Raw genomic sequence first — 288358 nt, forward strand, 5'->3', positions numbered from 1 at the left:
AAAAGGAGATATGCAAAGAGGGTACAGTGAGTATGATCAAGAGGTTCTAGCTAGTAGCCATTGTAGGTTAATCCTTACATTTATTAAGAAAGAAGTAAAATCTTGTCAAATAAGAAAAACCACCAAAGAGCTGTCTTACACTCACCTTGGTTCTTGAAATTAAATATGGTGGCTCAGGATCCCTCTTTTTAAACACAGATTTCTGTGGGTGATCAATGAGGGCTGAATGCTTTGATCATGTCCTCTTCACTGTGCCCACTCTTCATGTCAGAGATGAAGGGCAGGGAATTGTTACATTTTGGCAGTTCTGTGTCACCCCAAGTTGCTCCTATTCAGGGAAATGCCCTGACTGGATGTTTAAGCTGCCTTCTACCCTCATTTACATCAACACAAAAAATTCCAGTGATTCTGGTACCAGAGTCTTTTTCTTCTTCAAAAGGAAAATCAAACAGCATGACTGAACTTGGAAGACTGAACAAGCAGCTCCATCTGAATAAAGAAGGATAAAAAGAGAAGAGAAAGTAGTTGATGCAAAAGCGTGTTTTTGTATTTGTGCTTTGTACTTTGACTCCAGTGGATCCAGATATCCCTCTGAGCGTGACCTGAGAAAAATAGCCTCTATGTCATGTGTCCTATAAAAGGCTCAGCAAAGCCTTCCATTGCTCTGAAAAAGAAGTGTAGCATTTTAAATAAAGTAACTGATTTTCAAGTGAAAGGAGAGCCAAGTCATCCAGACACTTCTCTGTTTCTTAAATACTCTTTGTGGGCAATTATTTATATATATATATATATATTTAATAGCTTACAGATATTTAATTTTTTTTTTAAGGTAAGTATATGTGATTATATATGTTCATTGTTACATTATTTTAATTTTTTGTATTATTTATATACATAATTTTATGTATGCTTTTATGTATTTACATTTATATTTATTTCTTCCTTTACATAAAAATAATAAAATAACACTCTAATTGGATTGTAGTCAGAAGTTACAATGTGCATATTCTAATGAAAAGGTTTTTACTTGTGCCCTGCTCCTGCAGACATTAATCCTTACCTTCTTAAGGCAAAAGCACTCAGAATCTTTCCAGATCATCCAAAAAAGTTTAACTGAGTGAAAGAGAAAAGTATCTTAAAGAACAGGCATATTAAAATAGCTGATATTTGCTGGTTTGATTTTCTTTTTATCTTTAGATAAAAATATCTGCATGATAAATTTATTTGTTCTTTTTAGCTGCTGACTGAAAGTGACAGAAAACTTTCCAAGTAGTTAGAAAATATTTCTTTTTCAAACTGAATAAATGTACATTACATTTTTTTACTTACAGGAGTTTATTACTGGTTTGATGATAGCTGGTTTATTTGGAAGACCAATGTAAAATGTGCAGCCATTCATCTGTCTTCTCTATGGTGACCAACATGACAACTGGACCATGGTGTTGCAGAAGGGCTGAGCTTCTCAGCTGCCTGCTTCCCTCTTCCCAATGTACCCATTTCACAACTGTCAAAAAGGAGTAGAGGACATACCAGCTCTCATTTTCAGGGCCAGTTTACTATATCTGACATTCAATACCCAACACATATTAGAAGGATTCAAAGTCTGGATTTTCACCAGTGCTGCTGCTGTTATCACACAGAGCTCACTCATGCTGTCAGCTCTTTAGCTCATGTCTTCTCTGAAGCTGCTCCTCTTTCTCCTTTAAAAGGTTTCTTCTGTAGATGAGGGGAAAAAGAAAAATTGCCCTTGGAATGGTGCAAACAATAAAGTCTGGCTTCCTTGAAGACTTTTTCAGGATGCCAAACCTACGTTTGAAAATGATGCATTGTAAGAATTGCTTCATGCTAGAATGAGAGCATCCCAACAAAAAATTTGTGGTTATCATTGCTCAAATTTGTTGCAGTCATTAGGAATAAGTTTGGAAATAAAGAAACAGTCAAGGTTTTTTCAACTCCTTTAACAAAACTGCTAAAAGCAAGCTACATTTCAGCCAAAGGGAAACAAAAACAAATTAAAGAATGACAGAGTGGAGCAGAGTAGTTACTAAAGAACTACTAGTAATAGTAAGGGATGGCTTCTGCCTTAGAATTGCTGACCCACCTTTGTGGATGTCTGCCACTTTCCTCATTCTAGCTGCCCCTGGGATAGGCAGTACTGTTGCTGAGCCTCATAGATGTATACACCTCTGTTTATGGGCTGGAGTTTTTTTCCCCTGTTTAGCTTTACAAACTGAGGGGGTCTGTATAATTAGGTCAAGTACCTTAACTAAGCTTTTGCAATCCTTTGCACACTCTAGAAGGGAATGTAACAAGGTCTACTCAGGTATAGATTATATTTTCTTCATCTCCTCAGTTCTTTTGACACTCTTCTCATCAAATGCTGACAGTTCTGTGTTTTCTCTATTCTAAGCAAATCTACAAATTTTACATTTAGTGATAACACTTGTATTTTACTCTAAGGCTAAATCTAAACCAAGAGGTTTCAATAATGAAGAGAAATGGAGAACATCTCTGAACTTGAATGAACTACTGTCCAGGCTGGCCAGTCATGAGCACAAGGGAAAAAAGTAAGAATGAGAAGAAAACCTCTTAGCATAAAGTAATCTCACAATATTGTTATTATCTTTTCAACTTATTTAAAAACTAACAAAGTAATTAAAAATCAGTTGAATTGTGATTAGTAGCCAGAATTTTTGTACTGGTGTCAGTAGGAGATGAATTTGAACCTGTAGGATTTACAATCAAAATTTCAAATGTAGCACAAACAAGGATACACACCAAACAGCATCTTTGTTTTTATGAGCCATATCCCTGTGACTTTCCCATGTGGAAAAAGCTACACTGGTGCTAAAATAGTTTGTAGAAGCAGTCAGGAGTCCTGTAGCCATCACAGGACTTTAACAGACATCCACAATGGGAGGTTCAAAATAGATACTAAATGCCAAGCTTAATAATTGTTATTTTTCTTGAAACAGTGCTTTTGGATATTATGTTACTGGTAACTGTTGTAAAATTTTTATGGACAAGAGAAAGTTGTCTTCTCATGTTTTCAAACTATTTTGATTGTTGACTAATAACCATATAAATTTGATGGACTAAAGTGCCACTAATAAAATAATAAAAGAAATGTTTTGTTTGTTGCTCATTTATAAGGAAGTGTATATTTATCTTTAGCTTATGAAAAGATATAATTGTGAGCACACATTGTTTACCTTCCAGGCATTTGGAAAGCAAGTGAATAGTGAGAGTATGTTAGAGAAATGCTATGCTGCTTTATGACAGCCTTTATGAGGACAGGCAGATGTGATGGACAGATGGGTGGACTAACAGAACTAAATGCATTATTAGCTGCTCAGACATTTGCTGAATGTCAGCCAAAACTACTGAATCATAGTAAATGAACATTGTTAAACATATCCCATGGGGAGAACAACTACATGCATAACAAAAATGCATGGTTAAGATACAGAGACAGGAAAATGATTGTACCCACTCATATAAACCACACCATAAAGAGTTGAAAAAGTTTGTTTGCTTTTAAAAGGTCTATGTGAGTTTCAATTAATCATCTGCCTATTTAATATAATACTGTTTTAAAAGTATTTATATACTGAGTTCCTCCTTCTACACATCAAGGAAAACAATATCTGGAATTTTTATTATGCCCTTTAATCAAATAGTTTAGAAACTTTTGAAATAAAGCTCTTATAATCTCTAACATTTATTTTATTCCTCACTGAAGTGCAGCCACCACAAATGGAATGCTGTATATGTCTAACAGTATTCAGCATAGGGCTGTTCCTTGTAAAGTGTTAAATCATACTGATTTGTTCTCTGGTATCTGCTGATGGATGAATTAAATCACTGACTATATTTACAGAATAAATAAAAATGTATTTTTGTCCTGACCTCCTTGAAATTAAACTGCACCTCACTAATATGCAGAGACTAATTGGAAAAGGACTGCAGCACCTCTGAAGGAGGTCATAGTGTGAATCACAACACAGCAGTGAGTAATACTTGGGAAGAAAAAATGATCTGCTTTCTAACATGACAAGAATGATTTGCAGATAATAATAGAGGGAGTAAAGGCCAGTCTTTTCAGTTACCCTTGGCTTCACCTAGGACAAAATAGAAAATCACTTCAGTTGCTGTGAGCTACTTGCCTTTTTCCCAATCATTATTGCTTAGTTATAACTTAGTGATAAAATCTGTCATTACTGACTTTATTGACATTAAAGTTGATTTATTTGCATGCCTGGTGAATAAGAACTGCATTATGCTGGCTTTCAGATTGCTTGCGTACTCAAGATAGTAAGTGCATCACTGACTTAATTGTCTTTTGCTGGTTCACTTGTTCTCTAATCTCAGTTTGAAAATAATATTGGGTCAAATTCAACCTTGGCATAAGTCCACTGACTTCAGTGGTAGTTCTCTAGAGAAGATTTTGATCCAGAAGAATCTGAACTATCTACATTTGAAAGCTTTTATTTCCTGTTATTATATAATGTGTTAGTCAGAAAACAAGACTTTTTCCTTCTGAAAATTATGTAACATATTCAGTTGCTTGAGTATGGACTCATCTTCCTCTATTTTAGGGTCCTTATATTAAAAATTTCAGCATTTGCACCTTATTTCCTGTGATATATGTTTATGGTAGAAGAAAAAAGAAACTAAACACCAATTGAGAAAATACGGTTTCACTGTAAAACAAATAAACTACAAATAAGCAAGATTTAATTCCTCACATAACCAAGGATTTCTGTAATGAGCTATTCCAGGAAATAAAGAAGGTTGGGTTTTTTTACTGTTTTTCCAACAGTTTTTTTTCTCTTTCTGGGGAGTTCTTTAAAAATACATTTTGGTTCACAGTAATCTATTCAGCTATTTACTACACCCATGTTCAACAAATCTGAGCAAGACAAAAACTGGGAAAAATTATTTCCATTTCAAGATTTGGTTTGGTATCCCAGTTTTGGACTTTCAGCCAGCCCTTCTGAGATGCAACTATTCCTACTACTCACCTTCACTTGGACTTTAGTGTTAACACAGATGACATTGACCATAAGTACTCAAAATAACTGAACTCTCATGAGTGACTGAAAGAACACCCAGAAAACAAAACCTATGAAGTATCTATATTAAGAATACCCAGAAGCCCTTCAGGCAAACATGCAAATAGAAATTCAAGCTGAATCATTGCAGCTTTTCAAAAATAACTTGAGATTTCAGATCCAAAAATATCTACTACAGTGTCTTCAGTGATGGAAATGGCAACATTTTGACCTTAATTAAAATTCATACTTTCTTGAGTATTTGTAAAGAGTAAATGTGAAATTTCACATAGAAGTGTGTTTAAAATGGAACGCTGTTGACTGCATGTGTGAAGTGCTTGTTTAAAGATTTTCAATATTAATAAAAAAAATTTGTCTGATGATAAAAAATAAGAATACCTCTGCATTGCAGGGACATTTACTTCATTCTATTTGCCAAACAAATTCTCACTGAATTTCACTGGAAATTTTTCCTCTTTATAAAAGTAATTTCTGTCTCTTTAGTGGATATAACAAGATGAAGTTTACTGAGATAGTGAGAAACATTTAATTAAATACTTTTGCAATAATTCATCAATAAACATATAAAGTGGCTTTTCTCTGAAACATCTTCTACTTCTCAAATTTTCTAGTCAAATACAGTTAATTGCCTAACCCCCAGGACTTTAATCTTTTTTTGCTGAGTTTTAATAAGCTATTATCTGATTATTTTAAGAGTGCTCCCTGCATACTTAGATTCTACTACACTAAAAAAGTCTATTGTTGTTGACTCTAAGACATTTTTGGTTTCTTGTTTTGTTTGGTTTATGGTGCTAAAAGAGCAGACCAAATTAATTTTAAGATACAGCTGGAGGAAAACTCAGAATGTCATTTAATTTTCTTACACCTGCAGAGAAGAACAGTGGGATATTTTTGACAGATGCTTGTACAATGCCCAGTGATGGAGATTCCACAGTCTCCACAGCAACACGTTCCACAAGTTCATTATCCTCTTAGAAAGATTTTTTAGTGCTCTGTGAAAATTTTTCCAGTGTAACTGAAAGAGTTTATAATTGTTTTTATGGCCTAATCATGATAACCAGTGCAATGTAACAAGAGGCAATTTAGATGTATGTATGTTAGTGTGTGAATAAACAAATAATTTCTTGCTATGACTTTTGAATTTGTTGTCTTTTTTGCTTTGTTGAGTGAAATTTGTCCTAGTAATATGAATTATTATGAGTCGTTCAACTTGTCCATTATTTACAATAATTTTACAACAAAATTCCTGTATCATTTACATCACAAAATTATGGCTCTAACTGTTAAGTCTTCCCCCATATCTTATCTTCATGTCCTTTTGTATCATCTCTAGAGGTTTTCTAATGGCAAACCAGCAATCCACAAAAATGTAGTAACATATTTTCAATATTCTATTGTTTTTCAATAGAACGTAACATTTTATTTGCTTTGTGTTTTAATTTTTTTCCTAGATATATTGAAGAATTAAATACATTGCACATTAAATGTTCCTTAAATATATTGCCCATCATTAAACTATTTTTTTCTTAGTGATCGATGTTGATTTAGGAGATGTCAATATGGATAAATTAATGTAAAGTAGCCAAATCCAACATTCACCTCTGTCTTGTTTATGCATGAAATACTTTGTTGATTTTTTAATTCTTGACCTAAACAATTTTCAGAAAGAGATTTCAGTCTGTCTTTCTATTTATCCTTTACTTGAGGACATTAATAAGTGTGTAATAAATGTGTCAAGTACCACTACTGTTCGAAAGAATACAGGGGCATCTCTTTATTAACCTTCTTCCATGTTGAAAATGAACACTTATATCTATTCTTTGTTTTCCTATCTCTGAGACATTTTCTAATATGAAACAGAACTTATATAATTTATTCTGTGGCTCCTGTTTCCTTAATAATCTCCTGTGAAGTATTTTTTCAAAGACATCTTAAAAGTCCAATTAAATTATTTTTATTAATGGGCAATAATTTTTCTATTAACTCTTTGCTGTGTTTTCTATACCAATACAAAGCAGTTGGATGTACTCCAGAGTAAGTGAGAAAGCTGGTGCTTTCTTGTTTACTTTCAGTTTAAAAAGTCCTAGTTTAGTTTAGGTGGGAAGGTTCAGATTCTGGTGTCCTTCATTATTTTGAGAAGGACGGGTATTGGAAGCATTTCTACTGTACAAGTTAACCAACCCATTTTCTTAAACATAAGAGGACTTTTGCCCATTTCAGGTGTCAATATAATGGAAGATGTACTATTGCCTAGGACAATTTTATTTCAGTACCCAAACTTTTGCTATGTTTTGTCATGACAAACTTTGATCATCCAAACTTTTCAAATTAAGTGCAATACTGAAAATATTCCTAATAACAATCTTAATGCAATAAATTTTACTTAATACAGGAAGGAATGCCTTTAAAAATTGTTTTAGTTCGCTTGTAGAGTTTCAAGTATCTGGCCTTTCTTGCAGGATCATTACAGTACTCACAAACTCTTGTCTAGAATTTCCTCTAACTCAGCGGTCTATCAGATTAATTATTAGTCAGTATGTTTTCAAAAGTATTTACTTTGCTGTGAACAGGAAATTGTGCTTCAAAAGTTTTTGAAGTTCCTTAAATGGATGATAAATAGCTTGCTAAGTACTCTGATTTCAAGAGACAGTGAGCAGAGTCAGTCTGCATCTACATCAGATGAAATTATAGCTCCTTAGGAGAGGCAGGAATTCATACCTGTTGCGTCCATGAAACACAAAATAAGATGTGTCTAAGGCAGCAGATCAGCAGTTGGAAGGTGGCTTTCCAGGGTGTCTTCAGAACACAACACAATTTTCCTCAAGGCATCCTTTTCTGAATCTATCCAATGGAAAAGCCTTTTACACCCAATGCATTCTTTTGATGTTAATTTAGGAAATGTGGTGTACTTTAAGAAGGATTTTTGCTCCGTGATCCAAGTGTATAAAAAACTATATAACTTGAAACATTTTGTACATATTTATACCCATTTCCTTTTGTTCCGTAGTATTAGCGCAAACACAAAATACAAACCTTATATTTTTTATTCTAATTATTTAAAAAAATAAATAAATAAAAATAAGCACTCTATTTTGGAAAAACATCCTTCTGCAATAAAACAAGCTTCTTAAAAAATAAACATAGTCAAATAGTTACACATAGACCATTTTGTTGCCTTGAAAAAAGTCAGAAGAATATAAGAAAAATCTAAAATTTGGCATAATTATTTTCAACATTTTCTTGGGGTAAAAAAAAAGAAAGAAAAAAGAAGGAAAAAAATTCTACTTTGAGAAATTATGTTGAAGATCAGAATGTTTTCAGCATATTTTCTTTTAAAAAAGTACTCAAAAAGTAAAAGTTATTGTGCTGATATATAACTGCCACATTTGTACTGACAATGATGGCACAGATATTCTCATGGAAGAAAACCTCAAGGAAAAAGAAGGAAATTTCTTATCCAATGGGAAAGAAGGACCTGCTTCTTGTGTGACAATGTATTATATGTCCTGCGTTTGTCCCTCAACTGACAAATATATTACAAAGACTCCCACTTATTGGTGTTGGAAGAACACAGGAGAACAGGGAAGCAACGATGCTACTCCAATGACAGCTGTATTCCTCCTCCTGCTCCAGAGCAAGAAACTAGGCAGAGCTCAGGGACTTTTCACCAATGTGCCTTGCCAAGTGTATGAAGCAGATGATTACACTGCCTTGTTTGCTACTTTGTAGAGGCTGGATTGCATGTAATCACTGATAGCCTCTGGTGCCTTATTAATGGGTGAGACTTTGCCTTTTATAGTTTTCTGTTACTGTTTGTTCATTTGTTTTTCTGGTATTTCAATGAAATAACATGCTTTGTGTAAAGGCCTTTTTTTTTTTTTGCCAGTTTCTAATATCTTTCAACTGAATTCTACCCAGCAACAATGTGAGAGGATAATAGAAGTGGTTATAGATCCTCACTGATATTGTAGGATTATCTAAACAGATTTGTATAATATTTTCATTTCCACCAAAAATAGAATCCTTAATTATCTTTTATCTGCTAGTGATGTACTCTGTTGAGAAAATGTATTTGTGCAATTCTAATTATTTAAGAAAGAAAGAAGCTCCAAGTGAAAGTTGTTTCCAATTTTTGTAGGTCTTTTCCCCCAAAACCCCACCACTTTAATTAAACAAACCTGATCATGTAAAATGCTTCTATCCCTATTGTCAACAAAATACAGGGTTGAGAGAGGAGGCTTGTTCAACTCTAGCTATAAAAAGTGGATTGAATGCAGTGTAGCTTCACAGATGACACTGAATGCCATATAATTAGGCCTCAGTCTATATTAGGAGAAAATTCTTCTGAAACCTGGTACATACAACATTGTGTGTTTTTAAGAAGTTTTATTTCTGTAATTCATCACTGAACTCAAGGAGTACCTAATAAATATTAACAAAAATAATTTTTATTACTTTGGTTGGTAATGCTCTAAGATTCATTCTATTTTACTACACATATCTAGAAACAGACTTACCATCTGGTCCCAGTACCCAATTTCAAGAACAGCATCAAGTTTAACTGTTTCTTCAAGAGATACTGTTAAATCAATTTTGCACTGTAAACAAGAAAATTTATTTCTTATTTTTGTCTCTAATAGCTATTTCATCTATTTAAGCTAACAGAACCTGAAAATGCAATTTCCTCCTTCATCCTCATGCAGGTCTTCTCTTATCTCAGGCAATGAAAATTGAATGTCAGTCCCATTTTAGTTAAAGTCAGTTTCACTTTTAAACTTGCCATAGTACAATCTCTGGGTTGTAAGTACTGTAACACAATTAAAAAGAATACGTAGGTTATTTTGGAATTGTAATACTCTCTTGCCTGTAGGGTTTATGAAAGAAAGCCAAACAAAATCCCCTTCTATATAGTGAGAATGATTAGGAAAAAAACAGTAAGGTAGTGGAAAGGAGAGAGAAGTTTTCCGTTGTTTGTTTTTTTTTTTTCTTTCAATGTAAAACACATCTGTATAAAAAACATCCCCACTACAAAGCAACTTATTGGACAGAGGGAGACTCTCTATTTCTGCTATTTTCTGTAAATACATTGTGCATAGCAGAAAAAGACAAACTAGAATGTGTTTTTAATTTAGTTAAGAAATTACAGAAGAGTTCCTTGTATGTTGAGACTTTCTAAGATGACTTTTCTACAACTAAGTTAACATCTACAAAGGACATTACAAAATGGGAACATGGCTAGTTTTCTAATAAAAATGTTGGTCAACATTTTCTTAACAAACTGGAAAAAGAACTAGGTGCTTATGGAAATAGAAAAAAGAAACTGTGACTCAAAATCCCTTTTCCCACTGTGGGTGATATCCATGGCGATTCATCATGATTAATTAAGAATTTTTTATGTACTTATTATTTTTACAGAGACATAATGCATGCTTTCATTTATAATTCAATACAGGTAGTTTCATAGCTCATTCATCCACCAGAGATTGCAATTCTGCTTTCACAGCTGAAAGGTAACATACATATATGAGTTATTTATATGAAAAAATGGCTTGAGGCATATTGAGGTTTCACATGGACACATGGTGAAAATGACCAGGTACAGAAAGAATTTTGATATACACAGTGTTTCAGACAGATTCTAATTTAAAATTCTGCAGGGAAGATACTGGCAGAATGAATAAATTTCTAGCTATATTCTTTCCTTCCCTTGAAGACATTACTATATTCTGTAAGGATTTCATGTAACTCCTTCTGGAACAGAAGATGACTTGGTCTCTAAGATTGCTCTTAAACATTGACTGCAACAGTTTTCTGAAAGGTGAAACATGATGGTAGAATGACAAACAAACACATGGAACCTTCTAAGCCACTGTTTCTCTCTGATCAAATAATTTGCAAAAGAAAATGCCTGTACTGTTAATTCTTTTCTGGAATGGAGTAAAGTCTATCATCCACTTCCACTTGAAAATTTTTTGCTTCACTTGCAGGATTCCTAACAAGTGTTATGAGGGCATGAATCTCACAACAGGAATTAGCCTCACAAATGGAATAGAAGTTAAGTATTGCAATGTTACTCAACTCCCGATGCTTAACAGACATATCAAAAATATGAACAAACAATTACAGATATATAGCTAAAATGTGGTATTCTTGTGCTTCCAATAAATATGGGTTAAAGACAGGAATGAGATATTGAAACTACACCTACACTATTTGGGTACAGCAAAAGTCAGAGTTAAAAATATTAATGCCCAGGTAGTGCAAATATCTATAATTTAGCAGACAAAGCTAAAAGGTCAGATGCTGGGGAATAGATAGCTGTAAATGGCTTGATATTTTTGCTCAATTGCTCTAATGATTTTTTCCATAATATTTCTCGACATATTTTTTGTTTTGAATGACTGTACATTTTTATGTGTGGTACTAATATACTAAATCCTCTCTGAATGGTAATCTATATGAGATCCTGAAAGAGGAATTAAAGTTACATGAATCTTTAGTTAAAGCTAACTGTATAAATTCACCTCAGTTATAAACTTACTTGAGCAGTCTTTATAAACTTATTGCAAGAATTGGCAATTGAATAAAATACGAGTAAAAGCTACACATTTTACTTAAGAATACTCAAGAGAATTAAAAAAATGACACAAATGCAACACAATTAAAATGTCCGTTTAGTATTTGCTTAATCTGAGCTTTTTTTCCAAGCTATCAAATTTTTTCCCCTTTGCTCTCTATGTTAAAGTCATCTGTGAAAGTCAGACTTGGCAGTCTAAAATATGAATCTGATAAATCCAAAGGCTCCATTGTATCCTTCACAGAATAATCTGTCTGGTCTCCTATCAATGTCCATTGCATCTGATGTTGCAATAGAAAAGATTGGTACTTTCTTGCTGAAGGATTAGATGTTGTCAGTCTGAGTTTTAATTTACCAGAATATACAACATTCCACTAAAGTAGAAAGAGCTAGTTTGAGTCAAGAAATACTCTATTGTAATGGGGTACACCTTCTTTAATGGCCACTAGCAATCAATTAGGCAGAAAATTCAGTAATACTAACTTTTAAACCTGTACCAGTTTTGTCTTGCAATAGATAAGGTTTAATAAAGTTTAATAACTCATCTGATTTGGGCGTTAAGTCATATAGTAGTAGTCATACAGTCAGGCGTGATGAAAAGTATAGGGAGCTGTGTTTTATATGCATTTTACCAGAATTTATGTCTTTCAGTATTTTACCTCTTTTGAAACTTTTAGAGAAATCTCAGGTAGGAGGGAGAACTGATCCCCATGGAACTTTGACAAATGAGAAAGATCTGGAGTTTTCTTGGCACTTCGTGGGTACATCCCTTGGGAAGGCCCTAAATCATCTAAGCAATTCACTTGGTTCCTGGCATTTCTCTCAGGTGGAAAAAAGTGATTTTAGTGTTGAGAGAGTTAACGTTGCAGAAAAGCTGTGAAAGACAAGAACGGATGTCTGCCCATCATCATTTATCAAGTCTACTAAGGCTGTTTCCTTCCCCTCTCCAAACATAAGAATAGAGGCTTCCAAGTGTTAAACATTTGTATCTGATAGATGAATTTCCAGTTGGCTAGGCTTTATTAAAGTGCTTTCTTCAGATCAGAGTGTGGCTAGGCCAGGAGTAACAAGCAGAAAGGGTTATTGTCCCCCCTCTATATTCTTTCCATATTTGCCAATGTTGAACAGGAGCTTCAGAGTAATTTGTGGTGAAAATTAACAGCCAATTATTAGCTATAGAAATCTATCCTACAAATCAACAGTGATGCCTATACTGATTCTTCTACAAAAATCACTGCAGTGTTTACCTATATAATGTAACCAGCAAGAAAGAAAAAAAAAAGCAAAATCTATTGAGTTATTAACTATTTTTCAATATATATATGTTTGAGAGAATTTGTTTGAGAATTGAGAAAAGAAATTCTGCAGTGTTTTGCTTCATCACACTTTACAATTGGGAGTAGCAGACCTCATCTCTCTAAGATTAAAGTAGCTTCTGGTCTGATTGATTTCAGCTTAAGCTCTTTTGTTTTATTGGAGTTTCAGCAAACTCTGTTGCTTGTGAATACATGATGTTGCTCACAGAAAAATATGACTGGTTATTTTTTGTTTCTCTGATGCATTATCATAAAAATTTCTACTAGTGCCTCCGAGCCCAGATTAGTTTTCTGATGTGCAGTTCTCATCCTAGCTGTTGTTCAGACACATATATTTTTTAACTAAGGGACTTTGTAATTGTGGCATTTTAATATTCAGCATGTCTGATTGGGAAGTGATTAAATGAAAATGTAACACAGTGTTCCAGTAGTGAATAAAAACACAGACTGATCAATAACATAATGGGAAAGAAGTGATAAAATGTGAGCATAAGTTTGTGCCAGTATGGCACCATATGCAAAAATAGCTCCCAGAGGTGTTTTTCCCCAAAAAATAGTCAAGATTGAGGTGGTGTGGGTCGAGTCCCTTGTGCCTTCTTAAAGAAACCACAACTGTTCAGTAGCAGTATAACAGATGTTCAAAAGAATTGTTAACAATCTAAATGTAGGTGTGGGCAGATGCACCATTTCTACTACACATAACTTTGGGGGAGAGGGAGTTTTAAAGAAAATCAATAATGAGTAGATCTGTATACAAATTACTCCTCTAATTATATTTAAAAGGTAGATTAAGATTCTTTGCTTCAGTGACTGTGGTTAAGGCAGACAAGTGATGAGAGGAGCTATTAGTGCAACCATGCATGAGTGGCTTGGCAAGTATTAGTAGATCAATGTGAGGTAAAGTAAGTGGCAGCATAAGAGAGAAGTTTGTGCCAAAGACTTATTCCCGCTCTTTTTGTTTTTTCACTAAAGCCTCAGAAATGCAGTACCATTAAGATAAAGTAAAATAAATAGATAGGTCTAAAAGACATAAGGAAATTATGTTTCCACATTAACCAATACATCAGTGATGTGTTGCAGCAGAACTTTTGTAACCTCTTCAAGAACTTTACTGGCATTGCCACAGGTGGGCACTCTCTGTGAAGAAAAACCTTATGGGACCTGAATAGTCCTTTCAGGCACAATGACATACTGATGAAAAAATATGCAAAACATTATCACTGGTGGGGAATACTTTGCTTCAGGATGACCTCAGAAAGGGGAATCATCCACATTCCACACAAGGACTGTTTGGAAGATTGTTTGTTTTCCTCAAGAATGTGACCACAAAAATGTATATGCAATTCTCAGTTTGTCTTCATGATTTACTCTCACAATAGATAATCTTGTATTAATTTTGGAATAGTTGTCATTCTATAAGCATTTCTTTTAAAAGGAAAACTTTGGAAATCCTCCATACTAGAATTTTAAAAGCCTAGATAGCTTGTTAGACTTTTCTTATATTTTTAAAAAACATCATATGTCACATGGACTAGCAGTGTGCAATGAAGGAATGAATAATAAGGTGGAAATTTAATTGTATTCCCACTTTCTGGAATGCCAAAAAATACAGAATTGTATTCCAACTTTCTGGAATCACAAAAAAATGGTATTTTTGTGATTTTTTTTTTTTTATATTCATATGGTTTTGATAAGGAAAATACATATATGGAGCAGGTTTCCTTTAAAATTAATCATCTGAGATTTTTATCTTGGGGTTTGAGAATATCTTCTCTTATTTTTATGCAGGTCCTTGAACTGATAATAACTGCTGCATGATTTCATTTTCAATTACATCTCTGCTTTGAAAGATATACGGGCTGTAGGTCACTGTGAATATGTACAGAAATCCAAGACATAGTTAGCTTCTTTACTTAAGCATGTACTATATGCTGTCGATAGACAAATGTAACAGCATATTGGGCTTTTCTGAATTGATTCTTGCACAGCTGTCTACTGGTGGTCTCTCATAAAATTCATACAAAAAAATGAAAGGAGCTTTGCAGTGTCACATCAGGTACTTCAATAATCTCTGTTGAGGCAACTGTGACAAAATTATCAAGAGCTCTCAGAACCTTCTGGAAGCTGGTTTGTACATCTCTTACATCAGAACACGCCATTTCCCAGCTTATTGTCACTTGCTATGAAGTTTGAAAGCATGTGGTTTCCCCCACGGAGGCATAACTACTGTGGAGATGGTACCACCAAACACTCATGAGATTTGCCAATCCTCTCTTCTACTTCCTCTGCCATTGCCTCACATCACAATTTGTCTCTGGTTTGCTAAAAACAGAATGTAGCTTGTCTTTAGCTCTCCTTCTTCCCACTGTGTCTGTTTGGATTGAACAAGTTAAGTCATTGTACATTTGAAGCAAGCCACAGAACTGTAAAAACATTTCAGGGTTAGGTGATGTAGAGCAAAGCCCAGAAAAGGCATGTATAACAAGACATGGCATTTCTTCAGAGAACATGAAACTTCCTACCCCAAATCATCCCTATTTTTAAACTTTACAACTAATACAGTATGACACCTAGCACGGTAATTTAAGCTACATTTAGAGTCATGAGCTTGCAGCAACATTTTACTGCTGAAGCTGTACATAATCACCCATGCTATCTGTGTGTGGACACATGCACTCTCTCCTTCCCTTTATTTCTAGCTTCCTCTGGTTCAACATTGCCTTATTCTTTACAGAAAGTTTTACATAAACATAAGCTGAGGGTATGTTTTCCATCAGCCACTACTATTTGCCATCTAGACAAAGAAGATAACATTTTCATTCTCATTTGCTTAGGGCTGGTCATCATATTTCTGCTTTAGAAAATACATCTGCTCTCTCCTAAATTAATGCCATCAATGTATTAAACAATGCAGTTCTGTGTCTGATATGTTGTGAGACAAAACAGAACAAAGAAGAGACAAAAATAAAGCATCTCTGTGAGTTACAGGGGACAATCAATTAGATTCATCATCTGTTTTACATTCTAGTCACTGCTTTTAAAAGAGAGGAGTGCATAATACCATGGCAACAGTTGGAACTGCAGTTCTTTATGGTATGTAATCATTATGGATTCTTCAGCATTCCCTGAAAATTGATATAAAAAATCACAGGCGTTGTACTACCTAGTATGCTGATTAAATGACAAGTTTGTAATTTACAAGTGCCTTATTGCCATGGGAAGGCAATCATACAGCCCCGTTTTCTAACTCAAGGGTTTTTGAAACATGCTGCATGATTTCTAGTTGGGCTGCAAGCTAAGATTAAATTGAAAAGGATAGCATGTAGATTTTTGAACATGGTGTTGACATTTACTAGCCAATCAAATATTGCAACTTTCCTACATGACAGCAGATGTTGACCTTTCAAGCTTTTCCTATCTGCTCTCACGCATTACCTGCAGAAATTAACATTAACTCGCTTCTTGCTCCTTGCTGCTATTAATGTCAGCTGGGAATTGAGAATCATGAATTCATTTATTACACAGAATGGAGACTTGTTTTATACTCTAAGCACAGAAGGGCTGCTCCTGGGAGCTGGTATTTTTGGAAGCTGCTTCAACTACCTTTGTGGTTGAGGGATAGCTGGGAGCTATGGTGTAGAAAATGTCACTGGCAACAAGAGCAGAAAGAGACAGTGGAGGACGGATTCAAGGAGAAACCTGGGGGCCAAATACTTGCAAATAGGATTGCATACAAAGAGCTTAAAGTCTAAAATGAAACACTTAAAGCTATTCTAATGGAGTTTAAAACTAGATGCAAGGTATCAATGTCTCTGACTTGTTAACTGAACTATGAAAATGTAAGTCTGCATAATACACAGCCTGGTAACAAGAAGCTTCAGGGGGTTACACAGCATTGCCTGAGGCTCTCCAGTATTATACTCTGAGGGAAATATTAACTTTGGTAGAGATGTCTCCTGCAATCTGAACAAGATTTTGATAGAATTTCAGGCAATCATGGAATCCTGTGTTTAAAAAGCAACAAAAAGAAAGAAAATAGGAGAAGCATTTTCTGTCTTGTCCTTTTCTTGTGTTAGGAGGAAAAGTTTTTGGGTACCTACAGAAACATTATCATCACAAAGGAAAAGCTAATGTCTACAATTACAACAGCATTCCTGCAAATATCAACTTGTTTATGTGTTATTTTTTGTTATATATGTAACTTGCCAGGGTAATTCATCACTATACTTCAAGTAGTTATGAGTTACATGCATGCATAATTCTAAATTTATACTAATACACTTCAAAGAGGTATCTCATTAAACAAAAATTATCTGCAAGTTACATGAATTCCAGTTAATATTCCAAACTAACTAGGAAAACCTGCAGTCATAACTGGATAGATGCTTTTTGGTCATGGTCCCTGATCCTCATAGAAGTCTTCATCCACCCTGGTGTCCTGGAGGGACTTAGAACCAATAAGACTGCTCTGAAGACTTAGAACTGAATAACTATCCAAGCCAGATCCAGTACACCATGTGATGCTAAAGTTCAAGATTCTGAGATGAGGGAACCAGGCAAATAGTAGGATCATAATCCTGGAATTCAGAACAGCAGAATTTGGCCTATTCAGAGACCTGCTTTGAAGAATGCCACAGCAAGCAGTTTGGCAGAGAAGTTAGGTTTAGAATAACTGATTTTTCAAGGCTCATCTCCCTCAAACTCAAGAATGGTCCATTCCAATGATCAGAAAGTCAAGAAAGATGATAGGATGTCTGAATAGATGGAGCTGCTGACAACATCAGGACAGGTAATGGATATGATTGGTGGAAACAGAGTCAAGAATATGGAGACATTTCCCAAGTGTTCAGGAATGGGGCTGAGAAAACAAAAGCCTATCTCGAGTCAAGGCCTGAAAACAGTGTGAAGGGCAGCAAGAAGGGTTCACATAATTAAGGATAATTCAGCAGTTAAAGGAAAATTAATAGAAAGAAAGTGGGTCCACTGCTGAATTAGGCAAATGATCTGGTGAGGGCTGACATGGAAGATGTCATCTTCAGTTATATCTTTCCTGGTAAGTGTTGCCTTCAGGAATCCCAGATGTCTGAAAAAGAAAGTCTTGAGCAAGGAAGGCTTATGCTATGTAGATGAGCATCAGATGAGTCAACATTTAAAGCAACTGAACATAAACAAGTCTGTGGGAAATGATGGGATGCACTAATGAGTGTTGAGAGAACTTGCTGACGTAATTTCCAGGGGATTCTTGATTATCACGAAAACGTTCTGTCATGAAAAAGAAGGTAGAAGTTCCTGGGGACTATGAGAAAGGGAAAGAAGGGGGAACCAGAGCTACAGACCAGCCAGCCTAACCTTGATCCCTGGGAAGGTGATGGAGTGAATCCTTCTGACATCTGTTCACAAACAAATGAAGGACAGGAACATGATTAGGAGTAGGCAGCATTGATTTACAAAGAAATTATTCTTGACCTGCCTGATATCCTGTGATGACATAACTTGTAAGTGGGCAAGAGAAGAGCAGCAGAGGTTTATCTTAACTTTAATGGAATTTTCAACACTGTGTCTCATAACAGCTTTGTGGAAAAACTGATGAAGAGTGGCTTAGACAAATGAGCAATAAAGTGGGTTGAAAAATGGCAGAACTGCCAGGACTAAATGACTGCAGCACAAAGTCCAGCAGAAAGACAGTCACTAATAGCTTTGCTCAAGGTTTTATCCTGGTATCAATAGCCTTTAACAACTTCATTAATGACATGGATGGTGGAACAGAACACACCCTCTGCAGGTTTGCAGGTGATGCAAAACTGAGAGGACTGAAACACCACATGGGGCTGCTGCTGTTCAGAGAGTCCTTGAAAGGCCAGCAAATGGGCCAACAGGAGCATTTCAGAGTCTGAAAATCAAATCAGAAAAAGAGCTGTGGATACTATTTCACAAAGAAGTCCAGTGCTATCCTGGGTTAAGTTAGGAAGAGCATTACTAAAGAGACCTAGCAGGAAACTTTATCCCCCCCCTGCTCAGAATTGATGAGACCAAATCTGGAGGGCTGTGTTCAGTGCTGGGATCTAGAGTACAACACAGATGTTGACTTACTGAAGCAAGTATGAGGTTGATTATGCTCTGCAGTAGGTTTCTGAGAAAGGTTGATAAGTCTATATTTCTGGAGACTTTTGAAACCTAACTGGAGATGATCCTGAGCAATCTGCTCTAGTTGGCCCTCCACTGAGCAGGATGATTGGACTAAGCAATGATTTCCAGAGGTCCCCAACCTTTTATGTAATTCTGTGAAAAATGAGTTAATAGATTAAGAGATTGATCAAAGTCCAATGCTTCTCATCAGAGTTCTATGTTGTGGACTCCCAATTAGTTTCCCTCAGGCACTAGCATAGTAAGCAAAACTTGGCTCACAAAATCCAGGAAGACACTCTGGTCCTAGCAACAGGCAGCCATTACCAAGCTGCATTTATGTCCAGCCCTACTTTACATCTGTCTGAGTGATATTCCTGTCTGCTATCATTTAATATATTCTCCACATCAGTGGAGAGTGTGCACTGTTGCTACCACTATAAAAAGAAAAGCTCTAGAAACACATGCGTGCTTCAGCTTCTTTTTACTAGTAGTTCAAAAATTTATGAAAAATTAATAATCTTTAATATTGTACCACTTAGAGATGGATTAATTTGGAGGCTGGAATTTCCCATAAAACCACCCCAATAGTTAGTTATCAATCCCCAAAAGGACCTATAAAACCTATTTGACCCTACTGTTATAGAAGAGCAAGAATATGTTCATTGTGGAATTGTTGGAGTCTGAAGTTCAGCTTGTTCTGCAGGGGCCAGATTGATAGCAATTGCACTGGTAATTGAGTTCTTATTTCCTGTAGGGACTATCGCTGATAGCAGGGTAGAATTTTAAGAAGGGGGGAGCTATGTTAATGATTAGTTGTAATATTTATTCTTAGGTCTAAGACAAAGATTTATAGACATGTTATAAAAGTGCTTGCTTCAGGGTAGAAGTCAATTAAGCAGATAAAAGAAGAACAGCCTACCTTCCTTTGTGCGGTGGGTTTTCCCACAATTGTACTTTGGAAACTTTTTTCTGAACCAGATGGGTAAAGTTAGTGGACAGTTTATGTCCTAGGAGGCTGATAGTTTTCTAGTGTTCCCTGGGCTCATGATTTGGTCTCTCAGATAACAACAGCAGCAGGAACAACAATAATATATAAAATTAAACATACAAATTTAATCTGATTATATTATTATCAACCAGTTATTTGAGGCAAATGTTAGGCTTGGACTATATTACGGTGCAAAAGAAAAAGACTCACTTGTCTGTTAAGAAACACTAATCTACATTTAATTTGGCATTCATGGCTAATTCCCCCCAGCAGGAAAGAGAGCAAAATGTAATATGGTTTAATTTTAGTCTTCAGGCTGTCCATTCTCAAACAAAACCAGAGCTTTCTCTCCAGTTTTCAAGTGAGAGAGAATAGGCCAAATATGCTTGGTACCAACATGTATTGCAAAACTCAATAATGGCTAAGACCATTTCTAAGGTCAGAAAGAAGAATTCATGACCATTGGATGCAGCTGCTGTTTATGTGGCCCATCCCAAAAGTCTCTAAAACATCTCCTCAATGTACACTTATCTGCTTTTGATGCTTGCGTCATGGGAAGACTGTAGATGTATCCATGTTAGTAAGTATTGCCATAGTGACCTCCCACAAACACTGGGTTGAGTTAGTAGGGCTCTTAAGCTATCTTCTGCCTCCTGGATGCCAAAACTCAACAGCAAGAGCAGTGAATTTTTAAGATGCTGAGACAGATTAACTTGCTGACTCTTGTAAAATGGAATATTAGAATTGTTCCTAAATAAATATATATAGTGGATGAGGATACACATTTTTCTCGGTGACTGGTCTTTTAAGAGCCTATGAGGCTACACCACACAATGACTGACTGATATAAAAGCTAAAGAAAAAGCTGGCTTTAGAAGGCCTCAGCTGTCTTTACTGTACCCTTCCTTCCAAGACAATTCCTAACATGACAGATTTTCTGAGCATCTAACCAGTGCATAAAAAGGGCCTTCCTGAAATTAAGGTTTTTCTTCAAGAAGAAAGGTTTTACTTTCTTCAAGTAAAATCTTTAAGTTCCCTATTATCACGCCAGCCACCTCCCTCTGTAAAAAGCCACCTCCCTCCACCCTGCAATGGATGCCACTAAGGAGCTGAGAGTTTTTGTCAGAAGAAGTAAAAGAATGAAGGCTCCAAAAAGCTGAGACAGAGGAATGCCAGACAATTCTAAATTACCCTTATCTAGTTATCAAATATGCTTTCTTTTCAGTTGGAATGGGAATGCCTGACGAAATAACTGCTGAAAAGCATCTCTTGGAAGTTACAACTTGTCTCAATATACCAAAAATAGCCCCACTCTAAAAGCTTTTGGGCAAGAGTGGTCACACACAGACTCTCAATGCCTGTGACCATCTGGCATGTGATGACAAGAGTCCTTTTAAAGGCAGAATAACTGAAAAAGACCTCTGCTCAAACCTGACAAGGCCTCCACAATCACAGCTGAGTTCTGTTGCCAAGTGAAGTTTTCGCATTTTCTGCTTGAATACACTGACTACTCAATCTTTGACTTTATGGTTAGTTTATAATCTGCAGGATGTAGACACCCTCCTGCATAGTTCAAGAAAACTGTCTGCATTAGTGAATTATTTCCAAGAGAATGAAGAAAAACGTTTCAAATGATTGCAAGCACCTGTTTGATTTGTGAACATTAGACTGCTAGTGGTTGTCTCACTTATTTCTTGGGCAAAATATATATTGGCCTCCCCTCCTCAGTCAGCATTTTTGCTCCAGTCATTTCTGTTCCCATTCATTCTACCCTGGTGGTTTACTGCTATACCTCAGGAAAATGACAACAGACATAGGTGTTAGAACTCTTTGGAGGGACCTTAATAACAATGTGACAAGACAGGCCTAGCTTGACAACTCATTGGAAGCTGGATATAATTGTCAAAACATTCAGTCTAGAAGTTAAAAAGCTTGAAAGGAATGAATGACTTGAATCTGCAGTTTTAGGAAGCTTTATATTATGTTCCTAGAGAAGGAATCTAATCCACATGTTTATAATCCCTCATTTAGTCTCCAACCCAAATTTGCTTGTAAAGTTAACCAAATTGGACTGTTACAGCATCTTATTCCTTCTCAGAATTATACACTAATTGACTTGCCCCATATCATTTTTTACTTCTGTCCTAACCTTATTTATGAATTTATCAGCATAGCATTTTGTTATTTCTGTAGGTTTATTTAATTTCTGGTCTGAATTCCTTATAGTTTACCAATGTAAACCTCAATGCTAGCCTGAATTGAAAATGTAATGAACCACACTGAGCCATTTATCAGTTTAGGAAGTATGAGAATATATTTTACATGGCATATACAAGCATCACAACATATAAACTGATTAATCTATAAGCTACCAGTAGCTGCAGTTCTTGACAAAATCATAAACATTGCTGAATATTTTCTTTCTTATTTTTCAAAAGCTGAAGGTAATGGGTTTCCATAACAAACAGAGCTGAGTTTAAAAATAAACCTAGATGTTAAAGAAATCTATCTATAGTGCACAGAGATGGCTATTGACATAAGAGAAACAGCTAAATCAATGACTAGAATTCAATGATTCAGACCATCAGGGTCTGATTGTTTAGAGCTTAATTAGTAATAGCTAATGGTTTTGTCTTTTCTATGCAAAGCTAACAATATTCTAGATCACAAAATCCTGCAGGAAACTGAAATAATAGTTCACATTATTTAACACTCACTGTTCGACCTCTTTTGTGTTGGGAAGAAGATAAGCAAGTTGTGGTCTGCTGTCCATATTTCTGATGTCAACTGATGGTATACTGCTAAAAGAATATAGTGGTGTATTATTACCATCTGAATATGAAAGATAAAAGACTTGGCATATGCAAAAACCTGTAGTGAAGCAATTTAAAAATATGATATGAGAGACACTCTAGAATTTTCTTGTAGTTTTTAGTAAGTGTGCAGTTGAACTGTCGTCCATCTGCCACAATGCTGTTTACAGCGTACATATGTCATTTATTCTTGATTATGCTTTTAAAGGTAGCATATCTTCTCACATGTTATTTTATTATGAAGCTTGCAATGTGTTTTGACTGTCTGGACCTGTTAGAGAGAAAATTTAAGTCACAGAGTGATTTTATAAGTATATACTTTTCTCTCTCCAGAATTCAGATCCTGTTTCTGTTTCAATACTAGCCTTTATTTTATGATATTGAGAAATTTTTAACTGAACTGGTTTTTAAACTTTTATATATTTTACTTATCATTCTTTCATTCATTTTTTAGTGGCTATGATGATAACAATTCTGGGCACTGCAGAAATTCAGTAGCTGCATAACTGTTATATAGCCAAAGAATAAGAAAGGAAAAGAAGTTGTTTTCAGTTCCAGGCTGATTAAAACTAGGTTAAACTTCATGAAACATATTACCTAATATATGACAGGCAAAATTTGTGGCGTTTATTTATTTATTTTTAATAAATTGAGATGCAAGGACTAGATCTGGAAAGAATAATGTGTGACTTTTACCTATCTTTTCTGACAAAGATGATCACTGCTTTAAATTTGAGTGTATAAAAAGAGAATATTATGTCTTACATAAAAAAATGACAGTTGTATGGCATTATTCTGTGAATGTAAACACAGTTGAGTTGAGGAAAAATTGTCACAAAACCACAAAGGAGTTCACCAAATTTTCTAACATACTGATAAATCTGAAGAAATTTTGTTTTCTTCCAACCTTTTGAACCTGTTGGAAAAGGGTCCTTGATATTTGAAAATGATGAGGAATTGCTTAATGGGATTTCTTTCTCGAGAAGATTTTTGCTGAGAATGAAATTAGGAAAAATGGAGAGTTATGAGATTTTAAAAGTACTAAGGGTAAGAGTAAATAATGATAATATAACTGCCATTAATAATTTACTTTTAAAAATGGATTTTAGATAATTCTATTGGTTTCATGAATTGTAAGTAATTGTATTTGCTGAACCTTAAGGGCTGCAGTCTGTACTTTCCTGTAGTTCTCACTATGTATTTTCCAAAGTGATAAATATTTATTTTTATATTTTAGACAATCCTATTATTGTTCATCAATGTAGTGACTCTAAGATACTTCTTTTAAAATTAAGATATTACAAAATAGTAAAGTTTTTGTATACTGCAATCTATCATGAAATAGGTTTTATCAGAATCAGTAAAAATAAAGAGCCGGCTAATAATGGAGTAGCTAGCTATGAGCTGGTTTTGATCATATTATGATGATAATTTAGCTGTTTCTTTCATGTTGTATACTAACAATAAACATGACCTTCTTATACTAATTTAAAGATAAAATTGTGTCTTCATTTAATTGCTTAGTTGAAATCTAGCAATATTAGAGAGACTAGCCTTTGTCTAGACTTATACAGTTGACAAAGGTGACATCTATTTAAAGATGAATCCATCAGCTTGAGTTTGTGAAAAATATAATTATTTAGAACGATGGTAAATCTTTCACTGAGTTATAAATCAATGGTATTTCTGAATATTTGGGTTTTTTTGGTTTGTTTCCCTTTTTTGCTTTGTTTAAACATTTCTTTTATCATGTTTGTGTAAAAGCTTTGCCTTCTTAATAAAGTATAAATATCCATCATTCAAACTCCATCTTTGAGAATGTTTATCTAAACTCCTGGTTTTTCATGTAATATTTAAATTATATTAACTATGAAGAAAAGACTTAACATGGCATGAGAAAATAAAGTTAAGCAGCAGTAGATGTTTGTTAAAATTAAACAAAATAATCCATATCTTACAATTTAGCTTTCAAGAGACATGTAATTCCCAAATGTGTTTATAAATGATTTCATTAAAGAAAGAATAGCAATAAAAATATTTGTTAGCACTTAGTGCAGTGCAACAATAGGTTTCAATTTTTCCTGCGTCAACATTATCTTGATGACTACAGAAGAAAAAAAAGAAATAATTGCTTTCCTTTCCAGTATGAAAGAGAGCCAAAACACTTCTACTCTTTGAGTCATTGATCTTATCAATAGATTTAGACTGCCCAGAGGAGCAGATTCCATTCAATGTCTCAGGAAGTGATTTTTGTAAGTTAACTGTTGGGTGCGTAAGACTTCTCCTCCTGCCTCTTGCAGGATTAACTAGAGAGGTATTTGTCTTAGAAAGAACAGTGACTATATTTAAATAGAACTCTACAGCTTAAGTTTTGGTTTTTTTTTAATAAACATTGCATTTAATACTTTTCTGTTCAAAATAATTTTCTTTTCTTTGATAAAAAAGCCTTCCCTTTTATTATAAAGATGAAGTCTAAGACTAAACTGTGAAACTGAAACATTTGTACTTTTTCTCTATCACTTTGATGGAACTCATTAGAATGCTTTAATTACTATTCTTTCTCACTTTGACATTTCTCTTTTTAGTTACTGCATATTCAGAAGTTAAAGAATCTGACTCTCACATAAGCAAAATCTTCAGAGGAGTGTAAATCTTGTAAATGTGTTTTCTTGCTTTCCAGAAAACAGTAAATTTGGACATCTTCTCAAACAAGTCTCAAATTTTCTATTTATCAGCTTTTTAATTTTCAAAATACGACTATGATGAAATTCCTTTAATAAAACCTTTTGTCGTCTCAAGGTAGAAAGTTTTATGTCAAAGTATTTTTTGCCACATTTAATTTAGAACATAGCCATGTTTAATATTATTCTGCACTCATAGTTGACATTGAATTGACCCCTAGATGTCTATATTCTGATACAATTATGTTTAGCACTGCCAGGTTCAGAAGTATGCCAACAAAATTTCAGATGTGGTTTGCCAAATTTTTGTCTGTAGAGAATGAAAGTCAGGGTAGCTAAATTGTTATAAACTGTTAGAAACGACTGTTACAATCTCTAGAGGTTTAAAAGCCATGGGAGATAGGAAAAAGAAAAAGTATTTTGAAATCTTTGGTTTCACACTTTACAAAAATATATGCATCCATGATGGGGAAGGTTGAAATGGTTTTAGAACATTGTCATTTCAGACACAAGCATGGATTTGACAGCAGATCTAAATCCTAGAATAGAGGAAAAAAGGGAGCACTTATTCAGAGCTTTTATCCTGTGAGGTGTCAGAAAATCACAGAGTGGTGTAGGTTGGAAGTGACCATTGGAGCTCATCTTGTCCAATGCACCTGATCAAGCAACCTCTGCTAGACCAGGCTGCCCAGAACTACGTCCATGGGATTTTTGAATATCTTCAATATTTTGCAAATACTTAATTATTGTTTTCTTTTGTTAGGAACAATATAGAGAGCATTCTTTTTAGAGTTTTGTCATGAGATCCAGTTGAAATTGTTAGATGTATTAGAACCCACACAAAAATTGTGATATGTAAAAATCCTTAGTAACACATGATTTTAGTAAAGAGAGGACTGTGTGGTTGAATTTTAATTGGAGTACTTTCTATGAATGACTTAAAGGAAGATCTTTTTCAGAGGTGTTTAAAAATATTTCAGAACAAAATTTTTGTTGGTTTTCAGTTCTCCAAATTGCTATTCCATTGTTCAATTGCTACTTTTCTGAGACAGTAGTTTTAATTTTTTACTAGACTTATCATTTAAAATAAAATAATAAAATCATATCTTACATGTTAAAAGAAATTTTGGTTTGGTTTTCAATGGGCAGTTATTTTTCTCCATTAGAGTAAGAAAGGGTTTAACAAAAAATTAGTCCAAGACACTTGCAGTAGAGCTCAGATAGGTAATAGGAAGTCCAGCAGATTCATTGCAGGAATCCAGCAAATATCTACAGAATTGAAAGTTTTTCTCATTTCTAATACAATCAGCAACTATATATTGAGATTGATATTGTTCAGTTGCTGACCTTCCTGATAAATAACCGTATCCATGTTAAAGAATAGCAGAAATTCATTTACTGCCTCCGATTGAAAGGGACGTGGGGTAAAAAAAATGTATGTTCCTTAGTATAAATGTGGCAAATTATTAAAAGTTCAGATGGGTGATAATATTATAGAATTGATGTTTAATATTTCATAAAAATAAAATAATCCCTTGATATTACTATTAGCCTGATCTAAGGACAATTTAATTCAGCATAATTAACACCGAGTAATCTTGTCCCATTCATTTTGTGTAAGTTTAACTTCTGAATTTCATATACACAGCCAAACTCTAGATCTACATTTGTATTTTGGGGCATAATTTGATTTACCATTTCTCCTGTTTTTACACAAAATGTGCTAATGACATGTATAAAATTGAATACATATTCAAAGAGCCAAAGAACAGATCTGAAGAATCCCTATTTGGCTGCAGCATGCAGGGCATATCTATCTCTGTTAGAAAAATGTCATTTCCCATATGAGCTGTGCTAATGTAGTACTTGTCATCCTAAGCTGCTTTTTGCTGTGCAGTTGGTCAGCCTATTGCACCTGCAAACTTTCTCTAAAACCATCAAAAGACCAGTTTATGTCATAGCATTTTCAGAGCTCTCATCATCCAATCAAGCTAAAAATACTAAAAAAGCGGTTTTTCTTGCAATATTACAGCACCCCTGCTTCTGCCCCAGATGGAGATGAAGCTGAAGTGTGATTTCAAAAATGGCAAAGAAAATGCGTGACAGACAGAAATGACAAGGCTTTGTCTACAGCGGTGAGACAATGAAGTGAAAAGCCTTCCCATTGTCCCTAAGTAATATGTGTAGGGTTAGCTATGCTATATTATTTCAAAATACTTGTTGAGCTCAATTGGATAATAAGCAGAGAAGACTCACATGATTTCTACATGTGTATTAACCTCTCAAAATGCATGCATGTTTAATTTTCCCCCATGGTTCTGACATCTGTGAAACTAGGAGGCCAAGACTAGCAGGATAAAAATGACTTGGTCATCTAGGTGGCAATGGTAATACTGTGGCAAGAGTTTTGCTTCCTTCAGTTTAGAAGAACATAAAGCTATGCTAATAAAGTTCTAGATATATGACAGAAAAATTCTAACTAGATGTCAGGGGAAAAAAAATGCAATGGGAGTAGTCAGCAATTGGAACAAGTATACTGCTGTTAAAGACATTAAAAAATCGGATCTACTTCACACCTGTTCTGAGCTGTGGGTTGAAGAAGAAAACCTGATATTCCCCCTAGCGTAAATTATTGTGTGAATCTGTGATTCCATGCAAATAGATAGCATGAAGCTCTTACCTATTTGTTGGATAAATAATTTTTGATAATAACATCAGACAAGATATCTAAGAAATATTTATTGATGTTGCTTTGCCATATAACTTAGGAAATATTTTTGTTTCAGTGAAGAGTTGTCTGCAGGTGTCTCAGTCCTAAAAGAGAAAGAAAGATTTTTATGTGTAAACTGGAAAATGCCACCTCTCCTGAAACATGGTGATATAGAAATGTTTAAACACAATTTTTTTCTTTCTTGAACCAGTGTGTTTCATGTTATCCTCAGGAAAAAAAAGGTTTGTCTGATTTTTCTTAGTGAATTTACATCACAGTCAACTAATTCCCTCCAATACAGTTCCATCTTTCAATTTTTAACCTACCATCTGTTCAGTCTTACTTGCAGCCCCCTAAACTATTAAAAGGGATCAAAAGCCATTTGTTTTTTTTCTGTTGTTCTAGGCATCTATTTATATTTCAAACAGCTTTCACAAAACAAATATTACAAAATATTGATCTTCGAATATCATGGGAAGGTATCTAATGTTACAGTAATCCAATTAATAACACTGACTTGTTTTAACAATACTGTATGCAATGGTAATGAATAATGAAATAAAATGACCAAAAAAAATCTGGTTTCACTGCTTAAGAGGTATTTATCTTCCATGTAAGTACCTTTTTGACCACACAGAGTTCCAGTATAAAGCAAAAGACACAGCTGTTAAAAAAAGGAAAAAACACTGGCATCGTTGTGGTGAGTGCTTGTTACCAACCACCTTCTCAACAGGATGCAAAGGATGAAGCCTGGCAGCCAGAGGACTCCTGCTGTTCATTTGTGCCTCCTCTGCACAGGAGATTTCAACCATCCAGGCACCTACCAAGTCAACACAGTGTAGTGAAGGAAGTCGGGAGGATTGAATGCTGCATTGAGTGTTTCATAACTCTGAGAAGGGCCAGCCAGCCAAACTGGCTAGCTAGCATTCTCCAGACAAAGTAACATTAAAAAAAAGCTAACATTATGCTTATCCTCCTTAAAATGAAAAATTGAAGATCCAGAATTCCAGGGCTTCAGTCTCAAGAAAATTTGTAGAATGTGTACTTGTACCACTTTCAAACAGCACAGAACCTCCGTTATGACAATATCAAAATGGGTGATATCCCTTGGAATACAAGTTTAGTAGAGACTCTGACCCAGACTGCTATATTGTTTTTGATATCCATTATATGACAAAATTAGTACAATGAAACTGATATCACAGCTTTTTATATAAAACATTGTCCTGCTTTTGGCTGGAATAGAGGTAATTTCTTCTGAATAGCTGGTCTAGTTCTGTGCTTTGGATTCTTTATGAAAATAATGGTGCCAACACACTGACTTTTAAATGAGATTTCTATCTAAGTCTCTTCTCTCTTGGTTTGCCTCCATGTATTTAGTTTTTCTAGGATACCAGAATAAGCAAAGTATCTTTATTTCCAAAATAAATCTGATCTGTTGTGAATTGATGTAAAAGGCTTTAGAGTTCTATTTACACCTTTCTATGCTATGTCTACCTTATTTCCTACATATTGGGAAAAAGCTGAGACAGCATTTTCAAAGAACCATTGAATACTTTGTTTGCTAGAATTCTTTGTAGCATTTGCCTGGAGAAGGATCTTGAACTCCTCTGGGACTACTTGTTAAAATTCTCCCAACCATCTCAAGAAAGTTTTGGATGGAGTTTTTTTACTTCTGACAGAATCTGCTGTGAGTCTTGGATGAGTGAAGTACTGATAAATTGTACTAAAGCAAACCTGAACAAACCTGAAGGTGCATAATAGTCTTTGTCTTGGGGAATAACTGGGTTATAAAAATATCCGATATTTCAAAAAGATATCCTTCTGAGAAGAGAACCCTTGGTGTCTCCTAGCAACTCCATTCAGAGTATTTCAGCTGGATATTTGTCCTTATTATAATAATTATTAATAAATAAGAGTTTTGTAAAAGTAGACTGCCTTCTGCTTTCTACCACCTATTTTAATGAACAATACATACTTTTTAAATTAATCAATTTTCTTTTAATCCTTCATTTTCATGAATGAATTGGAAAGAGAAAGTTTTCAAAGTGCTTCATTGAGATTTGGATGGGCATTCTGTATGCATCTATTTACCTAACACTGGAAGATTTTTTTTCTGCTTTTTAATAAAAATTTTAAATGAATGTGTTTTATAAATTTTAAACATTGCATTTTCATCATAATATTTTATATAGCCAAATATATTTCAGTCCTGTTTTCTGACAGGTATTTCCAACTTTGTAAGCAATATTATCTTTCAGTTTATTGGTTTAGAGGCTAAATGAGTAGATTGAGCAAATAAATTAACATAATTTGTTTTTCTATACAATGAAAAGTTAATATAAAAAATGATCTTTTGGGGGAAGAAAAATTTTGTCATAATTTTTGTTTCCCTCTTTTCTGTTTCATATGTTGTCTTAAATTGAAAACAGCTGTATCTCATTACAGTGACAAGTGTCTTGAGTTGGGTCACATGACCCCTGGATACAAGCAATCTGCACATGTATAATATTTTCCTAAGGATTCTGTTTTTATCTCTTCATTGCTCTTAAAACTGTGTGTATCCTGGCAACAGTTTTGTCTGCAACATCCATTCAATGAAACATCAGGACATCGTACCCCTGCCATTTCTGTACTAGATGAAGATGTTTCACAGATGCACAGCGTCTGCTTGCATAATCTTCAAAGAAATTTTCCTGTCAACTGTGTTAGACCAAGATAAGAGTAAAGAGCTGATTTAGAGACTAATCTCTGTCTATTGGTAAATGCACCAGGGCTGAGTTTTGTTGTGCTTCAGCAAAGCCCCTTGTGCTGTACTCATCCTGCTGGCTTCATACCTTAGTACATGAAATCTGTAAGGACTGTGGAAGAACTCTGCAAAGTTTTAGTCCTTAAGCTTCCCAGCTGAATGAGATACAGAAGTTATAAATTACTTCAGGTCTGACGTGGTAAAAATGAAAGTAGTCCTCTGCCATGTCTGCACTGAACTCTGTGTGGTTTTAACAATGAGCTCACAACTTGAGTTCTATCACTGCAATTAAAAAAATTGAACAGCTTTACAACTAAATTTTTCAAACATAGATTTTTGAGCAATGATTACTTTAGTTAGACTTTTTGGAATAGATGTAAATGTTATTTTCAATTTCATCCCAGTGTAGGTTGTCTTTTTTGAAAGAAAGACCTTCCTGTTGCATTGCTTTTGAGGAGTAGTGGAGGAAGGAGTGTAGTGGTAACTAATTCCTCAATACCTGGAGTGTGCCTGGTAAAGCTCAGACATGAGACAATTTGTTCAGTGTCTTACTCCTCTGCTGAAAGCCCTTCATAAACAAATAAAAATTCCAAACTGGCACAACCACTGACACAAAACCCCTAAAAGCAAGCCATAAATAGGCAAAATACAAATGTTTCTTTAGAAATGCCCACCTCAACTTCCTTCCACTACACAGCTTTTTTTTCTTTTTCTTTCTCTTTCACTGTATGTCCCATATAAGCATAAACCCATGGAAATATAAACAAGAGGAAGGAGAAGGCTTTTTGTTATGTTTATTAGTTGTACAGCTAATGCAGTCGTAGACTGATGTTTCAGTTTTTTCCAGAACCAACAATGCTGCAATGCCTGCTACAAAATCCCCTGCAATGTGTCCAGAATCAAAACAGAAAAGGGCCGACTATGAGTTGAGTGGTTTCATAACTTTTTAGGTTCCAAATGCCCAAATATATGTTTTAAAAGCCTTGTGGGATTACATTGGCACTGTCTGAACATTATACAAGGAAATACACAGGAAAAACTTACTAAAATAAATTTATCTTTTGACTAGTCTTAAACTCTATTTTGGTATCAAGTACTTTTAGTGTTAACCAGCAGTAATTTTATTTTGTGATGGCCAATGAAATGACAGTCATAAGATCAAATTTGAAGGGAGATTAAAGAATCTTCTGACTAATAGAGACAAACAGCAAAATAATCTTAAAACCCCAATGTTTTTAATGTGGGTATGAAAGCCTATTTGAAACACTTGGTATACTTTCATAATTGGATAGAGAAAAAAATTAATTCCTTCTGAACTTTTTTATAATATTATGATCTTGCCTCTCAAAAATATGTAAAAGTTTGATAAGGCTTTCCTTATATTTTTAGAAGTGTTATTTCTCTGTATCTTTCCATGACTCTATCTAAGACAGAGAGGAGGACATTATCTTTCAACAGCTTCTGCCTGAATAGTTTGTAGACATTAAAGACTGACTCATATATATAGAATGAATTAATTTGAGACAGCTGAAACAGTTTCCATTCCTGCAGTCTGCCTTCCTATCTCCTGCCAGGCATATTAATGTAAAGTATATTAAAGTTAGTAGTGGTTTATGTTAGCATAACAGTCTGTAAACTACGATGGCTCATCATCAGCCATGCCTTTCACAGCCTGCTCAGACAGCCCTGCTGTGGGAGTGTAAATTTATGGCAGAGCAGAGGGATGGAGAAATGAAGATGGCAACCACTGCAGCTAGACAAATTTAATCCAATGCTATAAATGACTCAGCATCTGCAGCAAGAACAAAACTCCTCCTAAACTTCATTGTAACTGGCATGTTCAGTTCAGCAAATACAAATGATATCCAGTTTAGTTTTTTTCCTGGACATAACAGGAATATATGCTGAATTCAGCATTATTGAAGTGCACTTTTTAGTTCATGTTCTTGAACCTTTCTTAGCTCTGTGTACTAATGTTCTCATGATGTGTTTTTAGTTTTTTTTTTTTATAACAGCCTAATTTAATTTCATCTCCTTTCCAGAGACAAAACCTTTGGGGAAGAAAAACCCAAAAAACTTCATAGACTGTGAATATGAACTTGAGACAAAATTAAAGCAGAATGACAAACCAGTAGCTAACAACATAATAAAACCAACTCAGTTTTCAGAGTACTTAGGAAAATATAGAAATACCTGGGTGCTTTATCAAGGAGTGCCTCTTCCTGTGGACAAAGTTGAAATGCTGCTTCTAGCATAACTACAGCAATATACAATTTGTTTAATCTGTTTTCTGAAAAAGACCTTCAAGAGGTAAAAAACAAAAGGCAATTGGATGTTTCTATTTGCATAGGCATATAGAAAAATGGTTAAACAGTACAATTTTTTGAACTCATGAAGATAATGAATGGTGTATGAAAGATACTTGCCAAAACTAATATATCAGTAATTTGGAGTGATAAAACAGCATAGGCGTCTCTAAATATTAACATATTTTAAGAAAATTGAAATTAAAATAATATGAAATATTTGTTACATTTTCAGGTCTAAAGTAACTGTGCTAAAGTTCAAATCTATGTCCTAATGCTGTCATACAAATCTGTGACAGCACTAGCAAATATAGGCACATAAGTAAACTGTATACTGTAACTGCTTCCTGACTGTGAGAACTTTTAGAATACACAATGTGATATTCATATAGAATGGAAAATAATAATAATAATAATAATAATAATAATAATAATAATAATAATAATAATAGTAATGCATCTGATTTGTCTTATTTAAGAAGTGAAAATAAATCTAATATTTGCAGAATCAACATCTATCTAACACCAAAATCCACATTTTTATGTATCTGTCCATTTCCAGGGAAAACAAAAACTCTAGAGACCTACTAATTAAATACATATCTCTGTAAACAAGATATTATTAGACCACCACTATGCAAATAGAAAAGATAATTTCTTAAATCTCCTGACAAGATTATCATGACTGTATAGGTTGTTACTTTGTTTAATGATGTTATTTCAAAGCTATAGGTAAAAAATGGTTAAGGCTCACTCTTCTTGCACAGCAGAGTCTGGGGACATGGAGATCCTCTTCAGATATAGTCTAGTGATTTGTATGCTTGTTCCCTGATAGTTAAGATTAGATTCACTCTGAATAATTTCTTTCAAACTTTCATGGCAATATGGAAGCACCATATGGGTTTTTTATAGAGGAAAAAACTAATCATATACCCAGCTGAAAAGATGCACCAGGTCTGCTGGAGGAATTTCCTGACTCAGCCAGCCAACCTGCAACTGCACATCTCCACCCACACAAGACAGTTTTCCCTCAGATCTGCCAGGTGACTTGTACAGAAACCCTTTGACTTACCTCAGTCTAAAATTGCACAGACTAATGAGCAGAGTTTTGCTATTCATTTTGACAGAAAAATATAATTGAGCATTTTCTAAACAGTTTACTAGGTAGATTGGAGGTGATGAAAACCTCCCAGATGACACTGTGACAAGCACTGAGAAATCCTTCACTGTCACAGCTGCAGTGGAAAGAGGGCATCTGATCAAGCCTTAAGTTAAAGAAAAATGTGCCACACCAACAAATCAACTTTTGCCTTATTCTTTACAGAATGAAGAAGCCTCCATTGGTACTAAAGATACATAAAAATATGATAAAATGAACTTTGCAAGCATAAGTTGGGAGTTTAGGATTTCACTTCAGTAACAGCAGATTCATAAGGCTTTAAAGCTGGAAGACACCATAATGTCATCCAGTCTGCTGTCCTGTATAAAATATATTTTTACTTAACAGTTATTAATGGAGGGAAACAATTCTGCAAAATTCAGATAGCATTTTGAAAGCTGGCCAGCACACTGCTGAAAATGATCACTTAGTTTTATGAGGTGTCTGAGAAACAAAAAAGTGAAAAAATGACTATTTAAGTTATTTTTTTCTTTTCAATAAGGAGTGACTATAACAAGGTTAAATATATTCTGAATTTTCACATTTCTTGAAAAGTCTGCTTTCACAGAAAGTCCAAAAATGTGCAAACATTTGCACTGTTCATATATAAAAAGTTTTCAACTGTTCTGGTGGCATTTCATCATCAAAACAGAGAGGTTATTTCTGAATATTAACCTCCTTATTTGTGTACATTTTAGCTTTTATAGGATTTTGTATGTGAAGCATCCTGCTGTTCCTAGACCTCCATGATATTGTGCTCAATAAAGAAGGTTAATGACTTTAGAATTTCCTGGCAAATGCAGATTGAAACAGACCTTTAAAACAGTGTTCATGTAGGGTTTTCTGTGTGAAAGAAAATGTTGTGGGAATTGGGTCTGAGCAGAAGAATTAATGTTCCTTAGTCTTGTAGAAAATGACAGGAAAGTACTTGAGATGATGGAAAACTGGGTAGAATGCCATTTTTTGCACAGAGCACACCACCTCCAGTATGACAAACTCTCCTGGTGTTGAAAACTGGGTTCTTATATCTCAGTGCAGACTGAATATCTGTCTCTGAACAACTATCTTACAGTTTTTCCACCTTACTTGATTACAGCATGACTGATTAAAGAAGTGCAGAAAATAAGTAGCCAGTCGTCAATTTCAAGCTTTTGATAAAGACTGATTTTTTTTTTTAATTTTTTTTCTTAGCTTTGAATGTAAACCTGACTTTAGCAAAACAAATTTAACAAGTGGAAAAGTGGAGTAGATTAGCCACTGTTTTCAGTTCCTGAAATCAGTGTAGAGGCCTAGACGTATGCAAGCTGTTCTGTCTGAAGCATATGGCCTGGTGTGCCGCTTTTACAGATCCAGCATATTTTGCATTTTTTACAACCTGACATATGGGTTGTGTTTCAATTTTATATTAAAGCCTTGTAATTCTAAGGAAATCTCTGCTTCTTCTGTCACCCACAACTGGGGAATGGGAGATGGGGTGAGCCAGATGAATTAGAAATTCCTGTGGCTCCTGGAAAAACAAGATTATTTTGCCATCAAAAAATGGGCACTGTCCTGCAAGTGCAAATGTAACTGAGGGCTGAATGTCACCCTCACACAGGGTGTGCCACTGCAAGTATCCTTTGACCTTGATGTTGAGTGGTGCTTAATAGCTCAACTGAAATGATCTCCAGGTTCTTCAAAAGATGAATTTAGTACCATGAACACAAATAATCTGAGTCTGAACACATAAATATTGCCTGATACTGCTATGACATCACATATTTAAGCCAGTGTCTGTTTCCATGTAGTTTCACAAGGTTCCCAGGATATGACTGATCTTTATGGCCCATATATTATGAATCTGAACAATAAGGAAGTAAAATTAAGTAATTAATAATGAAAATACACATGAAAAAATATATAATGGATCACCTATGTCATTGCTACAATTTTATATGAAATTTTACTGAAATCTAGCTTTGCTGTGGCCTAAGCAGTGCCTACGGAGTGAATCTAAGATGCTTTGTTTAACTGGAGTGGAATAATTTCCACTCCTCTAAAACCAGGATTCAACAAAATAAAACCAATTTGAGGTCATCATAGTCAAGTAAAATATCTCAAAGGAGTGTGTGCATCTTTGAAGCAAAGGCAAATGCTGAATATGGTTCACACAGAACCCTGGAGATAAAAATCCCTTTTGAAATTGAGAATAATTCTAGTTTTGGTATGAAAGTGTAATTCAGTCCTTTTAAAATAATTTAGATATGTATATCTAATAATAATGAATAATGTATAGAATTCACCTTTCAGGTTCAGAAGGTTCACCAAAGTTAGTGGAACATTTCTGCTTCTGCCTGAAAAACCTGATTTTCAATATGCCTTCTACTTATATTACTGATAAAAATGTGTTTGACAGAAAAAAAAAGCTGATAGAACTATGGGGTTTTTTATAGATCACACTTTCTCCAGGATCTACACTTGACTTCTTACTTTGTGTTGCTTCTGATCAGTTACACGATGGAAAACAGCTGAGAAATGAATTGCCATTGAATATCATATGTCATGATATTGCACAAGAAAGTGTGCTTTTCACTTTTCTAATGAGCTGACTTCAGTCAGTACGAGTACACTTGAACCATTTTTACAGGTGCAGACTGGCTGAAGGAAGACTACTTCACACAAAGCAGGAATTGTTCTTGAAAAGCACATCTGCTGTTACAATATCTTAAATAATATTTACTGCCTGTCTACTCCTCCATATGGGTAAATAACCAGTATCACTGGAAAATGGAAAATCCCTTCAGATGTTTGACTAGATTTCTGTTTCTTGTAGAACTGGAGGGTTCTATGGATCAGGGAGAAGGAGACACATCCCTTCCTTCTCAGTGCACGTGTTCAGTCCTACCCTGTCTTCACGTCGTGTCTCTGCTCTCATCAGCCACTTTGGGGACTCATGGTGCAAGGACATTCTCCCTGAAGATCATAAATGCATGTATTGCCAGAAGGGAGTGAGTAGAGTTTTGCAGTATAATAACCTGGAGCTTCCAAAACACATGAGAAATCCTTAGAGAATGCAGCATTGAACAGAATTCATTCAGCTATTTATTCATACATCAACTTCCAGACTAAGACCTAACTCCTACTCTGCTTCAGCATATCACTGTGAGAAAGTTTAAAAGAAATACATAAAAAAGTTAAAAATAAAATTGTAGCCCTTATGGAAAAACCCATACCATTGAATCTTCTGTCACTTCTGAGCTTTACCACTCATTTGAAAGGCTACTCTTCTAGAAAAACAAAATCCGTAACCAAAATTTTATTATTTCTGAACAGTTTTGATGTTTGTTATCAACAATACTGAAATTGTGAAAATTTCAATCTTTGCAGATACGATGAAAACTAGAGAAGTGCAAATGTGTTGTAGTCTGTGTGAGAGGGGCATCAAGATGTTGGAGGGCCTTTCTGAAAGCTGGCAAGACAGCTCACCCCTGCTCACTTTCTTATTCATGTTTCCTAAGTCTCCATGAAAGGCCATTTTCAAAGTTAACTGTGGGAGAGCTTAAGAATCTTTATGTAAAATCTGGGATAATGTCCTAAATGTATCAGAGCATGGAAAAATCTTACTGTGTTTTCATTCTGTATGAAATTCTTGATAGTTTGTATCTCAGAAGTGTGTTCAGGAAACATTTCTTACCAGCATTCTGGATAACACAGAGGCAAACAAATTAGGAGTTTTGAAGAGAAAAACTGAGCTCCTGTAAAATACCTGAGAAAAGTAGGACAAAAAAAAAAAAAAAGTTATGGCATAGTGAGTTAGTGAAAGTACCAGCTCTAAACCATTCATCTTTAAAATTATATTTATCATTCCAAAACTGTGAAAATGTCTACAGATCTGAATTCTCATGCTGTACTAACTCAGCTAAGCATTTTGTGTGTTCTGCTTGAAACTGTCAGCAGATTCCTGTATCTGAAACCTTAATGTTCTTTTTATTCTTTTTTTCAAACCCTTGTGCTTCTGCTGTTGCAGTTCAGCAGCTCAAATACAGAATAAGTATTAGAACTATGAAATAGAGTTAGGAACTTTATTTTCAGAGAAAATTTGCAAGAATTGTGGGAAAATTGCACTTTTAGGTAGGACAATAACTCTAAACAAACTCAAATTTATCCAAAGTAGGCCAGAAAATAAAAAAAACCAAATATTGGTAGGCATTTGCAAAAAAAAATGTTTTATTTCTCAAAATATATGCTATTAAAATTTATTCCAGAACTTTTAAAGCTGTGAAACTTTTAATTTTCATATAGCACTTGAGATTTTCCTCAATAAAATGCAACTAGCTAAAAGCAAGGGGGAAAGGAAAGGGAAAAAGTTCATTTTCCTGGTCAACAAGTCAAATGACCATTAAGTTGGTGGAAATTTGTAATTTAATCTTATTTTGTTGAATCACTCATATCTTTCCCTGCAAACTTCTGTTTTGGTTTCACCTCAACAGATTAACTTTTTTGGGTTTTATTCCAGCCACAATTCAAAAGACTGTTATTGCAAGATGTGATTCCCCAATTTGTCATCTTCTGTATATCTCTCTGGGGAAAAAATTTTTTTACACCAGATAATGTCAATACTCTGGTGCTTGAAAGCAAAGACAGTGTTTCAGTATTTCACAGTGTTGCTAAGCTTTAAAAAAGGTTTGTAAGTGATTCTGTGTTTTCTAAGGCTTTCTGATTGAAAGGTGAGGAAGAATTATTTTTCAGTGCATTGAATAGTTTCTCTGGAAGGTGTATTCACCCACTGGCTTAAGACAAAACACTGGTAAGTACTACTTCACCTACAAAAGCAATCAGCTGCTGTGCAAGTTCTGAGTTCAGCCTCTGCCAGGCTCAACCTCAGTGATTTTGTTGACCTTTAATAGTAGGGTATTCATGGCATAGGAGAAGATTGACAAAAATCTGTGTCTTGCACATCAGGAGGCAAAAAGACAAAAATTAATAGTGAGACAGGTGTTTCCTGTTACAGTAGGGCTAACACTGTAATTGTTATGAATGTGAGTAATTTTATATCAATAAATAATCAGGCAAAGTGGATAACACTTATGTTTTGTTGGAGCCATCTGGTGCAGCCATGAAATAAAGACAAAATTGAAGAGGACAAGAAAGCATCCATTTTGTTTCCTAGAGTCTTTATATGCTATTTTAAATTGAATTTAAATCTCATGGATTTGCAGTTAGAATAGACACATGGGTTAATGCTCATGAGTTGTATGCATTGATGACTTCCTTTTTTTGCTGGCCTCCAAAATTGAGGAACAGATTTCCACAATTGCTGAGATCCACATCTTGTGTAACATGAAACTTATCTCCTGCTTGCCTTGCAGAAGCTGAAGTCAGGCAAAATGGTCTTAAAATTTCTAACTGTAGGAAAAAAAGACATAAAGCTCACAGGTAAATATACTACCATTCACATGTAAGAAAGAGCTAAATAAAATCCTCTGTATGGAAAACATGAGAAAAATATTTTGCTTATTATTATAAACAAGATTATTATTTTAATATAAAATAATTTTATTATAAAATTACTCTATTATTATAAACAAAATTACTCTTCATTTTGAAGAACATAAAAAAAGAAAACAAAAATTAGTAATACTGAGAAATTATATACACAAATCATTCACACATAGTTTTGTCTATACTTAGTTATATGTAACGAAGGAGGTGTATTTATTGCACAGAAAATATTAAAACTGTTTGAAATAAAGCCTTATTTAAGACTAGACTGTACCTCTTTTGCTAGGTCACAGTAATACCTAGCAGAGCAACAACAGAGTGCTCAGCTGTCTACTGTTGGCACCATCTGGTCTTGACTCCAGGCCCTTCTTTCTCCTGTCCCAGTTAAAAATTTTGTCTTGAACAAAGTAGAACAGCGTCAATAAGAAAAACTCAAAGCAGTTTGCAGGGAAACTCTTGGCATGGTTATTAGGTATCTCTATAAGTTGGCCTGAATGAGGCAGAATATAAATTAAAACCTTGATTTACTACACATCAAAGTTTGCTTACTGCCTTAACCATTGGTTCCATTCTTCAACCAAACAAGATTCCAAACCTCAACAATCCCAGTATTTCCCCCCTCAGGCAAGTGCAGGAACAAAACATCTGTCTTTGTCTTTCCTTCCTGGTTCTTTGGCAATGTCTTGCCACTCTGTGCTACCCATGGTTGGCAGTTTGGCACTGAGAGCACAGGACAGCTGTTTTCAATTCCTTCAGTTGGCACCATAGACTGAATCTATACTCATAAATTAAACATTCCCAGGATCATTCTCATCACTGAGGCCAGCTGGAACAGAGCACCTCACATCCACATTACTGCACTCTTTCCCCTCCAACAAAGGTGACATCATCCAAACTACCTAATAGGACCAGTCCTTGGTCTATTGAAACTCCCAACTGTGCATGGTAATTGTCTGGGAGAGTCATAGCTGACCCGGAGCCAGAACTGCACCAGAGACTTTTTAGCACATGATTATGTTTCAGAAGTCCAGCATGTTCATTTCATGGTTCTAGCATTAATGCAGTGATATTATTCATTGCCAGAAAAAAATTGGAATTTGCAAAGAAAGCCTTTCTTAGCCCAGTGTAAGTATGTTCAGCTTTACAACAATCTAGTAGGATTTAGACTATAAACATAGTGTTACCTAAATCCACTCTTTATCAAGTTATTCAAGAGAAATTTCTATTTAAACAAGTCTGGCAAAGTGACAAGAAATTGAAAACAAGTTCCTAGATGTGTTTGTTTAAATTGGCATGCCATTAATAGGTATCCTACAGTTGTGAGTTCACATGTTAAAAACTTTCCTGAAAGGCTCCATTTTCAAGAAAATGTTACACTTCCATTTTGCACCTGCATCTTATGAGTGCATATCTGGATATTTGTGACTGTGATTAGTTTATTGTTCGTGAAAATTATGTAGTAGAGACTTATAAGTACTAAATTTTAGTATATTTTGCTCCACTCAAGATTGAGAATTTCTGTGATTCATTAGTTTCAGCTAGCTGTGCAATTTCACAGCTTGTGCACAAAAATGGAAAATATTAATTAGCAATTTTCTCATTGTTTGTTTAAGAAAAAGCATTAAAAACTAGCTGAAATAGGTTCCCATAATTCCCTGTATTTACTCCAATGTGTAGAGGAAAATTGCTGGTAGTCTTAGAAAGTATTGAAAATATTAAATATAGATATCTAGCCTTGGGGAGTGCAAATTAGCATGTTTTTAATTGGTTGCAATATTCAGGGAAACATTCCTCAAAGAAAATTAATTTTGGAGCAACATATTTTGACAAGCACATGTGCCAATTTAAAAACCTGTGATCAACTTTAAATAGGTTTTAAAGACAACAAAGAACTATTTCTAATACTATAAGGAATGAACTCTGTCTTTTAAGCATGTTTTCTGTGGGATTGATTTCCACAGTATATACAAATCATCATAACATTTCAATCTTTTAAAATAGAATTGCGAGGGGCATATTTTAATTTCAGTTATACTGGTGTGAATAGAATAATTCCTTTGAAGATAGCAAAAGATAGCAAAGTTACTCCTAATGTGTGCCAATGTAATTGAGAACAGAATTTAACATACAAAGTCCTGGTCTGAAAGTAAATGCCAATTGGCTTAAAACAGGGAACACTAATGGACTGCTTGTTAGTCAGGCTAATCAGTGGCACCCCAAAAACTGAGTGGAATTTTCAAATGTTTGTTAATATTATGTTGCTTTTTCATTCTCTCTACCTTTTGTATTTCAAAACCTTCTTCTCTAATTGACACGGGTGGATTTCCATCTGCTTTAGCATGCTTATGATAATCTTGCATACAGCACATGGAGATGGGATAATATGAATGAGCAAACTAATGCTTGGTGAAGCTGCTAACTTATTTTGATGTTATTTAATAAGAAAAGATGTAAGAATTCCCTAGAATTTGTTCAATAACACATACATACTGCTGTACTCTTTCATTTGTTAAGGGGGTAGGACTTACAAATAGGTGTTGTGTGCATCTAATAGAGCTTCAAAGAACTTTCCTGCAGTCTGGAGTTAGAAATATGTGCTTGTGAAAATGTCCAGATGTCCAGATGAGGGCCACAAAGATGATCTGAGGGCTGGAGCTCCTCTTCTATGAAGACCAAAGAGAAATTCGTGGTTGTTCAGCCTGGAGAAGAAAAGGTTTGAAGGGAACATTATCACAGCCTTCCAGTGCCTAAAGGTGGCTACAAGAGAGCTGGAGAGGGACTTTTTACAGGGGCCTGTAGTGACAAGACAAGGAATAGCAGCTTTAAACCAGAAGTGAGTATATTTAAATTTTACAAAGAAATTCTTTACTGTGAGGGTGGTGAGGGACTGGAACCAGTTACCCAGAGAAGTTGTGCATGCCCATGTCTGGAAATGTTCAAGGCCAGGTTGAATGGGGCTCTGAGAACCTGGTCTGGTGAAAGGTATCCCTGCCCATGGCAGAGAGGTTGGAACTAGATGATCTTTAAGATTGCTTCCAACTGAAACCATTCTGTGAATTTATGGTGATTCATACCTCTAAAGGAAACAGAATAAATTGAAAAGTCAAAGAGAACGCAACATTGGCTTAAGCAATCAAGGGAAGAAAAGGAAAGGCCAGAGGAGAATGAAGAGCTGTAATAAACACCTTGGAAAGTTGGGCTTGGTATTTCTTGCTGACACTGCACCAGAGGTTCACTCACGACGAGTGAGGAAGAATGACAGCTACTGCACAAGTGACTTACACACTTGAGATATCAGCTGTTTGGGCTGTTAAAGATGTTGCAAAACTTGTCCCAGATTCCAGCAGCTTCAAATAAGAAATCTGCTGCCTAGGGCAATTTAACACCTGAGCACCTGTTTATTTTGCCTTCATAGATCTAAATTAGAGTAATTATTTTTGTAGTGATTTGGTCTGTTTTGAACCTTTGTTAAGTACTTTATTAAGGCCTGCACATGTACAAAAATGGTATATACTTCATAATAAACAGATGTGACCTTCATCTGCTGGATGGTTACACATAATTTCCATATTAAAATCCACATTTATGAAGTGGTTTGTGAACAACAGTGCATATTATGCTTCATTACATTTCACAAGTCCTTGAAAAAGTGATATGGTTGCACACCTTCTAGATTCAAAATTAAATTCTACTTAAATGATTTTGATATGCACAACTTGAGTAAAAATATACACATCTAATTCAAGGTGAGAGAACTGGTTATTGTCAGACCTGGGAGAAGTATTCCTTCTGGTTGAGCAGAAATCACCTTATCTGCTCTTTTAATCCAAGTAAAACCAAAGCTTTGCTTCTTCCAACCAAACCATTCTATGATTCTTGAAAATTCTGCAGAAAAATCAAAATGTTTGAGTTAAAGTGAAAAAAAAAATTCAAAATATTTGCAATTAATTGCTCACTACTCATCTTGATGTAGTCAATAGTCTACTCAACTATACAATCTTGTTTCCTTTTTATATTGAGATGGATTAAAGACAATTTAGTAAGATAAGTACATATTAGAACACATCTTGACCTTCTTCTTGAAAGCTTAGTTTAATGAAAAGTACCAACAGTCTTTTCTGATTAAAATATATCCTTATAATAAATGCTGCATAAATTACATTCTGGTTTACAAAAGAACAATTTCTATCCTCATTTGAAATTCAGAAAACACACAGATTATGCTTTCAGGTGGCAAAAGCTCCAGGGTTTCCTGGCTGTCTTTTGTGTTACATAGTCTTGTAGAGTGCTAAAGGCTGACAGATGCTTATCAAACATTCATGTAAACACTGCTATCAAAGCTGTGTTTTCTGGTACTGGCTCCATACAGGAGGGTCAGCATGCAATATAATTAAAGGAAGGACAAAGCAAGAAATGTTATGGCAGCAGTCTTTGCTGTATTAGAGGACTCACATAGTGCTTTCTCTAGCAAAGAACAATTGCACTAGATAAAAGCAAATCAAGAAATCAAGGATTAAGAATGGAATTTTTTAAGTGCTCAAATATTTTTGAGCACATATGTTCAAAACACAATTTCTTCCAAGCTAATTATATACATTTTTTTTCCAAAATATTGACAAAAGTGTTTAGATAAAAAGCCCCAACCTTTGCCCTCCAATGCCTGACTTCAGACATTTGCTCCATAATTAATGTTCTTACATTAATTATTATTAACAATAATTCCTAAGTAATATTTTCATGTGTATGCCAAAATATATGGAATAAAGAGTAATGAAAGGGAAAATTCTTTTGGCACTGAATTCACATTTAGAGCTTTTTGAGACACTTATTGTTAGAACAACAAAAGGAATTATGCACTGCAGAGGTAACCACTGTCATATTCATTATTAGCACAAACTGTAGTGCTACTCAAGGAACAAAATCTGCTAATTAGGGTGAAGCAAAAACAACTAACCTCTGTTTTCAGATACAAACAAGCTGAGCAGTCTGCTGGTAAGCCAGACATTTCAGGTAATCTAGGAAAAGCATTTGCCCTCCTACAAACAAAGTCCAGGATCTTAAATTTCTTTCTGTGTAAAAACTTATCAATTTCAGGCTTTTCATAAGAAACAAGAAGAAATATGATGCAAAAATGTTTCAGCGCTTAGGAATATCGTGTAAAATGTTCTCGTCATCCTAGAAGCATTGACATCTATTTTATAAACATATACTTCAGTCTTCATGTTTCATATCTTTGTAGTTAAAGTAATTCTGAAGATAATTGGAATAATCATTAATAATTGGACTAACTAGGAAGTGAATTGGAACAAACAACCAGAGTTCATTTGATGTATGTATTTTTGTAATTGTATTTTTGATGTTCATACCTGAACTCCTTTCTTATGTAACTCTTGGACAAAATTGTTTTTATCAGTTTTTGAGACAAGATAGAGCTCAGAGTTAGGATTTGAGTGGAAATACAGTAGAGGAAGCAGCCCTGACCATATTTTGATTTAATCCTTTTAATTTCTTCCTTACAAACTAATATGTTATCTTATTATTCACTAGTTCTGTTTTGTTTTGATGTTTTAAGTCTTGAATGATTACATTCTACAAGTAAAGTTTTATGAAGGTACACCCACGTCACTTATGTTACCCAAACTGATCAGAGATCTCTGGAGCTACAGTTCTATCAATACTTATGGAAATGCAAAACAACTTGTAATTCTCTACTTAGTATTCAAAAAGAGGAAAGAGTGTATCTCAGTGTGATCAGAAGCATAAATTAAAGGTGAATGTCACCAGAAGACTAAAAAATGACACATATATGAATACCTATTTCATTTTGATTCAACATCAACATGAATAATTGTTGCTGTGGCAGCAGATATGCAGTGAAAAAGCCATGAAGAACAGATCATAAGACAAATCACCTGCTTGAAAAGTATTGACCCTCAACACTCTGAACACCTGAGACCTTAGTTTGTTGGTTTTTTTCATTATTTTTAATTAAATTTTTTTTGTTTGTTTTTTAATATGGTGATGAAAATTTGGGGGTTATGATTTGAATTGTGCTGCCTATATATGTAAACAGTACCTATGTATGGAAACATGTGCTAATGTGTACCAGCACATGAAGAGAACTTCAAAGATAAACAAGCTTGCAGTTAGTCTTTTTACTTCTACTTCATAATAACATTGAAACAACTTCTATTCTCCCTATAAATGATGGAAATGTTGTAAGTCACAGCAGAGTGGCTCTCAGCAGCAGCAGTAGGGAATACAACTAGAGCTCCGTACTTTTCCAAGTACTGCTGTGCATCGCATCCGACTCATCCACTTTCATGTTGTTGCCTGGCTGTCTGCCATCCACTGCTACATCTTCTACAGCAACACAAATCCCGCTTTACAAGCACCTATAATAGCCTTCTTAATCCTTCTCAGTCTGAAAAACTGAAGCCAAGTGGAGAAAATAACGAACTAGCCATGCAAATAATGCTTTAGACCATGTCCAAATACAGCAGGTCACCTACCTCTCTAACAAGTGAGCCCGGCTACTGCAGTCAGTCATGGTGCTTTTAAGGAGGGAAAGACATCAGTGCTGACCTCATGGCTGGGCTGATGGCTGAATAAACAATCTTTTATATTGTCTGTACATAGTGCAATTAATATATAAATGTATTGACAATTTTAACCTAATGACGTTTAGTTGAAATTACTGCATATCAGAGATAAAAAAAGTCAACTTGCAAACTGAAATATCTTCTAAAGTTATATTATATATGCAGAAACAAATCTAAATGGAAAGATGAGTATTTACTTGGTGAAAGAGGACATTCAAAACAACACATACCATAAGAGTAATTGTATGTACTAGAAAAGTTGTGAAAGAAAACAGGTAAAGTAGGAATGTATAGTTTACCACTGTGCTAAAGTTTGTTTTTAGAGGGTAAGATAAATGTATCTGCAATGAAGGATGAAAGCTATAACAATATTTCAATAGTAGAAAATCCCAAAAACCCAACAATCCCCCCCCCCACCAAACTCTTTTCAGTATTTGAAATTGATTCAGACACAAAGGAGATCATTATAGCCTCAATATCTGTCAGCTGTCCTCTCCTGTGGATGCAACATTCCTGGGATGGCTATGCATAATTTATACATGAGTTACGACATTGATCTATGAGTCAAACAAAAAAATCACTGCTGAATGATGTGTACCTGCAGAAAAGAAGCAAACAGAGTTGAAAACATCAAAACCAATAAGAACACTTCTTTTTTCTACTCTTTACCCTTCTCACCTTTCTTATTTTTCCCCTCTTCATAATAAGGATTTATTAACTGAGAAATAATATCAAGTAAAATTAGGTTTTGTGCAATTGTGTTTATTTAAACTTAATTTTTTTATCTAGAAAAGCACTTTTTATATGCCAAGAATTACATACATAAGTTTCTTGGGAATTGTTAAATTATTATAAGTAGGTAGGAAAATAGTAATTAGATATTATAAAATAATTCAAATAGAGTTAAGTGATAATCTAGGTGATTCTTAGATTAGCATAATGCGATAGATGTGCACACAGTGGACAATGCCTCTTTTGTAGAAATTTCCCATTAATCTTAGAAACTTTTTAAGTTCTTCAGAACAGATTCTGGGTTGTTAGCGAAACTTACAGCTACTAAGAAAATATTATGAGAGTCTAGAGAAGGAAGATAAAAAAAATTTTGAAGAAACATGAAAGAATGGGAGCTATTCAATCTAAAGAAAGGGGTAAGGAGGGATCTGATAAGGTATGTCCTTAATTTTAGAAGCTGAAAGAAGTCAATGGATTACTTCTACTAAAATAATGTCTGACTCTAGGTCATCATGTTTTCTGAATACTTTGCAACACAACACATCATTATGAATATTCAAATAAGTGTTAAGGATACATGGACATTATTTCAAAGAAAAAAAAGATTATTCAGTGTTTTATCTTTTGCTTTCTCTCATCTGATGAAATAAACATTTCAACTAAAGATGGTATGTGAACATACCAATAAGTGGTACTGCTTGGACTGAAAAACAGAAGAGAAAAAAAATATGTGCAATAACATGCAATTCTAAGTGTCTAAAACCAATCTACCTAGTAATATTATATATTTCAGTAGTGATTTTATTCCTAGTTTAGGTCCTTTTCAGAAAATGAGACAAGCAGTACAATAGTGTTGCTAATTATTCAAACCTGAGTGTTTTCTCCCTTCTGACAAGGTCTTATGCCAAGTTGAAATCAACCAAATTCTAGCCTTAGTCCCATGATTCATGATGCATTAATCAGCTCTACTCAAGATCCTAGTGAGGGACAGTTATTAAAAAGTCAATCCATTCTCCTTGATTTTTGACCCTTTCTGCTGCTTCTGCAAGAAAGAATTTTCAAATACAGACAATTTTAGTGGACGGTTCTCTTCAAAGAGAGGAGATGTGAAGCTGCCTTCTCTGTTGCCACAGTTGACCACAGTGTGAATAGACAGTAGGTTCTGTCCCTTTTGTAAGCCTATGAAGACCTGGTTTGGCAACCTAGAGGAAACAAACTGGTTGCTCAAGGGTTGGGTTTGCCATTTCATCAGGCCTCAATAAAATAAACATTTTGATTTTACTTTCCACTTTTTATGCATGGTCTTTTTCGTATTGAAAGCAAAGAAGTTGGCATGGTCCATTTAAGAGGGTCCATTGGTGTTTCATCAGCTATCGATGAGATTTATGCGTAAACGTGTCAAATAATTTCAATGTCATTGTACATGAATCATTTACAGAGAAGTCTAAACATAACTAAATATAGGTGATGACATACAAGAGGTCATACAGCTGTGTGAGTGCTCACCATTCATCATGCAGTAAAGTGCACCTTTGATAATGGCTGGTGCAAAATGGCATAGCCTCTCATGAACTGAGCAAGTATATATCCTGACATTAGTAAAACTGCTGCACTGCTTTGCTTCTCTCCATACAGATATTTCCAAAAAGCAATTTCCTCATAATATTTCTTCTCGTAGAGTAGCATCTCATTACCCATATACATGGTATTGATGAGCAAGTGTAGCTAATTTCTATGTGTGTATCACATTTAAGCTCCAAGGAGTCTTCTGTTAAAAAAACAGCATCTTTTAATTAAAAAGCTTACATCAGAAGAATGACTATGTGAAGTCAATGCTTTCTTGTGATGTAGGAAAGAGCCACAAGTGATCTTTTGCTTTTTTAGTAGCAGTGTTCATTTATCCCACTGAGAGAGACAAATGAGTTCCACCCAGCTACTGAAGAGTTTTAGAATTTTTTTGAAGATCTTCAAAACAAAGGTTCCTTTTGTTCTGTGTGTGTACAAAGGCCTGATCAAAAGCACAGGGAACCAGTGGGAGCCTTTCCTCTGATGTATCCTATGGCCCTTGTCTTAAAAGATGAGGTTTATTTCCATGTTGTCACAAGCTTTCTTTGTGTAAAACTGTGCTGTGCTCTGCATAGCTAGTACTTTTCTTGTTGCTAGCAAAAAAATTTTCCAGACTGTCCAGGTTAAGGACAATTTTGCTGATATAGTACATACTCCTGTTAACATATTATGCAACATAGATTTTAAAATTTCTATTATAACCTTTAACCTTCATTTTTTTTAATCAGAGTTTCAAGCATCCTTGATATTGTACTATTTTCAAGAAGATTAAATTTCAAAGCTTTTCTGAAATTTTGACATAAATTTTGATAAGCTAAGGAAATTGAAAAATGAGGGAGCAGTGGGTGAGAAGAAGCAAACCAACATTTTTGCCTTGGCATATGACACACTGGAATAGTTAAAAAAGTTTTGATGCACATGGTCCTGAAGGACATTAAAAAAAAACCCCAAAAAAGTGAGGAAATGAATACAAATGCTTCTCAAACAAGAAAAAGATTGCAAAGTGACTTAATTGCAATAAGCAGTCAGTTGCAGTACTAGCAGTCATATGAGTGACTTCCTTGTAAACAGCTATTAGACCTTGTACAGAAATGCAGACTAAGAACAAGTTACTGGAAGTTGAAGCCAAACAAGTTAAAAGCATATTAGGCAGACCTGTATGATTTTTTAAAAAGGGAGAATGAAAAGCCACTGGAGCAAGCTACCAAGTGCCAGCTTCTTATGCTCTTGCTAAATTTCTTGTTAAACCTAGTTATGTTCCTAGCAAGTATAGTGCATTCAAAAAGTCCTCCTGATTTAGTCAAACTTTTGTCATTGAGTTCTACATAGACATATTTGGATAAAACGTAATGTAGTCAGACATTATATTTTAATGGTGTTTTCTACATTTAAAGTCTATTAAACTGAATAGCTAGACCTACTTTGGAATATATGGTAATTTTAAAAATACTACTGTGTTGTCATATATAACAAGAGTTCGTTCGATTATCACTATAGTCCACGGATTCCACATCACCAGAGCCTTGTACCTCCTCGATGCCTCCCACAGAGCAGCTCCTCCAAGCACTGCCTCCTCTTGGCCCTTGCAGCACTGCTCTGACTCCAGATCCCACCAATCCACTCTTTTATAATACTGTTCTTATTTGCTACAGGTATGGCCTGTTGTCATCAGGCCTGCTCCTAATCTTTAGTGATTGGTCCAGCTGCAACTCGTTAGGGGATAAGATTACATTCTATACCACCTTCATTTACCCATACTGTATCCCCCTACACTACTGTGCATTTTATTTTAACCATCCTTCAAATTTCATTAGATATTCATTTCTCAGTGATGACTGTTAGACAGCTTTCAAGTAAATATGCTATGGAGAAGAAAAAGGTTATTTTAAGGTGTAGATATCACCACTAAGTTGAAGAAAAGCATCCTTTGATGAGCTACTTCAAAGCTTATGTTTGGGGATTTTGATGGTAAGAAAAATTTGTTTACCTAAACCAAATATTAAGGACGCATAATATATACTGAGAATGTCAGTTCTCTTGCCCAGAAATGCCAGACATTTGAATAATCAGTCAATATTATTTGGCCTAGCATGTGAAGCTCTGGAATGACTTAATGGGAGGAAACTTTCATGACAGCCAGCAATCTGTCAACAGGTTACCAGGGTAACCTTTGTGCAAACATTTATAACACTGTGTGCTTAATTTCAGCCTATTCATTTACTGTTGTTATTCCTTTCCTTATCTTCTAATAAGAGAGGTGTGCAGAGCTTTAAAGCTAAGCCCTCAAAATAAAATGAAATGTTGCAGGAAATAAACCCACCACATTTATTATTTAATTATTGATTCTTGTCAGCTTTGTCTTACCTTCTATGTTTGGTAGTTTCTAAGAGCAAAACTTAAATCTCCATCAAAGAGCTATCACTGGCATCCTTTACTCTACAAGGTGCAAAGCTACTAAAGATGCTCTTTTTCCCATGTAATACACAGCAAAGATAGATACAACTTGTGATTATTTATTTGTTTGAAAAGAGCGTGGACATTTAAACCTAACTGTTCACAATCTTTTTCTCTTTTCTGGTATGGGTCGTAGCAGTGTAAATATTGACATTAAAGCATAATCATCAACATCTGCATCTGTCAATGACTTATTGGAGCTACTTAATTACCTAGTATCAATATATTTGAAGCAAATTGATTGTTTTTATCCTATCAAGTATGTATGCAGTCGTTACCACACAAAGCCAGGCTCTCAGGCTTTGCACATGTCAAAAAAAATCTGCTGTGTATTTGAATATGTGCCATCATGACTGCCACACTGAAATATTTATTTCAGAGCATTTTAAATGAAACATTATTCTTTCAGTTTTATGGTATTAGCTAGTTGTTTTACATTGATGATGATGGGCTATATCAGCATCTCTGTAGCTTCCTCCATGAAATCTGGTTCATTTTAATGTAATGTTTATGAAATGGGCTTATATTTCATTTTATATTTCATTTTCGCTCTCTGAATATGATTCTATTTAAGTCTGGCTATATTATTCTTCAATGGCATCTGCAAAGGAACTTAATATCATCTAGCTTGACCTGTATTGTGGAGCTTCTTTTATCCTGCAGGAATGTAATTATTTAAAAAAGACTACCTAGTAATTTGCGACTGGATACTATCATACACTTTTCTAAAAGACTTGCACAGCTGAGAGAAATTTATTATGTATTTATGGGGAACTCTTACAGTTAGGCTGACTACATTGAAAGAGAGTGCTCTTGCCTTTCAACTATGGAGAAAGCTTTGGAGGTTTTAACCTGCAGCAAGACTGCCCATCCGACATTCACTGTTCTCAGAACCATGAACTAAAAAGCTTCCCTTTCAGTTGGTTTTTTTCACTTTATTTCTTTTAGGTCTTTGGATAACACCTAGGAGATGAAAAGTATCTACACTTGAGTAGGGACTGACATATTTTCTCTAAGAACTTACTATAGTACAGGAAAGTGAAACAGCTGATGTGATAAGTGTTTTCCACCTTTAGTTACTGTGACCATTCTGAGATACAGTAATGACTATTTCAGCTATACCTTACCATTTTCTCAACTCTGTAAAAATATTAATATGTTCAGAAATGTACTTCAGTTCAGATGAAAAAGAAGTTATTTGGGTGTTGTACTCATCCAGAAAGTGAAGCAAGAGAAACCAGAAAACTAGCTTTTAGATTTGGGCCCCAGGACATGTCTTGGACCATAAAAGAAGACAGGGAAGACAGGAAGGGGTCCTGGAATGTTGGAGGCTGCCTTTGGTCTGGTTGTGGCTGGTGGGGTAGCTGCCCATCAGAGGAGGCTGCAATGCTATGGCTCATCCTGTTGGACAACCATGCCAATGTTTATTCCACTGTTGATTTTAGGAAGGAATCTCTGTATCATTCTACACTGTACTTATCTTGAGAGCAGTAAGGTATATATAATGACACAGATAAATAGCTTGGAGTAAATATGTTTGAAACACAACTGAAATTGTGTATGTTTATGTAGTAAGCTGTAATATGTTTTGTGGGCTGTTTGGATTGAATATCGTTCCACTGATAAATGTTACTTGCTCAAACCCAAGTTTACCAAATAAGGATTATTTTTGAGTTTATTTCCAGTAAAAAGACAGTTTGCTTTCCATTTCAACTTCCCATTTTGATACTTCTGAAGGGAAACATGCCATTAGCTAACTTGTGCAAGCTCACCTAGAAAATCAATGAAAATGTTTGAAAATAGACTTACCTGTACTGTAGATGAGAGATGGCTTATTTATTTTGTCATTCTTTCTTCCAAATGATTTTTTTTTTCTAATAGATATTGTCTGAAAACTTGAAATCACTGACAATTTTGGTAGAAATGTCACAATTTGACATTGTTAGGCCCATATTTTCAAAGAAATATATAAAAAATATGATTATCTGGTTAAAAATATACACATTTTAGCTTTTTACTTTCATACATGAAAATAATGTTCATGTGGTCGTGACATAAAAGTTATCAGAATCTGTTATCACAAGATGTGAATAGAATATACAGCGTATGTTCAAAGTAAGGTAGAGATTTGTATGTTGAAGCAACAATATTAAATTCTAAAATCTTCAGCATGTAAATCTACATACTACAACGTATTAAAAAGATTTTTTTTCTCTAGAAAACTTTGCAACATTTTGAGAAGTAGACAATAAGGGGAGAAAAGTGCATTTAATCTCAAACACAATATTGTGTTTGAGTCCTGTCTTAGCCAAAGCTGTTGCAATTGTAGTAAGGACTGAAGAATATACTGAATTTTTTTTTCCTCAGAAGAAAAAGTATTCACTATAGATTAAATATTTCTAAACTGAGATAATCAAACCCCACAGATGTAACAGCTGAGTAAGAGAATAATCAGTCTGGAGTTATGGTGCTGTTTAATGTTTCTTAGATTGTTTGTTTACTCTTCACTGGTGGATTATCTAAATAAGGAGCCTTCATGAAGATGTTTGGAAACAGTTACTGGCACAGGTATAACTGAGATATATGAGTGTAAGTTTATCCATTTGCCTGTAAAATGTTTGTTTGAATAAAATATATATTTAATATACTTCATAAACAACATACAGATATGTTGGTTTTGAAAAGAACGATCATAAAACAAAATAGGATCAATAGGTTACTTCAGGTATTTATTTTATTGAAGGATTACATATTGCTTTGAAATTTTATCATTCATCACTTTTAAGTGTGTTGACCCAGATCCTCAATCTGAATAAACCATGGACAGCAGTCACTTGACACTTTTGAAGCTTGTTGCAAAGAACTAGAATGTATTAGGGACAATCCCTGCTGAAGCTGTTTGCAAATTCTTAAATATTTACATTTGAATTTATATTTGCAAGTTAAATTTACAGTGTATTTGTTGAATTGAAACTGATGTTTTTGGCTGAGTATTGAACATAACTTAAATTCCAGCTAAAACAGCCAGCTATTCTTTGTAAATAGAAAAAAAAAAAATCATCTCTTTATGAAACAAATAACATCATTTGGATGAAGGAACCTTTTCATACTTTAATCGAGGACTTTCAATTGGGGAGCTGGAGAAATGGAGAGTATCAACATGAGGTCAGAGAACTGTTTTGTTATCTGTGTGAAAGACACCTGCCTTTGGCTGACTTACAAACTACTAAAAAACATTGTTTGCACATGGTAAATGTGGGTTTGTGTGTGTCTGCCAACATACTCTCTGAAGATGCCATCTGCATTGAGCATGTGGCAGCACAAGGAGAATCTTTGTGGGTTCCAGGGTCCACTGAGGTTATGGGCACACAAACCACAAGCAAGAAGGCTCCTCCTGAGCATGTAACAATGCTCTTGCTCTTTCTCTGTGACAGTGGCAGAAGAAGATGTAAATGATGCAAAACCCAAATGTATGTGCAAACCTGGGTACAAACTTTTATGATGTAAATGTTTTTCTGACTTAATAAACTACTCATGTATGAAAACATATTTATGGCATTGACTGCAGCTACCTCACCTATGTTCTTTGTTAGGACATTTATCCTTTCACTATTGTGCAATGAGTCCCAAACAAGATGGCATTAGGATCTACTGGAAAAAAGCTTTATTGATATTTCACATATTTTACAGCAAATTAAAAACTTGAAGAAAATAAATTGATCTAGTAATTTTCATAAGTTACTTTTATTAATAAGAAAACCAGATTGCCAACAAATTAGATAATTAAATATATCTTTTGCACAAAGAATATTCCAAGAAAGGAATCAATATTTTCAGTAAATACTGTGATCCAAGTTATCTCATTATTTTAGGTTTGTACCTTTCATGGTATTTGCTTTTGATTGCTGTTTTGTTTCTTGTTGTAAATGTCAACAATGTGCAACCTGAAGTAATTATTAGGGAAAGTGATAGCATATTTGCTAGCAGTGGAAATGCCAGTGTGTCTTCTGTTTCCCCCTTCAGTTAAATGCTATTATTTTTGCCAGACATGTTGGCACATTCTTGCGAGTTCGCACAGTTAGGATGATTTCCATCACTTCCATGGTGATGAAAAACGATGCTGTGAGAGAGAAAACATTTTACATGAGAAAAGAAGCACAGAGAAATTAAACAGCTTGCCTAAGGTCACACAGGAAGCTTCTAAGAGAGGTATGATTTAAAAAGAAGTCTTCTGAAAATTATATGAAACACCTTAACTAGAAATCTACCTTTTTCCCATAGTAGGCTTTTTCTTTCCTCAAAACAATTGTTCCATGTAATATGTGGTATCTGCAAAGAAAATTGTTTAATTAGGACTAATTTTAGAATAATGTGTTGTCCCTCTTTTTGTGTTAGCTCTCTAATGTCAGCTAAAATGAATACAAAATCCAATTTGTTTAAGCAGTGATGTTATACCAAATTTATCCAGTCTTTGTATTTCAATAGACACCTAGAAAAACAGCATGAACATGCTTTCTCTGAACTCATGCTAGGAGCAGGAAATATTACAAAAGTATTCCTAATGAGAGTCAGCCTCTTATGAATTGATGTTTCCTTGGATGGAAATTGACTTCAGGAATTATTAAAAGTCAGTTGGATTTGGGGAGAAAATTCTTATGAAATTCTAATAAATTTTTATGTACAAAACTATATATATGATGTATATTTTATATGCAATATTGAGAAGACTGTTCCATAACACAAATAATTTTCTCAAAGATTGATTTAATTATATTGTTACAGCAATCAAAATTATTAAAACTTGAAAATAAATAAACAAAAAAGTGTCTGTCAAAAAATTTAATCCCAGAATATCAAAACTTAGCAACTGGTGGCAAAACTTTGCAGCAACTTTTTCTGGATCAGAAATTTAAAACAATGCCTAACCTGACAAAAAGGGAAGCTGCTATTTAGATGATCAGATGTTGCTTTTCACTTCAGCTACAAAAAGATGGTAACATTTTCCAACAGCCTCAACATCCCTTACCCCACTCTAGCTGGCAATTCAATTTTCAACAATTTGCCTTGAGTTTAGGACAGTATTGTGTCCATTGATTAATTTCACTTATCTCCTCAGAGTGCAACCTGCCCACATCTACTTATTTTTTTTCTTTTTATTTACATTGTGGGGTTTTTATTTAGCCAGATAGTTCAGCATCTCCTATGCATCTGTTCTTTTATCAATGGCTCCTCTTCCTAACTGCACGGAGATACAAGATTTCTCTATTTTCAAGACCTATGAAAATGAGTAGTGTGGTGATTTAATCCCATGCAGACACTTTCTTGTTCCTCACTTCCACCAGGTGGGTTGGAGAGGAGAATTGGAAAATCCATGGATAAAAATAAGAACAGTTTTATAATTGAAATGAAGTAAAATAGTATCATAATAATTGATAATTATAAATAATAAGGATAATAGTAATGAAAAGGGAGATAACAAAAAGAGGGAGAGAAATAAAATTTAAGGGTAAAAAACCAGTGATCCACAAAACAATTGCTCACCACCCTCTGACTGATCCCCAGCTTGTTCCCAGACAGTGATTGTTCCCAGGCAGACATTGATTGATTGACAGTGATCGACTCGTGGCCAAATTCCCCAAGCTGATTTATTGGGTATGATGTTCTGTGATATGGAACACTGTTTTGGTAGGTTTGGGTCAGCTGTCCTGCCACACTCTTCTCCAGCTTCTTGTGAAGGTACTTGCTGGCAGAGTATGAGAACCTGAGAAATCCTTTGTCTAGGCAGGGTAAGTGCTACATGGCAACAGCTAAAACATCACTGTGTTGTGTTATTAACATTATTCTCACACTGATTCCAAAACACTGCACTGTACCAGCTAGGAGGAAGAAAATTTGAGTTGAGAGTTCACAGCTGTAAAGGAGCAGGCTGCTGTTTCACGTATGAACCTTGCTGAGCATTTTAAGGCTTTAGTGGTTCCATGTGTCTCCACAGAAGCACATAGTTGACATTGTAGCAGATTGGTTTAGCAATTTTTCTTTTAGTACCTTCAATTCAGAGGAAAATGCAAGTTCAGTTTATTCTCATTTGTGAATGTCCTGGAAGAAGTAGAAACCAGTTTAATTGTAATTTACAGACCATACAGAGACCTGAAGTGTCATTCTTAATTATAGTCACAGAAACCAAAACAAAAGGGCAAAAATTTATCATTATGCTTTCTAATCAGCTGAAAAATAATTTTGATAATGTTATCAGCAGATTCTTCCAAGTAATCCTATTATTTTTGATTAAGAATAAATGATATTTTTTTCCATACAAGATGTGAAACACCGTGACTAAGATTCTTAATAAACTTTTCAGTTTAAATTATCCAGTTACTTTAGTCAACTACTGTCTAAATAGGTTAAGCTGTATGTGGTAGAATAACAATGAACATGTTTTTCTCTGACCATCACAGTGATTTGATAACCCCTCATACTCTTCGTAATGGCAATGGTATGTTTCCTGTTCCTTTCATTCTTATTACTATAGGAGAGGAGGATGAAGAATTTCCTGCAAGTCAGGACAGAAGGAAAGTCAAATAGAAAGCTGAAAGAGAACTGAGACAAGGATAAAGGACAGTTATTAAATTTGTGGACTCTATCAGGGGACAAGAAGATAAACTGTATGACTGACTAGAACTGTATTGGAGTCTGACATTTCATTTTTATGCAGGTCTTGGTTTGATAAAGGTAAGACATTAAAGAACAGCGCAATTCCACAAAAGCAGTTAGCACATTCATTGAATATCAAGATGGCTAAAGTGCTTCTCTTTTGTTGCTATCTCATGTCTTTATATGGGGCAAAATAGTACAGGGGCTCATGACTGAAGATCAGACTCTCTGCAGTTGTAGCAAGTTTATTATAAGATTCCTTTTTTATTGCATACAGGACCATAATGTCTAGCTGACAGTTTTTGTCACTCAATTTGTAGGGCTGTATTCACTTAACAATTTTTTTAGGCTATATGTACCCAAGCAAAAAAAAAAAAAAAAAAAAAAAAGGAAATGCATAAAGGAATGAGCTGTAAGCTCACCATTAGCTGAACACTGAATAAGTGCTGAAATAGAGAGCAAAGGGCTGAGATGAAATGCATTTGAGTGTGAAGAAACTACAATTGGTTGCAAAGTTAGAAACTATTTTAGGACACAGTCAGGCACCAACACCATCTGTTTGCTAAAGAAAGAAAAAGAGAATAAAGAGGATACGATTATTTGTCAGGTGGGAGTATGGCAACATGGCTTGAAGCCCTGACAGCCCTAGACTGAGGCTGTCCAGCCTGTATTCTGTAAAGCCAGATTACTAACTATGCCAAGTCCTTGATGGAATTAGTCTTCCCAACTGCCTCAGATTTAGGGCATGGGGAAAACTAGCCCAGCAACCAGTAGATTTTCTGCCAGAATGTAAAAACATGGGTTTTATTAAATATTTATGAATGGGTATCTTTCTGTGAAGAATACCTTTGTTCTCTATTTTGCTAAAACTTTAACTTGTTAATAATTACCCCAAAATACATAGATTTTGTTTAAAATTTTCTTATATATGGAGAAATTTCAAATTATGTAATGCACAGTTTGATATTTTTATGCAGGCATTTCTACAAGAAAAAAAGGATTTTGGTGGTCCTATTGTAGACCCTATATCCTGAGTAGATTAAGGATGAAAGAGAAATGTCTCGATTGTTCCTCAGTATAGTCTAAAAGCTATGATCTCCTTTAAAACACTGTTAAAACTTACATTGTATCCACATAGCATGCACCTACACTACTGACTATTTCTATAAAGAAGAAGGTAGGAATTTTTTTATAATCCCATGATTATAGGGTCATGTTGTGCAGCTGTACCTAATTGGCAATGCTAATTAGATTTCTGTACAGCTATCCCAGGTTATTTTGCTGCCGTGCTAAAATCCTCTACGCATGTAGCGAGCAAAATGTTGGAAGGTTATTTTTCTACATTGCAAGTAGTAATTTCTGGATGATGTAGTAAGGCACAATATCACTCTTAGCCATGAGCGAAACCTTGAAAAGTGCGTAGAAACATTCTACAGTGCACAGCAAACAGTTAATCCAGGCACAGTTACAACCTAAATCTACAGCTAAAAAGAGCCATTCCAAAGCAAAAAATCACCAGTGTAGATGCACACAGAGCTGTATCTCAAGGTAGTTCTCATCCCATCATAAAATAATGGAACTCTACTTCACAGCTGAGTGGGAAATTCTGGCTATTTCTTCATCATCAAGTAATTTGGCCATCAGACTTGATCCAGCTACTTCCCTGCTCCTATTTTACACAAGTGTATCACATCAGTTCCCAGCTTCCTTTCAGAGCAAATCAACTAGCTCCCATTTAAACAAGTGTTTCTTTAGGTGGATGTTCTCTCCAGGGATCCTTCTTGGTAGGCTCTATCCCAAACATCTGGGTCTTTTAACTCCTTATAATTCTTCATGCTCATCCATAGAGGTCTTATGGCAAATCAGTTGTGTCCTCCATCCCCGCAATTGATAAATTTCTATTAATTACTCATGACAATAGAGGAACCATATGTACAGTAAAAAGAAAGTTTTAAACTCAGAGGAACACCACAAGGAGTTTGGAAGAGACCTTGGCCGAGTTATACACGAAATGGAGATAGCCTGCCCAGTCTAGTGTGTCCAGCCTTGGGCAAAGTGGAGATCAGCCTTTATGTACCCTGTGGCCTGGGGACCCATGGAATCTCTCACAATTAGTCTTAGCCTTTGGTGTGATCAAAGAGGAAATCCTTTGATCCATCCTTCACATCCTTGCTACTATCATGTGGCTTTATTTAACAAAGATTGTTTAAACAAAATAACCTATAAAATCTATAAATTAAAGTGACACTCTTAGTAGGCAGCTTACTTGATTTCATTGTGATTTCTTTATTTGCACACACACTTTATACACAGACTGCTATTATTCATTACTTTTGTTCAACTTTTCAACCAAACTTAAAAATGCCACAGATGATTAACATTTTTCATCTGTACTGCGTCCAAGCAAATGCAGTAGATTTTTTCTTCAGTGTAATTTTTTGGTCTCACTCAGAGTTCAGCCTGACTCTTGACAGTCCAATCCATTTAAAACTTGCTTTGCTGACTTATTAAAGTACACACAAAAAGGAATGTATCTCTCTGAGGTTCTTCTTTCAAATACCATTAATTTATGTTTTTCTTCACTAATTTGAAGTTCACAGTTTTCTGTAGTCCCCCAGAGCAAAAGGTGTAGCACATAACTCAGGATCTTACTATGTTTTATCCTGCTGTACTTGGAAAAACCAAATCAATACATAGGGCAGCTTAATCACTCAGATGCCCTTCTTATCTGAGTAGGGAAATAAACTGAGTAGCTGAGTAGCTTAGGCTCATTAATATTGAGAACAAGCATGACCAAATCATTATGTTGTATTAAATTAATCTCTGTACTGAACTCAGTAACCTACATTTGGCCTCATATCTTTACTATGACATCAAAAGAATGAGAATCCTTCTGCTTCTCTGACAATTTATTTCTGTGGTAACTTGTAACATTATTTTATTTACCTTTTTATCTATATCTCCCCATTTCTTGAACTGTTGCATACGCTGTTACACTAAAGCATATGGCTGAAACAGACTTATGTTTTTATTTTTGTTTTGCAGTACTGATGGGTTATTTGAAAAAAGTCTAATTTCAGACAACAAGTCTTGCATAATTAGAAGATATTGAGGTCCATGGTTATCCTGTTTGCCTTTTTCTCTTTTGGAAGTGATATCCACCACAGTGGGAAAGGTGCTTAGGTCTAGAAATAGACTATCCATGAAGCATCAACAGAAATGTGTGCAGCAGAATTCAAAATAACTTATTTGTATGAGTATGCATGTATATGTACTGCTTGTCATCCATTGAAATAGATAAGAAATTGCTTCCACTTTTTTTTTCACAAGAATTCTATAAAATGTACAAAAAAATAATAAAGAGGACTATAGCTAGGTACTGACTAAAAAGACATGTTTTTCTATAGTGTAGAATAACTTATTCTATAAAGCAAGGTTTTCTTTTTGCAGTTAGAACTTTTGAGAAGGCTGGTATAACACCCTGTTTTTGCATGCTATATTTAGACATTTAGAAGACAATATCAGAGGAAGAAAAACATAAAAGCAAACATAATGAGTTTGGCATTTGCAAAACAAATTTTCATAAAATCAGCAATTCTCCATATGTGCCACAAAAATTTAACTTGAAAAACATCTCTAAAAACAGTGGAATGAACTTGCTAAAGTTACCTGAGTTAATGCATGAAAATCACTGATAGTTTTGGTGGATTATTATGCTAAATTTAATTTCATATAGAGACAGACATATAATTCAGCCAGGCATGAAAATTATTTAGAGTTTCAAAGCTTTATAGTCTTGAAAAAACAGTACCCATGGAATGTTAATTAATCAGATTATATAAATATTTTGTTTTTCAAAATATTACCAAAAGGTTGCACGCTTTGATTGCAATATGCCCTGCATATTAAAAGTTCTTGGGATAAATTTCAAAAATAGCTTGTACATAATATATGTGTGCCTGTATTTTGAAATTTTTCACATGAATTGCATGAGGAAATTTGAATGTTTTCACCACATGATATTCTGGTTAGAGTGATGCCATGTGTATACTGAAGGTGTAACTACTGAGGTCTAAAGTCAGGCTCGATATTGCAGATTCAAATATATGTGAATCTGTCAACTACAATAGTAGTATCATTGCATGTGTAGACAGATTACTATTTTAATTCCCACCAGGCACTTGAGAATTTCCCAATTCAAGCTTAAACTGAGTAAAAATATTTCCAGTGAAAAATTACATTTCGTTGAAATTAGAATTTAATAGGAATTTATATTATTTTTCAGATATTAAAACCTGAAGCTTGGTTTTATAGTTTGTAATGATGATATATTTAAAACACAGTATAAAAGCTAAAAATGTCAGATATTGGTTATATCTGTTATGCCTATACACATTTATCGTGTATAGTTACGTACGTGCATCTTTACAGTGGGATCTCTGAATAGGTGATATACATTTGACTTTGTATCTTAGTGTAAAAAAAAATTACATTTTAAAATCTCAGCATTTCAACCAAAAATGGAAATTTGCAATTGAAACAGGTTGTTGTACAGTATTTTTCTACGCATGGAAAATACCTGCCTGAAAAGAGAGACAAGATATTCTCACAATAGGAGTAAATCTTGGACATGCCAGTAAAAGTTTGAGAAAACCTGAGCTTCAGCACCTAACCTAGGCTTACAAGCCAACTAGCTTTTAGCAATAATTTTACATTGTGGGCAAAAGTGTGGATGAAGTCATCACTTTTGTGTTGGATGCAATGAGGTCAACCAGATGCTATCTGATGCTCTCCACAAAACATTACTTTAATCTTTCATTTTTTGATTTTAACTAGCTTTAGTGTAATTTATTCTGCTAATTAGTAATGGCTGAAAGATAAACATTCTAAAAAACAGACTTTAAGGAATAATTAAAGAAAAAGAGGGCTCTGAGATGGAGCTGAAACAGACATGCAATTCATGCTAGAAAACTATAACAATAGGACACAGAAAACAGAATTAACAGAAATGTTTTTGCTCATTTTAATTCCCCTTTCTTTCTTTTGTAATTTTTTAAAAAATTAAAACAATTGCTTAAGGAAACTAAGATTATACAAGTGATAAATCGTTGCATATGCTGTGTTTGAAATTTTCAAGAGGAAAACACAATTTATTTCCTTTTGGACAATTTGGGTTTCGTGGTATAGGGAAGAAGAATGACTCACAAAAGGATGAGGAGAGGCAAGAGGAAGCAACAAACCCCATAAAAGTAACTTCTTTCCAAATGGAACTTGATCAATGGATTATGTAATGTGGTTATCTTCTCTAGCACTGGCAAGGGAATGATCTCCATGACCAAGAAAGTCCCTTTACGATCCAATGCACTCCAGTATCTATCAATTTAAGTTTCTTCAGGGATCACTCAATTTTAAAGATGGTGGTTGTAATTGAACTGTAAGCTGGTAAATACATTCAGAAAGAACAGGAGATAGCAATTCCTTATGGAGTTCAAGTTGTTCTCAGAGCACAGAAGTTGGAAATTTGCATCTCAAATGGTTGAATCTGGAGCATAGTTAGGGTGATAATATAATTGTATTTTTCCTTTTATTTGCACATTTACTATCCAAAGCTCTGTTCAGTTTTGCTAACTGCAACATACAGGAGATTTTTTCAATCATGGGTCCTGATTTTACTAAGATGGCTCTCTCTGAATTTAGAAATAAACCAAGGTCATGCCCTGAATCAGGACACACTTTCAGCTTTTCAAGCTGCTTCATGAATGTGAACTCCACATAGATTGGGATTTATGCTGCTTGAAAAACTTGGAATGCAGCAATACGAAGCACTTTCCTTATTTGGAGTGAACACTTTTTCTGACATCATATCCTAGACAGTCTGTCTCACAGCTGTCTGGAATTGAGCATGAAACCCTTCCTGACATCCTTTCATGGTTGTGTAGAAACTGCACCTCATATATCTGACATAAAGGCAGGCAGTTAAAATTGTTATGTTGGGAATTTGTAGAAGGAAGCATAATGGAAACATACTCCAGCAGAATACTTTTTCTCTAAGAGTGAAATGGAAATAAAAATAGAAATCTTTTACTAAGACAAAAAAGTTTGTCCTCAGAGAAATAGAAAATCCCATTAAAGTGTTTTCTTGCTGTTAGCTGAAGTTGCAGCAGGAGTTTAAATCATCATCAGTGCACTTTTCATTACAGATCACTGCTACTTTACTGCAAATCATTGCTACATTTTATAGGAGTGAAATTCCATAAAGGAGCATACATAATAAACTTTTTGGTTTCACGTCAAAGTTGAATAATGTTTATGACTTGTAGCATATTTGCCCTTGATGTTATCTTGCAGATGAATATTTTTCTTTATTTTATTAATGCAGTATAACTTTTTCTTTTTTCTTTTATAGTTAGTACAGTCATTAGGCAGTGACACTAATACTGTTAAGATGTTATAGATATACAAATAATAAAAGTGAAGAAGAACAATTTGGATTATCTTCTCTGTTTCTGGACTTAAATGATTTCAGATTTGATTGAAAATTCATTTATGTATTAAACTGGCAGCAGTAGGGATGAGATGAAAAGGAATCACATGGGCTCTTGATGAAAATCTTATTTTAGGAAGCATCTTATCTTCAGTCAGAGGTAAGCACTGAAAAGCAGCTTTACAACCAGTTTCAGGAGACATTTGGAATCAAGTTTTCTGTTGTTATTTTGATGTATTCATCCTATCTCTTTTCAGAAAGGAAGACACATATGCTAGGAATTGGTCCAATCTTTTTGTAAAGCTCTGTATGAATAGTTTGATTTCAAAAAAAAAATTTGGATAGGGTAAAATTAATTATTGGGCTGAAAACAATGACTCCTCTACACTTCAGCTGTAATTATATCACCAAAACCACCAAACAGAATGAATTTCACCTACTGATTGCTGAGTATAATTTTAGTCTGGAAACAAAAATATGGCACGTATCATCTCATAGTTTGCAAAATAATTTTCACCTCTTCCTTGGATAGAATTTAAACTGCTTTTACAAGGAGCAGGATAAATATGCAGTCTTTTTATTACAGAAAGTTTGTTTCTTTTCAGGTCTCTAACAGCCTTTTTACTGAAATGTTGTAGTGCATACTACATTGCATAGGAGGAGTTTTGACAGTAAATTATCAAAGTGAATGCCGGTTTAGGAACAAGGGAAATTAAGAAGGCAACGGTTTCTTGAATATCATCCATATTTGAGATGGGAAGGATCATTTTAGAAATATGAGAAAAAAATCCACCATTTGAAATAAATATAGAAAAAGCAAATTCCAAAAGCTAACTAACCTTATTAGATTATCTAACAAAGCATCTATTTCATACATTACAGTAATTTGTGCTCTTATGGCTGCAGAATCTTTTGAAGTTGTCTTATTGTACCTGAAAAGAATGTTTATGTTTGTATTTGCAGTGTCAAGACAGGGTTCACAGTAATTTTTTTGAGAACCATAGGTAGGTATTTCAGTGCATCATCTAGTCAACTAACTTCCAATTTATTCATTGCCTTCACCTATTCTCTCAGTGTTAGATATGCCAGTAAAATTCAGTAATGCAGTCTTTACATGAATTGACAGGTTGAATAAATTTCATCTACCAGTTGTCACCTATCTCTAGCCTTCACTTTTTTCTTTACAGGTCATCACATACATAATTTTAAATTTAAGTGTTCTTAAAGTTTTTGTAATTTTTTTTTACTTTACCAGAGAGAATATATTAATGATAAACCCCCAAAATATAATATATACAATTATGATAGCTATACAAAGTGATCTTTAATGTTAAAATATTTATTAGTTTTTAGGTTGTCTTTATAGTTTTATTTTTGACTGTTTTCTTACATTAAGGTGGGACTTCACCTCAAAGTCTTTGAAAATGTTAGTAACGTTCAAAATATAAAATTTATAAATTGTTCCAGAATATGTTTTGTTTAATGTACTTTATGAATAGTGTTTGCTGATTAAGAAAAGCATATATTTTGTTATACATGACATACATACTTTTCCCCCACTAAAATACTCTATGAAATTCAGACAAACAATAAGATCAGCTTATGGGCATAAAGTAGAGGGCTGAGATGATCAATGGTTCAAAGGAACAAAATATTAACTGCAGTAAATTAAATTAATTAAATGTGTATTGAAAGAGGTGTGTACAATGCTAGTGCCAAAAGGCATATCAAAAATCAGCAATAGCTGCCCCTTTCACACCTGCCACATATCCATCTCATTTCAGGTGAGAGGGGAAGTGGGGCTGGTGCCCTCCTACCTCAGCACTGGCTCAGGACCCACTGCAAAGCAGCTGCTCCCAGCTCCTGTATAGGGTATCAGAGTCTGCAGAGGACCTGCATCTGAACAAATCAGGTTTGAGAATTGCTGCTCTGACATTTGGGCTGTAAATTTCTGTATGAATCAGTTGCCTTCTCCCTGTCCCTGCAGGGTCTGGAACAGGGAGAAGACACAGAAGCCATGATGTCCCACCATGGTGTTGCACCTTGCCTTTGCCAAGCAGTCACAGTCACCTGGCTTAAAGCTGATCATGGGTCCTGGTGAAGATCAGGAACTGGGCTTACAAACAGCTACTTCTAAACACCACAGTCTGCCTGGAACAGAGTAATTTGAAATACCAGTGTTTCTCCCCTGAGAAAGATGCTGCATTTTTTCATCATGGGAAAACCACACACACTGCTATTGCTAGAAGCCATTGTCCAGTGAGAGGGTTCTGGAAATGAACTGTAAAAAGGCCCAAAGTTTTTTTTAATTCCAGGTGTATGGGACAAGGTCTTCAAGAGGACAGTAATTTCAAGTGAAACAGAAAGAATAAAAGCATTAAAAGAGGGAGATAACATTAAAAAGAGACTTAGAAAGAGAGAGGAGCGATGGATTTGAAGAAAAGAGAAAGCTTTGGACAGAGAATGGTAGAGTCATGCACAGTGATGGGCTGAGCAGGGGAAGAGAACAAAGAAAAAGAAATGTTGCCAAATCACTAAAGCCAAGTTGAAATACTATACCTTTTAAATTGGTTTTCTGTGGAGTGATATCTCTGCTGTAGAGAATAGCACCTACAGAGAGTTTTTGCTTACCCCCCTGCTGATTAGAATGATTTATCTACAAAGATATAGAAATCATATCTACAAAGATATAAATTTTCTTTTCTCTTCATGCCTTTATTTTCTACTTTTATCTACCTTTCATATTTTACCAAACCCAAAGGCTTTTATGGCATCATCAGTCTGCTTCCATGGGGGACACAAATACCAAGGATTGAGAGAGGATAACAGCTTCAGCATCACCCAGAGTAGAGATATTTCTTTCTGAAGACATAGATTCCTCATCCCTGGAACATGTATTTAAGAATTTTAATGCATGTTTGTTAATTACTTTCTACCTAAGTTTACTTGAAAGAAAAGACAGGCCATTGTGGATCAGTCCTGTTATGATTCAAGAAAATATATATTATTGAATTTTTAAATTAAGTGACTTAAAAACAAAACAGGTAGACAAAGGAAAGGGAAAGGGAAAGGGAAAGGAAAGGAAAGGAAAGGAAAGGAAAGGAAAGGAAAGGAAAGGAAAGGAAAGGAAAGGAAAGGAAAGGAAAGGAAAGGATGAGATAAAATAAAAATGAGAAAAGAAGGAAAGAAAAAAAAAGGAAAAAAAAAAGAAAAAAAAGGAAAAGAAAAGGAAAAGAAGAGGGAATAGAGCAGCAATTTTCCAAACAAGATTATTCTCTCTAAGACTTATATCATTGCAGGCTGAATTGGTTAAAGGTGCGACCAAAAATTGTGAAATATGGAGAATGTCCTCTGTCTCAATTCTCTGTGTTTGAAAGGGGTGTTAGCTTTTAAAAGATGGGTAAACATGAAGAGACTGAACAGGATGCATCCACAAGAGAATGTTGTGGAATATTTGGAAAATTTTAGCAGCACACAGGGGAATTACATTGAACCTGCAGGATAGAAAGGAATTCTGCATTCTATGGTATTTCCTGTGGAGGGTGATCTCACATCACTTAAAAAATCCCATTAATTTTTTCTACTCATTGCCATGTTTGAAACCATATAAATAAAGCAATATAAAAATGTGATGTCCCAGATACCACCTACTGCTCTGTGATGAAAATAACATTTCAGTGTATTGCATTTCTTATACCTAAACATTTAATATCTACCCTGAAAGTATGCCATTTTATAGCATGTGCTGCACCTTTTTGCCATTATGCTTTAATCCTTTTAGATCCAAGACAGGTAGTACATAAATTAATACAAAAAATGAAGTCAGTCCTGGAAGTGATGGAAGACAAATGCCACTGCTGGCTTCTATTGTAAGTGATGCATTATATCTTTAGGCAGCAATAAAGGTAATGATTTCAGAACTCTATAATGAGACTGCTAGAGTTATGTTCACAAAAAATTCTTCTCATCTTAACATTCTGAGCAAAAAACATCATTATCAAAGCTGCAATGTTATAACTTTATGAAGAACTACCATGGGTAGAAAATAGATGAAAGCAATGTCAGTTGTTTGCTACTTCATAGTAGTTACCCAAGTGTTCTTAAAATCTATTCTGGAGAAAAAGAATTTAACACTTATTGTATAATCTTATTGTAGAAATAAATACTTTATTTTGAAAGTTGTTGACTTTGTTTTTTTAGAAAACAATGAAATTAAGAGATCAAATGTTTAAATATGTCAACATTTAAAAAAATAACATTTCAGACTCAATTTCAAATATGAATTTTTACCTAGAAATTTATTATGAAATGAAAATTGTGACTTTAAAATTTTTTTTACAGAAATTCTAAAAATGTGGGATTTAGGAAGAAAACATTTTATTGAGATTCTATTTCTTGAACAGTTTCCTCCTATATATTGGCAGAATTCTATTCTGCTAATCAAGACAACTTATTTACCCTTACATGTATGCTTTATCTGGCCAATTCTTTCACATGGAGTGGTCCATAGGTGAGCTAATTGTATAATTACAAGTTTCAGGTTTGTAAATGCCATTTTTAAAACTACTTTCACAGCTTGGCATTTTAAACTCTCCGATAAGGGGCTCCAAAGAGATGTACGCACCTCTCTCTTTACTTTCCTTAAATCCCAAAGTCTCCAAAGCTGCTTTAGAGCTGCTACTCAAACCTACAATTACATAAATCTTGGTGTTTGATCTTCTTCATGTCAACATTTGCAGAAACACTTTTGTGCTGAAACTGCTCTGCAGAAAGATATCTCAGAGTCATGGGTTAAGCCAAGGCTTAAGAATGTTCAAAATGATTTCTTGAAGTACCTGGGAAAATAATTTTGTGATACTGTGATCATGATCTTAACATAGGAGCATTGTTTGACATTGATTAGCAGTGCTACTTAGTTAAGATAAAAAGAGGAAATCCAGCTACACGTGGAAGAATAACTGGACATCCACAACAAGTGTCTCTCAGGACACAGGTAAGTTAAAAGTAAATGCAAAAGAGGTGTGTAGCAAGAAGAAAAGAATAGTCAGATGGTTTCAGGGGTGGCTATTTGGCTAGCATAGCCATGGATCCTGCCATTAAATGGCAGATCAGGACAGCTCCAAAAGTGCTCATTACATGAGATAGCTTTCTCAAAACCAACTCAGGTGTGTACTTGATATTGAGCTATTTAGGTACTAAAATCAAAGTTTCCCCAGTTGAAAAGACTAACAGCTATGGAAAGGTATTAATTTAGCAGACAACTAGCTTCTGAAGATACTACTACCAAAGATCCATTTGTCCCTGCTTCTCCTTTGCACTGCCACCCGAAAAGCTCTGTCAATACTGGTTCATCTGACTTTCCTTTTGTCTTTAACCAATAGAATCAATTTAAGCAAGAGTACTTTAAACTGAAGTTTTGGATGATTTTTGTATTTTTTCTGAAGTAGAGCTAGTGAGATTTTCATCGTCAGGATGAGAACTTGTTCCAGAAGAACCTTCTTTCAATGGTAATATTTCAGATTTTCCCATTTTATACTTGTCAGCATTGCAGGCAGAGGCCAGCATTAGCCTGGTTATACTGTTTCTGCTGTAGAGAGTACTTCAGTTATTTCTGCACATCACTGCAGAGCACTCCAGAGTTTGAAGAGCTAATAGAATCTTGAATGACACAGAATTTTCTCAAATGTTTGTCATATATTTCATAATAAATATAGTGCAGAATTTATTTCTAATTTTCATCTTTGAGAGAATAGCTTTTATATTGCAACAGATACGTCTCTGATGGCTCAGTTTCCATTTTGCATTTGTATATAGATTTAACCATGTATTAGAAGAATAGTTTAAGCACATCTATGTATGCAACAATAATTTATATATATCAATTTAAATATATATGTTTTTTAGAAATAGTTTGTGGTAACACAAGAAAAAAAATCCCTCATGAATTTGTCTTCCATCTGAGACCATCCTAAGTCTACTGCAATTATCAACTCCCTGCATAATTTCTCCTATTCTATTGTCTCCTCTGAACCTTAAATATACACTTTTAAATATATATTTGTTTCAAGATGAATAGAAACTTGTACATGCCTCATCATCTACAGCAAGCAAAGATGCTTTATAGTGCAGCTGTGCACATTACAGACGTGTGAGTGCATGCACATACACACTATGGGAAGGCAGAGCTTGTGCTGTGCTTGATGCAGTGGGCACAGCAGTACAGTAAAACGGCCTCACTTTTGCAGTTTGTATTCCTTCAGTGGTTTGTTGGCATAGTTTATGACAGCTATTTATATTCATTTCAAGCCTGGGGGAGAGCAAAGCTTGAAAGATGGTTGCTGGTAAGTTTTCCTTGCTTAAAAAATATAAGTAAAATGGAACAGATTACTTTTTTTCTCCCTAGTGGTCTGATAATTACATTTAATCATTCATTTTGCATTGAAAATACATCACACGCATTTGAAAATAACTTATGATGAGCAAAAATATAAAATAATTTTTTCTCCTTTGAATTTATTTAGGTGTAAAAATAACAAACATTATGGTTACAAGATATTTATTATTTTAGGATAAATTTATTACAGTACTAAAAAAGTTAAAATCAGAAGTTAAGGTAAAAGCAAGGCATGCATGTGAACTTACAAGCCATAGAAAACATAATGTAAATGGTAATGAAATAGCAAAGAAAATATGAAGACTAAAAGGTTTCCATAGCAATGCACTATTATTAATTTCTCTTGAAGCAGAAAAGTTCTCTAGAATGAGAACACTCTAGCAAAAATGGATGTACATATATTAAAAAGGTTTCATTCTCTAAATTTCTTTTATTATTTCATTTTGTAAGATTTCAGACCTATTAATGAAGTGTGAGACAATGTTCTACAGTATAGTGGCTTGGCACATACAGAAAATAAAACAGCATCAGTACTAAAATAGAACAGATTAATAAAGATGAAGAAGGGGTGAAACAACCTGAAGGACTCAAGCTTTGTTAATGAAATGCAGAAACCATTATTTTGCTTTATTACATTTTTGTTCTACTAACTGCAAGAAGAATGGAGATGAAATTCAGATTTACCTCGACACATTCCATATTTTACATTTAGCTGAAGCTCTACACAGTCTTGATAATATAAATATCAAGGTTAGTGTTTTAAATAACATTAGTGTATAACTGGTAGGTTCCAAAGTATTATGATGGTGTAGAGTAGCCAGATCACAGTTACATCTTCCTCATTGGTGCTGCTTTTCTTCCTTCCCCGTGTCTTTCACATCCAATGTGTCAGGAATGATATGGAGAAACTGTCTTCCTATCTATCTCAACTATGAAATAGAATTCATTGCCATTCCATAGCATAAAAGATCCCCAAATAAAATCTTTCAATATGAAAATGTAGATGCTGATGATTAATTTTTATTGTTAATAACAACCCATATTGTCATTTTGGTCAAATAGAAAAATACTTGACTTCTGTATCCTGATTTTAGTAGGAATTTTTCCCTAATGAAATGTTTATTTTTGCATTGTTTTAAAAAATATGTTAGGCAAACTCACTGGCCTACAATTGCCATCCACCATCATTTTAAAGAAGCAAGCCACCTTAAAAAAGGAGGACCAAATTCTATTCTTATGTACCTCACTTCCATGTTTGTTCTTCTGAGAGAATAATTACTTTCTGTAAGATACTGAGTCTAAAACTAATTCAAATTTTGCATCCATTTAATTTCATTCTTTAGCCTGTGAATGTTTTGTGTTCATATAATGAATTTGTCAGGTGTGGTGATTTGAGAGAACTGGTCTCACTAAAATTAGTGTGAGATAAGCCTTTAATATTCATGCAAGACTTTGATCCAAAATTTCCAATCAGCCAAAACATAAATATTGATAACATGGTTAGTACTGAGTTTGTATTGTACCAAAGTAATAGATCAAGTACTATTCTTACCTGTCTATTGTCTCAGCTTAGTCCAGTGCTCAGCATTTTCAAACCTCTTTTAAAATAGATATCTTTGCTATTGTGTATGACATGGCCATTGTCTGGGAATTTTTTGACTTGATTGTGGTACCTTAAGAAAAATATTTATCTTAGGTCCTGGGTCCCTAGAGCCTATTATATTTTTAGTGATGCCTCACAAAGAAAAGAAAGAAAAGAAAAAATGTTGGGTTGATACCATCTCTCTTATGATCTCTAACTGTTAACAAGTCATACAAAGAAAACCATCTCTGGAGGTCATGTCTGAAAAAATATTTTGCAATATTTTATTCAGCTGTGACATACATTTTGGAGAGTCAAGGAATGTTCTGCAAATTGGTAAATTATCAAGAACAGCTGTCGCTTTCTTTATATAAATGCACATGAGTATTTGCAAAGCAATTCACTAATGGAGTAATACATTTCTCAGTGTAAATATGATTTAGTGAACAAATGAGCAAAATTGCTTCCTTTGATAATGACATCAAAATTGGCATTTTTGCAAATTAAAACTGGTAAAGAAAAGAGATCTGCTCAATGCTGTTACCTTTTTAATCCTACTCACAGCTCAGAAGCACTGACTCTTTTTAATAGAGTATAAAAATTTCCAAATTAAATGGATTCATGTCTATGTGGAAAGAAGGACATAATAGACAAAATTATATCTATAGTTCTTTCAGTGTCATGTCAATCTCATAGAGCAGTTCACTCCAGAGGTATACAATGATTTCACAGGCAATTAATCCAGACTTACATTGATGTTGCAGAGTGGAAATACTTTTTTAGAATGTTAAAGCAAACTTCAATAAATTAATTCTATGATTGTATTGAAATGAATGTGTTTGGATAGACAAAAGATCAAAGAACAATTGTGTCAGAGATTATTTAAAATATATCTAATGTAAGACTGGGTATATTTTAACCAAGGGGTACTTATTTCAGCATTTGACTCTGTTTTTTCAATTTTTATTCATCAGTATGATTTGCTTCCCTGTCTTGCTTTTAGCATTCAATGAAATTGGAGTGAGAACTGAACTTTGTGCTCCATGAAATGCAGAGAAAAACCTTTGTGTCTGGTTGCACCTCTTTTTTTTTGGTAACCTGAGTATCTGGGGCCATGGAAACTTCTGAGTCCTCAGTTCTGGTAATACGAATTGACCACTATTACTGGTGCTCTGACTCCTCTGATTTCCTGTATCTGTGGACTCCAAGAATGGTTTTCCTTTTGTTTTGTTATTGTTAACAGCTCACTCTCATGTTGTGGGAAATACTTCACCCACAGGAATGACGTCTCTTAGCTGTGTGTTGTGAAAGATTTTATTCTGATCTTCTGAAAGGTCAAAACATTCTGCTGAAGCTTGATGACAGTTTGACAATAACTTGGTAATTTCCACCCGGGCTGTTCTGCACTCCCATGAAAATATTTACCCCTGTGACTGGACCCAGCTCTGAAATGTTTTATTCCAGTTATGGTCCATGTTTTCTTTTTCTGTGCTCATCATGTTCTGAAGTATCTATTCTGGTACAATTTATAGTATATATTCTCTCTGTGTCACCCAAACTTTTTAACATAATGGTCAAATTTCAGAAATGTGTTTGCAACTTGGTGTACTAACATAAGAGAGATAACAAAAGAATTTTAGGGGCAAATATTGCTCTGTTATTCCTTCTGAGTTTGAGCTGGACCTAAAAACACTACAATCAGTTGGAGAATTTGGCCTCATAAAAGAAATGTGTCTTGTGAAATTTTGATTTTGTAACCCTTTTTTGAGCTCTAATTTCTCATATATTCAAACAGCAACAAAAATATATCAAAAAGAAAGATTTTTAACCAGGCTTTTAAGAACTCTTCTTCTTGGTAGTTACTACAGGCAGTCTTTTATTGAGCATAAAAATATATAAAATAGACATAAATAGATATAAAATACTTAATGGAAAATAATTTTCAAATATTTTCTAAAAAACGTAGATGATTGGTTTCCTAGAAAAAAATGTATCCTCTTAATTCACAATAAAATGCATTTAGAGTCATATAATAATTAAGGCTGGCAGACATCTCCAAGATCACCAAGCCCAACCTTTGACCAAAAACCATCATGTCAGACTAAAACACAGTGCTAAACGCTATATCCAGTCATTCCCTCAACTTTTCCAGGGATGGTAACTCCACCACTTCCCTGGGCACCCCTGTTCCAATGCTTAACTACTCCTTCAGCGAATAAATTTTTCATTATGTCCAGTCTGAACTTCCCCTGACACAGCTTAAGGCCATTTCTTCTTGTCCTATTGCTAGCTGCCTGGGAGAAGAGACCAACCTGCATCTTGCTACAACCTGCTTTCAGGCAGTAGGAGACAGGGATAAAGTCTCCCCTGAGCATTCTCTTCTCCAGGCTAAATAACCCCAGCTCCCTCAGCTGTTCCTCATTAGACTTTTTCTCCAGAGCTTTCACCAACTCCGTTGCTCAGAACTGGACAGAGGATTCGAGGTGTGGCCTCACCAGTGCCAAGTGCAGAGGGACAATCACTGCCCTGCCCCTGCTGGCCACACCATTGCTGATACAGGCCAGGATGCTGTTGACATTCTTGGGCACCTGGGCACACACTGGATCACGTCCAGCTGCTTTTAATCACCACTCCCGGGTCCTTTTCCACCAGGCAGCTTTCCAGCCACTTTTCCCAGTAGTGCTGCCTGGGATTGCTGTGAGCCAAGTGCAGGACCTGGCACTTGGCCCTGTTGAACCCCTTACAATTGGCCTCAGCCCATCAATGCTGCCTGTAGAGATCCCTCTGCAGAGCCATCCTACCCTTCAGCAGACCAACACTCCCACCCAATTCAGGGCTGTCCGTGAACTCGTTAAGGCTGCGCTGGATTCCCTCATGCAGAACATTGATCAAGATGTTAAACATCACTGGCCCCAAAAGCCTTGACATGTCACCATGACATGTTTTTTGAAAGAGAATATTTAGATGTAACATATGCATTATGAAGTGTACAGCAGATGAAACTTCATAAATAACCATTACATTAACCCTATATTTTTTTCTCAGCTCTAGAGGACCAGATTTCAGAGATTCAACTTGAACTGAAATGAATTGCAACTGTCACATCTGCAATAAAAAGAAAGATACGGTTCAGAGATTTTGATGGGTCACTAGTTTTTACTTCTATGAACAATCTGCCTGTGGTATTTTCTGTCTTTTTCTATGTTTTCCTTACTGTATAACTCAAGAGTCTCAAGAATTAGCTATCCATCCATTTCAGAGGCATTACTTCTATTTCTTTGTAAATAAAAAAAATTTAAAAAAAGGTCAGGACTGCCTTCAAATCAGGTTTTTTCAATACATTCAAATTACAGGGTAAAAATATTTGTAAGCGATTTCAAAGGCATATGCCTACCTGGAGCCCTGTGGAATTTTGTAGTTTGGAGACCTATAGATCTAAACTTAATAAATATGTTACTGAATAAGTAAAGATAAATAAACACACATTATTACAACATTTAAAATAGTTAAAAATCCTTTGAAATTCACTTACATGCAAATTCACCATGACATGCATTTAAAAAGAGAATTTACTTCAAACATATACATTATGAACTGTATAGCAGATGACACACCATAAATCAGCAACTGTCATTTGGCAATAGAAGTTTTATACACTCACAAATGATGTACATTATTATTGTACTTATTCCCTTTTTCTGCAATATATTTTTATAAGGCTATAATATGCAAAAGTTTTCAGATTTCTTGCTAAACAATTCTGTATTCTTCACCTTATATCATATTAATTATTATATTACTACCATGGTCTCCACACATACAAAAAGAAAACTTAAAATTAACATCCAAAGATAAATTTATGCAGTCCATAAGAATACTTTTATTCAGCTGCTAAAGCCACTATTAATGTTGGTAGAGTCTAGAATAACGTTCTTTAAAAGCCATATAAAAAGGATTAAATCACTGGAATGCAGAAAATTGGGCATTAAATCCAAAATGTTACTCCTCAGTGAGCCTGCTGTGCTTAGGTTTTCAGTTGACCTAAGAAGCTCAAAATACAGAGGAATGAGTTTTCATTCACTCAAGTTAGAAAAGCAAATAGTGCAAACCTTTGGAATACTGACACAAAGGGGAAAATAAAAGCCCCTAAAACCAAACCACTAGTATTATTAGACCGTATTTTTCCTTTCCCTCCTGTGTTCATGTTGCATAACCAGTGTAACTGAGAAGTAAGGTGTGGTATACTCAGTAGAGACAGCTGAAGATGTGACTCTTCCATAATGCGTTCACCCTGATCCTCTGTGAAATTTCTGTCTCTTTAACAAAAGTGAGAAAACAGGAAATAGGTCTGATTTTCAGCAGCCATATTTTGCAGACTAGTTTCTCAGGAGAAACGCTGGTGAGAGCAGTTGATACAGTCCAGCTGATAAAAATCTGTATCTCTATTGTGTAGGGACTCTGGAACAGAGCTGTCCAGGCAATATGTAGATAGCTCTCCAGAAAAGGAACAGGGCAACTGTATCAATCCTACTCCCACTAACTGTTCTAGATGTAGCAGTGGCCATAGTCCAATTTACATATTTTTTTCTTTTCTCAAATTTATATCTATAAGAAAATATTTTAAAATATCTAATTTTCCACCAAGCACATTCCCTACACATGGTAGATACAAGCCCCTGACCCGTCTTCAGGGCAGCACTGCCCTAGTCTTCAGGAGTAACCATATGGTTTCACTACATCTCCTCCTGTCTCCTGAGCCACTTGCACTCCAGGGCCACTTGCACAGCCCTAGTCCCACTGCAGAGATGATGAGATGCCATGCAAGCCAACACATTCCACGGCCACCACACCCCAACTGTCCAGAAAGGCTTATGATATGCAATAATTCTATTCATCACTTCTGAAGCATTCTTCTTGCTTGGATTCTTTTGAATGTTTTGCCACTCCATCTTAGTCACTATGCTAGAATTAGGCAGACAGTGCTCCCTCAATAGGAATCAAACTCCTCAACCCCAAAAACACTATCCCCCTAGTAAACACTGTGTAGCATCATAAAGAACCAGACCTAATCTTCTAAATGCTTTTGACTGACCCTAAGTTATATGAGAATCTATACATTTTAAGCTCTGTATGAAGAAGGTTGCTTTTTAAATTGTAAAAATCAATATGCTAAAATATATATATTTGTACTGTGATAAACTCATGAAGTCACAACCCCCCCCCCAATCATCTGTGTGATTAGTTACAATGTGGCAAAAACCCCTCACATATAGAAAATGTAGTAACTGCAGTAACTGCAGAGTGAAAAAAAAAAAATAGAAAGAAAAAAACATCCTCTGTGTAGGTAGTACTATTTGACATATTTGAGATGAGTTTGGGAATACTTTTTATGGTAATAATTGAGGCAATTGATGCTTTTTTACTAATACAAAAAAAGTAAAAAGTAAAAAATAAAAGTAATGTATTAATTATTAAATACAAATGTATTTTGTCTTTATAATGAATTAGTACAGATACCCAAAGTTCAATCAGTCTTCCCTCTCTTTGACTGTTTTGTTAGTGATTCTGTGGCTAGTGTGAGACACTAGGATATGTTTCTCTCACACCAGTGCACTCAAACATTAACAATTTTTGTGGAAACCTCTACGGGTCTCTAAAGTTTTCACTCTCATATTTTCCTTGCCCTTTCTGTAGCTGTGAGACCTATACAAGAAACTGAACTTTGTTAAGTGGTCTAATACAATTATTGTAAAAATGACAGCAGTAGGGACTAAAGTGCTTTGATGTTTGCCAGCTAACCTGAAGTGTCTCTTGACACAAACCAAAGGTTAAGGCAGATAGAAAAGAAAAAAATATATTTGCATAATTTAAATGTAAACATCTCATTTACTGTTTTGGAAAGTGACAAAAAAAATCTACGACTTTGATATGCACATTTTGCCTTTGATATGAACAAGTCTCATATAAAATTCCTGGTGCAGAAAGCGCTATTACAGCAATTTAGAATATGTTCCTTTCATTCTGTCAAACCAGATTAAAGGGGAACTAGTATGAGAGATGCCTACATTTACAATCGATCAGATAATGGTTCTGCTGTTAGAGAGTATAATTTCTCCATTATGGAAAAATTTTGCTTACATTTTTTTTTCCTTGAGAAGACGAAGAAGGTAGGTTTCTTCCCCTTCTCCATCTTTTCCAAATTTTCTACTCACATCTCAAATCTTGGAGATATGCTCAAATATTTTTGTAAAGTTTGGGACAGTAAAGATGGGATGAGAAATATTAAGACAAGAATGCCTTTATCTAGTTCAAGCCTCTCTGAAAAGTTTTAACTGGTTACCTTTTAACCTTCAGTTTTTTACACAATGCAGTAACAGTAGAACAATGTCACTGAAATTTTCCACAGAACTTCTGTAATATCTGAAAGGTCTGTGAGACTGATTTTAGGCATCTGCATCAATCTGTAAAGGTCTCCACATTTAAGGGACCGGGATAGATTTCTTCCCTTATCTTCCAAATTAATTTTTAACTACATTAGATGATTTGAATAGTGTGATGTCTGAAGGTAGGTTTCCCCAAATAATTCCATGCTTCCTTTTTTTCTGTTTCCAGTTTCAGAAGGAGGGGATGGCAGAAATGTCATGACTGTAATACAGCCAGCATTTAGCTGACCTGCCTCAATATACAGTTGGAGGACTAGTCAGCTTTTTGACATGATCTTGTCTCTCATCAGTGATAAGAACTGGTTTTGTTTTTCCTCTGCGGAAAGAGGGCTTTCCATTTAAATCCACTGTGCTGGCATTCTATTCTTTATGTAATCTGGCAGGCCATACAAAAAAGAAATGCATCGATGCCAGTGACGTGTTGGCTTTCCAGAGATTTCCATGCAACTTCATTTTGCTACTTCCTCACAGTATTCATACACAGAGTTTTGCACCTGATCTGACAGTTACGAAGATTTAGTTACAAATTCCTACTCAGATATTTTCCTACTTAGGTATGCACTTCACAAATGACTACAAAGCCGCCATGTTTGACTCTTAACTCTTTGGGGATGATGCCAAAAATCACAAAATCAATTAGAACTGATTCTTCAAACTTTACCTTTTATCTTGTGCTCACTTTGAATTCTCTTCTCCCTGCTGCATCTGAAGCTCACAACCACCTCCCTGCTGTGCTAGGATTTTAGCCTAGTCACGTGTGTGACCTTGTAACAAAAAAGGTTACAAAAAGGGTTTTTTTACTTTATTAGTAATGTTATCAACCCTTTTCACCACATCAATAGACTTTCCCCAACACTTCTGAAACTGCTGATATTTAACAAGAACTAAGAAGTTGGACTTCAAGCCCTATGTGTTTACCCAAGTTTTTATTGCAAATTCCTTGCCAAGGTACAGATTTATAAACCCATCATGTAAGGTAAATTAGTATTGACCCACTGAGTATATATAAGGCTTGCTTCAGCATCCTGTTCAGTTCTATTCTCTCAAAAAATCTCTAATGCCCTCCACTTTTTTTCCATTTAGATAGGTGATTAAATCAGATTGTATGCCAGTTTATCTAGGGAGCGCAAGCACTGCAAAACTATAACTTAATCACTTTCTGCTTCAAAAGTGTTCATAGGACTCTCTTAGTCTAACTATTTGGTTTACCCCACTTAGTTCCATAAATCCTTAAAAACTTTTCTGACGGTATGTTTCTCTAAATTTGATAATTAGTGAAATATACGTCTTAATAGTGTTTCAACCTCTGAATTAGGAAAAGGATTGAATTTACAGAGCAAATATCAGATGAACACAACCACAGCCATATCTCTTTTGTGGTGATCATAGAACAAACCAACAATATACAGCAAGACTCCAGGGAATGGCTCCTGGAAGGAGATGACAGCAGTGTCAAGAAAATCTCTTGTTTTCCTTCTGATGTGTCTGAGAACATTAACTTCTGATATAGTTTTTCATTTCTCTGTGTCCATCATACCAATATTTGATTGAGCATTTTATAAGTTTTATCTGAGCTATGTATGATATCTCATACACCCTCTTGATGGATTATAGGTATATTTTCCTAGATGAATGCTCCTGTGCAAGAAAAAATCTTCTAGGAAGTATACCTCCATATTTTCCCTTAATATTTTGGGCTTAGATTCATAACTTGGTAAGTGAGAAGGCTCTTCTGGGTTCTGAAACAAAGTGCAGGAATTATTTCTATACAGATGTTAAGCTCACGCAGTCCTTGTCTCATGTATTTTGTATTATGCTTGAAGATGCCTCAGGTATTCTTTAGTTTCCTTTTTCCTATTTGTAATGTTATTCCTGTAGCATTATCCTCTTTCCCCTCATATATGATTGTTTCTCTGAAGTCTGAAGACACACAGTGGGTACTTCCACAAAAAAAATTCAGATTAACTAATTAAGACAGATTAAAAAAAAATAAAACTCACTGCAAAAAGTATCATCTATTACCTGGGAAAACCACTCTGTCCTTATAACTTGCCACACACATTTTTCTCCTTTGACCTCAGGTCCCAAAGCTGTGCATTGGAGCTATTCATCTTCTCTCAGTGAAAGAGACACAAGAAAGTTTTAGTCAAGGAGATTTAAACACAACCATAATAGATGAGTCTTGTTGTGAAGTAGTTCTGTGTTATTTTGCCATGGTCTGACATTATGCAGCATTTGCCATCTTTACAGAATAAGAGGATTCCTGGCTTGAAAGCAGAAATTCCTACAGCTGAAGATAAGAGCTTAGCAATCCAGCTGTAATAATTGTGTGAATGCAACAGGTGTTGTGGATCAAATACAAAGAGGACATTTAATACTGGAATTGCCCTAGAATTGCAAATATGGGATGCCTGTTAAAAAAAAAAAGGAAAAATACATCTGTAAATTTTTTTGCCACTGACAGTTAGTACTAGCTGTTTGAAATATCACAATCACATTTGATTTTTTAGTTTATTTTGTGTTGGTATTGCAACTCTGGTGCATAAGAATCTGCAAATTAGAAAATGAATGTTTATGCATTAGAAACAAGGCTATACATATCAATTGAGCACAATAAATATTTGCAATCACAGAAAAGAATGCTTATTCTTATAGTAGTTATTGTATTAGTACTCAAGGATATTAGTGGTGAGGATAAAAGCACAGGTAGGTGCTTAGTTGTAGGTACCTACAACTTTATAATGTGTGCCTGTGATGAATTTGCTGGTAGCTCTGGAAGGAAAGTACTCTGTAGCAGTATGAAAACCTGGGCACCTCAGGAGGCCTAGAGGTATTTGCATTGTGCCATGAACTGTTTTTTATATGTTCATTAAAATATATGAAAATAAAAGTTTCTGAGTTGGTAACACATTTTTTTGTTGTGATAGCCCATGGTTCTGACAGCCAAATTCAGTATAATATCTTAGTATGGTTTTTCTTTGCCATCTAAAAAATTAATACAAGATTGACTAAATATCTCATCTAAAGTCTGTAGAGCCCAGAGGTTATTAAGAAATCCTGGTTTTGTCTTCAGGGGTTTCAGTCGCCTTTCCATACCTGCAGATAGCTTTTGTGCACTCAGCTTTTGAAGGATGGATCTTTTTCAAAGCTGAGGGGGAGGAATGCTAATAAATCACATCTTTATGAAATATTCATTAATTCAGTGAGTTCTTTACAAGGCTGCTGCCAAGGCAGCACAGGGTGACAAATTACATTTTACACACAGAGGAAATGGTTGACAAGATACATTGTCTATGTAGAGGGTTTCCTGAATGGTCACATACAAAGCTAACCAACAAAAGCTGTTTACACTATTAAGCAAGCAAGACAAAAATGCAGCTGTGTATATCCTTGCCAAGTTCCCCTACCTCCTCTTTTGTGAAGCATTTTCCCTCCTGGCTTAGTTCTACTTTGGAAAATATTTGGTTCTTTTGAGGTGCTTTACTTAGAATGCCAGTGGAATGAAGTCAGATGGTAAGAAAAAAAGTGAGCCAGCCTTGTGGCTTTGTTACATTTTATGAGAGGATGAAGACTTGCTTTAAGGTCTCCCTTTATATGTCAGCAGTCATCAGAACCACGCTGCACAAAAACAAACTGAATGTTCCTCACTAGAAAGTGAAATGGAATCTCTTTCTTGATTGCCTCTTTCATCTTTTTTGGACTCTGAAAGTAACCCCTGGGTAGCAAGGACACTGGAATCAGTATGACTGTGCTCCATCTTGCCCACAGTTGTGCCCTAACACAACACCACGATAGAGAGGATGATGTTCTTGTGAAAGCACTCAAAGGGCGCATCTTTCATTACAAGGTACATAGCCTTTGACTGGCTCAGTAAAAGAGGAATGACACAGATTTATAAAGACTCAATGGCTACTCAGAAAGTAGCCATTAAAATGTAATGGAACTCTTTCTCTTTAGTGGAGTGTACAAAGTGTTGAAGAACTAGATTTTGTCCCAGACATGAAAGAAGATGAGATACAAGGACTGTGACTTAATGAGATTACATCTTTATTAACTTATCTAGAAACTATGCAGATCATAATGATTTCCACCTTCTGGAGAGTAAACTCCACCATGTTAAAAATCTACACCCTCTGGACTTTTCCCAGGGAGTTTGTCCTACTTTCTCTGTATATGAAAGTAAAGGGAGATGTTGAAAAAATATCCCTCAACTCACAATGCTTTTTTATTTTATTAATACAATTGCTATTGTTTTAGGGTTTTTGGGGGGTTTATGTCTTTGTCTTATACTTTCAAAATACATATGCAATTTGAGAACAATATGGATGTCCTACCTTGAAAATAAAATAAGACCCTCTTAATTTTCATATCAGCTCCCTTTCATATAATGATGGAATGGTTTGGGTGGAAAAGAATCTTAAAAACCGTCTAGTTCCAACCCACACCATGCTCAGGGAGGCCATTCACTAGAGCATGTTGCTTGAGGTCCCGTCCAGCCTGGCCTTGAACACGTCTGGTAATGGGGCATCCCCATATTTGGGAAACCTGTTCCAATGCCTCACCACTCTGAATAAAGAATTTGTTCCTTATATCTAATATAAATCTCTCCTCTTTTGTTCTAAAACTGTTCTGCTTTGTCCTATCACTATCAGGCTGTACAAAGAGTTGCTGTCCTCTTTCTCCAAAGCACCCTTTAGGTAATGGAAGGCTACAAGGAGGTCTTCCCAGAGCCTTCTCTTCTCCAGGCTAAACAACCCCAATTCTCTCAGCCTACCTTCACAGGAGAAGCGCTCCAGCCCTTGGATCATCTTCATGGCCCTCCAATGGACTTGCTCCAACAGGTCCATGTCCTTCAACTGTTGAAGCTCCCAGACCTGTATGTAGTACTCCAGATGGAGTCTCCTGAGATCAGAGCAGAGGTGCAGAAACAACTCCAGCCTGCTAACCACACTGCTTTTTATGCAGCCCAGGATACATTTGGCTTCTGGGCTGCAAATGCACACTGCTGGCTCATGCTCAGCTTTTTGTTCACTAGAACCCAAAAGTCCTTCTCCACAGGACTGCTCTCTTTGAGTTCTTCTCTCAGTCTCTACTCATGTCTGGGATTGCCATGCCTCAGCTGCAGAACCCTGTATTCAGACTAGTTGAACTTCACGAGGTTCTCAAGGGCCCACTTCTCAAGCTTGTCCAGGTTCCCCTGGATGGCATCTCTTCCCTCTGTTGTGTCAGCTGCAATGCTCAGCTTCATGCTGTCTGCAACTTGCTGAGGGTGCACTCATTTTCTGTGTCACAGACAAAGATAGTTCCATAAACAACGTTTGTGCTTGATTTCAAAATCTTTAAAAGAAACTCAACCATGAGCCTTCTGTATTAGAGAGGGGGGAATAGTTGTTATATGAGGTCCTACCAGTATTTTAAAACTGGGAATGTTTTTTTCTTAGCTCTGTCACAAGTAGCATTGTGCAGTTTTTATATCTGGTGGCTGATGTGAAGATTTTGAATTCTGAATTAAGTTTGTGATGATAAACAGTGTATACTTGATTTTTTTCCCAATAGATCTTCGTTTACGCACTAAAGATCAAATGAGAATCTAACCAAAGCCTTAAGGAACACCTTGAATGGGTTTTAAGACTGCAATACATTTTTAAGTGCTTACCTGAGGCTAAATTCAGTTGATCATTAAACATCTTGTTTGCAAACACTTTCTGTGAAATATCTTCTGTTTTCAAAAATGACATGTACACAATTTAGAAAAAATTGAGAAAAAAATCATTTTTACAAGCAAATTAAGAACAACAATTTGTTTAAGGAACAAGAGAGTATGGTATTAATTTTTGTTGCTTGTTTTTCATATCCATATGATTTTCTGTTAACCTAAGTATAACTCATTTATTTTGTAAAAAAAAAAAGTGTACCCTAAACATTTTGGTTCAAGTTCTCTTGAACTTCACAACATTGATGTTCATGAGAATTAACTAGCAGAATTGAAGGGCACACCATCTGTAGTAAAAGGACAAACACTTTCCTTTATAAAAAGCAGGATCATGAGCAATGGATGTAGACAATGCTATTGAAATGCATGATAATTAACAATAAGAAGTTGAAGAATTAAGTCTAATGGGAAATGTTCTACAATTTGTTTCAGTTTCTAAGGTCAATTTTTAACAAATTCAAATAAACTTACATTTGAATCCTTTCAGATCACCAGGGAACATACATCATTGAAATATCACTGAAGCATGTCATCTGGCTTTTCCTGTGCTCCTAATCCCCCATCCTTGAAATGTCCCCTGTATTGAGGTTATGAATACAGAGGTTCAGGAACAAATTTGGATATCCATATGCCTTCAAGAATTTTTGGGAGATCTCTTCTCCCTTGACACCCTCTAGGCTGGACAAGCAGCCAGGAAATGTGTCCCTGAACCTTTACTACTCCCTGCTGAGTGAAGATAGCTCCTCACTGGACAAATTAAGTCCCCATGACCTTTATCAAGTTGGCTGCAGAATTCTCAAATGAAATAGGAAGTTAAATAATAATTTATACTTTCATAGATTGTGCATGTTTAAAGCAGAAATGAAATAAACTGTTTGAGTAAATCAGATTTCTCTCCAAATTTAATTTCTTTTCATGTTTTTTACTTTTAGTGCTATCATAAATTGTCCAAAGTAACTGAGAACTTTTAATTAGGGCTTATGATATCAGTATTGAAATATGCATATTTATTACTGACACTAAAATACTTCTCCCCTTGTTCTACTTTGTGAAATGGCTACTGAAAATCTACAGTACTGCTTTGATAATATCTTATTCACATATATTTTTGATGTTTTTTATTTCTACAAATTCAAAGTTTGAGGGTTTTTGACTTAGCTCAATAGGGTGAAGCGGTAACCTTACAGGAGACAGATTTACATAGACTTTTTCCAGATGATAGTAGTATCATAATCAGCTAAAGACATAAGGTTGCACTTCAAAAATTATCAAAAGTATGATGAAAGCTTCCCTTTTCTCTTTGAGCTCTCACAGAAGGAAATTTAAATTGGCCATGTCCGTTTCCAGATATGATTAAGAAATCCATCGCCTAAAATTTAACACAAGTTCTCCAAACATGTACCAACTCGTGCAAAGACATTGATGTTTGAAAGTCTGAAATGTGGTCTAGGGCAGGCTCATGGAGTTACCTAAGAGCAGCATCCTTAAGCATTCCACAGCTCAAGAGGAATTTACCAAAATGATCAGACTTGGTAATGATGGAAAACAGTGCGTATCTCATTTTCAATGTTTTTTTATGCAATGAATTTCTTAAAAAATCCCCAGGATCCAGGAGTTCACACATTTACTGCATATTCACCTGCAGCAAAACTTGTGCCATACATGTGCTTTCCTTTTGCTTTAGAGGAGGAGAGAAGGCCTAAGAATGCTTTCAGGTGAAAGATTGTATTGAATACCTGTATCTCTATTAATGACATGAGATTTGAATTAAAATATGTATGTTGATTTCCTTTTTCATTTTTTCACTTTGGATAAGTAATTTGGGAAGACAACCTAGAAAAAATTACATCATATATAAAAGAGTCACTAAACATTGTTATAAAATTCAGGAAGAAAGCAGGACTTGAGGAAGAAAAAAAACATTCAGAAAAAAAATATGTGTTCAAGGTAGCAAATGGCAAATTGTGGTGATAGCCTTTATAAGTTCTGAAGTTTAATTCTTTACAGAGTGTCTTGAAGAGTCTAGTAGTGGTGATTTATGTCACATCTCAGAAATTGTGTTGCTGGATTTCTGTTTGGAATTTACTTTGTGGGATCACCTTAAGAGCTGAATAGACACTAGCTATAAAATCCTTCCACTGTATTTTTCCCAAGGAGCTATTTCTATACACATGTGAGTAAGTGCACAATAATCCAACAAACAGTAACTTTCTTGTTGCCTTTCTGAGCCATCCTCCTTAGTGTTATGAGCTCACATCAAGTATGTTAATGTTAATCCTTTCTTATTTAATGAGAAAAATCTCCAAGAACTCAAACAAGGGAGAAGGAGTGCAATAAGTATGGGACTAGAATCAGTTGGTATTTTTCCTTATATGAGCAAAATATTCTAAAATTGTCCCTATTTTGTGTTTCTTCTCCCAAAAGAAGCAGCACATAATATAGTGTGCAGTAAGTAAAAAGATTAAGTTATATAAATCAATATCACTTTTCTTATTTCAGCTGTTGAGTAACCTTGAAAGAAATACTTGAAAGAAAAAAATTTGAATTTGAATGAAATAACCTTTAAAAATTACCTTGAAAGGCAGACTCCTTTTTTTTTTCCATGTCAAACCTGTGCTATTAAGCTGATTCACCTTTAAGCATGTTGACTTGATTCAACTTTAGCAGAGCAATAACAATGCAAATACTAGAATTTGGAGAGGGCTTTCTGACTAATCCAAGAGTAAATTTTTCATTGGAATGACTGTCTTCCTTGGAGAAAGTGAGAAATAGTCTCTCCTCTGCTGTTTGTCTTTTTCGATGAATGTTGAGTTATCTGCAAAGATAAAGGATGAGTATGTATTTCCAAGATGTGCTTAGTCACTGTTTGAAGAGCTAGATTGAAAGTCTATCTGCTATGCCATGCTGCTTCCTACTTCATTGCTCAGAGGTTTCTCTCTTTTTTTTATTTTTTGTTCCAACTCTTCTTTTGAAAAGAACTACAGAAGTCCTATGTCTAGAATTTGATATCTATTTTGGTATTTGGAGTTTACACACAGATTTATAGGAAAGGTATTACTAACAGAAAGGATGCTATATGAATGCTATTGAGTATTAGGAGATGATGCTGCTGTGGAGTTGGAAGTTCAAGAAAACAAATCATAGGAATGTTTTAGGGGTCAGCATTTTAATTTTTCATTATTCTGTTTTAAAACTTCATCAGTAATTTGAAATCCAGAGACTATAATCTCTGCTAGAGAATTGGGTATTCCTGGAATACTGGCTCAGAGAAAAACCATCTAACCCATCTGTTACTCATTTCTGGCACAACTTGAAAAGAGCATCTAGAAGAGGCTGTTCCCAGTTCTGGGTCAAGGAACAGGTGGGGAGATATATCCTGTGTTGCTACCAGTGTAGACCGTACCCTAATTTTTAGGGAATGCATGAGAAAAAATTATCCTTTTCTCTTGATCTCATTTGCTCAAGAGTTTAGGAAGAGATGCTCAGTCTCCCTAATGCTTTTTCATTTAACCAGTCTGGAAAAGTAAATCAATAACTTAACTTATATTTGAAAGCCAAGATTTCCCTGTGTATTGGCTCACATCCATTGCAAACACCTGGCATCTGTGATGGTGTAGGAAATTTCAAAATAAAAAAAAAAGTAGATGTACTACTTTCATCTCTGATTCTCACACCCTACCACTAAAGTGTCCCTTTAGTACTCTACCATGCCAGTCACAGTCCATCCTTTTCACATAATCCATCACCTCAGAATCAGTCTCTAGGATCTTCCAGCAATCCCTGTTGTAGTCCCTTCACTACTAAACTCTGCTTTTTATCAAAACAATCCAAGCAAAAAAAATCCAAATATCACAAATAATGTAATACTGAAATCTCTTGACCTTAATTTCAGGATTTGGGAAAAAAAAAATTCTTTCATCATCCAGTTAATCAATGCTGCCTGATTGCTGTTATCTTCCAGTTTAATCACACAGGAAGAAAAACAGCATCATATTCTGCAATGACCTATACACTACTAATTCTTTTAAGTTCTATGTGCAAATTGGCAAGACTCATTTTCTCCCATGTAATATTCACCTTGACAGAAATAGATGATAGCAAATCACCTAAAACTTATATGACACTTCTGTTAGGAAGGGTTCAGTTTAATGCTCCAGGATTGTCCCTCTGTGATGACAATATGTCCCTCTAAGACAAAAAACTATTCAGTAACTGACTGATTCCAAAGCTTTTGCTTTCACTCTTTCTGTACATGAACCTCCCCATCACTTTGTTGAAAACACCTCAAAAACCTTGTATGAATGGCATTTTCAAGTTTGTGTCCTGAGGGCTATAGGCATTGTGCTCCAGCTATGGAAAACTGAGTAATTCAGTTTAGTGATGGAACCACTAATACACAGTTTGGGATCATGTAACAGTACAATTTTTAAAAGGGCTTGTTGGGTTTATGTAAATTTTGGTGTAATTTTGTGAACATCTAATTATAAAGGATAATTTTGGTTCACCTAAAATCCAAGTGACAAATGCAGCTTAAGGAAAATCTATATGGGATCCATGTGAAAATGCCTTTTGAAGAGGATTCTTTTCTGTCTTAGTCATATAAAATTAAATGATTAGGTGATTTTCTGTTGTGTGAGTTTGTCCTTGAAACCTTTATGCACAGGATAGATGTTGAAAAACAGAGACAGAAAGAAGAAAATGTGTTTCTGATTATCAGTGTCTGGAAGAATCAGACATTTGATGTTTTCAGTCAGGAGACAAAATAAGTTATTTATAACTTTTAATGGAATTTTGCAGCATCTATTAATTTTTATTATAATTTATAGGGTTTTTTTTCTATTCTATTCTAATGAAGCAGATGTAAAATATTAAAAAGCAAGTAGGTATCAGCCACCAGGGATATTTTAGTTAATTAAACAAATGTATGTATGTGCTTTTGGATGAGTGTTTCTATATGTGTGTTCAAAGGGGAGAGCAGAAATAGATATCTACCGTTCCTTTGCTGCATTCATCTGTCCAACTGTATAAGCAATTCTCTGAGGAGGCTCTTATATTAAAATTCTACTTCTGATTTTGTAAGGTTGCTGCAATTGCAGAGTTAAAGATCTAGCAGAAATCTACTAATGTTCAAACTTAACAGACAACGTTATTTACATTTTAACACTCCTGTTAATATCTTATTTTAGGCTCTGAGTGTGATGGTTAATGATGAGTCTTTGAACATTGCCATAGCACTGCTGTCCTACACCAGTACCATTAGCCTGCAATGCAGCAAATTGTTGACAGCTATAACAAAGCATCACATCTGCCTTGTGAGCTCTCGATGCTGAAATGCTCTCTGTTGCTGCACAGATGAGCAAATATTATTTCTGTTTAATACTATCACTCAAAACAATCAGATCAGTTGGTCACCCAGAATTGTTTTCCTCAGTTTGCTTTCTTAAGCAATACCTATGAAGTTTCCTTACCTGAAAAATATTTGAAGATCTTTGTAGTTAATTTGGGCTACAATCCATGAATGTGTGAAAAATTAGGTGATTTCTTTGCCATGTAAGTGATCTTTTGTTGCAGGGTAGCAAATGCTATCTACATGACATGTTGCTGCATTTTAACCTCATTTCCAGTCAGCAACTGTACGAATGAAATGCAATAGTTGCTGTAGATCTACTGATTTTCATCTCTAAATTAATGCAATCTGCTCTGCTGCAGTCATTCTGTGACTACAAGGCTGTAAATTTAACTGACTGCTTTTTCACAGCAAGCTGGTTTGTTTGAGTCTTCCCTGTTTATAGGTAAATAAATTGAATCTTAGTCTTGTGTGCAAGCATCGCTGCTTTAAAAGTTATAACCAGTGCAGATTGGAATACTGATTCACTCCCACACAGCTAGTGTTCATGTCAGACTGCTACATATGTACAGTGGCTTGCAAAATTGTTCAAATATCACAGTAATACCCTCTAAAATAGGACCCTCCAGGAAAAGCAGTTTTCCATAGCAATCAATTACAGGAGCTGCTAAAAACTAGAAACTGGTCTATAAACACTGTTAGTGTGAAGTGATGGAGCAACATAATTTCATTTAGTTTATTTTTGCATTGGTCTGGGCTGTATTTTTATTGCCCCACTGTTGTAATGGTGACCTTGCCTTTGTTTTCATTAATAAACCTTTTTATTAATTTTGAAAAAACAGAAATGGCTAATACTTTTAAAGTATTTAAAAGTAAAGATTTATGCTGCAGTCTTTTCTCTGCTGCAGTCCTTTCTCTGGAACACCAGAATTAATCAAGAGCAGAACATGAAGATTTGGTTTTGATGAAAAAAATGCAAATATGAAAACACCTCAAGCGGCAGTTTCAAGTACTTTGTCAGCTAGCACCGCTGCCTCGAGCAGCAGTCCTGACCTCCTTCTCTACCTGACAGCTTATTCTCACCCTGCTTTGCTTCCTCCCTTGGGCTAGCAGAAATGTTTGTGCTGCTGCTCATTGAACTAGATCAGGGAACCAATCAGAGCTGAAACTGCCTTTTTTTTTCCTCAATTAATTTTAACTTAGATCAGATTCTCAATTTGGTTCACCACAGGATTGAATGAGCAGGAAAAGGCTGCTGGCCTATGAGAAAGGGAGGGTGAGATGCCTATTCAGGTAACATAAATACTATCTTAAACTGTGGCTCCAAATCTCTTTTGTCTCATTCTTGCTGTTCACATGTACAGAAATTTGAAATCTTCTGTTTCAGCCTAAATCCTTGATCTCACTTTTGATTAGCCAGGGTTTTATTTCCCCAGAATAACTAGTGAACCTCCCCAGGTGCCCCTGACATCTATAATCAAAAGGTATATCTGTAAAATGTATTATTCACAGTAAACATACAGTATAGCATATACACAAGGAAAAGGTGTTCAGTCTCATGACATCAGCAAGTATTTTATAAAAATAAAGTACAGAAACTTAAAATCTCAAATCTCAGACATTTAAGGAACTCCATTAAACATTTTTTTTTTCTTCAGCTCTTATTAGCTTTGTTAAAGAACCTGTCAACTCTGATGGAAGTTGCCTTCTAGGTCTATGGCTGAAAATATTCTTTGCATTATAAATGAGAGTAACAGCTTGGATTTGAACCCTTCTAAGAAATCACTAACACTGTCTTACAGAAAAACCTAGGAAGCATTTAAATCTGAGATATTAGTATTCTTTCAGGGTGTTAAGCAATTTAAAATAATTTCAGATATTATATATTGTTTATGTGACAAAGTTTTGGTAGCAAGTGGGCTTTAGAGAAGAGTCAAACTCTCCCTGTTTTGGGCACATTCACTTTCAGCTGGCTCCAAAATGGACCCAGTGCTGGCTAAAGCTGATCCCCATCCCCATCATTCTCTGATAGAATATTTAGGGCAGGGTAAAAAGTGCTGTGCAGCAGCAAGAGAGAGAAGTGAGAGAAATGTGAGAAACCCTGAAGACCCTAAGAGAGGGAAACTGGACAATCGTACATAGTCCACAGAGGAGGCTCCAGTGAAGTACCCTGCTCCCCTGTGGCAAACCCAACTGCAGCCTGTAGAGAGCTTCAGCTGGAGCAGGGGGATGCCTTCATGCAGCAGGAGGCTTTCAGGAAGGAATGGTGGCCCATGGGGACCCGTGCCAGGGCAGTGTGTTTCTGGAGGACTGTAGCCCAAGGAAAAGAACTATGAGGAAGAAGGGGGAAAACTTAAGGAGGAAGGAGTGGTAGGGATGAAGTGTTCTGAAATGACCATAACCCCAATTCCCCATCCCTTTTGTGCTGTTTGGGGTTGGGGAGGTACAACAGTTGGGAATGAAGAAAAATTGAACTTGAGAAATGAGAGAAAGAAGACGTTTTTAGTTATGTTTTTTGTTACATACTGTCTTATTCTATTTTTTATTATGGACTTTTTAAATTGAAGGCTTTTAAATTAGTCTTCCTAAAGTTTTCTGTTTTGCCTGTGATGTGATCTCGCTGTCTTCGCCTTGATCTGTGAGTTTGCTCATCTCATTTTCACTCTATGCCCTGCTGAGGAAGGGGAGTGAGAGAGTTTGGTGGGCTACTGGCAACCAGAAGTTAACTCACCACAGGTACTAATAGTAAGACAGAGAAGTATATTTGCAGCATTTTGGTGAATTGGTCTTGTAGTATTTAATATATTATTGTTCATTCTATGAAAAATTATCTGGTTTAGAGTGAAAATGTAGTAGTGTTCTGCTTCTGTTAGAGATACTATTTGGATTGAATTATGATTAAACTGTTGAATTGAATTTTTTATTTAAGAACAGCCTGGAACTGATTTTCAAATTCTGTTTTTTTCAAGGCACTTGTAAATGATCTTGAGTAAAAAAATAAGGTCGCTCACATTTATCATCTTTTCTTGAAAAATGTATGTTTGCTGCCTGAAAATTTTCATAAACAGAGCTGCCTTTTGTCAGCTTAATTTTCCAATTCTTGAAACCAATTTGATAAAAATCCAGCAGCCAACAAACACAAAACCAAAAACCCAGAACAACAGAAAGTCAGGGAATTGCTTTGAACTTGAGTTCAATGTATTGAATTTAATTTTGTTTCAAATTCTCTCCTTTGAAACTCAGAGAGTCAAACAGTTCATATTTAAAATATTCTCTGCGACCTATCCCTATGTTTTGTATAATTTAAGAAGTATATGTTTTGTATAATTTAAGAGGAAGGAGGTCCTAGCAAATTAATACATCAAGGACTCAAGTCAAACAGATTTTAGGAGTGTTATGTCAGTCAGACGGCATTTTGTAATAGAGAAAAGAATACATTTACAGCCTTACTTTAGAATAAACTCTTTTATAAGAGCAATCCAACTACATCATAGTGATATTTCACCTTAACAAAGTTAAAATTATATTAACTTATTTTGAAATTTGCAGTTCATTTAAAAGGTGTTTCTTGAATCTCTGTGTGAAAACTCAGTAATGAAGTGATTGTAATGAACAAAATATTTTTTAATTATTCTGATTAATAGTCTTGTATTTAGTGTCCTCAAAGGCTGATGACAAGACTGCCCTGGAGATTTTTATTTTCAAGAACTGGAATACCATTTTGTTGTGGTTGTTGTTTGTTTTAGAAAAACATCATATCTCTACATGTCTGGTTAAAACCCTTTTGTGTTTCCCCCTTGAGACACGATGCTAATAAAGCTGTAATCCAAAGCCATTGCCCTTGGGTTGCTAGGATGGAACCTTCAGTAGGAATATGTGAGGAATGAGGTGATTATCTCTTTTTTCTGACCATTTTGTATCAATATACATGATAGTAACCATATAAAAGTGTTAACATATCTTGCAGCTTGAGCAGTAAGGGCACGTCTTAATAATGAGGGTTAAAATTAACACCCCTTGTGAAAAGAATGTGAGGAATTTTTGCAGTGGGCTATTTTTAATAAACATCAGAGTTAAACTGGCTTCACAGAGGGATCCTTTTCAATTTTTGAAAATGTGGTTTTACTACTAAATGAATTTTATCAATGATTTAATGTAAATTGTGAAAATGCACAACTACAACCTCCTTCATGCATTCATTTTTAAAACTGCTTGCATCAGTTAGGCTGTGTTCTTAACTGCCAAAACCCTTAACTTTAACAAGTATGTGATTAGTGCTAATGCTAATCAGCTAAACAAGTAGGAAAAAAAAGGTGTTATTGACTTCTCAGGGACTAATAAACTTACATATATGTTTTGATAAATAGAACCCTCACAGGTTGAATGGACTGGAGAGTAATTCAAATAGAGTAAAAGACTCCCTCCTTAATTTAGAGGATGAGAACAGAGCTGAAACTCTTATCACAGATAAGACAGAGCTTAGCTCTTCAGCAAATGCTAATTGTCAGTGCCTTTTCATATTAGGTACAGAAAGGAATGGCAATATTGTTCACACATCTTACAGGCAGTTTTCAGCTCTCTCTGTTGGAACATGTCTGTAAGGTTTCAGTTCTGCAAAGGTGCTTGTAGTCAGAACAAAATGAACCAGCCCTTTCAGTCCAGACTAGGCTTACAGAGTTTGGAAGAACCTGGGACTATTCTCTTAATCTGAAGAAATACCTGAATAGTCAGGTAACTAACAAAATTATGATAAACTTCAGAGAAATTAGAACTGAGGAAAGTGGTTGCTAAATGCATGCCATAGAACACGTATACTATTCAGTTTTTCTCTGGACATTGCTACTTTTCAAACTTTAAAATGATTATTTTGAAGAAGAGGTGTTTTGTCCTGTTATGAATCTGTTTTTTCAACAAGTGAAACGTGTCACTGCTTTTCTTTGGGCTTCTGTTCCTCTTTAGTAGTCTTCAGGTTTGCCCAGGTCCATCTGTAGGAACATTTCTGTAATAAGACTGTGAGAATTCTTACCAATTTCCTCAGTTTAGTGTTTTCCTCATATTTATTGATATTAATGTGGTGGATTTGAAGACCTTTTCTCAGGATATCCTCTAAAATTTGTGTCATCCTTCAGATATTAATTTGCTTCACCACAACTGACTGGATAAATTGGTTTCTGAACTCTGGAACTCATATCTGCAACATCCCTGAGTCAATATAGATGAGACATTATCAGGAGGTTTTTACCACTTGAGAGATTGGGAGTTATATGGAAAAATCAGTGGAAATTTATCAGTGGAAACTAGATTTTGAAGAGGGCACTTCTAATTAAATTGCTTCAATTGTTTCAATGTCTGGCAACTGTGCAGAAACTATAAGGACTAGCAGAAGACAAACCTGCTACACAGGCTCCTGGAGCCATGCTTTTTCACAACAAATGTTATTTAAGCAGGCATAAAAGTGCAAGATCACTTTGGAAGCATGAAATATTTTATAAATGTTCACTATTAGGAGAGTAAACTCATGAGACACTTTCAAATCCTTTTCTACCAGTTAGGGTAGGATTATAACTGCAAGGCTTCTCTGGGCAGGTAAAGCTTTTTAAGGATAATATTTCAGCCATTAGTTAAGGTGGCAGCTAAGGCTGATCAAATATAATGAGGAGGTGAAAATTTGGGGGTCTTATTTTATAGTAAAAAAATCTGTGTCATGCGTCTGCCAGCCTGATTTATCATATTTTAATTTTTTTCAAATAAGGAACACTTCAAAATTCTTTAAAAGCTGGGAAGGTAAATATTCAGGTTTATGTCCTCAGAACTCAGCATTTGTATGTCTTCTCATGTAGCAGAAAATAAGACAGCAAGCAGTCATCTCAGAATCAGTTCTTTTCTGAATATTGTGAGCTCCTTTCTTTGGATAACACTGACCTTTAAGACCAACTATGAAAGGGTTCTATAAATCCTATTCATAGGCAGCTGCTATTATAAGATTAAAAAGAAAACCAATGTTCAATATAGATTTTACTTCTCCTGTCTGATTTCCTTGTCCAAAAGAGTGGTAATTAAAGTGATGTGTGCTTTAGTTCTTTTACACTAATCTGAATGCTGAAATTAGGAGAAAGGATCTCTTTGGTTCTGAATGCAACCTGGTACATAACTGTTTCTATGCTATTTATTGATAAATTAAATACTCCTTAGAGGTGCAAAAGCAGACTTGTAAATTCCCTACTTTACTAGCTTAGTGTAGCAGAATTCTTGGAAGTCACTGAAGAATTCTTGAGAAACTGATGATGAAAATTTATGGAAAGAAAATTACAAAATGACATATGTGTTTATAACAGAAAATTTGCCTACTCCTATGCAAAATTCAAAAGGGCAAAACCAGCAGAAACTAGAAAAGGATCTAAAACAATGCTAGCAAGATAAGTGCATAGTGAGTATTTCCAAACCCAGGAGCAGGTGAATGAACAGGGAGCTGATCAGCTTTGAAATGAGGAGCTCAGATGAAATGACTATAAATGACAAGGTACATAAAACGGAATGCAGTTCTAAGTGGGCTGAAGACAAAAATAGCAATAGCATAAGGAAAGGAATTTTGAAAGAAAATTGTGAGCTTTAGCTTCTGTTTTTCTAATATAAGTATACAAAGGAACTATTTTCAGGTGCAATAACAAGGCCAGTAACAGCTAAAGTTGCTCTCTTGTATTGTAAAGCAAAATACAGTAAATAGATATTTTTCTTCCTTTGGCTCTAAATAGGTGCCATTTGAAGGTTTTACCTTTGAAAAGTAAATATTAGCAAAAAGCTAATGTTGGCTTATTTGGCTCACTTCATAGACATGAAAATATTTCTGAAATCTCAAAGATTATTTCTGAAATGTTTCCTTCTGTAGGTGGTGAGTGGTCTGATATCTTAATCCAACTGTCTTATTTTGTGCATATTGTGCTAATTACTATGCAAACTATTTTCTGGTTATATTAAATTTGTGACTTCTTTTATTCTGAGCTTTGAATTTCAGTATGATAAGAAAATAACGAACTTAAAGCCTTTGATCATGAAAGTCTCAAACACAAAGAAATGTTCTGGATGTTCAAACATAGGGAAGTTCTAGAAACAACTCCAGTCTGTTCCATGGATATAATGCAGACATCGTTCATCTACACACTTATTGCCATTTAGTGCAAAAGTCCAACTTAAATGCTTTAAAATTTAGAAGAATAATTCAAGGATTACTTTCAGCAAATGTGATTTTCTTTGCTCCATTTTCTTCAAAGAATTGCAAGACTTGAATATTAATGCCACCAAAGTCATGACAAAGTTGGTTGTGATGGGAAATCTTATTAGTAAACAAAAGCTGCATCCGAAAAATATTGTCATTAAAAGCTATGTAGTAGTTAATTGAGTCTGATATGAAATTTAGTGCTGGAAAGTTAATGGCTAATGCAGCTATTTCACAGAGCTTGGTTACTGCAGGCTCTGTAATGATCTCCTTTGCTTCATGGCAACAATGAAATTAACCTATCCTTTGTCCTGCAGGTGTTGTTCTCTGATAATGCATATCCTCTACAAGTATGAGCAAATTATTTGCTTTGCATACAAATTGAGCATAAGCTGAATATATATGGATAAGAAAATGAGCTTTTCTTATATTTTTGAACTAGAGAATACAGACTGGAATATAAGTCACAATTCAATAAGCTGGCATCTTGGGTGACATAAAATAAAGAGTACAGCTAGGAATTTAGATGATTATCGGCTTTCTGGATTTCTACTTCTATGATTCTACAGTCTTAAAACCATATTGGACATAAACCCACAGATTAGCAAAACTCCCCCCTTATTTCAGTTTATGACTCCCAAAGGACAGACAATTTTAAGTAGAGTGGTCTGAAAAGCAGGCTGGGGAGATGAGGGAACTGGGGTAAAAGGAAAATTGTTAGGTTTTGATTATCAAGGTATCTACTGGATTAAGAAGGCAGAGGGCATTTATAATTTGGATTGAAGAACATATGAAGAACATCCTGGCATGGTGTCAGAAAAACATTGTGAGCATATCAAGAATGAAACAATATGAAATAACCTAGTATGGCTGGAAGAAGTTTTATGTGAATTCACATACTTAAACAAAAATTTAAATTTTTTGTTCATTCTAGTGACTAAACTGCTTGTGCACAACTTATTGGTTGTATTATCAAGAGATAGATTTGTATTAGAAATTGTGAGAGTTGGTTTTGGTTTCACTGTAAGAAGGACATGCCAAGAAAAGCTTAAGGATGCTTCCTCTTTTCTCTTTTCCAATTTTCCAGGGTTCTAAAAGAATGTGGCAGAAGAGATGACAGACTAACAGAAGATTGATAGGTTTTAACAAATTGTTGTAGTACTGTTCTTAATGTAGACTATTCCAACTTGTTTCTTCCTCCTTGTATGAAAAGCAGACATAGGGGAAATGTGGGAAGTGCTTACTATCATCTCCAGAACAACAATTACTGCAGACAGAGTTAACTCTAACACTCCTATCAGCTGGACTGTGTAAACCAATTCAGTTTGCACATTTAGTAGCCACATCAGCAAGGCACAAGCAACATAATAACAATAAATTTCAGGAAGCAGCATGCTTGACTTATCATTGCAAGCTCAGCCTAAGCACCCAGTATTTGTTCATGCCATAAAAAGGATGCATAAACTTGGGTATAAACAAATATTGATTTTTTTGGATAGGAGGTAATTATCCAGGAATGACATTTTCAAAGACTAGCTTAGAGTCAGAAAATGAGTGGGAAACCATTCCTTTACATAAACCACCAGTTTAATAGGACAATGCTGTATAATTCTGTATGTCAAAGTCATTGATATATAACTGAAAAGGAAATTAGATGCTGGGTCAAGAAGCATGCAATATAGTAAATCTTAGTCAGCTTTTCTTTATTCTGAACACTACTTTTCTATTATTCAGGGGTTTTTTTTCTCCCTATACATTTAATAGAAAAAACTCAAAGGGAAGAACAGTTGTGTAAAAGTGTTTGCTTTTTGGTTTAATTTCCCAATACAGAAATGATATGAAGGAAATATTTGATAATAGACCCAGCAAAAATGTTGTTATCCTTAGAAAGGTCTGAAAATTAGTAAAGGAAGACACACAGAAAGCCAGAAAATCCCTCTGAGGACGAAAAATACTGGAAACCATTTCTTTTACAATGCTAGCATATTTTTTTGTTGGAGAACTTCACAATTCTTATTTCAGTGAATGCTTTCCACCTCTCATGCACATCTGAAATCTTGAAGTCTATTATTAGTGCATAGAATTTAGATATCTCACAGTTATGGCTATTTGTTGGGAAGAGGCCTTCATGAGAATTGAAAACAAGAAATAATGCTAAAACTCACAGTGACTTTAAGAGTGTCTCAAAATTTTCAGTGATTGAAGGGCAAGTTTGATAAAGAGAGGAAGTAAAATTTATTTGTATGGCTCTGTGTGTACTGAGAAGTAGGAGAAAGAAAGGGAAAGTTCAAAAGGCAAGTGTCCATAACTTACTTTAACAATTTGTATATAAATTATAATACCTGAAATATTTCAGTATCTAATAATAGATCTTTGTGGGAAGTTCAATTTCAAACATCATACACATAAGTAATGTAACGGTCGCCTTTTGTTTTTTTCATCATAGAATCACAGAATCATTAAGGTTGGAATGGAACTCCAGAGATCATCTTGCACAATCTCACTGCTCAAAACAAGATGATCTAGAGCAGATTGCTCAGATATGCATCAAGTTGGCTCTTCTCTTTCTCCAATAATTGAGACTCTACAGCCTCTCCAGGCAACACGTTACAGTGTTCAACCACCTTACAGCCTTGAGCAATCTGGTAAAAAGTCTAACGTGAGTAAAAGATGTCCCAGCCCATGGCAGAGAGTTTGACTAGGTGACCTTTAAGAGATCCCTTCCAACGCAAACTTTTTAGTAATTCTACAGGAATTATACCTTTCCTTGTGTTTAGTCAGAATTTCCCGGTTTTTATTTTGTGCGTTCTGCCTCCTGTCTTTTTGTTACATGTTACTGAGAAGAGCCTGGCCTCTACATCCTTATTTTCTGCCATTAATTATTGATACTCGTTAACAAGATCCTACTGAAACCTTTCTTCTCCTGGGAAATACTCCCAACTCTCAGTCTTTCCTAGTTTAACAGATGCTGCAATCCTTGAATCATGTTAGCAGTCCTTCACTGTGCTCTCTCCAATACATTCTTGCCTCTTGTACTGTGGAGCCTAGCACAGAGAGCAGCACTCCAGATATCTCACCAGTGCTGAATATAAGGGAAGGATCAACCCCACAAATCTGCTTGCTGGTGGTCGTCTTCCTAATACAGTCCAGAAAGCTGTTGACCTTCTTAGTTGTAAGGGTATCTTGCTGGCCCTTGTTGCAGATTGATTTGTGAGAACCAAAGGGACAGAGTTTTTTAGTCTGTAAATCAAGTCCTGATCAAGTAGTCTGATCTCATTCTTGATTTGAAATTACAACATACCTATATTTCAAATGTATGCTTTATTTCTTATTCAAATGTTTAAATTCCACAGCCAACCTTTGGACACTTTATTTTTCCACCTAACTGAGCCAAAATCTTTTCATCCATCTGGAACCTTACTGAGTTCTATCAGCTGTGGGGCATTTGTTTGTTTGGTTTTTTCCTTCCAATTTATTGATGTATGAGTTGAATTGGGAAATGCAGAAGACACAATGGTCTAGTGTCATATTATATAGCCTCTGTGCCCCATGCCCTCTATGATTATTCATATTCCAATCATGCAAAGATTTATTAATCAATAATTAATTTAGCTTTTTAAAAATGTCTCTATTAAATTTCCATCAGTATTTATCCTTTCCAATATGTGAAAATGGTCAGACTGGAAAATATATAGTTATTTGGGCCATTGGTTTTACCTTATTAAACCAGACATACAGTGACAGTTTCTTACTGGTCTTTTGAGATCCTCAGTTATTGAAACAGATTATTAATGGTCTAGAGACCTCATTAGCTGAGCTTTTTCCAATTAATGCTTGTAAATTATGTATAACTTGTGATTTTAAAAGTGCAACTTTATTAGCTCCTGTTTAAGTTCTGCCTAATATCTGCTTGGATGAAAAAGTATTTTTTCCCTTCAATCACCACTTACTTATTTCCCAAACTTAAACTAGGTTTTACTGAAAAACTTTACTCCTCTATGTTAGCAGCTTTATTATTTACATCTCATGGGAATACCTAAGAAGCAACCAAAGATTCATTGAGCCCTGAATAGTCTATATGGACTTCAGGGAATTAAAAAAAGAAGGGAAAAAAACCACTAGTCACTGTCATGGTTTAAGCACAGCTGGCAAGTAATCACTAAACAACTACTCTCTTAAAATTACATTAAATTATAAAGTTAAATCTACTTACTCCATGTAACAGAAAATTGAGTTTTGAAAGAGGAAGTTATAGAAAGGAAAACCAGGAGAAGTGCACAATTTAAATACAGTAGAGTCATCTCAGGAAGCACCCGTGGGAAGGCAAGGAAGCTGTGACATTACTAGTATTCCCCAGGATTTGAGATGTCAAATATTAACTAAGACTAAGGAGTGATGTCCTAGTGTTTTTAGAACTACAACTGTTTTACTAGAGGAGCAGAATTCATTTGATTGAGAAAATTGAAATTTTGGTTGAATTCATAGGTTATAATTAAGGTAGTCTTGGTATATTATGTTGTTATTATATTTTAAGAGTTCCATATTGCTAGAGTTTCATACCTCCTTGGTGGTTCTTATAGGCAGCTCCTCTAGGCACTGACTCTTCCTTGTCCTTGCAGCAGCCAACTGACTCCAGTTTCCCTCAACCAACCAATCCACTCTCTTATAACACTCTTCTTATTGGCTACAGGTGTGGCCTGTTAAAATGAGGCCTGCTCCTAATCTTGTATAATTAACCCAGCTGCAACTCTTTAGGGGGTAGGATTACTTTCTATAGTACCTTCACCCACCTATATTCTAACCCCCTACAATATTAAACGTAGCTCTGGTCTTGGGGTGGTTTGCTGTGCTCCCTGAGGATCATGTACTATTTCTGAGAAAAACTGTCAGCTACATTGTGGACCTTTTCCTGACTGCAAGGCAATGCAATCATGAATATTTGAATACTCAACTGGATGACTGGATGTCTTAGAAAGTGTAATTGTGTGAGCTGAAGTTGTCTGCAACAAGCTTCACTTGTTACTTTCCCAGGTGATTTGGTTTAGGGATACTTTCATAGAGGCATCCAAGGAACAGTTCTGGGCCCACTCTGTAGTCAACAACTGTACTATTTAAGCAAAAAGTAGGGTGAGATTCTTTTCCAGATTCATAACAAAATTTAAAAGGATTTACTGAGTTGCCAGTTATATTACTGGAGCCCTATAATCGCTCACTTGATCCATTAATAGAAGATAAAAAGTTGCTAAATTAAAATGGCAGTGTGTCAATTAAATGTATTTTACTTCCTCAAGTTCTGGATTCTCCTTCCAGGTAAGAAATATGAAATCCTGTTATCTGAACAGATAATCTTGGGACAATGTATTTCAAGCAGGCCCAGAAAGTCTGAAGATTTGTCTTTAGTTTTAAAGTCTCTGGAAATCAGATAAATGCAACAAACTTGTTTCTTTCAGTTGCTTACAGGGCTGTCAAATCTACGAAATTGTATATAAACTGAGTTATCATTATGAGCAACCCTAACTTTAAAAACTATCTGTCTATCTGTGGAAATATAGATTTATTGGATTCATGTGAAGATATCAGTGAGACATTTCTCTATGGAAGAAATTTAACTGAACTTTCTCAATAAAACTGCTGAGATTTTGTTTCAAGGAATGTTTTCCTAATACTTTATACGCAAAACTGCAGTAGAACATAATTCTAGTCCAAATTTATTTTTTCCAATCTGACAGCTGAAAGGTAAAGGTTGAAAATGTCTCATTTGAAAAGTCTGCTATGAGGACATAGATTAAAGAGAGCCTCTCATTTATCCCAACAGGATGGCCTTAACCTTTTTATTCCAGACATTAACAGTGGCAGAAAATGAAGTTATAAAAGACTGAATGCAAAAGAAAAACAATAAAATATAAAAAAAGAACACCTACACTGGAGAATACTGTGAAAAGTTAATAATGTATTGTCAAATTCTTCTCTAAGCTAAAATGGAGCGCTCAGTGCACTACAAAGTTTCAAGTTTCATGTGAACTAAATGTAGGAGTTTTAGGAATTAGGGATCTCATGAGAGGATAATATTCTTGCCAGTGCTTGACTGTATTTTTAAAAAAATTTAATGACTCTACTATTAACTATAGGCCCCTGAATGTAATGAATCACTTGGAAATGTGATGGAGCTATATAAGTAAGAAATTATTCCAGTATTTACAACAATTGCATCTCAAATATAACCACAGCATGTAAAATTTCTGTGAATAACTAATCTCTACAACAAAATTCATCACAGGAGCATTTGATGGTCATCAGAATCAATGGAATTTCACTGATGATAATTTATATATTAAAAGACAGAAGAAAGACATTTGCCATTTTCAGCAAGATTATGTTGTGTGGATTTTTCTTTTATTCTTCCCCCTGCAACATTTATATCTGAGTGTTTCTAAGACTAGTGTCCTGCAACAGATGCTGCCAGCAATACTGAATACTTTCAATTAGTAGTTCTCTACTTCTCTGGTAGCTAAGCAACTGACCTGTGGTGAAGAATACATAATGATCTTGTGCATATCCACCTTAGAGTATCAGGGAGAGCTAGACTTCAAAACATGGGTTTGTTCTCCCATATTGATGACTTTGGCTTAGCCTTCTGTGAATTATAAAGTGTATTTACTCTGTGCTTAATGTAAATAGGTCAAAAACATAAATAAGAAGCTGTGTACGTATGTGGCTTTGTTTCCCCATTCATTGAAATTACCATGCTGTTAGCAAGCAAACATACAGAACTCTATAAAATTAGGGTAAATAAGGATTTGATGTCATCAATATACAATCATAATTAACTACATAACAATATTTTTGACTTTCCTTTTTAACAATTTGGAGTAATATGGTCTTGTTAATAAGGCAGTGTTTACTGAATGGGAATTTGAGAAAAAACAGCAGCTGGCACGGATTTAATCCACATAAAAGAGAGGCTCCTAGTTGTCAGGGGGATGGTAGCATGAGAAAAATAGCTGAGAAAAATAACCTTATCCTTTGTAAAGCCTTCCAGTACATTGAATCTGTACCTCAGAGTTGGCCAGGACTTACTAGAATCCCAGATTCTAGAAAATGCCTGAGCAGTTTTCTCCCCTCAGCTTTGTTTGATCAGAGGACTTGCTTATTCAGGTCCAATGAAATTTTCACACTCTTAATCCATTTATTTATCACCTATGGGAGACTGAACAATGCAAGAAGAATTGGGAGGGTCTTACATATAAAGAAAACCACAGAAAGTCTTTAAAAACCCTGGCCAAAAAAACTCAAAAAAAAATCCAAAAGAAGCAGAATAAAACCATTATATATTACTGGGAAAACATTGCAGTGGTCTAATTAGACCAGATAGAAAACATAAGAACACTTTGGCCAACAGAGGTAATCCAAGTTTTGTGAAAACATGAAATTTTAAAGGTGAAGCTAGTTGTCAAAAATCAGTCTGGCTCAGCAGTCAATTTTGCAGAGCTTTAAAGAGTGTTTGGGTCAAAGTGTTTGGGTTTTGGTTTAGGTCAAAACATTCTTCAAGATAAAGAGCATGTTACACTAACTGAAATTATTTGGAAAGTTCTCTAAGATGTTTGTATCAGTCATGAAAAGTATTCACCTTTCATATAGTGTTTCAGCAGCTCTCCTTTTTCAGTCAGCTCAAGTCTCCAGGGAGATTTTAGGAATTGTAATCTGCTGTAAAATTAATTTGAAGGGAAGAGAAAATGTGTGTTGTCAGAAAGACTGGAGAAACTAACATTTACCTAATGGAAATCTGGGAGAATGTCTGCAATAGTTCATGCTTCAGATTAGCTGTATTTATATTTCTTTTGGAATAACTTTTTATTTTTTTTTTTTTAAATCACAATTATCCTACCAGTCATTAAAATACCCTAATAATGACAGCTATAAGTTTGTAGTGAGTTGATCCTGGCTGGACATCTGCTACCCAACAAAGCTGCACTGTCACTCCACTCCTCAGCTGTACAGGGTAGAAAATAGAGAACTAAAGGTTTGCAGGTTGAGGCAAGGACAGGAAGAGAGCACTCACACAATTATAGTTACAGGCAAAATAGACTCAACTTGAGGAAATTAGTTTCAATTACTGCCAATCAAATCAGAGTAGAACAACAAGAAATAAAATCAAATCTTAGAAACCCTTGAACCCACCCTTCCCTTCTCCCCAGGCTCAACTTCACTCCCAATTTCTCTATGTCCTTCCCGCCAGTGGCACAGCAAAGATGGGCAATGGGGATGTGATCAGTTCATCACACTTTTTCTCTGTGTCTCCTTCTTCCTCAGTGTAAGGACTACTCAAACTCTTCTCCTTCTCAGTGAAGGAACTGAGAGATGGAGAAGCCAGTGTGGGTTCCTATCTCTATGGGTCCTGCCAGGACCCTGCTTCCCACTGGGTCACAGCCTCCCTCGGGCATCCACCTGACCTGCTCTGACATGGGGTCCTGCTCACAGAAGACATCACTGTAGCTCCCCCCAAAAAACAAACCAACCTTGCTTAACATTTATTTATTGAAACACACACTATCTGTAAAGTCTTCTTACTGTATGCTACAATTGCAATTTCCTACGAAGAGTGTCAAAACTGGTTTGTTTGACTTTTCAAGGTGTACATGTTCAGAGCTATAATGTAATTTACTAGCTTTACCTAAGTTTGCAAAAAAATACAGCATGTACTGAAATTAAAAAAATAAACCAGAAAACAATCAAACAAGCAAAATAAAACTGTTTATTAATGATATTGTCTTTTTACAAATAAAATATATTCAGCCCATTAGGTGAATAAAATGTCCTCAGGAACTGTCAATGTCAAACTGTATATGTCAATAGCTTGGTAAGATTTTAAAGCCTCTACAGAAACCAGAAAACAACAGCGTTTTCCTTGGCTTGGCTCTGAGACAGCCTTGATTATCATTTTTGCATCACAACATCTTTACAGATAGTTACTGTACAATTGAAATAAAATATCTGTTGTCATGTACTGTCTTTTAATATTTGTGGATATCAGAATCTACAAACCCACAAAAAAACCCCAGTGTAACTAAGTACTCAAATTCAATAATTAAAAAAAATGAAATAAATTCAAAAGTCAGACAGTCTAAGATGGCTTTCACTATACAGTTAAATAAAAATCTCAAGTTCCTCTCTGCAAAAGCAATCTGAAGTTATATGGGCTTGTAAAAATATTGAATTATTAAAATAAATCATCTGAAAAATTATTTTCTAAAGCAAGTAATTTTCTATATCTTAAAGCAGAGTATTTAATTTGGGAACAATGATATAAAAAACTTCTAAAAGATAGATAGATCTGGATTCTATTTCAGTCTGGGACTGAGAGTCCCTCTGTGATGTGAGGAGAATAGAGGAGAATAAATAAATCATGTGGTCGGTCTCCCTTAACAACTGTAGCTTACTGCATTGGTCTCATACTTTTTCAACAGTGATGGATATAGGATATGTTAAATAAAAAAAAAAAAAAAAGGGGTGGTAAGGGTACCTCGACTGCTCCTACTGCTCCTGCCTTAAACAGAGAAGAATTTTTCCTTTCTGTGAAGGAAAGTGTTACCTTGTTGAAAGAACTTTGTCTGACTCCTGGAAGTCTTTGAAGTGTGATGGTGGAAGAGGAACAAAGTGGAACAAGTACTATGATAGAGTGAAGGACTTTTTTAAAAAAAAGAAAAAAGGAGAGAGGAAAAAAATCAGCAGCCAGTTAGGGGAAGAAGAGTGGAGAAGAAAAGCAGATAGAAAAATAGTCTGTATATGTATAATTGCAAGTAGAATGCAAAGGATCCTATATCTTATATAAAATCTCATTTACAATTATATACCACTTTAATAAATTTTGTTCTCATTTTTGCTTTGAGTACTTCTAATTTTAGGGCTCATATTTTGGTATTTTATTAAGTATGAAGAACATAATTAATGCAATTCTGCCACATGTCACAGCCACTGTGAACGCTATCAGCCTGTTTCCTCCACAATGGATGTTTAGCCAGAAGGATGTGGCTGTCTGCCTTACAGTGTGCAGATCCCTTCCTTTCTCCACCTGCTCTGACCATGACAGGTGTCACAGTGTTTCTCAGGGTTGTGCTGTTGAATAGTAAACCATGGTAGTACTCTATGCTACATCATATTATAGCACCCTACAAGAATGATCTGTTCAGTAGTCATTCAGAGGTTGGGAATGAAGAACCTAAAACATAAAATGCCTTCCCAATTTGATACACATTTTCCTAAATTTAAACCAAGTTACGGGGAAAGTAGTGGCTAATAGACATTTCTGATTCATGAGGATGTTGGAGTTGAACATGTCTATTGTTGGCTCAGGATGACAATTTTTTCCAACAGACTTATACACCAGGAGCAATCACAGATCAGCAGTGCTAGATGAGCTGCAGGAGGAAGTTGCAATCAGAGGAAAGGGAAAATTTGGATTAGAGCTACATTAGCTATAAAAATAATGTTCTTACATGTCTACATAATATACATATAATATATATAATATAATATAATATAATATACATGTCTACATAATGGGTTGGAATGAACCATACATACATCTCCATTCACAAATACATCCAGATGTGATGACAACTTCCAGAGAATAAGAAACTATCTGTAAAAGTCATTATTGTGAATTTCAAAGTGCTTTCTTAAAAAGTTATGATATTAAACAGAATTTTTTAGAGTCTCCTGCTTGGTTACTGCAACAGCATCCCTCAAAGTCTTAAACTTCACTTCCCATTCATTACCACTTCAAGGTGGTTTTGTTCTTGTGATGTCTGAGTGTTTGTCATGGTTTAAGTCCAAGCAGTAAGCAAGGCCCAAGAAGCTGCTCACTCACTACCCCACTATCAAGATTGGGCTGGGTGAATTGGAGGGGTAAAAGCTGGAAAAATGAAAAAGCTGGGTTGAGTCAAAGACAATTTAATAGCAAAAGCAAAAGCAGCACACACAAACAAAGGAGAACAAGGAATTAATTCACTACTTCCTATGGACACGAAGGTGGTCAGCCATCTCTGGGAGAACAGGGCCCCATCACATGTAATGGTGACTTGGGAAGACAAACACCAACACTCCAAACATCCCCCTCTTCCTCTTTCCCACCAACTTATGTGCTGAGCATGATGCCACATGGTCTGGAATACCCCTTTGGTCAGTTGAGGCCACCTCTCCTGGCTGTGACAGGCTGCTCTCCCAACCTCCCATGTACCTCCAACTTCCCCCCAGCATGGCCGTACAAGAAGCAGAAAAGGGCTCGTCTCTGGGTAAAACATGCTCAGCAATAACTAATTCCATTTTGTGTTCTACACAAATCCAAAACACAGCCCCACACTAGCTGCTGAAGAAAGTAAACCCCACCTCAGCCCAAACCAGCACACTAATTCATTATTTTTAATTGCTCCTGCAAGACTGTATTATTACATATGCTTATAAGAAACCTTGTTTTCAGAGTATGAAGAAATCAAGAAAGGAAGTATGAACTATTTGTTGCAGGTAAGTGCAGGAGCAGTGGTTTAGATATTCTGTATACAGGCCAGCTCAAGATAGGTCTGTAATATATAAATGACAGCAGTACTTTTAAAGTCTGTAGAAGGAAGAAAATTAAAAGCTTCCTCCTGAAGAAGGATAAGATGAATTCTGAATATGGTCTCACAAATATTCTGTTTCCAGAAAGCTGCCTGTGTCTCCAGAAAGGGTATTCTGCTCAGAGAGCAATCCTTTCAAAGAAGATATTGATTTCACAATCTTATGCAGTATCCCAACTACTTTTGCTGCATGAACCAGATAGCAAAATCTCTTGAGTTCTATGGCAGACATAAAAGTGGTGTCTCTACATGGAATAAATATATTGCTACACATTATTTATTTCCTTGTATTAAACCTTTTTCTGGCTTTAAAAGAGTTTTCAAGGTATTTGATACATGAGGTCTTAATTTCCCTTCACCTAAAGTAGGAGTACTAGCAGTGGAGTATCCAGCAGTCTGTATAAATCAGGCAGCTGCAGGAAGTTGCTGTGTTGCCTGTTACTGTGAGACCCTGTCATTACTGTTAATGGAAAAATTTCTAGACCAGGAACTTGTTTGGTGTTGTGATGTTGTTTTGTTTTTGGTGTGAGGAATTGTTTCGTAGATGTGAATGATGTGATTGAACTTTGTGAAGATTGTGTGATGAATGTGGATTTTTCTGACAAATTTTAAATATGTGATTCACAGAGGCAAGGTGTGGAATAGTGTTTGCACCTCAAGGTGTTGGTAGCAGGGAGCTAGAGGAGTGGCTTCTGAAAGAAACTGCCAGAAGGTTCCCTTACATTTGACAGAGCCAGTGCCAGCCATCTCCAAGGCAGACCCACTGCTGGCCAAGGCAGAGTCCAATGGCAACTCTGGGTGTAACAGTCAAAAAGAGGGTGGGGATGGGAGGTAAAGGGTGTATGGACAACTTCAGCCAGAGAGATGAGTGAGAATGTGTGAGAGAAACAACTCTGCTGGCACCAAGGGGAGTAAAGGAGGAGGAGGAGGAGGAGGAGCTCTAGGAACCAGAGATTCCCCTGCAGCCCATGGTGAGGCAGGTTGTGTCTCTGCACCTCATGGAGCCCCAGGAGGAAGCAGAGGTCCACCTGCAGCCTGTGGAGAACCCCATGTCAGACTGGGTGGATCTGTCCAAAGGAAGATGTAACTGTGAGAAGCCCAAGCTGGATCAGGTCCTTTGTAGGGCCGTGTGGCCCCATGGAGAGAGGAGCCCATGGTGGAGCATGTTTGCTGGCAGGACTTGTGACCCTGTGGGAAACCCACTGATGGAACTGCTCCTGGACTGCATCCTGTGGAAGGGACCCATGCTGGAGCAGTTTGTGAAGAATTGAAGCCTGTGGGTAGGACTCCTGTTGGAGAAGTTTGTGAAGGAGTCCTTCTTCTGAGGAGAAAGCAGTGACAATGTGTGTTGAACTGACAACAACATTCCCCATCTGCCTGCACTGCTGTTGAGAAAGAGGTAGAGAATTTAGAAATTTGAGCCTGGAAAGAAGGGAGGGGTGGGGGAGAGATGTTTTTGAAGATTTGTTTTTAGTTCTCATTAGCTTTGTCTGATTTCATTTGCACTAAATCAAACTAATTTCCCCACACTGAAACTGTTTTACCTGTGACAATAATTTGCAAGTGATCGTTTCTGTTCCTGTCCCGTGAACCTTTCCTAATATTTCCTCTCCCTCTGTCCAGCAGAGGAGGGGACTGAGAGGATGGTTTTTTGGGCACTTGTTGTCCAGCCAGGGTCAACCCATCAGAACCCTGCTCTTTCATACTATATAATCCAGGGGAAAGGATATCTCAGTATCAATCAATCATTGACAATCACCTCAACTGAAAATGTCTCTAGGGGATAGTATGTGGCATAGACATGTTTTATTTACATTTACACAATTATTAACTTTTATTTTATGTTCAAAAAATATAACTTTTGCTTTTCAGTAGATTTGGGAAATTTCCAAAAATATAATAAAGACCAAATTATTTTCAAACTTAATACATTAGGTGACCATGCAGATATCTCATTATCTAGAACAGTCAGATATTTCATTAGGTTTTTGTGTTTAATTTTAAGCTATTTTTATTTACTAATGCTAAAATATGTAATTGTGGAGGTGAAACACAGTGGACTAATTATTATTATTGTTATTATTGTTTTTTGTTATATTTTCATGTGTATCATGGTAAAGTCAGTTATATATTACCTACTATGAAAGCAAACTATTTTATATGCAGATTTAAGGTAATGGGCATTCAACTTTAAAAAAATGGTTCTGATACCCTGTAGCTTCTCAATAATAGTATGCTCTTACAATACAACAGAAAAGGATGGATTATAGGTTTTTCAATTTGCATCAAGCATATTAATTGCAGAGTAGGATTTCCACATAAAATATCAATGTACTGGAACAAACTGTTAATGTACCAGAATATGAACACTTACATTCATTTCTTGAGATTTAAAAGCAATCTTCTTTTTCATATATCTGAAAAGTATTTTTTTAAAGTCTGCTAATGAGAACATCGTAACCAATGTTTTCTGAAAACCTTAATTAGCTTAAGTGTTAATAGTGATTTCCTAGTCATTGTACTGGCAAACAGTACAACAAGCTATTAAGGAAAGAAAATAATTTACAGGGTATGGAAAAACTTTAATGCAGTTTTTAAGAAATGTGTCATGGAAGATCAACTTTATGTTGGATTAGAAGAGAAGCATTGAATTCAAGTTTACTTGTTTGGGGTTGATTTTTGTTGCTCTGGATTTTGTGTGTTTTGGTTGGTTGTTTTTTTTTCCCCCTTGGAGAAGATATTCCTAGACTAATAAAAATGTACTTGGAAATTAAGTTCTGCTGGGAATTTGCAAAGAGTTTTTAATGATACAGAATAGCAAATGTATAGTTTATGTATCATCTAATTTGTTTGAATTGCACACAAAGAATCCAAGAAAATTGTTTCCAAAGGTAATAATAGTACTAAAAATTTTGTTGTATAAAAGGAAAACAATTCTTTAAGAGCAGGTAAGTAAAGAGTCATGATTCTTAACAGTACAAAAGGGGTTGTTTACAACCATTATCTTGTTATTAATACACCTGGGCAAGTACATATCTTCTCAGTCACTTTCAAATACTAGACTATAACTGCTTAAAAAGATGCAAATTAATTCCTTCTTTGTTTATGCAGTTTTGTTTTATGACTGCTCTGTTTCACACTACTAATCTTTAATGGGCCTTCAATTTCTTTTTCCTTTTTCCTTAAAACAGCAAATGAATGCAGGTCCTTCCTTTTAAATCCAGACAGAAAGAGAAAAAATATTTAAGTTTTCATGCCACAGCTGCAGGCTGTGAATTATCCCACTAGGGAAGAGTGGAAATACCACCCACATAATCCAACAAGTGGTTTGATTCATTTTGTGTCTGAAGCAATCGTTGTGGTCTTACAAAGCTGAAATGAGTTTCCTTTGCAATCTTCACAGGATAAAAAAATGAAAATATCTTCCTTACAGGCTCAAAGCAAGATCCCACTTTTTAATTTATTTTTACTCCTATTTATCATTTTTTATTTTTCTTAGTTTCTCACTACTTTGCAACTGCCTTACTTTACATATAATGGAATTGAATATGAGACAGGATATAAAGGAGAGCCAAGCAATCTCTTCCCAGGCCTATCAATCCCAGCTGAACTTGTGACAAGTGCTTTGGTTAGTGTCTGAGAACCAGATATAAGGGACTTTGCAGAGCTTGTTTTTAAGGATCCTATTTGTTCCAGGACAGTTAGAAAACCTTCCTGTCTCACAGACATGAGGAGTTAGTTGCCATCTGTTTAACATCCCAGAAGAAGCCACTGCCTAGGGTTCTCTCTAAATATGCAGGACTCCACTCAGTATGCATAGGCACTATGTAGCTTCCTACAGATCATCAATAGTGAATAATGAAGAGAGAGAGATTAAGTTCTGCCTTTTAGGTTCTTTACTCAAGGCTGTAGGGAGGTTTTTTCCTCTTGGGATCCTAATGCTTGAATTTTAGCTTGGAGAACTTTAAAGTGCTCTGGATATATGTGTGTATGTATACATATATATATATTTTTTTTTTAATTTTTTTTTTTTAGATGAGCTGGATAAAAGATTTAAAAGTTCAGCTACTGACAGATGAAATGATGACTGCAGTAAAAGTTAGCTGGTTGCAGTTCTGTCCAGAAACAGTCCTTTAGTCCTTTCTATTGCCTCAAAATATTCATACATTTGCTGTCCATTCCTTCATACAGTGATGTAGTATTTATTAGGACAAGAGGACAGAAGGAAGGACAGAAGGCAAAGGGGGAAGGGGGGAAAGAAAGAAAGGAAAGAAAGAAAGGAAAGAAAGGAAGAAAGGAAGAAAGGAAGAAAGGAAGAAAGAAAAAGAAAGAAAGAAAGAAAGAAAGAAAGAAAGAAAGAAAGAAAGAAAGAAAGAAAGAAAGAAAGAAAGAAAGAAAGGAAGAAAGGAAGGAAGAAAGGAAGGAAGGAAGAAAGAAAGGAAGAAAGAAAGAAAGAAGAAAGAAAGGAAGAAAGAAAGAAAGGAAGAAAGAAAGAAAGAAAGAAAGAAAGAGAAAGAAAGAAAAAGAAAGAGAAAGAAAGAAAAAGAAAGAAAGAAAAAGAAAGAAAGAAAGAAAGGAAGGAAGGAAGGAAGAAAGAAAGAAAGAAAGAAAGAAAGAAAGAAAGAAAGAAAGAAAGAAAGAAAGAGAGAAAAAGAAAGAAAGAAAGAAAGAAAGAAAGAAAGAAAGAAAGAAAGAAAGAAAGAAAGAAAGAGAGAAAGCAAGCTGGTTGGTTTGAATTCTTGCTTGATGAGAGTGGAATTAAATAGATGTTTTTATCAGATGGACTAGCTGATTTTTGTAGGTCCCTTCCAACCTGGACTATTTTATTCCATCTCTCCAGTGGATATCATGGACATGAGATTAGTGCTTCTGATGTACATGAAGTAGAAATTGCTGTTGAATGTTTAAGGTGTGTGAGCAGGTTCACTTTGAAAACACTTTCCAGATCAAAACTCTCAGCTGAGTTGGATCCCTGCATGAATGATTTCAGGATCCTGACCAAGCTTTGGGCTGGGTGGTGTAGTAATCTTCTCAGTTCTGTCAAGAACTTGTAAGGATGTGGAAAAGCTCATCTCTTAATCTGATTTCAGAAGTCTTCATCATAAAAGGCTTATACATTTCAGATGCAAGTAAAGATTTGAACTAAAGAATATAATTTAATTTTAATTTCATTTTACTTTTAAATAGTAAAAAAATCTAATATTTCAATAATATATTACTGTAATTTTTCTCTACATTGAAACAGATTTAAATTCAAGTTATATTAAATACCATTCTACATATTTCATCACATCTCTATGTGCTTAAATTCATGTGTGTTTCAGATCTAAAACCTTGATAAATGCTTATTCTAGTGACAGCAGAAATATGGCTCAGAATTCAGTGAACTCACACAAATTTTGCTGAGACCAGTGAAGTTCTAAAGAGATATGGGCAGTATTTAATAACTTTAGACATATGTAATGAACTTGTAGTCATCATTGTTTTAAGATTCTATCAAAAAAGGTAAAAATGAAAAAAATACATGTCAGCTTACCACTTTTTAATTTACTCATAAATCATAGCCTTAGCTGTATTTTGTTATGTATATTTAGGAGCTGTAATCTCTGAAAAGCTTGCCAGGCCTTGCCTGTGAACTCACACTAATAGGCATCCTAAACAGAAAAGGAACCTGAATACAGGGGAAATAACTGTTCTGAGAGCTCTGGCATGGTCCTCGTTGCCAGGGAAACCTCTTCTTTGTCTCTACGTGTTCAGAATGGCTGCCTCATTAGACACTGAACCTGATCATCACACTGCACTACCAGGAGAAAAAAAATAAGGAAGAGGAGATGCTAAGAGTTCCACAAATCTTTAAGAAAATGCCAAGAATAGGGGTAATCTTAAATAAATCTATGTGTAGCTATTATCATAATTATGTTCTGTAAGGGTAAATCTGTCCAGGCTGCTTCTTTCCACATTTATTTGCAGGTGGAGGTGAGCAATTCCGGATTTTCTTTTACTGAATAAAAAGAGAAAAAAGAGAAAAAGGAAAAAGAAAAAAAGAATGTCAACACAAACTGGTGAATTGCATATTTTATCTAAAAAATGTCTTACTTTTAAATATTGAAAAACATCAATTTAATAAGGTCATTCTGCTTATTTAACTGCCTGAGACATTGTTTCAGCATTTCTATAGCAGATTTTATTCATGGAGTCAGAAGCATAAAATGTCAGGGAAAAACCTGTATAGGTGCATTTATTACTCTGATCATAAAGAGGAGTGGTGAAAAAATAATAAAACTTGAAAATATATAGTGACAGGAGAGTTACTTTATGTTTACTACTAAGTTTTAATCAAGATACTAAAAACAGCACCACATAAACTTCTGAAGTGCAGAACTGGATGCAGTTTCAAGGCATTACTCATTGGCAATAAAACTGTGAACCCAAGGTCCCTCAGGAGCTCAGCTCCTGACCTTGGCTGATGAGAGAAGCCGTTGAAAACAGAGCCAGAGCTTAACCTCCACCCTCTGTGGTTTATAAATATCAACATAGGAAAGGGATTTTAAAGTCATCGTCCCAACAAGTCTGTTCTCTCAAAAGAAAAATGAAATCCAAATCACAGGTGAAATAGTTAAGGAATGCCCGACTTTACTCTTATTTATGAAGAGAGAAAGTGACCCAGCTAGACCTTTTTTCCCTTATTTTTCCTTGACTGGGCCAGATGTTTAACTAAGTTGTTAGGTTCAAAAACAAGAGAGAGCCTGACCAGGTGGTCTGGGATTAACTGGTAGCTTTCCAAGAGCATAAAGAAATTATATGAACTAGATTTACATGTACCTGGAGCAATTTTCCTTCTTAGTAAGTGATAAGCTATGCTGAATCTCTGACGTTGCCTAAGTAACAGTATTCAAATTAATATATTTTCTTTTTTTAAAGAATGCCTTTTATCTAACAAACATTTCAGGGATTTTTTTTCCCTCCTCTGGGATAATATTGCTGAAAGAGGACTTGCAGACTGCAGTTAGAAGAAAAGAGGAAAGAAATGGCTGAATGTAATCTCCCATCCACTACATGGCAAGGACACAGTTCCTCTCCTTGTAAAGTATTTCTTTTCAGTTCCATGTGAAATGTTTCCAAAATTCAATGAGAGTTGAGTCATTAATGAGAAATAATTTTTCCAATTGGAGACTTGAGGCAGAGAAAGCTATTCTGGAGTGCTCCTGTAACCACCAGAGTTCTTTCCTTGCTTTATTTTAAACAGTTTCACATAGAGAGGAACTCGAAGAAGATATTTAAAGTTAATATACAAGGCAAGAAGGAGTAGCAGGAATGGTACTAGAATATTACTTGAAGTGGGTCTGATGTGTGGATGTGAATTAAGTGTTCTTTGCACCACTAATTTAATAAATTTTGGTAAATACAAAGAAAGTAAATGGTTCATCTTGGCTTCGCTTTTGAGCAAATACACACAAGGATACCAAGGGTAGAAAAAGAATATTAAAAAACATGGCCCAAATCTTAATGCATCAATGTGTGAGCCTACATGTCTGTCAGAAAAGGTAATTAATTAAAAGATACAGTTATAGCTAGGTAGTAATTATAATCACTCTATTTTATTATGATACAGAAGCAGGCTGGAAATTCTAGGAGCTGCATTTCTAGGTCCTATTTATGTTCTGAGTGCCAGCTTTTCTTCTTGAATTAGTTTCCATTGACATAGTTCTTCTATTAACAGACCCAAAATGCAAAGTCTTGTGTCTCTTCATTATTGAAGGTGAGTTTAGAAAAAATGCTGAAGAGATTTCATTAACCTAAGGATCTCTCAATGCAGAAAGCAGAAAATATTTGAGAAAAAAATTGTTTACTTTTCAGTCCCAAATGCTTTACAGATATATATATATATGTATACTTTCATTCACAAAAGCACAAAAAAAAAAGGAAAAAAAAGGAAGGGAGATGCAAATGCAACTTTTGATCCAGTTTTCTAAAAGTTCTACAAAATATGTACTTAGCAGTGTGTCAATTTTTTTTTCAATATACCAGACTATATAAGGTACCAAATAGTTCATACTCTGTTTTGTATACACCATTGTGAGACCTAAGGAAAGAGTGTTGTCAAAGTTTAATCCCTTAAAATATTACACATCCAGTGTGCATGATGGTGATGGGTGCACAGTCACCACCAGCATCAAAGCAGAAACTTCTGAAACTAAAAATATAAGCACTTCTAGTTGGACCATGAAGGAAAAAGGGGACCTGTACAGACTGCAAAAACCCTTTAGAAGTCTCTAGACAATAGTCCTTCAGTTATCGCTGAGTCCACAAACTGATGCTTGCACATACAAGTCAACCTTTCAATAAAAAACACAAAAGAAGTAAGCAGAAGGGTTGCACCTTTGAGAGTGACTTAAATCACATACAGATGGTCTATTATAGATACCAAATATCCTCATAAGATCCTTGTTCCCATGGTGCAGCATGCATCTTGCTCTCTGATCTCAGCATACGTCAAAGCCCACTGCAAGAAAGAAAGCAGCAGATCAGCTTCATCTTTATCCCATTATTTTTCACATTACAGCATGCACCCCTAAGTAACCAACTAGCAACACTAAATGGGAGCAATGATGCAATTCCTAGGTCTTGCACAAGGCACATGCAGGAAAAGGAATGAGATTGTTTGTTTAAGGGATATAAGAAGTGACAGAAGAAAGACACAGGTCTCTTACCTTAGCTGGTGTTATAAGAACATCGTGAGTACTCATGTTTCTTGTTTGTGTTTCTTTTGTCTCTTGAAAACCCAACTTTAGAGGCATATGCACATCTTCTTGCTAAGGTACCTGAATTAACAGACACAGTGATGGGAATCTAAAAGTTTGTATTTTACTCCAGTGTGAAAATTGCAGTCTATTGTCTCTCTTCTCTATGTCTCTTTTTTGTGAGTATAAGCAACAAAATTAGTTTCTTAAAGTTGGAAAGGTAAATCAGATATATAAACTAGAAATCTGCCTGCCAAATGCTTCTTATTCTACCAGAGCCCCAAGATAACACCCCCCGGATACATGGAATGCAATTTCACTTTTAAAAGGAAGTATTCTAAGCAGTCAATTTATATTTTTAAACACCATATTGTCACTGCAAAATGAAAATCACTGATGACTCTAACAAAAATTTGGTACTGGCAGAGCTACAAAAATAATCTTTCTAAGTCTTGGGACATAGTGTTTATGTAGTCTAACAGCTCTTGTCTCAGCATAACATATATTAAAAATCTAGAACACACTTCAAGGATTATTTTTAGGTTTTTTTTCCTGGTTCAATGGTTTTGCCTTTGAAATTATCTCTGAAACAATAGTATTGCATGCATACTTGTGCCTGTTATCCCAGGTATACTCAAGAATATTTGAAAGGATTAAAAAAGATACTTGCCCTTCTGGGTTAAATGTTTTTAGCTTTACTTGCATTGACATTGCAGGTTGCAGAAAGCCAAAAATTAAATAACAAAAAAAGAAATGAACCTGTTGGTAGCAACCTACCGTTTTCAGTCTTATTTCCAATCACACCGAGACAGAAAGTAGCCCTGACAATTCTGTGACTGCTCCAGCCCATTGTAAACAGGAGGTGGCAGTTCTAGTCTTTGATCCAATATGCTGCAGTGTTATAAAATGGCAGTAACTATAGCTAGGGAAGACAGTTCCACAATATGCAAGCTAAATAGCTTTTCCAAGGCTAGCTGGAGCTGCTTCCCCTTTATTCCCTTTTTGTAGAAAGCTAAAATGTGTCACACAGAGAGAGAAAAAAAAGAATAAAATAGAGCAGCCTTCTGACAGCTCAGAATTGGTACTGTGATAGAGACTCTAGAGCTAACTACACTGCATCCAAGGCTTTTTAATTTTCTTTTCCTTTTTTTTCTTTTTGTTTTGAGTGTGCAAACACGTAAAGATAGTCTTTATAGGGCTTTTGTGGAAAAAAAAAAATCCTCTCTATTCATCTAGCACTCTGTCTCATGCATTAGTTTCAAAATAATTTTTATCTCGGAAAATACTTTTATTCTAAAATACTAAAATTCCACTCAAAAGTAGATCAATAATACCCCTCCCCCAATATACGACAGGTGAAATCTAGTGGGAATGGCTCTAAAATCCAGTTCAGCCTATTCAACAGGCCACTTTTTTTAAATTTCTGATGCCTTTCTGAAATACTGCTGAATTGCTGAGAAGACATTGCTTTATCATTAAAGCAACTTCAGGATGAAGCCTCCTCTGTTGGCTCTAGTTATGGAAAGGAGAGCTTTAACCTGCATGTTATAAAGCCCTATGACAGTAAAGACCAAGGGCAAAGTAGAGCCATTGCAAAGTCTTTCACCGTAGAAAGAAAATAGCAGAGCAAGGGAGATAAAAGGGTGTGAAGGATGCAGTCTGACATCTAAGAGAAACTATACGAGCAAGCATTGTACTTACTGCCTTTTAACCCAGCTCAGTGTCTGATCATGACAAATACCAGGAATCACAGCAGAAATATATTACACAGCCATATTGAGAATTTTATAGAATGCCTGGAAGCTAGGTGGAGGTGAGAACTACTGAAAACACCTGACATTCAGAATCATGCAGAGTAGCACATATCTGCAAGGGGCCAGTTTTTGGGAAATTGTTTAATGTAATTACAAAACAACACGCTTTCTTAGGAAGAATCGTGGGATGCTTCATTTTGATCAAGTAATTTTTGTCTTTGTGCTATTCCACCTACATCATTTCTGTAAGTAACTTCTCTGAATAGAACAACTTCTGTATACTGTGGTGCGTGAAACTAGGACATAATGTCATGGCCATAGATAACAAAATACCATACTGTTCCCATCATGTTGTCCAGTGGGAACTCCTGTAGTCAGAGATTCAGCAGTGTACATTAATCTTCACAGTGTTGTACAAGACATCACAAACTCAATTCCCTTGCATCCTCACAATGGAGTATGTTCCACTGTAGAAAGGTAAGACGTGAGTCTGATGTTGTTAATCAGACAGACACATACTCTGACATGTTTCACAACAGGAAGAGAATACAGATCATGACTTGTAGCTATGGAAAACAATAAGAGTGTTAAGGGCAGTACTGAACTAAGGAAGAAATCTGGTTATAATTGTAAAAGTGTTGTAGAGGCAAGAAAGCAGTACAGTAGTACATATCATTCTGCCAGGATCCTTCTGAGAGATTTAGGAAGCATTTAAGGGATTTACACACAATGAAATTCACTTTAATTACTGTGTATCAGCTGAGCAATGGTAGCAGTCTCCAAGAGTGCCATATGGCAAAATTCAGGTCTGCAACACTGCTTACCCTTCTTTACATTCCAACTTAGCTCTGTTTAATGACATCACATTTACTGAGCACTAGAGGAGCACAGTTGAAGAGGTCAGTGGTTCTTTTGATGTATAGTACCTTAGGCTGTGTTGAACTACATTTCATTGGAGTATTTCCTTAAAAAAGTATTAAGGCAGGGTAAAATCAGCGCTGCATAACCTAATTAGAGGGGACATCCATCAAACCAAACTTCTCACACAGAAGATCCCATGGTAAGAACTACGAGGCTGTGAGAAGACTCACAGATGTTCTGGGTATAAAACGAAAAAAAATAGAGTATGACACAGGTTCTTAAATCTCTGTTCTAGGCAGAGGTATGTGCTTTCCTGTCGGCTACAAAGATCAATCTATTTAAGGTTCTAATTTTATTACATTAAGACATTTTTGTAATCTCCTTTATCCATGAAAAATAAGATCAACCCTCAGCTGCACCACTCACAAGGAGCAGTGTTACTTGTTCATATGAAAGAGATTTGGAGCCAGAACTTGAATTTAATTTCCCTATGTATATGCAAAACCCACATATGCTGGAGCAATTTGAGAGTTTTTTCCCAGTGATTCCACTGAAAATTGTATCACTTTTGCATATTTATCTCAAATTTCCTGGGACTAGAATCTCCATGAATCTCTGTGTTGCATATCCCTGACAAATGCTTGAAGAGCAACCTACAGAGTTAGTCTTTTTTTCTCTCCTCTCTCCCACACTAATATTCTTGCATGGAATAAGCACAGCTCTGTCTCTGAGAATCCTTCATCTTAGATCAGTTAGCACAAGTCTAGTGGTAGTTATGACAGCTGTGTAGACTTGTAGATGTCCCCTGAGAGAGGAAGAAAGATGAAAGCATGGAAACTGAGGCAGACAGAGAGCAATGTGGCAGTTCAGACACTGAAAAGTAATGTGGTATTGATACCTCTCTCAGAAATAAGATTTATAAACCTCTTGTTGAAGTTCAGGTATGTAAACTGTCCTGATAGTTTCAATGAGACTACTGATGAAAAAACTAAAGTGTGTGGTTTGATACCTCCAATAAGAAACAGATTACAACATATGAACTTCACTAGATTTTAAAAATATTTGAAAAAAGCTTGAAAAGAAATACAAAGACTTAAACACACAAACAAATTGCTAGAGCTAAAAAGCCATTCTGTGTCAGTTGAGACACTGTAACTCTTCATAAAAATTCTCTTTCATCACAGAAGTGAATAAATCAAATTATTGCAATTTTGCAAGAGCAGAAGCCCACACATTGACAGGAGAGGAGATGGGAGGAGAGGAGATGAAATTGAAGAGGAAGAGACATATGCAGAGTGAAGAGAAGAAAGAAACTACCTGCCATTCAGAACCAAATAATTGAGAAAAATGTAAAGTATAAAATCCTGGTTTCTGGAAGCAGAGAGACATTACTTCTAGACATGTGAAAAATACTAATCTAAACAAAAAAAGTAAAAGTGGGACAGAGTTCAAGGGCCTGAATCCTATACTAAAAGTTGGATAATCTCACAGTAAACAGCACATTTTTTCTGACTTTTTACCAACTCAGATTTGTAAAATGCTTTTGTATTACTAAAATAATTTTACCTGAGATTTTATTCATCTCCACATTAGATATGAAAATTTCTGTCTTAATTTACTCACTAGGTTTCTACTAGAATTCTATACACAGTGAGCAGATTTGTCTAATAAGTTACAAGAGACATTTTCTTCTGCAAAAACATTGAAATGTCTCTTTTTTTCTTTTAATTTTCTGCTCTTTTTTTTCCCTCTAAACCACATAGAGTCACTGAGTCATTGGGGTTGGAAATGACCACTTAAGTCATTGAGTCTAACTGTTACCTGAGACTGCCATGTTCACCTCTAAATCATGCTTTCAAGTGCCATATCTGCATGCTTTTTCAATACTTTCAGGATGGTTATTACATCACTGCCCTAGGCAAGCTATTCCAATATCTGAACAGCCCTTCATTGAAGATATTTTTCCCAAGATCCAGCCTAAATCTCCTCTGGCTCAATGTGAAGGTATTTCTTCTTGTCCTGTCACCAGCAGCCTGGGAGAAGAGACCAACCCCCATTTCTCTACAGCCTCCTTTCAGGTGTAGAGAGCAATAAGGTCTCCCCTGAGCCTCCTTTTCTCCAGGTCAAACAACCTCCGTTCCCTCAGCTGTTCTTCATGACTTGTGCTCCAGATCCTTCCCCAGCTCTGTTGCTCTTCTCTGGGCACCCTCCAGCCCCTCAGTGTCTTTCCTGCAGTGAGGGGCCCAGAACTGGACACAGGATGAGAGGTGTGGCCTCACCAGTGCTGGGTACAGGGGGACTGATGCTGGCAGGGGGACAATCACTTCTGTAGCGGTGCTGGCCACACTATTGCTGATGCAGGCCAGGATGACATTGAGCTAATGTGTGTGAGGTGTAGATCCTCCCTCACTGCCTCTCTGATCTTGCCAGTTGCATTCTTCTCACTTTTGTCACCAGTTTCGCTTCATTACTCACCATAAAGGTATAATCATACTATTCCTGCTCAGTGTCGTTTGTTCTCACTGAAATGCCAAGTTTGTGCCTGAGATATCAAATGTGTTTTATTCTCTGGATGTCACGGCAAAATTTGAAGCTGGCTTTTCTTAGTTCTGTCAAGAGGAAGGATCAAAGTTGTGGGTTTGTTTTGCTTTACCATTCAATTCTTCATGCAATTTCTAACTATCCTAATTTGTTTATTTCCTGTGAAGGGCTTGTTATGAATTATTTTGTTAAATATATGAGATTGTTGTCTAATTTAAATTAACCTAAACATTTAACCAAGGCAATTATAAAAATGTACATTTTAAGCACAAGTTATTATTCATATAAATAGTTGGGTTTTCTGTTTAAAAGAAGTTTGTAGATACCAAGTTTGTGATAAAAAAGGAAAACTGATGCCTGCAAGTAACTGCAAATATGCAGGCTGCCATTAGCATGGATGAAGCACTGGGAGCAGTGACTTATTTCCCCTTTAAAATATAATAAGAAAAGAGAAAAAATCTTTTGTAGTATATCTTCATCCATTAATCTCTAGCACCAAAACCTCATAAACATGGTGACAGACACAGAGTAATTCTTGTATTTCAAAAAAGGTTAATCAAAAAATACATGAGGTAAAAGTACAGTCAATAAATAATCTTATAAGACTAAACATTGCACTCATCCTTTTCAAGTCACTCATTAGTCATCAACAGTGCCCTCAGTGACATTTTTAATGCATTATTTCAAAGTTCTTTCTTTATTATTGAGAGGGGAACTTTTTTTGACTTATAAAGCTCCATGTATAGTCGAGGTCTGGTTCACCATAAATGAGCAATTTCCCAGCAGACAAGAAACTACTCTGACAGGAACATTAATAATACCTTTGAACATCTACTGCCCCATTTCATTTTTTTTTTTGAGGAGACTTGCAGTTTTATAGGGAAATGCTGAAGAAAAAAAAAAAGGAGAAGGAAAGAAGAGGCAGGAAAGGTTATTTTGTGGCTAAAGCTGGTTGAGTTATTATTGTTTAACATTCCATCTTTTAAATTACTGCTTAAAATTACAATCCTACACCCATTGTTTCAGTTTCAGTAGAAGGAGATGTCTCTTTGCATAACAGGCCATTTTTTTAAGGGTAACATTTCTAAAGATGGTTAAAGGACTTAGGTAGCACTTTGAACCTGAAAGATATTAAATGCTTTTCAGGGATTGTCTAAAATCCCTGGAAATAGCTTAGATAGCCAGGTAATTTTTTGAGTTTCCTTCCTCTGTTCTTGATATCCAACAAACATTAAGAAGTTTAATATAAACATCTAATTTTAAAGGTTTTTCCCTTATGAAAGTAGTGTTCATGTGTTCCTGTTCTTCTGCATTGAAACCATTCACATTGAATTTATACAGCTATTGAATGAGAAGAGATGAAGAGTTGTATTCTTCTTTACAATCTAAGAATTTAAAAATCTTAATTTTCACAAACTTTTAAATTACTTAAGTCATAGAGCCTTATTTTTCAAAATGTCCCCATCTATGAATAGTTTGTCCTATTTAAAGTTACCATTTGGCTGTAATATTATTCATAGAATGTATTTGATCTATTCATACTTTAGCTATTCACACAGGAGATCTGCTTTTCAGGTGTTTGATGGCAGTCCTACAAGGACTCTAATGACAAATATCCAAATGTTAATGATTAATAAATCAGTTATGCAGTTTCAGAAAAATAATCTGCTCAGTGTATTAAATAAATTGAAGAAACTTTAAAATTGGGAATATAGAAGAGGCCAAATACTTGTAAATTGTTAAATGCAAAATTAATTTTCTAACCACTGTAAAAAATAAATAAAGATGAAATACAGTGTATTCATACAAAATAAGAATGTTCAAGGGCATTAAAGAACTAATAGGAATGTAAAAGAACTGCAATTTTTTTTCTGAAAGGAAAAAATGGAAACCAGGTATGTCTAGGAAATAATGAATGATCAAATAAGCATATATGAAAAAATAAAACAAAGAAATTTCCTGCCCTGGTTTTGTCATATAAGAGCAAAAGTATAATTAAATTATAGAAGGCTTGAAGTAAATAAAAGAATATAGTTCCTTATGAAAATATTAAGTCACCAAGCAAAGAAACTGAAAATTGTAAAATGAAGACTGGGCATGTGATTCCTAATGTAGATCAGTGGGGCGCCTTTTAACCCGAATGGTCTGGATGAAAGAGAGAGCCCAACCTCTCCTGGATTAGAACCAGAAACATGAGAGAGAGCTCAGGCAACACAGCAGAGCAATGCAGCACTCCTTGCTGGGTGATGGGTGGGTAAAGCATTGAGAAGGATAACTCTGTAAAGGAAGGTTCTGTCTCACATGGCACTTGATTTTGCCATCTGTTTAAGGGGAGGCTAGTCAAACTCAGATCAAGACCCTTATTGTGTTCTATCTCCCTTAATAAACTGTATAAACTTTTGTTGTGCAACAACTTTTGAGACTGAGGCTGAGTGGAAAAAGAAGCTATACATATGGGAGGAGAAACATTGGTACACAAGACATTATACTGGTGGCAGTATTTGGGAAATATTCTTATGACCTATATTTCTAATTACCAGAAGCTCAGAAATTTTTGTTTCTTGCAGAATTATATGTGTGAGAAGATAGTTTTGTATCTATCAACCATTTCTCTCTCTCCAGATGTTGCTCTGAAAACTGATGCTTGCAGAGTAATAAATGTCATATTTAGACATTATTTTTCTGCTATTATGCAGATTCACTCAGTACAATAAAACTTTAGGAAATGAAACAAAAATAATTTTCAAAGTCTCCAACCATAACATGCATACATGCTTGCTTTGTAAAGATATTGAGAGCATATAAAATCTTAAGTTCCAATGTGAGTCTTCTGTACAAGGTGACATTGTTTGAGAACTTTTTAAGGACACCTGCTCTCTGAAGTTTCATAAACGCAGTTCAGAGAGACAATAAAAGCATTGGATTTAGAGCACCTGTAAATGGGCCTGACTGGGTTCCTGCAGCACTAAAACCTATTTAGCTGTCAGCTCAGCCATGATAACCATCAATGTACTTCTGCTGAGTCCATGCCAATTGTGAAGTGGGTCTCTTTCTCTGAAATTTAGGGACACTACCACAGATAATTAATCCATTATTTTGAACTGACTTCACAACATTTTAATTAAGACTGCAGATCAGCCTCAGGGCTGAGTATTATTATGGCATAGATGATAATTTAGAATGACCTGGACATGCTAGATTAGACGCTTGGAAACAGTTGCATCTTTATAATGGTATTTGAAAAATCTCTATCCTGACTTTCTGGCATCATGTATGCAGCAATATCTTTCTGTATATATGTGAGTAAAAAAACAGTCTTTGGAGAGAGGTTTTGAACACCAGAGGTCTTTAAACATAACTTTCAGTAACTATAGAATGGACCAACAATTTAGGGAAACACAGAAGGTGCAGGATTATAAAAATTGTGATGTCTAGCCACAGTGCCCAGTTAAGAGAACAGCATTTAATCTTCTTATTCTAAAGTTAAAACTGTCAATTTTTGAACCACATAAAAATATTTAAACATATTCATATTAAAATCAGTTTGAAACATTTGAAAATGGAAAACACTTGCACTCCAAATGAAGATTATAGCTATTATTAAGGAAGTTTTTATAACAGAACGAAATCAGAGTATCAGTTCCGTGTGTATACCAGCTCCAGTCCCTGTGTATACCAGAAAGCCTGAATAGCAAGTGCCCTTTCTCCACCAGATGATTGAAAATAGCAGGTGATGAGACTCGGGTTTACCACTTGTTCTGTTGTATTCATTTGTTTCTGAAGCTTGATTACTTGGGTACAGCAAATAAACAATTCCCATGAGCTATTTTCTAATTTTGAGAACAGAGACAAATAATATCAGGTGCTGCAAGGAAGAAAGGGTGACTAAGACTGGGAGCTGTGAAGGTTGAATATTTCTTGCAGCCCTCTAGGGTCAGTTCCCCTTTGAAGATACTTACCCCTAAGCGTTCCGAATCTGTTGCTTTAGTAGATTTCTTTGCTGTAAAGAAGACTGTGGAAGAAAAGGATGTTTATTCTATTCTGGCTCCCATTTCATCAACCAAGTTAGAAGTCAAGTTTCAGTTACAGAAATGTTATTAGTGGTGATACCTGATTAAAAATCCAAGCCAGATAGAATCACACCAGACCAAACCAAACCTTGCCTTCTTCACTCGTAGGCCACAAGTTGGGTGGAATTGGCAGCTAGAATAAACTGTCCTTCCACTTGTACACAAAGCAGATACTACCTGCAAATCACTGAGATTATAAAAGCTGCACCCCTCAACACACTTTAGAAAGTGGCACTCCAGAGAAGAGTAAAACTTTCAGCAAGAATTGTTTGTGTTCTGAGTGAAATTTTTTCTACAAACAAACCTTAACTTTTTTCCTCCTGTATTTTTCCCACTGCTTTCATACAAGAAGTGGGGAATCAGCACATTTGTGCCATTCGTTAAATATTAAAACCAATACAAACATTGCCAATTTCCCAGAAAAGAAACCTTGTTTTATATAGTGCTGGAAAATTAGAAAGTTTTTATTACTTAATCACATGTTAGAGAATGTAAATGATGAAGGAATGACTATATGAAAGATTATGCAATATTTTAAAATACAGTTATTTAAGAAAAATAAGGTTAGAAGTGTTTTGTTTATGCTATTGTTTACAAAATAATTGCAAATTTGAACAGCCAAAAGATATTTAAGTAACTTGAAGTGTTTTGAGTTTTTACCTGTACATATTTGAGTTTTTACCACTTTTGGTGGCTGTTTGAAAACCCATATGCACATGAGACTGGTCATGTATCTGTGTACTTGTAATATAAAAATTATTTTGTAGACTATTAAGCATCTGCCCTTAATTTCATAGAGATCACACTCCAAGGACGTGCAGAAATAATCTGTGTATAAAGCTTTGATCCTCTTCCTGATCAGGCTTGCTTTACTATTGATTCCTTATTATAATTTATTTAACATAAAAGCTGTTACATAAGGTGGTTAAAGTTGCTTAATGAGCTAACCGATTAGGGAGAAATGAATTTGAGATCACTTTGAACCCAAAGAACCAAAATTTATGAGGTTTGGGGTCCTGGAGGAAAAGAGTAGAGCACAGTCCTTTAATTACTAGGATATTTGGGTAGAAAAGATATTAACTACTGAACAACTTTGATTTTTTCATGGAACTAGAATGTGAAATGAGCTCATTCTCTGCCTTTACTTACGCCCTTGACACTGAGCAGAATTTGCCCTGGGGCAGACTGAAAGCCCCTCATGCTAACACAGACTAAATTTCAATTGTTCGTTATTTTTAGTAAGATCAGAATAGAACTACTTAATCAAATAAAGTTATAGAGGAGGGGACAGAACAGAAAAACTGTGATTTAAAGTATAAAAGGAAAGTTTGCTTATGACAGTCATTATCATATTCATTTCTGTATCCCATTTTTAAACCAATTGTAGCTAATTAAATTTCACAACTTTTTTGCACCTGAATACATTAATGTATGTGATTTTTGATCTCTAACAAAATAAAGGAGGTCACAACTAAAATCTTTGCAATAGAATGATAGGCAAAGTTAGCAGGGAAAAATGTTTTGAAATAAAATCTTCATAAAACACCTTGTACATTTTTCAGTTGTTATCTCTGTTTGAGTGCCCTAAACCTTCTTATTTCTTTTAATGAAGGTATAATAGGGACTTCAGTAATAATCCTTGCACTGTTTTCCCCCTCTGCTGGGTTAAAACCAGTCACAGTCACTGTCTCTGTCATCTTGACTTGTACTGTGTGCAGTTGTATAACAGCTCAGTATTCAGTCAATGAAGACAAATTCAGGATGAAAAATAACTTAAAAGGGAAGTATTCCTAATACTCAGTATACTGATATTTGGCAAAATTGTGGCAATCCTTTATGTACTTTTGCAAAACACCAAATTATTCAGAGGGGATATGGATGCTACACTGTTGCTGTAGCAGAAAACCAGTAGAAAATAGCCCTTGTTTAGCTTTATGTGCCATTATCATAAATAGGACATGATGTAGAGAATTGAAGAAAAACAGAAATAAAAGCTAGCTTGAAAACTAACTATGTTTAAATATTTTCTTCCCTCAGGAAGATTTTTCTTCACTGGTAATTTATGAGAAAAGTATAATTAGGTTAACTTTTTTATTTTTCATGACTCTGCTCACAAGAATATGGATGATTCACATTTGAAAAAGAATCTTTATTTCTGATGTTTGCTTTGAAATATTTTTTCAATCTTAAAAAATAGTTTGACTGATACAGACTATCTGTAGGAATTACAGTGGAGTTATACTTCTGACTATCTGGGATTTTAAAAAAATTGTCACTTAAGAGACAATGCAGACTATAACCCCTATATGTCTGTTAACCACTTAAAATCTATCTGGAAAAAACCTTGGAATTTCAGGTTAGAAAATATGTCTTTAAGACAGTATGCCTCAGTATGGTCAGCTGTTTGAACTCTGCACCTTGATAAAAAATAATGTAATTCTCTACTGAGGCATCACAAAACATAAATTCTTAACTATGTTCTATGACATCCAAATGAGGGATTTTAATTCTTAATGATATCCTTTTTTTTTTTCCCTCTCCCGGAAATAAGAGTAATTTCAGCTTTGATCCAGCCTCCTGAATTCATCCTCCTAAGGTATCAATTCAAACTACTAAACTGAAATTCAGTTCACATTGCAGACAAAATCAAAAAGTGCCTCATCCCCTAAAACCTGGTCCGCATAAAATTATGAAAAATTTATTGAAAATTTATGGAAACGTTCTAGCCCAGTCCCCACAAGGTGTCTGCTTGACATTGCAGCTGTCTGCATGCAAAAGCAAAGGCCAATTTTGACAAAATTTTTCTCAAGAATTTTGACACATTCTGGATTTATAGTGGGTTTATGCAGGGCTCTTAATAGAGACAAGAATGAGAGAAAATTTTTGGAGAGAGACAAGAAAATGTTAATGTAAGGGAAGATGTTGGGAGAGGATGTAATGTTGACAAAGGTCTCTCTGTATTTTGTATGCCAATCAGGCACTCTCTCTGCTGTATAGAATCTGTTGATGTATTAGTTCTGTCAGACCTTTTGAACCTGCTAACACTACTCATGGGATTCATCATATCCAAATCTAGCCTTTTCTGTTAGAAGAATATTTCATTCAATCAAGAATTTTCTGATGGCACTGTTAAGGTTAATGAGAACTCCGAGTAAAGTGCTGAAAAAGAGAGCTAAAATAGGATTTTCCCTGTTAAATATAATACTCAATTTTTGTTGAAGTTTTAGTGCTTCAGACAATAATACAAGTTATCCTGCAAATTGTCTTTAATCTTTCATGCACCTCATTAAAAAAAGCTAAAATTTAGCTTTTGGTATCAATAAAGATGATGATAATCTTGCCAAAGGTTTTGGAGAAGATGAAAGTAATATGTCTAGCACAATGACTTGTATCAGAGAATGTAAACTGCAATAGAACACTGGCAAATATTCAATTCTTAATTGCCTGAATTAGTTTTACTGAGAGGTACCTTTTGCCTAATGCCAATGAAAATAAGATAATGGGAATCACAGGGTTCAGAGGCTAAATCTCTACTCAGTCAAACTAGATTCCCTACTGGATTGCCAAAGTTGAGGGTGGTGTTATGCTGTAATTTGATTGGTCAGCTAAAATGCTATAAAAATAACAACAATGAAAGCAAAAGATTCAGTATTGCTCTTGGTAATGAGGAGAAAAACTTTAAGCAGCAGTTTGTTAAAAAATAAATTATAAATTCAGTGGCCTATATTTTAAATAAATCTGAGAGTAATAGCTTCAGAAACATGAACCTTACTTCAGATAAAAACTGCTCAAAGTAGCTTTTTGGTTTGTTACTAGTGATACCAATTGCCACAGAGACAATTTTCCTAAAGATGAAATTTAACTTTGAACAATTAACCTATTAAAACCTATATTTAATTTATTAACAAGCATTGCACTTAAAAGCAAAATTCTAATTATGTATATATTAACAAGGAACTTTCTAAGTGATCTTTAAGTACAAAGAATTATTGTGTTGTAAGATACAACTTGCATAATAGACAATTTGCACAGAGCTGAAACATAAGTTATAGTTTTAACAATGATGCATGGCCTAGATGATGGGTATAATCTTTAGAAGTATAATTTTGATGTCAATAACAAATACAGTTTAAAAAAATCCTGCTTTATATTACATTGCATTTTATTGAATAGAAGTATTTGAAGAGGAAATACACGTCTAGCATGTGTTAGGAATCATTTGATACAGACACAGAGGAACCTGAAAACAATTTTAAATAATTTTCATATCTGCTCATGATTGTAAACAAACTTTGAGAAGGACTAGTTAGCATAGCCATTGCTGCAGTCTGAAATAGAGTAGTAAGTGGGTGAAAAGTGGCATTAGAAAGTGTACTAATCTAAAGTATCTGGCTTATCACTGTAACAAATCCGAAGCATTTATTTTTCCCTTCTTTTTCCTGCCTCTGCAGCATGTGTGACTGTAGGAAATGCACCCATAGGAGTACAATCACTCAAAAAATTTAGACAAGCTGGGTGGACAACCAGCACAGCAACCCATTTCAGATTGCAAACAGTGTCTAAGTTGCATTGCTCTGTGTCTCACCGCAGGAGAAATTTGGTTTCTCCAGACTCCCAATTGGATGTATCAACCCTCAGATAAATCTTTTATACATTATTTGTGCACATAATAATGAGTTATGCCCTGCAATGGAACACTGCTGTCTTGATGAACACACTTATAAATTTTATAGAAAATGTGTCTTGAAATATAAAGCTCACGTCAAGCTGATATTCAAATACTAAAGTTATTCACTAGCAAGTGTGTTCTGAAGAAAAGCATAACACAACAGGAGACAATAGCAATCAGAAGAAGCAGATGCCTAAAAGAAAATTCATATATATCTGGCATTTTGTAAAAGTAAACAGATTCAAGTTCTTTCTAATAGAGTTGAATTCCTGCTGTGCACATTCTGGCATTTTCAGGATCCCAAAAGCATGAGAATCAGTTGAAATTTCTAAAGGATTTGATAAATGTTTGATTTAATTTATAAGGTGGAATTTTGGCCTTGTGAAAGCTTGTGGAAAAATTCCCTTTGGCTACAAAGGAACTGAGTTTCCAGTAACCAGGATTGTTTCAACACCTGACAGGTCTGTACCAACAGTAAGGGAGAGCAAGTACAGGGAATTTTTAGTACCGTTACCAAAAGTTTTTCCAGTGATGAATTCATTCTGACCCATTTTTTAAAACAGTAACTATTGTGGAAATCACAGGAAGGAGAAAAAAAATGTATTTCTTCCTTCTGATATATTTAAAGAAAGATAAAGGGATAAAGATCTGTGCTTATATTCTGAAAATACTTCTTTTTACTATCAGTGATGTAGCCAAAACAGACTGCAGGACTAGAATGACTGTGGAGAAATTATGAAATATTTTTAATACCCTTTTTGCTGTGGTTTTGTGTTTATGAGCATTTCCTGAATTTTTTGCTTTATTTTCATGATAGGATTTAGCACATTCTATTAACATCAACAGGCAGACTTAATCTAAGGGAAATAATAAATGGCTTGAAAATTAACGCCATTTATTTAGGAATTACAATTTGGTGTTCTGTATTACAAAACAATCAAATATGTTTAGCTAATATTTTTAGTAGAACTTTAAAACTCTTTGGCTTAGACAATATACATTTTGATTTTCTTTAACATAGGTATTTTTTATCTAGTTTGACACTAGCAGGGCAAAGTGAATCATTAAAACATTCATCTTGAAAAAATGTTGTGGTTTCTTTCTGGAATATTGATTATGTTTTGCCCATCTTATTTTGGCTTTCCTGACATTTAGGTAAGGTCGTATCCACACTGTAGGGTCTAGTGATGAGTATCCCACACTATTGCATGATTTTCAAATAAGGGTAAACAAGTCAATTTTCACAAAAAGAGTGAAACAAATATTAAATGAATTTTAAGCCAATTTCAGTTAATTAAATGTTTTAGTCTAATTTCTGGAGTCAAGGCATGAGTAATTTTCTTCAGGCATTAAGCGGTTTAAAAATGGGGAGAAGGTGGTATAGGCCAATGGACAGCAGTCAGTAATGAGGTATGAAATGTTAAGTAATTGAGGCTGTTCACTCTTTAAAAGAATGTTCAATTCGCTTCTGCAATGTATTTTTCACCTATAGTTGTCTTAACCTTCTAGAGTCATTAGAAACTTATCATTTAATATGTACTGGGACATTTTGGATATTCTGTTTTACTGTATCATTTTGTTTGTGTCATTTTGAAAGGCAGCTACATAAATATTCTTGTCGTTAGACTTCAAGTGAACAGGAACAATTAGTTTCCTACTTCTTAGAAAACTTTCATAATTCTCCAAGATTTTTTTCTTCTGGCTATTTTTGCTGTACTTACACAGTAAAATCATTATTATCGTGAATTTCCTGTTTTATGGTATTTTTGAAGCTGCAAGGTCACAGGAACTTTTGGGGTCCTATAAAAGTTGATATAAAATATAGATATGAAAATATAATTGAATTTCTGGTAGGACTTTCAGTCGTGATAATTTTCATAATTTTCAGTTAGCTTATTTGGAGGGAAAATATGGATGGAAGTATTCTATTTTAATTCACTTTGGAGGCCTATCATGTGTTTACCTTTATGCACAAGCTAAACATTGCAGTGGACTGAAAATTAGTGCTTAGCATCTTGTAAGAATTTAGTGGCTCATTAAGCAACAGTTTAAACTGTTCTTCAGTTTTTGATCATGCATCATATAACAAAAGCAAAAAAAAAACAAAACCATTTAGGAATACTAATCTATCCTGCCAGTAGTTATGAAGCATTTGGGTTAAAGTTGACTAATGCTTGGAAATTCCCCTCTTGATAAAAGAAAGAAAGCAAATTATTCAACATCCTTGATCAGAGGTTCTTGCAAGTTTTAGGCATTGTTTCAGGCAGTGTTAAATAAACCAAATCTAATTGTTACAAAAATCAAAGTAATAATCCACAAATATTTTATGACAAACCATTTTTACTTGAGTATAAAATATGCTATTTTCTTTTCCTCTCCTTGTCTAATTCTGTTATAGTTAGTTTAATTTATACAGAAATATTATAAAGCAGATTTCTGTAGCCATGCTAACAAAGATAAATGGAAGCAGGAACTTCAATAAAACTTTGCAAACAATTCCATTATATCTTGTCAAATGCACAAAAAACCTCAGGTGTAAGTTGTTCATTTATATGTCAGTTTTGTTGACATCACTGACTAAAAGTATGGACCCTTACATTCAATCTCTGCACAAAAGAATAAAATGACAAATCAACCCTGAAGCTTCTTACTGTGTTTTTAACTCTGACATTTTTTTACTACCATACAAAATTTTACTGCAAAAATGAGAACTTCTCAAAAAGCCCAAAAGCAAACTTTCATGTTATTTGAATATTGACAACTTATTCTAACAAAGTAGAAAGCTTGCATAATTGAGTTTTTCCATTTCACACAATCTTCATGCAAGTCGCAGCAGGCAAATAATTTACAAATTGTTTTATTTATATACAAGGTTTTATAGATTGTTTCTACTATATTCAAAATGTTGCTGTGTTTATGAGTTACAGCTGTTTAAAATCATGACTTTTCTGTTTGTAAGAACTGAGTTCTTTGCTTTCATATCCTTTATGACCAGCGTGCTGAAGTTCATATACACATAGGGCATTCTTATTTAAAAATCCACTAGTCTACACAGGAAGTGGAAGTGATACCATATAATGGGTAGGAGGAAACTTGCAGCCTTGAGTCAGAGATGGCCTGGCAAAACCCTTGCATTCTCTTCACTCCTGGGAAAGAAAGGCCACCTCTTTGCCTCTCATCTTTCTGCTGGGAAATCTGTTTCTCATTTTTAGAGAAAGAATCAATTACCTGATGAGGCAAAATTATGTACTTCAGGAAGTTTTTCGGACAGTCAGTGCAAGTTACTAATCTCTCATTTAATCTGCTTTTATATACATCTTTGTCGATTTTATAAAGAACTATAAAACAAATAAACAAACAAAAAAAATCAAGGCCATTGCCATAAAAATTATATATTGTAATTAGGGAATGAAGCTCAGATGTGGCGGTGAATTAAATCTTAGGTGATCCAAGTAATACATTTGGTAATCAAATCATTACATTAAGACAGGATGCATTCAATTCTTATGAGTCTCACTACAGGAACTGAATTAATTTGTTCAGTTTCCTATCCACAGTAGAAGTAATCTTTTATATCTGCTTTAATATAAAAATCCAAATTCATTAACAATCAGTCCTCAGGTCATAAGGAGGTTCTTTTTTTCCTGAAATGCCAGTGTGTACAGGACACCCTTTCTCTCCCCCATTTCTTCTTATTCCTGTTCAGTCTTCATTCTGCATCCATAAGAGGCAACTGATAATACATGTTTTCTTACAGGGGTAAACCTGTTTGTCTGACAGTTCACACAAACATTAAAAGGGAATGCATGGCTATGGTTTACCAGATGAAAATCCTTTAGATTCCCAGTTCCTGGAAATTATTCTCAGTTCCTTCCCAAGGGATGGAAATTATTTCTTATGGGAAGGAAAGCTGAATAAATACAAAATATATATATTAAAGAAAATGCCAGATATAGTATATAAAACTATGAGAAAACCAAAAATGAAGACTAAAATCTTTATACTTTGTGGCATATTCTATTAGAATATGTTGTAGTTCAGGAACAAAGGTGACCCAAAACCAACAAAACTTTTGCTTTAATCCTCTGATAATTAAGGGGATGTGATATTTACTAAGAAACTCTCCTGTTCCTGCCTTAGACAGCAAGAGAACATGTACCTGTGGCAAATTAAGCAATTTGGTAATGACTCTTGTTTGTCTAACTCCATTCTGGATGAATATAGAAGACAGTTTGGAGATATAAAATATTTCAGTGGAATACAATAAATCCAAAGGGCTTAGTCTAACAAGAATAAAATATGCTTAAATTGGGATCTTTTTGATTTTAGCATATTCATATACTAAGTTAAGCCCTGTTGGTGTGATATAGACTGGAACCCAAGAGAATACCATTCAGGGAATGGGGATGCTGAATTAACTGCAGTGGAAACATTTCTCCCTTACAGGAACTAAATCTAAAATTGGTGTTTACCATGTACGGGCATTTTTTATATTTTAATCTTTTTATGACAATATTTTATTGCTTGTGGGTAACAGCCAATCCATGTCTTATGGTAATTAGTTAATTATGTTAAGAAAAATCAACGTCATTTTCTAGCTGTAATTGGTGTTTCTATTATTTTGTTTTTCTATTTCTTTTATAAACCGTTTGCTGTATTAGCAGTACAATTTTCATTCCAATAAACATTAAAATATCTACATTTCTTTCTTGCAGTAAAATTCTCCTAAATTTAAGACATTGCTTATTCTAAATCGTAATATCAGCTAATTAGAAACATTCCATGGCAGAATATGTTTATAATTGACTAAGAATGGTTGTTTCTTTTTAATTTTCTGCAGTTGTCATTATGATAGGGAAGTAGTACTCTTCTAATAAGACAATATAATACCTGCTGGGTTGCACTTCCTGTTTCCTGCATTTATAGAAGAAAACTATGAAAATGGTGCTCCCATATCTTGTTACTCAATCCACATAGTCTGTTCTATTAGCAACTGGGCTTCTAAAACGTGGAAGTGGTGCCTTTTTTGCAGATGTGTTACACTTTCCTCATGTCATGACCAGATGTAAACTCACCAAGTCTTACAAACCCAACAGCAGGAGGATGCACCACTGTGCTGCCTGCTAGAAATCAATGCTGAGAGAAGGGCTTAGTGACATTAATATTTACAACGTGCTTACATGGTCACAGGGCTCCCAGTAGGGTCTGTGCAGGGTCAGCAAGTTCTCCTCTGTCTGCAAAGCACCCATATAGAGCCATGAGTTTGCAATTCTCTCCGTGTGACCTCTCACAAAAGCAAGCCAGATATAACATTTTAAATAGAATTAGATCACATGTTCATAGGATCATATGTTGTGAAAATAAGAAGGCTTAAAGTGCAGGCAGTTTGAAAAATCCCCTTTCTGAAAGCTCTTTAGGGTATCAGACAGAGCAACTATTTGGAACTGGTTCTGAAAATACTAAGAATATTAAGAATAAGACAAAGAGGTCCTACTTTCTCTTTAAAGAAAATGCTATGGAATTTTAGACACAAATATTTTTAACCCCATGATTTGAATTGGAAATACAAATAATAAATAAATCTGTACTTACTACCAGACACAACTATAAATAAATGTTGCCAAATACTCATGAATATTGGTGATTATAAAACAACCAGATTAATTTCTTTTTTCTTCCCAGAAAGCATGTCTAAATAGAAATAAATTCAAGGAGTGTGTGATCTGCTTGTGGATAAGCCTTGAACAGAAGGAGAGGTTAACATTTTTAGCTAAATTATGCATTGCAAATGGCTCACTCAGTTTTTTATCATTTGCATAAATGGCCCTGGTTCAAAATCTCACTGATTGATTGCAATGGAAACAATTTTAATGGCTTAATTTTTTTTCTTTTTTTTTTTTTAATCACTATAGGGCTCAAAACTATAAGATGGGGAGAAAACCAGAACAGCATCTCCATTTAAAGAGTACTTCCTAATCTTAATTAACATGGCAATCAAACTGTTTTTGTAAATTAAGTTCTATAACTGACCATCTGGAATAAAGAAGTTAGAATTTTACTGAAAGCAGTTTCAAGTTTCAGACGGAAATCCTAACTACTAAGACCAGTATATCAACCTATTAAGCTATTCTTTTTAAGGAGAAGAATTTCTCTGAGTAGCAGTCATTGGATAACTTTGTATTTCAGGAATATTGAAGCAGAAAAAACACATGCTATTAGTTACTTTGCTTCTGTTTAGGAACATGGCAATGAGTTGCTCAGAGGTTTGCAGCAGTGGGTTCTGAGACATGGAAGGAGGAAAGCAAGGACTATCAATCAATTTTTGTGAATTTTCTGTATTATTTATAAGACTTGCATCTTTCAACAACATTACTTAATGTATGCTGTTTTCAAACTATTTATAGTATCCTTATTAGTCTGATGAAAAGCAACAACCATTGAATTGCAAAAAAAACCAAACCAAAAAGTGCTAGGTAATGTAAGGTATTTAAAAAAAGTCACTAAACCATTCAGATTTGTATTATTTCTCCTTTAGTTGAAAAACTCAGGAAATGTTATGGCTTGAGCTAAGAAATAAATAAAAAGCTTCATCTTTATTTCATTAGCTGACTAAAACACGACTGAAAAAATCAGATTCAGAGCTTCTATGTACTTAAGTCATGAATGGGCTTTTTCTGTTAATTATTATTTTAAACTGATACTTTCATAGGGCTGTTGTAAACTGCAGAGCTGTATAGTGCATATAGATAAGTCCTACAGATACTTACTTTTATTTTTTACTTCTCTGCATCATCCTTACACTGTTTTGTAGTCATCTTCTGGTCAGAATGGATAATTTTGCTGTCAGTGTAGTCACAGTTAAAGAAACTATGAGAACATTTACAAGGCTCATCAAGATTTATGAACCAATTAGGAGCCTAGACTGAGGGGTTTGAGAAAAATAGACTTAGCATGCTAATCCTATTAAAGAATTTTTAATTCTGGAGTAGTTGCTATTTCTCATGCACACCCTCTGCAGAAACATGGCTTGAAACTTGGGATCTGCAACTTGCAAATTTTTACTTTATTTTAATTTTTACTTTATTTAACTAAATTCATTAGTTTTCCAGTTTTTATCTCTTACTGTGATTTAATTGGTAGACTACTCATAGATGAATGCCGTTCATATATATTCAAAAAACAAAAATCTCTTTGATGTGGTTTTAAATTGCAAAAGAGTTTCAATTTTTGCAGTTCACATTTGAGAAATGTGAACTGCAAGGAACTTCACATTTGTATATAAAGCAAAGTTGAACCATTTGCATATGTCTTGCTTCCCAGATTTGGCCCAAAGTCAAGCAAAGCAACTGAAGTTCTGTGAGCAAAACTAAATCCTTGATGTAATTCTCCTACTTGGAAAATAGGCTAGGTACCATACTAGAAAAATTATGGCCAGGTATCCCCAAGGAATTCCTGCAGTATAATTGTATTACCTTATTTTAACCTAAAGTGTGATCTAGATAGAATTTAAAATAAACTGTAGGTCTGAGTCAGAATATCGACTATACTAGAAAAACATTTGTTGAACATAAGATTGATTTTTTTTTTTTTTGGTCTCTTTTTATCCACATTTTCAAGTGAGCAAAAGGATATTTCTGCAGGTTAGAAGAACAGTCAAGCTTTAAGAGCCTTGCACTGTGCTATTGTCCAGAGGCATTTTAGGTAAACTTGAGAAAATACTTGACACATCTATCATTGATCTAAACTCATAAAAAACTAGTGGGTTTCTTCATCTGAGAAGGGTGTGGGGAAGATTATCAAAAAGAATGACTACAATAGTTAATATAAGAGGAATGAATGGGTGTCTTAGAACTAGTGGAGACAGATATAATGAGAAAAACAAAAAGTGGTTAAACTTTAGCTAAATGCATTAAAAAGACATTATGATCACTCACTTAATGTTACCATAACTTAGGTGTTAAGTCGATTGTATTGATTGCAGCTGTGACAGTGTAAGGATACAAATTAGGTAAAGCTTGTAGGAAGATATAGTATCTTTATTCAGATCAATTGGTAAAGCTTGAGAAAAGAGGGAAGCTTTTGGATCCATAAGCTCTTCTGCCATGAGAAAAAGAAGAAACAATCTTCAAAGCTACGTACAAGTTTTAGAATAAATGCTGTGGCTGTTACAAGGTACACTAATCAGACTGGGAGAAAGAAAATGGTTGATAGCAAAATTCTGTTAAAGGAGATGAGATGAATCTCATGAGATTGAGATGAATTAAAGATGAGATTAATTACTATGATCCATGAAATTATTATCTCTAGAGTTTATGATTTTGAAATCTGATGATGTTGTTTTGTTTTCCATCCCAGTCTTTTAAAGCCTGTTTTGTTTTATTTTGTTTTTTTAGTTCAGTTTTTTATTGAGAACAAACACTGAGAGGTGAAGGTAACAGGATTTTTTTTTTGAGAAATTTAGGTGAAAGCCTCATCACCGCTAAGAGAACTTCAGGACATTTTTTACATGATCTTATTCCGGTGTGTGGTGATTTTTTAATTTGGTGCCAGTAATTTACATGTTTATAAGTAATGACACATTTGCGTGTGCTACTCAGTTACAGTCAGCTTTTTTTGGTGCCTAATATTGGAAATTTTGTTTCTGAGGACAAATATAGTTGTGAAGTCAAGAGGATGGTTGAAGACAATTTTCTAGGAATCTTTCTTCTCCAGGTAGGATCCTTGTTTTATACAACTCTTATTGTACTGTATAAGTCCTAGATGATTCTAGTATCCAAAACAAATAACTATAAAAAAGTGCAAGCAAGTTCAACATTGGTTTTCTCTGTATTCCAAAGTCACTCTCTACAAAGTATTTGGACTCTTCTCTGTACAAGTCTGCTTGCTGGGAAAAACCTCTCCTCTAGTTTGTTGAGATGGGAATCAGAACCATGTTCCCCACAGCATGCAGAAGTGCTTTCTGCATGTTCTCATAGTAATTTAATATATTAACAAGACAATTTCCCAGAATTATTACATGTGCAATACACATCAATGACAGCATTTTCCAGTATATTGTGGGATAACTCTTCACAATAAAGTCAGTAAGAAAAAAACCCTGACAGTCAATTTAATCAATGTTTCACTAAATTTGGTGGAAGGCTGCAGGCAGATTTATTCCAGCATTCCCTAACCTATAGTTAATGCAAACTATATTCACTGCTACCAAGCAAAAGATAGAAGCATTTCAATCAGGTTTTCCCCTGAACTCCTGGCTCAATTTAACTTAGATCTTTCCACAGCTAAGGCAGTTTCACATTCTCTGAAATTATTGAAATCCAAAATTAATTTTATCTTATTGTACAAAAACGTGAACAAACTCACATTCTCTATACCAGAGTTTATGTTACAAGTGAAAAGGAAAGCTACAAAAGACATTTCAGGAAAACTTACCAGAAGAATTATTGCACCCAGATGCCATTAATTTGAAATGAAGACAATATTATCATTTGAACAAAAGCTGTTGCAGCAAGATTTGGGGCTATGCTTCCCGATAAGAATCACAAAAAGCACTGGGAAAAGAATGACTACCTGAAGTCCATTTATTCTGTTTTGCCTCCCAGCCCCCCACCCTCCTCCAGTTTTGTATTCCTGTCTTTAAATGCATTTATTTATGGAAAACCTGATTCCCTTCCATTCTCAGCATAATTGGACATATATGTAAGACATCTTAGACTTAAAGCTTACTACTTAAATTCTACTCTTGCTAAACAATCAGAAGTACATATTTTAAAACAGGACATTGTTTTTTCTCAGCAGAGTAGCATTTAAACTACTTGTTGTGCTTGTCAGGTGTGTATGTCATGCTATTTCATACTTAGTTTTAGAAGAAATTTTTGGAGAAAATATTTTACACCAATTTTAAAGTCAGAACTGCTGAAAGCTCAGCAGTCATTGCCATGAGATGGCAATGAAATATTAAACTTTAATTTAATCAGTCAGTTATATGAGAGTAATTTACAAATGGAAATCACAGACTAAAATATATAGAAAATTTACAATATATCACTGAATTTGTTGCTCTGTTCTGGGAAAGATTAAGAGCACCTGGACCACTAAAGAGTATTTGGATGACTCAAAGATTTTTGCAGAAAGGCATCTTTAGAAAAAGAAAAGGGAAAAAATAGTCAGACAAAAAAAGGAAAAGTCAAAAAACCAAACTGACAAACAAACCTCTGTTAAATAGAATTCAGAAGTACTGATTCTAAGCTGTTGTCAAAGCTTTATCTTTCCTGTCTTTGTCATAAAAGTCTTTGTGGTTGTAAACTACTTCAAAACTTTGTATTTTTCATGTAATTTTTTGAACTGGAGAGACACTCAGGTGTCCAAATTATGAACAGCTGTGTCATCTCAGATCCTCTAAAGCATTTAGGATTTTCTTATGAAGTTAACAGATATGACACTACAGAAAATGGATGTTCTTATAAGAGAGCTACTGGAAGCTAAGGAGGACATGTGGACTGCTTTAATTGGCTCTAGACATTAATATTTAAGCAACTAAATCTTACCATAGATTTTCAATTACTATAAACATTATATTTTCTTACTAAAATTTGAATTTGGTTGCCTTATTGTTAATGTTTTCCAAACATCTTCCCCTCTCTTGTTCTCCTTTTGACTTCCTTCACTATGATGAGTTTTGAAAATGTAGCAGCCCAAAAAATTATAGCTGAGACCTACCCACATTAAGTAGAATGACCTATTCCCCAAATATATATTATCTCATTTTGGATATAGTCTTATTTTTTATGTCAACCTCTTTCAAAGTTCACATTTTTCTGCCTGAATTCATAGCAATTTTAATTTTCCAAAGCCAAGGTATTTTCTCAAATGAAAAATATTCCCGATTTGTTAGAGAGTATTTCAGCTGTACAGTGGTCAAGGACTGTGATGAGAAGGTTGAGTGCTTATGGGTAGGAACCTGGGGGAAGGCTAACAAGGCAGATATCCTGGAGGGAGTCTGATCTAGAGCATCCAACCAGCATGAAGGGGCAGGTGAAGTATTCTATACTTCAGTGGCTGGCTAATGTTTTAAGATTGCTTATTCTTGTCAGAGAATTTAACTTGCTGAATGTCTGCTGCAAGCCCAACACACTGTAGGAGGCTCCTGGAGGGTGTAAAAGGTAACTTTCTGACACAGTTGTCAAGTGAACCTACCAGTGGTGGAATGCCATTGGACCTGCTGCTTGTGAATTTAAAAGTGCTGGTGGGAGACGTGGTGGTCGGAGGCTGTCTTGGACATAGCAACCATGAAATGATAGCATTTTCAGTCTTTGGTGAAGTAAGGAAGGGGGTAAACAAAACTTTTCTTCAAGAAACAACAATGTGGCATCTAGTGCTATGGTCTGGTTGACAGGCTGGTGCTCATTCAAAGGTTGGACTCCATGACTTTGTAGGTTTTTTCTGATCTTAGTGATTCCATGATTCTATTCAGACCATGATCCATTCCAGAAGAACACGCTACCCTTACTCGTCAGGTATCACAAGTATGATTTGTTATTTATCTGGTCCATTTCCTAGATTCTAAGACCCAAAACCCAGAGGCATTATAACTTTAACAAAGATAACCCCATATTCCACAAATAGACCTCCTTTTAATATCCTCTCCTTTTTGTTCATCTGGGGACTCAGTCACACATGATTTCATCTTCACCATTTTTTGTTGTTTTGCATATGAGAATGTTATGCAAGGCTATACTAAAGACTTTTTGAAAAAAGTATGTGATACACATACAACCTTCCTACAAGAGCAGTAATCTCACCAATAAAAGGAAATAAGGCTTGTTACAAATATCTTGATTGTACTAATGCCAGATTTTTTGTATGTTTCAACATCTCATAGGTACTAGAAGCTGATTATTTAATCCTTTGTTTAAAGTGTTTTTCTTCTCTCCTACTCTCCCTGGAATGGGCTGATTAGTAAATATTTCTGCATTCTCTCTTTTTTCCACTGGCTTAAATTTTAAGACCAAACTTACCTATATGATCTGGATCACCTGAAACCAGAAACAAACCCACCTGTGTCAGAGCTCCAAGTACATCTTCCTCCTCTCCATGCTGCTAATCTGGCTGACAGGCCACAGGTGGAGGCAGCTCCTTGCTTTGCAGAGGGTCACCAGCAGTACTCTGTAAGCATGTCCCTTTTCACTTAGGAGCTGCTGTAGCTTGGCATTGCTGTTTCTGGTAACAGGCAGCAAGCTTTTATGAGTTTGCAAGGCCTCTAAATTGAGACGTCAATTTTTTCTTAATCTTTCTTTACCTGTAGTTTTGTTTTACTTGTTTTATGACAGAGATTTCTCTAATCAGCCAAATGCATTTGTCCAATGTGTTTACATATATGTATGTGTGGCATATTTCCCATTCCCGTTAACAAGATGCTAAGAGTAAAAACCTTTTTGAGGTGAGTTCTCACACTTGGGTCCCAACCAAAGCTGTTCTGCATCAGCTGGTCAAGTATGGCCTTACTTTCCATGTTGTTTTTTGGATCTGATCCTGACTTGATGTATGAGAGGCATGTAATGGCTGTAAGTTTGTCTGGTAAGCTTTGCTTCCTGGCTGCTCCAAAAGGTCTCTAGCCTGCCATGCTTGGGATTGCTGGGCAACACCCCGCTCTGTGGACCCCATGAGAGCCCCCACACTACAACATGCAGTGCTTGATGAAAGCAAATCATCCACGGGGGCTTGGAGCAAAAGCTAGTGTCATAGCAATGACTTGGGTGTTTATTTACACATAGGTTTGTGTCTAAATAAAGGTGGTGTGAAAAGGGAATTATGGTGGTTTTGTATGGATTAAGTTCTTTTTTTTTTTTTTTTAACACAAGGGGTTAAAAATTTTAAAGGTAGTACTGCAGTTGGGTTAAGGGAGGTAATTGACTCTGTCAGATAGATAAAGAAAAATCTGATTGAAAGCTCTGTCTTTCCGTTTACTCAATTAAAATTGAGTGACCTCACCAAAATTTGTGTTGTGTGTTACTCCTTTTCCTGTTTGGAGCACTTCATGCAAATTAGTATTTGCAATACTCGATTAGAAAAAGTGCTACTTAATTATAAGCTATTTATATTTTGCAATTCTTCTTTCCTTGTTTAAATTTAGGAAACTAGGCCAGAAATTGGGCTAGTAATGAAAGTTGGTTAAAATGGTGGATTTATTTGTCCTAGATAAAACAGATTTTAATATTTTTCTCCTTTATAAATCTATAACAGAATGTTGGTCAGCATGGTCTTGATTTGCTTTAATACATGTGGATTTTAACAGATAGAGGCAGGGAACACATTCTAATAAACACAACTTTTAGATAAGTTATTTTTGTCTATAAATAGAGAAAGGAACAATTCCAAGGGTGGGAGGGGAAAAGTTGCTAGATCCTGAATAGTTTTACTTTCTATAGGCTTGGGTTAAGTGCAAAGCAATAGATAATAGAAAAAAAAAAAGATGGCTGGCTTTGCACCACTTTTCTTCAGTGACTCTAATCAGTACCATGATTGCAATCTTAATGGGATTTTGGCATTTAACAGTTTTCTTTAGAAAGACTGCCTTGTGTTTTGTTAATATCACATTTCTTATATTCATAATTTAATTTTCCATTATTTATGATTCTCTCGAATCCATTATTCATTGAATGCAAAATGTTAAAATAATGGAAATCTCTTTCAAGAAGAGAAAATAAGCCAACCCCTAGAAAAAAGAAGTGACGACTCTACAGTATTTAAATTATGCTCAAGAATAATGGTTTAGGAATATTACTTGTTAGATGGGCTGATAATTTGAGTTAATTTGTTCTCAAAACTTTGAATTTAATTGTACTGTTATTACTATACATCATCTTTTGGAAGACACAATTTGCACATGCCTACAATCCAAAAAACACAATATGCTGCAGTCTGAGTCATAAAACTTTTGTTCAAATACCCATTTCGTCTACGATACTTGTTAAAAGTATATACTTATTTGGTTTACCCCTCCCCTGGACATTCATCTTTTCAGTTACAATTTTAAAGAACTTGTAAAGCTGATGAAATATTTATTTGAAAATATTTTTTTTTTGCATCTTATTAAAGATTTCATTGTTTTGAATGATCTTACCTTTATTTAATATACATTTGTTAAAGAAAATAAAATCTGTATTTTAGTAATTTAAACTTCAGCCAGCTCTAGAAACTAATGCCAGGAGACAAAAATGATATAGTCTTTCCAAAATCCCTACTATATGTGGCAATGTGTAATCAAAAAGACAATACTAGGAAGTTCTTTTCAATTGTTATGTGCTAAGGGATGACATGCCTAAAGATGTTCTCCACACATCAAATGTGAGGCCAGGCTGAGTCTTCTGAGTGTCAAAGCAGTCCAAGAGCTACATCCTTGAAGACATCTTAGAGAATTTTCCATTTAAATTCTTGGCTTCTGTAAGTTCTCTCTATATTTTGTGGAGAAACATAAAAATCTCCTTTAGGGCTGTAGACACTATTAAGTGTTAAGACATCTAAAACAGACTGTAATACCTGAGTCACTTATTACATTTAGTAGCTATACTCAGTCTTATGAGTCACAACTGACTAATTATAATCCATGAATTTGAAGTATAGTTTGTCATTACTACAGTTCATCATGTCTAATTGTTGTGGTAAAGACTTCAAACTTGGTCCTTCCCAGGAGAAATCTGCAGCCAGAAATACTGCAAGGCCCTTTTAAAGACACCTATGATGGTGTATTTGTGCTTATGATTTCCTTGTGCTGTCACTAAACAAAATAAAAGAATCTCTGCCTCCTTTGAGCAACACCCTGCTACTCACTATAATGTTTGTAAACCATTTTTGGTAAATCTATATTGAATTTTAAGAACCTACTAAAATAAGTGTTGCTGTCTTTTGTGCATTGGTGAAAAGTTTTTTTTATTTGACTACTCCTTGAAAAGTGAGATACAGAGTAGCTGCAAAAATGCCCATTGATTCTTTGCTTATTTGCTTGTTGTTTTATTAAATACAATATGTTTAAGGAGATCGCCTAAGAGAACATTTGGAACTAAAACATCCATAAGCTATGAACTAAGGAATAATAACAAAATTTATTGCAATGAATACACCAATTTGTTCCTTGGGAGGCCAGAACATGCTTTTTCTTTCCAGGTACATATAGCAATTCTCAGACCAAAACTAGTCCAAGTCCTTAAGGTAAAACAGATAAAATGGAAAACTGTTGAATATTTACTTATAGATAAGAGCAGTCTCTGTTCACATCTGTAAAAGGGAAAGTAGAATTAATGTGTTTCCAGTGTAAATTGTTACCTATGTAACTACTGGTTAGAGACTTGGTATTAGTGACCTGAAAATGACTGTGGGTATGACATCTACTTCATAGCCTAACACCATGAATCTTGGGAAAAAAAAAATGTTTCTATCACAATTTCAGAATTTTATGTAATTAGGGTTACAGCATCCTCTGAAAATTGAGAGAATTCTATGAATTTACTTACTTATTCATTAGAGATCCTTCTGAAATTTCCCCTTCAAATAACTGGCACTAACTTGAAATTTTTTTCCTTTGTTTTCTTGTATGGAAATCCAGAATATCCGTAATACTTCAACACTGTTCTTCGTGCTCTTTCCATACACTTGCTACTGAGCAACTATGCTATAAAAACCTGCAAAGGGTGATGACTCACCTCTTTCAAATTTCAGGCACATAGTAAAATCTTTACCTCCTGCACCATGAGTGTGGTTATACTCACTGCAGGCAAAAATGCTTAAAAGGAACTCACTGATGAATAAGCAGCCCTGTCAGAAGCATATGCTGCAAAGATGGCTTAGCTTACATACAAGATGCCTCACACATTTTTCCCAGACGCAGTAGCATTTTTATCAGTGGTTACAGAGACACATAGGTCTCCTAAAAAGATCCAAATTTTTGCTTATTTTAATTTTTCCCTGATTTCAGGAAAAAAAAAAAAAGAAAAAGAATCCCAAATACAACAGCAACAAAGCGACACAAATAACCACTATCACAGTGACTATGTTTTCTGGATATTTATATGAATTTCTGTGATTAGTTTAGGACCCCTTTTCCATCACTTTGATATTCCCTAGTACACACTGTAATGGAGAACTCTGAAAATTATTTTTTCTACAAGTTTTTAGAAAGTAAAAATATACATCTCACCCCTCAGAAGTTCAGTTATGGAACTATGCCAAAGGACTGATACCAGAGACATATATTTGCAGGTTTTGGTATGTTTCCAAAGTAGATAAAGACCTTAATTCAGATTTTTCTTCTGACTTTACCTGTAGGTTAAATTATATTTTCCATTTGATTGGATCTTGACTTATTTAGGATTCAATTTAATTGACAATTAAAAAAAAAATTATTTAATCTGAATTTCAAAAAGCTTAAAAGCTTAAACTTTAAAAGTTAACATTCACAAGAATGTTAACTTCCCAGAATGTTTTGAATGTTTGCTGATGTTTATAGATTTTTTTTCACAAAGTAAGCCTCTGTCAATGAATTGCATTGTACAGCTATTTTTATTTAAACCTAAATATGTGTCAGTATACCTTGTGCCTGTTGCAATACTTTCTTTCTACATAAGAAATAATTTCAAGTAAAAAAGTGTAGATCCAAAGAACCTAAATCTGTCAGGATGAATGAAATTTCACACCAGTACATAATACATTGTTTCCCATTAAAATATATTAAAAGTACTGTCTGGATCATTTCAGAGGTAGAGCACAAAAATCCAACCAAATTATATCAGACAACAATAATTAAATTTTATCCAAATCAAATTCAGTTTAAAAAAAAACTAAGGTTAAAAGCAATCTAAAAGAAAGGTTATGGGTATCATGCTTGAGCTTTAAAATATATCAATAGTAAGCAGTTTTTTCTTTTGTTTTTCTTGGCTAATGTGAATATCATAAAATCATTAAATTCCATGATGTACAAATAACTAAACCATGAAAATGAACACCTGGTGCCTGATTTATAACAAAAACACTAATGAACAATCTTCTGCCCCTTATTCTCAGTGCACTTTTTGGAGTCTCTGTATAGCAGCTTCATTTTAGGTACAACTTTGTACTTATCATTCCACTGCATAGTGAGCACTTGAAAATCTGGACTCTTCATTTAGCTCATAAGTGAATACTGCATTCTTTTGAAAATCTGGCCCTTGTGGGCCAAATTCTTGAAGTTCTAGTCTGGTAATTACTCAAGAAAAACCCCGTCATGCTGTAACTTGAATTTTAAGCTAACCATGGAAGAATGAGTATTAGGAATCACTAAGATAAAAGTTTTTGTTTAATTATTTTCATTTAGTAGAATATATGGGAATTCTCTCAGGGTTACAATAAGCTCACAATTTATGTATTTGGTATTTAAAAAAAAACATTTAGTCCACCTTTCTTTAATTAATGGAACTATACAGCAAAAACCATGTCTGATTTAAAAACCAGCCAGTATCAAATGGGAGCAGAGAGTGCCAACATGCCTAGTGCTTTCATCAAAGCAATATGTACATGACTTTCATTATCTTATTTAAAAGTGACACCACAGAGGATGCAGAACTTCATCCTGTCTCACTCCTCTGAGTCTCTGCTTACCCCATTTGGTACACCTGCAGCTAGCACATATTCCACTTAGTACTTTTTTTAACACATCATCTGCCAAGGAAAGAAAGGGAGGGCAGGAATAGCTTAGCAAGCAGCTGCTGGCAGAGAATGAAAGGTTTCATGCAGCGTGAATCAAGGATTATAGTGTGAGGTTGGCAGCTGATACAAAGTTTGGAAGCAATAATCTCTTGTTTTAAATCATGAATTCTGAGAGCTGTTTGCATAACTTTGGTAGTGAATCCTAGTCACTTATAGTTAGGTCAGATATTATACTGACTTACATGAAAAGGAAAAGCAGGGAGGTTAAGTGCAAAGCAAAAGGAGGATCACTCTTTTAACATAATTCAATTTTGAAAAAGATTGGAGAGGTGAATGAAATCAGCAAGTACAAAATTAGTCTTATGTGAGAAAATGTGTTGTGTTTGGTACTTAAATGCTGTGGCTATTAAACCATTATGGACTGAACTCAGACCCTCAAGCTTGTTTCAGTTTACCAGCTTTGTACCATTAGATGCCCCAGAGGAAACGACAGTGCCTTGAGCTACTCTTACTGTTTATATGTTCAATTTATTTGTATTGATCTGAATAATTTGTCTGTATTTCTTTACTAATGCATTATCTCTCAGCTCAAATTCAGAACATTGATGAATAAATGAATTCCAATTGAAGTAAACCAAAGTCTTAAGTAATAGAGCAGGCCATTTGTATCTACTCTCAAACAACAAATCCTTTTAAGATCCCCAAAGCAAAATTAGTGCCATCTAGTATGCGCAGGGGGCAGGCTGGGGGTAGAGACTAATTCAGAGTGAATTAATCTGCAGTTCATTAGCAAACACTAATGTTGCTTTTGGGAATGAGAAAATTAGCAGGATTATAATTATAAGCAACAAGTGTTTTCATAAACATATTATTGCTTGTCAACAGTGTACAATATACCAGTAAGGCCATTAGGTAGGATTGATGCATGTCATAAATCACATTTGCTGTTATGCAAGAGATTGTGCTTATAAAATAACACCATTTCTGAAGAGCCATTATAGTGACCAAAGCAATTTCACAGGTGTCAACAGGCCTGGTGAATTGCAATAAGAAATTATTTAAAGTAAAATTTCTTTATCTTTGTAGATAAGGCACCCTACTTACAGCTGTCAGCTGAATCCCCTAGTAATGAGAGTAAATCAGCATTAGGCACTGAAGGAAGAGGTTCAAAGAGCAGATCAGGGTGTCTGGTCTCTGTCAGGCTTTGCGTGTGTGCACACAAATGCAAGCAGTGGTGAGAAGGAAGAGACACAGCCAGTAAGTCTCTGTCTGCAGTGGTAGCAAAGTGATTGGCTGCCAGGGGAATCAGCTAAGATATTGTCTCCTATGGGGGCTTGTTAGGTTATACAGCAGACATCCTGAAAAAACATTGAATAACAAAGAAGGCTGGCAGGCAGAAATGATTGTGCTGCCTGTGGCTGCTCTAACCAGTCTCTTCTAGCAGGGTCACTGGATGGGATACTATGAAGAGCATGAAAGGGATTTAGAAGAGCTACGTTGCCTAGAAACTGACTGAGCCTCTTTACAGGGGAGAAATTTCTACACTCAAAACTCTTTAAAGACTTCTCTGCTTTTAGTGTCTTACGGAATGTATTTTAGATGCTAATTCCAAAGAGTTTTGTGAATGCTACAGGAGATCAGTTGTTTGTAAAACTTGCTTGATACAAATTTCATGAATGTAAACTCCTTTGATTCTAGTAAGGCTTCAAAGAGAAACATTTCTACCTGTATTTTATGCCTGTTCTAAATTTGATTTGCACTTTCTGCCACATTTTTATCATTTGTCAGTTTAAAGGCCTGCATCAATGATTCAAACATTTGCAAGGTGATAGCAGTGACTTGCAAATACACAAATAAATTAATTTCTGCAGTTACATAGATCTAGATTAATGACTGCTGCATTTCTTATAAATGTGCTCTTGAAAAAATTCTCAGGCAGCAGCAAATATGAAATATCCTATTTTTAAAAACCATAGAAACATACAGAACACATTGAAACTGCTTCTAAAATTCGAATATTTACATATTCCTTACTACATTTCTTTGAAGTAGAGAGGATAGGGACACAAAATAGCAGGGTGAACTATCTTCTCATGGTTTGGCTTTCAGTTATTCAGCCAGTTCCTGAAATATTCTCAGGCAAAATTCTTGTTGTTTTACTTGACTAAAGAATAAGCAGGGAGAGATCAGAGAAATTTATGTTTTAGTGAGCTGTAGTGGCACACAAAGACCACTGAGAAATGATTAATTCTTTCTAAATGTAAATGGTATAAATAGATAATATTAAACAGAGATTAAGCCAATCCTAGTGAAAGAGAACTGTTTTGTCCAATATCCTCTGAAATGCATCTAAACCTATATATTTTGAGTAAAGGGAAATTGGAATATGGTGACAGGAAAATTCTCACATACCTCACCCAAAACATGCAGACTTCAAATACAGTAAAATTCTTTCTGATTTCTTTTTCTTCCAAAGAAAAGAATTTGCAAGGTCTGATTAAGACATTTAGACCATGAAGGTAAGTTACATAGAGAACAGAGACTTGTGTATTACAATATATAGATGCAGTAATATCTACCAAGATGCATTGTTAAATAACAACAATTCATAAACCTCCACTAATGATATAGATCATTGTGATAATTTTGAGTTAAAAATCCTCTGGATTCATTAATGATAAGAAGACCTTGAAGCAGGTCTTCTTTGGAAGGCATTTAATTTTATTTTGTTGGTATTTGTTACTTACCTTAAGCATATCTGGAGGTCTTGTTATGTAAAGGAAGTTCTTTGTTTAGAGCTTTAATATACTTTATATATCATCACTATTTTCTTGTGGATTAATCTTGTGTGAACCAGATACTATGACTTTTGCAAGGGCATTGAAGTTCTTACAGACACTTTCACCAGTATGTGCATCTTGAGCTTGATTCCAGAAGTACTCTGAAACAATCAAAGTTTGTTTCCTTCAGCAAAATTTTTCTGTGATAGCTCTCTATATTTAGATTTTGAGCACTAGGATTTTTCTCTTTTAAGCTCAACAAAATAGATTACTTTGCTGCTACGTTGGGCTTATGTATGGGTGAAAGAAAAATACGTCTGATGCTTTGTAAATAAAATAACAGAAATGAGGTTTGTTTATAAGGTTGAGAGATCTTCCAAGTTCCAGCTTGACTCTTAAGGTTACCTGAGAGATTCCTCTTTTGGTGCCTGGAATATTAGTTTGATGAAACAAAACGTTTCACAACTTTAGAATCTAATTATGTTTTTTCTTTGAGAAAGGAGAAATAATTATTTCTAATAATTCACTTCAAAAATTAATTGTCAGAGAAGATATTTAAGTTTTATTTGATTAAGTACATGCACAGTTTTTTCCCCTGTTTGCCTGAAAATGAAGATGACAACACAACTAATTTGGATTCATAGTTTGATGCTAATTGCATAGGTCATTGTGAATACTGTAGTACAATGAAATTAGTAAAAACTTCAGCCCCTCTTCATGGTCTATTAGTGTAGCTTGAAGTACATGTATATATTTTAAAAAATGTTATAGAGAAAACATATTCCACAGGATAGTATGTTAAAAAGGTATAAAAATCATGTTAATAACAATCTTTTCATACACAAATATGAATATAAAAAAGATGCTTGTTTTATACTTGCATGAACTGTGATTGTGCATGAAATATGGATAACTGTACATAAAAATGATAAGAAGGAAAGCTGGTGTATACACATGATATGTCAACAAGAATGAAGTTAGGCAAAATTTTCATTAAATACTAAACAATACTCAGGTTCAAAAAAGAGAAGGTTTTTCTTGATTTGGATGATATACATAATTTTGATTTCCCATGAGAAAAAATATCACAATGACTTGTTTAATTTGTATTACAATGCTAGATAGTTATAAAAAAGAAATATTAAACACGTGTTTACGTATTGCTTGAAGAATCTAAAATATGTTATGTGTTGGTTAATCACTTTGCAATAAAATGAATTTGCAATTTTCTGTTCTTATTTAGAACACTCAATAATGTATTGGACAAAATCAACAGAAATTTGCCCAATTGCAAGTCTAGGAACATCAGGAAAATCTTGTGTAAGACCTTTCATTCTGTTCAGAAAAACAGATGATAACACTTAGTGGCAGAAGAAGAGGTTTAGATATCTTGCATTGCTTATAAAATTGTGATAATGCAGTAGTAAACTGTGTGATGAGCTGAAAGTGGCCCATTTTCTATGCCTAGATTCCCTAAAAACAATGGACAGCTATCATTTAAACCTGTGTCAATGCATCAAATTACAGAAATGGAAATAACACTCTAGAACAAAGGACATTTAAAAATCACCATTAGAATGGTGAAATGTCAGGAGCCATTGATTTCAGAATGGCACTTATTTTAAAACATCTACAGTGCTTTATTCTCAAATACTGAGTTGTAGGTGTATTTCAGCTGCCCACATTCACCTATTGCCTTGGAGTTTTATAACCTCAGATATTTTGACATGCTCTTCAAGTAGCATAAACTGCTTTGATTCCAGGATATTTTTTGCTCTATGACAGACTGAAAGATGCTCACCTTCCCAGCCAGGCATGTGAAAAAAGTCACTAAATATCATACTACTCTAGATTTGTTCTGCTTGACAAAGGAGCACTGCAGAGGAGAAAAAATGCAAAGATTTAGGCTAGAAAAGTAGAACACATAGCACTCTACATCAAGTAGGCTCTTTGCCTAATAACATTGCTATTAGACACAGGTCACTTGCTCAGAGGGAATAAGGAATATGTTCATTCAGGCAATCAGCTGAATCAGACTGCAACTTTAGGGGAAATTGTACTGAAAGCTTGGCATTAAATCAGGTTCCTTTTCCATTAGATTTTGAAATGCCTCCTTGCTAGAAATAGTTTTAATGAATATGTGGATATGAAAGTTAACTATACAAATTTATAATGTCAAGTGATGGTTCATCTACGTTTTTGCTGTGTTCTTATTTCACACAATCACAGAATCAACTAGGTTGGAAAAGGCCTTGAAGATCATCAAGTCCAACCTATAACCTACCACCACCTTATCAACTAAACCACGACACCGAGTGCCACATCCAGTCTTTTTTTATACCCCTCCAGGGACAGTGATTCCCACTTCCCTGGGCAGCCATTCCAATGCCTAACCACTCTTACTGTAAAGAATTTTTTCTAATGACTAGCCTAAACTTTCACTGGTGCAGCTTAACAGAAGGATTTTTGTTTGTTCTGATGCCCTACATGACAAAAATGTCTAACTAAACAAGATTCAAGATACTGTGAGTTTGTGTGTGAGAACCTAAGTTCACGAACACTATCATTCTTTTATTCTTTTGAAACTACATGCATCCTTATTCAGTTTAAGAATCTAAGACTTCTAAATAGGTGGAACTGAAATGTCTATATTCAAACAGTATCCAGAAACAGGTTTCTCAAAATTTTCAGCTCATGCCCAAGCTCAAGAAATATTGATTTTTAGCTCTGTTTTCACTGACCTGTGTTTTATAAACAATAAAAAATAATTATTCCATAATGTGAGTTAAAGCTTGAATAGCTATGAACCTTAGGAGTCCTACAGAGTCCCTCACTTTGATCACACCATACTTGTTTTTAGTGTTAACCCAATTGGACCTCTCATAAACATTAAATAATTCAATGAGCTACCTTTGACTTGCCTGTCATGAGTCTGGAAGACAATACAGTTATTTGAGTTTTTGATATGGAGGTAGTTTTTAAGTAGAATATTATCTTGTGTAAAAGTTACATTTACCAACTTGCATTGATTGCCAGGCTTCATCTCATGGAAACATGAAAGCACATTAGTAGTGACTTGCTACATTCCTGCATCACAATAGATCGCCAAAATTAAATTTCTAACAATGAAAGTATGAGTAAAAGGATATTTTAATGTGCCAATGTAGAATAAATTATTTAGATTCAAATTAATTTTATATTTTCAAAAAATATAAAATAACTGGCTTTTTCCCACATTCATAATTTTTTAACATTTCCTTTGGGTTTATGTAAGGTTACTTTTCCTCATCTTTATCCTTTTTTAGAAAATCTAAATGCAGTAGATTGAGAATTATGGCTATATTGGAAAAATTATTTGCAGTTTGAAGACAATTATATCCACCATATTAAAATAGCCCATCTTCAAGCACAGGTGTTCCACCTGTACAAAAAAGATTTGCAGTGTGTTTTGGAGAAATAGGTACTTTATTTCTAGATAACTGATAATTAATATTTCACCCAGGAGCTGTCTGCAACATTCACCATGGAACAATAGCCAAAATATTTTTTTCCCCTTTGGTTGTTTCTTTGTTGTTCTGGAGTCCATCCCTGCCATCTTCCATCTGTTTTCCTACAGGTTACTTATGAATACAAATTTTGAAAAGAATGTGTGGAAGTTCTTCTGGAACACATATGTTCCATTTGCTAACAAGGCTTTGTTTTCCTGTTAAAGAAATGTTTGCAATGGCCCCCCAAAGTGAATTGACCTAGATAGGTCAGTATTTTTGCTTAAGTCAGTGTAAGACTGTAGCATCACGAATCTTTAATTCAGCAACTGTCTAGCAAATTGTTTTTCAGCAGTTTGAATATGAAAAATAATACAGGGAAGTTTCTAACACTAACAGTCTCCATTTGTTATTTCTTTGGTGATTCTGTGGTTGCTATTCACTGTGTATTTTAAAGTAACTTTCATTTGATACTCTAAGAAACACATTTGAACCAAACTGCAGTAAGTATCAAGTACAATGATTATTAAATATAGTTGTACTGAATTTTTCACAGAATGGCTGAAAATTGAGAGTGTATAGTGCAGGCTTTGATTAGACACAGTATATTTTATTCTGGCTGTATGAGTGAACTCATATTTACTATGGATGTTTCAGTGTTTGTAATTAAGTATAGCAGCATCCCACCTGGCATGTCTTTACTGCAGCATTGTTCTTGAGAGAACATTTGACTATTTTGACATTTGCTGTTGTTTTGCATGTTGATAGATAGAATTCAAGGGAAATAGTAAGGTGGACCATTCTTGGGAGATATAAGGGCATTCAATAATTCAAGTACTGTAGAATTAACACAATAATTAATCCTGCTCTATTCTGGTCTTCTGTGGCCTCACTTCAAGTCCTGCATGAAGTTTTGGGCTCAACAATATAAGGCTATAAAGTTCTTAGAGATTGTCCAAGGTGAGACTGTAAAGATGGTGAAAGGCCTGGAGGAGAAGCCATGTGAGGAGCAGTTGAGGTCACTTGGTCTGTTCAGCCTGGAGAAAAGGAGAGAGACTGAGGAGGAGAGACTGAGGGGAGACCTCACTACGGTTAACTCTCCCTCCTGAGGGGGAAGAGGAGGGGCAGGCACTGATCTCTTCTCTGTGGTGACCAGAGACAGGACCTGGAATGTCCTGAAGGAATGTCATGAAACTGTGTCAGGGGAGGTTTAGGTTGGATATTAGAAAAAAGTTCTTACTCCAGAGGGTGGCTGGAACAGGTGCCTCAGGGAAGGGGTCACAGCACCACCCTGCCAGAGGTGTGATTCTTGGCTTTGGCTTGCAAAGAGCTGGGCTTTAATGATCCTTGTGTGAACCTTCCAACCGAGGATACTCTATGATTCTATGAATTGCAATGTATATTCTTTCAAGGCTGTAAACTGCTATGTTCCCAGACCAGTATCAACTCTCAATGTCTATCATCAGGTTATATTTCAGAATACTTAACTGACAAACTGACAGCATGAAGATGATAAGACCAGAATTACAGGGTGTGTTCATAGCAGTCATAAAATTATTGTTCCTTCAGAAATTTATCCAGTCACTTCCTAAAATCACAGAGGTACTACCACAACAAATTGCAGTAAGGTATTCTACAGCTTCTTTTTTCCTGTGCAATGGCTGATTGTTTTGGAATTGCCCTTTCGACTTTAATGTCATGCATTTCCCCATGTCCTCCTACTGGGAGGACATAAAAATCAGTAAATCCACAATTGGTGTTTCGCTTATAAGTCTATAAAACAATACCATATTCTTTTTTATATATATAAAAAAATCACTGTCAATATTCCTTACATTAAAATTTTAATTTTCCTTATATGTCTTCTCTCTCTCTCTCCATTTTTTTATTTATTCTGTCATTTCCTTTGAGACAAAGAGGTGTGACCTGTGCACAGAATTCCAGAAGTGGCTGTGAAGGATCTACATTGTGGCATAATTTTTCTTTATTTCTTTCTTAGGAAATATGAGGTATTTCGACAGTAAGTAAAGTTTCTTCTCAACTGCATCTTAAATTTCCAAGTCATGCTTGCTGTTAACACAACTGATTCCAAATACATTAATTTCACTATCAGAGTGAAACCAAATCTAGTTAAAAAAAAAAAATTAGGAAAGAGGAATCTTGTAAGGAAGCAAACTGTCAGAGGCAGTTCGTTATAAGTTTAGCATTCATACTTGACTACAATTTTATTTTTTATTTTTTCTCCACAATTTTATTTTTTCAGTAACACAGGAAAGTTACTAGTGGGAAAACACATTATGTAGAGTAAAAATAATTTTTAAAAGTAAGCAAACTCATGATATTCAAAAGTGGAGGTCAGTAGCTATTTATGATGCTTATCTTTTTTTTTAATTAATTAATATTTCACTGGGGATTTTAAAACTTATTTTACATTTTTGTCTGTTCCTGACCTGTATGAGAAATTTTAAACCACTTATGTCCAGTTCTGTAAAATTTGAGTCTATCATGACTAAGGAACTGAGTTGTATTCAGGTGCAAAATATTTTAATTTAAATTATATTTGAATACTTCAAAAAGGTACTACCACTAAAAAGAGATGTGTATATATGCATTTTGGTCTCTAAACACATATTAAATAAGTCCATAAAATCTATTCACATAGGTAAGTCCATAAAATTCATTTTTCCTTTCAAATTTCCAAGTGTTGTTATGCCTATTTTGCAGTGAGGGAGTTAAACTCTAGGAATTGAATTTTCAGGCATCTGTGCAAGCTCCTTAGCCATGAGGCTTATTCACCTGTCAACCTTCTATAGATAAGTTCACTGGATATGGACATATACTAAAAAAAAGATAGGCAGATATATGTGGCTATATATTTATACACATAGGTATATAAATGAACAACTGGGTTTTTTTACTAATATGAAGTACAGGTAAAAGAACTTCTGTCTGTGTTGTATGATTTACAGTTTATTGTGAATCCATGAACTCATAAACCTATAGGTAATATTGTCTGATGGATAATGTCCTTGTGGCTTCATAATTTGATATTTTTTCAAATGGAAAGATTGTTCTCTGTAATGATTCTTTCTGTGTGCATGTATGGGCTGTGGATAAATATTAGCAAACATGAGAGAAGGGTAATGGAATGGTCAGCCATCAGCTGCTGTGCAAGTTCTTGTCCTGTCAATTGATCTCAGTCACCATTTAAATCAATTACATTTAATGACCTTTAATTTGACTTGGAAAAAAGAGATATTTTATTTAAATGGAAAACCAATGAGATGATTGTCACAACACTGAGAGATAGTAAGAGAGCAGAGCAAAATAGATTATGAGTGTATCAAAAGGGAAAATCACTGTCTCAATTAAAAGAGACTTTTGAATTTTCTGCTTTTGGGGTTCCTTTTTAATGGAGATTGCTCTTCTTCATCAACCAGTAAGGAGATAATGAAGTTAAATAGTCTGTTCATATTTTCTGTTTACATACTCAATGAAAAGAACCTGTTATATTTTGCTCTAACTGTACAGTAGAATGAGGTTTTGTTTTCACTATGAAAACAAAAATTCCTTTGTAACAGAAATGGTCAGTATGATTGCTGAAGATGGTCAAAAAAAAGCGTCTTTGTTGGTTTGATATGGATTCTCCCATCTTTTACTGAACTAAGAGGTCCTGGATATCCTAAGCAAATTCAGGAGTCATCTTAACATGTTGTCCTTCATGCTCTTTGCCTTTTCCTGCATAAACTATGCACATTCTACACTTTGCAATTTTTTTTAAATACACAGAAAATGCATATTTTATATTAAAAAAAAATATATACCAAACTGATTATTTCTACAAGAGATATCTCTTTTCTCTCCATCTGAAAATATTCTTTTGTTTGGTGGCAAATAACATCTTTTTTGTCTACTTCTAAGCCAAATTATTCCCCTTTCTAGTCCCTAAGATTTGAACTATGTATTTATAAAAAATCTGGATGCAAAGAACATTTTGATGGTTTCAGACAATAGTTAGGCTGCTTATGTTTTACCACCTTGGTTTTGTTTTCTTACATCTGAATATTCCAGTTTTCAAATACAAAGGCATATCTTACATTTCTTAGCCCTACCCATGGGATCAAAGGAAGGATGAGCTGAAAGTCACCAACATATAAGGAATGTTCAAACAATACTGCAGTGCTACATTTGAGAGAGATTAAGATGCTCCCCATATCAGTGAATAACAAATAAATATACTCATATCAGTGAAGCCAGTTTTAAATTATGTTTAAACAAAGGAAAATAATCATCAAGAATGAGCCATTTTTATTCTCAATATTCATCTTTGATTTTAAAAGCACTGTTTTACTGCATGGACTGACAGCCTATATTATAGCTGTTTCCCTCTCTCACAAAGTACCTCTCCCTCCGTTCTTTACAATTCCTAAATATTTACAGAAATATCATTGCAAAAGAATTCCATACAGGAAGCTTCTCTGACCTTTCTGATTCCTGCCTACCTAAATGCACTATTCAGCTGTCCATAAACAAACTCTAAATGATGCCAGCATAGTCACTATTGGGCATGCTGCTCCTTTGATCCTAAGGGGCTATTTTTGAATTTTATATTTTTCCGGCTACCAAAATGAGATATTCTTCGCTATTTAAACACTGTAAGCAAGCTGGTAATGAAAGAGGTGCTCTGATCTACAAATATGTTTAGAAGGGATGTGGCATCTGTAAATTAGGCTGAATTTTTAGTAGACCAGGTGATATAGTTAGAAGAATCAGTCCTACTTTTGGTTAAATTGCTTTTTTCTAAGTCTGACAATGTAACAGATAATTTCAAGAATATCAGAATGTGATAATTCCTCTTAGTGTAAAAGTAGATTAATTTATATAATCCTAACAGTGGTTTTCCATGTTTGTCACTGTCTTACATATGCTTTTTATCTGTTTTGGTCCCAGATTTCTGAAATATCCACAGTAGTGCTAGGAGTTTTATCAATCTGGTTTTGAAGGATAATTAATGTTCAAACCACCATGGATAATTTAATATTTCTCTCATATTAATTATAAAATTTGCCCTCATGTTAAGTGACTTTCACAAATTTCAAGATCCTTTGTGGGATTAAAAGGGTTGTACTTACTTATTTCTTCCCTGGCATAGCTTACATAAGAACTCTTTACTCTGGTCAAAATTTGTCTGAGAATTAGGCCTGAAGTCTTATCTTTAATGATATAAATTAAAATGCACAGACATTGTTACATTTTACAATCAAAACATTTCCTTTCTTTACCCACTAGAGTGAATTTAATTTACAATTGATCTAGAACTTGATACGTATACCTTCAGTACTTGCATACATTACCTTCCTCATATCATAAAACTGCATTGCAGCATTTCAGGAAATGCTGCCCCAGAGGGTGATAATATAGTGAGTGCTTCTTTGTATCAGCTATTCATTTTCTCACTGATTTAGAATGCAACATTTTGAGCATCATTTTCAGGATGACATAACTGTAGGAGTCTAATAAATATAGACATACTCAAAAAGAGTATTTTTTACTGCAGTTTAGTGTACTGAAGAGACAGCTAACCTGAACCACTGTAATTCATCTCAGAAAAGAATGCAGCAAGCACTCTCTCATCAGATTATGTATGGTGGAGTTACACAGTTGCAACTTCATTCCCCCGAATATCAACATAAAATCATAGCACAGTGCAATATATAGAAGAGTTTGAAAGAACATCCCAAGAAGTTTACAATCTGCATCAGATCATTAAGACTGAGAGAGCAAATCAGTTTACAAGAATGTAAATATTTTGTCAGATAAAATTTTGAGAAAATGTTTCTGGGAAATACAATATATTATATTGTATAATATATAATACATATGTGTATTATATGTATAGACTATCAATATGTATAGATTATCAATATGTATAGACTAGAGGTGCTTCACTCTCTTCCCAATCAAGTGACCTACCACTAAAACACACCAAATGACAGATAATGCATTTACACTGAGCTGCATGTATCTGATGCACCTACCAGAGAGACATGCAAATCAGAAAAAAGAGAAACACTGTCAAGATATATCCTGTTTTACTCTTGCCAGTGCATTTCTAGATCATCATCAAAAAGTGGCAAGCACAAAGATTGATAATGATATAATCCTTCTGTACTCAGAAGAGAGCTGGCAAAATATCTGCATTGTCATAAAAATAAATTCTAGAACCTTTCTGTTTCATAATTTTTGTTTACTCCCTTGTAATTTTTCTTTAATTATTTTCCTAGCACTCTTGTCCTGTTTTACTTAGCAAATAAAATGAAAATAAAATGAAGAGAGGAAGGGAGGGAGGGAGGGAGGGAGAGAGGAAGGGAGGGAGGGAGGGAGGGAGGGAGGAAGGAAGGAAGGAAGGAAGGAAGGAAGGAAGGAAGGAAGGAAGGAAGGAAGGAAGGAAGGAAGGAAGGAAGGAAGGAAGGAAGGAAGGAAGGAAGGAAGGAAGGAAGGAAGGAAGGAAGGAAGGAAGGAAGGAAGGAAGGAAGGAAGGAAGGAAGGAAGGAAGGAAGGAAGGAAGGAAGGAAGGAAGGAAGGAAGGAAGGAAGGAAGGAAGGAAGGAAGGAAGGAAGGAAAAAGATGTGGCAAAATCTTACACATAGAAAAATTAAATTTTGTACCTAAAATTGGGAGGAAAAATAAAACTTGCTTTGATGGAAAAGTGGTAAAAAATCGCTAAAGAACTTTGCTTCCTTTTACAATTTTCCCTCTAGAGTGCCTAATATTTTTTTTACTCACTTGAATGATATCTTTAAAAGCTGTATTTCTGCTTACTGATCAATTCCACTGCCTCTTTTTCTATAGATGACAAGGAGAATTAGAAAAGATAAAGTCTGCTTACTTTTTTCAAATTTATTAATGTCCTTGTTTTGCTTTTTACTTTCTGTTCTCTTCAATAACAGAGTCAATAATTTCTTATAGTTCACTTACAAGCTTGCTTCAGTTTCTGTTTCCCCAGATAGCTGTATCCAATGTATATTACCAATTTACTTCCCTTCTTATGTATTCTTTATTTTCACTTAATATTCCTTCCATCATAGCTTAATTTTCAATACCTTCTTGACCATGAACCTGCATGTCAAGTATTACACTATAATGCAGAGATAGAGTATCATTGCAGGCAGATCCATTTAAGCAGCTGAGATATCATTTAATAAAGATAAGTTAGTTCAGTGAAACTACAGACTCATAAGCTTCAGGAGAAACCTTACAAGCATGCCTGAGATCCTAACTACTGCTGGCAGGCTATAGAAATTATTAAAAAAAATCAGACTTTTTTAATTCTCAATTTATAAGGCCTGTCTATATTTACAGCTGTAGAAGCTGAGTTTAATTTAGTGGCAAAACATGCAGAGATTTCAGTTGCACTTCTCTTTGCATCACTGACATATCCAAACTGCAATATTGGCCGGCTAAGCCTGAGACCATTTACTTGAAGGAGGTCATAGGAGGAATAAAAACTTCTGAGACAGTACATTTTGGATTAATCCAAGATTGACCTGTTTGAGTATTTTCTTTGCAGAAGTTGAAATGTACATTTTTATTCCACAGAATTTTCTTCACTGTATCCCATTTTATTGTGGAGAATGGGACAAGAAAACTATCGAGAAGGGAAGAAAAAGAAATGAATACAATGTTTTTTTTCTTTCAGTTTGGTTAAGATTGGTGTAAATTATTTTCTCCTGCAATATTCATGGAAGTCTGCTTTGAGGATTTGTAATTATATACTCACTGTGAAAGTATGTGTGGTTTTGATACCAAAAAAGAGAGATTCTAGCACATATTAATGTCCTCTAGATCCAGGTATCTTTTGCATTGCTCTATGTGTTAAATTTCTCCATGGTCACACACAAAACTGTGTAGGGTAACACAATTAATCTTTTTTTTTCCCCACTATTTTCTTCAAGTCTATAACTTTACCATTATTATTAACATAGTAAGATACGTGAGTAGAATATTAACTCCTTCATCCAAACAAATAGAGTAGAAAAAGTGCTGGAGTAAATGTTCCTATTTAGTTTTCTCTATCATGAATTTTACGAAAATGAGTTCTTTGTATTTTAAATCTAGTCTAATGAGATTTACAGCTGTTGAAATTTGTAACAGTGACACAATGCCAACTGTGCAAGGGTTAGGCTGATAAAATTGTGAGATGACAAAATGATACCAACAATCTCCAAGTGAAGCTGAACTCACCTCAAGTTAAGAAGGTAAATCCTCAATTCTAAGCCTTCATTAGAATTTCTTGTTTCTTTTCAAAGCCACTGGTAGAGTAGGGATCAGACTCTTCTCCAAAGCAGAAAGGGATAGGAAGAAAGGAAATGGCCTTAGGATGTGACAGATGAAACTTGGATTAGATATTAGAACAAAAATCTTCATCAAAAGAACTACCAAGCATTGGAACAGACTGCCCAGAGAAGAGGTTGAATCACTATCCCTGGAGGTGATAAAAGGTCACCTGGAGGTGATAAAAGGTCTTTAAAACACCTGTAGACAGAGCAGTTGGGAACATTGTTTAGTGGGGTGTATGGCAGTCCTGGGTTAACAGTTGGACTAGGGGATCTGAGAGGTCTTTTCAAAATTAAATTATTCTACGATTCCATAATTCTATGAATAACTGCCAAAATTTAATACATTTATATTACGTCTAACACAGAATTCTAAGAATCTTGGGATATCTGACTGCTTAATTGACTTTCATTTTTTAGTAGCTAGACCAAGCCTTTAGTCCAGCAAATCTAAATTGCTATTGCTTAGCCTTACAGATTTGTATGCCAAGTTGTGTGATTCCTATCAAGCAATTAAGTCATGTAATGTTAGTTTCTTTTCTGACACTGAGGTCGGACTTCTGATTTGATACCCTCAAACCCACCAGGCTGAGTTACTGTGATAGTTAAAGTTTAATATTGAGAAAATTTTTTACTTGTTATTACAAATATTGAAATGACACAGTATTTTATACTCAAAATATGTATTCTATTTCTTATGCTTGTAGTATTCATGAATTTATAGTGGATAGCTATGATTTTCCAGAAAGGTCTCAAGATGGTATAACTATGTTTCTAATGAAAAATGACTCTAACAATGAGAAACTTATGGTAAAATATAAGGCTGATACAGAAATGGTATTTCTTCCCAATACTTTTTGTGTCCATCATGTGCCCAGTGTGGCAGAAAATGTCTGTAACACAGAGCTCTGCAAGACATCAGAGGCAGAGACCTGTGACAAGAATTCTTTGCGGTCAGACCTGAGAGGGCAGACATTGTGTCAGTCCTGATCCTTCTTTAGTCCTTAGGAGTCCTATCATCTTATTCTTCTCAGTGTCACAAATGTTACAGTTTGCCCTGTGTGCACAGAACTACAAGAGCTCCATAGCCATTAAACTCACAAGCCTTTTATTTCTCGAGCTACTAGTTACTACTCTGTGTTATGAAACTGTGGTTGTACTGTGGCAAGTTAAGAAAAAGAAGAACAGAATAAAAATGCTTGTTGCAGATAAAGCAGACCCATTGAAAGCACATTGAAAGCAAGAGGCAGGTAAACATCAGCTCAGAAATAGTACACCTCAGAACTCAGGCCTTGCAAACTCAATGCAAAGCTTGCAGGCTGCTCTTAGCAATGGCAGTACTGTGGTGTGGGGCTCCAGGCTGCATTAAAAAATTCATTGCACTCACTCTCCAAACCATCATCACCACTGCTAACAAACCTACATGGGATCATTTATTTATTTATTCATCTTAGCAAGAGGAGACATGTCTTCATTATTATTAGTGATTCTTGTAAGGCATTATGGACTTATAACTGAAAAAGAACTTGGTGATCCCATGCATTAGAACTGCAAGCCAATAGTGTGGCTATGTTCACATGATTTAGCCTCCTGACATCTCAGATTTCTGTATTTCCAGTTGCTTTGAGTCCTTTTTTATTGAATTAAATGAGGACTATACTAAGCCTTAGGACAGGGTATCAGTCAGATTCATGTTTGATGTAGCTCTGCTCAACATTAATTATATAAGATTTCCCATTTGAGAATATCACCAAAAAATATCTCTATATATGAGCAAAAAGTTTCTTTTAAGTGAAAGCTTATTAGATGATATAAACTAGGAACACTCTAGAATGGATCCGTAATTTGTAATACAATTTCATTAATGACTTTATTTTGGTTTCTTCATATGTTTGAGAACAAATTCTCAACTGTTTTTAGCAATCTAACAAAAGAGATGCAATTGAGCTTGATTTCACAGAAGGTTTTTGGGTTTTTTTTCCTTAATTGGAGAAACAGCGTGGAATACTGATGGGTAGTCTGATATGCAGTCCATGCTATATGGTAATCACAGAGCTAGAACCATCTCATTCTGACTCTGTCTCACAAGAGAAGGAAATTATTTCAAAAATGTACAAAGTATTTTTCAAAATTTATGTACTGATTGTGTTTCTGGCCAAAACTATTGTTGGGAAATGGTTCTTGGCAAAGACACCAGGGGAAAGGAATTTTATCTTCCTCACATTTTTTGTAAGAGTTTTCTGATATTTTCTACCTAAAAAACAATTAAAAATCCATAGGTGGACCAAGTATTAATGTTCTTTCACCCCAATTATACCTAACAAGGTATTTCAATTCCTTTGTGAATTTGTTTGCAGTGTTCTCTCAGTTCATTTGGTTTGTAGATGCTTTGCCAGATCTTCTGAATCTGACAGTTTGGCAATGCCTCCCTCAAACTGTAAATACGCTGACTGTTGTTCTGCTAAACTCAGGTAGGTAGGATTTGGTACTGGAGAGTCCAGGAAAGTATTCTATAGTGAAAACAAAGGCTCCTAAATAAAGGAAATCTCCAAATAAGCTATCAGAGCAGGATTTTTTGCCTCCATATTAAATTTCCTTTCATGTGGTTCGTTTGCATTAAGTGGCTACCTAGGGATATTCTTTACAATTAGTTGACATATTGTTTGGGTTCTTGTTGCTACCCTATATGTATAATGATCTGAATTCAGATGAAAGAAGTTTTATCCCCCAATACCTGAGAGACTGCAACCCCCCTCCAAGTTTGCCATTTAAATCCCAACTGTGTTGTTGCCTTTAACTGTGTAAGACAGCAAGACAGCACATTTTGTAGATTAAACCAATAAACTAGCAAACATAAAAGAAACAAATCTCATAATTGTGGATTTCAATTAAAGAAAGGAAGATCAAAGCAAACATTCTGCTTGAAATTGCACAGCTGCTATCTACACAAAATGAGGAAAAAAAATCCTTCTCCAGCTAGCCATAATTTTTGGGGTGGGAGAAGGAGGAGGGAGAACTCAAACCCTGCAGTAGAACAGATTGCTTATGCTTCTCACGTCCCAGTCAGTAATACAGAAATATTGAGTAATAAATTCCCTGCCTCTCCTGATCTGAGAAGCTCCCACCATCTGTGAAAGCCAATTTGTAACAGCTTTAGTATAAAGATTCAGTAAACAGACAATCACAAGCATTGTGCCAAACTGTACCAACATTTGAAGAAAAAACATAAAGCCAAAGCATGAGTAACACCATGACCTTTGTATTGCAAAATTATCCAGCAACCAAAACACTTTTGACTGCAGAGATTTTTTTCCTTCTTTTCCCTGTCAGCAAGGCGTGCTGGAGCCTGCACACGGCTCGGCTACATCTGTGGGCTGTGTACACAGGTCTTGTCCTAATGCGCTGAATTATTATTGATGGCTGGGGCAGTTCTGCTCTGCTGGTGAACCAATAATGTCAAGGCAGTACCTGCAAGATTAATTATAGGAGAGAATGGGCTCTGCTTTCCAGGGACTGAGACTTTAATAGAGACTGAGCATTAGTTTCAGGGGATTCAACAGACAGCTGAACAAATGCCTCAGACAATGTTATACATGCTAAATCCTGGCACTTACCTCTTAGCAGTACTGAAAGAAAACTTTCAACAATTGTGCTTAAACTGTGAAAAACCGAGGGCTCTATAAAGCAAATGCAAATGAAACAAGCCCATACCAAGATTGCTGAAACAGTTCAGGCTCTATAAACCCATATTGCCCTCTGCAATCACCAAAGAGAAAGGAGACAGTAGCAAATTACCCTAGCATTAGCAGAAAAGGAAATGGCTTTTTGGTGACTGACAATTCTCAGTTTTTCAAAATACATACGACATTCTACACATGGAAATGTAAGTTGGATCAAAGACCAGAATATTTTATGCTGTTTCTTGTGCACCATTGCAGTGGAAATTTGTACTCCACTGGGCATTTTAGCTTTAGAGAACTGAGAATATGCAGTGGATGAAGCTGCAGCCATAGCAACAGCTACATAAATTTTCAGGCAATGGCAGGCACACAGTACACAATTTAAGCAGTATAGCTCCTACACTGGCCTCAAAAAAAAAAAAAAAAGAAAAAAAGAAAAAAAAAAAGAAATACAAGGAAATTGGAGAAGAGGGTGTCAAATATGGCTTATTACCAAGTAATCATACCTTCCACTTTATCAAGAGCTGGGCTTCCTACATTTTGCTTGTGTGATCAGAGAGGCAGCTGAGAGCTTAACTGTATCTCTCTTTTACTTAAGCCCTCACAGATATTATTCCTCTTTATTGTTTTCATTATCTACTAGGCCTAATAGTTTTTGAAAACTCCTGGGAATTCCGAGGCCAAATTTTCAATGTATTGTTCAGCTGCCCACATCTTATGTCTCTTTATTGTTGTGCAATACTTTTGACAAAATAATCCCGAAATTAATGAGAGCCACAGGCTGATGTAGCTCACCACAGCAAAAGATAGGCTTATGAAATTAATCTCAAAAGGGAATGAAATAAGTTCAGACTTCACTGACTCTTCAGTTTCACAATTGCTAAGCACTTTATTCCTTCAAACTTGAAACACCAGCAGAACTATTAAGCAAATGCACTTGAGGCTGAAAGACCTACAGTAAAATGACACATTCAAGCTTTCATCTTCACTTTGTGTGCTTAGCTTCTGGGTGATTTCTTTCATAATGTCCTGTGAAACTCCACTGTCAAAATTTCATTGGCCACAGGTACATGGTGGGAGACCCTGAAGAACTTTGCACATCTGAGATTATCCAGTAGTTTCACAAGCCCAAAGAGCAGTATAGAGGTTGACCAAAGGAACTCAAATCCTGCTCTAAAATGAAACAGCAAGGTTCCTAAAAGATTTTTCTCCGTGCTGGAAAGAACAACAATTTTTGGAATAATGCTTTCAGAACCAAAAGATATAATTTAAGCTGGAACACACCAGTGTTTTTTCTTGGGTTTTTTTTGGATTTGTGTTTTGACTGAGTCCATAACAAAGCTTAGAGACGTTGTTCTAAAACAGACATAGCTTCACAAACCTTGCTGTTCTGACAATGAGGAGAATTCCAGCAAAATTATTTTGAAAAGAATGCAATCAATTTAAATAGTAAACTCATTTTCTTCCTCCTAAGTCCAATTAATTTTTCACCGAGAGCAGTTTAGTTCAGATTAAATAAATAAAAGTGCAAAATCTAAACCTACCACCTGAGTGTAGGAAAGCATCTCCTGCTACAGTGTTCCCAGATGGGGCTTGTGAAGGAGTGAAGCTAACATAGCTTCTAGCAAAGTACCTGAGCTAAGAAAAAGAACTGGTATTTGTTTTGTCCCTGTATCTTTTCATGCTAACATTAATTTAAGCTGCTCAGAAGACACACAAATGGTGCTCAGTTTCCTGTCATATGCCATAAAGAAGCAAAAGATATTAGAAGCCTGACTGACAGTAGGGAACATTACTATGTTTGTTACCCCCTGAAAACAAGACTAGTTAGCTAAAATGTCACATTATTCTCAACCATATTTGAATAAAATACAATGTTATGGCTTTAATCTGTCTTTATCCCACAGTGGTTTGTGAACACGTGAAAAAACATGACAAAACTCTGTTACATGAGAGCATCATTCTATTTGATGTTCTATTTTGTCTTGTAGTCGAAGGTTCTGTTATTTTTTTACTGATGGTCTGAGTTTTGGGATGAAAGACATGCTGAACTCAAAAGCCCAGACATGGATATTTTTTTCTCCCAATCACTGAAAAATTTTAAAATAGGAAATAAAAAGTCTTGAATGTTATAAAAGCATTTTTAAAATTTTTTGTAGATACTTCAGAGGTATTTCAATTGAAATAAATTTGTAGTCATTATAAAATGAAAGCTCACAGCAAGAGTGAAAAAGTTGCCTGAAAAAAGGTGGACTCAAACAGAAGATGGGTAGGCCAAGTCCAGAGTAAATCATAGGTAGGATAGGTTATTTTAAAACAAATAGGTCTCTTAACAATCTAATCTAATCACACAAATGGCAGAGTATATCACTGAATGCTGTTGGCACGCAAAATCATCTGAACTCAATAAGAAACTGATTTATGTCAAAACTTCAGAGAAAAACCTCTAAACATTTGTAATATGACTTTTGAAGTAACAGATTTCTTATAACTTTGGTGCAACTCTCTCTGGTCCAACCAATAGGATTGCTTCTGTCCCTCACACTTGAAAACAAGTGGTACGAATGTATCAGACACATCTTTGGTCAGGTGATAGGAAACAGCAGGATAAAGACCAAGTCTAGATACTTTCTCCTGTGTTCTGGAACGTGTTTTGCAGGTGTTCTGACCTGATCAACTTCAGTTTGTACTGCAGTACAATGCATCATGCTAAAAATCATGCCCTGTCTGAGTCTTCAATTGTTCAAATGTTACCAAATCCCAAAACTGAGTTCAAAGGGCAAGCAGTCTTTGGACGACATTAGCCAAGGTGACTTATAAAGAGAAGCAGTAAAATGAGGGGAAATGCATTACAAAACAGAATTGTCATTTCTAAATGAGATAATTCATCAAACTTAGTTATTTAGTGCAGTGGACATTATCACTCAGAAAAAGTAATATTCCACACTAGGTTTGAAGTAACTTTTAAGTGTTTAGCGAATCATAGCTGTACCACTTTTGCCTCATATGAGTGTGGTTGCTGTGCTAGAGCACTGATACTGACACCCATGTTTTTTTATTGAGCTGCATGGAAAAGCTAATGAAGTATTTTTAAAAGTGATTCTTACTTTTTCTGAGCACCAACTTAGTGAAGTACATCAAGTTATTTGAATCAGTGATCAAGAGAGGCATATTTTCCCATGACAAAATCAATTTCTGGCGAAAAATGCAGTAGAAATTTACAGCACAAAAAAGCACTAGCAGAATAAAATAGCTTTTAATCTCCTCCCATTTTCTTCCCCTCAAAGGATAATCAAGAGTCTCAACAACACAACTGCCACATCAACTATGGAGATATGCCCTGGCTTTTCAGGGAATATTCATTTTTTTTTATTAATTATAAGAACAAAATATTTCTATTGTGTTTGTGAACTTCTAGGAAAAAAAAATCCAAACTCTGCATTTGTGTGCAATTTTCTTACGTGTGGCTGAGTGGTTTCACAGCTTTGTAACTGTATTCATACAGTTTACCTCATGAAAAATGAAAGGAATTCAAGATTTTTTGTATTTATACTTGCTGTAGTCAAGTGCCATAACTCAGGGAACGTTATTCTAGATAGGAAGCTATTAATCAAATAAAAGTGAAGCACCTACTTTCAGAAATGTGTGAGTAGTGCTCCACAGTCTCTGTTTGTGGCTCTTCATCATGGAGCCCAAAGACACCATTTTAGCCCAGATGGCTGTAAGGGATGCAAGGTGACTGCAGTCCTCCCTAAAATGGATGTTTGTAACACTGCATGACTGTGTGTGGCAAAGGAAGAGACAAGAATTGTTTTTCATCATCATACTTTTTTCCCAATAATTCTGGGGGTTTTTTTCTGAAGGTCACATACACAACATTGATGGGAGTCAGAGAGAGCTGACTAGTAAGGGTGCTCAGGAAACCAGGCTGTGACTATCTATTATCAGAATCAGGAATGTGTTCACTTTCAGTGTTTTGAGCCAGGAAGAGAAATGGTACCTCAAGGAATACTTCTGGCTCTTCTACAAGACTGAATTAATTTTGTCATTATCCTTAGGGTGATAAAATTCAATTTTGCTTACCATACTTAAAAGCTTTGAGCTATCTGTGCTACCACCTCACCAGAAAAGAAGGATAATTATTTTTGTAGGAATGCCCTCCTGTGACACAGGCATCCTAGATTCTTCCCCTGTCTCTAGGCAAAGCTTCTCATGAAGTCATAAACAATTCAGCATGTTTACAGGTTTAGAAGTGACCTGTGTCTTGATCTGGATATGTCAAAATCCAGGAAATAAGAAGCACAACAAAGAACAATAAGACTAAGGCAAGAAAATAAGTATTTGATACCATTTGATGGGAAAATCTATTTGGGATAAACAATCAGAAATTATATTTTATTTCCTTTTAAAATAGAAACCTGTTTGTGAAAATATGAGACCTTCCATTTCATTTTCTGATTTAAAATAAGATATTTTTATTGCAGTTTGAGTTAGTCTCATAGAAGTGCAGTTGAATCTGAAACTGCCTACTCAAGGATTTCTTTTCTTTACAGCATCCTATTTCTAGGTCAAATGAAATAGAATTTTATGATTATATGAAAGGTACTGTCTTCTAACTAGATTTTATTCAGAAATTCATGATCTGATTTATCTGAATTCTTCTTTCCGCAATTCACAAGCTCTTCTCATTGCAGGACAGACTGTGAGACTTCCTCCTCAAAAATTCTCTTTTCCTACATTTCCTTATTTCTGGAACAAATTAAATAAAAAACTCAATAGCTTTTTATTTTCTTGTCCAAGGAAATAAAATATTTTCTAGTTAGTATGTCACTGATCACACCAGCTTATCTCTTAATGAAGATTAGTGTGTTTGTTTCATTAATTTCCTTCTTTAGAACAGTCAGTAAGCACAGGGAATCTGAGATTTTTAAGTAGCAAAGGGATTCAGTGCGTGGTAAAATAGACAATACATCAAACTCATATACCTAAATTGAAGAAATCATTCATAATACTTCTTAAGAAAATATGGATCAAACTTATTTTCAATTAAAATGACAAAGCTGACAACATCAAGCCCATATAAAAGTAATGAAGTATGACTACTTTCAGTAGCAGAAGTGAATACCTTCTTTTGGTCTTAATATTATGTGCCTTGGTGTAATCATTAGGGAATAGATTCTTATCTAGCATAAACTGCCATAACTACACGAGGAAGTTGCAACATGTTACACCATCTGAGAATCTACTTTGAATTTCATAATCATTTGCACATAATTTCAGCTACTCTTGGGGTTTTTTCCCTAATATAAGGAGTTTTAGATAACTACTGAATAAAAGAAATTTCTTTTGGAGCTTTGCAAAGACAACCTTTGAAACTTACTATGATGTACAGAGTATAATCTACAAATCATGTCAACAGAGTTTATTTCCTTTGATTTCACACCATAGCTCTAGGCATCTGCCATAGCAGATAGAAGCAGCTTTTGATAGCTCACTAAAGCTATCATACCAGCAAATGACTTGAAAAAAGGGCTAACAGATTTTGTAAAAACAAAAATAGGGGAGGAAAGTAATAGTAAAAGAGAAACTCAAAGCTGGCTTGTGCCAAAACAAAACATGTAGCTAGACCTGCCAGACTGCCTTCAGTAGTGAGGAGCTCATGAATGTAAGTTCCCCAGTACTCTTAATCTTGTCATGTGAAGTAGTGCACAGTGGCAGAGAATGCTAGAGCTGATTGTTAATTGGAATGATAAGACTGGTTTATCATTATCTTATTATCTTTCCAGAACATAAATTTGTTCTTACTACGTATAAGCTAGGTGTTTTCAAAAACCTGTAAATTCTGATGGTATAATTGAAAATTATTTTGATTCACCTTAGGAAATGGGATTGTGTTTGATATCTTCTGTTAGATAACTGAATTTGATATACTGTTCATAGTGTCAAGCTCTGAATTTCCTCAATATTTAAAGAATCTAGTTCCACAACACTGATCTATAGAGAGAATCATCTGAAAGGCACTCCTGCACGATATTTATAGTGCAACTTTTCTGATCTACTGAAAAGTTAACCACAAAATCTGTGTGTTTTTAGAGAAATGTTATACTATATGCTTCAGACTGTAAAAGATGGTAAGGACAAAAGGGAAAACCAAACTCCAATACATTAAAATGTTATTGTGAAAGAATGAATTAGACTTGGAATTTTCACCCTGCCTAGAAAGAGGGGAGGTGGGAATGGTAGGATGTTTCCTTGCACTGACTCATACCCACATATCTAGTAAAGGCTGAGCTGAACTGACACCGTCTGTCAGTGAGTTTGTTTACACTGTAGTTTTAGTTCTGCATTCCACCAAGCAGCAGGGAAACAGTTTGTTCAGTGTGCTTTGAAGTTAATGATGAGAACTAGATTATGTTCAAGAAACTTTCTCTCCAAACAAGTGTTTACATGAAGAAGAGTCATGATTTAGCAGGTCAGAAAAATTCCAATTGCCAAGGGACTTGCAGACCACCTTAATGTATCCTGAGCCCTAAACTCCATATATGCAAAAACCACTGCTTTGCAGCTGGCACTGACAGATGTGAGGGGACACAGGGTGGTCTGTTTCACAAGCTCTGCAAACTACAGTTAAAAAGCAAGCAGTTGTAAGTAGCTTGGCTCGAGCATCCTGACATGATTTTTTGTGGAGGGTGGGGGTGGAATGAATCTGAAGAGGTTCCCAGTACAGCTGTCACTCCTGTCAGTATTACTTGAGCCACCACTGTGATAACTTGAACTCCCACCACCACTGCATCATTCACTATGCTGTTTGATCCTAGGAAACCCTGTTGCTGTACTGTGACTTCAAAGCTGCTGCCATAGCTGCATGTGTGGAAAGTTATCATCTACTGTAAGTAATAAAAAAGTACAGAAAATTTTTAGCCCTTCTGTAACAGACTAAGTTTCTATTTTTTATAAATACATCCTGCATCAATGTGCTTTTAAGTTCCTAAATCGGTATACAATTTGGTCCTGGTTTCCATCTCTGGGACTGGGTTTTCAGTTTGGTGTTCATTACTGAAGGTTTCATTTTTAGCATAATATTGATCTATTTCTGGAGCCTTCAAGCTAGTACTCCCTGTCCATAAATTAACTACAAGATGCAAGACTAATGTCACCACTACCCAAACCCTAGTCATGTCTCTGAAACACCTTCTCATTAAATCTTCAAAAGTAGAAAATATTTCTTGAAATGGACCCTTTAAAAAAACCCAAAAAACAAACCCAAGCCACAAACACTCACACACATCTGCCTAAAACCACAAAATAACAAATAAATAAAAAACTTTGTTCACACTGTACTTAAACATATGGGACTCCCTCCCTCATACAAGAGAGACTTTGGGTTGAGGTCAATGACATGATTTCTCTTAGAGGCACTGGGAAATTGCAGCCCTGATTATTGCTCTGTAATATGATAGGCAAGTATGGCAAAATACTGAAATAAATACTTTATCACGTACTAGATATGCTCTTGCATGCTGGACATGAAATAATGATATGACTCATACACAAAATCTGGATTATCCTCTAGAGACAGATGCTGATCTCTTCTCTGTGGTGACCAGTGAGAGGACCCAAGGGAGTGGCCTAAAGCTGTTCCAGGGGAGCTTTAGGTCAGATATTACAAAAAAGTTCTTCACTTGAGCAGGCTCCCCAGGGAAGTGGTCACAGCAACAGCCTGACAGAGTTCAAGAAATGTTTGGAAAAATCTCTTGGGGTGGCCTGTGCAGAGCTGGGAGTTGGACTTGATGGTCCTTGCAGGTCCTATCCAACTCAGTGTATGCAGTGATTCTGCGATTCAACAATATATACTAGGACAGAAGTATTTAATTACTGATTCTTGATAAAGTGTTACTCTTAAATAAATTATATTTATGATTTAGTGTAGGGCTTTATTAAAAATGCAGATATAATACCTAAGATTTTTTTTTTAATTTTGGAAGGCAAGTTACTTTTTTAAAAAAAGAAAAAGAAGTGCACTCCAAGTAATTAAATTTTATTTGATCTCAGAGACTTTAACATTGTTCTAAGGCAAAATTTAAGAACCTTGTTTACGTAAAATGTCAGAATATTTTAAAACATACTGTGAGGTCTAAACACCTTAGAAGTCCCTAGAAATGGTCAAATTATCAGCCAAGGAGGAAGCTTGATTTGATGATTCCTGGACCTGAGTCTGTGTTTCTATATAACTTCAAAGTGTTCTTCTGCAGTTCGAAATAAAAACAACCTATGATACTTTGGTATTTAGTATTAACACTAAATCAGGGAAATATTCCAATATTATCTAGTGAAGAGGAGGAGTCACTTCTAACATTCTTATGGATTTAGCAGTCTCTAATGTATTTCAAGGAAAGAAAGTCCTGTCAATAAACCTTAACTGTTTCCCTTATTCAAAGACTACTGACCTGAAAAAGGATTTTATGAGAAGCCAAAAAGATTTAAAAGTTTCCATTTCCCTTGAATTTCGTCTAGAAAGGGTGTGAAAACAATCCTGTTCTCCTTCAGGTTGGGTGGATAATCAGTTGCTATTTAGACCTTAAGATGTGCACAGATGAGAGTTCAAGGCTTCAGTGGAGATCAGTTAGGGAAATTGCACATGAGGAGTCACAGAGTCAGTGTGGCAGGCAAGTGTCAGCAAGGGACAGGTACTTTAGTCTTCCTTCTTATTAATCTGTGCTGCCATTCCAGACCAAAAGGAAAAAAATCATGATTTTCAGAGGCTTCTAGTTTAATCAGTTTTTTCCAAAATTGTGTGTGAGAGAGAAGATATTTCATCTCTCTTTTTCAAGAGTTATTTACAGTCTCTCCCTGAAATTAGTATCAATCCCTAAACATGCTCCCTTGTGCAGAACTCAGATGAACTATTTATCTCATCATATGTGATCTAGGCATCCTCTAATCTCTGAGTTTCCCTTAGTCTTAAACTTCCAGAGCCTGTTATCTGTTATTAGGGACCACTCTAACACTGATAAGCTCTTCTCCTCTTTCCTCAGTTGAATCTTAACTTTTCTCACAAGATAGGAAGATTAAATTGAAACATCAAGTAGGCTGCTTAAGAAGATGAAGCCATTATGGCAAGGTGATTTCAGATCAAATTGGTGAAGTTCTCCATTAAAAAGTAATTAAAGAATGAACCTAGAATACTATTTATGCTGGAATGCACTTTCATCAATTCAATTTTTATATGTGCAGTTGGAAAATTAAAAAAGTTATCATATGAAGTTTCTTGAGAGCTGTAAATTGCTTTCATGTTCAGCTAAGGAGAAAGCAATCTGATGAATCTAATACATTTCAAAATATACACCAAAGAATGAATGAGACCAAAACCTAATTAAACAGAACAATAATCCTGAAAGGTAAGCTCGAGACAGGTATTTATATTTCCCCATTGAAAACATGCCCACCAGTTTCCTTCATCTGACTCTTTTGAGGTCTGTTCTGTTGCGTTTAGGCTCTTTACTTTTAGTTTTATCAGTAGTTCCCTTTTAGAACAGGGTTGCATACTTCAGGAGAAGGAAGCATAGAAAAGATGAGTTCGTCTTTTTCTTAGGACAGTAGCTCAACAGCTTAATGTTAAGCACCAGGAAACCATTCCCATCTAGCTAGGGAAATAAGATATGAGGTCTTCTATAGAGGATTCTAAAGAGGAATACTATCATCTTGTTGAGTTTTGATTTGTTGGCCAAGGTATATCTACAGCCTTAGGGTAACGGCCGAGTGGACAGACGCAGGTCAGAAAGCAGTCAGTGTTTTGACCTGCCTTAGGAACAACTACCTACCCAGCAGTGTAGAGGCAGAAAACTTAATCAGAATGCATACAAAAAGCTGAGCCATCTAGAACTATTACTACTATTTTTCCTATGACACTTGCACGCAGTAAGAAACAAAAGTGATCTAATAATACTCTACATTTTCAATGTCTTAAAATGACTTCATAGTTAAATAACTGTGAATAAACTTCCACAGCAGCTACTCTGAATAATTATGGAGTATGATGATCCTTAAATAAAGTAAGACTCCAACCTCTGCTTTCCTTATACTTAAATCTCTTAATCTTTAATATAAATATCTTCTCCACTAAAAACACAGGATCACTGCATCAGCAGTTGTCAGGGGAAATTGTAGCACCCAGAAAGCCAAACAAGTCATTCACTGAAGGGCAAGCCAATGAATTGGGCTGTGGCACTTAAACAGTGTTAAAATTAGCAGAGCCAGAAGTGTGTTTGTATACTTTTGTTAGATGATACTACAAGTCACAGTATGTAAAAAGCTGACAAAGGGAGAAAAGATGAAAGCAAAAAGCTAGGATATAACTAATGATAATAAAACTCTTGGCAAGTCAAATTACTGAGAGTCTCATATCAAAAGCAACTTCGACAATAATGGGATTCCAGAGTCCATAAAATTAGTCATGATTCAAAGATAAAAACATCAACAATTTGCATAAAAGCTTTCCTTAAAAGATTTAGCACTGTGTACAAAATGAAGAGAAAAAGCACTACCATAACAGCAACACTTTAATATAGGTATCCATTATCTAATGCTTATATAATGGAAGCCAAATTGAGCTCATTATTATCAGTGCTATTATGCTGAATACTAAATTAACTCATCATAGAAACACACTTGCTTAAAAAACTATTACCACAACATCAGTGACAAGGAAAAAAAATTGCATGCAAACTTCCTGAGATGACTAATTTGATTTCAGTGTTAACTTCTAATGCATTATTAATCAATAGTTCATTATACTTTAGGATAACATTTAGTTTATTTGTGGTTTATTTGTATACATTTCATTTCTGTAATCTTTTACTGTATTGCACTTTATTCCTATGTAAACAATGCTGGTTGCTCTGATACAGATTTACAGTAAATGCAAGTATGATAGATTTCTGTGTAATTCGAATTAGTTCTGTTTTCCAAAACCAGGAGAGGTACAAAAAGGGAGATGCAACTCAATGTAAACAATAGGTTGAAGCTACAAGAAAAGACTGAAAATTTTACATTTTTAAATGGCTTGCATAAATTTATTGTTAAAAGACATACAAAAATGGTAGAATAGGAGATGTTTTAATGTAATAGAATCATGAATATGAAGCTCCAAGGTTACTTGGAGTCTAAAAGTCTTGTGAATTTTTTTTTGGTATCAAAATAAAATGCAATATTTATGTGATGGAACATTAATACTCCTTCTTTCAGGACTAAATAAACCATGACTAGTATTAAAAGTGGTGTTTCAGAGTAATTTCAAAACTCCAATATGATTTTGTGGTAATAGAGTTAATGAGCAACAGAATAAAGGAAGATATGGTTCCTGGAAGGCAGAAGTCCTCTTACCTTTATGACCATTTTAGCACTTAAAAAAGTTACTAAAGAGCTCCTTTTACCCAGTGTTTCAGGAAAAAGAAAAAAAAAAGACTATTATTTTTATTTACTTTTCTTTAATATTTTCATTTGTATTCACATTACAAATTCAACTATAAAAATCACATAGTGTAAAAGTTAGTTGAAAATTAGAAGTGAATTGAAAAATATTTTCAGAGATAATTTCAAAATATTGAAGTCATTCTTCTAAAATGAGTTTTGTAACAAATATTTTGGAAACAAAATTGAAAACTAGTTCTCCTGCCATGAAGATATTGGGTACGATATAATCTTTCTCTGATGACATCCTATTTACAAAGGAAGTTCAGTAATCATTTGGCTTCCTAGTAATACTGAGAGAGTACAGGAAAGCTTTACAAAGGCTGAAGCTGGCTGCAAAAGGAAAGTAAAGAGATAATTCTGAGGAAATTTTATTTCCCTGTTATTAAATGGTACAGTGTCATTAACTTATAGGATGATTCACACAATGGTAATTCATTTCATCCTTGTATTGAAGGCTTGAGATATTCTCAAAAGTAAATGAGCCAAATAAAGAATTGCTATGTGATAATATGTATACAGATTTTGAAGAAATTTCTTGATAAGTTTTTCAAATTTCAGTGTCATCTTTCTTTTTGTGCAGTGGTCCTTTGTCATGAGAGAACTCTTCAAATCTGAGAGGCTGTTTCCATGGGGTAATTAAATAATATGTATACAAATCCTCTTATATTCTTTACAGTGGCATAGGCATAATTTTCATGTGGTACACACATGGACAGAAATTCCAAAACCTTAAACCAAAAAACTTTTCATTTAATGGAAAACTTGGAAAAGATCTTCTCAGGTAAACTTGAAAACCATTTTAAATACTCAAATATTTATTTTAGTGATACAAACAAAAAATCAGAAGCATGCTGACCAGCCTGAGATGAAATATTTTATTTCATTCTCTGTTTACTTTTTCTGTTTGCTTAACTTTTTTTTTTTTTTGAGAGGAAATATTCAACAAAAAGGCTTTATGAAAGGAAAAAAACCAAACTATTAGGGAAATATTTTGAAGGTATTGAAATGTGAATAGCTTCAATTAAAATTCATCAAAAAAAATAAGACTGCCAATGTGTAAAGTTTAAAGATTGAATTCACTAAAATAGCGATTGTCTTATTTACACATTTCTAATTAGCAAAATAGCTATATATTTATTTTTCTTAAGAGACTTTGATTCTTTCTTTTTTCTTCCCACTTGTTTGGGTAACAATGGAGGGATTATCAAAAGAGGTAAAATGTTATATTTTGTGAGTTTTGGTTTCTTATCTCTTAATGAAAAAAATTATCTTCTTTTAAAACCAAAGCATAAAGTCATAGTTACAACACAGTAGTCTTCATTGTTAAACCTTTCCTTGATTTTCTGCACTAGAACAAGGAAGACCTGGCCAAAATCTCAACATTTTCATGGCACCTTTAAGGCCCTATTCCAGTAGTTTGCCAATATGTCAAGTACAACTTACATCAATATTTTGAATGGAAGATGTTATTTCTATACGGTGACTACTGGCTGGAATAACTGAGACATTACTGAAGCAATTTTTTGAAGCATTGTTTTTCCAGTCAAAAAAGATCCTCTTGCAACAGCTACATTTATGTGTAGGGAAGAGTTACAGTTTAAAACAGGTTGAAAGAATAGTGTCATGTATCCAGATAATTTGTCATTGTAATGATCTCTATTTTGCAGTCAAGATACACAGTTAAAAGCATAAAAGATTGTTGGATTTGGCCTATGGATCCAGCATTTCCAGGTCCCTTTGCAGAGCTCTCCTAAGTGACAGGGAATTTTCAATACTTGATCTTAAATTGGATTCCACTTTTCTTAACTTGTCCAAAGGGTACAGTCACAAACCTAGTAAATGAGAGACAGAGATAAACCCTTGCAGAGAGTATTTCATCAGTTTAAGAAAGCTATTAAGCTTTTAGATAGTGTCCAAAGGAGGGCAGTGAAGGTGGTGAAGAGCCTCGAGGGGAAGCTGTAAGCGAAGCAGCTGAGGTCACTTGGTCTGCTCAGCCTGGAGGAGACTGAGGGAGACCTCACTGCAGTTACAGCTTCCTTGTGAGGGGAAAAGGAGGGGCAGGCACTGAGCTCTGCTCTGGGGTCACCGGGACAGAAGCTGAGGAATGGCCTGAACCTGTGCCAGAATAGGTTTAGGTTGGATATTAGAAAAAGGTTCTTCCCCCAGAGGGTGGCTGGGCACTGGAACAGGCTCCCCAGGGAAGGAGTCAGCAGCAGCCTGACAGAGCTCCAGAAGCGTTTGGATAACGCTTTGCAGGTACATGATGTGGCTCTTGGGGATGCTGCTGTGCAAAGCCAGGAGTTGGACATGATGATCCTTGTGTGTACCTTCCAACTCAGCTTATTCTGTGATTCTGTTTATCATGTTTATCTTTCATGCCTTTAATAGGTGAAGATAAATTGCTATTTGAAGGGATTTCTATTTCACCAGGCCACTAGTTGACTTAATTTCTCATTTCTGATCAGATAGATCCCATCTCTGATTTTGGAATCTAAGACGTATTATTTTCAAGTATTTTAATTGATTAAATTAATTTTCTGAATATGAGTTTTTATATTTGGACCCAAACCTATGACCACTGCAATCTATAAAGTGTCCTGGCTAAAATCATTATAGTAACCTCCACTCCCTATATTTAGTTAGGATGGTCATTGATCACATGTTGATCTTTTTTGTCCTCCCACATTCTATATAGCTACAACGGTTCAGAAACAACCTCACATTTTTTTTAATGTTAAAGCAACCACCAGATGGCGACCTTACAATTGCGTAAATAAAATGCAAACCAAATTGAATGTGGATTGATTTGGTCGAGCTTATATTTAGTGGGTATTATTATTTTTTTTTAAATAAAACAAAAACCAGGGCCTCAACTGTGCATCACCTGTCTCCGGGTATTTTAATTGGCTGCAGGCTTTATTAGAGTCTATTCTTCATAGTGAATTTTTAGAGAATTTTGTTAAACTGAATTCCTTAAATTCTTCACTTTTCCTTTCTCCAGGGTAATACATTTTAGTTGTCTACTTATTATTAAATCTCTAATTACTGAAACACAAAACCCTAGCATGGGGACTCCCACAGAGTATGCAGTGCTGCATTTTTCAATGAAATTATGGTCAGCATGTCATTGCTTCCCATTTTGTATAGCAGCAAAGCCTTTTTAAAGACTTTTCAGTTTGCATAGCCAGGCTCACAAATTGATCTGTCTGTCAAACTGATGCAGGTGCCAGACTGATGCGAGTGCCAGACACATACTAAGAGCCTTTTCCAAAGTCTGAAGCCTCAGCTGGTAGGCTTTCTACTGCTTAGACTAAGCTTTGGGCCAATCCCCTTTTTTTCTCCTTCAGCCTCTGTCTGATATATATCTAGGATAGATCTGATGTAGAAAGCAATTTCCTGTTAAAACTATGTCCACAGAATACGCTATTCTCCATCAATTTAAAATGGCAAAGTCAGGTATTTAAAAATAATTTTTGGCAATATATTCTTTCGCCCTGAAAAGCAGTGTTGGATTGTTCGATATTTGATCATGTTAATTGAAAAGAATAAAACGAGTAGGAGTTTGCAGACCAGACAGACCCACTATGATATTCAAGAAGATAGTAGAACAAATTGGTAAACAATCAATTTTTAAAAACCTAGAGGAAAACATGTGATTTTGGAGAAATAGCCAACTGGATTTGTCAAAAAGAAATCAGGTCAAACCAGCCAAATTTCCTTTCCTGAAAGGATAACCTCTCTAGATGAGGCAGAAGACAAAAGAGGTGGGAAATTTTGATGCTGGAATGAAAAGTTCCACTTAGCATTTATGCAAACAAAAGCTGGGATGAAATTACCATATAGGTACAAAACCTGTTAAAAATCATACTCAGAGATTAATTAGAGTTCATGGTCTCACCAGATAGTCTGTGTTGAAGTGTGTCAGCACTTTCATCACTAGCTTGTATGATGAAAAAACCCATAATTACCTCCGTTGGTTAGAGCATGATGCTACTAACTCCAAGGTTGTGGATTCAACGTGGGCCACTCATTTAAGAGCTGTACTTGATGATCCTTGTGGGTCCCCTCCCACTCAGACTTTTCTGTGGTTCACAGTGATTCTGTGAAAAGTTCACGTGGGCTACTGACACTCAGGATGGGAGAGCTGACACACTACTAAGAGGAGGACTGGAATTCAGAGTAATCTTGGTAGACCAGAGAAATCACACAAAATCAAGAAAATGGAGTTCAGTCAGAGGATAACAAAGTATTGCTCTTAGAAAAAGGAAAGCAGATGCATTTAAGTTGCATAAAAGATGGGAAATAAGTAGCTGGAAATGGGAAATTATTCTGGAAGGATAAATTACTTCTGCAACACACTTAGGGAGACTCACTCACTGTGGGGCAATGGAACTGATACATACAAATCATTATTTTGCTTTATTTGACAGTGATAAGTTTTCACAGAGTGTTTCAACCGCCTTTGACAGTAATGCTTTTGGGTACAGAATAACTGGGGTCAGTCCTGAGGAAAATAATTGTGAGGACAAGTTATTTATAAAATATGACTGACAGAAAGGTTGAAATAACCGATTTTTTGGGTTGCAGAAGACTTCAGAGACATAAAAGTTCTTCAGTAACAAATAAAAAGTTTCTGTAAAGACAACAGTACTTTCTATGCCACTAGATAGGGCAAGAAACAAAGATCGTAGTTTGCAGAAAGGTTTTCTCACTATAAGGGTAGTTAAATGTACCAACCAGTTAATGAGCAGGCTTGTAAAGTCTTTTCTTGGAAGTATATAAAACCAAATTCAATAAACTTAGCAGGGAGAGGTTATTCAAAGAAGCCTTAAGAAAAAAATAATGGATGGGTTTATTCAAACTTTTGAAAAAGTTAAATAGCTATTTCTACCACTGTATTCATCAGTTGTAAAATCCTTAGAGAAGATCATCCAACACTCTCTTTAAATGGTTCCATTCCCTATTGTTCTTAATGAAATTCAGTTAAGGTGCAGTGCTCTCTTTCAAAATTCTGATTGTTTCCAGAGAGAAAAGGCAGTGGACATCTTTCTTAAGAACAAATTGAAAACAATGGGGGGCAGATAACCATTTCACCATAATCACCTAGAAGCTGGCAAGCTGTGAAAGAAGACAGTACTGTGTGGAATATTTTGCAGTATTCATCAGTCCTGTGAAAGGACCAACTTCAGGAATGAGATTATGAGAGGAAAAATTCTTTTATCCTACGTGACATGAAGACAGGTTGTACGAACGAATCCTACAAAAGAGTTTCAACCAAGGAACATGGAAATCTTTACTCTACTTTCATTCTAAGGATAATTGAAGATGAAGGAACAGTATTATCTAAGCCCAAGTAATTTATGTTAAATATTTTAAATTTATCCATGAAAGCTTATTTTCCAGTTTTCAGAAAAAATGAAGAATATAGCTTTGTTACAAAAGAAGATCATTAAATGTTTACTTTGCCTCTAAAATTCTTTACTCTGGAACAGCAAGCAGTAGTGCCACAGCAAGTATTAATATAGTAGTATCTGTAACAGAGGAAAAAATATTTTTTGATTGTACCTTCCAGTGAAGTCAAGATGGAAAAAAAAAGAACCTAGAATAATGAAAAAAATATCAAGAATATGTAGAAATAGAAATGGTATAGATAACAATTTTATATTTTCATTGTGGGCCACACTGTAGGAGAGAGACTTGCCCAGTCTTGACATTTTAAATTCATAGCACTTCAAGTTCATTTTGTGATGACAAAGAGTGAAAACAATATAATGCTGCATAGGTCATAACTGAATCAGTTACTTCATTATGAGTAATGTTGTATCAAACTGGCAAACCTGATATAGAATGAAGATTACAGAGTAAGCAATGCGGTGAAATATCTTTCACATACCCTTACTGTCCTTCAACCGTATGTACACATCTTGATCATGTCCAAGGGAAGCCACTAAAGAGCAAGCAGGGCTCTTATTTCCTCTTGAAAAATTTCCTCATTTCCTCTTGCCTATTTTTTGCTATAACTTTTTAATACATTTATTATTAAAGAAAAAATAATCATAAATTTTTTAAATGCATCAAATTGTTGAGCATTAAAATCACAGACATACCTTTGATGTTTTTACTTACATTCTTAGGAAGGCGAACACAGAGAAGTATCATGAAGTCCCAGACAGCCACTTGCTCACTCCCCCACCAACAGGACTGGGGAGAGAACTGAAATGTTGAGATAAAGACAGTTTAATAGGGAAAGTAGAAGACATGCACACAAGCAAAGCAAAACAAAGAATTCATTCACTACTTCCCACAGACAAGCAGGTCATCAGTCATCTCCAATACAACAGGTCTCCATCTTGGATAATTGTTACTTGGGAAAACAAATTCCATATTTCCAAACATCCCTCCACCTCTTCCTCCTTTTCCCCACTTTATGCACAGAGCATAATGTCATATAATCTGGAATGTCCCTTTGATCATTTGGGGTCACCTGTCCTGGCTGAGTTTCCTCCCAACCTCCCATGCACCCCCAGCTTCCTCCCCAGTCTGGCAGTACAAATAACAGAAAGGGCCTTGGATCTGTGTAAGCCCTGATCAGCAGTGACAAAAACATCTATATTATTATCACTGTGTCCAATGCAAATCCAAACCCAGCCCCATGCTAGTCACTGTGAAGAAAATTACCCTATCCCAACCAAAACCAGTGCAAGTGGGTATCAGTGGAGGAATTCAAAAGCCATAGGCTGAAAACTTCATATTAATTTGAAAAAAGACTTATACAATGTGAATGTCCTATTGCATATGTTTTGGTTTTGAAACATTCACTACTTACTAATTTTACACAATTTATGTTACATCCATATAGCTGGTAATTTTCAGTTATGACTAATAAGTACAAGACTCAAAAGATTATCTGCAATTTTATAAGGATACCTTTTTTCCCAATCATTTTACCCTCTGCAGCAGTGTTATGGAAAGAGAGGTAGACTGAGGCTACCAGCCCTTCCTGAACCAATGATCCCAGAATCTCTGGAGGAATTTGTGAATTTGAAGGTAAACTTTCTGTCTTTTAGAGAGGATATAGAATCTTTAAACAGTTGAATAGATTTTCCTCCATGCATTGAGTAACACTAAATCTTTTTAGATCTATTTCATCTTCATTGTTCCCCTGCCATTTGAATTGCTGGCCCAGAAACATATAATTCAAACAGAATTCAACTGAGAAGTGCAGTATAAATAATATTCTCACCATACAGAAAAGTATTATATAGGTAATATTTTAACCAAACTAGAAGAGCTCTGACTGTGCACTAACTCCTATTTTGTTCTGCAGTGTTAACACTGGGGATTATAGTTAGATTGCAGCTGGAAGGAATGGAATCTGGAACTTCCAGATTTCTATTCCAAATAGAAAAGGTTTGCTATTTAGTTTGACCATTGCTAACACATACATTTGAAAAAAAATTAGTAGCAAAAAATACAAACATGGTAATTTGAAGTCTGGTTTAAATCTTCTTAATATTTTTCTTTCCTACAATTATAAAATAAAATTTTTCATTCCAGTGGATTTGTCAAATGCCCAATTAAGGGCATTTTGTGAGAAAACAGAAACATCTCATGTACTGTATCATAAAAAGGAAAGAGTATTAAATGGTTTTCTTTGATAAACTCTTAGGCCAAACTGTGCTTCTAATCTGGTCACCTAGAGGCATTTCAGAGCTGTGTGAAGCACTTCTCATTCTGAAAGCAGATGATTTTTCTGACAGGCAGATAATGCAAAATTGGACTGTGTCATAAGAGGAGGGAAGCTTGAATTGACTTGCTCAGCACCTATGTATTATCCAGTATAGTCAGAATATAGTTATAAAAACACGGTAGGAATTATCACATTGAAAATTCAAAGAAACAAGCACATATTTTAAAAAGTCTAGAGCTTCTCCTCTGTAGTTGCTCTAATCTTACTTTGGTTAATTTCAGTTTTTTAAATGATGATTACTACCTTTAAATTTTTCTAATGTATTTTGAATACTGATAATTTTAATTTGAGATATTTGGACAGCTTGAGAATCTTCTGATGAAACTGAGATATAATCCTCATTGAGTTATATTGTCCTCCTTCCCAGAACCCTTCCCCAGACAAATTTGTTTTGTTTTGGTTTTGCTTTGTGTTGAGTGCAGAACACAATGAGAAATTGATTGTTATACTCCTGGCTACTGCTATCCCATGGGTTTTTAAAGTTGTAACTGTAATATACTGTCCCTTTTTTCAGAAGAAGGCACTATAGGTGACTTGCTTTCATCTGTGAATGTTTGTCTATCCATCTTTTTTCTTTTCTTTCTGGTTAAAACTACCTCCAGCTAATGTGTCATTCAGGATTGTGGTGGTTCCTTTTTATAGATAAGTTTTTCCTGCCCTGAATGGAAGTTTCTCTCATGCTATAGAAATTAGTCATCATGTAGAGCTTGTTCTTCTAGACCTTTCTGGAAGTGGGCTGGAGGGCTTCAGGAGGCTTTGGTGAGCTTCTACCCCACTCCAGATTGACCTCTGGTTGATAGTCCAGGCTCAGTTCTCAACCTCATTACTGCTTGCCCTGTGCTGCCTGGTGCTTATTCCCAGAAGCCAGAACAAGGACTTTTGTCCCCAAAAAGACTCCCCTGCCTCCATGTGGCCCCCTTCTCCAGGCACAGCTTATCCTTTTGTCCCAGCCTGTTCTTACCAGCAGTCCTTGGTTATTTGCTACAGGTGTTTGAGACTTACATATTAGCCCCTTATCTTCTGTGCTTCTACATCTGGACAAACCAAATGTTTTTTGTATCGTAGCTAAACTGAAAGAGATTAATCTGTGTAGGTCAAAGAAAGAAACATCACTTTGGGTTTTTTTTAATATACAGATTGTGAGATTCTATTACTTTTTAATCTTGTAAACTTTAAATTTCTTTTTGACATAGTTATTCTACTTGTTACCATATTAGTTATTCTCTTAGTCAGAAAAAGTAATAAGTCAGTGAAAGCAAGGACTGTTGCTCTACTTAATTACATTAAACTATAGTCAAGATTTTATATATCTAATATCACAAAGTGGAATGAATAGGGAAATATTTGTTAAAACAAAAATGTTTACAGTATTGGGAACTTTCTTTTAGCATAAATATATTCTGAAGTATGCTGTACTCTCCCGATTACCTAAGTTTTCCAGCATTTTTAAATTCTAGGCCACAAAGGTAATCCTATTATTATTGTGATATGCAATTAAACTCTAATGTTACTTGGACTGCATATTTTTCTGCATTTCATACTAACCAAATTATTTTTACTCATTAATTACTTGCTAATTATTTTAATTCTAAGGAAAGCATACTATTTATTGAATAAGGTGTAATACTTTGTAAAAAACATCAGAAAGTCCAGCCTTCAATTTTTCAGTAAAGCACTGTTGCTGTCCTTGTGTAGATGCCTTTAAAATATCCATGCAACACTGGTTCAAAATTGCCCTTCAGGGTGATTATCATAACTGTAATTTTGTAATAAGTCATAGTCTTAAAATAGGCAGGATTGCAAGATGGGTTCAAAATGAGCAAATATCACAAATCTAATTCCTGGATTCTCCTGGCTATGCTATTTAGTAGTGATTCCAGATAGTTTGTACTTTACAGCAAACACTTTCTATTAAGAAATTTGTCAGTTAATTTGATTATACTATTGTTGCTCAAGTTGAATGAAGCCCATGGTCCAGGGAAAGTCCACTTAAATAATTTAAACTTTTTAATTAAAAGAAATATTTTGTGTTAAAAACTGTGTATTGAGATTAAAAATGGACATTAGAGTGAATAAAAAATGTTTCATTTACAAAGCCTAAAACAGAATTTCATACTTATGAAAGGTACTAGGAATCTGCCCTAAGTGACACTATCCATCAACAGTTGGGTGATACAGGTGTGAAATATTCTCAATTTACTGTTCACATAAACTCCTCCACAATCTCATTCCTAGATAATGGAAATTAACAGAAATTTTGTTAGTGTAAGCATGAGAGGATATTTCTGTACCATAGTTCTTCTTACAGTTAAGTTCTTAGTTCAGATTTTGTGCTACCTTCTATGCCATGTTTTTTTCATTTTTTACCTGTTGAAAACAAACTATCCATCCTTGAAGGAAACAAATCTCTCAAGCCTACAGGGATAGCAGCATGTTCTACTATACAGTTCTACTATAAATCAAGTTTTTCCACCAAGAACTAACTCCTGAAAAAAGTGCAAATTTCTATTCCCTGAAAAAAAAAAAAAAGAAAAATGCCCCTATAATATGCAGCATTCTGTATGGGAAATGTCATTAAATACAATATCCAGTGTTAAACCAAATGAGTCTGATAGTCCCCCACTTAATCAGTAACTTATGAAATTAGAATTCTTGTTGCAGAAGCCTTACCCATGAAATACGGAGGTTCTGGTGTTGTATACAAATTGAGAAATCTCCAGAGTTTTTGATACTCATTTAACACCTAATTTGTATGAAACTGAAAGGTCATAAGTTCCCAGCTTCTCATGAGCACAGTGAAGTACACAAGAAGGGGTCATTTTCATTGAATACAGAAGTGAGTTTACCTCAAAAATATTTTACATTTATGAATTCCGTGTGGTTTTGTTCCAAGTTTGGGTACTATATGCCTCATATTTTGAAGTAACTTCCTTACAATTTAGGTCAACTTTATTTTTATTTCTTATACTTAACTTTTCATTACATTTCTGCAAACTCAAAGACCTAGCAATTATTTCAATGAATAAAATGCTTCATAATCAAGACATTCTGTTTCGAATGTAACAGTAGTTTGGGCTCTTTATTTCACAATTTCCACTATTACCTTTGTTGTCAATAGCAAAGTTACCTGTATAAAGAGCAATATTGTATCATTTGATACAAATAATCATGAAATAATTATAACCATAATAACTGATGAAAATGAGTTATTTTCTGTCTAAAGGTAAATGAAAGTCCTATAATTTCAGCTGAATTAATGAATTAATAAGTAAAGTATGAAGGGGCTGTCTCCCAAAAATATATGAAAAGAAAAAAAGAATAGTTCGTAAATCATGTATTTCTGATTAAATCATTGAAAATAACTGAAAGCCATAAAATAAGAAGGTGAAAAATTCAAGCTGTTCATGACAGTACTAGATCTAACAAATGAGATACAAGATTTTAGCAGAAAGATCCACAGAATTTCTTGAGTAGCTCTTTTTAATTTTAGCCTCAGTGGTTTCCTCTATGATAGCTTTTCATACAGTGCTTTGTAATATAATGACTGCTGTTGATAAAGTAACCAACTTACATAATTAAAGAAGCATGCAAAGCATGAAATTTTTAATACATTCTGTAAACAAACATATCCTGTGAGAGTGACAAGTAGTCATTGACTTATGCAGATTTGAATCATTCTCTGCTGAGAAGGAAGTTGTTCCAAGGATCCTGAGAGAAAGGAATTGTACCAAGGCAGACATGAGAAATAATTATTTTTATTTAAATTCCTAGATTTTTCATTGTATAGCTAAGAAAGTTTTCTTGAACTGAAGAATCAAATTAATCTGTGCTTTAGAAGTATTAAATCTTTAATAAAATACAGAAATTTTTGCAAGCAGAACAGACTGGGAACCTGAAAGCCCAAAATTTGTTACTCTTCTGTTTTTACTCTTACTCTAGCATTATGAAGATAGTTAATACAATCAGTGTAAGATTTGATGTTTTGCTGTTTTGCCTGTCTGTGTGAGCGATCCAGAGAAAGAATTAGTAAATCCTTGATCCTACATTTTTTTGTTCGAATTTAGTCATAATATTAGTTTAATGGTTGAACTCAATGATCTTAGAGGATTTTTGACAAAAAATACTGAGACTCAATTATTTCTGTTAAACTTGTTTTACTTTTTCATTTATTAATAAGACTAAGATCTCTAAAGAATAGAAGTGAATGTTCTTGGTCAACATGACCATTTTTGCTACCTAAATTTTTGAGAAATATTTGCAAAGAAAAAATATGCAAATCCTTTCTATGCAAAAGTATTAAGGGTTCCCATAACCCATTCTCTGAGAAGTCGTAGATGTTTCACTCCATCATCACCCAATCAATGCTTATTCTTTTCAATTGTGTATCTTTATGTACTCTGACATCACAACTACAGTTTCCTATTGCAGAAATACCAAATATTCCAGTGTACAAATAATGCTCTCTCTTTGTTGCCTGGTTTAAAGAAACAACTTAATTTTAAAAAATTCATGAAAATGCTGTACCAAAGCATCCAACATACATGTTCTCAGCTATCCCCTTGGGGATATCCACTGAGTATAAAACAAGCTTTAAAAAACTAATCATAGAATTATGTAATTTTAAGAATACCCATCTTCTGAAGGTGAAGAAGTTCTTCAGATTAAATGTATTTGTATATTTTTACTCTGTACTTTTTTCTTTTTATACACCTACAAATCATTGATGCATAAGCATCTGAGAGACCAGTCACTCTTACTTTCAGGTTTATGTTGAACAAATGTCAGTGGGTGACAACCAAAGTTTTACTGGTGCCATAATGTAATTGACCAGTACTGTAAATTGCTGAAATTCCAATAGCCTCTGTGGTGGGCACTTTATCATTCTGACACATTTTCCTCCAACACATGGGGACCAGTAGTGGTACGTCCAAACCTATTTTTCACTGTAAGCCACTAAACTACTGACCAGTAAAAACCTGACCTATACATTTAATATCCAATAAGAATTAATGAACCAGGTGAGTCATACATTTACTACATGGCTTGTTGGGACAGCCATTTTAGCAGTTGCAGAGTTCACATAAAACCATTCAAACAGCAATTTTTTCCCAATGAAAATGTTTAGGTGAGACTTTTTCACAGGGAAAGCTGTAGTGTATATCTGCATGTTAATATATCTACATATAGGTATATATTCTGCTCAAAAAGGACATCTACTGAAACTCTGAAATTAGTATGGCTCTGAAAATATCTTTTTGATGAAGTCATAAGGATATGTTAGGAGAAATGAAGTAATCAATGTTTAATATAAGAATGCCTGTGTAATTGTCAGGGATTATGTCTATAGGCCAGATAAACAAGGAAATTTCAACCTGGCTGTAGCTACTTAATATTGTCTAATGCAATTCAGTAAAGCCATTGTCTTATTTAAAATAACAAGAGACCAGTTTAGTGAGCTATATTGGCATGGTGCATGGAATCTTTCTCTAAAAGTCTAACTGTAGTGATTGGGAAAACATAGCTATTATAATATTGTAGAAATAATCTGTCAATAAAATTGAACTTCAGCATGTGAAATGTGTACATCATGTAATCATTGTGTACATAAACTTGCAAATGAGCAAGTGCAAATAAAACAGTTGAAATACCAACAAAAACACTCACGTAAAGACTAGTGATTAAAACTCCACTTATCTGCACCCTAGTATTAGTTAATGATTACAGTTCCATTCTACTTATGCACCTAAAGTACTCTATAAAAGACTACTAAAGTACCTCCATATTGTGCATCTAAAGTACTTAAAGTAAATTAGAAATAACTTAATAAAGTTTTAGAATTAGCTAAGCTTTAAGAATTCAAAGAATTCAAATTTCAATCTTTTCCCTTTTCTCAGTACCCAGAAGTGTAACATTGTTAGTTCTCCATATTTTTAAAACTGGATATACATTAGCAAGCAGTATGATGCAACAAATTCTTTTACTCTCAGGTGAGAAGGGTACTTTGGTGCATGAACTGCAGAATGGTTGGGCAGAAGCAAGATAATTGACAGTCAAACTATCATGATCACAGCTTGTCCCTGCGATGGCTCTAAGCTGCTTCAGAAACAGAATGTTTCATTGTCATAAAACTTTCACTTGACCAGATTTATGTGTCTACATCAGAATGAAGCTGTGAAAGCACCAGAGAAAACATCAGATTTGTAGGGAATCATCTTAATAGTTCATTATAAATTATTTGTTTAACATCTTCTATGAAACTGCTTTAAGACCCTTGAAATTTTTTTGCAAAGAGAAGATACCTTCAACATATATGAGCTTACAGAATGGTAAATTTCTACATTCAACACAATAAACAAAAAAAAAAGGTATAAATATATTAGTGGGTTTGGATCTCTCAAACCTACAGGACAATCTACACTGCGATTAAAGCCTTAATTAATGAGCTCATTAAGAAGCATAATGAACAAACTTGGCAAGCAAGGGCTCAATCCTCTTTTCTGCCAGACCAGCCTGTCACATTAATTCCCTTATTATCCATTTAAGGCATAAGATTTCATTATTTATAACCTGCAAGTTAATATCATGCACCTATGAACAAAAGAGATTTTTCTTTTTGTTAGCTGATGCTGAGGGTCCTCCTTCTTCTCCCTCCATCTCATTGTGAGTGTCCCCTGTATCTCATTTGGAAGCAGGAAAGACTCAGTGATCCATCTGCCATTAGATCTACTTCTAAAGTTTTTTTGAGTAAACCAGTTTTACACCCTGCAGCTTGAAGGTTTGATCTAGACCATTTCCATACCTTAGTGAATTCTGAGGAAACGGGGAAGAAAAAAACCAAAAAATGATAGTGGCTGCAGGAGACATCAATTTTCATGTCACCATGAATGCATAACAGCCCTTCAGCTTCTCCTGGCCATCTTTCCTACCTACCTGGTGCTCTTGACTTGACCTAGTGCTGCAGCTTCTAGCACCCATCAGGCCTTTGCATGAGCTGGGTTAGCCAAAATCGAAGCAGCAGTTGAGTGAACAGTCAGCTTGGTGCAATAAAATACTTGAAGAAATACTTTAATAGATGTAAAACTATTCTTTTAACCTTTTAACTATACATGAAATGCAATTCAAGGTGAAAAGGGTATATGACATTAAGCAGCACAGATATCCATTCTCCTTGCAGCTATCAGTAAGATATATGAATTTCCTTTTGCAGTAGGCTGATAGCAGTTACAGACACCAAGTATTTTTATGTCCATTATTCTGCATAATTCTCTGTCCATTTTGTAACAATATTGAACTTATGACACTTCTATTAGAAATCAAAGATCACAGTAAACAACTTTGATACTGTCTTGCTGCATAATACAGCAGTCAGACATCTGTGATCTGAAAAACTAGCTTGACATATACCACATAGATTCTTTAAAATAGACCTTTCTATATTTTCACAATGTAAATAAATATGCCAGCCTTCAGGTACCTTGATAGCAGAAGAAATTATATCAGCTGGAGGCAATCTAAAGAAGAGCAAGGGAAAAAGATTATTGGATGGAAAAGTTGCTTTATTTAAAAAGATTTAAATTTTTGTATACAATTCCTCTGACTCTTTCTTTCATCTAGATGATTTCACTAATCTAATTTGTAACATGTCATCTCAAACACCCGTATCAACACAACTGACAGGATAGTCAATTGCTTTGGGAGGAACAAGGGAAGCAGATAGGAAACAGAGAGACTGTAAAACTCTTAAACTAGTTTGCAATATAGAATTTTACCTATGGTAGAAGTCAATCAAATTTATCTCATGAATCACAGAATCACAGAATTGCTAGGGATGGAAGGGACCTCTGGAGATCACGTAGTACAACCCTGCTGCCAAGGCAGGTTCACCTAGAGCAAAATTACACAGGAGCTTGTCCAGGTGAGTTTTGAACATCTGGCAGCATATTCTTAAGTAAAAAAAAAATTGTGAAGGTCCCATTTAAGTGATTCTAAAACAATTTATAGAAAAGTCTGAGTTCTACCAAGGCTCCACATACCCCTGAAGCAGAATGTGGAAGATAAGCTTGCTGAGAACACTTATCTGCAAATGAGTGGATCATAGTTGGGTTCTGGTGTAAGAGAACTGATCTTGCAGTAGGAGCCAACATATAGCTGAAGCCTCAGAGACAAGGCTGTAGCTTCAGGAGACAACTGAATGCACAGAGGTGGGAAAAAACATGGTGTAGGACCTGGTCACAGACCCTTAGCTCAGATGATAGAAGTACTCTGCAAGAAGATGTGGAGGAGTTTCAGTGGAGAGCAATGTTTTCAGTAGTGCTGTGCTTAGCTAGGGTCATGGGTTTTATGTCATAGTAGGTGGGAAAATGACAGAGGTTATAAAATAAGAGAGCCATCAACATGTTTATGTGCCCATCATTATAGGTGGAGGAACCATTTCTGCCTCTATTATTGCTAGTGTCATCAGTGGGGCTTAAATGAATTCAACTCATTCTCACATGGTATTCCTAGAGAGGAAGCCTACATTAAGGATGATAAAATTGCTCCAAATACCTGTCTTTTTTATACAACATGCTTCTTAGAAATTTAGTATCTTTCTATATAGTTTTAGTATCTTTCTATATAGTTAGAAACTAACTCTCAAAAGGCATAATTCAATTCTCTGTTACGAATTGAGGCTGTTCTTTACTTTTACTTTATGATTACTGCTTTAATTTTTCTCTTCCCTTTCTGCAACATATATCTGTATTTTCAGTGCTTTAGTGGTGAAAATGAAACTTCCAAAAGAAAGTTCTATTTTCCCTATTCTGAGGCCTGTTTCCAGAAGGATATTAAGAATGCTGTTCTCATGGGAAAATACACTTTTATCATTGTGTAAGTGATGCCTTTGAAAATCCAGAGATTATTCTGCAAGTTTTAACATATGCAGAAGTTACATATCATACTGCTTCAGATAGAAAAAAAAGAATGTTGATGGTAGATTTTTTTTAGCTCTCAGTTCCCAAGGGAGTTTTTAAAATGTATCTGCCAAATCTTAAAAGATTTTGCTTTAGGAAATTAGAACAGCCCTGCATTTGATTTTAAATACCATTATTTCAAATAAGTCCCAAGAAAGGTAGGGCTGCAAAGAATGAATAGAGCAAAATCTTTTCCTTTTTCTTAGGAAAATATTACGTTTGCAGTAAAATAATAAAAGCTAAAAAAAAGTGCAAACCATATGAAATACATTTTATACTATGCCCCTGGGCTGTCACTCTCTTCCAAATTGCAGAGGACCAGACCAACAGAAAATCAAGGTTACTGAGCTAGAGTATATATTCTGGCAAAAATCTTTAGGAGAATTTGTGAAGGGGAACTTTGTTATAAGGAAAATAAAATTACACTTATATTACTTACAATTATTTGCTCCTTGAATAAGAATATAATTTTTACATATATATATATATATCTCAAAAAAGAAATAGAAACTGAGAATGAAATTAATAGCAAATTTGTGAGTGTGTTTTCTGATTCTTCCCAATATGAACATTGTGCTAATCCAAAGGCTATACAATAGAAATGTTGCAACTCATGAAAAAGAAATTTCTAATATTTTTCTTTACAGAATATTTCCAAATAACTGTCAGAAAAGATCTTTTCTGCCCCTATGTATGCACCTCAACAGTCACATATCATGGTGTCTTTTGTCTGTTTCCAGTTGATGAAAAATTAAATATTGATTAATGGCATAAGTTAAATATAATTACAAGAAATAATTTTTAAATTTTAAAGTTGTAGTTTGGTGACTTTTGCTCATTAATTACAACTCTGGAGGTTTGTTTCTCCAAACTACAAAACAACATTTATTTTCACTTTTCGTACATGCCTTTTTAAATTTGCACCTGTAGCAGCTGCAACTGTGCATACAAACCTAGTTATTTTAAGTCAGGCAGCATTATGCTCCATTCTATCTGATATAACAAAGCTAGGAACACCAAAATGTTCTTTAACACTAGAGCATGCTCAGTAGAGATGAAGTCTTAGGTGAATTTACTTGCTACAACCTACTAGGTTTCTATCAGGCATATGTAAATGTACACCTTTAAAGATTTCCATCTTAGTGTTGTGTCTCCAGTTGTTAGAAAAAGTATAGGTTTAACCCTAACACTGAGGGTATGTGTTTTGATCAATTTCAAATTCCATTTTTAACTATGGGGCTGCTACAGTGTTTTGTTTAAACATTTTTAGCAATCACTTTTAATTTGAGATTGAAAAGAAAGAAAGGTTTTCATTAATTTATTTTCAGAAGAGGTTGGATTTAAATTTAAATTTAAATTTAATTTGGATTGAAATTTAAAAAAAAAAACCCAAAAAACAATATTCAAGCAGTTTTATGAGAAAAAGCCTTGTAATGCAAACTGTGAGATGGCTGAATCCTTATTACCTAGCTCTGCTACTGATGACAGGTTAAATCTAATTTCTTATATTTACATGGAGAAAAATATTAATCTCACAGGGATTTATAGAAAATTATTCCATCAGTGTGAGAAAGTGACAGGGCTACAGGTTTGGCAGAAGTAGAATTGCACGCACAACAGAAGAGGTTCAGAAAGCCTTGAAGACTGACTACAAAAAAACACTAAACCTTAAAAAACCATCTTTCTAAGACAAATGCTGTTCTATGTTGTTATTTCACATAATTTTCTAGATGAAAACCTTTATATATTTTCAAGGAGAATTTTTGCTAATGATTGTTCTAGTCCAGTCCCAGTACATTTACAGAGTGGGAACAAAAAGTTAGAAAGTTATCCTCTATCCCCTCGGTAGTCCATGACTTCAAGAATCAGGATCTGCCAGATAGGCACTTAACCAATTACTGTTCCAGAAAGCCATGTTTACCTAATTCTTTTTATAAGGTAAGATAGTTTAACTGGGCAATAATCCAACTTTCATGGTAGCATGAGATGAATTGAAGAACACAATGTCATTATGTCAATTAAGGATGTGCAATACTGCTCTTCTGAGAGTGAAATGTGCAGAGCCATTGGGTTCTAGCAGTAACCATGCATCCCAGAGTAATTGATCCTTATGAAAATGGATGACAGTTGTTAGAGAAAAAGAATCTATGTATGACTCTAGTCAAGGCTGGATTTTTTGAAGACGCTATGGTTGAATGAGCAGGAAAATCAAAAGATTAAGAGGATGCAGTGCATCACCTATTGCAGTTCCTCATCCGCAGAATCTCTTATTTATGTTTGCAAAGCTGCTACATATGCATCTTCAAAACTATTTTTAATTATTCAGGGCCTAGACTTTCTTCAAACCAGTTTTCTTAGGATCAGCTCCTAGATCATGACACCTGCAAATGTCAGAATTTTACAAATAGCTAGGTTTACTAAATGATTTTAACTGAAGATCAAAACTAATTGAAAATAACTTAATTATGCAAGTGCTAGGCACAGTTTGTCTAAGGACTTTTTATATCCCTATTGCTTCTTATTTTATCGTACCTATATTGCCCTGCTATTGTAACTTATGTAAGAGACATCAGGTTCACACAATGTTTATATAATACCATTTACAATAAGTACTAAAAAACAATTTTTTTGTATGAATTTTTAACTTTAGTCCAATCTAATAATAATTATTCATGTTTAATGAACACTCTAAGAACCAAGATCTCTTTCCTACTTTCAAGAATTTCAAGTTTCTGATTATCTGTATTTCATAATTCCCCAGCTGGTTGCCTGAATTGACACTTGTTTCTCCTGAAAAAGGATTACTTCAAAAAGCAGTAGTCAGCTAGGAGAAATGGGGAGAAATGGGGTGAATCTTGAAGTTTCTGGACTAACTCACAAACTTCTACATAAAATTTGTCATGAATACAGCCAAATGGTTTATTATTGCAAAAAGGGAGAAAAAAAAGATAGGTATATTTATTTATTAAAATAACTAAAGGCAAATCCTCCAAAATCAAGAACCTCTGCCAGTTTCCACTCCAGGAAAAACATTTTGAGAAAGGGGACAAGAATGTTAATTTAAGCAACTGACATTCCCTGCATGACTTTTTCCTCAAGTTTGTGCTTAGAGTTAAGGAACATATCATGAAGGAAATTCTGTCCGAAACTTCTTACATAGGAAAAGCATGGCAGTTGGTTCAAAATTACTTTATTATCACATATCAGCCAAGGAGATTGTTTCTTCAGAATACCCAACAACAGAATACCCCAATATCATAATCAGCTCTTATGGTTTGGTGTAGATGACACTGTGCTGCTTTCAAAAAAACAAATTATTTATTTCGTTTTGGGGGAAAGCAGGAAGAGGTGAAGTAATCTTCTGCATTCTGTGAATGTAGAAAAAAACCCCAAACAAAACAAACAAAAAACCACCATCAACAACAAAAACAAACAAACCCAAAACAAAACAACAAATCCCCCCCAAAAACCAACCAACCAAAACAAACAAACAAAAAACCCCAAAAAACCAAAAACCAAAACAAAACCAAAATAAAGCCAAGAAACCAGCAACAATGAAACCCCCCCAAAAAAACAAACTCCAAAAAACCCCACAAAATAAAAGTTTATATATTTACATTGAATATCCATGATCAAGGTAAACTATTTGGATAGGCATCTTCTTTGACCAAGCGCATTTGGCCAGGGCTTGTGACCATAGACCTATTGTGAAGTGATGGGGTGGGAATTAAACTAATTTTAGTTGTTCTGACTAATGAAAACCTGCTCCTTTTGAACTTGCTGGAAACACATATTGATCCAAGAGGTTAAGTCTTTATTGTACCACTTTGTTATTCGTTTGAACTTATAATTTAAACACTGAAATCATATCTTGATAGTGTTAAAGTGGTCATGCTAGGCATGGCAGCTAGCATCCAGTATTCAAATCATCTGTGAATTTTCAGTAAGAAAAGTTTATGCTCAGTCACTTTGTGGTTTATATTATGTTTCACGGTGTTTGACACTGAAGTTCTGCCTCTAGTGTCTGCCTACTAGGTTCTTCTTATTTAAAAAAAGAAAAAATGAAAAAAAATGAGGAGAAAGTCTTTATAATAAGAGAGGGGAGAGTTAAATCTTTAACTTTCATTCAACACAAAACTGAAGTTGATAATCGCTGGTAACAATCCAGTCTGTTATTTGACCCAGTGCAGAGAAAGGACATCAGGGTGCATCTGGATGGGATCTGCTTCACATGCTGTGTCTCTTCTCTTTATTGCTGATTGTTCAGGCATGAAGAAAAAACACTTCCAAAGAGCACATTCACACATTGATGGAACATAAACTTTATCACACTGTTTAGCAGTATGATCATTCAGGATGCAAGTCAACCTCAGGGCACCTAGTCTTTAATGCTTCTGTTTTTAACTTTTTGCAAGAACATGTCCTGCTGCTGAACTTCACATAATATTAAAGGACAAGCCAGTAGCTATGCCTGTTATATTTGTTCATTCATACAAAATGAAAATTACGCACGGTTTGTTTTGTTTTACACATGATCAGAAAATACAGTCTAGAATTTAAAGAACTGAATTAACAATTTATTTCCTGTTGGTTAAGAATGTCTGCCTTCTAGGAATCAAAAGCTCAAGTTCCTTTTTCATCCTATTCCCCAAAAAACTTAAATGACCAAACACAATGCAGTCAGTGGGGATATAGGTTTGTCCAAAGTATCTCCATTCTATTAATGAGCAAGGTGGTTGACACCAGGATGATGTCACTTTTTACACAGCTGTGTCTGGATTTTTTCTTTGGGTCCGGGGGGAAAAGAAAAGACAAGGCCAATACACCACTCATGCCTCACTTAACTCAAAAGCCAAGAGTACTTTGCAGTATTGGAACTGCATGAACATCCAAGGGTCTTTGAAGACATGGTCCCAAGTCCTTGTGGTAAAATATATTTCTATTATTGATCCTAGTGAATATGAAACATTTGAAAAGAGATTTAACTAGGTTTATGAACAAGGCAGCAATCCATGAGAGCCCAAAATTAATTTTTAAATAAATTTATTAAGAACTTAACTAGGTATTGTTTCATTTAGCTTAGCATTATAATTTAAAGTGAATTCATAGATGACTTCACATAGGCTGTTGCCAGCTGAACAAGTAGTAAAATATATGTGTTCCTCACAGTTTTGGGACATGCTCCAAGCCTCATCACTGCTTCCCTTGGAACTAAATTCTAGCACACAAAATATCTGATGAGAGTTGTCACTCTAATAAAGATACATTAGTTATAATGCAGATTACATCCAACAGAGAGAATTGCAAGTGGTATCTCACTGTCATTTTTCAGAGGAAAGCTGGAACAGATATGGGCAATATTTGAAAAACAGAACTCTTTAGATCCCCACTGGTAACATCAAAACATTTGTACAAATATAGTCCTATAACCTTTTGAGCAGCTGCCAGAGGTTAGGTGACTGGAAACTATCCAGCAATTACTGGGTATTTTTAAGAACTACCAGTAGATCTGGTCCAAATTTGGTGTAGGAAGGTGAAGAAAGAGAGGTGAAGAAATAGTAGCAAAAATATATTTCTGGCTAAACTAGAAGAGAATATAAGGAACTCACATCTCTGTGACAGAGATCAGTTTTTGTAAAAGATTTATTTGACTGTTATCATGGAGATTTTGATATGCACTTAAATGTCATTTACATGTACATCAAGATCTTTTCACATTAAGAGCTGAGAAAGAAACAGGAACAAAAATAAGTCAGATCTGAGTTATAAATTGGAAGCATGATGGTAGGAAAGCTAATAGAAATCTAAGCAATTTAAAAGAGTGCAAGCAGAATAAAGCACTTATCTCAAGGGAAATGTTCATGATCACAGCATAAAAACCAAGAAATACATACATAAGATTGCTCTCAAAGACAGTGCTGGCAAAAATTATAAATTAACTGCAGTAGAAGAATTTAATCCCTTCCAATACTTTGGTCATAGAATATCAAAGGTCACTGCCAGTTAAAGCAGTACCATACTGCTAATAACTGCCTAAGTAGAGAATAGCATAAGAGCCTTGATTTCCATTTTTCTTTTACTCTATTCACTGGAATATTACATTGCATTATGTCAACTTTCAAGGGCCTGATTTATCTTCTCAGAAATTAAAATCTCAGGCTGAAGCAGAAATTAGTATTGTGTTGACTAATTAATTAAAGATGAACTTCAGAAATGTACTTGTCTTGATTGAGGAAGTTCCTCAATTTCCTTACTTTTTTGGAAACTGTTTATATTGGGGTTATGATATAAAGTTTTGATAGCAGGGAGGGCTGCAGAAGTGACCTCTGTGAGAAGAAAGCCTGTCTTGGACAAAGTGAATTCCACCTGGCTCTAAATTGTACCCACTGCTGGCTGAAGCTGAGTCTATCAATAAAGTTAGTGGTACCTCCGTGAAAACAGATCTGAGAAAGGATAAAAACCACATTGTAGTATCTGTAAAAGAGACAAATGAGAAAAAATTGAAACAACCCCATGGATACCAAGTCAGGGAGGCAGGAGGAGAAGGTCTTGCTTCAAGCACTGGAGCAGAGATTCCTCTGTAGCCGGTGGAGGTGACCATGGGGAGGTTGTCTGCCGGCAGCCCCTGGAGGACCATGTCAGAGAAGATATCTACACTAAGTGATATTATAGGTATATAGGTATTTATAGCTCTTGAGGGATGATTTATAGACCAGACTTCAGTCACAAGACAACGACCTGGTTTAGTTAAATAAAATACTTTTCATACTGAAAGATAGAACTCTCTCAGGAATGCACTAAAAGAAATGTCTATTGTCAATGCCCAGTAAAAATCTTCATGGAAGAATATAAGCCAGGAATGTGTAAATGCCTAGTTATCAACATCGACGGGTTTTATGGACACAAGGAATCCCAACCAGAAAAAAAAAATGTTGCAAACAAAATTCCCCTTTTTAATGATGTCTTGGAATTCAAATTTCAAGAGGACATTCAGGCAAGAATTTTATAGGTTAAAGCAATCTTAAAATGTTGCCATAGACAATGAACAGTTTTTCAGCTTTATTCTGCATACTGTCGAGCAATTCAAGAAGTCAAAGACATGACTGAAATCTGAATCTGAATATTAGAACTTCCCATGCCTACTCAGAGAGACATAGAAATAGAATTTGATTGCATTAAGTGCTGATGCAGTGATAACAATGGCAACATAGACAAGAGACCATTTCTCTGTCAATGTTTCACCATAACTAATGGGATGAAATAGAAGCAGGTGAAACACTGATGACAGCACAAGCAGAGAGAGGGAAGCCTGTCCTCACAACATCCTGCTGTGTGGTGGGAAGAGAGTTGACAATGTGGTAACTCACATACCTGCATTTCAGGAGCGGGGATAAGGGCAACCAAACACTCCTTGATGTCCCTGTACCTGACATCTAAACATTCTGTTAATATGCAAGTTGAATTTAAATTTCTAAGTTACAGTTAAGTGCAAATGAAGCTTTCTTATCCTGCTCAGTAAATCTGTATCTACTGACACACAAGTTCCACATGAGATATTACCTTCTGCTGCCTGGAAAAAGAGAAAGTATATGGAAATGCTTAGACAGGTGACTGGAACAGAAGAGAGGATTGCAGCTCACTAGGAATAGGTGAGCAGGCCTAAGTTCAATGTCAAATTGGCACAAAAAGCAATGAAAAAAGATGACCAGCAAAGGTGTGTTGAAACATAAGTCAGATGAGAACAGACACAGGCAGGTGAAACTAAAACCAGCCATCAAATAGTGACCTTACATTGGCACACTAAAACATATTGAGCATGGACCAGAATAAGCATGCCATGAAACCCTTAACTATTATTGATTTTGTAGAAGAAATATCCAAAGAAACAATCAGGATAAATTAAAAGTGAGACCAAAGTTATAATATTAGAGTACTTGAAAAGACTTGGGACTCACTAAGACACATTCAGTTGTTAAATAGCTGTAGCAGGAGCCAAAGATAACCTTTGTCTGTAGCAACTCAGAAATGTTACAAAGATACAGCCCTAGATATTGTTGGAGTACATTTAGCAAGCACACAACCTGAAAAAGAAAGAAGCCCACAGAAAAGAAAAATTGACAGAAGTTTCCAGGAAATTAATCTCTTTACTTTTCTGGAAGATTAAGTTTTGTTTTAGAACTTTGTGTTTGTTTTGCATTGGTTTTCCCCACGCAGTACACAAAACACTGTAGGAGGTGAAATATTGAACATACTGTTCAAAAGAGATGATGAAAAAATAAGGATTAATGGAAAATGGGATTATTTCATCTGAACTGTAAGAAGCACTGCTGTGTACTTCTGAAGTGTCCTAGATGTTTAGTGTTTAATTAGTTGTCATATTGTAGGAGTTGTGATGGCATAAGGACTTTGATAAGTTTTTTATTAATTCCGTCAGTCTTTTTATTTTTGCTGGTGAAAGAATATTTAAACACAGTTTAGAGGTAATTATTAAAATAGCTAGAGGCAATTATTAAGATAGCTATAATTTAGACTTTGTTATTGATTGTATCTGTGGATTTTTAGATTAATGTATTTATTATTTGTCTATCTTCCTAGCATATATTACAAAAAGAGATCTGCATGATTTATTTCATGTCAGGAAGGTAACTGGTCCACACTGAGCAAAAGGGAGGTTAAAAAAAGGAATGGAAGAAAGGAAGGCCATAGCTATTGCAGAAAGAACACAGTAAGATAATGTATGTTCATATAGGTTGTTATTTTGCCTAAATATTAGGGTATCCTGTAACTGTTTACAAACAGTGACAGAAGAAACTTAGATTATATGGTTATCCTCATTTCACAGGCTGAGAAAAGGAAGGTGATGCTAACATGCTAAATTTGAAGAGTTTTCCCTTCTTGCAGAATTGTGACTTGATCTAACTGTCCCATCTCTCCATTGCACATGAGCTAACATAGCCATGACTTAGAGTCAAAATCACAAGGTTTTTAAATGGTCAGTTTCCTCAGTACAGAATAGAAATTCTTAGCTTCTATTTTGCCCAAACCTTATTTTCTCTCCTTAATTAGAGGATATACAAACCACTGCGAATATGATTACATATGAATGACTGATACATATGAATGACTGGTTACATTATATCAGTATCAGACATTAATACAGCACACATGAACATTTAATTTGGATGACTGAAGCTGTAATAGACATATGCTTAGATAGGATAATAACACTTCCTGAAATGCTTATTCTTGTCTTCCAAGGCATGTCAGTCAGTCTTTGATCAGCTCTATAAGAAATACATTGGCCTAGAAAGTACACAACCATAGAGCATGAAGCAATCTTTCTAGTAAAGCAAAGACAGGCTGTGATCTCATAAAAACATGCCAGAACCATTTAATTCATGTGACAAATCCAACTACTTATTTATGACAGATGTGCCAGTGCCTGATATATAGCAAGAATTCATGTGAGTTCACAATTAAGAAACATTTTGTCATATTTTTTCTTTTCTTTTTTTTTAATATTAAAAGAAGAGTACAAATCACTGTACCAGAGCTGTTTTGATTCACAGATCTCTTACTAGTAAGGTTTTATGTAAGTTATTATTTAGTCAACCTATCAGTTAGTGCTGATATTATCATTTGATCTGTTCTATTCAATACCCAATACTTGGGTATTTGTTCCATGTTATTCAAAGATCCTTGTTTCTATCAGCTTTTATTTATATATATATATATATATATATATGTGTGTGTGTGTGTGTGTTTGTGTATATGTCTGTTTTATTAAAAAGGTATCAAATTAAAAAAAAAATAAAGCTTATTTCACATTTCTGAGATATGCAGCTATTTCAAAGACGGAATGCAATTGCTGAATAAGACCAAAAGGTAATTGCATTACAGGTAATTGGGTATCTGGAGTATACTTTACCTGAAAATATTAATACCCAATTATTTATATGCAGCCTAACATAAAGAACTAGGAATTTATTTGTTCAGTCTCATTATAATGTATTTTTACTGTGTATGTGATGGAAAATTTAGCAATTTTTTATGAGTTCATAACAGTGACCCCCATTTCTCATTAAATGAGATTGAATTGCAGCTTCAATCTGCAGACATTGCTTGAATATGGTGACAACATATGAGCTCAGGATACTAGAAAAGACAATTGCTCTCCATGTAAGTTGTCACCTACCCTTTATGGTTTTCAGCTACATTGCTCACAAAAACAATTTTGTGGGTTTCCTTTAAAAAAATATTTACTGTACTCTACAGAAATGCTGCTCTGCCTTTCTATTGCAAGTTCTTGGATCAAGAACACATACTATCTGTTATAAACATTTTATATACTGTGGTATTTTTTAGCAATGGAAGCAAACAGGTCTTCAGGTTTCAATTTTTATCACTATGTCACTCAAAAATAATAATTAAAAAAACAGTTTCTGAAATATACTGATATTCTCTTCCTAATATTTGAGATAATGCCAAAAATTGATAAGTATTACCTTTCTTAGTCTAGCTCATCCTTGGAAATTTCCTCCATTATTACTATCCAGGCTTAACCTTGATTAGTTTTTCAGGTCTAATAGAATCAGAGCACAAATGGCTGTTTCTGCCTTTTAAGGCACTCTGCAACACATTTCTGTACTACTTAACCAGTTTGGTTTTGAACTACTGACAGATTAGACACTGTTAAAATGAGATAAATGGTCAGAGATCAAGGATAGATAAACCTCAATACAGACTAAATCTGATGCTTGGTATTTAAAATCAACACAGCGAAATCCAGCTGTGAGGAAAATGAAAATGAAGCATTAATTTGAACTGCAACATAAGAACAAATGCAATCCATGTATTGTTAATACTTGCATAGAATACTTGCTATCAAAAAATAAAAAGGATTCATATTATTTTTTGAGCCAGAACAAATGAATAATGTAGTTATTATTGCAGTTGTAAGGCAATAACAAAAAAAGTCCTTTTTGCTAATGTGACACATGATGATGTCTTTCCAATAGACACACAGAACATGAGGAAAGAGAATGTAGTAGCTGAAATATTTCTAAAATTTTGGAAGAACTTTTTTGTTGAAATTGGAACAATTTTACATGATTTTGCTCCTATCAAACCAGCATAAAACCACATTAACAAAAACAAGGCATTAATTATACAATTTCTATCATTACAACTTGATTAGCTTTGGTATCTCCTGTGTATTTAAATGCATAGTTCAGAGGCAGTACTGCTGTAGCTAAATTTATTTCCCTCAGAGTAGTACATGATGTGGTATTTGATGCCCTTCAAAGGACACTATTAGCCAAGCTATAAAGTGTCTGATTTTATTAGCTTTGCTGGATTTTATCAGTTTGTAAATGTGTTATTTTCCCCATTTATTGTGCCTATGGGATCTAGAGATAGAGTGAGCTTCAGCTTAATATGTTGTTGGAAGGTAGCAGTGGTCTTACTTTAGCACTCTGCACTGTGATGCAATGACATTGAAGGCAGAGTCATGAAAACACTAATGTCAGGGCCATTTATCAAGGCAATTCCTCACTGCTATAAAACTCTGCCCTGACACTGAATTCAACAGTAGGTTTTGGTCTTAAATAGAGTGTTCCTGTGCTGTATAACTACCAAACCCCAAGAACAGAATAAGATGTAGTTATAATAAGAAAGTAAGCCACAGATGTTTGACAAATGAGAGAAGGTAGTTAGCATGGAATTCGAGGATGTAGGAGCTTCAGGAAAGGTTTAGTTATCATCACCTTTATTTAAGATTTGGGGGGTAATATGCTGCAGCAGAACCCAATTTTTCTCATAACCCTTATAAATAGCACAAGTATTTCGTGGGGTGATCAGCACAAGTCATCTTTTTTGCAATATGCTGGTGTGAAGGGCCCACCTAGTATAATTTAAAGTCATGCCTAGTGTTTTTCAAAGCCCTCTTAAAGTAGTTGCCAAATGAAAATATAAGTAGGTACCACATCTTTCATGCAGTCCTATTCCCACATCAGTCTGTCTTCACACTCTATTCTGATTGCTAGATAAATCTTATTTACAACAATATATATTTTGGAAGATTTTCTTACCTGTCCAAGGTTTTATCTGAAAACCAAGGCAGATACTGCTTGAACAACATCTCCACAAAAATGGAAAGTCCAGAACTCTGAACTATATCCACAAGTTTTGATTAGAAATTTTCTTCATAACAATAAAAAAAGAGATACATAGGAAATTAGAACAAATATATGAGGAAAAAGATGCTTATAAGTTATTACATGAAGTGTAAACTGTAGACTTTCAAAGGGTCTTTTAATGTACTTGCATATATAAAAAAAAAATTATATTTTAATACTCTGTTGAGCTCAGTAATTGTAGCTCTTAATTACAGTAATTTCTTTCATTTAAATAAATATTTCCTGTTGGTTTAGATACTTGCATTTACTCCTGTGTTTAACTACAGAAATTACATTCAGAAACAGGAGTATTGATGCAATAGTAAGACATATTCAAAAGATGAACTATGAGAGTGAATATTTTAATATTCTGAAGATAAAAGCCTTAGAATGGACAATTTAAACAGTAATATCTCCACAAAAAAAAGGTTGCATAACACATGAATGGATTTAGAAAAATTGCTAAAACAAGACAGAAACCATGAATACAAGAATTATTTAAGGTCATGAAGATGATTCAATATATGGAGCTTTTATTACATTCATCGGTGTACAATGCAAAACATGTAAATTCATGGCTACAGATAGGAATCATTAATACTGCTGGTTTCTCATCCTAAAACCAGCATTTTTTTTTAAGTAATATCAAATTTGTAGAAACAAGAGAATATCCATTTACTATCCCTAAAAAAATGTTTTTTAAGCTTGTTGCTATACTAGCATCATCTTGGCATTTGTAAGGCTCTCTCAGCAACACAAAGGAGATGGCAAAACCACTCACTGTCACAAATCAAGGGATGAGGTATACTCTTAGATTCTCTAGTCATTCTCAGGTCTTTATGTTTAGGGGTGAATATACTTAGGAGCTCTCTCAGTCTTTACTGGATCATTTTTTAAATGACAGACATAACTGGGAGGCATTCTCTGTTTTACCTGTTTTTACACCAAAAAAAAATCCCAAAAACCACAGAGTAGCCTTCAATTCTTAAAGTTTGATATACTTTTCCAAATTTCGCATCTGCTCTGAAATCTGTTTTGGATCTATGACCAAGTCAAAAAAGAAAAGGGCAAAAAATGTTCTTGAAAATACTTTTTCCTTTAATTAGCTATAGCATTACTATAAACTGACTGTATTAGGTTAAAGATGACAAGGATGTGTCTAATACTGTCTTGTACAGGCAGCCCTGAAGTACAAGGCACCAAACAATACAGGCTACATCTTATATGTGTAATATTCAGATATCTAACTTTTCCAGTGAGGCTGCTCAGCTTGGGTCACAAGATGACTTATTACTAAATTCCTTTGCTTAAAAGATTCAGCTTGGTCTTTTGCACTCTGTTTTGTGTGTAGCTTCCAAAGGAGTAGCATGTGTAATGTATGAGAAAATGAGGTTAAAGTTTAATTGCTTTTTAATTTTCTAATGGAATATCACAGGAATTTAGCAAGAAGGAATAAAGATACAGAGGGGAAAAGAGTCTCAGAGACCACTGAACTAGTAGAAATCCTGAAAAACAGACTTTGTGGTAGAATTCTGGAAAGACAGGCTGATTTCTTGAGTGGAAGAGGATCTTTTTCTGAGACAGCCTTTTTCAGCAGCAGCACTTATAATTTCCAAGACTTCCCCTGTTTCCCTCCTCCGTTCCTCCACCCAGTGGGAATAGGACTGGTGCTCCAGATGCAGCCTCACCAATGCAGGAGAGGTGCATTCATCTCTGACCTGCTGCAAGCACAGGTAAACACATACATGCTTTTTTTTATCTATGGCACTGAAACACGACAAAAGAGTTTGCAGTGCAACTCCTTGTTCCACACACAGCAGCCTGTAACAATGTCTCTGTTCTGGATCTCATTCCACTTTGAGGAAGGAGAGTAAATTTTCATCGGTTATACAGCTCCTCTACAATTGAACTCCATAGGAGAAATTGAGAGTTCTGAATAAGCTGGTATTACTCTCAGGAAAAATATCATACTTCAAATCTGATTTGTTTTGTTTGGTTGATTTTTTCCCCCCAAATAAGAGCAATTGACTGGATTTTTTTTTCATAAAAAGATTTTTCAGATGTTTGGGGAAAATAATTATCGGCCAGCCAATTCAGTCAGCAGAATATAATGATCAGCCAACCAATTCAGTCAGCAGAATATATTCTGGAATTATAAAATATTAATAAAATTTAGAGTTCATAACTGCACATGATAGTGTGTTACTCAAGAACCTAAATTTGTAGATGTATCATGAAAATAACTTGTAACCAGATATATCAGAAATTAGTAATGTTAAATATGTATAGAATTAATAATTTCTTAGTTGAAAAAGGCTGTTTTTATTGCAGAATTGTTTTAAGCAGATGACCATAGTTGCTTCAGAGTATCCTAGGATTTACAACCTCTAGCAAAATACAAGTTAAACAATTACCTATGAGCAGTTACTCTGAAGAAATTACTGTAATTAGAAAATCCTGGTCCTAAAAATTTCTAAATGTCAATACATGTTATATAAGTTTTTTATATCATTTATGAGATCAAAATGTATTAAAGGAACTTTTTTGTAATTCATTTGTATGCAATTTTTTTCATATAAATGTAAGTTAATTTAAATAAATTTACAAAACCAGAATCCTTCATTTTGTTTAAATAAAATGACATGTTTTCCCACCCAGAAATGTTATTTCATTTGAAATGGAAAGCAATGTCATTTTGATAGAAAATCCAGTAAGCATCTGAAGTAGTCAAAAAAACCCTAAAGATAATATTTTATATTTTTCATTAATTGTTTGTGTCTTAAACCTAGCTCCCACCTCTATTTTCACATAATTAAATATCAGAAGAATCAATATAACCAATGAATTGAAATACCTTGTTAGAGAGGCAATGTAAAATAATAGCAGAATGTATTAAAAAAATAAAAACTTTGAGGGAGAAATAAAATGTCTACAAGAATTCCTTTGTAGAAACCTGCTGCCTATTAATTCTTTTTTTCTATAGAGGATCTATCTTGGATTTGAGCAGAAGAGAAGAGAAGAGAAGAGAAGAGAAGAGAAGAGAAGAGAAGAGAAGAGAAGAGAAGAGAAGAGGAGACCTCAGACCAGCCTTCCAGTGCATAAAATGGGCATAAAGGAAGGCAGGAGAGGGACTTTTCATAGGAAAGGGGGAAATGACTTTAAGCTGAAGGAGAGTAAATTCACATTAGATATTAGGAGGAAAAAAATTCTTTACTGGGACACTTGGGAGATACTGGAACAGGTTTCCCAGAGAAGTAGATGGCCTTTCTAACAACTTTGCGATTGTAAGACCATTGCAAATCAAATAAGCTGCTTCTTTGTAAAGAAGTAAACAATATATTTTATTGCCATAGCACCTAAAACTTAAGATATACTTAAGATACACAGCGTTATACTTTGAGGATAGTAGGAAACCAACATTATTGGTATCATGCAGGAGATGATTGTGAAATATCTATCAATGCATTAAGTGCAATTAATAGTATGGAATATCAGGAGCTTTGGTTGTATTTCTGTATAGGATTGGTCATCCAATTTTTACACTGTAAAGATTAGTGTTTCTACATCATTCCAACCCTGCAAGCTGCTTTTACAGAATCTACAAGTTACCAAGTGTTGATATTAAATGTTGTTTGCTGATAATATTTTTTGTCTCAGTCAGTAAATCATGCAGCTGCACTGCCAAGGGTCAGTCTTTACCCTGCAACAGGATCCCTAAACAACCCAAGGATTATGGCACTCCCAGATAAACATTTATCTGTGGTAATTTGCAATTGTAATTGTACTTGGTTAATATATGATTGTACTTGGTTAATATATGATTGTAGATTTGTATACCTGATTGTGGGCAAAAAATTGAAAAATAGTTAGGAAATCTAATTTAATTTCACCTAAGTGTCTGGGGTTTCTTGATTTTCAATGCCTGGGTCAAGGTACTGTGGTTGTATTTTATATGCTATGTTTTGGTCCTTGTTGCTTTTAACAAAGAAACAAAATTCAAGCAATTGCTTGTTGATATTTCTCTTACCATGGTCTGTGGTGTTCTAGCCTTCAGCATGTAAATGTAAATGTGAACATGTTTAAGGATATTGAAGGGCTAAGCAATACAAGTTACCATACTAAAGTAAAAATGCAATTGGTGGTGACAAAATTGTGGCTTAATTATGACAGTAATATTTGTTTACCAAGCTATTAATTTTGAAAAGCCCTTCTATTATTTGTAATTCTGAAGATAAAAGTTGCTTGCTGGTAGATGTGATAAACCTACAGCAGAAGCATAGTCTAATTTAATTTATTTTTATTAAGAAAAATAAGTTTTCTTATTAAGTTTTAATACTTTTCCTTTTGCTATACCTGTAGTTAAATATACCTTTTCCTGGAGGTTATATTAGAGAGGATAATCCAGCAGACACACTACCAACGTACATGATTAAAGTTCCATGAAACTGAAATTGCCTTACACTGTCCTTGACCAAAAAATAAAAAAAGATGGGAAAGTTACTTATTTTTATTACCATATTCTTTATACAGCCATATTTGTATTTTCCCAAGATATGTCTGCCTTTATGTGCTTCTATCAAACATGGTTCTTCGGCATTGCTTTTTAAAATCAATGTAAGAAAATCCATTTTAGAAGAGGAATAATGGTTCAAGCTGTCAAATTTCGAAATAAATTTTGTTGGTGGTTCTCAGTAACTGTTTGGAAGTTAATCATAAAAGCAGTCAGCTTGAGGTAGTTATTGCTCGAGATAAATAATGCTTGGCAGGTTTATTTTAGTTTTCTGCCTCCAGGCCTACCATTCTGCCACTGGCCGTTTGCCTTGATGTCTGTCATCTGGTTTTGATCTCTTCCCCATTAGTGTACAAAGTAGATCAAAACTAGGCAATAAGCCATTTGGACTCTGTAAGGTCAAACGTTTTCACTGCAAAGGATATGAAGGCAACTGCTTGCCAATAATTTTAACAAAATGTGAGAGAATTCAGAGCAAGTACATCTTCAACTGGATTTTAGCCATGAAAGCACATAATCTCCACTATAGTGTTGTAAAATTTGGAAACAGATACCTAACAGAAGGCTATCTTGAGATTATGAAGAGACAACTGTTTGGCTCATTATAGAGTCAGATGTATTCTATGGCATTTGAGTGGACAGCAGAGACCCTGACATTATGCATGGTCCATTAGAAGTGAATTTGAGTTTGGTGATTACAGTTGCATAAACAAGATAGTTAATATATACACGAATCATCTTGAAAATACCGTGTCACCTCTTTAATACATAAAGTCTTAATTTAAAATTAAAGTGCTATCCGTTTCACTTTGCAATTAGAAAAATGGTACTAGCTAAAAAAAAGCAGGAATAGGAATGGTGTGACATGAGGGAAAATCAGATGCCTGTTCAAGTCTCTTATGTCTGATGATACCTGCACTGTTCAGCCCTTTCCCTGTCTTGCCATAGTTACAATGAGAAACTGATAGCGCATCAAAGTGTTATCAATATAGTCATCATATCATGTTTAATGCATCGTAGATATTTACAGGTGATGTATCTTTTACCAAGTTTGGTATTATATTTTTGCTATTCTAATTTGCATTTTTCTGCAGCCTGCCATCCTGGACTGTGGTGAAATATTAGCCACACTGGGATCTGTGGCAAAACTCTCACTGATATCAGTATGGCCAAAGTTTCAATCAGGATCTTTGCAATAATGTAAATCTTTCAGCTAGTCAAATATTCCTGTCTTATGCTTGATGGAAGAACAATGTAAAATGTTTATGTGATGCTTCAATTGATTTGACTGATGGATTGTTTATTTTTAATAAGGAAGGAAATTCCAGCCACTGGACCTTATATACAGGCATTGATTTATTACTTTTGGTAGCAAGTACCCGTTGCATATCATATGTCACACATGATCAAAAGTTAATGACTTATTTTTGCTAGTTGGTTAGACAAGTGGATAACTAAATCTCTAAAGTACTAATATATTCAGATTAATTGTCAGACATAATTTTTCTAGCAACCTCATGTAATGTTACTTCTTGTAGATTTGCAAGGTGGCATTGCCAAGGAGGAAATACTGTTGACTACCTAAAATATTCCAGTGCATCCATGCCAATGATTCATTCAAGAGAATTTCTCATACATCTATGCTAAGAATGCTAAAGGATTTCTACCCATAGTGAAGTTTTATCAGCACTTTCATTCTCTTTTTTTCACTAGTCTTGCTCACCTTGGCCTTCAATAGCTGTGAAACACTGTCATTTTAGACAAAGGATTTTCTTGGATAGTAAAGATTAACCTGTTTTACTGAGCAATTAATGATAAATAGCACTGACAACTGCTAATGTATATGAAGAAAAAAAAAATTGTGAATACTACAGATCAAATTAGAAATTAGCTCTGCTACTAAACATAGCAATGACTTATTCTGACCTCAGCACGTTATGAGGCAGGGGATGTATTGCAGAGTTTATTTATTCATTAATTGATACAAAGGAATTCATTGATCAAACTGGAGACATTATTCCTGAAAGGATATGGTATTTGACAAAAACAAAAGGCTAGCAAAGGAAACCTTGATAGTAGCTAAGGAGTAGCTCATGCTAGAGCTTTTTATTTGTAGCCAGAAAATAACTTAATAGTTGCAAAGATTTACTGAGGTGTTGCCTTAAAATTATACTAAATCATCTCTGTTTAGAAAGACTGAAGGTCATTCACAAGTTTTGACCTTCCTCAGGAAGGTAAAAGTTTAATCCAAATTGAATTTAAAAACCCTACAATTTAAAATTTAGGATTGTCATTCAAAAATATTATGCATCTTTCAACGCAGTGTAGGACAAATCAGTGTGTTGAAATACTTAATCTATTTTCCATGAAAGGATGAAATCCATACAGATCAAGTGAGTACAATTCTTACCAAGAATCAAATTTACTAAGGAACAGTTAACAGTTTTAGTGGATAGTGAATGAAAATTTTTTTATCAAATAAGCATGAAATTTATGAAAATATATTTTTAAGTTTTCTCCTTTTTTGAAATTAAGTCTTCCTTGCTCTAAAAATAAATAAATAAAATTATTTTTATTGTTTCCCTCTAAATCTCTATCTATGAAGTTAAATGTTTTATCACAGAAGTCCTTAGAGTATTCTTGTCCACACAGTCTTTTAGTTCAGTGATTTTGCTTTTAATGGTATCACTGAAATACTTTTCAATAGTGTTGAAAAACAGTATTGTTTTTCTCAGCATTTTCCATATGGAAACCAATGCTATTACGTATTCCTTAAAGATCACTCATGTGTCTTTTATGTGTTTTTTATCATTAGTCACATTTTTACTAAGTGAATTTGTCTTCTAATTATGAAAGAGCAAAAATGATTAAAAATACAATGTTTTCCTTAGTCTAATGTGGGAAATACAAAATGTCTGTTGGAAATGTTAAAATCCCTTTTTTCTTTATTGCCTGTATTCATTAAGATTTTCAAAATAAAATCAATTAAAAGTAAGTTAGAACCTTTTTTTTCTTTAAATGGATGAAGTTTAGAAATGATTACACAGCTCATAGACAATTAATTTACCAACTATTTTGTCTTTAATCAACATTTCCCATTTTCAAAACATTCATTTTTAATAGTGCCCTGCAGTTTTCCACTTTATTTAGTTTATTTTATTTTCAAGACACAAACCTGAAGCAGATACTTACATGGCTAAGAAAAAATATGCAATAATTAGGTGTACCTAAGAAGAACCCAAACAAAATCTGCATTTATGGAATCTATGTTTTGGAATGTAGATATATGACATTGCTATACTTTGACATGAAGTTGTTATAGTCCTGAAATTGCTGCTGTTCAGGCATTTACATGCACAACCCATTTTATGGCAACCTGAAAAATTTTCAGGAACTTAAATACAGTTTACGTAAAAGACACAATGACTGGACAGAAATAAGTAAGCAATGATATATATTAAAAGCACAGAAAGTGTGGTGAACTTGGCTATCAAAGGAGATGCCCAACAGAGGGAGCAGCATTTTTTATTATAATGATTTCTTTCTCTACTTTCTAGTCTGTCTCTTAAAAATAAAGAAAAAAGAGGAAAAAAAAAAGTAAGAGTGAAGACAACTTTGAAATATATGTTTCCATTAGGTTTAAAAATCTCTCAGTAACCAGTAGATTTTAGTCATCTCTGAATTTATGGTTGTGGTTTCATAAATTTTAGAACATATTTAATAATGCAAACATGCTAATATGCATGGTTCAAGTGTAACTAAGCTGATACAGTGTATTACTTAGCTGGCAATGAGACACGAAAAGGAAGTGGTGCTGTTATAGCCATCAGCAAAATTTGGGCATAAAGTCAGACATCCAGCAAAGTGCCTCCAGCATTTAAAATGAGTGTACTTTTTAGTGATAATAAGGGCCAGTCTTGAGTTAACATACACTGTTGGAGCTTAAGAGAAATTTCTGGAAGTACAGCACTTCAGTGCTGTCCAGAGGCTGACCCAGAGCACACAACATACAACTCCTCTAGCACCAATCAATCAGTGGGTATTGTTGGGATGTATGGAACAACAGCTGAGGAGTTTTGTTTCCTTTCTCAGCAGTTCTTTTTATTCTCCCTTGTAACATCCTATTAGCTATTTTTATAAAATGGGATTAGACCTATGTGTCTCACTCGGGGGTTGAGAAAAAACCCTTGAATCTGTTCAAATTGATGTAGCCTTTTTTTATATAAAATATTTTGGGGACATGTCTAGCACAAAAACATGAAGGATGAGATCCATATGCTCTCTAACTCGAACAACAAATGCAAAAATGAAAGATATCAATCTCTAAAATTGATTGGATAGAGATATCTCAGAAAAATGAAAATATATTGTAGAGAAGATCACTTCAAAAATGTGCCAAGAACAAGGAATTTGTGTATTCTGTTGTCACTTTTATTTTAATGTATCAATCTACTCTGATAATAGGAACATCATAAGGTAGAGGTCATCAGAAAATACATACTGGTGTTTGGCTAGGGAGACAGCTGCTCTAGTAGCTTACAGTTTTCAGCCTGAGGACATTGTTTATCTTAGCAGCCATTTCATTACAGCTCATAAACAGATCACATCAAAACTAGTCATAAGAAATCCCTGCATTTCTATGTCAGCCTAGCTGAGACCGACAGTGCATCCCCTGATTTGAAAATGAGCTGTTTCAAAATGCTTTAAGGATCAGAATTGAATCTAAGCCATCTATAAGGTCAATTACACAGCCTTGGGGAGTGTAATGTTCTTTATGAAGTGGGGAAATAGGCAGGAAAAGGCAGTTGTACCAAATGCATGGGGAAAGCATCTATTTAATATTTGTGGGTTTTATAAAAAAGTATTCACTGTTGTATTGTGCATGTAGCTTGATTCAGAGAACAGTTACAGCATCAAAATCCTTAATGTATTCAAAACCACCTACTTTATAGATCCCTGTTAGCTTTTATCAGAGTATTGTGATTTTTTTCTTAGCTCCTCTGGCTACACATACAGCCAGAATTCAAGGTATCCAAGTATTTCAGGGTGAAAAGGTGTTGCTTATTAATACAGGGGTTTACAGGAGAGTTATAAGGGTCAGAATTTTCTTCTTAGTTTTTGCAGGAGGAAAGAATCTTTTTAAGTTGGTCTGTAAATAAATAGAATTGCAACATATGTCCACAATTACAAAAAAAACTAGTTTGTGATCTGAAAGAGGCTGCTTTTTGCCCTTAAAGCAGCACAAAAGGAACAATTAGTTACTCAGAAATCTGAAGATAAAGTAATACTAACTTTACAAGATTTGATGAAAGAATTGTGCTATCATTTAAATGAGGAAAAGCAGATGGGGCTGCAGGCAGTGTGATTGCCTTGGAAAGCTTCAGGCAGAGCTTTGGGATGTGCATGAGAGAGAATCTTACAGGAAGAATTGCAGGATATGGAGCACTTCTGTAACATTTTCAGAAACACAGTCTTATAACTCAGATTATTTTTGTGTCCAGTGGAGGATTTTGGAGAAGGTGAACAGATCTGTTGTTCTGATAAGGAGCAAAATGTGGCATTTGCATTAACATCGGTAAATGAAGTTTGCATTGATATCTGATAATGAGGAAGTAACATTATGACCCCTTAATTAAAACTAAAACCACAAATGATTGTGTAATTCCTGCAAATTCCTGTTAAAAAGGTGCCATATGCAGCCACCAAGATATCAAAGTTTGGCCATAAATCGGGTGATATCCAGTCAGTATTAGTGCCGTGGGATGCTGGAAAGCTGGGTGTACTACACAGACAGCAAAGAGTTAAAATCACTGGACTAAGCAGAGCAAGTGTTATCTGCCAAACTGATAAGGTTAATTTATGGCTCCTGGGTGAGAAGCAGATGTCTGCTAATCTTAACCCTAAAAGAAATCAAGAGACTGCAGTGCACTCGATCTGAGCAGCACTTACAGTCCCTAAATAAAGAATTGCTGGTGTATCACAGTGCTGAATTTTTGCTGCAGCAGAAAATGGATTTTCTGAAGTCACAGATGATTTGGCTCCACTAACAGCTGCAGCACCCAACATGGCAAACCTAACAACCACAATACAAGCACCCGAGTACTTTGACATTGTCGAGGTGGTTTCACACTCCCTTTCTAATTCTCTTATCTGGCCAGTTTATTGCAGGCAATTGAATGATAATGCTGCAGCTTTAACCACTGCTGTGCTAAATTTTCTGGAACTGGTAACTCAAACTCAGATAGCAGCAACCCTAGATGTAAAAGATATATCTTTTATGATTCCAAGCCAGAAACATGACAAGGCTCAATTGGTGCTTATCTGGAAGGGAGAACAATACTTAACAGACCCTCAGAGGTATAAGCATTCACCCCCCATGGCACAGGCTGTGCTTCTACAAGTATTCTCATTCCCTCTGGACATGAAATTAGCCAGAGATACCCTGAAAAGGTAGGGGAAGTAACAATAGCAATGTGGCACGCATTTAATGAAATAGAATTTCAGAGTCTACCTGAGAAATATAAAGTCCAAGCTGTTAAACAATTTGAGCCAGTAAGGGGTAACCTGTCCAGGGACCAAGTCCTTTGAAACTTGCATTGTTTTCTTTTTTCAGGAATAATGCCAGCACACCCTTACTGAAGGAACCAGTTCAGAGTGGGACACCTACCAGTGGATTTACATGAGAAAGGAAACAGGGAGATATGATAATGACTCTCCCCAGAGGGCCTTTTAACTTGGTTACTTTAGTAGTAGACATAGGAACTGAATCAACACTTAATGGACTGTTCCTTCTTTTAATAATCCGTGTGTAGTAGGCAGAATTTTGACTTTTCTTTTTCTACAGAAATCTACTAACAGATGAGATAAAGCTGCATGGAAATGTAAAGTCTGAGGCAAATAACTTACTAAGTACCTCAGCCTTCTCCATGTGTGTTGCTAGTTCCCCCTTCTTATTTATCAGTGACCTTTCATATTCTTGGCCTTTCTTTTCTGACCAATATACTTATAGAATCCCTCCTTATTATTTTTCTTCACATCCTTTGCCAAGATCAATTCCATCTGTGCCTTGTCTTTCCTTATCCTATCGTTACACATCCAGACTGTATTCCTGTATTCTCTCCAGGTTACCTGTCCCTGCTTCCATTGACAGTATTTCTTTCTCACTGCTCAGTTTGAGGAGTAGATCCTTGCTTAACTATGCTGGCTTCCAGTCTGCACTGCTTGATTTCCTACCCAACAGGATGGAGAGCTCTTACCCTAAGAAAAGTGGCCCTAAAGTGCTGCCAGCTCTGGTCAGCTCCTCTGTCTCTAAGGACAGTTTCACAGGAGATTTCATTCACCATCTCCTTCAACAGCTAGGATTTGCTCTTCCAAATTTCAGGGTCCTGACTCTGTTCCTTGTCCAGCCAAGGTTCTTCCAGATGGAAGACTCAACAATGATGTGGTTGATACAGCCAAGGCTGTCTCTGATCTTTCTAATGACCTTGTTCACACTGATAAGCCCAAGGACCAGTGACTCTTCTCCTCTGGGATAGTTTCTCCAACACCTGGACCAGGAGTTCAGATGCACTCCACGAGTCTCATGAATTGCTTACAGCCTGCTGTGTTGCTTTCCCAGCAGCTATTCAGGTGGTTGCAATCCCCCACTGGGATGAAAACCTGTGAGCACCATGATTCCTGTAGTTGAATAAAGAGGCCTTGTCAACACTCTGCCCCTGTTCAGGCAGGCTGTGACTGACACCAAACATGAGGTGTCCCTTGCTGCTCCTGTCCTTGATTTTTACCCACAGGCTCTCATCCTGTTCATGGCTCTTCTTCAGAATCAGTTCTTTCTGATTTAACCATACCTGAAGAGAGAACAACACGCCCCTGCCCTTTCTTGGAATCCTAGAATCTGCTCAGTTGGAAGGGACCCAAGAGGATCACCTGGTCCAACTCTTGGCCCTGTGTGGGACACCCAAGGACACTTGGACAAAAGGACTCAACTCCTGTCCCCTGCATAGGGCACTTCTTCACAGACTCTCTTCCCTTAAAGTTTCTACTTTGTGACAGAAACATTATTTTCAAGGTTGTCTTCATAGAATGCTACGGGATTTAACCAGAGGTCTTGCAATCAAATTGACAAAAAAAAAAATAGTATCTAAAATACCTAGATTGCTTAAAATCATCTCACTGAGGAAGATTTATTTGAGGTGATGTAAGTAGCTGTGATATTATTTTAACATCCAATTCTTTAATATTTCTGGCATCTTCTCCAATTTATATATGCTTGGTTCTATATAAATGGACATATACTGGCATATAGAAATTAATGTACTTTATGGCTGCGTTGTCCTATAGGTCATATAAATTATTTATATAACACTAATAGTGAGTGAGTACATGCACGCTTTATTATGGCTGCAGAGAATTCAGAATTAAAGGTGTTTTTCCCTAAATGGGAGCATTACAGCATTTCCCCATACAAAGCAAACCAAGTACAGATTCTGTAAACCTATCAACACTACTTTCTCTACATTTACTGCTCACCACAGTGAAGAGTAAAGTGTCATGGTCATGACTGGATAAACTCTTGGATGAAGTATAAAAAGCAGGTTCAGAGAATTCACAGTGCACACTGCTTGTAGAACCAATATAGTGATTGTAGGTGGGAGTAAGGGAAGTTTTGATTGTACTGGTGCCTCTAACATCAGTTATGCACATATCTGGTAAGTCACTGCAGTAAGGAACAAAAGCTTGAGATCAGTAAAGCTTTCACATGAATGGTCTGTATTTGTGTCCAACAAGTAGAAAAATGCTATAATTTTTTTAAAAATTTGCTTATTCTTAATGCAACATCACTAGTTTTAGCCTGCTGAATAACAGCACTCTTAGATATAGATTTTTAAAGTGTCTTAGAAAAATTCAAGTCTAAATCCAGGTATTTAATTTAAGACTTCTCATTTATATCCTGGCAGCTTAGGAGATCGGAAGACATAGGCAGTTTTTAATTCCTGACTCTTTTAGCACTTAAAGCTTCTGGCCAGAACTCATAACTGATGGACTGACAGACAGGATGGACTGATTAAGACTCTTGCAGCATTAAATTTCAAGTGTCTCCATGCAGATTCATCTTGACAAACAATTTTGAAATTGTGTTCAGCTTCCTCATTATTTACGACGTACATTTCCTTCTGCTACTGATGAGTGTTTCCACAAGTCATTTCACTGTATTAGCAGGGAACACTCAGCTCAAAGGTGACCTAACTGGCCCAGGATAGTCATCTCTCTAGTTACAGTGTCAGACAGTGGATGGAATCTATCCTTATAATGAGTGCACCAGGGATGGTACTTCACGATAACTGGATACAGCTCTGAAATGGTGTCCAGGCTATAGCCAGAAGGGAGGGCTTCTATTAAAATTAATGGCTTGCTTGCTCTGTTTTTATCAATGTATTACTGAAATGGTGTTCTTTCAAGGTTGCACAGCTGGTTTAATGCTGATTATGTTTTAAGCCAGAGTGGATAATTAAAAAGGATAGAAATGAGTGTAGGGTTATTCATAACAGAAAAGATGCCAAGAACTATACAACCAAGGCATTTACTGATAAAAAAATCCAAAGATAAATTTACTGCAAAACCATTTGTTTCTGCTCTATTAAAAAATTTTCAGCACATTAAAACAAGTCTCCAATTTTTACTTCTGTTGCAGAAAGTTTTACATGAAGACAGGAAAGCAAAATGCCATAAGTTCCCTAAATTTTATGGAGTTAAAGCTAGTGCTAATACAAGAGAATATATCTTCTCATACAACTGAGATCATACAATTGATCCTACAATTAATAAACACATGAACTCTCAGAGAAATTTTGCTATTACAAAGTCTATATAATAGACTATGAAGTTCCATGTTATAAAGTTTCATTTCATTACTCAGTTAATTTCAGGGAGCAGGGATTTAGTGCATGTATTGAATGCTAAGTCTCACTGATGCATCTGCAGTAATATTTGACCACACTAGTCCCATGAGTTTGGTCAGGAAAGCTCATTCCCTCAGTTTCTTCCACGATGTTTTGGAAGTAGTATGAAATTAATTTTATTATTTCACTGGAATACTGCCCAGAGAGATCAAGAGGTGTTATCTTCATATTTTTCAATGAAATCTGCTTTGGTTCCTCTGTTTTCATATTAAAGGAAAATTGCCTTGTTCCAGATGTTTGAATCCTTTTGTTATCTAAAAATGAGACAAGCCGTTTAGATGGTCTGATACTATTTTGGAAGGATTCATGAGACCACTATACATACACAAAATGATGTGATGGCATGTGAATCTGTAAAATAAACTGAAAAAAAACTCTTTCAGAATTAATGGGTTTTAAAAATGGTCTGATAAAACATGTATTTCTCTGACTCAGTGTCTGCACATAGAAATTTATACCAGTATTGTATAAGTATCAGCAGCCACTATATTTTGTGGAAGTAAAATATGTAGTCAGTGGTACCCTTCAGTGAGCATCTTATGTTGTCTCATTTTATCAGATGAGGTGTGAGCAATGTAGAATCAATGTATAGAAAATATTGTTTCACAGCAGAGAACAGACATAGATAGAATTATGCTTTTTAAAAAGTGATTTTATAGCTTATGTAATCATCTAAAAGCAAAATTAGTTCCACAGTATTTTGCTGACTAGCCTACTGGTTATTCACACTGTCATAATATATAAAATGTCATTGCAGTTGTACCACTGCATCAGCTTTTCTAAGGTACTGCATAGCAGACACAATTAAGAACTAACTAATGTCCTCAGCTTCTACTTCTCCCGTCTCAGTGAGTGCTTTTGAGAAAAATAGATTTTTTTTTCCTCTAAGCCAGGATTTTATATGTGTTTTTAAGCACATTTTCTAAATCCTCCTCATTTAAGATTTCACATTCATTACCAACTTTCAAGTAGATGAAAACTATTTTGCCTGAACTTCATCCAGTTAATAGTAGTTATTTGCTTCAGGCCCTATCTCTGGGGAGGAAATATAACCCAAACAGAAAAAAAATATCAAGAAATATTTTTAGGATAATAAAATGGTATGGAGTAAAATTGAGATTTCTTAGATCGAGAACTAGGGCAAAGCTGACTTTCATTGTTCTTCCTGGAGTTTACCATTCCTGGGAATGGTTCAAAGCTGCATTCAGAGGAGGTTCAGATGACATTAGGATAAATATCTCTCTCAAGAGTGTGGTCAAGCAGACTTCCTGGAGAGGAGGTGTAGGCCCCAAGCCAGTCAGTTTTTAAGAGGCATTTTGACAATCTCTTAAAAATACATTAAAATACATACATACAAAATACATAAAATACAAATACATACATACAAAATACATACATACAAAATACATAAAAATACACTGAATTGGTAAGGTAATTGGACTATAATCATTGTAAGTCACTTCTAACAGAAAATATTCTATTCTATTTCATGTGTAGAAGTATTTATATATACTATAAATACTTTAGCAATATATGTGGATCATTTCCCAGATTAACTGTTCCAGTGCAAAAAAAGTCTGATGCTTTTAGAGTCTTCAGGCAAACAGTAATCACAAATTAGGTCTTACAACAAAAAAGGTAAATAACAACTATGTTTTTTAACATTTTCACCATGTGAGTATAGCCTTTGGGGATCTCATTTATTACCTTCTATTCTCATAGTGACTCTTATAAGAATTTTAAGTGGAAGTAGCTCTAAAGCCTTACAGTATTAAACATGTATGACACTTATGACTACTCTTTACCCTGAAAGACTGTTGCCCTATCAGATAAAGAAAAAAAAATTCAATTTATTGCCTAATTTTCCCCACTTTATTTCATATTTAGGACTTATTCAGAATCTTTTAGTGATTAGTTCTGGACTTCATTTGTACCATATTTATGACTTGAACCAAGTCTTTCACACTAAAAATGTGGACCTGCTCGAAAGGGTCAAAAGGAGGGCCATGAAGATGATGAGAGGGCTGGAGGATCTCTCCTACAAAGACAAGCTGAAAGAGTCAGGGTTGTTCAGCCTGCAAAAGAGAAGGATTTGGGGAGGCCTTACAGAACCTTCCAGTGCCTAAAGGGACCTTAAAAAAAAGGGAGGTGAACTTTTTACCAGGGCAGATAGTGATAGGATAAGGAGGAGTGGTTTCAAACTTTGAAAGATTTAGGTTAAATGTTAGGAAGGAATTCTTTACTGTGAGGGTGACAAGACACTGGAATAGGTTGCCTATCCTTGGGCAGCCTATCCTTGGAAGTGTCCAACAAATACATCTAGGCTGGATGGAGCCCTGACCAATGTCCCTCCCTGCGGTGGTTGAGGTTGGAATGAGATGGTCTTTAAGGTCCCTCCCAGCACAAGTCATTCTATGATTCTGTGATTCTATGTAGAAATAAAAAAAAAAAAGGCAGCAAATGCAGATGAAAGGAAATTTCTGGGAGATCTGGGATCATGAAAACATTGTCAAATGGAAAAACAGTACAATCACAATGCATTGAAGCAAGTCAAAATGCATTGGAAGATATATTAAGAGGATTATAATATGTAAGGCATAGGATGGAATTTTAGCTGGGGCCTGTGGGTTAAATGATATAATTACAAACACTAACAGTGATAATATGGGAATAGTAGAACATGACCAATGAATAAAAATTCAAGGAACTAAAATAATTTCCTTTTGGGGGAAAAAAAAAAAAACAAACAAAAAACAAAGTTCCAAATGAAAAAGCCTGCATGGGACTTAATATGAATTTTCAAATATGTATGGCCTGATTTATTTACCTCCTGCTGATTTTGCCTTTTTCTGTTCTTCTCTTTCAATTAATCCTTTAAGAAACTGTACATCATATGACAAAACACAAGACAATATTTACTGGTTCCAAATAGTTAGATTTTTCATATGGCAAAATTAAAACCAGGAGTTTTTTCATTATATACATTAGGGACAAACATAATCAGCTAAATTTCAAGATTAAAAGATTCATTTTAGGCATTAACAAAAACATACATTCTTATTATAAAAGAAATTAAGTACTGCCAGTAGAATTTTAAAAAATATAAAATCTCCATTTGCTTAGAAAGACTTCATAAAACTTTTGCAAAGCAGAACATTTATTTTTCAAGTAAATATTTTAGTCACGTCATGTATCAGTTGGTACCTGAACTATGACTTCTATGCATAGCTTGAGCTCTTATTCCACTGGAGTCAGCCAGCTTTATCATATACAAACAAACATATGCTTCTGGCCTCTGCAGTAGATTTTCTCTAGGTTAAGTCTGAGGTTACAAGAGGAAGAGAAACTAGCTTCACCTTGCTGGCAGACTCTGTCCATCCCTTACTCCCAAGAGGGGAATTAAGAGCTTTGGGCAGGGGACAGAGCATCAGGATGATGGCTGGAATTCAGCACCAGCTGGTGTCATAAAAAGATGCAGAACTAGGGCACAGTGGCTGAACTGGATTGGAGTGAAAGTGGGGCAACCTTTCATGAAATTACTGAGATGCTTTCAGCAGAAAGCATCCTGTATTTTGTTTTTCTCTGGTATGAAATGAGAAAAATACTGGAAAATATGTCAAGTGTTAGTTCTGCAGTGCAAAAAAATAGCATGCATGATAATCACTTACCTTTGTGATGCTGTTTTAGAAATGTTCAATTAATACTAATCTTTACTGAATTGGTTTGCAAAGAAGACAGTCAAATAATTCATTGTAGCTCTGCAAATAAATAACTACAGGCTTTGCTATATGAATAATGTTCACTAGTACTCTGCCTAACACTATGTTGTTCCTAATTTTCTCCCTGCTCCTGAGATGACCCTTGCCACAGGAATGCGAAGAAGGTTGTGAAGTCTGCTTCCAGTGCACAAGCATTCATGGAAAAGAAACAGGGATAAGAAAGCTGGGACAGTGTTTCAGGAATCAGCAAAGTCTGGAAGAATGGGGAAGCTGACAAACAGTAACCATTCCTTGAGTTATATCTGTGGCTAAATATGGTACCAAGCCCCTACAGTAGAACTCCTTTGGACTTGGGTGCAGCATCCTGTATTACTGCAGTGCTTCTCCAGTAGCTAACATGTATAATTAAATTATTATTTATTATATCTCAGCATATTAAATTATCTGAGGTCTGACCCCACAAGTCTATAATTTCCAGTTCTAAGAGCATTCTGTTTGGAAATATCTTGGGTACCTCTGGATAGTATGGCTCACATGGAGCTACACCTCAAGAATTTTACCACTGTCAAACTTATCTGGACATATATGAACTATGGTTTTTATATGGATACCATCAAAATAAAATTCAGATTTTTCAGTCATGTAATTTAAAGATTACACTGCAGCAAATAAGGACATACAAAATTAGATTTCAATTACAGCTTGTGACATTTTCTGCACAAAGCCTATATATTTATTTCCTCCAATACAGACTGTAAAATAACATAACTGATCAAATAAGTATGATTTAATCATTACTTATTAATTTGGTTTTAATATTCCAGCAGATTAATAAAATGTTCTTCTATATCTTACTGAATGTAAAGGTCAGTTAGTGTATGTTTCTGGTACTCTGAAATTCTGAAGAAAAGTATTAAACCCTTCTGCACCCAAGAAAGAATCAGATCAACATCATTGGTATTCAGCTTATTGTCTGATAACTTGCCAAGTGTTTTAGCAATAGATTGCACAAATACTTTGAAGTGCTGGAAATCTACAGTAGTATATACACATGTGCAATACAGAATTCAAAGTAACTGATTGGGTACCTCCTTAGATTAGATTTAAGGGTCTCTCCACTGATGCAGAAAGAAGGCATAGCAGATGTAGTATAACAACATTAAGGAGCAGTCTTATTGTTATGAGAAACCTGAAGTTTCTGAATTCTTCATTATATTGCAAGGAGATGAGCTTTATCCTAAGAGGGTTGACAACTGCAGAAAAGAATCTACGTGTACAGCATTTCAAATCTACATGAAAATAAATTTCAGTGTCTGCTTTGTTTAGCTGCAGCTTGCAGTGTAAGGCTTGGTTTCCAAAAACAGTTCTGCACACACCTAACAGAGCTGTGGATGCAGAAATGAAATGGAGTCACCTCTGTCCTTGAGGTTCCTTTCTGTTACGTATGTACTGCAAGTTACAGGGGGGAAGAGCTCATGTCACATAGCTAGAATGGGATTGCCTGTGTTTATATAGTTATTTCCACCTTGTGGGCTTATGAGGTGCTTCTTTAGTTCATACATTAAATTCTGTCAGTGAAGGAAGCAAGCATAAATCCTTTTACCTTCAGTAGGAATTTAATACATTTAACCTGAGCTTATGTAACAATACTCCATACTGTATTGTATATAAAAATCCCTTTCAGTGACTGTGGGAATGCAGCCATTTCTGGAATTCAGTATAACAACTGTCCGACAGGTTTGCATCGTCCTGTATTACAGAAAGAGAAGAGATTGTTACAATTTGCTAGAAACCTCAGAATAAACTCTAGGTGTACAAATTATAATAATTATGCTTTGTTGCCTAAATTTCAGTTTACAGAATATACGGAATATCCACTGACTACTGATTTTCCAAAAGCACCTAGATAATTGCATTTTAGGTTTTCCTCAAAGAAAAAAAAAATGGTCTTAAACATTATAAAATACATGTTATGTTGGTATGTATTGTAGAATGAATTGTGATTTATGTAATATTCAAATGTTACAAAATATATCATCCATTAAAGTTGCTTTAATGCATGCAATATGTTCTTCCAAACACAATAATATATTTTTCTAAATTTAGAAAAGAAAGGCTTGTTAAACCATGATGTGCCAAAACTGGTCCAAAATCTTCTATTGCAAATGCTACCAGAGGAAAGACAGCATATTTCTTTGTCCAGCAGACCTTACTTTTCCTGGATTCAAAATGTTGTCTCCTTTCTCAATAACAGTTATTTTTGTCAGCTCACTTCTAAGTTGCAAATGGGAAAATAAAAAAGGAAAGAAATTAGATTCAGGTGTGAATACTTTCAGTGTAGTCCTTAATGAAGCCTTAACAGCAGTGCCTAAAATTATTTCTGCTAAAATTTTTCAGCATAGATAGTTTCTTTTGCACATATGCTGAGAGAGGACTTGTTACTAGTATGAAAAGAAATGTGCTAAAGATTTGATTTTAAACTCTAAGATGAATGAGTTCAGAAATTGCTTCAAGACAAACCTCTTTTTTTCATGCCTGGCATATGAGTGCAAGTTCAATTTTTACAAAATAGAATTTGTTTTAAAGACCCTGAGACATTGGCCAGCAAAATCTCTCAATAGTATTTTCATATGACTATTATTCAGAAGAACCTCTAGAAGGTTGTGACTAATGGTTTCTACTGCATCTTGAGAAAGATACAACTAATTTGCAAAGCAAGTCTGGTACAGAATCAGCCACAGTGTCCACTTGGGGCATAATGCACTATGACTTTTGGAAAAGACAATGGAAAACTGAAGAAAAGCACTCCAGCCACAGGATATGACACTGGCTGCATTAAACATTTGTGCTTTATGTGCATGCTTCAATTACAGAAGCTGGATTCCAGCATACTCAAATTTTATGAAAATCTTACACTGAAAGGTATAAGCAGAGTTTCCTAACCAAATGTTGTGATGGCAACTGAAATGGCTGGAGGATGGGATCATGCTGCAGAACAAAGGTTCTCTATAGTGGGAAGCAGCTAATGATTAATTTTCTGATGAACTTGTGAGTTGCTTCTCTGGCATGCATTTCTGTAGCATTTATTAACTATTTTGGAAAACCCAGCCTGAAGGTCTTTTCTTACTTCTTTCCAATCCACAATCCAGACTCAAAAGAATGCAGAGTAAGTTTAATATTCATTAGTAAATTTTGGTTTGACTAAAGAATTACAAAGGCCACAGAGGTTTAAATCTCTTGCTTTGTGAGTTTAACTGAGTCAGAGTTATGCACCAAAATTGTGTTTTTTCTTTGATACTTTTGGAATGATGGATGACTCACGTTGATATTAAACTCATTAAGTATGTCTTTTGGGAGAAAAACAACTACAAAACAGGTTTCATTTTAATTCCCCCATTCTTCAAGGTGCTTATTAAAATAGAATATAATCTGAGTCTCTAAGAAAATGGTAATAAAATGTCCTAATTGAAAGCTGTATTCCTTATCTTCATTAAACACAATATTTCTCTGCTAGTAGACAAGACTATTTCCTTATAATATAGGAAAAGGTCACTTATATTTCTTTTGTTTCTATATTTTTGACACCAATGTGGATTTTTTCATTGTTTGGACTATTTACTTTGTACTTCTCTGATACAAACTCCTTTGTCATTTACTGAACCCGTTTCCCTGTAGTCTGAAGTTCTTTTCCTTTTTAATTAGATTGACCTTTTGGTTCACTTGCTGGCCCTCAAAATGACTGAGAATGACTAGTCTTTTGGAAGACAAGTTGAAATCAGCACAGAGAGACTGAAAACAGTCATGCGAAATAAAAATATTTTATGCAGCAGTCCAGCTCTATAACTGCATAATCGTTATGTTCATAGCCTCTAACACAAAGAAATACTGGCCTCTGCAAATTTTGTGACATTTTAATGATGACAGGTTCTTTCTCATCTCTTTGAATGAATGCTTTTATATTGCACTTTGTGACTAATATTTTCAGAGTACATTTTTACTGTCCTATAATGATTTGCCTTTTTACCCTTCCAAGTTACAAAGGGTGAGCTTTAATTAGAAAGTATAAGTTCATTTGCTACTGTTTATTGCATATAGTCTATTTCTCTTCTTTCTACCACCATCATAGAAAGAAATTACTGTTTAAGTTACATTTTCTAGGTTAAAGAAAGAAATAAATGGAATATTTTTTTTTATTCTGAGGGTGATTAGACATCATTCCAGTCGTTTAGAAAGAAATAAAAAGATATACCTTTTCAGGCTTATATAATTGCCCTAGAAGTTTAAAGTGAAGCACAAACTCTTTTTTCATTTTTCACTCGGAAGAGGATAATCAGCAAAATTCACATTTTCATTTACAGCAGTTACAGCAATATACCTGAAGCTAGGGATTGAAGAACATCTTCTTTTATGGTCTTTTGGGTGGTGAGAAGGAATTTACATCTCATCTCTCTACTCAGTTGAAGGTTCTCTAATTTATAAATGAATATTGTGACAGGAAAGGTTCATTCACAATCAGGTTTCCAATAATAATTGAAAAGCATCTGAAAAATTGAGTATGAGTTATTCAACCAATATTAACCTAATACAAAAGAGCTTTAGACTTTTGAAAAATCTGTGAGAAAAACCTGTCTTTTTGGTACTTCTGCATAGAACAAGAAACATTTCTCTTTCTGCATCTGAGTTGCATTCTCTTATTTTCAGGGGCTTGGTTGATTTTCCAAAAAAGTGACTAAAGTGGCTGATCCAGGTAATCACTGAATACTGTCATACCTGCACAACATGGCCCCGTGTGTTAACAGCCTGTGTCCCTCCTGCCTGTATATAAGCTCCAAATCAGGCCAGCTCTGTGCCTTGGAACAGGATGTCCAGCTACTAGTGCTGAAATGCCACCAGCAGTTGCTGGAGGTTCCCCTTTCTCTTGGTGCCAACCTTTAGAACCAGTAGTTCAGTGAGAAACATTCCTATTTTTGGAATAGTAGAATCACCATCTGTACTTTTTGTAGTTGCTTTGTTTCTGCTTCTGTAAAGCCACACCTTGCTCTTATATTCATTGATCAGCCTGTGTCCAATGGAAATTTCTTAGATCCACTTCGTAGGATTTCAGTTAATATCCCACTCCTATTATAACCTTTCAGAATGTCTACTTCATCCATTTTAAAGGATGATAAGCTCTGTTATTTTCAGAACTACACCAAGATATTTTCGTTCTTGTATATAATAATCTAGATGGTAGAAGTACTACCATCAAGCATGATCATTGTTGTCGTATGAGGAAGCAGAAACATTTTCCCTATTTTGTTTCCCAGTCTTTTCACTCTAATTCTGAATATTTTTCTGTGTAAAACAAGGTCACAGAATCTTAGCTATTTGATACAAAGGATTTGTCATAAAATTTTTTATATCTCTTTGAGCAGACAATTAATGTGCTCTTACAATTGGGTTTTTATCCCAGCTGTTTCTGACCAGTTACTTAGCTGCAGTTGAAGAAACAACTGTGCTATCATTAGGACATTTGTTTAGGCAGTGTAGGATTTATACTTCCACCATGGTTTTTATAGAATTTTATGTAATGAAGAGCTTGTTGAAGAATTTTTAGTGCATGTTTCTTTTGTTAGTCTAGTGAAATTCAGTTTGTTGTGGGAAATGTTAATCTAAATATTTTTGTAAATGAATAGAGTGAATTTTATTATTTTCAGAGGAAAAGCCCTTCATCTTCTCAATGATTAGGTGTAGCTTAAGTAGACAAAAGGGAGTGGCAGATCATGTTGTCCTACACTTTCAGGATGTCAAGTCAAAAAGATAAACAAAATTTATAGCTCTTAGCACAAATTATGTTCTGAAGAGGTTTTTAAAGAATAAATAAAAATTTTCTGTTCTAAAGTGCCAAAAATTTTAAGAGAATCTATCCAATCTTAAAGCACTAATTAAGTAAAATATTAATAAAACTTTTCACATAACTGAAAGTAATAACTGCTTCATTCCTTAAGGAACCAGATACATTATTAATTATCAAGTTTAATATTTATTCAAAAGCTCTGAGACTTTTCATAGCAAAATAATATTACATTTTCATCCATAATTTGTGTCATAACAATTTTTAAGAAAAACAGCTCTATTTTTGAATGCTGTTATAAAGTAAGAAGATTGTCTTAGCTGTTTAAATAATTTTCTATATGTGTGTATTTTCATGTTACAGAAGGAACTGGACCTACTTTTCTAATAATTCCTGAAAACCCTACTAAGACATACCTTAAACACATTAAGAAAAATCTTACTTCCTCAACCTCCACAGTGTGCAGTTTAAACCACTAGGTGCAACGTAGCAGAATGCCAATGTAAGGTATGGTTACTCATGAATTTAAAACTTATTACTTCTATTACCTGTAGAATTGACTGTTTTCTGCTTCCCCTATACAGTGACTTAGTTGAAAATAAGTGTTTCTCAATGTACATTTTGAAAAGATTTTGTCTCATTTCCTTAGTAATTTGATGAAGGAATTTTTAGGACACAACTGGTTGACCCTCAAAGATACAGAAAAATGTGAATTTAATTGGCAGAACTTTATCTAAAGCTATGACATCACAATTTCCCAACACTTTGTTTAAAAATGTGATAAGTGATTTATGTTTTGGTAGATGCACATGTAAATTCTACAACCCCACTCCTCTGTGGTGAGTAAGTCCCTAGTGGCAGAATGAGACTCACTGAATAAACTTCTTTAATGGAGGAAATCTCAGATAAGATGGACAAGTATCACTGTGAAGCTCAGGGAAGAATGCAGGATGTCTGATCACAGCTGTTGCAAAAAAGTTACTTTATTTCCCCACAAAGGAGACTGGAACATGGCCCTAATTTGAAAATCTATCAACAGCTGAGTAGGTAATATGGTGGTATAAATGAGTTCTTTAAAAGAGTGCAAAGACACCAATGAGTTTGAGCTGGCTTTCACCCACATATGCCTCCCCAGCCAGTGAGGGGACAGTCAAAGTTTATACCAACATTGCCAGCCATTTTGAAATCCATCTTTTACATAAGTGTACATGCTCAACATCATGTCTGACTATTTTTAGTTCTCATACCTCCAAAATCTTACCTTTATAATGAGGAATTTCTTTGCAGCAGCCTTCTCACACAACTGACAGAGGATTTGCAAGAGGGAATTCCAACTGGACATATTTGACCTTTAATTTAGTTAATGCCCTCATATATTTTTCTGTAGTTTTCTAGTATTTGCTTCCACTGAAACGTTTTAATTTTTTCAAACCTAAGTATGCTAGTTACAAACTTTGCCACACATACATAAAGAGAGATGATTAAAAGCAGAAGACAACATTTAGGATAAGTTTAAAAACAATGCTGCTAAGTATGCACCAATACAATACTTTACAATCAAAACTGAATTATTTAATAATAATATTAGAATTGGTATGACTCTTAATCCTAAAAGTAGTATAGAAAGTTGGATGATTCAGTGGTATGGATGTTTTCCAAAGAGCCTTATTGTTACTCTCTTCAGGACTTAGTGTGCATTAGTTAGAGTTCTTTGTTGTTTGTCACCTTAAATATAGAGGTATTATGCTTATCTTTATGATTTGCATACAGCTGGTATTCTGGAAGTTTTTGAAGTTCCAGAGCACCTGGAACTTCATTTTCCCATTCAATAAAGATGGAAATGTCTTGCTAAAGAGAAATAATATCTTTGGCTTAACTTCTTAAATTTTCTTTAATTCTGGAAATTTCTATATTTAAAAAATACCTGGTATTGAATATTTACAGAATTATGGTACATAAATACATTGCAAGATGAGCAAGATGTGCTTAATCTATTGGATCTTGTGCAGCATTTACCAGTACACTCACTGTAATTCTACAATCTCATCATCATCCAGGATTCAGAAATGCAATGAAAACAGCAGGTTTCTGGGTTTTTGGGTTCGGTTTCAAATTTTCTTTCATTTCATTGTAATGGCATTTAAAAAGATACTGTATATATTTATGGAAAACATAATGTGGTTTCTCAGAAATGTTATTTCCTTGGGCATCAAATGGATAATGAAAGGCTTGATGATCTGGCTGCTCATATGAACTATCACACACACATTGCAATTGTATTCTTTCATCCCAGAGATAAAAATCTTGTCATTGTGGCATAATGAGATTATTATGACCCATATCATTTAAGTGCCAAAAAGAATTTGGGGAATTACCATTGTTGGTATGTCCAACCATCTTTGGGAATGATTCATAGCAAACTTATATTTTGTGAAATTTGCCTTTATTGCTTCATCAATCTCATTAAAATCAAGGAATCCCACAGGTTTATGAAATTAAACTGGGTATAATCAAAATATAAAATGCAAAGCTATGACAAAAACATGCCTCTACATATTATCAATCCCAGACAGCATGCAACAATAATCATGACATTCTAATAATACTAATAATGAAGGAAATTTGCCTCTTAGGATCCTTTTGTTTCAAATGAATACAGAAAAAATGAATACAGGATAAATGAATAAAAAGTTTTCCCACACCGATTTTTTTTTCCTTTGTGAAGGGATAGAAGGGAAAGTGCTTGGTTTGTACAACTCTATCAAAGAATCTTTTACTACTGTCTTTGAAGTTGGTTAAGCAAATAATAATAGAATTCAAGACGATGATGAAATTTAAGTACCTTAAAAAATTAAATTCTGGATTAAAAAAATTTAATTCTGGATTTTAGATGTTTTTAAAACAAATGCTTTTTAGAATGTATTTTTAAAAAACAATACTGACTGAATTTGGACAATAATTTGTCATTGGTGTAACCATATCCATTTATTGCTCCTAATGGGTTGGCTTTTTACTAGTATTTTAAGGTATTAGGAATAGCATACTGCTACATCTCTTTGTTATAGAGATGGATAAAAGCTCAATTTACAATTATGTCCATGTAGAATTACTCTTAAAGTGGGGGTATAGCAGAGAGGGATCAAAGAAACTGTTTTAGTGACTTCATCAGGGTTTTCAAACAGCGTTATGCACAGAAAAAGGGCACAGAGTTGTAGAATTAATATCTAAATTAGTAGTATTTTTAAGTGTTCTATACAGACAAAATCTGTACAAAGTTTAAGAGAGTGAAAATTGAGGCTTATCATTTTATAGTGCAATCACCTTCCAGGTGATCCCTTTATAGAGTATGAACTTGATCTGTTCTTATTACAGCTTATACAAGGTTTGACAGGAAATGCATAGATTGGTTAATATATCTGTGGAAAACATCTTAGTTTTTGTTATCCTGGTTACAGTTTTGCAAAACTGATGCCATATTGTGGGGGAAAATAACTGGAAAACCATCTTTTAATTTATAATACCTTCACAGGTTACACTTTAGTGAGATTTTAGCAAGATCTTGTTATAATACCTTACTTCTCTAATATTAGACAATAGAACAGAAGATCATTTGGAGCATATCTATTTTTTGAAGTCTTAATTAAGTCTCTTTGCTATTACTGTCTGAAATTTTATACTCAAATTTTCCAATATGTTCCTGCTTCTTCAAAACAGTAATGCAGGAAGATGGGTTGGGTCATAAAAAGAGCTAAGGAAATGCCTCCACTGAAGTATCAACCCCACTATGCCTGAAGCCTCAGGGCCAGCATCTCACTCAGCATTAGGCACTTAACTAAACCTAAAGATAATCCTCAAAAGATAGGAAAAAGGAGCAATTTATGCACTAAAGCACTGGATTATCTCCTTTGATTTGATAGTTTTTTCAGCTGACCGTATGGAGAGTTGACATAACTTTTCTTCTTATGTTTTGTCTGGAATTATGTGGGAAGGATTCATATGAAGCATTAAAGATGGCACTAGTGGAGGGGAATGGTCTAGTGCAGTTCTGCTCTGCCAGTTGTGTCTGACTGGATTGCTCTGTCTTCAAGAGGTAACAGCTAATTTCAGGGAACAATCATTGCTTTTGTAAATGGGGAAATGTCCATAGCAATTCAGCTTATCAATCAAGAAATTTAAACACTTCTCTGCATCAGGAAATTAAACATTTCTTTGCATTTGTTATCTTCCTTAATAAAAAAAAAAAAGCAGATTTGTAGAGATGTTTTGATATTTCATTGGAAGTATACAGCTTTACAGAACATGCTAACAAAACTCACAGGAGCAGAAACTGTGCAGATGAAACTCTGATGAAGTGCTATTGAATTTCATTGATTTATCATGCAAAGGCCAGGAGTATATGATGGGAGAAACTGTAGGCTTTAATAAGCTTCCTGGAAGCTTGATAAGGATATGTTCAAAAGGGAGAGAGAATACTATTTAGATAAGGCTATATTCCATGAGACTAGAATGTGATTATTTGTCTGATATTCAGAGGCATTATAAAAATTATGCAGAACTGGCAGGCAGGATGACCAGATTAAGTAAAAATGGAAGCTTTAGTAAGGCAATCTTTCTGTCTACAGATTTTTATTTTCAATTTCAATTTAAATTCAGTGCATAAGAAAGAAGCAATAGAGACAAAAAATTTCTCTTCAGATTTCAGCCTATTCTGCTATAGGAAAAGAAAACTGGAAAAGGACAGAATTAAATAAACAGTGCCCTAAAGACCATAAAAAAATTAATATTGATATAAATAATATTCCTCACGTATTTGATCCATTTCATGCCAATTATTTATCAGTATTGAATTCAGTTTCAGATATGCAAGGTTCTGTGACTGAATTTCTCAGTGATTCATAATAAATTAAGATAAACTGCTCTCAGGGAACCCTTAAAAGGTTGAGACTTCATACTTTGCCAACTTACCTTAGTTATATAGGATGTAAGGCTTTTTGTGTGTTTGATGTTGTTCTGAACATTGAACATGGGATGAAATGGAAATGCAGGTCTTGGCACAGTATTTCCTAAGTGGAGGATTTGAAGTAAATGCCTCTGTGTGGTTGTGTATCACACTTCACAGAAAAGACAACAGCTGCACTGCATCATCGCTGCAGCTCCAGATGTTCAGTGATGACAGAGTTTTCTTTTTTCATTGCATATCAATGATGTAATGCTACATAATACTTCTTACAGACAGGAAAAGAGAACACATTAATTTGATGAATGTTTCAGATAGAGAACAGCTGCATGTTTTGAAAGGTCATACTCAGATATCAGTCAGATAGTACTTGCTCCCAGAAAAGAAAAGAAAAGAAACCTTTCTCTCTCATTTACGCTATTTTAAACCAAATCGTCTTTCCTACATCATGTATTAATTTTTTAAGTCTGTCTTCATCAGGAAAGATTTTGAAGCTGCAAATGACAAGTAACAGATGACTCCATAGTAGTAAATGTTTACAGACAACAGGTATGGCTTTAATTGAGTTGTGTCAGAAGTATCTCAACAACTAATGTCTTTGTTCTAGGGTGACGGTCTTGTAAAGAACAACATAAAATGAAGGTCTTAATTTCAATCTTTTAGCACTTTTAGTTTATACTGAGCATTAGCTCAGTAACTGACAGACCCTGTTTTATTTCTAGTAAGTCATAATTTGCATCATCATGTAAGGCATCCTCTATTTTCTGCAGAAATAAAAGTAAATTTTTTATATTAAAAAGAAAAATATGCCTATTAATCTTTGGCTCAAATTCCTCAAAATTCCTTAAGGAACCCTTCTTTGCATTTCAGTAGCAAATCCTTCAGACATACATCTGCTAAAAATGTAATGTAACATGATAATTTTTCAACATAAATCTGACATTTATGGAGTTGCTAAAAGAACATCAAAATGCAAATTTATAATAATAGCTGTTATTTTATCCTTAGGTAGTCTGATTATTCAGGCAACTATCTTGTATGCAGGAGTCACCATGAAACACCTCTGTTTTTAAGAGGTAGTGGTAGTACTAGTGTCAGTCATGAAAATGGATGCCTAGGATGGTTGCATGATTTGTATCCGTATTTTTTTAATAAATAGATTGAATCATGTAGACTTAATTTTTTTTATACATGTAATTCCTTCTTCAGATGTGAAACAGTCAGCTGATATTGGATTTAGAATAGAACAACACATCTGAGTATTACCTAGTCATGACCATCATTTAAGCTGCTGGGGGAAAAAAGGGTGTGGTACTTGGGGGACAGGGGAGATAATGTCACTATCCATGAAACAAAAGAGAGACAAATGTCACATTTGGGACACTGAGAAATGAGGTAGGAGGAAATGAATATCTAATGAAGTCACTACATTTGCTGAGATAATCATTTCCATAGCCATTTCTGCTACAAATTGTAGCTTTCAGGCTCACACCTTTGAAATATCCCTTAGGTTCAGGACTGAAGTCAGAGGTGGAAAGATATTCCACCAAGATATATTCTATTTGTAAGCCGATGTTCCTGGTTTTTATTGATCAAATGTGTTCATTGTAGGAGGTATCAATTGTGTCAGTTATAAACAAAGGTACACCAACTGAAGTTTAAATTAAATTGTGACTGTTAAATGAAAAAATTGAAGAATTGAGGCTATTAATTTTGTTCTAAGCTCACCCTAAAGTGATTCACTGAGTCAAAATATGCTTTATTTTCTCAGGAGAATAAAACCTTAGTAGGAAAATAAAATGACCTAATAATAATAAAAAAAAAACCAAACAAACCAATCAACAATAATAGCAATATCAACAAAAACCCAAACCTGAAAAGCAAACCCCCCAAGCCAGTTACAAGAAAAAATAGAGAAATAAGCTGCTGCAGATGTTACTTAGTAACCATTACTGCTACAAACAAAATAGAAGAGTACAAGATGAATTTGAGACCACTGGAAGTACGCTATTAAAAATATCTTTTGTCTTGTACTTGAATCGTTCTCAGGACATGCAGCAAAGACAAGATCATATTATAATATATTGTGCTTCTGTTTCTACTATTATTACATTTTCTCAGTTGGAGAAATCTCAGCTATCTTGAGCTAAAAGCTCAACAATATTTAAGACCGTTTCTAACTTTAAGTATAGTACAAGCTCAATCTAAGCATAATCCTTGAAGTAACTTACTGAATGTAGATATAAAAACTTGCTCCAGACAATAGTAAGTGCAGAATTTAAAACATATTTTTATAGGGCTTGAGCTGAAAAAAAGGCTTTGACCTTGCTTAAAAAATCTCCTACCGAGGATACGTTTTCACATGAATATTTAATTTATCTACATTTTGGCTTTCATGTTTGCTTTCTTAAAAAAAAGTAGGTCTTTCATTTGAAGTAAAAAAAGTGAAATTTATGCTATTTAAAACAAAATCCAAAGTGAATATGAACAGTGACCCCACAGCTATAAAAAGCTTCATACAATATTAATCAGATACATATGCTTGTGTGTTTGTGTGTATGTGTGTGTGTGTGCAATTCCATGAGACAGCAGATAAAAAGCCAGAAAGCCAGATTGTAACTAGACAACCCAACAGCTTTTTTTTTTTTTTTAAAGAAAAATTGTTCAGAAAAAGCACCAGGAGAAATATCAACATTAATTTCAAGATGTGTTTTATAATGTAGCTGCTTGTGAAGATACTGTGATTTTTTTTGTAATTGCAAATTAATTAATTGCTAGAAGCATGATTATTTCTCAATACAAAAGTACATAGTCCTTTTTGTTGACCTAATTAAAACATGCAGAAACTCCAACTAATTTGTCATGAAACAGATACATATCTCCTTTTCAACGTGTTGCAGTATAATTATAAAACTGAGATGTCCACCATGAATTTGACAAATTCTTCTCCAAAATTATTATAATAAATATATTATAAATGAATATTTTTATGCTTGAAGTTGAGTTTAAAATATTAATAAATAAAATCCTATCATGAATCAAAAAGTTCTCATTATATTTAACACAGATAATATCATATTTAAATTATGTAACAAAGAAACGCTATTGGAAGAATCCTGTACGATGTCTGGATATTACCGTTAATTAGATTTATACTTTTATTTATGCCATCTCAATGTCCTAAATACAAAACACAGGCATTATTACACCAAAGTGTTTTCAGTGTTGTCCTCAACAAAGAATAATTTCCCTGACAATTTTATCTTAATGAGACCGTGCTTGCAATCAAAATACACTGGGCACGACATAAAGCCATTTTAACATCAAGATGTAATCTGTGGTACAGTTTCAAAAAATGTTTTCTGGATGATTTTGGTGTTTTGCTGGACACCTTATCAGTATGTGCAACAATTCTTGTTAGAAGACATTAAGTCAGAGAATGAGCATATGTTTGGGTCATAGGGTTTATGTTTAGGAACCAACTTCAACTGGCCTTTGAAAGTTATGGTTCATCATTTTATGTTGCCAGCAATTTCAGCTGCTTATTTTCAAGACGGTATATAGAAATGGTCTGTGAAGTTGGTCATGAGCAAATGTAGAAATTTGACAGCATTTCAGTACTTATGAACAGGTACTGAGCAAGATTAACTTGGCTTGGGTTTTTTTTGGAAATCATGCATACATCTTTGTGTACGGTTGTCTTTCAAAAATAATTTTCATAAGTAAATCCAAGAATCTTTGAGATGCAAGCACCTCACAACCACTTATGGGCTCCATAAAAAGTCTGATTTTATCTACAATAAGATATTCCCAAATAATTTTTGAGAATGAGATTTGAGTTTCTGTCTTTTTCCTGACACACTGTCAGAAATGATGCCTCCTCATGTATTAACAGCTAATCACACACTGAGAGTTTTAATGAAAAAACAAGTTTATATGTGAAACAATAGAAAACACTGTTAAAGGTATGTTGGTGAGTTTCTCTAGAAAGGATTAAAATTGTATTTGACTCACTGAAATACTGACATTCTGATACTTATTGTACTCAATGCAAATGCTACCACTTCTTTCAACTGATTATTTAGGATTCATACAGAAAATGTATCTTTCTAATCTCATCCTGTAGATAAAACTTACTGAAAAAGCGCACATTAGCCAACCAACTGAACAAGCAAAAAAAGATAATAATTGAAAAACTTTTAGATTATTTTGATAATATATTTTCATGGATATAATTCCTTTATTGATATGAACCATAATAATTCTCTTCATAACACATTAAAAAGGAAGGAAGACATAAAGAGAATACTATTCCATATATAGAATCTCAGAATCATGGAATCAACAGGGTTTGAAAGGGTGTCTAAGATCATGTCCAACACTCAAGCTAACACTTCAAAGTCCACAGTAAACTATGTTCCTAAATGCCAAACCCACATATTTTTTGACCACTTCCAGGAATTTCGATTCAACTACTCCCTTGGTCAGCCTGTTCCAGTGCTTGATAATGCTTTTAGTGAAGGCATTTTTCCTAACTTTTAAGCTACATATCCCTTGGAACAAGTTGAAGCTGTTTTCTTTTTCCTATCACTGGGAGGATGGGAGAAGTGACTGCCTTCCACCTCCTACAACCACCTTCCAGGTACTTGTAAAGTCCAATAAGGTTTTCTCTGAACCTCATTTTCTCCAGGCTAAACAACCCCAGCTCCCTCAGCTGCTCCTCATAAGACTTCTGCTCCAGACCCTTCCCCAGCTCTGTGTCCTTCTCTGGACATGCTCCAGCATTGCAGTGTCTTGCAGTGAGGAGCCCAGCACTGAACAGGATTTGAGGTGTGGCCTCACCAGTGCTGAGTACAGGGGACAATCACTGCCCTGGTCCTGCTGGCCACGCAATTGCTCGTACGGGCCAGGATGCCATTGGCCTTCTTGGCCACCTGGGCACACACTGGTTTGTGTTTAACTACGTGTCAAACAACACCCCCAGGTCCTTTTCCACTGGCCATCTTTCCACCTACTCTGTCCCAGCTTGTGGAACTGCCTGGGGTTGTTGTGACCAGGGGCAGGACCCAGCACTGGGCCTTGTTGAAACTCGCACCATTGGCCTCAGCCCATCAATCCAGCCTGTCCAGATCCTTCTGCAGAGGCTTCTTACCCTCCAGCAGATCAACACTCCCACCCAGCCTGGTGTCATCTGCAAACTGACTGGGTGCACTGGATCCCCTCATCCAGATTATTGAAAAAAATATTTACCAGATCATCGATAAGAATATTAAACAGGTCTAGCCCCAATTCTGAGCCCCGGTGAACTGCACTTGTGACCAGCTTCCTACACGATGTAACTCAATTCATCAACACTCTCTGGGCCTGGCCATTCAGTTTTTATTAAGTGAACATTGGATTAACTCAAACCATGGCTAGCCAGTTTCTCCAGTAGAAACATAATTCATTCTATAATAATGTAGGAGACCATGATGATATTATTTATTATTATTTATTATTTATTATTATTATTATTATTTATTGATTATTAGGACATTTTGAATAATATGTTATTGCCTGATTTAATTTGGTTTAACTAATTCTGAAAAGTTTTTAATGAAAAGATATTGATGGCTTCTTCCTAATTACCAGTTATGGTCCTTACACTGTTTTAGTGCTACTTGACCTTTCTGCAGCATTTAATAATGGGAACTGTGGGATACATTTTTGAGACCTACAATTGCTCTGGTGTTTTTGATTTTTTTTCAGTTTGTGTCATCCTCCACTTTACTACTTATCCTGAGTTTGACAACATGGTCTTTTGTGTCTCCCATTTTGAAACTATTTAACTGAAATTCTGTACTTGGATTAAGGTTTCTTAAAAAATACTGCACCCGATTTTGTCACTTTTTGGTTCTTACCAGCATATATGCACAATAAAAAATTGGTTATTGTGAAGTTTATTCAACTGAATTTTAACCCTCTAAACAAGGTTCAGAAAGATTCAGAAAAAAAGAATATCATCATATTAAGACTAGAAAAATTTTACATTCCATAAAAACATGAAGATTATATATTTGGTTCTGTTTTACTCAATTAAATGAAACTGAAATGCAATAAGTGATGGTATATGTAAAAGGTGAAATTTGACCATGTGCAACAGCCTCTTTTGCACATGGTCATTATCACAGTGAGCTGGCCTTATGCACTAAAGTAAATTTTGTCACTTAAGGGAAACTCAGATGTTCACCAAGAGAACATGGAATAATGAATAGCCTTTATTCCCCACCTTATAAAATAATCTAATACAGTGCAATCTATGCCTTCTTCTCTTCCAAATATTAGGAATTTATTTCAGCCTTTTGAGAACAAGATTTTCATCTGTGTATGTGTTTCTATAAATTTGGAGTAATTGAGAAAAGTTGATTTTGAAAGAGGCTCTAACAATGGCAGTAATTTGAATGGCAGATGAAACAGAAATAGGAGAAGCTGATGGGACTTGAGGATTGAATACTGAGCTAGGTTTTGTATTGACATTTAGGAAGGGTTGATATTTAAAAGGAGACTAGTGTTTAGGTGTCTTCACAAGCAAAAACTGAAAAATCATAACCTGACTGAGAAGTAATCTGTTCACAAGAAGCAAAAAACCTATTGATAACCGAATTTGACAAGCCTTTTTTTTTTTTTCTTTTCCATTTTGTGTGTATTTTAAACTCTTCAGAAGACTTCAGGCAAACTTACATCAAATTTGTTTATGTTTACTGAAAGCCAGGATGGTGTAGCTTTTCCAGACCACCCATAGAGGAAATAAAAAGTTTTCTTGGCTAGAGACAAGCTGATGCTTGACTAGATGTTCTAATGTAATAGGTGAGAGATACTTTATTCAAATTTCTCCTTTAAGGTTTTTGTGGTTAGCTCTGGTAGGCAGCTATGTTGCACACAGCTGCTCACTCTCTCTTCCCCATAAGGGATGGGAAAGAAAATCAAAAGTGTGAAAAATCTCATGGGTTGAAATAAAGACAGTTTAATAGGGAAAGCAAAAGCTGTACATGCAGGCAAAACAAAAAGAGGAATCAATTCAGTACTTCCCATTAGCAGACAGATGTTTAGTCCCTTTCCTGGAGAGCAGGGCTTTGTCATGATTAGCAGATCTTGGAAGACAAACACCATGATTCCAAACATCCCCACATCCTTCCTCTTTGGCCGACTTTTATTGCTGAGCATAATGTACTATGACCTTTTTTCAGTTAGGGTCAATGTGTTCCCTTCCAATTTCTTGTGTACTTCCAGACATTTAGCTGGTAGAGCAACATGAGAAGCAAAACAAGTCCTTGAAACTGTGCAAATGCTGGTAAGCAAACTCCAAAATACAGCACTATACACCTTATACCTTGTCTTTCTTATGAGATGGCTATGGCAATAAAGACATTGAACTGTTTTGATGATATTACAATCCTAAATTGACAAAGCTTGGCAGAAAACAATGTATAGGAGTGAGTGGAACACAGAAACATCTTACTTATAGGACAGAGCATTTTTGTGGGTATTGGATAGAAACAGACAGAAAACAATCTGACTGTTTCTAAAGCCTTTAAAAATTACTTCAGCTTAGTGTATTTTGTTTAGAGCTTTACTTATGCAATGGAGATATGCCAACATAATGTCGCCTTTAGCTCCTGTTTATCATATTTAAAAGATTATCTCAGCCAAAACCAGCACACTTCTCGTACAGAATATATATCTTACAATGTAGTGAATAAAATTATATACTTATGATAGCACAGCTGTACATGGGGGCAATATGCCTTGCAGTTACTCATTGAGTCTCATTTGTTATGCATTGGTAATAATGCCAGTCTCATTCCTGCAATATTAATGGAAAGAACATGCTGGCATTTTAAATAGAGCCTCTGATTTGTGGCATTATTCAGCTGAATAACTATTAAAGCTTGCACACAGAAATATTTGCTGTACAGCACAATTACTGAAGTGCATTATCAGCATGAGAGCATTATAAGATCTGTCGATTCTGAACTTTAAAGACAGGAAATGTAAAATTCCTCTTGAAGTGAAAATGTTACTAGGCAATGTGCAATGACAACAATGGTGACACATAGATAGCTGCACCAAAGAAATTTAAAAGTTTTTTAAAAATTATTAGTAGTTTTTGCTGTAAAGTACACCTTGAGACTGTTGAAAATACTCTTTAGCAAAAGGAGGCAATTGCAGAAAATATTTCACAAGTTGATGATAAGAAACACACTGCAAATTTGCATGAGCCATGAAAAATTCCTGACTTAAACATGGAGAAAAATTATTATAATGAAAACAACTGTCAAAAATTGTCTTTTAATTGTGTGACAAATATAATAGAAATATATGAAGAGATTATCAATATACACTTTAGAATTACCTTTATTATGCTTTGTCATATTACTTGTGATTTTTGAAAGATGATAAAGTTGACAAAATTTGCCATTACAGTTTTTAATGAAAAAGAAACATGCAAATGTACTTCAGGGTTTTAATTTTACTAGGCTTTTATATCCCTAAAATATATGCTTCATGTTAAATAGATTATATAATGTGTATAGGAGTTGTCAGAGTAAATTAATAAAATATCTTGCAACCATAAATTATGAACACATTAAGCAATTTACCTATTACTGTAGGAATCAGATGTTTCAGTTTTCCAGCACTGTAGATCTCAAGATCTACTGTGTATAAAATAAAATGTTTTCTCTAGAATTTTGAGTTAATTTCTATGCTAGAATTCTATACAATATTAGTTTGAATATGATTACTATATTATAATAATATATTTTTGTTAGTGTTTATTATATAAATATAAATACATGACTATTATAAGAAATAGATTATAACAGCAGAGTTAATTTCTTCTGGTTTCATTTGGTCTCCAGGAAGTATTCTGCAACCCTCCCTCATTTTGACAAAATTACATAAGGTAATATAGTCTAAATCTTAAGGTATTTTAATACTAACTTCTGCTCTGGATTGATACATACACTGAAAACCAGAAATTCTTTAGCAATGTTTGTCAATAATCACTTTATTAGTTCACTTTAGTCCCTGTCTCCTGGTTTAAAATTCAGAGTAAGGCTCTTTACTCTCTTACGACTTGTCCTTCTTTATGTAACTCCTACCTGGGTCAGTCATTCAGCACAGATCCATCTGACTGTTCCATTACTGTAATTTTTGACCAAATCTCCTAATGTCAGTTACTGAAAAATCTCCTAATGTCAGCTACTTACTGGCTATAATGTCTACTTATGGCCACAGAAGCAGAATGAGAAAACAAAATTAGTCTTGCTTCATATGTATTTATGTACATTTATCACTTCAATGTAAAAAAAAAAAAAAAAAAGTTCTGTTCTTGGATTTAGACATGGCTGACTTAAGTAATAAGATGCTTTAATTAATAGTTTGCAACTAGTGTCTCTTTCATCCATGAATCCAGGGACTGAAAAAGCAATACATGTAAACAGTAATGTGGCATAACTGTTCTGGTCAAAATGGCAGCCTTAGAATGTAAGGAATATTATCTCAATTTACTTTGTGTTGTTAATTCTGCAAGGGAGATTTGCAAGGGGAAGCTTCCAGAGAGAAAGTCAGACTTCCAGACCTCCCTGATAGTTGCACCAGTTGCAGAGGGACTGAAAGTAGATTTTCTTTAGTCATCTGAGTAATTTATCACATTATCAAAGATGTATGTCTTGTTCCCACTTTTCCACCTACAGTGTCCACGTTGTCTTTGCTGTTTTCCTTAATCCAAAACTAAAAATATTTTCAAACAGAACATGCAACATTAGCACATTTTGGACTGAAAATGTAATTCAGAAAAGTTGCTCTAATTGATATTTTTTTTGAAAATTTAATTAGAGAGATCTGAGGAGGAAGCGGAAAAAATGGAGATCAGATGAGCAATCTCCTCGGTTTAGAGCTAAGATAAACTAAAAGGCATGAAACAGAGCTGAATGGCTAGTCTAGAGTGGAGACAGCCAAACCTGAGATACCAGCATTCTGACAATACTCCCTGCAGTGCGTATATTCCATCAGTCTGGCAGCAATGAATTTATTTAAGGAGAGGCTTGTGATATGTGCTTGATTTCTGTAGCATGCATATGTAATTTGTTTGCTCTTGGCTGACAACTCTTTTTATCCCCATTTCTTGTTTTTTTGTTCTTTCCACCTTATCTCAATCTTTCTTGAAACAGATGACTCTTAAAAAAATAAACAAAAAATACTGGCAGCTTTCAGGCTACCTTTCCATCTTGAACTTAACAGACAAATGGTATGAAACTTGTAAGCACAGTAGTCAAAGCTGCCTTTGCAATCTGTTGTTTGGTAATTTTCAATTAGGGGGTGGAAAGATTTAAATATTTTAAGAGATGTAATTTTCCTATCACAGCTCAGCACTTCAGCTATGATCTTCAAAGAAAGGAGTAGGAGAAGCCAAAAAGGAATAGAGTTTTGGAGCTGGCCAAATGATCTTAGCACTTCTTTTAAATTTTGGCAGCCTTCATGCCCTGACTCTTGCAGACAGACCTCTCAGCCCAATTCAGGATTCCTGAGTGCAATATGTAGAACAATCTTCTGGCAGGAATCATAGCAAAATCAATATCTTAGTTACAAAGGAATTACACATCAGGTCTTGGCTCTGTAGAAATTTCACAGCACCTCTCTCTTACAACCTTAATACTACAAGATGCTAGAGTATTGGATAATGTCATGAAAACAACATAAACCAGATCTCTGTATTTAAAGTCTGGGAAAATGTTGAGACTGAAGCCATATTTGGGTATATTCTATATTGAAAGCTATTTAAGTTAGATTCAGTGTAAATAAATCAAACAAGGATTGTCAAAAAATAGCTCTCCAGATGGTCTTGTTAGGTCCTCTAGTTTTCATGCCTGGAGTGCCAGCTACTGGGGGACACAGCATGACTGGATTTAGTGCCACCAACTGGAGTCAGAGAGGGGGTCATAGGGAACTTTGGCCGATGGTGACTGGAGAGAATGGGTGGCCTCAATGCCAGCTACTGGAATGGGTCAAAGACTCTGCTGCCAGCTACTGACACAGGAGTGTTGTGCATCCTGAAAACCAGCTACTGGGGGCACTGGTGTGAGTGAAGCTAGTGAGGAGGTCAGTAGATCTGCAAATTGCAACAACTGTGTCCTAGTGCCCCTCCACCTGCTGCAGGAGCAGCTCAAGTGTCTGTACCTGACCCAAAATGTTGCGTGATGGGGTTTGTGTGCTTCATTCTCTAGCAAGCCTCAAGAAAAGGGTATTTCACATTACAGAAATATTCACATATGGAAAATTATATGCTATTTCTCCCATGTCTGGGAAATTCAGCCAATTTACTTTCATGTAAAGGTTTCAGAATAGCAGAAATATTTTCTCCATTTTTTTCCTCAGCTAATTTTATTTTTTTTCCCCAACTGGCCATGGGGCATTCTCTCCATGGAATATATAATGCAAAACCTATTTTAAAAAGGAAAAAGGAAAAGGAAAATAAAAAGGAAAAATACTTTCATTCCAGTGTCACTAGCCACTTCCATCTGATCATTGAGTAGAATGCTTTTTTAGTATACATGCCTTTCTTCTGGGGTATTGCACATGCCCTTTGTTATAGTACAGGAGAAAAGAACTATCTATGTTTGCTTGAAGTTGCAGGTAACAGTATATTGCCCTTTGATCCTTATGTTTCTCTATGTATTTCATACTCATAATTTATATATACAATAAATCAATACCTCGAGTGTTCCTTTTTGATAATGTCAAACTGATCTTCTGGAATTCTTCTTTTTAAATAACTCTTCACCTAATTAGAACTGTCCAGTTCAGTTGTCACAGGGCAACGTTTCTGCCCTTTCTCTCTTAGCCACAAGAATAAATATGTTCCTGGAATATTTATTCAGAAGAAGTTGAAAGTGTGGCATCCAGAGACTAATATTGTATAATACTAGCCGATGCTGCAAATGGTTGATAAGTATTTAAACCCAATGTCTTATAATGAGAACAGTTTATCAGCTTTGACCAACAGTTGTGATCTTTGGGTAGTCACATATTTTATGAAGTGTTTAGTCATTTTTTGTGGGTCTTTGTCATGGTTTGGGGGTTTTTTTGCGTGTGTTTGTTTGTTTGTTTGTTTTACTGTAGAGTTTTTGAGTTTTGGTCATTTTTTTTTCAGGGAAAGGCTGTGTCAGGGTCAGCTTACTTTCAGTTATCAAGATTGTAGGCTTCCCTACTTGTTGTGCTCCTTCAAATTCAAGGTAATCTATCAGGGTCAGAAGAACACCTAGAAGTCCAGACAATTGTTTCATCATAACACTTTGTATTAGTCTCTTTACCTCCTTACCATGCTTACTATTTTCTTTTATTTTTTTCTCCTTTAATTAATCCACTTTGCCTCACATAACATTTTCATTCCACTTCTGCATGGAGAATGTGTTTCATGAGGTTTAGAACTCTATGGGTGCACAATACCACTACCAGTCAGTCACCAGTGTAAATGGGAACATGACCACACCCTGCCTAGGTGTTCCCATGAAGATGCAAGAAAGAAGAATTCACAGAAACAGGTCCTTCCTGAGATTCATTGCTTAAAGAAACAAATCAGCTTGTTGTGTCTCACTTCAAATCCTGAATGCTATTACCATTTAAACTGTAAGTTACTGCTAAAGCCAAGGTTAGGCATTGCAACAGTTGCTTCTGACTGCTCTGTATGAGAGTTCTATTTGACTTCTCACCATGCTCTAGAAATAATGAGAAGAACTCTTGACATCAAAAGAATTATCAGATTTAAAAAGAAAAAATTAGGACTTGAGAAATGTTATAATAAATATAGCCCAAACATAGAAAGGGTAAGTGATTCTTTTAGGTACCACAGTATATCTCCTCCTGTGAAGAAAATGGAAACCCTGAAGAATACAATTTGTTGTCTCAAGGAAGCTATGCACCATTTAAATTTGTTTCCTCCTGGAGAATTAAAATAGGATAAAAACCTTAAAACTGAGTAACAAAATTATTGCCAAGAAGCTGTATTTGGATTAGGATTATTATTTTTGTATTTTTGTAACCATAAAAACTTTTTGAACGATTGTCTTTCAAAACCTGTGTAAAACTCCAAATAAATTAAATGAATAATACCTCCCCAGTAACTGCATCATGAAGTACACTTTCATCACTGTGAAATTTGTTTTGGAAAAATGGATCTTTCTATGTAATTTAAAATTTAAAGCTATTGTGTAGTAATATGTATATATTTTTCAGAGTGATATTGAGTTTAAGTATTTGACCTTTCTCACTGTTTTATCAATCTTGTCTTCTTCTTCCATTTTATACCAGTTCATCTATATAAGAAAAAGGCTGAACTGCAATGCCCATGATGCACATAATTCTAGCCCCAGAAAGTGAACAGACACAGCACTGAACAGTGAAGAATTTTATGACCACTATGCATGGTTAGTCTGAATGTTACTACCTCATAAAACAAGACTAAATATGGGAATAAACCTGTAGTACAAATCACAGACTAAACTATGAAAATGCAGGTATATACAAATTAGTAGCAAGTCAAAATGAAAATTTCTTCAGCAAAATAAAGAAAAATTTAAGTATCAACTATATTAAAGTATCAAAATCAAAACCTTTTCATTTAACCAGAAATTTCTGAATTAAGACTTTGACAGGAAAAGTCCACATGACAGTATGGGATAGAAACTTCTGCAGGAATTCTTTGTTTGGCATGACAGCTAAAAATGAAACGGACATATTTTCTGCAAGATTTTTTTTTTTACCCAGTTATATTAAAATTATGTATATGACAAAATACTTCATCGTTATATGTGAAAATAGAGTCTTGCATAATTGAAGAAAAGGATGTGAATATATCTGCAGTTTATGACTTAAAATTAACCTGTTTTTAGTTTAAATCCTTTTGAATTTTAGGGTGTTCCCACAAATAATACTTTAACATTCCTGAAGTGTTATAAAATTTCCAACATTTGCTGGTTGCCTTGGTTGCAGGCAGTAACAGATGTTTCAAAACATAAGCCAGGTCATGAGCCACAGGACTGAATAAACAGCTTTAAAAAAAATAAATATATGAAGTGCTATATTAATTATACTAGCTAAGTTGCAAAATTTCCACTGGCTTGACTCTTTACTTTCTTCTGCTGTAAACGGAGCCAGAAACTGAGTCTGAGTCAGACAAGCCCCAGCTTACATTGTTCTGCCAAGTTGCAGATGTCATTTATTCTCTACCATTAAATTATAAACAGACTTTTAATTTACTTAATATCTAGAAGAGAGGAAGTATGGTCCAAAACATTTACTTTGGAGACACAGGTTCTACAAAAGTTTGGGATTTCTAGTAACCTTTGATCTCTAGAGGAGAGGGACAAATAGTGTTTCAAAAGTGTATTTTGTTCTCAAATGTTCATAGCATCATTTTTTAAAATAAAAGTAACCCATTTTCATGTGCTTCATCTTGGGTCATTCTTTTTTGTTGGTTCCTTCTCTCACTTGCATATATGTATTTGTAAGTGCTAGTGGAAATATTTGCATAACACCAGCACTATGCTTTCTTTTTCTCCACTTTTTCAGGTACTTTCTTAGTTCACAAAAAAAAGCTGCTATTTCTTTGAGTCTTACTAGAGATGAAGGTGTTTATTGTTGATATTATATTTTAAATTCCCAATGTTTCTATTGGGGAAGCAGAAATGTTTAGGAGGTGCAGTGCTGAATTCAAAGTATTGTAATTGTATGCTACTACAATGTTTTTCATCAAGTGATTTTGATATTGATCCTTTGGAATTTATGTCAGGCAGAGGATAAGGTCAATAGAAAATTATTTCATATAGTCTCCCTTTACATCTGTCTAAATTTGACAGAGAGTGGTTGCAGAGAATGACCCAGAGGTCAAAACTTTTAGAGTGCTTCCCTTCTAATAATTTCTTTTTTTCTATTGATCTTGTTGAAATTTGGAGGAGAGTAGTGAATGCTACAGGTCTGTAGACTTTGGAATGGAACCTAAAGCTGTGTGAAAGAGATTCTTTGAATCCAGTTGAAACAGTTTTATCTGACCATTCACCAATTTGTCTTCATTGGCCATGAGCTGCCTGTGACAAAGTGCTTCTCCTTGGGATTGTGAAGATAACTCTCCACAATGCTTCTTCCAACAGTGTGAATATTGACTTGCACTTATAAAGGTTAGGCAGCTCCTACAGTTATTGGGAGGGAGAACACTAATTCCAGCAATGTTCTCTGAGAAGAATTTAACCTTCAAATGACAAAAAATGCTCACAAGAGCCAGGACTTCAGCCAGCTTGAAAGTTAACCTTCTCTCCAAACAGATATGAGGACTTCATTGTTGCACCAGTGAAAGAAAAAGAAATAAATCAAACAATTAAGTGGATGAAGAATCCAAGAGTTATGTACCTCTCAGAGATTTTATTTTTCATTTTAAAAGGTTGGTAGATGGTATGGAAAGAGTAATTTTTGGACTTCTTAGCTTCCAAAACAAATAATGTCTTCAACTTTTAAGGGCATTGTGTGGAAAGATAAAGCATCCCATACATTTCTTTTCTCTATTGTTCTGACGTCAGATCAAAGGAGCTGATTCCCAGTGAAGCACAGCAACCTAGTTAGCTCACCTTTGAAAATTCTTCTTTCTTTGCTATCCTGCAGAGTCAAGCTCAGAGCACAGATGAGGTAATTTAAGGTCTGTAGGAATAAGACTGTTACTGATCAGGTCCTGTGGTACAAGGCAAGAAGGATGACAGTGTGGTAGCAGAACTGCAAATGAGAATGAAGGCTCACTTTTCATCTTGATGGAGTGTAAAAAATAATATTTTTAATTTTTAATGCAACACATTTATATTGTGTCAGTTGTGGCAGTAGGCTCATATTGCATATAAATGAAAATGATTATTTGGTTTGTAGGAGAGTAAAGAAGACATTATGATGAAGAGTATACCAGGAATGCAATAAAAAGGAAGAAATGTGTGGAAGTCTTGGCTGTTTAGAAAAAACATTGCTTTCTGAGTTTGGGCACTTTTATTTTAATGCATTATAAGTTTCACAGTTTTAAGTTTGATATCTGGCAGATTTGAGACTCTGTTAAAATCATCTTTAATGGCCTTTCTGCCTCATCAGTAGGGCCACCATTCAAGTAACAAAGTGCCAATCAGTTGCTCTTGTTTTCCTTTAGCTTCAAGATATTGCTGGAGAGCTTTTTGCAGAGATCATTATCTCTCTGCTTGATATACCATTTATTACAACTATAGTTAAAGATCCTCAGGCTTATCCCTTATAAACCCCTAATTTCTTGACTGATTTTTTTTTCCAGAATAAGACATAACTTGCTATGTTTCATTTCCCCTTGACCATCCTCCTCTTCCCTCACAGAGCAGGTTTTATTATATCTGAAAGACAAGGATAATAATAATAATAATAATAATAATAATAATAATAATAATACTGCGTAGTTTTATTCAAAATATTAAAATGAAAGATGAACAAACAGGTTCTTTTAAGGTGTTTCATTGTACTGCTACAGATCTAATTAAATTGATTTTTTTAAATGAAAATGAAATTTCATGGTCAATTAGTAAGTGAAATAAATCACTTCTTATGAAAAAAGAATACAGTATGAAATCAGAGAAAAGATGTGAATTATACACAGTTCTCACACTGAGTAAAGGAAATAAACCAAGTTTATTTCTCTTCTCTGGATGTTATTTAAATTGATCTGTCCCAGTTATTACCTATTTTTGGCTTATCAAGTTAATTCTGCTTAGTATGATCTTACAGTGCACTGGATAATACAAGTATTCATTTTCAAAACATGCCAAATGGTTTCATGCACTTCTGAAAATTAACCAGAAAAAAATTGCAGTATTCTCTTGGTATAAAATCGAGCAAATGCTGGTCTGATTTTCAGCCATTGCAGCATGGCAGTCATTACCATAATAGAGCAAGATAGTGCAGTTCACTGGCAGTTGAATTAAATGTAATTATCTTTATGATTTGTCATCTTATTTGCTAACCCCTAGTTCATACAAAAATATAGTATTTAAGGATTTGCTTAAAATTAAGTTCCAGAGAGCTTTTTGCATTTTATTTTAAAACTTGCCTTATAGATTACAGAACAGAAAGACATGCTTTTAATATACTGTTGTGAATAAAAATATCCTAGTCAGACTTTTATTTACTTGAGTGTGTACCAAAAAGAAACTAAACCAAACTCTTAGAATAAACAATCAGAATAACCCCGAGTTACTCTATAAAGAAAAGAAAAAACATTCTGCAATGTAGGACACTTCAGTTTCAAAATTAAAAATATCAGAAAAAAATTACCTGCTTTCTTCTCTTATTTTAAGGTCCAGACTTCTTATTTCTAAATATTTTCATATTTAGGAGATTATACTGCAGGTGAATATAATATTTTGTTGGTCCACATAAAAACTCTTTATCTGAACCATCTGCCATTTATATTCCTCATCTTGACACCCAAGTTGCATCCAGGCTTCTTCACCTAAGTTGTGACTTGATTTGTGCTAGGACATACTCCAAGAATAGATGATGGGAAGCACAGGAACTAAATTTCTTAATTGCTAAAGGGTTCTAATGCTAAAGAGTCAGCTCAGGATTCCATGAACTTTAAACTGCAAAACCCAACTGAGAAAGGAGTTGCATCTTTGTTGAATCTTAATTTCAAATACTTTGGTAATTAATTATAACACCACCCCTCCCCCCACCCCCAATTATTATTACCTCATAATTATCAAGAAGAATGGGCAAGGACAAAGTGATAAGCTTTTCAAGAAAAAGGTACAAAATCAGATCTTCCTTGCTTGAATGTCATTAAAAAAAATTCACATAGTTTTTTTATCAGTTCCTCAACACACTGCTCTGATATTTCTTAGATTTACCTGATGGCTTCAAGTGGTGGTGCATAAAACTTTGCAGTCTACTGTATCAAACGTACCTGATTTCAGGTAAACCATAGTGACTAAAGCAATTGCTATCTTCTGTCAACTGACTCAGAAGAAGGTTTCAGAATTGGCTTTATCCTGGTAGACAGAAACAGGTCAGAAATTTCATTTGTAGGACTGCATTTCCTGTTATATTATACCTTTAAAGCACTCTTTAATTTTAGTTATATTCTTACATCCTTAATTAATAGTACATTAACTACATATGATTTAGGAAAGCTATATCTTAAAGTGTCATTGAAAACTTGTGGCTTCCCTCACTTTGTAATTAATTCTTAACTGATGAAAAAAGGAACTGTGATTTTGTAGCAGCAATTGAATTGATATACAGGGATATGCCACACTGCTGTTTAATAGAAACTCTCGAAATTATTTAGGAAGGATTAAATTGCAACAAAGTGACTTAAGATGTGGCTTTTAGATTCTCTAATTATGTTAGAGAATTAATAATAGTATTAGAAAATAAGTAATTACTAACTATTATAAATAATTTTCTTGAAGCATTTTCTAAAGGATAAATCAGTATTTTTCCTCAGCCAGTAGACTTTGGTTCAAATCCTAAACCTGGGGGCTGCTGTTTAAATAGAACATGTGAGGAAGAAGATTATAAGGACATCCTTAATAGAGGGAAGCAGAAGTCCATCATGTTCAGTGGCCTCAGTCTGGCAGGGACCAGGAGCATATACTTGTGGAAAGACTATGAAAACAGGTAAACATATGATAATTGTGCTGCAGAGGAAAACCTTGACAGTTTTTATTTTGAGGTACTTTCTGCATGCATGACTGTAGCTGTGTGCTAACTAGTGCTGGCTGGATTATTTTTTTTTTCAATTGATGTAATTTCTTGAACTTTTAGTTTTCACAATAGCTTACAGTATTTTGCTCCAGTTTAGATATTTAATGAAAATTTAAAAAAAAAATAATGTCAAGGCAATCCTTGACTGTACCATTGGACATTATTTTAATTTGATGTTTTTCAGGATGTTTTATTATTAGAAATAAATAGGATCATAGAATATCCTGAGTTGGAAGGGACCCACAAGATCATCAAATCCAACTTGTGGCTCTGTACACCATGTGTCTGAGAGTTATCTAAATGCTTCTTGAACTGTGTCAGGGTTGGTGCTGTGACCACTTCCCTGGGGATGCTGTTCCAGTGCCTAGCCACTCTCTGGAAGAAGAACATTTTCCTATTCATCTTACTGCCTCAAAATCTGTAGACCTCTAGCATAAAGTTGACTCATTGTAGTTGCATATCTGTATACCTTTGGGTTCCTATGATTGTATAATTTCAATTTCTGTGAATATCTGGCTAATATCAATATCTTGAATGGTTGATGCTATCTTTAATGAAAATAGAGCTCTTCCAATTTTCTAAATAATTTATTTTTTTCCATCAAAAAAGTCCTTTACTATGACACCGGGAGTGGTTTTGAATGCAGATACAAAGTAAAAAACCTCAAGCATTTTGCAGACAGAATGTGTCTCATTTCTATAACAAAACTGTTTTCATATATAGAAGCCACTCATTCACAACATCTGGATATGAAAAATACTGGTGATTAATTTTGTGTGTATTTGATATTTTTTCATCTTCTTCTTACATTTGTTAAAGCTGTATTTAAAATTTGAAGCTTCTGATATAAAATACCCTTACTTTCTGGGTTTTTTTTCCCTTTTGCTACTAACAACACAAGATTATTAAGAAAAGTAACTTTAAGTATGAAAAAAATGGCATTTGAGATAGTACAGCCTTACTGGTGCAAATATGTTTTTGTTTCCTTTGGTTATTTTTCCCAAGTGGTAATTACTAAGTGACTCACTAATAGCTACATTACGCCTTTCAACAGTACATTGATTTATTTCATTTGCAACGACAAGTTTATTCTTCTTGTTTTTTGGATGAGGCCAACCCAACTTTTGGGTTCTGCCAGTTCAGCAAAACTTAATTTTTCCAGCAGCTACCCCAGAGGTTTTATTTTTTACAACAAATGAGTGGTTTTGTTGCACTAATAAAACAAGTTTATATAGAACTCATTTCAAAAACTACCCAGCATAAAATGCACTTCTTTTAACTTTCCTGAACATAAGATCTTAATATATCCATTATGTTTCCTTCTATAAATTTTCTGTTTGCCCAAATGGATGGAGACATTATAGCTTAAATGTTAAATGGCCCCTGTTCTCATCTATGGACCAGGTCCCTTTCTATGGATCTCTTCCCTTGCTAAGCTGTGATTGGATATGATGGGAATCTCTGCACATAGAATTCAAGTTTAGGTGGGAAACTGGTCTACATAGGCTGTGGACTCTTAAAACATAAAGACTGCAACTGTTACAAAGGTATTATTTTTCAATATGTAATCTGTTTTTCTCAGAGGTAGTTTACCACAAAAACAAATATTTTCCTAAGAAACTTAATTTTACTGAAAAGTTGCTGTAATTTAAACTGAAACCCAGTATAAATAGAAGTTTTCCAAATATGTTCCTTAATCTTAGAGATCCGGGCTTAGGTTGTTAAAGCCTTTGTGCAATCTCATAGTGCATCTTTTGCAAAACAGCTCCATTTTCCTTTGATTTTTTTTTAACATCTGTAAACAAATAGTTTGAAAAGATCTCAGAATACAGAATGTCTTAAAGCTTTGTTTTCGTGTGTTCTATTTCTCAGTAAACATGCAATTGCAGTAAATATTATATCCCCTCTATGATGATATTCTTTCAGCATTTGTCTATTCATCTGTGAACTTCTAAAATAAGAATAGATCACCAGTTATTTGGTCTTTTTTTTTTTTTCCCAGAAAGACAAACTGTTTCTTCCAATTGGAAGAAAATGTATTGGGGCAGGGGACAAGGAGGGCAGAGAGAGTGCAGGGAACAGAAACAAAAACACCTTCTCTTAGATTTCTTTTTACATTGTTTAGTAGGAGGGTAATAGCTTGAAATCCTTCATTAGTTTTGTTGTCTTGCAGATCCTGTACTCAGAGGAGAGAGTGATGATCATTTTGACAGTGCCAGCTGGAAGCAATGTCATGTACAGGATGTAAGCAGCTATCTAACACCCTAGGTTCTGAGCTGGAGGAGAGATTTTTATCTGTAGGAATTCTCAAAGAACACTGTTACTAAATGTTCAAACTCTCTCTGTGTTCCCTTAGGCCCATCTCTAATACAGGCCCAGCTGCTGAAATGGAGAGAAAGCAAAGCACAAGGAAGATGTAACTGGCAGGAGCAGTATAGTAACTCTGCAGCAGTGAGGAGGTGCTGTGGGGTTATTAAAGCTAAACTACAACATGTGCCGACGTCAGATGGAGCAATCTGCCTCCTGCAGCATCCTAGAAATATGTATAAACATAGATGCTTTTCTGAGGACACTAAAAAAACCAGCTTGGCTTACTGAAAGCAAACATATTACATCAGAAAAAATTATGTTACACTTATAAGATTGTTACACTCTATGCAAGATTGTACATAACTGCTGATTCTGGAAAAAAGTAATAAAAAACTAGATTCACAGGATTTTTGGCCTACTTGCTGAACAATGTTCAATAATTACAGGACGTTCACCACTGCTAAACACTTTCTGCTTCCTGTGAATACTGGCTTCTTGGTAGGTAGTCCTGTTCAAATGCTAACAATGTAACTTTTGCTCTCATGTTACTCATTGTCTCAGAGGAATCTTAAATATGTTTTTCAGGTGAACTCAGCATTTTTTCTCTGCTTTCCATTCTGGTTCCATAGATCCACAGTCCAACAGTTATTACCACGAATCTGGCACCCTCACATAGAATACGTCTTTACAGTAACCACTGGCTGTTGTATTTTTACTTTTATTCTGTTTATAAATTGACATTAACATTCAAGCTTTCCTTGTCTGGAGAAGGACAACCAGACAAGGTCCCAGAGGACACAGGACTAAAGAGTGCATTTGTTCCTCTGCTGTGGGGAATCGAGGTGTGACCATGTGCAACTCAGTTAACTGCGTCCTGCTGCAGTCATCAACACTCCTGGAACAAAGACCGTAAGAACATTGCTGGATAAGAAAAAATGTATCTTAACTCTGATGAAATGCTTTCACTCCTGCCTTTGTTTTACACTGAGAACTCTTAACTGTGTCTTGAATAATATAGATTTACATACAGGTAAAACCCAGGCCTTGTAGCCTGTCTAATGACTGATTCACTTCCATTATTCTGATGCCAGGTATTACTAACTGGCCAGTAAGCTCTCACAAGCTTACTCACAAGCTCTGTAAGTCCCTCTGAGAAAAATTTCTCACCTGTGGGTGTTTTATTGTACAATTTGAACATGTACTTACAGATAAATACTTTATTTCCAGAAATACATGGGTTTTTTTTCTATTTGTTTTCTACATGGAACTTCTATTTAAGGTAACAACATAAAAGAATTCTATCACAGAATTTAATGCAAATCATTACAGTGGTCTGAATACCAGCGTCACTGTGTCCAGAAAACTACTTGTTCCAAATAAATCTAAGATTCTCTTAGGTCAGTAGAAGAGTCTAAAGCTCTGCCAGACAGCTCCTCAGTGGATATAAGACCCTTGTTCACTACCATAGAGAGGATATTTGCACCACACCAGGTGCAGGGCTGCAGGAAGGAGGAAACAATGCTCTCTTGTGGAATTAGAGAAAGAAATAGTCTCCTATCTCTTATGACACTTGTTCTTTGCCAAGAAGACACACTTGTACTGGGACCAAAGTGCTAAAAACAGAGGCACAGAGGGTAGAAGTATAATAGAGAAACAGAATTTCAAAAAGGGTTGTTTCTTTCTTGCATTAAAAAAGCCTAGAAATGCGGAATTGGCTTTTCTACTGATAAAGACCCATCCAGAAACATAATTTGCAATGTTATTTTGAGGCATAATTCAGGAAGAGATAAGACTTGCAGGGCCTGCCACTAGAATGTAAATCACACAGAGATTGGTAATTTTGATATCAAGTTATCAAATCCTCACAGAAAGAAAAGTTGCAAGAACTTACACTAATTTCCATTGCAGTAACATTGCACAATTTATGGTTAGATCTTCTCTTTGGCAGCCACTAGAGGACAACCTGATCACATACTTTTAAGTTTGTCTGACGTTTATACCCACAGCGGCACAGAGGCACCAGGAGCCTTTAATCTGCTGCCCCCTCCCTCTGACAAAGCTCATTTCTAAATGCTAGAAAAAACCAAAATTTTTAAACATATGAAGAAACAAGTGCCTCACAGGTCCTTGTGAGGATCTGTATGAACCTGATCCATAAGTTTTGATCTCTAAAGAAATGTAGAGTTTTGCACAGCTGTCAGGAAACCAAGCAAAGGAATTTTCATGAAAGTAATTAAACAGGAAGTATGGAATTGTGTAACCTCTGATTTTTTTGGCCTGAACTGTTTCAGGTATTTTGAAGTACGTTCATCTTATGTTTTTAATAGCATTTTAAATAACTACCATAAGTAGTCTACTGGAACATATATATTACGTATTGCCAAAAGGCCTCAATTTACCATATGTTGCAATAATGAGAGAGAGAGAGAGTGAGAGCTTCTTCTCTAGAAGCCCTACAGTCTGGGCAGTCAAGGCAGAAAAGGTGATAAAAGAGGAAAGGGTTCAGTGCCATGCACCAGCAGAAACAAGGGGATGAAAAGAAAGACAGTAATAGGATCTGTCCATGCACCTGGTACCTCTGAGGTGTCAGTGCAAGGAATAGCAAACACTTACTCTCTGTAGAGGTTTCTCTTAACTTTAAGAATAGGGGATTTATGGTTTCTGCTTTTGAGAAAAACAAGAAATTTTTTTTCTTGAAATCACTCATCTATACGGTTTTATAAGTATGTCTGGATTTTTATTCTCATGCTCATTAGAGACTGGGAGAAGGAAAACTACCTGTTATTCTAGCACTTTGAAACCTTCCAGTTTTCTCCTGTGTACTGTGCCTAAGAGTGAATTTTTCTCTGACTGCAGGTATCTACAAACTTCTTTTATAAGCCAGGTCAGTCTTCCATATATTTACCCATAAAAAGCATTTAGTGCAGTCTGGAACTTCCCTATCTCAAATATATTTCCTCCTTCTTCCCATTTTTGTCAGACTTTCCCTTGGAGTAACTCTCATTAAAACCAATTTCCATCTGTCCACACTTTGCACAATGGGATCTAAAAAGGGCTTGTGTTTTACCTCATTTTACATTGAATCAGATTTTTCTACAAAAATCAGGGCTTCTAGCCCTTAAAGGGTTAGTAACTAAATGTGCACTGAAAGCTCACTGGGGTTGGAGCAGCAAAGGCACAAAGCATTAAGTCAGAACAGCAACAGGGAAACAATGTCAGCACAAGGACAATAAACACTGTTATTCTTAGTGCTCCAGGAATAACAGTGATTATTGTTCTGGTTTAAACATCATGTTGTTTTCATAATTTTTCTGGACAACAGCATAGTGTAAGAGGAAGCACTGAGGTGACCTATAAGAAGATTTTAAAATTATAAAACAAAGTGGAAGAGAAATCTTTTTGCTCGTGTTAATTTTGCATTGATGGAACTTTAAGGATGCTGAAACCATAACACCTAGACAGATGTGCATACATATTTATTTCTTCTTGACAATAAAAGCTTCTGAATTACCACGGCACACAAACAACCGTGTGTATGGCCCCATAAAGGATCCCTTTCCTCTCCCTCATCTGCCTCCTTGGTGATACATGACTCTCTTACACTTTGCCTTTCAATGAGACAGTAGGATTTTGAAAGGAAGATCCTATCCATAAATGATGCACAAAGCTAGTTGAAAGTTGTTGAATAAGGCAGCATATTGATAGTGTATCACTATTCCCCACATGAACACTGGTATTGAACAGGTACCTGCCTGAGATATCTGCCTTTTATGTGTACCTCTATATTTACATTCACTGCCACTAAATGGATGCTGTGAATCCCTATAAAATTTGTCTACTCTGATACTAGCACACATTGTAAAATACTTGCAATACCTTCATAGTTAGACCGCATCCAGTGACGCCTCCCTGCTGCTCAAAAACCACCTCACCATTCTAAGGGAATTTGCAAATTTCATTACCTTGTCTGAGGTATCCATTGTGCCCCACTGCATTGTCACTGGAGATGTGACAACACAATATATAGTGTATAGCAACTTAAAAGTAACAGCTCACTTTTCCCAGTGTTATTCCAGAATTCTCCAAGTCACATTTCATCAACAGTTTGGACAGCTGAGAGCAAGTGCCAGCTGTAGAAAACAAGTTTCAGGCCTGAAAGCATAGGTCAGCACAGCCCAACTTCTTCCTTAATATCTTCCTTAATACCTTTTTGAAAAACTTTTGTTAATGCCTGGTTCTATCAAACAACCTTCCACAGGTTTAATTCCTGAAAAAATAAGACGTAGCTTCAGAGAAACATATCAAAATAGTTTTTATAAAATGAATACATAAAATAATTTTTTCATGTTTTTCTTGAATTTTTCAGTTACTTGATGAAACCAACCCCACAGAATAGGACAATTAGCTCCATTTACTATGTCATATTGGGACATCTGTTTCTCTTATTCTCTTGAAAAATCTCTCTCAAAAAATAGGCATAGGTATGAAGTAAGTCATTATGTATTGCAGCCAAAGGCTTCTCTGTTTCTTCTTTCTTTCCAGAAAGCCCAAATTACTCCTACTATCTCATAGTGTTCTTCAATGCTTTGTCTTTGTCCCTTTTGATTTGAACTGCTGCAGACTTAAAGAAAAGACATAGCATGGACTGAATTATATTGAGGGAACTTTCACCTCCAGAAATATTCTAGCTTCAGAGCACAGTCTCTTCCATTTCAAGTCCCTTTCAGTAGTCATATGAAGGAAAACTGTAACAGCTAAGGCCATGAACAAGCAACAGAAAGAAGCGTCAAGAAGAGAAAAACACAAACAGTATAGACTCCACAGGTTTGACCAGAAAGAGCAAAGAGAGATGACTTACAAAAATAATACAGACAAAAATCAAGCTACTTTTTTTTTCACATGAAGCACTTAGACAATCTGAAAATGAGATGTTAAACATCCCTGGCCTAAGCAGTATGGTCATTGCCATTCACAAGGCACAAAAAGATCTTTGCGCAGGCCATACTGTTTCAAATTATGGAATAGATAATGGTTACAGACACAAGAAGAGAATTCATAAAGAAGGCACTTTACACTTATGCTGGAAAGCAGGGCCAGTCATTGCAGGGGAATCATGAATCTGAAAGGACACATAACCTTCAGTAGATCAGGACATTATGCGTTGGTGCTAAGCTGGACTGTGCACAAGAGGAAAATAACCTTTCAGCTGATAGAACTGCCTTCTCCAATACTCAGCTGTTTATAGGTGAATCGCCTACAAAAAGAGAGCAGGGAAAAGTAGTGAGGCTGACATGCAATAAGTTTTGCCATACAAGAGTTTACTTCAAAATCTTGAGCACTGATCTCAATCACCTAATGTTTGTGAATACAGGACTCAAAAAGCACCTGCCATAAGAAACTTTGGAGCACAAGTTCCTGTCTCCTTCAATGCTACTGTATGGTTGTGGATGTAACTGCCTGAGTAAGAGAGATGTTTACAGAGAATGGTCAAGCACACAGATGTTTCTAACCTTTCATGACTAGAAAATACACGGCAGACTGTATTGCCAGAAAAAGTACAACTTTGCAGCTCGTATAAAGCAATGTAAGCTGGCACTAGACTGTTGGATTTCAATACCACTTTAATCATTACACAGTGGATCCAGCAACACAGATATTTACCCCAGGGTCTGACACCAGTATTTCAGCTGTCCTTGCAGTTTTCTGCACCCTAACTCAGATACAACCACATTACCACACCCTGACAACCCTCAAAACCTAGCAGCAATATCTGTGTAGGCTTCAAAATGTTCATACTTCCCAATTCACTCAAATTCAGCCATTTCAAAAACTGTTCTCCAGGTTGTACACTCAATAACCTTGATATTATTTCTGGAGACTGGCAGAAGTTAGGAAAGGCTGACTTTTCATTTAGCATTTCCATTAGGTTGTGCCCATCTCTTATGATTAACTTTGGTAAGGCTGGCCAGACCATGCCAGCAATCACATGAATAATTATAGACACAAAGGGATTTTACAGTGTTGACTCTGTTAGCGAAATTAGCTGTTGGTGGGGAGGGCTGCAAGACATCTGTTATTCTTTCACTTCCTAAAAGCAATTTGTCAAAACCAGTCATGTTTATGGCTATAAAATGAAACACTGGAATAAATTCTTGATTGCAAACAGTCCAGGCATATTAAATTATTCTGTGTCTACTTAACATTATCTCTGGAGAAATGAAGAAATGGGAATAAAAAACTATTTCTATCAATACAAGCCACTTAATGCTTCTGGCAAACAAAATACAAAGTAACTATTTTAGTCATGTGCCTAAAAATGAATGGAGAAAGAACAGAATGGAGGAAAAAAAGTGGACAAAGAGAAAAGGAAGCAAGAGCAATATTACAAGAAAAAGCAATAGTAATTGATTTTAAAATCAAATTAACTCTGGAAAGCTTCCAAATGAAACTGCTTCACAGAAACACAAAAGAGTGTGAAAAAGAATGCAAATATTTCAGAAGTGACTGCAATAGCCCCACTGGATTTTATATTTCATATATCATGAAGCCATCTGAGTAAATGGCATTATTTCTCAGTTTTTCCATTGCTTATTTTCTTTGCTGCTCCTTTTTATGCCAATCTTAGAACAGTGACTTTGGACAACTATCAGAGTAGGACTTGAGTAGTATCAGTTAAAATTTTAACTTTAAATCATTACAGAATGTATCAGCAGGAGCTCCAATTCTAAGTAATTTTTCTTTTTTTTTTTTCTGAATCCTGTACCTTTCAGGAGTTTTCCTCCTGAAGTGTGGGTCGAGAGGTCAGAGTGTGCTTTTTGGGTTGTCTTTACTCTGCTAACTGTAACAGAGAACTCACCAGTGCTTTCATATGTAGATAGATTTCAACCAGATTTTTTTTTTTTGGTGGGAAATAATTGCTGTTCTTTACATTACTTTCTTTCACTTTGATACAGTAATAAAAAGGTCACATCTGACTTTGAACAATTCTGTAGATGACCCTTGGAACACTTTTTGTCAGCCTCACTTAGCATTTCCTACCAAGGGCTGAACTACATGCTGAGTTTGATGGGTTTTTATTACTAGTGATATCAGACCAGCTTCCCTGCTGGATATCAAGTTCATGTATCTAACTTCCTTCCCTATGGCAGTTTTTCCCTTAACTTAGCATGAGCCTGTTTGTCCCTACAGTCTCCTTTTAGACATATAATGCTTTCTTGGTTTCACACAGAATGAAAAACTAGGCCTTGGAGGCATCCTAATTTATATGCTTATCTGAAAGTGTCCCTCCAGCAGAAATCACTTGGTAAAAGTGATACCATGGCATCATATAAACATACTCCCAATATAATTTTTCCATCCCAATATTCATTCACTCGTCAAAACAATTTTTATCTCCTTTCTCCTTAATTCATATTCCAGTTTTAGTATGGCAAAGATAAATTCAACATGCATCTGATTTATTTTAGTGATGTGCTAAAGTCCTTTCAAGTAACTTTGATACCAACTGAAAAATTGTTTCCCAGTTGCACATAGGGTGATGTTTATACTTTGGTACCTCAAGGGTTTTTTCCTTTTTCCAGGTAATTATTTTCCTGAAGGCATAACAGGTTTTTTTTTAACGACTTAATAAATGTTCACAGTTTTAAAGTTCAAAAATATTTAGATTAGGTATGAAGAATTAGCAAATACTTCTAAACATAAAACACCTGTGCAGGGCAGGAATTTTCATTGCCCCATGTCCCTTAAATCTCATGTTCATGCAGACAGAGAGAAAATGTGGAATCCTTCAATGCCATGCATTCTGTATGTCTGTTGACCCTATCAGTACTGTCTTAGGGAATGTAGGGTGTGATTTCAGTATACAATGCTCTCATTCTCTCTTATATTCATCAATCTACTGAGCTCCTGAAGCTCTGTCCGCAAGCAGAGGGGTTCCTCTACCTGGACACCACTAGTACAACCTAATAATACCGTGTACAAACAGATATGATTAAATTAACTTTAATTCATGGATGTTTTTGTTTTGCTAGACATGAGTAATGAACTTTCTCCTAAGTTTGATCTTTTTAAGTTTCTGATAAAAGGTTCAAGTACTGAACACTTTCAGAAACTAATGTGGAGTTCAAAGTGTAAGTTAAATCTACCACATAAAATGTAAAGTATTTTAAACTGAGAAATTTGCACACAACTGATTATCTCACAGCAAGAGTGGTACTTACTAAAAGTACTAGAAAATAACACAATAAATGAAAGATTATGTGCTTTACAGTTGTATTTATTTACCTTATTCTTTTTTAAGGAGAAAACTGATCACAGAACAAAGTGCAGAAATTCAAAATAAAGAAAGTATATATCTAGAGCTTATTTCTTCGGGCTACAAAATACCTAAGGCACATATCTCTGCAGTTTCCCATTCTAATTAGAGATAAAAGATGTGAAATGAAAATCCAGACTCAAACAACATTAACTAGCACAGAATACGAATTTTATCAGACATTAAGTTTTCAGCAGGTACAAATCTAAATCTGTTCGACTTATAATATCTGAAGCCTTGAAATGTTTTTTTTCTCAGCCTTTACTTCTACCATAGAGTGCCCTACAATTTTTGTATTTCAGCATACCCTTGCTGAAATAAGAGTTATATGTTGAATCTCTTTAACTTTTCCATCAACTGTTAGTATAGAATTTTAAAAGAACTTTTCAGCATTTGCTGATTTTTTACTTGTTTTGCAGAAGGGTTTAAATACTAAATTGCATATCTTAACTCTCATTAATTTAATTTGGTTCCAGAAATTTTTTCCTTCTGTCTCACTCCTTTTCATACAAATTCAATGGATTATCTGGATCAAATGAGGAAATTAATAAATAAGAATAAAAAGCCTGCCAAAATCCCCTACTGTGCTCCCACAAGCAGATATCATTTCCACAAGAAGTTTTTCCACAAAAGCACTCCTTTTTTTTTTTCTTTTGCGCAATTAGTATTTTTAAGTACTCTAAAGTATGTGCAGACCACACCATTCCAATATACCTACTGGCTGCAGTAGTTCTCACTGGCAATGAAATATCATTCAAGCCCTGTTTGGAAAATGCAGCCTAACCCTGAACTTCAAGGCAAAATAGTGTTGAGCCATGAAGTAATCCAGTGATTGCCAAAGCTCTCTCGTTTGCTCATCTGTAGTGGGTTGGCCTTGGCTGGATGCCACCAAGCCAATCCATCACTCCCCAGTGGGACAGGGAAGAGAAAATAAGATGGAAAACAACTAGTAGATTGAGAGAAAAGAAAAAGAAAAAGAAAAAGTTTGTGAGCAGTTGCTCCAGAGGAGAAACAATGTAAAATAACAAACAACCCTCCCTCCTTAGCTTTTATATCTGAGCTGACGTCATGTGGTTTGGAATATTCCCTTGGCTAATTTGGGCCAGCTGGCCTGGTTGTGTCCTTTCCCAAGATCTTTCCCACCCCCAGCCCCTTGATGGGAGGAATGTGGAGAGATAATGCTCTGCCAGCCCTGCTCAGCAGTAGCCAAAACACTGGTATGTTATTGATAACTTTCTAGCTACCAGTGCAAAGCACAGCACTGTGAGGGCTGCTGTGGGGAATGAGCTCTATCTCAGCCAGACCCAATACAGCTTCATAACTGGGAATGGTGTTTTGGGACCTTCCAGCAACCCAGCACCCACATTTTGTTTTCTGCATATTTAAAAATAATGATGCCTTAACTCATGTGTGTCATGGGCAGAAAAATGTATTGCTAATTTCCTGAAAACTAGAAAGGGGTAATTTGAACAACTCCTACACATATAAGGTTTTTGTTTGTGTCACAGCTAAAAGGGGAAGATTCATCAAGGGTGTGGACTATGGAGTCTAGATGAATGTTTTGTTTATTTATTTCCTTGAGATAAGCCAATTCAGAGAGAAATACAAACACTGTGTACACTTTTTTCCTATTGGATGGATAATACCATATGATAGATACAGACATTCATTTGCCCTGCTTTATTTTTTTTTTATATTTAGTAAAATTATGAAAATTATTGCTCTAGAAATGACAACTACTTACAAAAATAAATAAATAATGGTCTTTGTGTCCAAATAATTATTTATTAGCATGAATTTGCTCCCAAAGCTAATGTAAACGAAAATTGAACATTCAGTGTTGATCAGAGAGACACCATGATGTACTTCTAACAAACCATTGACAAATACAGATGGGAAAGGGTCAGTGCATTTTTATTGCTAGCTGTTATTTAGGCAGATGGCCAGTCACTGCAGTTGAAATTCCCCCCCCCCCCCAAATTAAAAATTAATGGAGTACAAGAGATCCACTAAATAGTTTTATTTTTCAAAATATTTCCAGGGAAAATAAATGTATTGCTGTCTTTTGCCTCCCTCCTCCTACAAGCATCATTTCTGTCACAATCTGAAGCTGCTGCTTAGAAAATTAACAAGTGCAGCTCCCACCTATATGAAGCTCATGATTCTAAGAAAAACACAGAATGCAAAATTTTACCATCATTTTTACAGTGAAAAAAAAACTCTGTACTTTGGTGGGGTTTTAGGTGGTTTGGGGTATTTTTTGTTTATTTGTAGGTTTTTGGTATTGTATGCATGCATGTTTAAACTGGATTTTGACAGAGTATCTTTGGCCTAAAACTGGGAAGAAACTGTGAAAATAGGAAGAAACTTCCAGATTTTTTAATGAAATTGTAGTTTTCTGGATCTGTTATTCTCTGAGAAAAAGGTTACATTTTAAAAATTCTATACTTCTTTATGTAGTCTTCTAGCCAAAACCGTTACCTCAGAAAGTCTACTCCCAGAACTATGTGAACATCATTGATGATGTAATCACAGATGCTTTTGACAAATAAAATTACAGTCATAACAAATAAGTCATATTGGCTGGAAACCAGGAAGAAACAGGGGAAAACCAATGTTTATTGGAATGGGAATAACAAAAGTGGACAAGTAAAGAATGTTTCTAAGAAGATAGTTAAAAAGACTGAAAAGAAAAGAACAAATATCAAAAGTTCAAACAAGATCCCTGATCTCATAAGTTCCTTCAGAATTTAAGAAAAATCTGTATTTGAATATTAACATATTGGACCTGGCTCAAGCCATATTTTATCTAAGTTCTAGTAATAACTCTTAAGCACTTGGTCCTTATCAGTCAGCATTTTTTGCATGTGATACACTGATATTATTCTGCTGGGTGAAAGTCATTTAGCTCAAAAGCAAAAATCTTTTTCTCTGACAATACTACTTTTGGCTTGCTCTCCATCTGAGTTCCACTTAAACTGAGCAGAGCCATAATGTCTAATAAACAGCAGCAGTATGGTTTCAATATTCATATTAGATGGCTCCATGGTAGGTGTGCAGTGCATGGAACATTTCCGCTGCTGGATAGGCAACTTCAAGTGAACATGTGTTAAATTCCTTTAAGAGAAGACAGCTGTGTAACACCACTTTGTCTGAGTGGATGAAACAAAACACTGATATTCTGGAAATAACAGTGTGCCAATGTTTTTTCAAGGTAAAACTATTCTGCACTTCTTCTTTACCTGGCTTAAAAGCAAACAAAAAATCAGAGGAAAAACTTTTTGAGATTGTTTTAAAGACATCTCTGCCTATTAATGTGCTGAAGTGAATGAACCAACTGTTCTCAGGTTGAGCTGTTTGATGCTCAAGGGAAAGTCCCAACTATGTAATCAGAATAGCTTAATATTTTAGAGTAAATATGATAACAGATGAAGAACATGGAGCAGCAGTTATTCAGTCTAGAAGGTATTCCTCTGCCCATAAAACCACAGCAGCAACATAAAATGTCCCTACTAGGTTGGTAGAGAAACAGTTAATACAAGACAGTGAGCTCAGTTTCAGCTTAGTGTGTTGACACAGCTGCAGACTGTGACAATAAAATCAAGCTAGGGGAGGGTGGCCTTTTGCCATGATAACTTTGGGGTGGAAGCAGGCTTTCTGAGGTACCTCTGTTTGTCACTGTTAGATGAGTAAAATCACTGGCAGATATTTTCAGCAAGCACTTCTTCATACTGTACTGTACTTCTTTTAATTTGTCTTGTGTTCTTACCCAGAAGTAAGTGCATGTGATGGACACTGTGTGCAGTAGGACATCCAAAGATTTGTTTGGGACTTTGTGTATGTTGATATGAAGTTCTGTAGGTGGCTGACAATCAAGAAGTGCTCAGTAGCTATCACTGGGATGGAAGTTTGCATTATGAAAGATGTAAGCTTTTGCAAGGACCAGAGCAGTAGCAAAGAGTGAAAGTAATGATATTTTCTTCTTTAAATAGAGGAGGCATTACACAGGTTATAGAATAATTTCTCACAGGTAGGTGAGTAGTCCAAGAGATACCATATCCATGTACTGTTGAGAACCAGAAACCTTTTTTAATTGCTGAGATATATGGCTTTTTGGTCCATATTTGAAAAGTGTAAAGAAATTTAGAGCTTTGAGCACAGTTTAAGAACGAATGAAGTATATTTATAAAAATTGTACCAATGGGGATTTGTTTTTCATTTTCTTTGCCACAAACTGAAAAAGAATGAACAAGTTGCATTTACTTCTGTCTAGTGTCAAGGCAAATTGCAAGTACAAAATTTGCTATATTTTCCAAATAATAACTCCAAGTTTGTGTAGTTTGTAACTAGCCCTATTTACCCATCATTTTCACCAGGTCTGAAATTGCAATGTTGAGGCTCAGATTAACAATTGACTGTGGGCATATGAGTTCTAAGATACTATGTTGATTTCAAGGATTGTGGATAGAATCTCTGCTTCTCAACTGATTCATTTTTTTCCAAACACTACTCTGAAAGCCACATTATTTTCAGCAGGATAGAAGGCTGAGTGGTACAATTTATACCTCCTAACTGCTGGTAAATAGAACCTGGAGGCAGTCACTCGTGAAATCTCTTCATATTAAAAAAGTCCTAGTCTAAACCCCATTTCAAGTCATCCTTCAGTGGGATATATAGAAGACAGTAGACTCCACAATGTTGATATAATCATCATTATTATTATTATTATTATTATTATTAGGGCTATAGTATTTGCTTGGTAGGGAAGAAACTGGAAATGGAGAACTTCAGTCTGTGTTACAATCATTCATCCACTTGCAGTGCTACCTTCTACAGCAAAATAGCTCCCACATACCACCAAATAATTCTGCTCCTCTCTAATTTCAGCTTTCCAAATAATGAAGTGTAGGCATCTCTCAAGATGAAAACTAATTTATTCAGAGTTAAAATGCAGCATTAAGATGGATACTTTTTTCTTTTCTTTTTCCCTTATTAATCTGAAGCTTTGAGTATGCACGTGGAAATTTGCACACATGCAAACACTAAAGTAGTTAGGTACACACCCTATAAGATACACAAGTTCCTACCCAGTCAGAGGAATATGAAAAATAACTAAATTATCTGTACTTTATTTAATAGTCCAGTTGAGCATGTGCAGAAAACTGGGATTTTACCTATTTATTTATCCTTTCTCATTACACATTTTTTACATTTACATTCTTAACAAAACAAACCAACAAAAATGCATTTTATAAAATACATCTTTACAAGTTACTGAAGTGCAGCTCTATTTAATGCAGGTTTTATAAACCTCTAGTTAATGAGGAAGAATACGCTTTCAAAAGGCAGAGAAAAATTCTTCAAGTTTTCTTCAAATAAAATGACAAGCGATCTTTTGAGAGAAATATCTCATCACCTCCAAATTTTTTTAAATAGAGAAGCAGAAACATAGTTAACTTTTCCCATTATCATGCACACTTACATTAATTGTAGTATATGGTAGAGATAATTCATGCTATTAATGTATAAAATATTGTAAAATCCAAGCCATGTCTTTTGACCATCCTGGCCGGGAGCAGTGTCTTATTCATATACATCTAGTTCCCGGGACGCATGTTAAGATAAACATCGGGGTTTTAATGTAAGAATAGAAGTTTCCAGGCCGATAATCGCTGGCTTCCCCTGGTCGCTGGGCCCACCTAAGAGTGATTATCACTTTGCTGATTATATCTGCCAAGATAACCGAGGATGGGCGCCACTCTGATACATGTGAATACATGGCTTCCCCGGAGTCGACTGACGACATCGAACACCTGGACTGAACCATTGTCCACCTCTGCACATGTAAAGCCACAGCGATGCATGTGAAGAGACACAAAGAACATTTGGTCATCTCTGCCTCGGGCAGAATAAACTGTATAAAAACATTCGTGAACTGGGGGAGACTCTGACATTCAGAGGTCAGATCCGTGTGTTCACCCAGTGCCGATCCCGGGCTCGACGCTGAACTCTTTGGCTGTGGTGGTTTCGATGACTGGACTTCAGTCTCGCAGACAAATTAATATATCTTTGCTAAATTTTCTTATCAGTTTGGCTCTCGATTTGATCATTTATAACATTAATTCTTTGGAAACCATGGACAAAAATTACAATATTGAAGTCATCGTTTCATGAAGAAACTTTCTAAAGCCCTTTCCACAAAGCTTCTCTGATTAGTGTAGATGTGTGAAACATACTGCTGCTCAAATTGGAACAGGATACATAAGGATAACACTTAGGACTGAGGCTGGATCTATATTGCTCTCTTAAAGGTCTCTATTAGGAGTGACTTTTTTTTAAATTTGATTTGCTCCTGAAAGATCCTTAAAGCTTTAACTAGAGAAGCTAACCCTTGTGAAAAGATCCTCCAGGATTATTCAGCCTTACACATTTCTGAGGCCTTTTGGTTATGACTGATATTCAAGGATATCCCTCCAGAAAAGAGAGAACAGACTTCCAGTAGGTTGCTAAGGTGGAGAACATATCACATTAAGTTCCACTATGTTTGTTTAAAAGTTCCAACCCTGAAATTTACTGACCTTCCTTTCCTGAAATGATAGAAACGTAACAGGGTTGCAAAAAAGATGCCCTCTGCATCACAACAGACTGATACATTACCTCTCCTGGGGTTTAGTTCCCAGCTGTTCCAGCCCACGTCTTTCATCATCTCTCAAATTTATCCCTATCTTTTCATAGTCCTAAGAAACAATGCTAGCAGCAAAGCAAAAGGTATTTGACCTTTGCAATGGATAAAGATATAAAATGTCTTCAGCTTATCTAACCTTGCTTTTATTATTTATTTATTTATTTCAGAAAGTTGTCTCCTTTAAAACTGTGTCCCTAATGCCCAGAAATGTGTTCAGCAATCCTTGCCAGGGTAACCTTGGACAACAAAGACCAATTGCAATGTAATTTTTTTGGCCATCGGTGTCCACCTGAGCATCCTTGAAACTACTTCAATAGCTGTTGAACACAGAGACTGTCAACGCTCTGGATGTCTTTTCCTTCTCTGATTTATGCTGACTTTTCCGACAATATTATTTTGAACAGGGAGACGAAAACAGTGTTTGTAATTATAGACAAAATTCCAAGAGGCCTGTGTTTTGAACTCTATTAGGAATAAAATTATCACTGTGAATTACAGATTTTGCTTTCTTTGTCTGTCAATTTCCTGCTCTCCTTCATCCCCATCACATGCAGCAGATGTAAGCACAGTAGATAATCCTCTCTGTTGAACAGAGTGACAATCCCAGCCTCAGGCTGCTGGGCTTTCCAGTAGAACTATCACCTTTCCTTTCATGCCATGTATTTTCATCTCTTGATGAAAAACAGCATAGAAAAAGGTAATAGGCCGTTGATTTGGAAAATAGCACCAATACAGTAGTGAGTATGTAACGTTTCCACCATCCCCACTCCACTCGTGGCTCAAGTATAAACATAACCTTTCCATCACCACACCCCTGTCTTGAGTATTAGTAGTTCTGTTTTGTTTAATTCATGTGATGGTGCTGTGCTCCTGGCAGAGAGCCGTCCACAGCTACTTACACAGTCTGTCACTTCATCTGTAAATCTGGAATTATCCATTGGTTTAGTTTACTCCTCAGGCCTGGGAAGGCTGCATTTTGACAACTGAGAGTATTCCTGCTGGTTGTACTAAGCGGTTTGACTGCTGTTGTTTCATTGAGTCCTATTGTATGGTTTTACCACCAACGTGCTTACCCCCAGCAAAACTTCATTTTGTATAGAAGCTTTAAATATTTTTTTTTTTAGAAAATAACTTTATTATGTGATTTGGAATACGTTTTCATACAAGGAATATATAATTTCAAAGCATACTTGGATATCTTACTATGAGATAAAAAAGTCAATGAGAAATCTTTAAAGAAAGCCATCCTACACAGTGATAAAACTTTCTTGGGTTCTTTCACAGCATCATGCCTCCCCTCTGCCTATCTTCCCAAAGGAGGTGCTTGTCTTCTACACTATGTGGTTTAACACTCCCTTACTACACCTATCTGTAGAATCCTGCCTCACTCTCCTCCAGCAATATGGCAACACTTGGAAATCAAAAAGTAATATGCTTGCAATAAAGGGTGGAGTAAGTGTTTTTTTCCCTTTTCATAGGAAATGAGACTTTTGTTCTGAAAAGCCTATATGCAGACTGAAAAAATATTCAGACCCTGCCCTGCAGATATTGGATGGTGAAGAATCTGACTCCAAATGCCCAATGAAGTCATATGATGTGAGAAAATCAGAATCATAGGAAAGTAATATTTTTCAATATAGTTTGAAATACATACTATTATTTTATATGTACTAATGAACTCTGAGCTATTTTATAATTCTAATATACAATATATATTTTTACTTGTTCCATAATATATAACAATATAAAGTATTAATTACTACTTTTTTACATTACAGATTTACTATGTTTCTGTATATACACGTGTTGAATGTGCCTCTGCTTTAAGTCTTCTAAGTCTTCTGTTCATGGGTAATAGCCCCTGTTCATACTGAAACTCTACCATTTTTCTATTATTTTTTTGTGTTCAAACAGTTCTTCCTGAGTAATTTACCTCTGTTGATATTCACTTCCATTGTACAAGCTCCATAAAGAGGTTTAGACAGTAGATTAAAAATAATACAAATCAAATAATAATGCCTGTTGCTGATAAATTCAAGTACTATAGATAGAAGTTTTGCTGCAGCAAAACTTTTTTTTTAAGATATAGTTCTGTTTCTGCTACACTTTCCCAAGAATTTATGACTTTTTCTTCATCTATGTTTTATTAAGGCTGGCATTACTTTTCTGACCTAACAAATCCACTGCCTTTTTTCAAACTCTAATTTAATTCTTGAAGTTGGACTGCTTTGATCATTAATTCAACTCTGATGTAGTATCCATCTAGGCTTCCAGCTAGTCTTAAATGTCTTCTTAGCTCATCTTTTCTATGTATCTTATATTCTTATTGAAGTCTTGCAGGTGGTCTTGACATGCTTACAAAAAATCTCAGCAGTAGTGAGAGCTATATAGTGGAACAGATTTATATATTCCAAATGTAGAGGAGAATAATATGTCAAGCAGGCAAAGACTGACCCTGTGTATTATACCTTACAGAGTCTGGACTATAAACTTCTTCAGCTTTAAGAGGTTTTCCTTATAAGAATAATTATATAATTCTTGCAGTGCCTAGTCTTTTGTAGGTATGGCTTAAAACAAATAATAAATTATAAGCAAAGATATATATAACATATACTGACCCTACATTGAAATAGAAGCAGAGAGTGAAAATGCAGAGAGTACATTCATATTTTATCTACAGACATGATTTAAAATTAGATACACTTGCATTGGGAGTGGAAGACATACAAATCTGAAAATCAAGTTTGGAAATGTAGAGGGTTAAAGGAGATTAAGGTAAATGGCAGAGAAGGTAGATGGTGTTAGACTGAAAAAAACATCAAGACAAAATATACCTCTGAGGTTTTGGACAAATACTCATCACTAAAGATTCCCTCATCTGTTATTCTATCTATTGGTATCAGGCATTCACAGACTGTTTTAGATAAAGGACTGTTTTAGTGTGTCTGTTGTAAAAGGGTTGTGGCTTTAAAACCAGAGTGAAATCAGTGTTCTTTATAGCCTTGTTATTAGGTTTCAAAGTTTCTGCAAGAATGAAGACTGCTCTTGAAAAGGAATTAAATTTAATAATCAGACTATTAACCAAGGATATTTGCTGCACATTACACAGAGACAAATTAAAAAGATTACTAAAGCTCCCAGAAAACATCTGTTAAACAATGCCAAATTGATGATAAAGAAAATTGAGTTGCCTTTGCAGTTAAGTTTAATTCATCTGTACCTAGCATAAAAGAGCTATCAAAGGCAACTATTCATTTGTTGTTACTTCAGAAATGTTATATCTGTGAATCCTTAAAACTTGAGACCTAACTTACTGCCAAGTTTTCCTTTATCTGAATTGATGGAAACAAGGATAGATGAGTTAAGCTCCTCTATTGAGAGGATAAATCTATACCTTTATTGTTTGACACTATAGAAGGAAATGGAGCCAGGTTTCATTTTTATTTGACTTCAAGTAAAGAACAAATGGAGAAAACAAGTTGTGGGGGAAAAAATCCAACCAAACAAACAGAACACTGCAGCCCCAAAGAAATCAAATCACAGATGGTTTGTTTTACCTAGCCTTTTAAAATATTGGTGATAAAAAATGTAAGATTTGACACTGATGAGCTATTATCTGGTTTTCAACCTTCAGTTTTTATTTTTCTTTTATAAGAGGTGTTTTGATTCTGGAAGTAATTGCTATTTCCAAGTCAGTAAATAGTACAAACCAATGAGAAGACATTGACAGAGTGAAAGTTGGTACTGAGATTTATGTTCCTGCTATATGCATTTCATAAGGTTTGACTTTGGACTGCTTCTAATTCAGATTTGTGGGTTGAGTTCCCATTAGTAATTAAATGCAGGATTTTGATTTAGTTTTGTCCCAAAGAAGTAGAATTGGTAAGTTTGAAAAACAGTCTGCAATGTGTAACTAAATGAAGTGACAAGGAATGAACAGGAAAATGTCCTCAGACAATTACCCAAACAAAAACACTGATAGAAAAAGGAGTCCAGTATGACTACTTCATGAAAAATTAGATGCTATTAGCTCATGCTGGTTCACACATTTCCCTACAAATAGAAACATTAATTTCACAGGTACTGGGATGGAAAAATGAACCTCAATCTCCCCTCACTCCCCCTCCCTCCCCTTACTTTTTAGTTCTACACTTCTAGCTCAAGTTGAAGACTTTCTGATTACCTTTTGGCTCTTTTTCTTCATTGAATTATTGCAGAAGTTCTTTAAAGTGAACAACTTATTCCTGGTTTATGTATCCACTTAACCTATTCATTTGAGTAACAGAGAACAACTGCCAAAAATTCTGGCAATTTTACATGTTAGAATTGCATTTGGTTTAAGTTGTCCTTTGAAGAAAGTAGGTCTTAATAATAAACTCCTGCTTTTACTTACCAGTAGCAAGAATTAATAAATTTTAATTAACTTCTGAAGACATACCTTAGATCTTTATTAGACATCATTGCCTCTTTTTTGATCTTGAAATAGTATTTTTTTATTAGCCTTTCCCATTTTTCCTTCTCAAACTTATTATTGATAAATGGATTATTGATAAATGGAATATTAACAAAAATGAAAATCTATAAGCAGAAAAAAATAAGAAAGAGTTAAAAGAATGAAGTAATGACACTGTAGGATGCCAGCACTGTATGACAGTTCAGGCTGGAAGGGGCTTCAGAAGGTCTGTCACAGCTGGGTGAGATATAAGGTATTGCAAGGCTGCTCAGGGCTTTGGCCAGTGGTCTTGAAAACCTCTGAGAATAAAGATGACACAGCCTCACTTAGCAACCTCTTTCACTGCTCAATGCCTTCATGGTGGAACAAAAAATTTCTGTTAGGCTCACTTTGGACCTCTCTTGTTTTAACTGGCTCTGTATTGATGATCCCCTTGTAGGCATTGGGAGGCTGCCATTAGCTGCTTCTGTATTGATGGTCCCTTTGTAAGCATTGGGAGGCTGCTATTAGCTGCTTCTCTGAGCTGAACAGGCAAACTTCCTCAGACTTTTCTCACAGAACAAGAGCTCCAGCTCCCTGACCATCTTAGTAGGCCCCTACTGAGCAAATACCAGTTTATTAATGCCTTTCTTATATTGGAGGAGCCCCAAATCCGGACGCAATATTTTAGATTAGTCTAAAAAAGTGCAAAGTAGAGGAGAACAATGATGGTCATGACTGTAAGCACATTCTCTCTTCTCGGAGCTTCGTTTTCTGAGTCCCACTGCTGGCAGCCACTGTGGAGAAAGGTGGAAGTGAGCACCTGTTCCTCCCTCCCTGGGAGGTTCCTTCTCAGCTAGAGGTCTCACAACTCAGCACCATTGCAATTGTGGAGCAGCCAGATCTGTTCCTAAGCCATGCTGCCTTGATTGCACCTCAGCCATTGATTTGTTCCTTTGTTGACTTTGGACCTGCCTCACTACAGTGGATTTGCTATGTGGTCACAGATCTTAGGCTGACTATCTAAACACCACCTTCCTGCCTATCCTGATCCTGGCTTACTGACTGAACTTCCTGACTCCTTGTCAGTCAGGTCAGTGCCCTTCCCTCCTCCTCTGCAACCCTCAGGCCTGTCCTTCCTTCACAGAGCAGTTCATCACTGCAACTCCTTGATACTCACTTCTGTTGAGCAACTGGCGCAGCTTCTGCCATGCCTGAGCACACTGGCACACTGGGCTCAGCTCACTGCCTGACAAGATGCTTAGTGAATCCCTACCTTCCACTGCTGCAAAGGGATCTTCCTCTCCAGTTGCAGGATGTTTCATTCTTCCTTTTTAAAAAGTATTGGCTTATTTTAAAAACAGCACAAACTATTTGCGTTATTTCTTAAGAAAATAAGCATGCATAAACCAAAACTTAAAGACTAATATTTTGCAAACAAGCAATTATAAAAAAAAAAAAAAAGTGTTCATTAAAATGAAAAGCCTAAGATGAGAATTATATTCATATATTACACAAAAGAGGCCCACTTTAATGGCATTCATTTTTGTGATACAAATTGCCTTATGGAAAGTAAACAGATCAAAATGGAAACAGCAGCTGTGGCTTAAAATTACCATCAAACACCAAAAAAAAAATAACTGAAAATAGCAATTAAGAGTGAAAATCTATTGATAGAGCTGACAAAGCTTCTTGCAATGCTAATATCATTATCAAATGCAAGAAGAATCATGGCAAATATATCAGATTATCGTGGCTACAATTTTTTTCCCTGTTTTTAAATTTTCTCATTTTATTAAACAAAAAGCTCTAAAATTTGCAGCCAATGACACTAAAATTTATGGGGTTTTTAAATATAGTCCTATGACAGGAATGTTTTGGGTGTTACTACCAGCAGAGTTGGTAGTAACTAATTCAACACTAACTTCAGTGAACTGAAGATGAGATGGGTCTGATCTTCTTCCTTCCATAGTTCACCTGGTGCACACCTCTTATGTAAACTAGATTTTTTGCATGGTTTTATTCACATTTGTGCAGCTAATTCTTCTTCAGGAAGTGAGTTAGAGAGGGATTGAACTGAGCACAAATCTCAAGTGGAACAGGCAGTTGGCTCAGAACAGTGCTGCCCCACTTCCATGGTATTCTCTCCTCTGATCACCCCTCTCCTGTAGTGCTACTCAGAATGCTTGAGAGAAAATGTGCTTAGATCTGGTTCTCTGCACAAATCTATGTAAAAACACATTATGCAACAAATTCATTCCTATTGTCTTCATGGGAAGGGTTTCCTTCCTCGGCTTTATGATTACTGGACTGCATACAATATCTCTGTTATCACTTATTGACATAAAAATAGAGTTTATGTTGATATAAGCAATCATTTTACAATAAACATGGTTTTTTCTCAATTCCTGACTTCACTGACTCCCAGATATTAGGACCAAATTTACAGTTTAATGTTAAGGCATGGATACATGGGATTAATTGAATATATGGAAAAGGGACAGAGACATTGTAGTGCTTAACGTTAATGCAATTGGGCCTAAACTAGGAGAGTAAGAATTATTCATTTCACAGATGGAATACAAAGATTTATAGGATGAATAGAGACCTGCAAGCTTCCCAGCAATAAATAAGTAGAAAATTATATCTGATAAACAAAAATTTGAGAGCTGAGAATGTTTTCAAGATGATACTTCTGTCAACAGAGGAAGCAGAACCAGAATTCTCATTTACAGTTAATTTTAAAGTGCTAAGCACCACTTAGGCAGTCTTGATATTGAAATAAAACTAAATTCTCCTGAACTATTCCCCCTTTGCACCAGCTTGGAACCTAAACTATTCATCCAGAGGAAGGAAAACTCCAGTCTCTTTTCTTCTTAACCACAATAGAGACAAATACAATTCTCAAACCATATAAACCAGAGCTAAATGCTCTATTATTGGCTTTATTATAAAGTCTATTCACCTGTCCACTGCAAGATTCATGGGGCACAAAGGAAAGTGACTCAGAAGCTCTGTGTTTAGTGACAGTGTGAATTCTTATTGTTCTAGATCCCATCTCTACATCCAAGCTAATTTTTATAATTTTCATCCAGTGCAGATGGATACAGTATAGAACACATAGAAAGCAGCAAGGTAGACAATTGGAGCATCCATCTCCTCAATCAGTGTTTCAAGATATTAAATGACCTTACAGTAATCTACACTCACATCACTGTTGATATATATTTCTTTATGAGCTTCTCAGTTTTGAAGTCTTACCGATAAGACTTCCAGAGGTGTAGCTGAGAAAATGGTTGCTCTCACTGAATTCTGTGAAAATTTGGGGACTTATGACACTCCTTCAACTGCGTTTTAAAAGTTATATTACTATCAATGCTCAGAAGACAGCTTCTGGCCCCAGAGTCATCTCAACTGTCAAGAATTTCAAAACATGAAACTCAAAGTAGTTTATGTTGAAACAGATCATGATACTACCACAACTAAAAATTATTAACTATTTAACACTTGGATTATCTAAGGCCTGAATTAGGAATGAGCAGTATGACTAACATACCTGTTTTATCAGATCTGTTTCTGAACTCTTTTTTGCTACAATGGGCTGACCCACCAGCCATTTCAGCAATGATTTTATCAGATTTTCAAAAAACTTCAGAGAACTTGTGGCATTTTCTACCTGCCTCACATATTACATTGAAGTCTATACCACTTGGAACTGAGAGTTAGGTTAGGTCCATCAGTTGAACTGTGGCACAAATTTGTCTCTTCTACTCAGAAGGATGACTTCAAAAGTAATTTTACCGGGGGGAGTCTGATTCCACATGCAAAAGAATGCAGAATTTTGACCTTTCATAAACACTTTAGCCTTTAGAATACTGTCTTTAATTTGTGTTCATCAGAACAGGCAATTGATTCTTTTACATCAAAGCTTAGGAAAACCTTCATTAGGCTTCATCCTTTATAATCTATCCTTCCTTCTCATCACTTCCTTTACAAGCCCAATATTAGTATAATATCCAAAAATAAAACTTGAACTCCAAACAGTCAACATAAAAGCCTACACAGCAAACACTGAGGTGAAAATATTATGCACATAAATTAAGCCTTTCAAAACTAGTTTTTATTTTTGTTTTTATTTACTGTGTAGAGTGAAAAAGATGGTTTTTTTCAGTTCAAGTCTTCTATCTATAGGACACAGGTTTTTTTCACTAATTAAACAAAATATAAAGAATGGATATTTTTATGTTTAGAAGTATCTTGAAACAGCTGAACAGCTTTGTGCAATTTAAAATACATTTTTGTTCCTATCAGAGAAATATCAAAGCAGATGGGATTATTTGGTCACTAGATGTCAGCAGTATGTGAAACTAATGAAGCAAAATAATGACAAAAGTGGAACTTCCTGTTATAAAAAGAGAGAGGAACTTCCTACATAATGAGATTTTCTTTTAATTACCTATTTAGAAAATTCTATAACCCTTATCATAATGATGATGCAGTTCATCAGTCTATACAATCATCAACGTGATAAATAAGTCTTTAGGTTAGAACCATACATTTTTAATATAATTTCAATATACTACTAATTATTTAATTTTCAATCTAGAATGCCATCATTATACCCACTTATAGGTAGTTTCTGGCAAGAAAGTTCTGTCATCTCTAAGAAAATTCCTACTCTAGCTTCTGAATAAAGAAGCTGTTTTCAAACTTTTTCATGGCTTCGGAAAGTGTTATGGGTTTATTTTACTTTATTTTTTATTGTTCAAAAGGGACACTTAAGAGATTTGTCCTTCTTATCATATGCTAGGGGTAGAACTGCAATATTCTGTGTTTACCTCCAAAACCGGTATAAGAACAAGAAGTTTTTCTGCATCTAAGAAGGTTCTGTATTGTTCCTATTCTTCTTTTTACACTGAAACCTATAGATTTATTTATTTATTGTAACAATTTCACACTGGTATAAGTATTATCACTCCTACTTCTTACTGTAGGCCATGTTCGTATGACATGCTCCTGCTTAATCTGCCTCTATCAATTTAGGTTCTTGATCAAGATAAATCAAGATCAAGAGGACTAGATCTTATAGAAAATGATATTTCCAAATAGAAGAAAACTCAGGGGGTTTTGTATCATTAAGGTGAGGCACAAATATGATATTAGATTATGTACTTCCTGTGCTTTGAGATTAATGCCTGGACTTATCTCTGCAACTTTTCTTTAGTAAGAGTTAAACCGTTTAGGCCACACTTAGAGTGATCTTGGACTCAGTGTGGATGTGACAGGAAGAATTCCAGGTTATATTTGTGTGGCAGAACATCTAAAGTGGAAAACAACTTTCACTTAATATCATGTTCAAAATAGGAATGTCAAATCTTAAATTGTGACCATACAGAAAAAATCCCCCATTGAAATGAATCTATTTTACTGCATTCCCATAATAATGGCATGCAATACTATTTTGTTCAGTTTCTGACATATCTTATGTATGCATGGATCCAATTAAAAAAGATATTACTTAGCTTTCCTCTTTTACATTTGCAAATACATGTGAAAAATGCAAATACATGTGAAAGTGTCTATAATCACGTCCAGTGAATAGAGGGCCAGATGGAAAACGAGTAGAGTCTCACTATAAGTAGCATGGTAGTCTTTCCACAAAAACAAGACTTTTATGGGTGTAATGAAATATTACTCATTACCAGTGAAGGTGCAAATTAAACAGTATCAGCTTTCATGAGAATTTGCAAAGTGGGAAACAATGCAACATTTATGGCAATTATTCGAAATCCCCATTTTATCTGGGCTAATCCTAGTACTAGAAAACATCTACCACCTTCTGACTGCTTGCTGTGATATTTTTGAAATAAGGTTATTTTTGTAGAATTCAGCCAGTTTGAATAAAGATAATAATAAAAAGCACTTCTATATAATGCAATTTTATCAAACATTTTATCTAACACCTTGGACTTTTATTTCTCTGCTGTCACTATCTTTCTGTTATTTTTCATGCTTTGAAGCCAAGAGTCATACAGTGCTTAAAACCAAACAGCACAGTATGCATAAAAAATGGTAATTCCATGGCCTATAGCAACATTCAGTCTTCTCTTATGGTCATGATGCAAAGAGAATGAAATAGTAAGCTCCTGATATATCACAAGGAAGTATTTTTTAACCTGTCTAGATAATTTATATATTTATATTTTGAAAAACACATTTGGGAAGGATAAGAGCTTTTCAATACTTATTAAAACAGACATGGAGAAAATAAGAAAAAATTTAGGATCCTATGTAGGTATGAGCCATGTTTCATGAAAAATCAGAAGCAGTTTCTCCTACCATGTAAGCTAGAAATAGTTTGGTTTTTGTGTTCAGTGACTGCTGCATTAGAGCCTGTGTGACCTTGTTAAATCTCATGTTTTGTCTAATACTGAATAAAACTTTTTCTTGGCCACCATTGATTTTAACTAAAAGAACAAACTATAAAATAATGGGAGGAAACATGCACATAGAAGCTAATGCTGTCATTGGCAGTTTTCCAATATGAAACTGAAATTATAATTCAGTGGAAAAGAAAAAATAATGGAGAGAGATCCTGATTTCAGATATAGAGACAGGCAGGTGTGGAAAGGGAAAAAAATTAAATAAGCCTTTCTTGTGTCTGTTTTCAAAGATAGTTTTTCTAATGTAAATGTGCTGGAGCAAAAGTACTATTAATGATAAAAATAAAAATTTTCTTGTAATTCTCTGTATTTTAGCATAACAAAATTATAGCATACCTAGTAAATTAAACTCCTTAATCATCTTCTATATTTTCCCATTTTATCTAAAGATTGTGGTGTTGTTCATCTATAATATTCATCCCAGAAATAAAATCATTAATCACCTTGACATCCAGAAAAAAGTGTTACATATTATTTCTTGTGATATCTAGGGTACAAAACCTGAGGAAGATATTAGTTTTTAATAATTCTGATCCACTCATTGGGATTTATCATGTTGAATAAGCAGGTAGTCCTCTTGCAATAAATTTCAATGTAACTCACAGAAGCAAGACACTCACAATTCAATGTTTAAATATAATATATCATGGGGTGTTTTCCCCCAGCAGGGTTAATACTGAAAGAAAAATGAAAGGTATTCATACTGACAAACTTTAAATTTTAATTACCTATTTTATGAAAGAGATTCCATGGTCTTTTGCAGTTTGTGGAGAAAGACAAAATTTTAAGAAAACAATTCAGTTCACATATGTTCGGTCTCTGACCTGAAACATTCTGATAAAAAGGTAGCAATTGAACACATAAAAGGGTAGTAGGGAGACTGGCCAACTGACTTCTGTCCTAATGTTTGGTATTATGAATAGCTCCCCAGATTTTACTCTTACAGAACTCTCTTTCTGCTGCTCTGTTCTTCAAGGTATTAGGTCTTGTTGATTGTGGAAAATTCAGATGTGGCTAGGTCATATTCCAGAGCTTGTCTTCCCACAGAACTCTGGATGACTCCTGTAAGACAGCTGGGGGAGAATTGAAGATAGGTTAATTTCAGCAGCTTTTATCTTGGTATTTCAGGAATAAAAAAATAAGAGACACACAGTTTTTACCAAAATACTTCTACTTCAGAACTTAAGATCCCAAAGCTTTTGGGTATATCTGAAAGTATGTAACTAAAATACAAGAGACCTTCAATTTTGGTTATTTTCTAGGTGAAGATACAGAGATAAGAGGAAAATTTTTAGTGGGAAAAAAAAAACCAAACACATAATACCTTTCCTTCACCCTTCCCAGGTTCAAATTCAGTCCTTTATTTCAGTCTCCTACCAGTGCAGTGAGTTGTGGAGTGTTACAGTCAGTACATAACAGTTTCTCTCTGTTGTTACTTTCCTTTCATGCTTTCAAGATGACAGCTCCTTTGTCCACAAGCTGCAGAGCTTATCTTCTTCAGCATCATGGACCACTTACTCCTCCTATTATTACCTTGGTGTTTGTTCCTCTTTCTCCTTCTCACTCTTTTTGTTCTCTTCCCTTCTGTCCATCCAGTGGTTTTGCCCTTTCTTAAATATGTTTCCACATTGGGTCCATACTGGAGCCAGCTACAAACCACCTGAATGGTCTCTCTCACTCAAGCCCCTTTCCTAATTCTGCAGTTTTTACATAATGAAAAAAATCATTCCATATGGTCAGACTTCCCTACTGAATTGTTTGAGATTTTAAAATTTGTTTTTAATATTCAAAGTGTTAATTTTCACTCTAGTATCTGATGCATCTGTTGCCTCTGAGCTTTAAATAATTTTCTGCCTATTGGAAAAGAAAACTGATTCAGATTTGTTGCCCTTCCAACAACTCCAGGGGTAAGCATTCTACAGGGAATATACCAGTAACTTTCAGAGTGTTTTATTATTCCTGTGCAGACACTCCTGATATTTCTCTTTTTTTTTTTTTTCAAATAAACTCAAGTAATCTTAAAAATATGTTCACCAAACTTCAGCAGCTGCAGAAATCATTCTGCTTACTTTTGGCACCACTGCTTACAGTACAAAGTATTTGACATCATACTGCAATCTGAAAATTATTACCAGTAGAAATGGAAATACAAGAAATAAACATTAAAAAAACCCAAATCACAAACCATTAAAAAATTGACCTCAAACATTGCAGACACAGTTTTCAGTAGTATTGTGGCATCAAGCCTGTCTAAGTAAAGAAAAGACCTACCTCCTGAACAAAATGGAAGGATGTTCACAGTTCCAGGACATTCAAAAGGCAAATTAACATATTTCAGATTATGGACATTTGGAAAATGAATCCTCATATACAGTCTCAGCTGTATTTTTATGATTTCTATCCTGCATGAATAGATTAATCCAATGTTTTCTTTCAATCTGTACCAGATAGATACAATGTGCAGTGTGTGCATGTACATTTTTGTGTGTGACAAACTTTTCCATGGCAACATTTTCTGTAAGAATGACATTGCTCTCAATACAAGGTAGCACCCTGATAATATTGAAAAGAAGATTTCCTTAAGTAAGACAGAGAAAATATTATTTCAACAGTCTGGTGATTGGTTCTTCCATTTTCTTGTGTTGCAGGTTATCAGAAAATCATGGAGTCATAGAATAAGCTGACTTGGAAGGGACCCACAGGATCATTGTGGCCAGCTGGCCCTGCAGAGGACACCCCTGGAGACACACCCTGTGCCTGAGAACATTCTTCAAAAGCTTCTTGGACTCTGTCAGGCCTGGGACTGTGACCACTTCCCTGGGGAGCCTTTCCTAGTGCTCAACCACCCTCTGAGTGAAGAACTTTTCCTGATATCCAACCTAAACCTCCCCTGACTCAGCTTCATGCCATTTCCTCAAGTCCTGTCATTTGCTAACACCTGTATGAAATGGGCATCAGGTACTGCCATGTTGAGCTTATGGTTTTCTATGCTCCCTTTTCCAGGTGTAAATGACTGCAATATCTTTAGATTCTAGTTTTCATCTCTGAAAAAAAAAAAAAAAGTCACTGATTCCTATTATCTAGCAATTAGATCTCACTGAAACTGGTTGCCATAGCTACCACTTACCTGCAAAGGACTGTTGTCTTTTTGCTAGGATTTCCTTAGAAACCTTCATACAAGCAGCAGCACTCACAGCCTCGGTTCCTGCCCTCTGCTGAGGTCTGGCAACCCTATCTGGAATAAGGGTCTCCCAGTCCCCTGGAGACTTACACCTATTGGCAGCCTCTGATAAGGAACCTGTCCTTACCTGGAGAATCAAATTTGACTGCTTTGTATCCTCCAGATTCCTCAAACCCTAGTAACCTGTCTGGAAATCATCAATTCTCAATTAATTGGATAAAGTTCTCATAATAAATTTGCATGCGTTTGTTCAAATATAGTGACTTCATTTCTTTTTGCTCTTTTGTCTTTTTACCATCCCTTGTGTCTTCACTACATAATCAGAACAAACTGCTGTTCCTACAGCTGAACATATGAACATATGTACATATGTGTGAATTTATAAAAGGGGGGGGGGGTGGTGTGTTTGTGTAGGTGCATATACACACACACAAACACACACACACACACACATATATATGTATATAGAGAGATGATAGTCAAGTAAACAGATATTTTAGGTCAAATCTTTTTATTACACATTGAATTGCTGACACCATTTCAGATAGGCAAACATCTTGATAGTTAACTGCTGAATGCATAAGACAACTAATTTATTAAAGTGTTTATTAAAATGAAAAATCAAAACCCCAACAAAACTCACTACTCTCTTCCCCCAAAATACTACCAATAAAACAGAAAAAACAATCATAAAAAACTAACCCACCACCAACTTCAAAGACCATTGATGCAACTGTAGTAACAGTTGAAGCAAAAATAATAAAAAAAATATATATAGAAACAGCAATTTCTAATAAGGATAAGAATCATATAGAGGAAGCATTTCAGATGCTGCCAAGAAGGAGGAAAATTTTTCACTAGGAGGAGGCATCCTCAGTATATATAATTAATTACGTGTTAAAGATGAAAGACAATGCAGATAATAGGATATGGCACTTCTAACTAATCTAGAGATCTAAATAAGTTTATAGCCAGCCTTTCTTGGAAAGTAAGAATATAACAGTTTCAATGCATAACACTTCAAAAGGAGCTTTTGCCTATTATTCTTGTCTGAATTGCTAAGAATTGTGGGAATTTAATGGTGTTTTAATTGAGATATCTTGCTAGAACCCTGATTAAAAGATGGAGTTTGGAGAGTTTAGTGTCCAAATTAAGATGTTATCAGGAACATTAAGTTTGATAGAGAGGGTCAGTTCCTGTACTTAATTTTGGTGTTTAGATTGAACTATAAAAGTAGAATTTTATATTAGTCTTTATCCATAATGGAGTATCCTCTGAAAACTGCAAAAGATTTGATAAAAAAATATGGATAAAGTACTGTAGTCTGCATCATTTTGTGGATGGTTTGATGTTCCTTTTTAATCCATAAAATTCTGCTTAGAGATAATTTTTAAAATTAATATTTTTCTTATGATGACTGGGATGTGAAAATAGGCTTACAGAATTTAATATACATAATTCTACCTTTTATACTGTTTCTTGGTTATCCATTACATTTCAC

At 35.0% G+C, this 288358-nt stretch overlaps 3 long non-coding RNA genes across 8 annotated transcripts; 1 reads left to right on the plus strand and 2 right to left on the minus strand.

Annotated features, from left to right (window-relative positions):
* Window positions 1-54198: 54198 nt before the first annotated feature.
* LOC139590686 (uncharacterized) lies at window positions 54199-57486 on the minus strand. The gene is made up of 3 exons (XR_011679398.1): window positions 56877-57486; window positions 55604-55664; window positions 54199-55455 (listed from the first exon to the last, which is right to left on the minus strand). It is a non-coding gene; the product is annotated as an uncharacterized lncRNA (long non-coding RNA).
* Window positions 57487-70664: 13178 nt separating this feature from the next.
* On the plus strand, window positions 70665-215221 carry LOC139589997 (uncharacterized). The gene is made up of 3 exons (XR_011679191.1): window positions 70665-70811; window positions 174186-174256; window positions 210700-215221. It is a non-coding gene; the product is annotated as an uncharacterized lncRNA (long non-coding RNA).
* Window positions 105892-118564, minus strand: LOC139589996 (uncharacterized). Of its 6 annotated transcripts, none has more exons than XR_011679186.1 (4): window positions 118293-118564; window positions 117486-117596; window positions 117154-117277; window positions 105892-114775 (listed from the first exon to the last, which is right to left on the minus strand). It is a non-coding gene; the product is annotated as an uncharacterized lncRNA (long non-coding RNA). The 6 variants fall into 6 exon arrangements; XR_011679187.1 differs by having other exon boundaries at window positions 105892-116037; window positions 117180-117277; window positions 118293-118558; XR_011679185.1 differs by having other exon boundaries at window positions 117180-117277; window positions 118293-118553.
* Window positions 215222-288358: the final 73137 nt, after the last annotated feature.

The sequence above is a fragment of the Agelaius tricolor genome, unplaced genomic scaffold, assembly GCF_023055355.1.
Source record: "Agelaius tricolor isolate 1412-34295 unplaced genomic scaffold, bAgeTri1.0.p SCAF_5, whole genome shotgun sequence".
NCBI lineage: Eukaryota > Metazoa > Chordata > Aves > Passeriformes > Icteridae > Agelaius > Agelaius tricolor.